A 212164-nucleotide genomic window follows, 5' to 3' on the forward strand; every position below is an offset into this window, starting at 1 on the left:
GTGAGTGTAAAAAAAAAAAAAAAAAACAGAAAAAAAAGTCATCAGTGTCATCTGTCATCCCTCCCCACTGTCCTCTGTCGCTAGTGCCATCCCTCCCCACTGCCATCTGTCCCCAGTGCCATCCGTCCCCAGTGCCATCCCTCTCCACTGCCATCCGTCCCCAGTGCCATCCCTCCCCACTGCCATCCCTCCCCAGTGCCATCCATCCCCAGTGCCAGCCCTCCCCACTGCCATCCGTCCCCAGTGCCATCCGTCCCCAGTGCCAGCCCTCCCCACTGCCATCCGTCCCCAGTGCCATCCATCCCCAGTGCCAGCCCTCCCCACTGCCATCCGTCCCCAGTACCATCCGTCCCCAGTGCCATCCCTCCCCACTGCCATTCGTCCCCAGTGCCATCTGTCCCCAGTGCCAGCCATCCCCAGTGCCATCCGTCCCCAGTGCCAGCCATCCCCAGTGCCATCCGTCCCCAGTGCCATCTGTCCCCAGTGCCATCCGTCCCCAGTGCCATCCGTCCCCAGTGCCAGCCCTCCCCACTGCCATCCGTCCCCAGTGCCATCCGTCCCCAGTGCCAGCCCTCCCCACTGCCATCCATCCCCAGTGCCATCCCTCCCCAGTGCCAGCCCTCCCCACTGCCATCCGTCCCCGGTACCATCCCTCCCCAGTGCCATCCCTCCCCACTGCCATCCCTCCCCAGTGCAATCTGTCCCCAGTGCCATCCATCATCAGTGCCACATATTAGTGCCATCTGTCATCAGTGCCACGTATCAGTGGCATCTGTCATCAGTGCCACGTATTAGTGCCATCTGTCATCAGTGTCACGTGTCATCAGTGCCATGTATTAGTGCCATCTGTCAGTGCCACGTATTAGTGCCAAATGTCATCAGTGCCACGTATTAGTGGCATCTGTCATCAGTGTCACATATTAGTGCCATCTGTCATCAATGCCACGTCAGTGTCATCAGTGCCACGTATCAGTGCCATCTGTCATCAGTGCCACTTCAGTGTCATCAGTGCCACGTATCAGTGCCATCTGTCATCGGTGTCACGTGTCATTGTCCTGGTGCTCCAGGGCTTTCAAAAGTGTAATAGGTAGTCAACAAGTTAGATGTGTAATTTATGCTCCTAGAACACCTGATGGTGCTCCCTGCATGTTGGGCCTCTGTATGTGGCCAGGCTGTGAAAAAGTCTCACACATGTGGTATCCCCATACTCAGGAGGAGTACCAGAATGTATTTTGGGGCGTTATTTGTGGTATATACATGCCATGTGAGAGAAATAACCTATTACAATGATAATTTTGTGGGGGGAAAAAAAAAATCTTCATTTTGCAAAGAATTGTGGGAAAAAATGACAACATCAAAAAACTCACAATGCATCTTACTAAATACCTTGGAATGTCTACTTTCAAAAAAGGGGTCATTTGGGGGGTATTTGTACTTTCCTGGCTTGTTCGGGTCGCAAGAAATGAGATAGGCCGCCAGTGCATCAGGTGTGATCAATTTTTTATGATTTGCACCATAGTTTGTAGACTCTCTAACTTTCACACGGACCAAATAATATCCACTAATTTGGGTTATTTTTACCAAAGATATGTAGCAGTATAAATTGTGGCCAAAATGTATGAAGAAAAATTAATAATTTGCAAAATTTTATCACAGAAACTAAGAAAAATGTGTTTTTTTTTCAAAATTTTGGGTCTTTTTTTATTTATAGCGCAAAAAATAAAAAACCCAGAGGTGATCAAATACCACCAAAAGAAAGCTCTATTTGTATGAAAAAAAGGCCAAAAAATTCATTTGGGTACAGTATTACACGACTGAGTAATTGTCATTTAAAGTGTGAGAGCACCGAAAGCTGAAAATTGGTCTGGGCAGGAGGGGGGTTTAAGTGCCCAGTAGGCAAGTGGTTAAGATGTTTGTACAACTTGATCGGAGTCCACCTGTGGTAAATTCAGTTGATTGGACATGATTTGGAAAGGCACACATCTGTCTATATAAGGTCTCACAGTTAACAGTGCATGTCAGAGCACAAACCAAGTCATGAAGTCCAAGGAATTGTCTGTAGACCTCTGAGACAGGATTGTATGGAGACACAGAGCTGGGCAAAGGTAAAGAAAAATGTCTGCAGCATTGAAGGTCCCAATGAGCACAGTGGCCTCCATTACCTGTAAATGGAAGAATGTTGGAACCACCAGGACTCTTCCTGGAGCAGGCCAACCGGCCAAACTGAGCGATTGGGGGAGAAGGGCCCTAGTCAGGGAGGTGACCAAGAACCGATGGTCACTCTGACAGAGCTCCAGCGTTTCTCTGTGGAGAGAGGAGAACTTTCCAGAAGAACAACCATCTCTGCAGCACTCCACCAATCAGTCCTGTATGGTAGAGTGGCCAGACGGAAGCCACTTCTCAGTAAAAGGTACATGACAACCCGCCTGGAGTTTGTCAAAAGGCACCTGTAGGACTCTCAGAACACAGAACATGTGAAACAAATTTTCTGGTCTGATGAAACAAAGATTGAATTCTTTGGCCTGAATGGCAAGCGTTTTATCTGGAGGAAACCAGGCACCGCTCATCATCTGGCCAATACCATCCCTACAGTGAAGCATGGTGGTGGCAGCATCAGGCTGTTTTTCAGCGGCAGGAACTGGGAGACTAGTCAGGATTGATGGAAAGATGAATGCAGCAATGGTTAGAGGCATCTTTGATGAAAACCTGCTCCAGAGCCATCTAGACCTCAGACTGGGGCGAAGGTTCATCTTCCAACAGGACAACGTCCCTAAGTACACAGCCAAGAAAACAAAGGAGTGGCTATGGGACAGCTCTGTGAATGTCCTTGAGTGGCCCAGCCAGAGCCCAGACTTGAACCCGACTGAACATCTCTGGAGAGATCTGAAAATGGCTGTGCACCGACGCTCCCCATCCAACCTGATGAAGCTTGAGAGGTCCTGCAAAGAGGATTGAGAGAAACTGCCCAAAAATAGGTGTGAAAGCTTGTAGCATAATACTCAAAAAGACTTGAGGCAGTAATTGGTGCCAAAGGTGCTTCAAGAAAGTATTGAGCAAAGGCTGTGAATGACATATGTTCATGGGATTTTTTTTGTTTTTTATTTTTAATAAATTTGCAAAGATTTCAAACAAACTTCTTTTATGTTGTCATTATGGGGCATTGTTTGTAGAATTTTGAAAAAAATAATGAATTTAATCAATTTTGGAATAAGATTGTAGCATAACAAAATGTGGAAAAAAGGAATACTTTCCAGATGCACTGAAAGTCCAGGAATGTATCTCCACCAGGGGCGGACTGACCATTCGGTCACTCGATCGCCGACCGAGGGCCCGATGTCAGGAGGGGCCCCTTGAGTGGCTCAGTCAGCAGCGGAAAAAAGCCACTCGCCGCACCGCATGAAAATCCCGTCCTCCTGGATTATTACTGCTCCCAGCACCGTGGCCAGCCCGCTGCCTGAGCAGGGCTCGGCTTAGGCTGAGAGAGGCTCTGTCAGCAGGGAGGGGCGGGACAGGGAGCTCCACTGACACTTACTGTCAAAAGCCCCCCCCCTACAGTTGAAAGCTCCGCCTCTACTGACAAAAGCCCCGCCCCCTACCGCCGAAAGCTCCGCCCCGGACCTCTGAGAGCTGGAGGTGTGCCCGACTGGTCAGGTAGGTCCTTCTGCCTACCATATATACCCGGACTGTAGACCCCTTTTTTTGCTAAACTATCCCTGGAAATGTTGTTTACCCCCCTGTAAAGCTGTGCATTGCTGAAAGTTTAAATTTTAAAACTGGCTACCTGGTTATTTCCTGTAGTCGCATCCCCAGTCTCTGATTATTTCCTATAGTCGCATTCGCAGTCTGGTTATCTCCTGTAGTCGCATTCGCAGTCTCTGGTTATTTCCTGTAGTCGCATTCGCAGTCTCTGGTTATCTCCTGTAGTCACATTCGCAGTCTCTGGTTATTTCCTGTAGTCGCATTCGCAGTCTGGTCATCTCCTATAGTCCCATTCGCAGTCTCTGGTTATCTCCTGTAGTCGCATTCGCAGTCTAGTTATTTCCTGTAGTTGCATTCGCAGTCTGGTCATCTCCTATAGACACATTCGCAGTCTGGTCATCTCCTATAGTCACATTCGCAGTCTGGTCATCTCCTATAGACGCATTCACAGTCTGATCATCTCCTATAGTCGCATTCGCAGTCTGGTCATCTCCTATAGACGCATTCGCAGTCTGGTCATCTCCTATAGTCGCATTCGCAGTCTGGTTACTTCCTGTAGTCGCATTCGCAGTCTGGTCATCTCCTATAGTCGCATTCGCATTCTGGTCATCTCCTATAGTCGCATTTGCAGTCTGGTTATTTCCTGTAGTCGCATTCGCAGTCTCTGGTTAGTTCCTGTAGTCGCATTCGCAGTCTGGTTATCTCCTGTAGTCGCATTCGCAGTCTGGTTATTTCCTGTAGTCGCATTCGCAGTCTCTGGTTATCTCCTGTAGTCGCATTCGCAGTCTGGTTATTTCCTGTAGTTGCATTCGCAGTCTCTGGTTACTTCCTGTAGTCACATTCGCAGTCTGGTCATCTCCAATAGTCGCATTCGCAGTCCTGTAGTTGCATTCGCAGTCTCTAGTTATCTCCTGTAGTCACATTCGCAGTCTGGTTATTTCCTGTAGTCGCATCCCCAGTCTCTGGTCATCTCCTGTAGTCGCATTTGCAGTCTGGTCATTCGCAGTCTCTGGTTATTTCCTGTAGTTGCATTCACAGTCTGGTTATCTCCTATAGTCACATTCGCAGTCCTGTAGTCACATTCGCAATCTCTGGTTATCTCCTATAGCCGCATTCGCAGTTTTTGGTTATCTCCTGTAGTCATTTATGATATCTATGGCTATGCATATTTATTGAATCCATATTAAGCACTATATTTGATTGGCTGTTTGCTTCTGCTTAGGCCTGGCACACACGCACAATCACACATGATAATGACTTCATCATCATGTGCGTGATTGTGATTGTGCGTGTGTGCCAAGCAGAAGCAGACAATCAAATATAGTGCTCAATATGGATTCAATAAATAGTGGGAAGATTTTTCCTTCCATTGGGGATCAGTGAGAAGAATGTCCCTTACATTGGTGGTCAGTGAGAAGAATGTTCCTTACATTGGTGATCAGTGAGAAGAAGGTCCCCCACATTGGTGGTCAGTGAGAAGAATGTTCCTTACATTGGTGGTCAGTGAGAAGAATGTTCCTTACATTGGTGACCAGTGGGAAGAATGTTCCTTACATTGGTGGTCAGTGAGAAGAATGTTCCTTACATTGGTGGTCAGTGGGAAGAATGTTCTTTACATTGGTGGTCAGTGGGAAGAATGTTCCTTACATTGGTGATCAGTGAGAAGAATGTTCCTTACATTGGTGGTCAGTGAGAAGAATGTTCCTTACATTGGTGGTCAGTGGGAAGAATGTTCCTTACATTGGTGGTCAGTGAGAAGAATGTTCCTTACATTGGTGATCAGTAGGAAGAATGTTCCTTACATTGGTGGTCAGTGAGAAGGAGGAGGAGGACACACCCAAGGAGCTCTCTGAGAACCAGCCTTTTTTTCAAGCCTGGGCCTTGCCTGTTAGCTTGGCCCAGGAACAATGCCTGATCCTGGGGGAGGCCCAGGGAGGGATCCCCCTGATGACATGGGGCCTAGTGAGGAGGAGGTGGAGGATCTGACTGTGGGTCCAGGCCCTGGTATGGATGCGAGTATCTTCAGACAGAAGATTGTTGATCGCTTTAGGGAAATTGGAAGGGCTGAAGAGAAACTTCAAGTTTTGAAAACTAACCATAAGAACTTCAAAGCCAAATACTTCCAGGCCTGGAGTAGAAATCGCACAGCCATGAAGCCTGAGTTACAGGAATATGAGGAAAAAGTAAAGCAGCAAACTTTATTGTTGGAAAAATTAAAAGCCAGAAGTGGAGCTTTTAAAGAAAAATTTGAGAATGAGAAGAGATTTGCCAGCCAGTCGTCAGTAAGTCGCATGGATCAGCAGCCTCAGGTTATGGATGACCCGGGTCCATCTGCCTCTGCACCTCTCCCCCCATGTAAGGCCTTGGAATCGCCAGCGGCAACCAGCCAGGGGGTTGAGAGTGAGCATGGCACCCTGACCTTCATCCGGCGGATGGAGTCACCCCTGAGAGCAGACAAGTTTGCCATTTCTGGTGATCCATCAGAAATCCCTGAGGATGAGAGGAAAGATAAACCAGGGAATGAAGATGGACCTGCACCAAACACCCTGAACATGGATGTTTCTACTCCTGCATTTGCTGAGACCAGTAGTTCCTCTATCAAGTTTGCTGCATGTGTTTCACACAGTAAGGCTGACACCAGCAAAGAGATTGCCTCACCTGAGCCTCTCTGTGTTCCAGCAGAGCTGATTGATGGTGATGGGGGAGGGGATCAGCACATTGCACCATGTGCAGTGGAAGCCATGGAGGTGTCAGACCAGCCTGCTGAAAGTCCTGTCCTGATGGAAGAGAACAGGCCAGCTGAAGATTCCACCAGCACAGCAGTGGGAACTGACACTGTTGGGAAGACTACAGGAACTGTGAATATACCAGCAAGTATTAAGAATGACAGTAATGATAAAACTATGAATGTGGTGGGTGGTGGTGAAGGGGTTAATACTGCTGGGAAAAATAAAAATGACATTGCTCTCCCTGCTCAGCAGAGGAAAGACTCAGCGATTGTGCAGACCAAATCTGTACAATCGATATCTGCCAGAAATGTGACAGACGGTTCAAAGCACACAAATGCTTCTTCTGCTGGGAGAAATGTGGGCAGTTATGCGTCCGTTCTGGGGAGTCGCACCAAAGAGGGTGGAGGGAATTTTAGTGGTCACAATTTGGGGGGGCTTGGTGGTGGGATGGTTGGTGGGTACAGGAGGAGGAATGTGGTTCAATTGAAGTGGGAGGGGGAGGGGACCCCACCAGTAAGGGGGAGGGTGGCTGAGTTGGTTCTGGAAATGGGGTTTAAAGCATCAGATATCTTTGCTTTGATTTGCCCAGTGGGGAGTTATGAATTTGATTTGTCCTTTGTAAAACCTGAGGGTCTGGATTTATTTTGGGAGCGATATAGGAGGTGCAAGGGCCTTCCGCAGTGGAGTGGTTTGGTGCCAAAGGTGATTTCCAGGCAGCCTCTGATAAAGTCGGTGACGATCCTGGTGCGTAACGAATCCATACCAGAGGCTGATTTGATAGTATGGCTACGCCGATATGGTGAGGTCCTCGCTCCACTGCGGAAGGTCCTTGATGAGCATGGGATATGGACAGGGGCCTGGACAGTCTCACTAAAATTGGGGGTGCTTGGAAATGTAGTTCAACACCTTCCCTGTTCAGCTTTTCTGGGGAGAGATAGGCTGACTATTTTTTACCAGGGTCAGCCTAAAGTCTGTAATAAATGTGGAGACAAAGGCCATTTTGCATCTACCTGTACCCGTAAGAAATGCTCACTGTGCCAGGATCTGGACCATTTGGCTAAGGATTGTACTGAAATTCGGTGCAATTTGTGCCAAAAGCTGGGTCATCCTTATAGTCAGTGCCCGGAGGCATTACATAACTTGCCAGGATTGGAGGCTGAGTTGCAGAGACTTGATAAGGAGGATGAGGCCGCTAAAACTGTTATTGCCCCTCCTGTTTCTGTTATATCTGTTCCAGATTCTGTTTCCCCTAGTAATGTGGTCCCTGAGTCTGTCCCTCCTGTGTCTGTTACATCTGTTGTTTCGGATTCTGTTTCACCTAGTAATGTGGTCCCTGAGTCTGTCCCCCATGTGGTGGTCCCTAATCCTACTGTACGTAGATCCTCCAGACTGGCAGAAGCTGCTGGGGGGGCAGGTTTGGCGGATCTTCCCACTCGGCCTCCAGTCCCTGTCCCTCAGCGGCACAAACGTGGTCAGGGGAATGTGGGGGTGCAGGATGGGGGTGGGGCTGATAGAAGGGTGTCCATATCCTATGTCTCACCCTCTGTTGAGGGGGATTCGGATGATGAGGGGTGGGAGAAGTTTAGGAGGAAGAAAAAGAAGAAGAAGAGGAAGACAAGTAAAGTGGTCATTTCTTCCTCAGGGTCGGACCCAGGAGGGGTTTCTCTTGGTAATACCTTTTCAGTTTTGTCAGGTGATGATATGTCTGATATATCTTTCTCTTTATCATCCATGGATGAGGGGGAGTCACGTAGTCTGAAGAGAGCTGTTTCTGGTGATGAGAGTGTGGCAAAGGTTAAGAAACGACTACCCCAATCATCCTGATGGCAGTTCCCACTCCGATAAAGGTGGCGACCATTAATGTCGCCAGCATTAAATCTGCAAGAGCTCGTGATATTGCCTTATTTTTGCTCAGCGAGTTTGATGCCGAGATTTTATTTTTGCAAGAGACCTGGCTCAATACTTTGGCCGATGTCCATCTAGCAAAAAGGGAGTGGAGATGCGGTCCCTCATTTTGGTCTCTTGCGGCTGAGCCCTGCAGCGGAGTTGCGGTCCTTTTTAAAACCGATATGGTAACATGCCGGCGGGTAATTGAGGTAGAAATGGGGAGATGCATGGTCTTGGACGTCTCTGTTAGGGGGCAGGACCTGCGCCTGATCAATATCTATGGACCGCAGTCAAAATGGGGCAGGAAATGCCTCCTCACAGAGATCAAGCCCTTCCTTTTTACGTCCCAGCAGGTTGTCTTTGGAGGTGATTTTAACACCATAATTAGGCCTGAAGACAGGAGAGGCTCCATAGACAGGCTGGGTTACGATAGCGTTTTTCTTAGAGATATGGTAAGACAAGCAGGCCTGGTAGATGTGCATATTAAGCACTGCCCTGGCAGCACGGGATTCACATTTCAGAGAGGGAATAGTCAGAGTAGGATAGATAGGTTTTTTTTAAAGGAGAACTCTGCTTTCTCGGCTCCTGAGTTGAGGGCGGTGGAGTTCTCTGACCACTGTATGCTGTCTGTGACTCTGAATGCCTCAGACACTCCACCCAGGGGAAGGGGTACCTGGAAACTGAATTCGGCTCTCCTGGAAGATGTAGAGGTAAGACAATCCTTTGAGGATTTTTTTCAGGCACAGGTTTCTATTCTGGACTTTTGCAGCAGTAAGTCAGAGTGGTGGGAGCTTGTGAAACAAAGGACAATTGGACTTTTCAAGGCCATAAGTAAGAAGAAGCAGCTTGGTATGTACATTGCCTACCAGCATTTGCGGAGGAAGCTTGATCGTCTTGTCTCGTATAGAGGAGATCCAGGGGAGATCTCTGAGGTGAAGTTTCTTCTTAGGAAGTGTCAATACGACCGGCATGCCTCCTTGGTTCTGGAGAGGGATTATGGAAAATATCACTCGCCTGATCCTTACCAGAACTGTAAGCAAGGCATAGCAGTTAAGACGGTCATAGGCCTGAGGGATAGTACGGGTTCCCTGGTGAAGTCCAGATCAGGGATCCTGGAGATCTTCAGGTCATATTATGCAGACCTTCTGGGAAGAAAGGACCTTTGTCGGGACAGGATGGAAAGCTTTCTGGATTCTACTCCAGGATTGGGAAATGGTACATTGCCTTTGATGGATTTGACAGAACCAATTTCAGTGGATGAGGTAGTTCATGCTATAGAGAAGCTGGCTACCAAAAAATCGCCTGGGCCAGATGGGTTGACAGCTGAATTCTACAAGTGTTTTAAGTCCATTCTGGCTCCCTTTTTAGCAGAGGTTTATAACAGCTGTCTAGAAGAGGGTTCGCTCCCTCCCTCCATGAGGCAATCCGCTGTGATTCTTCTGTCAAAAGGTAAAGACCCCTCAATGATTGAGAACTGGCGCCCCATCAGTCTTCTTAATGTTGATAGAAAGATCCTGGCGAAGATTCTTTTTTGGCGCTTGTCGTCAGTAGCAGGCGATTTGTTGTCCAGTCATCAGCACTGCTCGGTCCAAGGTAGAAGTACCTTTTCAGCGGTTTTAGCTGTCCGGGAGGCTTTGGAACGATGCAGGGCTGCTGGATGGAGAAAGTACTTGCTGGCATTGGATCAGGCGAAGGCTTTTGATAGAGTCAATCACGAGTACCTGTATTTGCTACTTGGTAGATACGGCCTGCAGGGGAGGTTTATAGATTGGCTGAAGACATTATATAGAGGGGCTGAGAGCTTCCCACTGGTTAATGGTTGGGTTGGACGGCCTTTTGAGGTTAGCTCTGGTGTGCGCCAGGGATGTCCTCTGAGCCCCCTGTTATATGTATTCGCAATCGACCCCTTCATAAGAAGGCTAGAGAGTGGATCTTTGTGCGGGGTGCCTTTGGGCATTGCTGGTGTGCCGCCTCTGAAGGTCGTGGCCTATGCCGATGATGTGTCTGTTATTGTCTCTGGGACAGAGGAGGCGCAGGAGGTGGTCTCTATGATAGAGCAGTACACGGAGGCTTCTGGTTCTAAAGTCAACCATGAAAAGAGTGAAGTTTTCTGGATGGGTGAGGAGGGTGAAAGCTTCGAACTTCCGGATGCCTTCCCAGAGCCCCAGCAGGAAATTAAAGTGTTGGGCATCAAATTTGGTCCTGGTGACTATGATCATCGAAATTGGGAAAGCAGGTTGGTGTGTGCCAATGCCAAAGTAGCAAGCTGGAAGAAATGGAAGCTTTCCTTGAGAGAGAGGGTTGACTTGATCAAAACGTACCTGGTCCCAATCTTTTTGTATGTCAGCTTCGTCTGTATCTTGCCAGCATCTCTCTATGCAAGGGTGTACAGCTGTTTTTTCCAACTGTTATGGGGAAGTAGGCTGAACCTGATCAAACGCAATGTAACTTACCTGTCTAGGCGGGAGGGTGGCCTAGGAATGGTCAACCCAATAGTTTTCTTTTCTCTGCTCTTTTTAAAGTACAATCTTGGTAACATGCTAGCAGAAAACCCGCCGGGATGGGTGGGCATTTTTCAGTCTTGTTTTAGGCCTTTTCTGCGATGCTGGGAAGATGGCGGGCCAGTGAAAAGTCTGAGAGTCCGACATGGCAAGCTCCCGGCTTATGTTGCCCCGTGTCTGAAAATACTTCGGCAGTGGCAGGTGACAGTGGAGGATATCAAGTCCCTCCCCAGGAAGCTTCTGGAGAAGAGGATTTTGAGCTCTGCTTTCAGTGTGTCACTGGCCTTAAGGGATTGCCCAGGCTCTGTAATGAGGGAGGGGTTGCGTTTAATCAATTTAGAAAGAATCCCCTTGAAATTTAGGGATCAAGCCTGGCTCGCTTTCCATGGAAGGCTCTATGTCAGAGGGAACTTGAAGCATCGCCCTGTGGATGATCGGGATTGTCCTAGAGCGGAGTGTGTTGGTAAAGTGGAGTCTATGGACCACTTTTTGCTGCAGTGTCCCTTTAACATAGAGGTGTATAAAAGGGTGGGGAGGGCTCTAGGCATCCCCTTTTTCTATCGCATGAGTTATGCGGAGTGGGTGTACGGGGCATTCCCGACTTGCTGGGATTTTGATTTGGATACACTGTTTTTAGTTAGTATAGTTGTCCGTTACTTTACATGGAATGCACGGTGCCAGATTACCCTGCGGAAAAAAGTCCTCTCTGTTGAGGTGGTGGTGCATGATATTCTGGGTGAGGTTGGGAAAATTCGGGGTCTTGAGAGGGGCAGGGAGCCTCGGGCGGTCTGGAAAAAGGCGTGGAGGAATATCAGACCTGCCTTTGGTGAACTGCCCATCTCTGGGTGAGGTGCTCCTTTTCTTTTTCTGTTTCTTTCACTCCCTTAGCTTTTGTTGGTTAGTATCTTCTTTTTGAAGAAGGGCTGCATGCATAATGGGTGCGGGTTTGTTTCTTGACCTCACAGTTTGGATGTCTGGTGTATTGGTGTGAGTTGTAGTGAGATTATCCCCAATAATGACATGTTCATGATGAGTTTTGTTTTTGCTGTAAAGTCATTTTTTGTTTGAGAGCAGATTTGCTATATTTATTTTCATTTATGTAAATATGTATATATTTATGTATATTATGTATAGTGATTTTATGCTTATTGATTGCAAGACTTTTAATAAAGAAAAATTGGGAAGAATGTTCCTTACATTGGTGGTCAGTGAGAAGAATGTTCCTTACATTGGTGATCAGTGCAAAGAATGTTCCTTACATTGGTGGTCAGTGAGAAGAATGTTCCTTACATTGGTGGTCAGTGTAAAGAATGTTCCTTACATTGGTGATCAGTGGGAAGAATGTTCCTTACATTGGTGGTCAGTGGGAAGAATGTTCCTTACATTGGTGTCCAGTGAGAAGAATGTTCCTTACATTGGTGGTCAGTGGGAAGAATGTTCCTTACATTGGTGGTCAGTGAGAAGAATGTTCCTTACATTGGTGGTCAGTGAGAAGAATGTTCCTTACATTGGTGATCAGTGCAAAGAATGTTCCTTACATTGGTGGTCAGTGGGAAGAATGTTCCTTACATTGGTGGTCAGTGAGAAGAATGTTCCTTACATTGGTGGTCAGTGGGAAGAATGTTCCTTACATTGGTGATCAGTGGGAAGAATGTTCCTTACGTTGGTGATCAGTGGGAAGAATATTCCTTACATTGGTGATCAGTGGGAAGAATGTTCCTTACATTGGTGATCAGTGGGAAGAATGTTCCTTACATTGGTGATCAGTGGGAAGAATGTTCCTTACATTGGTGATCAGTGGGAAGAATGTTCCTTACGTTGGTGATCAGTGGGAAGAATATTCCTTACGTTGGTGATCAGTGGGAAGAATATTCCTTACGTTGGTGATCAGTGGGAAGAATATTCCTTACATTGGTGATCAGTGGGAAGAATGTTCCTTACATTGGTGGTCAGTGAAAATTATATAAAGTAAGTAAAAATTATTAAAAAAAAATGTAAAGCACCCCCATGATCCCCGCACATGCTCTATATGAAAAGCTTTATGTAGGATGAGCACATGTATGTAAACGTGTCTATAGACGCAAATGCTGGACACGAGAGCGCACCTGCAAGGCAACCCCCCCCCCGGGAGAGCGCTTCTCCTAGGCAGTTAACTGATGTGGGGAGGAGCCGCGAGAGCCACCACCAGAAGACCAGGTTCGGTGCCACTCTGTGCAAAACGAGCTGCACAGTGGAGGTAAGTATGATATGTTTGTTATTTAAAAAAAAAAACGAGCCTTTACAATCACTTTAATTTTGGAAATGTACCCTTGTTGCACTTTTTTAATGTAATTCTGTGACGAACGCATGTAGTGTGGGCAGTGCAAAATGTAGGTGGGGATTTGTGTGGGTGTGGCTCAGGGACGATCCTGGCCAGGGTGCACGGGGTGTACCGCACCCCAGCGCTGTCATTTCTTTTCAGAAGAGGGGCGCCGAGCTAGAATCGCCGGCCGCTTGGCGGGCGTCTAGCTGTGGAGCAGAGTGACGTCACTCAGGGACGCCGCGGCCGCCTCAGCATTCAGAGCGCGCTGCGGCCGCCCCGGCATTCCTTGCACGCTCCTCCGCGGCTAGTAAAGAAGCTCGGAGGTCCGCCCACCTCAGCCATCTTCAGACAGCGTGAGCGTGGCTAAGAAGAGGGAGCGGAGCCAGAGCGGCTGCAGCGGACTTGTGCTGGCTGGTCTGAAGAAGAGAGAAGAGGAACAGGAAGAAATCCTCCCGGAGAGAGCAGATCTGCGGCTGCCTGCCTCCCTGTCCCTGCACTGTCTGCACCAGGCGTCCAGTCCAGGCCGGTCAAGGAAGTTGGAAGTAAGTAGTCTGTGCTGCCCATCAAACACAGCTACTGTTGTGCCCACAGCCCATCAAAGCTGCCACTCTGCCCATTAAAGCTGCAACTGGGATAATGTCGCCAAAACACTTTGTGAGGCTGCAGAAGGCAGTTGTTCAAGGTGGCTTTCCTGCTTTCTTTGGAGCTTTTAGGATTAGTGAGTTGGTCAGCCCCTCCAAGAAGGTGCAAGGGGGGGATTTGGTGTCAAGATGTGAGATGCAGGGAGGAAGGGGTATCGTTGCTACTGTGCAGATCGAAGACCAAGGGGTAAAGGCAAGACGGTACAAGTCTTCTCTTTGCCGGGTTCGCCACTTTGTCCAGTAAAGGCAGTGCAGGGTTTTTTTTTAGAAAGGAGGCCGGCAGTTGCAGGGTCCTTTTTAATGCATGCTGACGGTTTTCCCCTATCAAAGTTTCAGTTTGTTACAATTTTTAGGAAATGTTTGAAGGGGTTGGGTTTAGAAGACAAGCAATTTTTGTCTCATTCTTTTAGGATAGGGGTGGCAACGGGAGCAGCCAGGTGTGGGATGGATGAGGAAGCGGTGAAGTGCATTGGGCGTTGGGGGTCCAGGAGGTTTAAGTTGTACATTCGCCCCCAGCTGGTAGTAGGGTGAGGACAGCAAGGGTTAGGGGATATTGTGAGTGGTGTGGTATAAGTTGGGTGTTGAGATCATGGTGGTGCGTGTTTTTCTTCTATTCCAGGTATAGAGCCATGTTTGATATGGCTTTTGGGCCACTCCTATGTGTGCTGGGGGGGCAAGAAGGGCAGATGTGAGGCCGAACGGGCGACAATTGGGCTTCTCCAGACAGGAAGCCTGTGTCCGCTGGCTGGGATTTCCAGGAATGTTGTGGAACAGGATGGTCTCAGAGGTACACCGTTCTGTACGTCTGGACAGGCCTCCCGTTGTTTTAATTTTACACGTGGGTGGCAATGACCTGGGGGTGAGATCCATGTTGGATGTCACGCGCGACATGAAGTTTGATATGTTGCGACTCCGCATGGCATTTCCCGACAGGATTATAGTGTGGTCAAAAATGGTGGCTCAGAATCGTGGAGGATGGCTAGATCTGTGGAAGTGGTGAATAGGGCTAGACTGAAGATTAACAGGGATGTTAGCAGGTTTGTGGTGAGGAATGGTGGTTTGGGAATAAGGCATTTGGAACTGGAAGTGGAGACATGGAGGTATTTAAGGGGAGATGGAGTAAACCTGAACGATGTAGGGGTTGATATGTGGGTCTTGGGGCTCCAAGATGGCCCTCAGAGAGCATTGTGGGTGTGGAGGGCCACCCAAGGGTAAGGTGTTTCACTTGGTTGCTGTGGCTGGTGTTGGTCTTTGCGGGTGAAGGAAGATATTTCAGAAGGATGAGTTCAGGACCTGTTGGTGGTATGGGTTCTGATGGTGGTATCCCAGTTAACAGAGGTTATCTGGAAATTGGTTATGGGGGCACTGCGGTAAGTGGGTGTCTCTGAGCCAGCCTGTCGGCTTGAGGCCTAATAACTCACTTGAGAGGAACTGCAGTGTCGTATTTGGATACACATGGTTTATGGTGGACCTGCAAAGACCAACACTAGGAGGGACTGATGTTTTTTTCATAACAGATGTTTGTTCATGTTGATGTTAATTGATATATATTTATATATATTTGTTTAATAAATTAAGGCTGCTACGGCCTATTTTACTTCAGAAGTTTGTTTGGCTCTTATTAAAGAGGAGAGGTTCCCATTTAAAAAAAAAAAAAAAAAAAATTAAAAGTCAGCAGCTACAAATACTGCAGCTGCTGACTTTTAATCGGACACTTACCTGTCCCTGGGTCCAGCGATGCGGGGGATCGAAGCCCCGCTCGTCCCCCCCACCGCTCGGTGGCGCCGGCATTTTAACTGTGGGCACCCGGCTGTGGCTTCACAGCTGGGCACCCACTGCGCCGCGCGCCGTAATTGGACGCTCTGTCATCTGGTACCTGTAATGGGTCCCAGATGATTGACAAGAGGGAGGGAGCAGAGCTGAGCCTTTCCTGTGCTGAGGGGGAAGTGATGTCACCAGCCCAGGCACTTAAAGAGGTAGACTACGAGGGACCCCCTAGCAACAGGCATTTTGAGGTGAGTAAAAAACAAAAATTTCCAAATGTTTTTTTTTATTTCTTTTTAGGAACATTCATGCTTTTTTTTTTTTTTTTTTTTGGGTGGAACACCACTTTAATAAAGTTGGGTAAAGGTTGGAGTATAAGGGTTGGTAGCAGGTATAAGGCACACCTGTTATACAATAGTCATGTAATTAATTTCAAGTTTTGTATGCAGGATACTTTTCATTGGTAACTTGCAAAGGTGCCAAAAAGAATTTAGATAACAGTCTTCTGTCTTGGCTTTTTTTGGCCAGTGGACAATCTAATGTCTGTGGAGCAGACCCTGCCAGTCCTGGATGATCATTTTAAGAGGATAAAGCACTACTTTGCTGTGCATGGCATTTTGTCTCTTGTGGTGCCCTAGCATCCAATTCAAATAAATTGTCTGCTTCAAAACAATGCATCTTAACACACATGGGTTAAGGCATCACAGCAGACCGACCACCTTGGTGTGCATGGGCACTCCTGACAAATTACCTTGGAGCCGTGGCGGCCGGTGGTATATTTTTTTTGGAGCGGGGGCGCCACACAGTACACAGCCACCCCTCCCCCCCGGTTGGGTCACCCACACCCCCAACACTTACCCTGGCAGAGCTTCCTTTCCAGCAATGGGCAGCCGGTCTCCCCTGCGTCTCCTCTTCGGCATCACAGCGGTGTCCTTGCCGTGCTTCTCCTCCTCGGCATCTCCTTCCTCCTCCTCCCTCGGCCAATAGGGTAGCTTCTCCATTCGGACAATTGGGAAACGGGTCTCAGGACCTGCCTCCTGATTGGCTGGAAGGCAAAATCAGTGTGACAATAGTGAATATGTATTCGCTATTGTCGAACAACTGTGTGGACTTCGGGCACAGTGCTCTCCCTGACCCTGTTATCTTAATAGCATCATGGGCCCCTGGGCAAAGTAATGCACTGTGGCCCCTACAAGCCTTCCCCAATTTACGCACCTACTCAAGAATCAAAGTATAAATAGTTGATAAACACCAATAGATAGACACCAATACAGTGATTAGTGCTAAAAACATGCACTGTCACTGTACTAATGATACCCGGGGGTTAACTGTGTGTCTAGGGAGTGCTTGCTAACTGTGTGCTTAGCCTGTGCTTTGTTACTGTGTGGGAAGTGCTTTTACTAGGGGAAGACATTGATACATGTTCCTGTTTTGCGGGAACACAGGATCAATACCTTCCCTACTGACAGAACGGCAGTTTGTCTTGTTTACATAGGCATACTGCTGTTTTGCTAGTGTCCCAAGTGATCGCAGGTGCCGGTGGACATCAAGTCCGCCGGACCTCCTGATTGGCTCCCGCTATATCCAATCATAGTGGGAGTGGATTGAGAGCGGCGTGTGTGCTGCACTTTCAGACCTGGAAGTGCAGGATCGTGTACTAGGTACGTGATGCTGCACAGGAGAGCCGCTCCGTCACCATATATATATATATATATATATATATATATATATATATATATATATATATATATATATATATATATATATATATATATATACAGTATACGGTTGGCAAGTGGCAAAGACAGCACAGCATGTTGTAATGCAGCAGCTTGAGTGAATTGCTGACAAGGCAGTAGCTGGGGGTGTACCCATGCTGGAGCCACTGTTAACCTTATAAATGTATATTTATGATTTATTAACCATAAGATATGAGGTTGGTTAAATAGGAGTTCTATTGACCAGAAGCGAAAGCTTTAATATAATAACATTTATTAGAGTAGCGTTAAAAGTCTACTTAATACACAGACAATATCTATAGTCTTAAACAAGGGAGAAAATATTAGGTTAAAGTACAAGAATACAAAGTATATTCAACACAATACAAATAGTAAACAAACAAACATATGACAAGCAGGTATACCTTTATACCTTTATACCTATATTAACCACTTCAATACCAGGTACTTAGACACCTTCCCGCCCAGGCCAATTTTCAGCTTTCAAACAAACCCAAACAAATTTTTTATCATTTTGTTCCCACAAATAGAGCTTTCTTTTGGTGGTATTTGATCACCTCTGCGGTTTTTATTTTTTGCGCAACAAATAAAAAAACAAGTTTTTCTTTGTTTCTGTTAAAATTTTTTGTAAATAAGTACGTTTTCTTCTTCAATGACGGACACTGATATGGCTGCACTGACAGGCACTGATACGGCGGCACTGATGGGCACCGATGAGGTGGCACCAATGAGGTGGCACTGATGAGGTGGCACTGACAAGCACTGATGATGGGCACTGATAGGTGGCACTGATGGGCACTGATAGGTGGCACTGATGGGCACTGATAGGTGGCACTGGTATGCGGCACTGATGGGCACTCATAGGTGGCACTGATGGGCACTCATAGGCGGCACTGATGGGCACTTGTAGGTGGCATTGATTGGTACTTATGGGTGGCACTGATGGGTACTTATGGGTGGCACTGATGGGCACTGATAGGTGGGCACTGATGGGCACTGATTGGCACTGACAGGTGGCACAGATGGGCACTGACAGGTGGCACTGATGATACTGATTGGTGGCACTGAATAAACTGGTAGCATTGCTGGGCAGAACTGAAACATAATGGTGCCAATCAGTGCCCATTTGTGGGCACTGATTGGCACAGATTGGGCACATGTGGATGGCCATGGGGTACATACCTGGCCATCCACATGTTGCCCCTTCCCTGGTGGTCCTAGTGGCGATCCCTGGTGGTCCAGTATGGTGATCTGAGGGGGGGCTGCGCTGATAAACAATCAGTGCAGACTCCCCCTGTCAGGAGTGCCGCCGATCGGCTCTCCTCTACTCGCGTCTGTCAGACGCGAGTGAGGAAAAGCCGATCAACGGCTCTTCCTATTGACATCATGATCAGCCGTGATTGGACACGGCTGATCACGTGGTAAAGAGCCTCCGCCGAGGGCTCTGTACCAAGATCGGTGGAGTGGTGTGTCAGACTGACACACCGCTCCACCGATCGCCGCGATCCGCGCCCCCGCGGGCGCGCAGCGGCATGTTATCCTGCTGGACGTCAATAGAGTCAGTCAAGCGAAGCTTTACGCTTAGCTCATGAGCGGCTAACGCTAAACCGTACCTTAGAGGACATACAAGAATGGAGACAGGCTAAAAGTACATTTGACCTTTGGGCAGAACAACATGAAGCGGCTAAAACGTCCTACTCCAAGCTACATTTTCACAGATTCGGCAACAAGGCGGGCAGGCTCCTGGCCAAACTATGTTCAGGACCTAGACATCCTACTTGCATCTCTACCCTTAGAGATGCGGCGGGCTCTCTGGTTACCTCGCCTGCCGAGATTAGTAACTTACTTGCCCCGAGACAATCTGGCTTTGTCTCGGGGCGATCAGCTACCCTAAACATTCGCAAGGTGTTAATGGCTTTAGAATATGCTAAAACCCACCCTGACCAAGACGTTGCCATTATGTCCCTCGACGCGGAAAAAGCCTTTGACAATATCAGTTTTTCCTGGCTTTTTAGGGTGATGGAACAATTTGGATTTTCGGGTCAAATTATGTGATTTCTGCTGCAAATGTATGCATCCCCAACCGCGTGTCTTGTCACCCCCGACTTTGTTTCTGACACGATCCCCTAACAAAGGGAACGAGACAGGGGTGCCCATTGTCCCCGCTGTTGTTCAACTTAGCGATCGAACCCCTATCTAGAATACTAAACTCGGATATTGGGATTAGTGGCATCACTCTAGGCGACCACACTCTCCGCTCGGCACTGTTTGCAGATGACATACTCCTATTTTCCACCGACCCCGTATCAGACTTTGACAGACTCAAACACCTTTTTACAGACTTCCGACTCTGCTCGGGATTCCGAATTAATTTCGACAAAAGTGAGGTCCTACCATTACATCCCCACCTCTCCACTAAATTTAGACATCTATCACCGCTAGCCATGGCCAATCAACATATTACATACTTGGGCATCAAGATAGGACATGAACCATCTTCTTTATATTCACTTAACTACCCCCCACTAATAACCAAAATTGTAAAGGAGTTGGAGGCTTGGGGGACCCTTCCTCTCTCGCTGTTTGGGAGATGTCACCTTTTCAAAATGGTGTCTTTTGCACGCCTGCTTTACCCAATGCAGACCATACCTCTCCTATTGAGACACTCTGATATTCAAAAACTCCAGAAAGCCCTAACTGCTTTCATATGGTCCTGCAAAAAACCATGCATAGCGCTGCAGAAATTATGTCTCCCGAAGAGCGAGGGCGGGGCGGGACTGCCCAATGTGCGTTTTTACAACCTGGCATGTTTACTTAGATAGGGCCTAGATTGGTTAACTGGAGGATCTAAATATTCCAACTACGCCCTGGAAGAGGCTATGGCGTACCCCTATGACCTTTCAGCCATCCTCCATTCCAATCCCAATGCTTTACCCCCCCACCTCAAAACAAGTGTACTTATCAAGGATACGGTCATTGCCTGGAGAGAAGTAAGAAAGCTACTCAAACTGCCATCCAGCATCTCCAGCCACCTGAAAATCCAAGGCAACCCTATGTTCCTTCCATCTATTATCCATAAAGCTTTTGGCCAATGGAAACTTAAAGGCCTTACCAATGTCACGTCCATTTATCATAACAAGCCTGGCGAATTCAAACCCTTTCAAACCCTGATGCGGGAATTCTCACTACCAACTCACGTTTTTTTCCATCACCAACTCATCGATTATCTCAAGTCTTGTTCTGGTCCTAAGTCTGACCCACTTGAAACATCCTGTATTGACACTCTTCTTAAAAGCAATAACTATTCTATCTCCAATATATATTCCTGTCTCATACAACATTAAGCACGGAAATATTGTCTCAAACCTTTTCAAAAATGGTCTCACATACTGGGAGACGAGAATCTGCCGGAAAAGATCCTTGAGGGCTACAGACTTATCCGCAATCTTACCACATCCGAAACATGGAAGAAGACGCAATTCAAAATTATTCACAGGGCTTATTTTCCATTTTGCTTCAACAAGGCGGACACAACTCAAGCGCAATGTCCCTGGTGTACCCTACCTCGCCCCACCTTGCTCCACCGTCTCTGGGACTGCACTAAGATCGCTACTTACTGGAATGATGTGATAGCCTACATCAACGAAGTCCACAAAACTCAGTTGGCTAAGGACTGTCTTTTCTGCCTGTTCAGTATACCTCCATCACCCCCCTCGTCAACGATGGTCTCACAAAATATTCCACAATGGGCTCATCTGTGCCTTCTAGTTGCTCGCAGAACTATTATGTCTCATTGGATCTCAGCTACACCACCTACTTTATCAGAGTTTAAAAAAGCCCTGGCCTCACTCTTCTATCTGGAGAGACTAGATACCATCACCCTTAATTTTCGATCTATCTCACGCTTTTTTAAGAGATGGAGAAGATACATGGAAGCTACATTCGCTCAACAAGCAATGATAGATATAATGCACCCATTCCGGTACACAAATTGGTACCTAACGAGAGATCTCACCAATTCCCTTGGCAACCTCAAAATACCTCCCACCACGGACCCCTCTACCTTCAAGCCGCCGTAGGTTGCCCACAAGCCCATATTGCTCCTTAACATCCACCATTCCCGTTTATTATTTTTCAGTAAGATCAGTCAGGTTAGTTATTATACCCTGACCAATGTATCTCATCTCTAGCCAGGTATATCCAGACGCTGCCTCCACTCCTGAAGGTACTAAGGTGTTAAGTTTCTTTATCTCGAGCAATGTTTTGCTCAATAATGTTGACAAGATGGTAAATGTGAATTTATTTTTTTTTGACCCCCCTTCCCTCTACCTTGCCCGCCTTCCTTTATCTCGATATAAGAATTTCTTGCTGTCTGAAGATCTTGATTGTAATTGATTAATAACCGTCTTATACTCTGTTGTATACTATTGTATGCTGTAAAACCCAATAAACATTTTTCAAAAAAAAAAAAGTAGAACTTTGAAAACAGGTAGTCGGATAACTCCGCCTGAACATGATGTCAGAGGAAAGATTAAGAACGTGGTGGTTTTCTACAGTTGAGCCTTCTCGGTCAGTTTTCATGATGGAGCAGGGCGCCTATTACGATTTTCACGGATTGTTTGCTCCTCCCGGTCAAGCCATTGTGCAGCTGCAGAGGGACTATCAAAGAATTGTAGTGATCCCAGTACCTCGATTCTCAGACGGGCTGGGTAGAGCATTGCATATTTGAGGTCAAGATCTCTGAGGCGACGTTTAACATCCGTGAATTTAGCTTGTTGCTTCTGGAGATCAGCAGAGAAATCCGGAAAGAGTGATATTTTAGCATTATCAACTTTCAATGCAGCTGGTTTCAACCTAGCATTGCGTAAAATCACATCCCGGTCCTTGTAATTTAGGAGTTTAAATAGAAAGGGCCTTGGAGGTGCACCTGGTTGTGGAGGTCTTGCCGGGACCCTATGTGCACATTCCACAGAAAACATCGGGGAGAACACTTCTCTATCAAAGGCAGTGATCAGCCACTGTTCTATGAACTCCACAGGGTTCCTCCCTTCCATACGTTCAGGCATACCTATGGCTCTCACATTGTTTCTTCTCATTCTATTCTCTAAATCTTCTAAACGTGATGTATGTTGAGAGAGCAAATGGTTATTGTATGTGAGATCTCTTTGCATGGGCGCCATGTCGTCTTCTATGGAGCTCACCCGTCCCTCTAAGGCCGGGGTTTTTTCCCTCAGTTTCTGTGTATCTTGACGTAGGAAAGTGATTTCTGTTTGTAGCACTGGTAGATTTGCGATCTACCATATGTTAGGTAAATTTAGTAACTTGTTTGTTAAATAGGTTAGGTTTGCCCCTGTTCCAGCTTGGCTGATGTTGTGTGTGCTTCCGTGCTGACCGGTGGGTGTCGCTGTTGTCACTGGTCAGTGTTGGAAATGCAACGTGTCGAAGCATATGGATGCTCTTCTGTCCTGGAGACAACTTGGTAGAGGTGGTCCTCCGAGATGCATTCTGGGCGAGGGTATTTATGGGACAGATGCCATATTGTGGGGTTCGTTTTTACAGCCACCTGCTGGCCCTCCTGGATGACAGGTATGCGTTAGAGAAGCAATCTTGTGGTCCTCCGTTCCGGAGGCCCACATCGCTGCGGCACAGGGGTGGGCCCAGAAGCTTGTCTGGGGCCTACCACTGCAGCCGAGGAATGGTCCTGAGCTGTCTATCCAAAGGGAGGAAGCTGGACAATCGAGGAGATCCCAGGGGAGAACCCGTCATGGAAGGATCATGCAGCGTGCTGGTCTGGAGAGGGGCCTGGTGACTCGGTTGGAGGACGTATCCTAAAGGTAACTATACAGCATAGTGTTGCCTGGTTGGCTTAAAGGTTCAAGCACTGTGACTGACGTTCATTGCAGAAAAACCAATACATCCTGTGGCAGAGGATCGTACCGGTTTACCCCAAACAAGTCTGTGGCAGAGACTTTTATTCGTGCTACGTACTGGCTGCTAGGCAAGTGAGAGAGGCCTATCCAGGCGAGCAAAGAGTGTGTCCCACGAGGGGAGCGCATTCTATTATAATATCCAAATTCTACCAGGACATTTGTCAAGAACCTTACAAGAAGTTTCTTCTGCAGTTTCCCTTCTGCCTCTTTCCTGCTATTTCCTTAGTAAATTGTTCAATAAAGCATTGAAAACGTACTCAAGTGTTGGTGCATGTATCGTCCAGAGGTAAACTCAACGGAACCCCTAGACCTGGTGCCGGTAAAACAGAGGGAAGGAGAGTGAAGGTAACAAGCCCGCTTAAACCAGCAGCTCCACCGAGAGTTAGTGCTACATGTGGGGGCGTTGTTGATTTGTTGACCGTCAATTCTCGCAACCCAGAGAAGTGTTTTACCGGGAGTTTATGGACTTTGAAAAAATTCTTTAGGAAGAGAAAAGGTTAAACTGCAGGACTTTATTTCTGAATGCGTAGACGGTGGGCGCCAGTGAAGGCCCGGGAGCTACGTGACCAGAAGAACAGGTGAGAGGAGCCTACCCTGCTTGTTGCCACGTGGGACTCGTGTGTGTGTTTGGCGCCAGAGGAGAGGAAAGGCCTCGTGATTGTGCTGAGAAGATCAGAGTGTGGCCATGTCTTTTCCGGCGATGCAGGCAATCATGGGACCGAGAATGTTCCCTACAAGCACCGTGATGAATACTGTGCTATCTGGAGCTCGGCTTATGGATATTGGAGTTCTTTTGAGGCCGCAGGGGAGGTTTGTCCTGTATACCTCAGGAGATGTTGAGGGACTGGGCATGATCTGCCACCGATGTGAAGGATTGGCCGTGCGTTTGGCCGATACCCGCAATGTGAAGAGTACTTGTTTGTGGTGGAGCAACCTACCACGTCGCCCCGTGCTTATCGAATGGATTGGGCAACAGGTATCGCTACAGTAGAAGCTGCTACCACTATGGAGAGAGACACTGCTGCTGTTGTCTCGTCAGGGGACGTTACTTTGATTTCTGCATCCACTACACCTACTCCTGTTGTACCGACTCAAAGGAAGGTGGGATATGTGAAGGCTTCACGCGGCCGTGGTCGAGGCCTACCCCAGAGGTTACCTGAACCGGAGCTACCAGAGTCCACGTCAGGAACAGGTAAGCCACTGATGGGGAATGTATCTGGGACTGTGAGCAAATATCTGCCAGTGGAAGAGTTGGGAGACTCGGAATTGGAATCCATGTCGGATCTTTCCGGGGATGACGACCTAGTTAAGACGATGTCACAAGAGCTGTTATGGTCACAAAGTGAAGATGTTGCCTCTGCTATGACTCTCCCTGAATGGACAGCCCTGAGTTCTGGGAAGACGTCACCCTGTGTGGAGCCACACAGTACTGTTACTGGGACTTTGCCAGTTGCTAGTTCACTACAGACACCGGCTGGGTCTATGGTGAGCAGATCATTGGATTCCTGTGTACCGCCTGGTATGGGGAGAGACAGATCTTTGCCCAAACTTGCACGTTTGCAGAGAATGTTAAACAAGCGTGTAGCTGCCGAGTATGGTTAGGAGTTCCCCTATGTGCCCCAGGACATAATGCAGGTGATTGAGACTAATCGGGAACTTTGGTACAGTGAAGCGTTTGGGACTATTTGTCTGTGCCTATGCCTTTCCGAAAGACTGGATGTTCTGTTAAGATGGATGAACGTTTTAGTGGATGTTTCATGCACTGGAACTTTGGTCAGCACATCTATGTTGACAAAGTGGTCATCTGCAGGCCCGGAAAAGATGACTGAAATAAATGGCTTAATATTGTATAAAAAGCCTTCAATAATGATGATTTCTCGTGAGACGAATTTTGGAATTATATCAACTTGAGTCAGCTTAAATCAAAAACCGTGTGTTTTATTGTACACACATAAACTTGGAAAATGCTTACAAAAATAGTACATTCATATTCAGAATTAGTGTTGTTTCATATATGCAAAAAATGTCCAAATATAGTTCATTTGTTTCAAAGATCTGAAAAAAGTTCTTAAAGTCATTAGACCATGTGCTTCCCTTTGTATAAGCTCTTCAAAGATGGCCGATTAACTTCTTGTGTCCTGGAAGGAATTCTGTGTGCATAGGAGAGCTGTGTCTTGAAGAGGAAGATGTAAGCAAAGAGGCAGAAGACTGAAACCCTTGTGATTATATGAACTCAGTCTTTCAAATTCGTGCCCAAACACAAATCCCTCCCATACACTCCCCTTTCTCCTCCTTCCTAAGAGTGGGGGTTAACAGAGAGCAACATCTGGCCTACTTTACCAAACCTTTTAAACATGAAACCAGATATGTGTGAGATAGACGTTCAGACTATACATCAGACCATTTAAAACATAAACGCATATATCAAACAAAGTATTGGTTACATAGGAAGATTTTCAACCCATACATATATTATTTACAAAATCCATCAAATTCTGACAGGGTCTTGACCTGCAGTCTTAGTCAATGAGTCACCATCTGGATATCAATAGCTCAAAGTCCTATCATTCACACAAATATGGAAAATGCATATTCTTTTTAATAAAGCCAATTAAAATTTAGATATTAAGAATATAACATTCCCATCTGAAATATGAATAACAATCATATTTTTCAAGGTTTAAATCCATACATAGCATACATGTCCCATTCATACTGACTTTGATCCAATAACTCCAAATGTATTTCCATCACCAACCGAGTCTGCAATACCAAAACCCATCTTTCTCTTAAGCTTATTTTGCAATAAATCATCTCCTTTCTTGATTTCATTTCTAATTCGATAATATAATTTTTTCATTCTAAACATCAAACATAACTGGAATATAATGAATAACATAATAATAATAAAAAGAATAACTATAGGATGTGATAAAATATTTCCTGCTGCTGAGGTTATTGAAGTTTTTCCCCAAATTGATACACTATTACTGAATTTTTTCCACCAATTACTTCCTGAAAATTCTGACCATTGATGAGATATCTCTTGCAAATTACCTTGTTCATGTTTAAACAATATTTCTGCATTCTGAAATTCCTTAGCCAAAGCTATCAATAAACCTTTATCCTTACGAATTACATTTGCCCATTCTTCCCAAGGAAATTCATCTATCTGAGATATATTATATTGTGTGGGAAGAGCACTTATATTTTTCATAAGCATATTTGTTAAATTTGTTCTAAACCCATTAATACTTATTGCTACAATGTCTCCTTCTATACAATACAAGCCTTGATTTAGGTTTTCTGTATTTGTACAAGAAGAGAAAAAAGTTTTAACCCTTTCTGTATCTGACATGATCTGGAAGCAAACCTTCTTTTTATCTACACGAGTAATTAATTCAGAAATTGTTTCAACTTTTTCTATTCTTGCTGAACATAATGTATGATTATGATAACAAGAATGAAAAATACTTTTATCTTGATTAGGTAAACAGATAACTTTAGACTGAAATTGTAAACATGATGACAGATCTAATTGTTCTAATTCAGAATTTTCATTGTTAAATGCAAAATCTGTATACTGTAATTTATAATACAATAATTGTGTATTGCTGATGGGTAATCCCAAGACAGTGATTGGAACCAAAATGTGTTCTTGTCCTGCTATTGGAATCATAGAAGAACTATAACAAACATCCTGTTTACATCCTATCCATTTATTTACCCATAAATCTGTATGATTTATAGCATATACATATTCTCTGGGAAAATTCTGTAAAATGCCAAGAGGGGTTATTCCACTCTGAAATGCTTGTGCAATTATTTTAAAATTAGTGGAATATTCAGTCTGGATCTCTAAACATGCTCTGGCAATATGATAATGTTGTTCACTTAACATTAAATCAAGAGTAATATTTTGAAGATGTAAAATAGATGGGCCCATTATATTAGCTGTTTTAATAACCATATTTTCTAAAATTTCATTTAAATTTCTCTGTATTTTAATCCCATTACTACCCACTAAACCAGCTGTCTCAAGATCAGACTTTAAAGTATTAATGTCCATACTATTAGTAATACTCCCAATTGTGCCAATCCCTCCTAAAATACCTTCAACAATACCACGCTTATTTCTGTTATGATTTCTATTATTAATTCCAAACCATCTTTCAATACCCAATTCCATATTAACCAAATGTTCTTGGCATTGTGGAAACCTTGTAGAAATTTTCCATTCTGAAACATTAAAGTTCCACAATATAATGACAAACTTTCCCTCTCTCAAAAGAGTTCTGGATTGGAAATGGTTAATCTGAAATGGATTTGCTGAGACACTTTCCTTACCAACACATGGAGTTTTCCTAGGAGACCTTACAACAACACTTGCCTTCACACATTTCATTGGATAATTTACTATTGATATGCAACATTCATATATACCAGTATCATTCAAAGATACTCTCATTTGTTGATAAACAAATATATTATTGATCCAATTCACACTACCATAAATTCTTTTATGAATTATCATAGTAGAACTGTGAAGAAAACTTCCCAAAAATTCATCGTTCCTTTTCCAAGTTACCAATGAATCTTGAGGTACATTTTTTATTTTTGTTTTACATATCAAATGCAAACTATCATTATCTTCAAAAATGTTCAAAGATTGTTACCTTTTACAAATACTGACCAAAAACTCCTTCCCAATATAATACATTCAAAAGTTCCGGGTTCTGTTGTTTAACCTATAAGATCCCAGCATTTTAACAAAATTTGTTTTGGATTCTATTTTAACGTTTACCTCAACATTATTTCTATGAATGAAATATAATTCCATACAGCAATCATATCCCTGTCCTACAAATACATATCCATAAAATTCTTCAGCTGTATTGTTATCAACGTATCTAGAATTATATTCTGTCATTTGTATTTAAGATCAATATCTTTATCACTCTTGTCCTCTGTATTAATATCAATGTCTTTATCACTTTTATCATCTATATTGATATCAGTGTCTAGATCTCTTTTGTCTCTGAATAATGTAATGACTTTGTTGTGTAATTCTTCAATCCTGTTAACCTCTGCATAGCTGGAACAGTTTGTGATATATTTTACCACAGATAAAATTGTCACGAGAGAAAAGATGAATCCTGTGATGATGATGAATTTTCTCTCTTTAACACTTTCTTTTGTTGAACTGACATCTTCTTTTTTGGAATCCATGATTCCTCCAGGTTGATGAAATATAATTCATTCCTAGGAAAAATAAAAGCAGCATCATTTATCTCAGAATATTACATTTGTTATACCCACATTTTTATTTATACATGCTTTTTCACTATATTGAGAAATCTTTGAACTAATACCATTGTCCCTTGAACATAAAAGATGTCAAATGGACCTTCCCAATTACTTTGCCATGGTCCACTTCTCCTGAACCTTTAATTCTGCCTGTGACATGTATCTCACCATCTCTGGGTGTGACCTTACACATGGCAACTCTTTGATCACCATATTTCTTTCTGTATAAACTTGTGCTAACAGCATCTAATTTTTGATTTAAATAAATCTTTCCATTCTTAATTATCAATCTTGATAAACCGTTTATCTTGAATAAAAGATAATTTTGGTTTTATTCATAAAATAACAAAATGTTACAAGAATCAGATATGTGTGTGTGGATGTAACAGCAATTCTCATGCTGTGTATGTGTCTTGTGTATACTGGAGTGAATGTCTGTTGCAACATCTGCTGGAGTGCATGTCTGCCAAAAAACTCTGTTACAGGCATTCTACTCCTAAAAAAACAAACCCCCTCCTTTTCTTATTCAGAAAGGTTCTTTTTTGTCTTGTAGTCCCACAGATGCAGACTCTCAATGAGTATTCCCCCCCCTTTTTAAAAAAGTGGATGTCACATCACTCTCAAATTCCTAAGGGTGGGGCTATGAGCTCTGTGAGTAACCATTTAACTTATACAATACAAGTTTCTTTAAACTTCTAAAACAAATACTAAATATCAGTATATATACAAATTGTCTCTTAATAATCTCCTAAACAAGGAATATTGTGAAATAAGAAATTATGATCTTTTAACTCAAACTTAAAAATGTGTGGAAGGACCATTTTTCATACAAGTAACTGCATGTAACACAATTCTGTTCAAATTGTCCTGTATCATCTATAACCAAAACAAAAGGAGCACAAAATACGAAAAAGAAATATCTTTTTCTGAATGACATTCAATACCTTTAAATAACATCCTAATATCCCTTCTCAAATCACAAGCATTGCAATATAATACACTTCAGAGGGACACTAACAATCCTTGCTATGTACTGCCAACAATAGTTCATTGTGAAACAAGTGACAAAGTAAATTCTTCCTGTCATTAATTCAAATGAAGAATACTTTGTAACTGAAAAAAACTGTACCTGCAAACTGTGAATGATATGATACATGAAACCTCTGTCCTATTCCCAAGATTTTACACATTACCTGCATGATTTTACCTATAAAATGAGATCCTCTGTCACTACTGAGGTTTGCTAGTATACCCCAAACTAGAAAAACACAATTAATCAACATCCTAGCAATAATTAAAATATCTTTGTACACTGATTAGACAAGATTTAATTACTCTGTCTACTGTCTTTTCCAATTTATCCCAATAAAATTTCTCTTTAAGAATTTCAAGCAATTTTTGCTTACCAATGTGATCTAAACTGTCATAATTAAATTTAGTGAATTCCACCTGTAGGTGTTGTGGTACATTAAAATATAGAAAATCCATCTAAGTCATGATATTAGATCCAGTTATCATTAACCAAAATTTAGATCTTATATCACCCGATGAGGACTCAAAAGATTGATTCAACTTTTAATCCTCTGAAAATGAAGGAAAATCTTATATTTGTTTTTTCCACAACATAATTTTGACCATATTCAGGTTAAAATCACTAATTCTCCAAACAAATCTGCATCCTTTGCTAACTGAGTACAAAGCTGTTAATTACCCCCTTATCAGATGAACTAAACCTCTCAATGTTCCATCTGAACAAAAAATAAAAAATTTAAATCATAATAATCATAACTGGGAAAAATTAATAAAAAATTAATAATCCAAAGGATTATCCTTGAAAATACTAAAAATATATCAAATAAAAACCAAATCTCTGAACCTCAAATCATAACCTTATTATCCATAGCAAAGAATCAATAACCAGAAAATCCTTACCATCCATGCGATACCTTTCCTGTCTTAATGGACTATTTGCAGTTTGCAATCTTTGCATTTGGGTCTTAAAAGGGAAATTAGTTTGATTATTATGGCCTCTATACCTCAAATTACTACACCAGCGCACAGAATACACTTCATAGCGTCTTGGCATCATTTTCAGATAATACAACCTCTTTTGTATATCGTTATTATTAGCCATCACACAAAACCTAGCTATGTGACCCTCTCTTTTGCAAACTAAACATTTAAGAGTTGTTTTTTTTTGCATATACCTTTCTTTGAGTATATGGCAATGAAAATTTACATTTCTGCTGAATATTACTATTATTCAAATCAACAGACTTCACGCTTTCATTGTCTGAGGAAATATTAACCTCCTCAAATGACTCCACTGAGTCAACTCCAGACTCGGCATCATTATCCCTCGCCTCTGACTTTGTCACGTGTTCATAAGCTAAACACTGAGCATGTGCAGAAGACTGAGCTTGCAATAATTGCGTTTTAAGCAAATTTATAACATTCTCTTGTTCAATTTCTTTCTGAGTTAAAAAAGTAATACAACTTTCTTTTTCTTTAAACGATTCCAATAATGCATTCATTTTATGTTCTAATGCATCTTTTTCAATCATTAATTGTTCAATATGTAAATTCTCCTGTCTTTGTGCAATTTCTGTTACACTTTGCCTTTGTTTTCCTGGCATATCAAAAACCATTGCATTGATAACTGTAACTAATTTCATCACATTACTTAATTTCTTCTTAGATTTAGCTAATGAAAATCTAGTTTTATCAATTTCATTATTTGCCTGTAGGCATTGCTGAAACATAGATTTCCATAACTTAGCATCTGAAAAATGACTGGCTAAACCTTCAAATTCTAAATTACTTTCTTCAGCTATAACATTTATAAATTCCATATTTTGGTACTCACCGAATATAAAACTTTTCTGTTTTCCGCTGGACTCTAATTAAACCGTCTGTCAAGACTTCTGATCCAAAATACTCTGGTCTTCACACAATCATCAAAAACATCAAGCGATTCTAGGTTCTTTCAATAATTGCGAAATTTTTTTCCTGTTCATCACATTTCCCCTCTGATCAACGGAAGAAGAACGTGGCACAAAAACTTCTGACGACTGAAACTGGCTGGCGTCCGCCAATGAAATAAATGGCTTAATATTGTATAAAAAGCCTTCAATAATGATGAATTCTCGTGAGACGAATTTTGGAATTATATCTACTTGAGTCACCTTAAATCAAAAACTGTGTGTTTTATTGTACACACATAAACTTGGAAAATGCTTACAAAAATAGTACATTCATATTCAGAATTAGTGTTGTTTCATATATGCAAAAAATGTCCAAATATAGTTCATTTGTTTCAAAGATCTGAAAAAAGTTCTTAAAGTCATTAGACCATGTGCTTCCCTTTGTATAAGCTCTTCAAAGATGGCCGATTAACTTCTTGTGTCCTGGAAGGAATTCTGTGTGCATAGGAGAGCTGTGTCTTGAAGAGGAAGATGTAAGCAAAGAGGCAGAAGACTGAAACCCTTGTGATTATATGAACTCAGTCTTTCAAATTTGCGCCCAAACACAAATCCCTCCCATACACTCCCCTTTCTCCTCCTTCCTAAGAGTGGGGGTTAACAGAGAGCAACATCTGGCCTACTTTACCAAACCTTTTAAACATGAAACCAGATATGTGTGAGATAGACGGTCAGACTATACATCAGACCATTTAAAACATAAACGCATATATCAAACAAAGTATCGGTTACATAGGAAGATTTTCAACCCATACATATATTATTTACAAAATCCATCAAATTCTGACAGGGTCTTGACCTGCAGTCTTAGTCAATGAGTCGCCATCTGGATATCACTAGCTCAAAGTCCTATCATTCACACAAATATGGAAAATGCATATTCTTTTTAATAAAGCCAATTAAAATTTAGATATTAAGAATATAACATTGACATTGTCTATTTCATTACCACCGTGGATAAAACGGGAAAACCACTGACATTGCCAGATCCCTGGTTTTATTGGGGATTCTGGACAAAAGAACTTTGCAAGTAGTTAGCTAGTTAGTGTCAGTGTAAAGAGATCTGCGTGGTCAAGATTTACATATTCTGCTCAGTGTTTTAAATCCAAGGACTTCTTTTTGATAGCTGGATTTTTTTCTTTATTTGAAGAGATTGTTAAGTTGAACCTTGAAATAAAGGACATCAACGCCAATAGAGCTGCATTCGTCTTATGCATGTTTACTTCAGAATATGCACCGTACAGTGGATCGCATTTCTTCAGGACAAAATGCGATGCAGTTTACAAGGCAGTACAGGTTTTATAGAGAATGGTTATACAGTAATCTTATGGCGGGCACAAGCCCAAAGTTACACGTCACAAGTACGCATTTCACAAAATATTTCAACACAGGTTCTGGCTAACTTTCTGGGTTATCGTGACCTGAATATTTTTAATTAAGGAATTATTTTGACAGAAAGGGAAGAATAATTATTTGGGAAAGGTCAATTTGACTTTTAGACAGGGACTTTCTATGTCAACATCCCATATTACATCCTTTCCGAGAATTGTGTCATATCATTGGCAGAACATTTGATGTCAACTGGTCAGCCACATGTGTTGCAATACCAAAAGAATTTAGAAACATTTTACAGAAAAACAAGTATAATAAGAATGATCAGAAATACAACTTTATGTTGAAGAGGAACTCTGGATACATAAAAAGATATGGTTCATATCTTCACAGCCCCTCCTGTGTTTAGAATTCTTTCGGTATCCCTTTTAACCCTTTCATGACTAAGCCTATTTTTGAAATTTGGTGTTTACAAGTTAAAATCCGTATTTTTTGCTAGAAAATTACTTAGAACCCCCAAACATTATATATATTTTTTAGCAGAGAATCTAGAGAATAAAATGGCGATTGTTGCAATATTTTTTATCACACGGTATTTGTGCAGCGGTGTTTTAAATGCAAATTTTTGGAAAAGTGACACTTTCATGAATTTTAAAAAATCCAAACAGTAAAGTTACCCCAATTTTTTTGTATAATGTGAAAGATGATGTTACGCCGAGTAAATAGATACCAAACATGTCACCCTTTATAATTGCACGCACTCGTGGAATGGCGACAAACTACGGTACCTATGAATTTCCATAGGCGACGCTTTAAAAATTTTTTACGGTTACCAGGTTTGAGTTACAGAGGAGGTCTAGGGCTAGAATTATTGCTCTCGCTCTGACGATCGCGGCGATACCTCACATGTGTGGTTTGAACACCGTTTACATATGCGGGCGCGACTTCCGTATGTGTTTTCTTCGCTGCGCGAGCTCGCGGGGACAGGGGCACTTTAAAAAAAAAAAAATTTTTAATTTATTTTATTTATTTTTGTACTTTATAAATTGTGTTTAAAAAAATTTTTTTTTTTTTTTACTTTTATTGCTGTCACAAGCAATGTAAACATCCCTTGTGACAGTAATAGGTGGTGACAGGTACACTTTATGGAGGGATGGGGGGTCTAAAAGACCCCCCATCCCTCCTTTACACTTCAAAGTATTCAGATCGCGAAAACGGCGATTCTGAATACTGTGTACTTTTTTAAATTCGGCGCCATTGGCAGCCGAGTAAACGGGAAGTGACGTCATGACGTCGCTTCCGCGTTTACAACGAGAAGGCTGGAACGAAGCCGCTCGCAGCTTCGTTCCAGCCCGCCCCCACCCGCCGAAGGCAGCTGAATGGATCGGGAGGCCCGGTGACAGCGGCGGGAGGCGGCTTTTAGTCGAATCGGTTGTTATACACGGGTAGCCAATCGCCCGCTGTAAACAACGGTACCGGGATGATGCTTGCAGCTGCGGGCATCATCCCGGTATAACCCCGGAAAGCCGAGTACGCATATCTGCGTACGGTCGGCGGGAATGGGTTAAGCTTCTTCTGTGTCTTTAGGTTGATCTCCAGGTATACGGACCACCATCTCATGAGCAGTTCTGACTCGGGACCTTAAGGGCTCAGAAGAACCAATATTAGTACCAGCACGTGTTATTATCTTCAAACAACATTTGCATAACATAGGTGCGCATTTAACTATCAGGATTATGAGGACTATAATTCCTACAATATATAAAATACCATGCAAAATTCCAGAAAACCATTCTGCAATACCAGAAAACCAGTTGAGAGGACTGAGCCAGGAAAGCCAGCTTTCCCAGCTTCCTTCAACCCAAGCAGTATGTTCTTTGCAAAATTTAACCTTCATTTTTTTTTTTACCTTTTCTACATGCGAAATGATGTCATCTTCAGTCTTAGTATCATTTCCAATGTAGTTACAACAAATAGTTCCCACTATGGTGCATATTCCTCCTTGACTGGCCGTCTTTTTTGATCATCTTTAATTCTATAGCAAGGGCTATAAAGTTTCTATCATACAAGGCAGTAATGTTATCCATCAGGTCTGCCAAATCAATGATGAAACTGAAAGCCTTTTTAATACAACAGCTATTTACACAAGGAATAGAAAACAATGGTTTAATCTCTCTGTCATGTGATTTAACATTTATGAAGTTATCATCTGACTTGGGATAAAATGTAGGCCTATCAGGAGAATCGTCATTTTTCACATTAATTTCAGAGTCTTCTTCTTCTTCTTGTCCTCCTGGGGTTTCATCTTCTCCTGAAGCTGATTGATCAGTAAGGTCCCTTTTAACAAGATGCACAGAGTCTTTTTTAACAAGTGTACAGGTATTTTGTGGAGCTGTGTTTCTTGAAAGTCATCATCCTCCATATACCAAGTAGCAGGTATGACTCTACCACAGTAGCAAACCCCATTAGAATTTAAAGGAACCCAAGAATATGCTTTCTTTCCACATATGAAGTAATAACCTGGTGGGGCAGCACAAGCTTTATTGAAATTATATCCTTGTAGGCACATCAAAAGCTTCATATTATTCTGCCGGGAATGTTGACGATGTGTGTAATCATGTAATTCCTGATATCTGTCAGTACTCCACACAACATCCTTACCATCAAACCAGTACTTGATATCGGCATTATCCATGCAGTTGGAGTTCGGGTAGTACTCTGGTAACCCTGGGAAAGCAATTCAGGTGTATAGGTTTGTGTAAAGTTAATGCAGAGAGCTGGCTTTCTCAATGGAGCATTTGTGAACAGTAGAAGTGAAATAGCTCTGTCAATCATTGTTCTACTGACTTCACCAAAATGTGCACTGTCCTCTATTTCAGCTAAAGTGCTAGGTATTTCTAACAAAGAGGAGAAAGTCTTATGAGAAATAGGTGCATGTGTGCATATCCAGCAATTAGTGATATTCAGTTTCTTGGCAGCTTGCAGGTGCATAGCTACAAAAGAGTTATGGAAAGGCTCTGCTAGTTTGGCATGATATTCATGTGCGGCTTCCCTCCGTGCTCTTAGGTCAGCATCTGAAACCGGTTCACGTTGTGACATTTCTTCCATTACAGTAGTATTAAAAAGAAAAGTGTCTTGTACCTTACCCCTTTCTTTCTTGTATGTCCATTCATATGCCATGACTGTAATCCATACCACCACTCCACCGCAGAGGATAGAGCTTCACATTCATCTTAGGCCCTAGGAGATTCATTCTGCAGTTTTTTTGCTCGCGCACAAGTCAGTGGAGGAGACCTGGAAGGTAAAGGTACAGAACAATTCTTGCCAGTGGCAGACCGGCTTATATTCTCTTTTGGAACCACAGACTTCTTACAGTGTGAACCATGCACCCAATACTTATAGTCTTTCAGCTTCACTGCAGTAGGAGACACAAGAATGACCTGAAATGGTCCTTTCCACTTAGGGGACAAAGTAGTCCGGGGTGTGTGATTCTTGATATACACCCAATCTCCTGACTTTAGTCCATGAGTTCCTTCACTCGTGTCCACAGGTTGTTCTGCTTTGGCTCTGGAAAAAGTATCAGAAAACACATTTGCCAATTTGCGAACATATTCTATCATGGAATCTTGACCATTTATTAAAGTCATTGTCTCTGGCTGCACAAGAGATGAATGTAGTCTCCTGGGCGGTCGCCCAAACAATATGTCAAAAGGTGACAGTCCATGTTTCTCTTTAGGGGTAGTCCTAATGGTCACCAAGGCTATAGGTAACGCTTCTACCCATGTGCTTTGTCCATTAGCAGTTATTTTGGCCAAATATCTCTTCAAGGTTTGATTGCTGCGTTCCACCAGGCCACTAGCCTGAGGTCTGTAAGGAGTATGCAATTGCTGTTTCATACCCAAAATACTCACTACTTCTGCCATGAGTTTATTATCAAAATGTGTACCTCTATCTGAGGAAATTATTGACCCTATACCAAACCTTGGGATCAATTCCCTCGTCAGACATTTTACCACAGTTCTGGCATCATTTCTCGACGTGGGCCACGCCTCTGGCCAGGCCGAAAAATTGATCAATGCAAACCAAAAGATACTTAAATCGACCACAAGGGGGCATATCTGAGAAGTCAATTTGCACAATTTGAAATGGCTCCTCAGTATGTGGAATATGCTTCATGGGAGTGGGCACTGACTTTCCAATGTTATGCATTTGACATATAGAACATTCAGTAACCTGTTTAGCAGCATATGCAGAAAAACCTGGAGCCCACCAATCTCTGGCTACCATCCGACTCATTCCTCCTGTTGAGACATGGCAAGGCCCATGGCTCAAAACAAACAAAGAAGGAAACAATGCCGGAGGAGCAACCAGTCTGTGCTTTAGTTTCCATATACCATCTGCTCCACAAACAGCTCCCTTTGTGGCCCAAAAGAATGTATGAGGTGAGCTTGCCTGCAGGGCTAATAAAATATCCAGATCCACTTGAAGATCTGTGAGCAGGAATGTTGGAAGCGCTGTAGTTGGCTCATAAGAATGTATAGCATCTTTAGCATACCTATCAGTCAAAGCATTTCCAAGTGATATACTATCATCTGCCCTGGTATGTGCTTTACATTTAATTACTGCAACTTTAAGAGGCAGCTGGACTACTGCCAATAGTCTAACAATTCTTTAAGCTGTATAGGAGTTCCTGCTGCTGTCAAATAACCCCTTTCTTGCTAGAGTTGTGCAAAACTATGCACTATGCCTACAGCATAAGCTGAGCCACTATAGATATCTACAATAGCCCCTTCTGCTTGGGGTTAATAAAGTGCTGACATAAGGAGCAATTCTAAAGTCTCCCTTTACTTCAAGTATGTTTTACTATTCCTTCAGTAGTTAAACCTATAGTTACTCCTATATTTATTACTATAGCTCTGTCTAGTAGACTGTCAGGGGAGTATGACAATAAAACAAAAGAACATTTATGACACTGACCTCCCATTCTTACTTATAGAGGTTCAGTGACTTTGGCAGTAATTACATCATTACTTACCCCGACCAAAATTACCTGCTGATTCGAAGTGGCAACATTGGCATCACATATATTTAACAAACTCTTTGAATCGCCTTTATCTATTAAACACAGGATAGATAAACCATTAACTGACACATCAGTCATTGGTTCTGTATTTTGTCCCAAATTCAAGACAGCAAGTTCAGGGAAGGAATGAAATTTTCATCAATCAAATCACCACACTCCACTATCTGCTGAACCTGAGCCCCCACTCTTGGGGCATTTCTAACATACATGTTAGTTCTGCTAGACTTAGCTCATCTTTCCCTTCTACTTTGAACAGCTAAGACCTATAATTGTAGAATATTGAGGTAAAAACTGTCTACAATATCCCACTAATCCAAGGAATGCTCTCAACTGTTTTAGAGTTGTGGGCATTCGTTGCTTTGCAATTACCTTTTTCCTTTTTGGCTGTCAAATGTTTGATACCTTGGGAGACACCGTGGCCCAGGTATTGTACTTTTAATTTAACCCACTGCACTTTCGCAGCATCTACTTTTTGTCCTATACTGGCCAGGAAATTCATTAAAGAGATAGAATCCTCAGTACAAGCCTGTTCATCAGAGGATGCTAGTAAGAGATCATCCGCATATTGCACTAATACTGATCCCATGGGTGGCTGCCACTCATCTAATTTATACTTGAGTGCCTGAGAAAAGCAACTGTGGGAATCATGATACCCCATTGGCAATCTGGTCCAGGTAAGTTGCTTTTTCTCAAACGTGAAGGCTAGCAACCATTGATCATCTGGATGAACAGGAACGCTAAAGAAGGCTGAGGCAAGATTAATTACAGTAAAGTGAATTGCTGAAGGAGGTATTGTTGCCAGTATAGTAGAGGGGTTGGGTACCACAGGTACTGATGGTATAATTACCTTGTTGATTGCACGCAAATCACGCACCAGTCTCCACCGACGGTTATCCTCTCCTGTTTTTATAGGTTTGGGAACTGGATAGATAGGAGTATTAGCAGAACTTCTACAAGGAATAAGAACACCCTCCTGTAGTAACTCCTCTACTACTGGCTTAATACCTTCAACTGATTCAGGAGATAAGGCGTACTGAGGTAGTCTAGGTACTGGCAATGTAGGGTCTCTATTTAACCATACAGGAGCAACTTTCATAAGGCCAGTAACAGGAGTGTTTGCTCCTGTTACCCATATGGAAGGGTCAATTTTTTGTTTGGCCTGTTCTGAAATTCCTCCCTCCATATCAGCTACTAATAAAGGCATGAAAAACAGATCAGTTGCTTCCTTTTTTAACCTATGCGGTATGTCAATGACAGTTTTACCCCCATAAAGCAATGGTTACCCCCATTTTAGAAAGTAAATCTCGTCCTAATAAATTACAGGGGGAATGTGGAGACAATAGAAATGAGTGTTCTGTTGAATGCTCTCCCAATGTCACCGGTACAGATTGTGTAACCCTTGCTGAGATTATATTATTACTTACTCCAACCAAAGAAAGTCTTTCACTGGAAAGTGGTAAGTTGGGGTCAAAGACATTTAAAAGGGACCGTGAAGCCCCTGTGTCTATGAGACCACACAAATCAATACCGTTTACATTTATTTCAACCATTGGCTCATAAACAGAATCAACTTCAATTACAGCTAAAGCTTGATAAAATGGGTCATCTATATTGTCACCACATCCCACCTTATCCTAGCGCCCCCTACAGTCCCTGGCTATATGCCCACTCAATCCACACTTGTAGCAAGTGGGGGAGGCACGAGGCTGCAGGGTGGGGGGGTCTTACTCTATTTGGGATGATTTGTTGGTATCGGGACTGAATTCTAGGGTTTATGCGTTGTCCCTCATTTTGTCTCCAATTACCACGCTTTTGCCGTGGTACCCTATAATTAGAGATATATACCACTCCCGAAGGTGGGTAAGGGGGGGGCGCTACCAGTACATCCTGAGGTGTTACCTGCACTGTAGATACTGTTACCCCCTTGGGCTCTGGGACTTTTTCTTTAACCTCTGGTAGTTGTATATTCATTATTTTTGTTTTCTCCTTCTTTTCTACCTTGTCTTTCCTTTTTTTTTTTTTTGTAACACTTCGTAAGCTATTTGAGCAATCTCAACTAACTCAGGGGCGGGTTTCTTTCTCCATCCCAGTGTACGAAGCTCTATTTCTTCCCTAATCTCAGGCAACATTCCACCCACCAATACATTCACATACTTTGGTCGCTTCATATCACTTTCATCATCTGGAATCCAATCAGTATGCTTCTGAATAGCATCCTTGAATCTATTCCAGTAATCTAACACATCCTCATCTTTCTTCTGCACAACATCCATCAATGCTCGCATATCTTGCAAATACATTCTATACATCCACATACTTTTCTAACACTGTACAATCAATCAAGATCCACATATCCATATATGTAGCTTGTTGCGTTTTCTCTATCCACATCACATAACTTTTTATACCATTTCTTTGAACTTTTCTCTAAGTTGGGCAGATCAACAATAATTGCCCTAATTTCATTGGGTTTCCAGGGGACATAAACTTTTCCTATTCTTGCGGTATAATTACCCTGGCCATCTTCTACATGTAGAGCAGCTTTCTCTGAGCACATTTTATAGGGGGGTGGTTTTATATCCTTCCTGGATACTTCTTCCCAGGCTGCTAAACATTCAATCCCCCCACAATCAGACATTTTAAAAAGCAGATTAAACAATACATCAATTGTAGGTGTATTAAGGGACCCCTCTGGCGGCCACCATTTAGATGGGTCCTTCTTATACTCCTTTTTTGTTAGTTTACACCATTTCACATGATTTTTCAGGGCATCCGGGTCTCCACTCACCATCATTCTGATGATAGGAGCATTTGGTTGTAATTTAGCAATACTTAGCCCTGTTGCTTTTGCTATTTTCAATAACTTTTTTGCCCTATCTTTTGTTAACCCAAATGTATTCATGACAGGCAAAACATTTTTTTCAAGCAAATTTCCCATATTTATCACAATTTCTCATTAATCTCTTCAGAAATGACAATAATTTGGAACTGAGAGCTCCACCGTTTATCTTTATGGCTGTGTACCAGCAGCCTAGTACATAAGTTGAGATATCTCGCTTGTTCTACTCTCAGAAGGACGTCTCCTTCTGAGTGGCAATAGGCTAGTCTCTATCTAGCATACCAGGATGATCAAACAAAATGTATGAACTCCAGGTACAATTAAAGTAGAAACAATTATTATTCCACTGGATAATGCAACCAGAGGTCACAAACCAACCAATATTGCATCCATAAGTGAATCCAAATCACACTGACCTGAAGCCCCTCGGGGTTAATAAATAGAAGGGCAATATTCACACTCAAACAAAATAGGGGGGATATAATGATGAAGATCCAGGATAAAAATGTAACAGAAAAAATTAAGTATCAATTATAAGTATAGCAAAAGCCAAAACACATAACCCAAGTGTCAAATATTTCCTGAAAAATGTGTCAAAACAAAAAAATCTTAATATGCTCCTGGAAAGTTCTAAAAACAAATCAATCATTAATGTAGCAAAATACTAATCAAAAAACCAATCCACCCCAGTGCAACAAATGAAACTACGTGTACCAAGTGAAACACAGCCAAAAGTGCGAGAAAAGATTAAAGCTGGAAAATATCCTGACATCCCATTTTTTAAAACTGTGAATGACAAACTAAAATGAAATAGTAATATACAATGCATGAAACACATAAATAACAAAAAGTCCCATAAGCTAATCAAATCCCCATCGTGATAATTAATTAAAGCATGTGTCAAAATAAGTTTCCTCACAGTGTAACCAATAATGTACAGCAATAAATAATCACAGAAATAGTCCCAAAAAAACTCCCATACACAGTTAGATCCCCATCGTGATGATTAAGTAGAGAATAGATTCCTTTAGGTGCAAGAAATAGAGTGAAGATGATGGTTCCCCCAGCCTCTTACCTCACGGCTGAACGATAACAGCCAAATCAGCCGGCCAGGATAACACAGGCAACTCCCGATCTCCCTGATGACGGATCCCCCTAAGGACTCCCTGCTTCTGCTCCCAGATGGCTCAGGCAGATAGCGCTCTTCACTGCTGAACGATAACAGCCAAATCAGCCGGCCAGGATAACAAAGGCAACTCCCGATCTCCCTGATAACGGATCCCCCTAAGGACTCCATGCTTCTGCTCCCCGATGGCTCAGGCAGATAGCGCTCCCAGAAAAAACAGAGGAAAGGACCCCATAGTGTAATAAAGTTTCACAATTCTTTTTTAAAAGCCTCTAATAACTTACATAGCAAAAAAATATGTAGGACTACAGCTAGTCACCGCTCACCGATCCCGGCCGTGATCGGAGAGCCAAGTGCAGCCAGACGATCCGCCTCTCTCCTCCCTAGGGTGCGTGTTATACTCCGGCGCGTGTTATACGCCGATAAATACGGTAAGTCTTATAATATCTTTCCACTGTCTTTTCCTCTCTCTTTGTCTATCCAAGTTATAGGAAACTCAAATACCTACTCCCAGGCTTGGGAGTTATTGTTACTGTTTTTGGACAGACGTTGGGGACAATGTCTACTGTAGTGGGGGGAGTATGTAGCGCTGGTAGATTTGCGATCTACCATATGTTAGGTAAATTTTGTAACTTGTTCGTTAAACAGGTTAGGTTTGCCTCTGTTCCAGCTTGGCTGACGTTGTGTGTGTTTCCGTGCTGACCAGTTGGTGTCGCTGTTTTCACTGGTCAGTGTTGGAAATGCAACGTGTTGAAGCGTATGGATGGTCTTCTGTCCTGGAGACAACTCGGTGGAGGTGGTCCTCCGAGATGCATTCTGGGCGAGGGTATTTATGGGACAGACGCCATATTGTGGGGTTCGTTTTTACAGCCACCTGCTGGCCCTCCTGGCCGGTAGGTATGCGTTAGAGAAGCAATCTCGTGGTCCTCCGTTCCGGAGGCCCACGCCACTGCAGCACAGGGGTGGGCCCAGAAGCTTGTCTGGGGCCTACCACTGCAGCCGAGGAATGGTCCTGAGCTGTCTATCCAAAGGGAGGTAGCTGGACAACCGAGGAGATCCCAGGGGAGGACCCGTCATGGAAGGATCACGCAGCGTGCTGGTCTGGAGAGGGGCCTGGTGACTCGGTTGGAGGACGTATCCTGAAAGTAACTATACAGCATAGTGTTGCTGGGTTGGCTTAAAAGTTCAAGCACTGTGACTGACGTTCATGGCCTTGTAATTGGTCCAGCCAGATCTCCAAATTATGAGCCACTATTGTTGTAGCCATTGCAGGTTTTAGATTTGTCATGGCTACTTCCCATGACCTTTTCAGCAGTACCTCCATCCTCTTGTCCATGGGTTCCCTAAGGACACCCATGTCCTCAAAGGTGAGGTTTGTTGTTTTGGCGCACTGGGAAAAGGCTGCGTCCACTTTGGGCACTTTGTGTCAGGAGAGTTAGTAGACCAGACTATGTGGAATGCACAGAGATAACCAAAAACGCATGAAAAGTGAATAGTAATGATATTTATTAAAGATAGGTGATAAAGAAGAAATACAAACAGTGCACAACCAACCCAACAAACCCACCAACAACAACAGTATATACAGCAAGGGGCAGTACCAAAATCACAGATGTCAGCCAGGCCAGGGTCATACACAGCAGATCAGCAGAAAGACAAAGGATGTTCCAGAAACGTTCAAGGTTTGCCAGCATCGACTTCATTTCCTTCTGAACACCAGAAATCAATTCCTTGCAAGCCCCCGTTGCCTCCTTGTAAACCAATTTATCAATACAAGGGACTTGTTCCACCTTTCCTTAAATTTGTTCGTACATGACGGACACCTTCTCCCCCCCCCCAACCTCTCCGGTTCTCTGGGCTGAACCAAGAGAAGGAGAAAAGAGAAGGGGGGCAAAGACAAGCTGCCGTCAGACAAAAACCTTAGCCAATCAGTGGGTGTCCTTCACCAACACCTATGTGCATCCCCACCAGCCGCTGACGGGATTCCATGACTCACTTTAGCCTGGATCCCGTCTCAAAGAGGGGGTCCAGCCCCATAGGTCCAAGGCACCCGTGTCCACCTACCTGAGCTGGGTTGGCCCCACTGCCACCTGGTTCAGCTGCATCCATGCTGTCTGTTCCTTGCTGGAGCATCACGCTGTGGATCCGAATCGCTGGCTTCCCATCCTGTGGCTGGCATTTTTAAAAGAACCGCCATGGCTCCGGCGTCCACGCTCGCTGCGTGACCCAGAATCGGAAGTGGTGCGCCGGAAGTCCCCGCCCTCCTCCTGCGTTTCACAGGCCAGAACTTGATGCCCACGCCAGGATACCATAGTATCCGGCCAGCCATGCGGGGAATGTCAGCCCTCCCCGGGCTATCGTGGAGGAGGACGCCGGTACCAGCTCCTTTGCAGCCTGACCGGGGGATCCAGATGCCTGCCACCTTTCCCAGGTATTTGCAGACCTCCTTCCCCTTCTCCCATAGGTAGCTCCCAGGCTCAGGGGAAGGCGAGCTCCATCCAGCCTCCTCCTCCGGTGGAGGAAAAGCAAAGACTGAGGAAGAGGAACGGAAGCCGCCCCTTTAAAGATCTGAATATGTGTTTGCTGCCTCCGGAGGTGGAGCCTATCTCTCTAGTGCTGTCCTGGACAGACGACTAGAGAAATAGATCTACTTTAAAGTGGCCCTGTCATGACATGAATTTGTCCGAAACAGGAATACCTGTAATATAAGAGAGGGGATACCTACCTTATCTGCTGCTCACACAACCAGAAAGTCACAGTGTTCATTCAATAGAAATAGTTTTCTGTCCACAGAAAACTGACACTTCCAGGAGTGTCGGCCTCCTGTGTCCCCCCACTGCTTTCTCCTGCTGACCTTCCCTAATTACACGAGGCAGGAGTCATGCGGAGGTCAGCAGGAGGACCCATGGGAGTAACAGGGGGCCCAGGAGAGCGACAATTCTGGAAGTGTCAGTTCTCCTGTAGACTTCAGAGTAGGATTCTACAGAACAGAACAGTGTTCTGGTGGTGTGAGCAGCAGGAAAGGTAGGTATCCCTGTTCTTATTTTGCAGACATGCCTATTTCGGACATAATGAGTCAGTAATGAGTAAGCACGACAGTGTGAAACGCGTCTACTGAGAACCTTTGGACTGACTGTATGTGTTTTATGTTTCTTTTTTTATGGATCTTCAATAAAGCTACTGTTTTTAACTCCTGGATGTGTAGTAGATGTGGCTACACTGCATTACAACATAACAAGGTCACTAGAAGAATTTACTGTCTTTCTTTGCTTAATGTAAAGTATACAAGTTGTGAAATATTTATTTTAGCATTTAGCTAGAAATCAGGAAAATTCCTTCTCTTGACCTTTTGTGTTTTGTTCCTAATATATATATCCAGAGTCTGATCAGTAACATCATTGTGTGGGACAGGGAGGTGAAAGGACAGACTGTTGGAGGGGCACTTTTCAGGATGTTACCTTTGTTTCTACTCATCCACATTGCATGTAAGTAATAGAGGGACTGATTTTTCAATGTCAGTAATCAAAACTGTCTTCCCTAAATGATCTATGACCACAGAAGCTTAAAAAAAAAAATCTGAAAATTTGGAGCATGTGCCAGGCAGAATCTTCTACTTGTGGTCTATTAGACAAAGCTCCTACTTGACTGTTAACAGTGACTCCTGTTTATACACTGATCATGTATAACATTATGACCACGGACAGTTAGAGTGAATAACACTGGGGTTGATTTACGAAAACTGGAGAGTGCAAAATCTAGTACAGCTCTACATAGAGGCCAATCGGTTTCCAGGTTTGTTTGTTTTGATTAAAAAAAAAAAAAAGAAGCTTATTTGAACAAGCTGAATTTAGAAGCTGATTGAACACCATGCACAGCTGCACCAAGTTTTGCACTCTCCAGTTTTGGTAAATCAGCCCTATTGATTATCTCCTTAGAATGGCACCTGAAAGTGAATGGGATGTATAAGACAGAAAGTGAATACGCTGTCCCTGAAGTTGAAAGCAGAAAAAAATGGTCAAGCATAAGGATTTGAGTGACTTTGTGAAGGCCAAATCGTAATGGCTAGATGACAGGGTCAGAGCTTGTTCCCGGTGCAGTGGTTGGGACAGGACATTAACTTTCAATCTCGATGATAATGGTAAACAGGACAAATGGAGAAGATGCACAGACAGCAACAAAAACCTGACAGAGGATCGAATCCCTCTCCACTCTGTCCAAAACTAAAAAAAAAAAAAAAAAAAAAAGTTTTGCCTTAAGTTCCAAAAATCCCTATTATTGAGACAGCACACAACACTTTTGGCTTATGTTTTCATAGTTGTTCATCCAATTATATTCTAAAAAAAAAAAAAAAAAGAAGAATCGGGCTTTGCCATATCATTTTGCACCTATTCCTGTGAACAAATTGTAATACGGTCTCTCATTTCATTTGTCCTCAGCAATCTCATAACTTGCCAATTGTCTAAGTCAAATACTTTAATTGTATACTCAACACACCAGGGCCTTTTAAGATGCCAGTTAAGGAACACTTATTTATATAAAGCTTCTTTACCACTAGCCGCCACTGGTTGGTGGATTTCTGTAGTTCTGTTGATGAAATTATTGGGCTAAGCCAACACTCTGGGGTTGATTTACTCAAGGCAAAAAGACTGTGCACTTTGCAAAGTGCAGTTGCACTCTAGAGCTTAGTAAATGAGCAGAAGCTCTGTTGACTTCCATCATCCAATCATGTGCAAACAAAAATGCAGTTTTTTTTATTTTCCTTGCACGTGATTGGGTATTCTCTGCAAAGCAAAGCTTTACCTCATTTACTAAACCTTGGAGAAACTGCACTTTGCAAAGTGCACTGTCTTTTTGCCTTTAGTAAATCAACCCCATTGTGTGTTCTTCTATAGAACATCTGACCAAATGTGCCATCCTATAGATGTGCATACTGGATGATCAAGCATTCTTTTCAGCACCTCTTGGTTTCTGGTTAACCGTTAACTTTCAGATTGCACTGCATTGCATCAGACACCAATGTTGCAAAGTTCTGCTTTATCTCTGGCTCTGGTGAAGTGAGAGATAGACCATGACCAGACTTGGCTGCAGGTCATAAGATGGAGTGTTGTGTCTCAGGGATGTCAACTTTTAATTGCATTGTTAACACAACATTTATTGTTGTCTATATATTACAACGTAGGTTTGTTTTGTCACAAAGATTTTGGTGTGAAAGTATTAGGCTAGGTTTATGGCTGTAGTAGGTCAAAAAGAGCCCCAAATGAAAAATCCCCAAGTCTTTTTTGTTTAACTGGTTACAACAAGCAGGGCAAAAGACATCCAATGCATTTCAGGGGCACACAATCCCCTTCATCAGGGCTGGAGGGCTGAATGTCCTCTTTTGGGGGAGCTGCCTCTTTTGGGATACAGGCCATTTGGGCTCAAGTAATGACAATAAAATCTGTGCCCAGCAATGCACCCCTCTACCAGTACCTCTTAGTTTTATGGCTGTTTTATGGATAGGGGTAGAGTTGAAGGGTCAGTCAACCCATAGATATAATGGTCCCAGGATTTAGAATTGAACAATTGCTTATCTAGGAAGTAATTTTGTAAAACCATCTTTCTATGATGAACGTTATGTTTTTTTTTTTAACACATGGTATGTACCAATTCCCCCATACCACACAAACTCCAGCAGTGAAAGGAGGCTTGGCCATACTATTAATTTGTTAAGGCAAAGAGAAATGCGCAAAGAACAATGGAAAACCAAGAGGAATCACCTGTCATTGATCTGACAACAATAAACTGAAATGTGATTGTGTGTTATAGAACTTGGTTAAAAGATCACATAAATATAGCTTGAATAAATTTATAGTAAAACCTTGGATTGCGAGCATGATTCGTTCCAGAAACATGCTTGTAATCCAAAGCACTTGTATATCAAAGCAAATTTCCCCATAAGAAATAATGGAAACTCAAATGATTTGTTCCACAACCATTTATTCATAGGTCCTTCAGTTTATAGTCCATATAAAAAAGATTATAGCAATGTGATAGGTTGTGTAACCATAAAATGTCCATCCACAAATAGAAGCCTCCACAAGGGGTTTAGAAGCAAAATCGAGCAGGAGCTACAGGGTATAAAAGAGAAGAGAGGCGCCTCTAAGTGTAGCAATATGTTGCTAAATGTTGTACCTTCAATAAATGTAACCATATTGCTATATTTAGAGACGCCTCTCTTCTCTTTTATACTTAGTTGTGACATGACGCTACTTGTATATCAAAGTATCGCTTGTATTTCAAGTCAAAGTTTATAAAAAAATGTTGCTTGTCTTGCAAAATGCTCTCAAACCAGGTTACTCTCAAACCAAGGTTTTACTGTATTACATTAATTAATTATCTTATACCTTACTATTGTAACACCCTCCTAGTGTAGAGTAGGCTACTAGGTAAATTTAGTTTAGCTCCTCTGGGGGCGGGGTTGATTGTTTAGGTCTGCTCAATGTATCACAGGCTACTGCTCTAATTACTTCCCCCTGTATTCTAGAGCAGCCTTTTTCTACCAGGGTGCCTTTGGGTTGCTTCAGGGGTGCCTTGGCAAAATACCTATTGTCAAAAAATTGTATGCAAGCCAGCGGAGGGATCAAGACTGCCTTTAAGTTACACAAAGCCACAGATTTTCCTGGTGCACCATTACAACCTTCTAGCTGCTGTCGTCCTAACAACCTATGATGTCAATGGTTGATAAGGGGGGTGTTGGGCCCCTGCACAACATCTTTGTTTGCCCCTCTCCATCAGCACTGGGGTTACACTAGCTGAGTGAAAGAGAAAAACTAAGGGAGAAGAGAAACATTGGAATACCAGTGTGCAAAGGTGTGTTTGCTTTGGAAGAATAAATCACCTCTAACATTGGGTGTCCTACGTGTGTGGATGTGGCTGCATTATGTAAAACTATTAGTTTAGCTGTTTACATTGGGGTGCCATCAGATTGTGAATAATTTTAAAGGGTGCCTTGACTAAAAAAAGGTTGAAAAACATGGTTCTAGAGGACTCTAGAATTATAGTGGGAGGAAGAACAGAGTAAGCAGCTTGAATATTTATGGGTCTCCAGCCAATCCCTGGGGAGGTGTGCCCAGTAGGTGGTGAAAATAAAATAGACTGGGGCCTGAGGCAAAGCAGCAGAGTCCCTGAGTCCAGTCCTGCTGGAGGAGACCCTGTGAAGGTGCCACTAAGAAGACATCAAGGTTCCAGCTGAGGCTTCAGGTGGGGGGCCTATTCGAAAAAGCATACTTCTGGAGTTCGTTTGGGTCTGAAAAAGCTCACTGGAGATAGTACCAGAAGGAAGTTGGAAGAGAAGTGTCCCGCTGTCCTATGGTGGTGTGAGGGTGTCTCCCGCACTGGAGAGGGCCTGGTGGATATCGGAAGGAGGCAACCGATGATCCTGTGGCTATGTGAGTAATTGACCCTGGTCCTGGAAGATAGCGACTGTGTGCAGCTCTATCCTGGTCCATTTGGGAAAAGCCCTACTCTTCTGCCAGCAATAGATTCTGTGGGACATTTTTTGTAGCTCAGCAAGCTAGAGAAGAGTCCTCAAAGCATCCAGTTCTGCAGTATCCCATGCCCCTTCACCCCCATCCAAGTTCTATGTTCCTATAAATCCTAAAAAAGACACCCCTAGACTATTTCTTTGAGCTAGCAAAAGAAAGGAGAAAATGTTGTGTGTGCCCTAAATGGGGGAATAGGGCCAAATTCACCAATGGCTCATTGAGGGGGTCGCTACACTATTAAACAAGACTAAGTCTTCATATACCGAATGGTGTTAGATCTGTCACATTGGATGCCATGAGCAGGTTCTATATGACATAGAGGCTTGGCTGCTCAGCTCGGGGGAAAGCAAGGTATAAGCACGCTGGACGGAGCTTCTAACAGATAACAGGAAGTATTTTACCGCTCTCACTGGGTTTTTTAAGGCACTAGAAATAATCCTGGCTAGGCAGATGGTTTTTAATTTAAACCATTGCTTATATTGTATTGATTTATATTTTCAGTCACATTTTCAGTCACTGTTACATTGACACACTGTTTCTTGTTCCAGTGTCCATTGCTGCCCCTATTGATGAGTGTAACCTTGACAAAGTGGGCATTGTCGGTGGCACCTACAAAATAAGTGAAGATGGTGAAAAAGTGAAGTATAGCTGTCCGAAAGGAAAGTATCCATTCCCATCTGCTACACGTAAGTGAGAGAGGAATGGGAAATGGACAAATGAAAAGCAGAAAGCTATATGTAAAGGTAACTACTTTTTTTTTTTACTATGGCCTATTATCCTTCTATGCTGTGTCATTACCTAACTCTTCTTAGGCGGTGTCACCCATTGCCCCCTCCTATGTGGTATCAGTGACTGTCTATTCTTGAGCTTTGTCACCTATTGACCCCTCTTGTGCTTTGTCATTACCTGACTCCTCCTGGGTGTTGTCTCTGTTCCCTTCTGTGCTGTATCAGTACCTGCCTCCTCCGGTGCCATTCTCTATCCCAACCCCTGTGCCGTATCTATGTCTTCCCCTTCCTATGTGCCACTGTCTCCTTCTGTGCTGTGCCACTACGTACCCTATGCCATTTTAATTGCCTGACTCCCTGTCTGCTGTTGCTTGCTACTTTTATTTGCCTGCCTCCACCTGTTTTATAAGAAATATGCAACAAAGGGGGGGAGAGGGGCATAAGACCAATGGTAAACTCCAAATTAGGAGGTCTGTTTACTGATAAAAAGTCAAGCAACAAGCCAATTTTTTTCTTAGGGTTATAGAGGAACCTTTTCATCAGGGCTGGTTCAGGGGATAAAAATGCTTGAACTATAGAGAATGATGATGTTGGTAAGATCTCTAAATTTCCATGGATAGGAGTACACAGATTTTAGAACATTCTAAACTAAAGGCAGCTTTCAAGAGACTCTATTATTTGCCAAAACACCCCATCTGTGAAGGAAAGGAAGACTTTATCTCGTCCCACCACCTTTTCTTACGATCTTTACTCTTTTTATGCATAAAAAGAAAAAATGGGCGGGACTTTGAATGAGGCACAAAAGACGTGTCTCCATCCCTAAATTGGTTACTAAGAGGAAAAGTTCGGGACTTTGAATGAAGCATATGACAGAGCATAAAATGAATAGGCGTTTTTATTGTCAAAAGGTATATCTAGCACATAACATGTACATGCAGGATTCATATATGTACAAAAATTGTCAGGAAATATATCTAGCACATAATATATACTTGCAAAATTCATATATGTACAAAACATGAATATATATATATATATATATATATATATATATATATATATATATATATATACACACACACACACACACACACATAATGTGTTGGTGTCAAAGCACATACCAGCGGCCGGTATATAGGGCTCCATATGATGAGTAAAAAATAATAATAATTAAAACTGTAGGAATATAAAAAGAACAGGGTAAATTGAAGTCATGACTGCATCCTAAATAGGTCCGATGCGTTTCATGGTAAAAAACACTCTCCAGGGGCGAATGCGTCAGCATGTCTAAAAAAGACCAATAAAACTAATAGGAAACCTCAGAGATAATGTAAATATGTATAATAACAAAGAAAGGAATTGTGCAATCCTGTAAAACTTACGTAGTGCTAATAAGCAGAACATACGGTATGGTCCAAACAGGTACCCGTGGGGTTTACTCTTTTTATGAGCAACAGCCACCTGAAGAATGTTAACATCTGGTACCTCCAGGAGCATTGGATGCCTGTATCCCTGACTGCACACTGTAGTTCCATCTGTCAACCCCTACATCACTAATGTGTGTAGTGACCAGAGCCTGGGAACCAGGTATTCCTGGAGGTGTGTTGGATGTAAAGAGGCCACAGCTCTGTGAAGATCTGAGAAACGGACATAAACACAGCTATGTATAACAGGTCTTCTTTTGCAGGTGTTGGTTTTTTTCATTTTTTAAAGAAGGAAGCAGAGTGGCTTTAAAAGATGGTGGGGTTGCTTTAGCATATAGGCAGGTGCAGTCTATATTCTCCACTGCAGGTGGCGCTCATCCACAGTGGCAATGCAGATGGATAAGGAAGTTAAAAGAAGCTGTGTTCCTCTATGATTTCCTTGCTCGGGCAGTGATCCGGTTGAATGCACATACATGTGACCCTGGCGGTTTAAGTTCACTTTTACAGAAAATCAGTAAGGTGAACTTACATTGGACCCCCTCCCCATCGCGCCTGGTCACTGCTGACCTGGAGTCAGGCAATCCCCCGTTCTGCCACATTGTATAGACACTTTACCGGTCCGGGGTTTTGAAATCCCTGCGGCTTTCTCTCCTCTTCTCCAGTGCTGACAGGACGGCTACGCGGGTTCTGATTGGTCGGTGTCGCCCATGTGACGGCGCCGACCAACTAGAATACCTTCTTTACGTACATTTACGAGGTACGTTTAGGAGATTAGGCTGAGGGTATTTCTAATCCCGGGATCGGTAAAGTGGTTATCCGATGTGACAGGAACGGGTGATCACCGGACTCCAGGCCAGTGGGACCGGGGGGAGGGGGAATGGGTCCAGTGCAAGTGCACCATACAGATTTTTCTGTAAAGGTGAAACTACCCTTTAAGATTCTGACCCCTGGGTTACTTTATGTGAGTGGACAGGTTAGGGACAAATTAGGGACAGGGACAAGGACAGTTGTAGCGCAAGGTTCCGGTGGGGTGAGCAGGGACTACGTTTACCTCTTCAGGAAACTTCCCATTTGGGTTAGGCCGCACTTCACTCCTCATGGCAGATGCTGTCTGCATCCCTGAGTCCTCTGTCTGCTGTCAATTTGCAGTCAAAACAAGCAGTTATTTTGGCACACCAATATCAAGATTTCCTTTAAATGAGAATTATCTACAATCCAAGTATTCCCATTCAGAAAGTTTCCAGATTGTATCAGAGTTCTCTTTAGTTTGAGCATTCCTATCACCTGAAAGCTTGAAACCCAGATGAAGGGGGTCCTTCTAATCCCCAAAATGCTTTGGCTTGACCCTTTGTTAAAAAACGGATTTTCTTACCATTGTCCTATATTTTGTATATAAGGCCTGAAATGTTGCCCAGTGGCTTTTTGGTTTGACAGATACCTCACCAAAATCCTGGCAGTTCGAAATGTGGAAGGCCATACAGAAGGAGACATAGCATTTAGGATATGGAACCAAGAATCTTCCTCCTATTCTGTTTCACTGCTTGCCTTCTTCTCTGCTGTCACTACCAGTCTTTGTGCAGTTTCCTTACACTATCACTTTCCACCTGTGCCTTTGAATACAGTTCACATGTTCTTCTATATTACTGATCTTTTATAGCTGTTGAATGTCCCAAGCCAGTCATGTTCGAAGGTGGAGAGTTTGGACCGCGAAAAGCAAAGTATTTTGTGGGTGATGAACTGTTTTTCGAGTGCTGGGGTGGATTCACAATGTCTGGACCTGAAAACCGCATCTGTCAGGAGAATGGAAAATGGAGTGGAGAAACAACAATATGTGATGACCAAGGTGAGAATTTCAGATTAGGGACGGTTCTCTTTATTGGAAAATGAGGGAGCGTTCATTGAGAAGGTTAAAAAATGTACAGCTATATCAAATATGAAAATTATGTAAAGTTATGAAAAGTATGTAGAATTATGTAGCATAGACAGAAGAATAATATTTTGAAATAGCCCTACATCTCAGCTTGTAAAACTGATAATCAGCATGTGCTCTCCGGTTGGAGCAACATTCTCTTTCTAAGCCTGCTGTAGCTCAAAGTTGCAAAGGAGTTTGCATGTAAAAGGGTCTTCGTAGTTGGCCGATTCTGGTGCCAAGCACAAGTCCCCATCCCTTCTCCAGTCCTGCTAGAGCACAATCCCCCCTGCTGAGACTGACCCCTCTGCCATCTTGTACCCTACTCCTCACCATAGACCTTTGTATGCAAAAGAAGAAATAGCCACACGATAGTTAGCTGCATTGCATTTTTTCAGGGAATGGAAAGATAGTCACATCACAGGAACATACATTCCAGTCACTTGACATACACAGTCAATCACATATTATGGACAGTCCACATTAATTACAAGTGAAAGCACATGCCGCACCTCACGGCCATCTCTCTACAGTCTCTCTTCTGCCCTGGGTCAGAAGTACTCACAGGACTGTGTTCTCTGTAGACACTTTCTAGCTGCGTACACCTCTCCCAGGATTCCTCCAGTAAAGCAGCCCCATACAGGTGTAGGCAGGTGCAGTCTACTTTCTCTACTGTAGGTGGTGCTCAACCACAGCAGCATTGCAGAGAGAGAAAATGTCAAGAGAAACCTGGTTCTTCTATGTTTTCCTGAGTCTCTGGGGGAGCTTGGATGCTGCTGCCCCATGGGACTCTGGCGGCCCTCTTGCATCAACCAGTGTCTACTGAAAAAATTAGGGAAAAAAACTGCGCTAGGAAATATTTACATGTGAAAAAGTAGTGCAAGGAGCAGCAATTCCAACAATAAACATCAATTGTGAAAGTGAAACATGGAAACAAAGGAATCGCGCTAGATAAATGTGAAATGTTGCATACATGAAATAATGCAAAATACATACAATATATATAAAAAGAAAATGAATAACGTGACAACTGCATAAAATCCAAAAATTGTGTCACTTCAACTAAAGATAAAATGAAAAGTGACTACGGATCACCCATAAATAATAAAAAGTCCAAGTGATTAATAATAATTTATCCCTGAGAACCAGAGAAGATCCACCACCAGGAATAGAAGGGGTCACTTCTTACTGGATGGCCACGATCCCCCACTACAGTGGATCATAGCTAGCAGGTACACTTTAAAACTGGCTGTGGAAACTCCTGTCAACATCCGCTAGGGGTCATCACACCGTCAATAACAACAGCAAGCTCGTGGCAGAGATGCACAATCATTAGGAGTGGTGGCTGCATCTGTTTTCTTTTGTTTGGCTTTTCCCCCTCTGTTTTCATCTGGTGAAAACTATCACTTTTCATTTTATCTTTAGTTGAAGTGACACAATTTTTGGATTTTATGCAGTTGTCACGTTATTCATTTTCTTTTTATATATATTGTATGTATTTTGCAATATTTCATGTATGCAACATTGCACATTTATCTAGCGCGATTCCTTTGTTTCAGTGTCTACTGAAGACCCTGACTCCCTGGTTTGGTACGCATTTTGCGTGTGGGTAGTTTAGAGACAGGTTATTCATCTGACAGGGACAGTATAATGCCGTGTACACTCGAGCGGACTTTACGGCAGACTTGGTCCGGAGGACTGGAGCCCGTCGGATAATTCGATCGTGTGTGGACTCCAGCTGACTTTTTTTTCCCAAAAGTTCGACGGACCTAGAAATGAAACATGTTTCAAATCTTTCCGACGGCCTCGAGTCCGGTTGAAAAGTCCGCTCGTCTGTATGCTAGTCCGTCGGACAAAAACCAACGCTAGGGCAGCTATTGGCTACTGGCTATCAACTTCCTTGTTTTAGTCCGGTCGTACGTCATCACGTACGAATTTGTCAGACTTTGGTTGATCGTGTGTAGGCAAGTCCGTTCATTTGGAAAGTCCGTGGGAAAGTCCGTCAAAGGCCGCCAGACCTAGTCTGTCAAAGTTCGTGTACGCGGCTTTAGAGGTAGGAAGAGGTTCCAGATGAGTAAGGAAAGAGCAGGGACACGCTAACCTTCCTGGATGCTTTCCTGTTTGAGAACAGACCGGCCAGGCCACATTCTATTCCCCAAGACAGGTGCTGTTGGAGCATCTAAGACCTGCTGCACACTGGGGTTGGATTACTAAAACTGGAGAGTGAAAAATCTGGTGCAGCTGTGTGTTATAGCCAATCAGCTTTTAACTTTAGCTTCTTCAATTAAGCTCTGACGAAAAAAAAACAACTGGAAGCTGATTGGTTTCTATGCACAGCTACTTTAGATTTTGCACTTTCCAGTTTTAGTAAATCTACCCCACTATTCTCTGAAACATTCTGTGGATGCACCCGGTTGGGTGGTCTTCCTGCCGGGTAATTGTGTTTGTTTGGACTTAAATTATAATGCAGTTTTGTTATCATCTGGACCATGAGTGTTTATAGCCACCACACCATGCTGCACCTCCCCAGACAAGGATGGATTTCAAGCATGGCCTACAAGGCCTTTTGTAATCTGCCCTAGCCCCCACCTCCTTAAAGCGGAGACAAGCTGCGTGTTTTGAGTGGTCCCTGCTGTCTTCTGGGACCCGTGTGTCTCCCAGAAGACAGCAGAGGGGGGCTGCGGAGGAGGGTCCGGACATGGCGTAGATTGCCGCGGATTCTGCTGGAAGTGGAAGCAAATACCTGTATTAGACAGGTATCTGCTCCCTCCTCCCCCCTGAAAGGTGCCAAATGTGACACCAGAGGGGGGAGGAATCCGAAAAGCGGAAGTTCAATTTTTCGGTGTAACTCCGCTTTAAGGAACAGAATGTTTCCAGCCAGCTACTCCTGCACACAGGTCCACTCCACCCACCCTCCTGCCCTGTCCAGGGCCCACGTTTGTAGGTTACATTCCTACATATGTGGGGTGTATGGCTCCCATGCCCCAAGAGACTCTGTGTCCCTCCCCTTCTAGCTTATATACCCCTGACGTCACTTGTGGGAGGGCTTTACCTAAGAGGGCCTAGCACCCAATGTCCCTTCCTTCTGTGCCAGACACTATTCCGATACGGAACCACCTAGTGGCAAAGCAGTTAACTGCACCTGCCTACATGCAGAGTACAAAATCATGGGATAAGGGGCCGCATTTCCATCTAGAAATGGATTCTGAATCTGGAACGGCACAAAGGGTCAGTTGACACCAGATAGGTTGGCACATTTTCTTTCAACGTATGCCAGCACAAGGACTGTAAAAAATAAGGTACGTGAATGGGAGCAGTTCACACTGGTGCATTGAACACTGGTGTAGCGATGGCCCCTCTGGGTTGATATGTGTTACAGCTTCACCCTGCTGCCAGACATCTATTAGACACACTTCTCAGTCAATGAATAGTCTCTTGCTTGTTTTTGTTGTTTTTATTAGGGGATTGAACTTGGTTGGGGAAAGGGGACATGGGATGCCCATAGGATAAATTGTACTTTGTAGAATAATAGTAACTGCGTCACACTTCTCAGCAGAACAAGATGGCTGACCCTAAACTTTACAGCCTTTTACCTCAGAACACTTCTTCCAGGCAGCACACTTTCTCCAGCACACTACTTCAATGTCCAACTTTAGTACTCCTGTCACACCATCAGCACATGACTAGGCCTCACTCTGAATAAGTCCCAGTGCCTTTACTTGATAGCCCTTTGTAGGCCGGGGGCCTGCAGTACCCCTTTGTGGCAGCAACCAATTTACTTGAGAAGAATAAATGTAGATGGACTACTGATCCCTGCAAGTCCGACTTGCAAATCCTGCCAGCCCTCCTGGCTGCAGCGACTTGACACAAAACTCCCAGTCTCGCCCTCTGGCTCTACATCCAGCTCCCCTGGCATGCAGAGCTTTCCACTGTGTTTTCCACTCACCGACACCTGTCCTGGATCCTTCCTGAATGACTTTACTCCGGACGTGCGGACCAACTGTTTCCTCCAGCTCCTGTTTCAGGACACCTCTCCATGACCGTGTAAGGAGAGGCTCCCTCCCAGCTCCCGAGCTCCCTACCTGAGGTAACCCCCCCAGAAAGGGGGGTTCCCTCAGACATGACAGTCTAACACTCCATCATCCAGTTCACCCAGCCGACAACTCCTCCCCCAGCAGGCTGACCATGGGTATATGTAGGATTCCTGCCCTCTGCCAATCATAGTTGGGGATTGGTCAGAGCTCCTCACATTCACCCCATGTCACTCCAGCTCTCTTGCCCTGCCCCTTTTCCAGAACCTTCTCCCTGGAAACAGAGGAGGCACCCAAGAGCTGAAGTACATGTCAGTCACCCACTGCTACACTAAACCACTCCCCTGTCCCCAGATCAAAACAAACAGGCCTAGCTCACAGCATAGGCCTGCCTAAATTTATTTGCGCTGGCAGCTTACACCAAAACCTATACTAGCACATACCTAAGGTAGAGGGTGCTACACTGGTTTGAAATAGAAAAGGGAAAACAAGCCCTACTCTTTTCAATGCAACACATGGTAACGTGTGTCAGTGCAGCGCAACGCACACCAAAGAGCAGGAAACATAGCAGCCTAGCACAAGTTTGACTCTTCTGCTGTGTCCTAGACTCTTTCCATGCTTCAGGAAGTGAGGAGAAAAGTGCATGTGAAAATGCAACATGCCAACGTACATCAATGCACATGTCTTTACCTGTACTCAACGCACACTTTGAGCTGTGAATGGACCCAGAATTAAACACTTCTAACCCCTGATTTTACTGTCTTAACTTTCAATATTGTTTCAGTTGGTACATACATTTTACATACTTTTGTTAACATATATGTTTTTTCGCATTACAGCTAGTAAATTAATATATATGTAGCGCTGACAACTTTTGTTTCTAACCATATGTGTGTTATACAGTACATAAGTTGTTATAGTGCCATCTTGTGGACAATTGAAAAGGTACAATACTTTTACGTTTCATGATTAAGTGAAGTGACATGGAAGTGATTGATTGTTTACTTCGGAAATTCAGCTGTGACCCACCCACAATGCTCCTGGACAAGAGGAGAAGTGAACTGCATTGTGGGAGGATATAAAAGGGCTAGCAGCGGCCATTTTAGGTCTCTTGTTCCTGGGACGCGTGGCCTGTCAGCAGTACTCTGTGGGTGTGTGTGTCCCACAGGGTTGCGGCCTACTTTGTGAAGGAGCGGAGCAGCTGCAAGGATCCTGCCATCGCACTACAGCGTGCTGGAGCAGCAGAAGTGATCGTACCGAAGACCCGTGGAGGAGGTAACCGAGGACTCCTGGTCCTTAGTGAACGGAACAGTGTGACGGCGTGGTGGTGCCTCCATATGGACTGAGAACTGCTGAAACTGAGACATCTGTCTGCCTGGATCCCGTGTGATGAGAGAGTTAACACCCGGAAGTTTGTTTAATACTACACACACACTTAGAACTGTTACAGAGTGTTGCTGGGACTGATAGTCCCACGGAACAAGTTAACTTGGAAAACAGTACATCTGCATAGACTTCAGTGTTCAAGAGCGGATGCCAGATGTTTGTCTTCTTCATATAAGAACACTTAGTCAGTCTGCCGGATTATAACTGCCTTAGTGTATTACCTTACACTGCGCAACACCCAAGAGGAACCCCTTGTGGATTACAATTATAAATTCTTAGCTAGCTAAGACTGAAGACGCCAAGACTATCTCTTTCATTGCAGGGCCCTGCATTTAGTTACAGAGAATAGTGACTTTACGGTTTAGAGCAGGGGGAGCTCCCTGGTACAATATATATATGTAATTAAGTATATTTGTGTATATTACCAATTGTAATAACCATTTCCTATACTGTTGCACTACGTTGGTGTGATAGTATAGTCATTGTAATAACTCTTTATATAAATATATTATTTACTCAAAGAAAGAAGTTATTTTTGGTTATTATTGAAGTTTGTGTGCAGTGTTGTTGTTTCTCCTGCAGGTGGAGCTACCAGCACCCAGGTAGAGGTAAATATAACTATAAGTGTAAATTGTGGGTTAAAGTTGATACTCATATTATTACAACACTGCACTACAGTTGTGTTAAGGCGATTGAACAATTTAAGAAGGGTGAAGAGCAAAGAGGACAGGCACGCTTTAAACCAGTAGCTCCATCGAGAGTTATTGCTACATGTGGGGGCTTGTCCGGGATATCTGTCGCTCTAAAGCCAAGCACCCTCTTAAGAACCCTAGAACAGATCCCCCCACTGTGGCACAGTGGTGTGAGGCGGAAGGCACCCACTCAGATGTGAGCGTGGCCATGGAACTCTGGGGAGATATCTGGGAGAAGGAACACATCAATCAAGTGGTAAAAACACTATCCCCAGGACAAAGAGCCAAGGTGGTCGCAGTAAGGCCCGATCATGAGACATTCCGCACCTATGCATTATTGGAGTGGAGGAAGGGAGTTCCGGAAAAATTTCAAGGGTGCCAGTGTTGAACTCGCTGACAAGCCAAAATTTTATCTGACCCACCCAAGGGAAGAAGGAGAGAATCTTGCCACCTTCTCGCAAATGAGTTCAGCAGAAATCAAGGTTCCATCACAGTCAGCACCGGCTGCAATTGAGCCAGAACTCATCACAGCCCTGGGAAATTTGGTGTCCCAATGTCAAAAAGGGAACCCAACCTATTCAGGGGCTGGATACCGAAAACTGGGCATTTTCTCGGGCCAACGGCCTGTACCCAAAGGAGAAGACACCTTTGAAGAATGGTTGGAACAGACCACGCAGGTGCTGGATAAGTGGGACATCCCTGAAACACAAAAGAAACAGCGGATTGCTGAGAGTCTCAAAGGGCCTGCTTCCAAGGCCATTCGAAATTTAAAGCTCAGCAAACAGAACTGTGTAGCCCAAGACTACTTAGATATCCTGCAAGATGTGTTTGGACATACTGAAAAGGTTTCTGACCTAATTTACCAATTAGAACACACCTATCAGGAAACTGGAGAGAAGTTGTCAGAGTATATGAGACGGCAGGACAAGGTCATTCACCAGATATTCCTGAAGAAGGGACTAGATCCTTGTAAGGTGGATGAAGTTCGAGCCAAACAAGTCTTAAGAGGTGCCCAGCCTTTAATGTCACGGAACGTCCCACACTCCGCTTAAGTGCTTCCATCAGTATACCACTTCCTCCCAGTCTGGACTCAGATATCAGATATTCCAACTGCTCCCAAGCACAAAACAAGGCGGGTCTTGCTTAGATGCTAACATGGACTATAATTTATTAGAACCAGAATACAAGACTATACAACGTTAGAGGAGGTTCCCTCCTCCTGCTCATATTACTCTAACAATACACCTGTAACAAATAAACATGAGCTAATTAACTAATCACTTATACAGCCTAGGTGACTGAGACATGACCTTTTGCCCAGACTTGTGGTCACCGAGCTTCACACAGTAACAGAGTTAATTATCATAAGTACAACCACAGAACATTTTCTCACAATAGCAGGAGCTCCAATAGGAGTCAAGCCATCTCCTATATTGTATAGAGGACAATGTGATCAGCTCTCTCAATTAACTAACATGTTGAGTTCAGAATCAATCAAACCAAGAATAGTCTCTACATACATCCTGGGAGATATTGTGGACCAATATTACTGTCCCATTTTAAGTGGTCTAAGATATATTTTCTCACTCACACTGTGCCAGGATATCACAGGGTGACTTAGACATAAGAGGTGTATGGGGAGCTGAAACAAGGGCATCCCCTACTGTCCAAGGGATTCTGAGTTCCACGGGCCCTCCCGTCACAGACCCCATCACCCTCCAGTTAAGAACTCGCCAAGATGGAGGCATATTGAAGTACCCCGATCTAATTTGGATTGTACGGGAGGAAGAAGCTATTCTAGAAAGGAAGAAGGAGAACATTCAAGAACCAAAGCACACTGTTGGAGTCCGAACAGTTAGTGTGATGGAGGATGATCCCCAGATTGAGCTTCTTAAGACTCAGGTGGCTCAGTTAATAGAAATGATGGCTTTGCTGACCACGAGACCCCCAAATCCGCTCAATGGAGAAACAAAAAAATTGAAGAGAGTATCAGACTCCACCTTCAGAAGCTGATTTGGATGTTTCAACTGGACATTTCGGGACCGTGTGCCCAAGTCCAAGGGCAGCAGTACAACATCGAAAGCCGGCGGAAAACTTCAAAGGGCCCCAGTAAAGGAGTCAACTGGGCGCCCTGTAACTGTCGTCAACTCCAACGAAACCCAAGTTCACAAAGTTTTGAGAGTCAGGGGAGGAATGAAGTTGAGTGAGCGTCCATGGAAACGAGGAGTCAAGATGCGCTCTAGTAGGCAGAAGAAGCCGAACACTCAGGGCGAATTTCCCCGCAACTTAGTGGGACCCTCTCCGATCATCCCAATCCAGGTAGAAGGAATCTACGCCAAGGCACTGTTGGATACCGGAGCTCAAGTGACCTTATTTTACAAAGATTTTTACATGAAGCATCTCAAGCATCTGCCCCTGCAAAAGTTGGAAGAATTGGAGATATGGGGTCTAGGTACCCAGAACTTTCCTTATCAGGGATATATCCCTATCAAACTCTCCTTTGACCCAAGTGTGGCTGGAAAGGCGGAGACTTTCGACACCCTGGCGGTTGTGTGTCCCCGACCCCCTGGGGCCCACAGAAGTTCCCTCATCATCGGAACAAATACTGATCTGGTCAGAAGACTCCTGACACCACTTGTACAGAAGGAAAGTGCCCCGGCCATGAAGGTACATCCCATGCTAACCCAAGTGTACGAGGACATAGTACACGAGCAGAAGGCCCCACCAGAAGGGGTGGGAAAGGTTTGGCGTTTAGACCGAGGTGAAGAACTACTACAACTGGGTGAAGTGGTGTGCATGAGGGCCTCTGTCAAGTTGAGTTGGAGACAACCTGGTCCTTTCATTGTCTTGGAGACGGACGCTCAGGAAGAGAATGTAGGTCTGGAGATACTTCCAAAAGTGTTATCTACTAAGGCACTTAAGAGAAGCAGGGGGAGAGTCTCAGTCAGTGTTCGGAACACGACAGCCTTGCCTGTGAAGATACCAGCAAGAATGCTGCTTAGGCAGGCGAATCAAGCAACCCCGGTTTCGCCAAGAGATGTAAAAAGGGGACCCGAAGAGGAGATTCCCATAGAGGGCCAAAGCCCAGCTCATGAGATGGAAGGAAGTTTTCTCAAAGAGTGAGTTTGATGTGGGGTATGCCAAAAGTGCAGAGCACAAGATCCGGCTGGAAGAAGACAAACCTTTCCGGGAAAGGGTCAGGAGGATCCCATTGGGAGATCTTGAAGACCTCCGAGAACAGGTGGCTGAGCTGAAAAGGACTGGGATTATGAAGGAGTCCAGGAGTCCATACGCCTCTCCGATAGTGGTAGTGAGGAAGAAAAATGGGTCAAATATGGCTGTGTATCGACTACAGGACTCTGAACCGACGGACCATTCCTGATCAATACACTACCCCTCGTATAGAAGATGCCCTACAGAGCTTGTCAGGGGCGAAGTGGTTCAGTGTATTAGATTTGAAGAGTGGTTATTATCGGATCCCCATGAGTCCTGAGGATAAGGAGAAGACTACTTTCATCACCCCAGTGGGGTTTTATGAATTCAACTGGATGCCACGAGGTCTGTCTGGGGCTCCAGCAACTTTCCAGCGGCTCATGGAGAAGACAGTAGGCGACATGAACTTGATTGAGGTCTTAGTATACTTAGACGATATCATTGTATTTGGCCGAACTGTTGAAGAGCATGAAGAGCGACTGGAAAAGGTTCTAAAGAGGCTACATGAAAAGGGTTTGAAACTTTCAATGGAGAAATGTCAGTTCTATCAATCGTCAGTGAACTATCTGGGGCACATTGTGTCTGAAGAAGGGATAGCAACTGATCCTGAGAAATTGGAAGCTGTTACCTCTTGGCCAAGGCCCACGAATGTGACTGAGCTCAGGTCATTCTTAGGATTCTGCTCCTACTACCGGAGGTTTGTGGAGGGGTTCGCAAAGATAGCCCACCCACTTACAGAACTACTGAAGAGTCAGGAAGAGGTTGATGTGGATTTGGAGAAACCAGGGAGACAAAAGGAAGGGCCTGGAAGAAAAAGGAATCTATCCTGGATCAGTGGACTCAGGAATGTGAAGAGACATTCAGTCAATTGAAGAAGAGTCTTACAACTGCTCCAGTGTTAGCCTATGCGGATCCTACCAAGCCCTATGAACTGCATGTGGATGCCAGCCGAGATGGGCTGGGCAGAGTGCTCTATCAGGATCATAATGGACATTTAAGGCCTGTTGCTTATGTGAGCCGGAGCCTGTCTCCTGCTGAGAAGAACTACCCAACTCATAAACTTGAGTTTCTGGCCTTGAAGTGGGTTGTGGTAGACAAACTGAGAGATTATCTGTATGGTGCCGAATTTTTAGTTAAAACAGATAACAACCCCCTCACATACTCACTCACCACTGCAAAATTGGATGCCACAGGCCATAGGTGGTTGGCTGCTCTCTCGACATTCTCCTTCAGCCTGAAATACAGACCGGGAGTGGGCAAAAGAGATGCAGATGCGCTGTCAAGAAGACCCCACAGTCCCCTGAGCTCCCAAGAGGATTGGACTCAACTTGCCCCTGAAGGGGTAAGAGCCCTTTGTGAAGGAGCAGTTAAGCAGGAGAAAGGTAGAGCCAGAGCTGAAGAGATTGGAGTGACTACAGCAGGAGTACCCAGGTATTACTGTAATGTCTCCCAGATTGCTGCAGAGGGTTTACCTAAGTTATCAAGGAAATATCTTAGGAAAGATCAACAAGAAGATCCACTCTGCAGCTTGGTATTGGAAGCTCTAGAAGGTAAACACCCTGATTTATTTTGAGAAGTGCCCGAAAAGAAACTCTGTTGTTACACAAAGAGTGGGATCGGTTGCAGTTGTTGCAAGGGGTGGTCTACCGAAGGGGCCCCTCTGAAGATCCGGAGGAGAAGTGGCGACTGTTTCTGTCAGAGAAGCACAGAGAGATAGTGTTAATTGCTCTACATGATTGTCATGGACATTTGGGGTCAGAGAGAACTCTTCAATTGATAAGAGATAGATTCTACTGGCCTTACATGAGGAAAGAAGTGGAGAGTTACTGTCACTCCTGCCATAGGTGTATCCAGAGGAAGACTCTGCCGCAACGGGCAGCCCCAATGGAACATTTATCAAAGCCAAGGTCCCTTGGATCTAGTTTGCATAGATTTCCTGTGTCTAGAATCTGACTTGAGTGGGCAAGGAAATATCCTGGTAGTCACAGACCACTTTACCAGATATGCTCAAGCTTTCTCCACAAAAGATCAGAAGGCAGTCACAGTGGCAAAGACATTAGTGGAGAAGTTCTTCGTCCATTATGGCTTACCACAGAGGATCCACTCAGATCAAGGAAGGGACTTTGAGAGTACACTCATCAGGAGGTTGCTGGATCTATTGGGAATTCAAAAGTCCAGAACTACACCCTATCATCCGCAAGGAGATCCTCAGCCGGAGAGGTTTAATAGAACTCTTCTTAATATGTTGGGGACACTAACCTCTGAGCAAAAGCCCAATTGGGTAAGCATATTGCCGCTTTAGTACATGCATATAACAGCACCAAGAGTGACGTCACAGGATATTCACCTTATCGGCTGATGTTTGGGTGTGAGGCTAGGTTACCAGTGGACCTGGCTTTTGGAACTTCTCTGGATCACACCTCAGAGGCTTCTCATCGAGGATATACAAATAGGCTGAGGAAAAGTCTGAAGGTTGCTTATGAGAAGGCTTGGACTATGTCAGACAGCAGAGGGAGTAGAAATAAAAGAAACTTTGACCTCAAAGTGAGGGTTCAAGATCTTCAACCCGGTGACCGAGTCCTATTAAGGAATTTGGGTATTCCTGGCAAACACAAGTTGGCGAATCAATGGAGATCACAGCCATACGTTGTATGTAAACAGCTCCCAGGAATTCCAGTATTTGAAATTAGGCCAGAAGGAAGTGCTGGACCAACTAAGACTTGGCATCGGAATCACCTTTTGCCCCTTACTGATGCAGTCAGGATAATCCCCGAGGAGGAGTTATCATCTACATCAGAAGTTGCACAACGGCCTGTAACTAGGTCCCAGTCTGGGGCTTTGACAACTGAAGACAGCAAGGAGAGAGAGATGGACATTAGCTGGTTGTGGTCATCTAATATACCCGAAACTGAAGCAAGTTTTTCATCACCAACAGCCGAGGAGAGTAGTGAGGCTCTCAAGCCAGAAGCTCCAGAGTTTGTGCCATTGTCCGGAAAAGCTGAAAAGTGTTTATCTCCCACTGAGGTAGAAGAGAATAGTGTCCATCCAGAAATAGAGGACACACCAAAAGAACAAAGGGGAAAGAGGAACATTCACCCACCTAAGAGACTAACCTATGATACTTTGGGCGAGTGTTCGGAAACCACAAAGGTCACCAGCAAAAGAAATGTTGATGAGCCTAGTTCCTACTCAGTTAACCTAGACAATGAGAGCCCTGTTTCACCCCTTGATACATCTGTATCTTATACTAAAGTGACAGTTGTGGGTACACAGAATAGCTTTCCAACACCTGAAAATTGGTGGAAGGCTCCTCTGTTGGTCCTGTGCACTCGTTTAGAGGCTAAGATGTGTAGCAGGAACAAGGTCTTACATATCTTTGGGGACCAAAGATTTAAAGCAGGGGGAGTATGTAGCACTGACAACTTTTGTTTCTAGCCATATGTGTGTTATACAGTACATAAGTTGTTATAGTGCCATCTTGTGGAGAATTGAAAAGGTACAATACTTTTACGTTTCCTGATTAAGTGAAGTGACATGGAAGTGATTGATTATTTACTTCGGAAATTTAGCTGTGACCCACCCACAATGCTCCTGGACAAGAGGATAATTGAACTGCATTGTGGATATAAAAGGGCTAGCAGCGGCCATTTTAGGTCTCTTGTTCCTGGGACACGTAGTCTGTCAGCAGAACTCTGTGGGTGTGTATGTCCCACAGGGTTGCGGCCTACTTTGTGAAGGAGCGGAGCAGCTGCAAGGATCCTGCCATCGCATTACAGTGTGCTGGAGCAGCAGAAGTGATCGTTCCGGAGACCCGTGGAGGAGGTAAATGAGGACTCCTGGTCGTTAGTGAACGGAACAGTGTGACGGCGTGGTGGTGCCTCCATACGGACTGAGAACTGCTGAAACTGAGACATCCGTCTGTCTGGATCCCGTGTGATGAGAGGGTTAACACCCGGAAGTTTGTTTAATACTACACACACTTGGAACTGTTACAGAGTGTTGCTGGGACTGATAGTCCCACGGAACAAGTTAAGTTGAAAAACAATACATCTACATAGACTTCAGTGTTCAAGAGCGGATGCCAGATGTTTGTCTTCTTCATATAAGAACACTTAATCAGTCTGCGGGATTATAACTGCCTTAGTGTATTACCTTAAACTGCGCAACACCCAAGAGGAACCCCTTGTGGATTACAATTATAAATTCTTAGCTAGCGAAGACTGAAGATGCCAAGACTATCTCTTTCATTGCAGGGCCCTGCATTTAGTTACAGAGAATAGTGACTTTACGGTTTAGAGCAGGGGGAGCTCCCTGGTACAAATATATATATAATTAAGTATATTTGTGTATATTACCAATTGTCATAACCATTTCCTATACTGTTGCACCACGTTGGTGTGATAGTATAGTCATTGTATTAACGCTTTATATAAATATATTATTTACTCAAAGAAAGAAGTTATTTTTGGTTATTATTGAAGTTTGTGTGCAGTGTTGTTGTTTCTCCTGCAGGTGGAGCTACCAGCACCCAGGTAGAGGTAAATATAACTATAAGTGTATATTGTGGGTTAAAGTTGATACTCATATTATTACAACACTGCACTACAGTTGTGTTAAGGGGATTGAACAATTTAAGAAGGATGAAGAGCAAAGAGGACAGGCCCGCTTTAAACCAGCAGCTCCACCGGGAGTTATTGCTACATATAGAACAGTAGAGGTGAATGAGCTTTAAGGAGGCCTGGTTATTCTGTAGGGTATGAGATGGGTACCGTCTTGTATGTATTTCAGCATCTAAGATCTGTAAACACATTCTTTTAAACAAAAAAAGGTAAACTATGTTAAAAAAGAATCCTAAAGTAAATACAGTAAAACCTTGGATTGCGAGCATAATTAGTTATGGAAAAATGCTTTTAATCCAAAGCAAAAATGCTTTTAATTCAAAGCAAATTTCCCCATAAGAAATAATGGAAATTCAGATGATTTGTTCCACAACCATTTATTCATAAGTCCTTCAGTTTATAGCCCATATAAAAAGAGTATAGCAATGTGATAGGTTGTGTAACCATAAAATTTCCATCCACAAATGGCAGCCTCCACAAGGGGATTAGAAGCAATATAAAAGAGAAGAGAGGCATCTCTAAGTGTAGCAATATGGTTATTTAATGAAGGTTACAATATTTAACAACTCACATGGTTGATGTTTAAAAGAGGCATATCTAAGTATGCAGACATTCGTGGTAAAGCCGTCCACATAGACCATCCACCGCACTTTGTGACCGGGAAGACTACCCTGCAGTAGAGCAATCTGAAAGCGAGGCTTGAAGTGCTCATGGAGCGCAGTGTGGAAGGGATGACGTCGATGGTGGTACGGAGGATGGTCTATGTGGACAGCTTTACCCCGGGTGCCTGCATACTTAAATGTGTCTGTTTTAATCATCAACCATGTAAATTGCTAAATATTATACTTTTATTAAATGTATAATGTATGACCCGGCTGTCATGGTGCACGTTGGCACCAATGACAAAGTCTGAGGCAGATGGAGTGTCCTAAAGAACGATTTTAGGGACTTAGGAGCTAAATTGAGGAAAAGGACCTCCAAGGTAGTATTCTCAGGAATACTACTGGTACGTCGAGCCACACCAGAAAGTCAGAGGGAGAGTAGGGAAGTAAACAAGTGGCTGAAGAGCTGGTGTAGTAAATAGGGGTTTGGGTTCCTGGAGGACTGGGCCGACTTCTCAGTCGGTAACCGGTACTATAGAAGGGACGGACTTCACCTAAATGAGGAGGGTGCAAATCTGCTGGGAATGAAGATGGCCAAAAAGTTAGAGGGGTTTTTAAACTAGGCGATGGGGGGGAGGGTCCAGAGGCAGAGATAGCCAGCGCGGAAGATATTCCAGAGGGTAGTATTGGGGGCATTAGTGGTAGGTTAACCAAAACACAAAAACACAAGGTGAGCATAGTAGCAAGTCTTAGTTGCAATCTCGAAACACCCAATATGAGGACAATATGCGACCGGTCTAAACTATGTGGCATGTTCACCAATGCCAGGATGGCCAAGATGGGTGAACTAGAGATACTGTTGTACGAGGAGGATTTGGATTTTGTGGGAATTTCAGAGACCTGGTTCAACAGCTCTCATGATTGGCTGGCAAACATTCAAGGGTATACCCTATACCACAAGGATAGAGAGGGTAAAAAAGGGGGAGGGGTATGCCTATATATCAAGAATAATATACAAGTGAATGTGAGAGATGACATCACTGAGGGAGCTAGAGAGGAGGTGGAATCCTTATGGGTAGAGCTCCAAAGCGATGAAGCTAAGGGGAAAATAATACTGGGAGTATGCTATAGGCCCCCTAACCTGAGGGAGGAAGTGGAGACAGATCTCCTATCACAATTTGGATTAGCAGCAAGGATGGGAAGTGTTATCATAATGGGGGATTTTAATTATCCAGACATAGACTTGGCGGAGGGAACCGTGCATTCATTTAAGGCTCGCCAGTTCCTTAATGTCTTGCAGGACAATTTTATGGGTCAGATGGTAGACGCACCAACTAGAAATAAAGCATTACTGGATCTACTGATTACCAACAAAACAGACCTGATCACGGATGAGAAAATACGGGGCAATTTAGGTAACAGCGATCACAGATCAATTAGTTTCAGTATAACTCACACAAATAGGAAACATAAAGGGAATACAAAGACACTGAATTTCAAAAGAGCCAACTTACATAAACTACAAACCTTGCTAAAAGGCATAAATTGGGATAAAATATTAGGAACAAAGAATACGGAGTAGAAATGGGTTTGCTTTAAGAGCATATTAAATAAGGGCATTAGCCAATGTATCCCATTGGGTAATAAATTTAAAAGAGTGAACAAAAGTCCTGGATGGCTTAACTCCAATGTAAAAATGCATATAAAAGCAAAGGAGAAGGCCTTCAAAAAATATAAGGTTGAGGGTGTCACGGAACGTCCCACACTCCGCTTGAGTGCTTCCGTCAGTATACCGCTTCCTAAGTTCTGGAACACAAGTCCAATGGATCTGGCTATAGGAACCCCCAAGAACTAGACAACACCAGTCTTGGAGTACATCAGGACTAACTCTTTATTTGAGATCTCACACACATTTATACAGCAGGCTGACTCAAAGCTAACCTAATTAACATGAGCTAATTTACTAAAAAATTTACCCAGACCAGATGACTCAGAAACATGACCTATAGGGGACAGACTTGTGGGCACCGAGCTTCACACAGTAGTATAAACACAATAGCAGGAGCTAATTACAATTAACAATACAAACAACAATCTCCTCCCCTCCTCAGCCTAGTCATCAACAGTTTGTCTCCTAGCCAGTCCTGGAGGCTAATGTGATCAGCCCACTCAATTAACAGGTTGAGTTCAGAATCAAACAAACCAATAATAGTCTCTACAAACATCCTGGGAGATATTGTGGACAAATATTACTGTCCCATTTTAAGTAGTCCAAGATATATTTTCTCACTCACCCTGTGCCAGGATAGCACAGGGTGACTTAGACATAAGAGGTATATGGGGAGCTGAAACAAGGACATCCCCTACTTTCCAAGGGATTCTGAGTTCCACAGGCCCTCCCGTCACATCTCTCCCCTTTCGGCAGAAGACTAACACAGGAGGAGACCCCAGACGGGTTGACTCCGAAGTTAGTAAGTAGTTCCAGTCCTCTAATGCCTGTACCCACACAGTACCCCAAATAAATTGTTCCAAACAAAGCATTACTCACCCAGCCAACCTCTGCCTCTCTCAGAGAACATATCTGCCGCTGGTTAGAGGCCTGGACTGGCCCTTCTCCCTGGAGTCCTTTCTGCCGCTGGAGAGAAGACAGGGTGACTGGGCTCACTCTGTCATGCTGTTGGGGATCTGGGTCAACTGCCCAGCATCCCTGGGGTATACAGGTGGAGACTGAAGTCCCATCCACCTTCACAGGAAATCCATCCTCTGTTAGTTGAGGGCAGAGTCCAGCAGTCCTCGGCCCTGTTCCCATCCCTTCTGCTGGAAACCCCACACCATCTGCTCCGGCTAACTGTTGGGGAGGGAGGCCGACTGCCCCACCTCCCTGGAACTCTGTAGTTGTTGCCGGTGCTGGGCAGAGGTTGGTAACACTCTGCCCTGTTGCCAGCACTTCTGCTGGGGACTCCGCATCCTCCGCTCTGGCTAACCGTTGGGGCAGGAGGCTGGCTTCCTCCACTCCCAAACTGTGTAGCTCCCATTGGGGAGGTGAGCCGGCTGCTTCCTTTTCCATTCCCTCATCTGGTTGCTTGGATGACATGTCTATGGTACTGTCTCCCAGGTGCACTGATCTTTGCTGGGGAGGGAAGGCCACTTCCTCTACCCTGGCCAACTGTTGGGGAGGGACAACACACACCTCCTCTCCCTTCTCCCCCTGTATCTGCTGCTGGGAAGTGATTGCCACCTTCTCACCCTGGGCCTCCAAAACTGCCACAGAAGTGGGGCAGAGGTCTTGGACCCTCTGTCCGGTTGCCAGCACTTCTGCTGGGGGTTTACTAGGTGGTTCCTCCTCTACAGAAACGTCTATTAAATCCCCTATCTCTATAACTAGTGTCTGGGGATAGAGGTTCACCATCTCCTGTCCATGGAACCCAGAAGATGTTATCAGTGCTGGACAGAGGTTAGCAGAGCTCTGCCCTGTGGTCAGCACTTCAGGTTTGGGGACGGCAATCTTCAGATTTTCCACTGCCGATTCTCTGGCATGCTGCTGAACATGTTCTAGCAGTTTCCTGTATGCCCTTTCCAGATACTGTTCCTTCCTTAGCAAATGGTCCAGATCAGGTTTGAGCTCTGAGACCCCTGCAAAACCGAGCATAGCCTCTCTATATTCTCGCAGGTCCTCAAGTTCAGGCTCCCCTTCATCGCCAAACATAAAATGATCTGTAAGGCTCTCCCACAGCAATCCAGGGCATCCAAAGTCATATCCCTCCGGAGAGCATTCTGTTGTTTCCCCTAAATATCCCTCCTCTGCGTGCCATTGCAGAGCCCGATAATGATTGTCCAGCTCTATCGCCTGCTGGACCAGCCTGTCCAACTCAGTCACCCATTGCTCCTGGGGCCGCTCTCACAGGATTGCCATCCGCAATGCCCGTTGGTCACTGGACCGTTGCTCTTGGGTTGGAAAGCACTTGCCCTGTTTTATACCAGCGAGCTGGAGGGCTCCAATCCAGAGCTCCACCCGAATTTGCTGCCTAAGCTCCAGGTATTCATTCTCAGACACAGTCCTGGTGTATGTTGAAAGGATGATCCGCAGCAGCCCCGGGAACTCTGATGCCAGGTCCATATCTCCGCTGGGGTGACTGAAGTCTGCTATCCTGATCTTGGATCCAGGTGGAAGATTAGATTTCCCAGACTGCCGGAAGCTTCCCGCTGCTTGCCACCAATGTCACGGAACGTCCCACACTCCGCTTGAGTGCTTCCGTCAGTATAGCGCTTCCTAGGTTCTGGAACACGAGTCCAATGGATCTGGCTATAGGAACCCCCAAGAACTAGACAACACCAGTCTTGGAGTACATCAGGACTAACTCTTTATTTGAGATCTCACACAAATTTATACAGCAGGCTGACTCAGGACAAAGACTTGTGGGCACCGAGCTTCACACAGTAGTATAAACACAATAGCAGGAGCTAATTACAATTAACAATACAAACAACAACCCCCCCCCTCCTCAGCCTAGTCATCAACAGTTCATCTCCTAGCCAGTCCTGGAGGCTAATGTGATCAGCTCACTCAATTAATATCCTGGGAGATATTGTGGACAAATATTACTGTCCCATTTTAAGTAGTCCAAGATATATTTTCTCACTCACCCTGTGCCAGGATAGCACAGGGTGACTTAGACATAAGAGGTATATGGGGAGCTGAAACAAGGACATCCCCTACTTTCCAAGGGATTCTGAGTTCCACGGGCCCTCCCGTCACAGAGGGATCATCCTCAGCATTCAGACTTTATAAAGAATGCAACAAGAAATGTAAGGGTGCAATTAGGACAGCTAAGCTAGAACATGAAAGACACATAGCGGAGGAGAGCAAAAAAAATCCCAAGAAATTCTTTAAGTATGTAAACAGTAAAAAAGGAGGACAGAACTCAGTCAAGTGATTGCCAGACCGTTGTTCCTAATTTTTACAGATAGTCTACTGACTGGAATGGTACGAGCTGATTGGAGAAAAGCCAATGTAGCACCAATATTTAAAAAGGGCCCAAAATACATCCCTGGAAATTACAGACCAGTTAGCCTAACGTCAATAGTATGTAAACTCTTGGAGGGGATGATAAGGGACTATATACAATATTTTAGTAATAAGAACGGTATCATTAGCAGTAATCAGCATGGATTCATGAAGAATCATTCTTGCCAAACCAATCTATTAACCTTCTATGAGGAGGTGAGTTCCCATCTAGATAAAGGAAGGCCCGTAGACGTGGTGTATCTGGATTTTGCAAAAGCATTTGACACAGTTCCCCATAAATGTTTACTGTACAAAATAAGGTCCGTTGGCATGGACCATAGGGTGAGTACATGGATTGAAAACTGGCTACAAGGACGAGTTCAGAGGGTGGTGATAAATGGGGAGTACTCAGAATGGTCAGGGGTGGGTAGTGGGGTTCCCCAGGGTTCTGTGCTGGGACCAATCCTATTTAATTGGTTTATAAACGACCTGGAGGATGGGATAAACAGTTCAATCTCTGTATTTGCAAACAATACTAAGCTAAGTGGAAACCTTGCAAAAAATCTGAACAAATTAATGGGGTGGGCAACTACATGGCAAATGAGGTTCAATGTAGAAAAATGTAAAATAATGCATTTGGGTGGCAAAAATATGAATGCAATCTATACACTGGGGGGAGAACCTCTGGGGGAATCTAGGATGGAAAAGGACCTGGGGGTCCTAGTAGATGATAGGCTCAATGCAATGCCAAGCTGCTGCTAACAAAGCAAACAGAATATTGGCATGCATTAAAAAGGGGATCAACTCCAGAGATAAAACGATAATTCTCCCACTCTACAAGACTCTGATCCGGCCGCACCTGGAGTATGCTGTCCAGTTCTGGGCAGCAGTCCTCAGGAAGGATGTACTGGAAATGGAGCGAGTACAAAGAAGGGCAACAAAGCTAATAAAGGGTCTGCAGGATCTTAGATATGAGGAAAGGTTGCGAGCACTGAACTTATTCTCTCTAGAGAAGAGACGCTTGAGAGGGGATATGATTTCAATATACAAATATCTTACTGGTGACCCCACAATAGGGATAAAACTTTTTCGCAGAAGAGAGTTTAACAAGACTCGTGGCCACTCATTAAAATTAGAAGAAAAGAGGATTAACCTTAAACTATGTAGAGGGTTCTTTACTGTAAGAGCGGCAAGGATGTGGAATTCCCTTCCACAGGCGGTGGTCTCAGCGGGGAGCATCGATAGCTTCAAGAAACTATTAGATAAGCACCTGAATGACCGCAACATACAGGGATATATAATGTAATACTGACACATAATCACACACATAGGTTATACTTGATGGACTTGTGTCTTTTTTCCTTGTCAAAAGAAGTTTATTGAGTATACAATATTATAAAGATACATAAAGTAAGTTTACAAGGATCTATAGTAAGCTCATTGTTTTACAGTAGGGTTTATATAGGTAAATATCATGAAATTTCAAATATTAAACATTGGGTTCACGTAAACCTAAATTAAAGATATATATCATTTCCTTAGTTACTTTTGTAGGTATTTAAATGATTTATACCTACTATACATATTGTTTACAGGTAGAGTGTATATAGGTCAAATAAATTCTGATAATGAGCTTTAATCGTAAGGTGGAGAAAAGGAAAGAGAAAGAAGAAAAAGGGTAGAAAGGTAGAGGTATGGTCCACAAGGTTGTCCCGCTCGTCAGTTTATTATTCTTTTTAGTTCTCTTTGAAGCCTTAGAATGGGTGTCTCTGTAAGTCATTTAATCTGTTACCATGGCAACAGGACAGAGTCATTGAAGTTTGACAGGAACTGTTGTTTTATCCAAGGATGCCAAAGTTTTTCAAATTTTGGAATTTGATTTTGATCGATGGCTACCATCTTAGCATGGGACATTGTATTATTCATTCTGTGAATTGTTTCTGCTAGTACCAATGTAGGAGATTTCCATGCCTTGGCCACTGTTTGTTTTGCAGCCGTTATTAGTTGGATCATAAGTTTGAATTGAGAGAGTGTTAACCATTCCGGTTTTAGATTAAGTAAAGTTATATATGGATCTGGTTGTATTATTTTTTTCCTTGTCAAAAGAAGTTTATTGAGTATACAATGTTATAAAGATACATAAAGTAAGTTTACAAGGATCTATAAAGTAAGCTCATTGTTTTACAGTAGGGTTTATATAGGTAAATATCATGAAATTTCAAATATTAAACATTGGGTTCACGTAAACCTAAATTAAAGATATATATCATTTCCTTAGTTACTTTTGTAGGTATTTAAATGATTTATACCTACTATACATATTGTTTACAAGTAGAGTGTATATAGGTCAAATAAATTCTGATAATGAGCTTTAATCGTAAGGTGGAGAAAAGGAAAGAGAAAGAAGAAAAAGGGTTGAAAGGTAGAGGTATGGTCCACAAGGTCGTCCCGCTCGTCAGTTTATTATTCTTTTTAGTTTTCTTTGAAGCCTTAGAATGGGTGTCTCTGTAAGTCATTTAATCTGTTACCATGGCAACAGGACAGAGTCATTGAAGTTTGACAGGAACTGTTGTTTTATCCAAGGATGCCAAAGTTTTTCAAATTTTGGAATTTGATTTTGATCGATGGCTACCATCTTAGCATGGGACATTGTATTATTCATTCTGTGAATTGTTTCTGCTAGTACCAATGTAGGAGATTTCCATGCCTTGGCCACTGTTTGTTTTGCAGCCGTTATTAGTTGGATCATAAGTTTGAATTGAGAGAGTGTTAACCATTCCGGTTTTAGATTAAGTAAAGTTAAATATGGATCTGGTTGTATTATTTTTTTAAATATTTTAGATGCAATCACAAAGACTTCCTTCCAGAAGGTTTGGATTACTGGGCATGTCCACCATATGTGTAAATATGTGCCTATTTCTGGGCATCCTCGAAAACAAAGAGTTGAGGTATTAGGTGAATATTTTGCCACTCTAGCGGGTACAAGGTACCAGCGAGTTAGGACTTTATAATTTGTCTCCAGTGCTAAGATGTTGGGTGAAGATGACTTAGATGTGAGCCATATGTTAGACCAGTCCGTGTCTTCTAAAGTTCGTCCCAGGTCCTCCTCCCACCTCTGAACGTAAGAGGGTCTATTAAGATTTGCTACTCCATATAATTGATTATAAAGTGATGAAATTGTACCTTTAGCAAATGGATCTTTTGTACAGATTGATTCAAAAATGGATAATTGGGATAATGGTGTATCCCCCTTTACGAATGGTGTATAAAAATTTTTGATTTGGAGATATCTAAATATCTCAGAGTTTGGTAGATCATATTTTTCTCTAAGCGATGGGAATGAAAGGAATGATTTAGATGCTATGAAGTCATTTAGTGTCTGAATGCCTGATGTTGTCCAAGCTTTAAAAGAATTTGGGTAGATCCATGCCGGATAAAAGGCCGGATTTCTGATAAAAGAAAGGAGAGGATTGTGTGGAGATTGTAACTGATATTTGGTTTTTAGTTTATCCCAGAGAGATAAGAAGTGTTTAGTTATGGGATTATGAATTTTAAAGCGGTCTTTAGGATCAAGCCATAATAAATTTGATATTAATAGAGGGTAATTTTCTGAAGCCTCTATAAATACCCATAATGGGATTTCCTGTTTTGCATGGTATTTGGACAGACTGGCCAAATGTGCTGCTCTGTAGTAGTTAGTAAAATTAGGGTATCCCAGGCCTCCTTTATTTTTGGGAAGATGTAGTGTGTGTATAGGTATACGTGGTTTAGAAGAGCCCCATATAAACGAAGTTGCTCTTTTTTGTACTATTCTCAAAAAATAGGAAGGAATTGGAATAGGGAGGACTCTGAATAGATAAAGCAATTTGGGTAGAATAGTCATTTTGATTGCATTAATCTTCCCTATCCAGGATAAAGGAAGTTGCGACCATTGTTTTATTAGATTTGTGATCTGTCTTAATACAGGAGGATAATTGGTTGAGAATAAGTCAGAATGAGATGCTGTTAAATGAATTCCAAGATATGGGATTGATTTTTCTGCCCATGTGAATGGGAGTGCAGCCCTAGCCGGGATCAATTCCATGTTTGTGAGTGAAATATTAAGCACTAGGCATTTCTTAGGATTAATCATAAGGCCGGATAGGGCTGCAAATCCATCAAGAGCTGGTATTAAGTTAGGACCAGAGACCTGTGGTGATGATAGAAAAAGTAATATATCGTCTGCAAATATACATAATTTGTGTGTAATACCTCCTACTTCAATGCCAGTTATAGTTTGGTTTGTTCTGATGTATTGGGCCATGGGTTCGAGTATAAGGGCAAATAATAAGGGAGATAATGGGCAACCCTGTCGGGTACCTCTTTCGATATTAAAGGCTTCAGATTTGTATCCAGCATATTTTATATAGGCTTTGGGTTTATTATATAATGCTTTGATCCATGTTAAAAAGTGGGGTCCAAAACCCCATTTTTGTAATGAATATTGCATATATTGCCAGGATACTGTGTCAAATGCCCTCTTAATATCGAGAGATAGAAAACATAAAGGGATTTTCCGTTTTTTTAGCAATATGTGCCAATAACACTGCCCTGCGTATATTATCGCCTGCCTGTCTATTTGGCATGAAGCCTACTTGATCTCTATGTATTAATTTTCCTATAATGCTATTGAGGCGTTTTGCTATTATTTTTGCTAATAATTTAATATCGAGGTTTAACAGAGAGATAGGCCGATAATTCACACAGGAAGTATCATCAGAAAGGGGTTTTGGGATCATACAAACAATTGCCATTAATGTTTCTTGCCGAAAAGAATGTCCATCTAGAAGTTTGTTAAAAGTTTCAGTGAGAATGGGAGAGAGTATTTCTGAGAATGTTTTATAGTATAAAGCCGAGTAGCCGTCTGGGCCTGGTCTTTTGTTAAGTTTTAGGTCTTTTATGGCGTTAGCAACTTCATCTATAGTTATAGGCTCATCCAAACTGCTTTTTTGATTCTGAGATAACTCAGGTAAGGTTATTTTTGAGAAGAAGGATTCAGCTTCTGTAGGATTAAATTCATTGTTTGTCTTGTATAAAGTTGCGAGATGTGAGTGAAATTTATGGACTATTTTAACTGGATTACAAGTGTAAACATTTTTTGATAATTTCAAACGTATTGGTTTGAAAGATTTGTTAGTTGAATTTAATGCCCGAGCCAAATATGTACCTGGTTTGTTTGTATTCATGTAGAAATTGTGTTTGGAGCGTTTGAGGGATTTATCAACTGACTCAGTGAGAAATAGATCGTATTCCAATCTAGATTTTTCCAGATGAGATTTTGTACTCTGAGATGGATTATCTTGAAATGATATGTATGCTGCATTAAAATTGAGTTCTAGTTTTTTTGCTAGATTTTTGCGTTCCCGTTTAAATAGTGCCATTTGTCTTTGTATTGTACCACGCAAGACAGGCTTATGAGCTTCCCACAGTGTTATTGGGGAGATGTCTGTTGTATTATTAATTGATATGTATTCCTTTAAAGCTTGTTCAATGGCCATCTGATGTAGTGGGTGTTTGAGCATTATGTCCGGTAAGTACCACGTTGGGTCATGCGCTTTTGGTATGGCTGAGGCTATAGTAGTGTATACTGCATTATGGTCAGACCACGGAATCGGAATTATATCTGATGCAATAATTTCTGGTATCATTCCTATTGTTAGAAAAATATGATCTATTTTGGTGAAGGTTTGATGAGGGTGTGAGAAATAAGTGAATTTCTTTTTCATTGGGTTACTTTCTCTCCATGAATCTACCAGATTGTATTTGGAAAGAAGTTGAGAAAAAGGTAATCTAGAGGTTATTTTGGATGGTGTAAAAGGTGATTTATCTAGAAATGGGAGGAGGACCTGGTTCGAATCCCCACACATTATCACTGTTCCTATTTTGTGTGTATTAATCACTTGTAATATATGTGAGAGGAATGGTGTAGGTTGTTTGTTAGGAGCGTAGTAGGAAATCACCGTGATTGCTGTATCCATTATATAACCCATGAGTATCAGGTATCTACCTTCTGGGTCTTTAATTTCTGATAATAAGGTGAATGGTGTGGATCGGTGAAATGCAATTAGAGTTCCCCTTTGCTTGGTACAGGCAGAAGCCGTGTAAATTTGTTGATAAAAAGGAGAAATATATTTTGGAGTAGAATTTTTGGTGAAGTGTGTTTCTTGGAGGCATACTATGTGAGCCTTCTTGTTATGGAAAGTACGGAAGGCTTTGGTCCTTTTTTGAGGGACATTTATTCCCTGAACATTCAGGGAAAGTATATTCAGTGGTGCCATGGCAATAGATCAAATAGTTTTGACTTACTTTTTGTTATGCAGAGCTGACTGCGCAGATCAACCTGTGTGGACTGAAGAGATGAATAGATAGAAAAGAAACCAGTGAATTCTGGAGTAAAGAGTAAACAAAAAACATATGAGATTAGATGATACATTGTATAAATTATTTTTTGCAAGTAATCACAATTTACCCGTGAAAGAGAATAAATATCTCTCTCAGGGGAATAAGTGCCTTTCGTCACACTCCCACATAATATGGTTGGGAGAATGAGGAGGGCTAATGGGGGTACATGGATCTTCCGCTTACAGGAGAGAAGTCCTATGTCAAAAGACATCAAAATGATGTTTCATTAATTGGAGTGCAGAATATAGTTTTTGTTGAAATTATTTATTCCAGGGTGGTTGTATATGGTTAGTCTTGCCCTAGGCTAAATAATTCCGTTAGAAAGGTACTGTTAATAACTTTGGTATTGATGAAGATAGTTTAAATTATTTTGGGATTTTAACCCTTTTAGAGTAAACAATTACATATTTTATTCATATGCAACTGTTTAGATATGTTAACTCATAAAATTGAGGTTGTATTGCTTCAGATTAGAATAAACAAAAACATAATTCTAGGAACTAGTTAGGTAATAATATATTTGTTTTAAGAAAAGAAAGAAAAAGCTTCCATTACTTCTGGATTATTGAACATATTTGTCCTAAAAAGTAATAAATCTATTGTTATTACCTGATAATATATAACTGAACAAGAATTTCCTTATTTCACTTATATATTCTAAGGCTATATGAATCAGAAGTAATAAGAAATATAACTGGAATGTAACATGATCCCACACAGTGTGTGACTATCAGAATGCAGTTACATTCAGTTATAAATATAGGTTTTTTATAGAGAACCATCTCTTAGTATAATAAATGTAGAGATATCAGGAATTAGGATGTCAGTCCATTGAATCTTCTTGGTCCATGGATGATGTGGCATAACGGCCTCTTTTGTGAGAATGATGATTCCCATTTTGTTCTGAAATTTTCTGGGTGCTGCCTGAAGGTGAAGATGACACCATTCTTCTGAGTGTGGGAGTGTTGCTGCTTGTGGGTTCTGTCAGATTTAATTTTAAAAGGGTTTGTTGTAGTTCATCTGCTGATCTGCTTCTGTAAATTGTACCTTGGTAGTTAAATCTGACTGAAAAGGGGAAGCCCCATTGATACATAATGTTGTGGCGTTGCAGTTCCATTAGTTGGGGTTTCATGGATCGTCTTTTAGTAATAGTAAGTTGGGATAGGTCAGCAAAAATGTGATAATTGTGTCCTTGAAAATTAAGTTCCTTTTTTTCTCTTGCAGCAATTAGTATTTGTTCTTTCGTTCTGTAATAATGAAATTTTGTGATTATATCACGTGGGGGTCCATCTTTCTTTTTGGCTGTGAGGGCTCTGTGTACTCTGTCCAGTTCTAAACGTTCAATAGGGATATCTGGCTTTAGTTCTTGTAATAGAGCAGTAATAGTAGATTGCAGGTCTGTCACAGTTTCAGGTATTCCCCTTATGCGCAAGTTTGAACGTCTGGCTCTATTTTCGTAATCTTCAAGCTTAGTTTGAAGTATTAAATTCTCTTTTTTTAATTGTTCCAATTCTGTTATATTTTCTTGGGTTGTAATTTCAATTTCATCCATTTTTATTTCTAAGGCTGCGGTGCGGTTTCCCAGCTCTCTTATTTCTTTGGTTAGGCTTTTTGTTATTTGGTCTGAGGTTTGTTTTAAAGCCTTATGAAGCATCTTTTCAAATTGTAATAATATTACTGGGGATACTGAGGAGGCTTGTGGAGAAGTTTGTGAGAGGATTTGTTCTGTATCTGACTCAAATGGAGAGTCTTGCTGTGACATTTTCTGTCTGTGAGAGCGCCCTGATGCTGTATCTTGTGAGGTGACTGGAGCTGCTTCAGCTGCAGTGAGTGCCTGTGAGCTCTTTGTGAGGTGATTTTTATTTCTGCCACGGTTTCCTCCCAGTACCATATTTCCTGCCCAAACTTTCACAGTTTGTTCCCTGGGGCAAAAAGGTTCAAATGGATACCTTTTGAGCCTGCAGGCTCCGCTTTGTCCTTCTCTTTTCTCCTCAGCGGTGTGGAGCTCTAACAATGCATGTCTGCTCTGCTAGGCTCCGCCTCCTGCCCCCCCGTATTATTTTTTTAAATATTTTAGATGCAATCACGAAGACTTCCTTCCAGAAGGTTTGGATTACTGGGCACGTCCACCATATGTGTAAATGTGTGCCTATTTCTGGGCATCCTCGAAAACAAAGAGCTGAGGTATTAGGTGAATATTTTGCCACTCTAGCGGGTACAAGGTACCAGCGAGTTAGGACTTTATAATTTGTCTCCAGTGCTAAGATGTTGGGTGAAGATGACTTAGATGTGAGCCATATGTTAGACCAGTCCGTGTCTTCTAAAGTTCATCCCAGGTCCTCATCCCACCTCTGAACGTAAGAGGGTCTATTAAGATTTGCTACTCCATATAATTGATTATAAAGTGATGAAATTGTACCTTTAGCAAATGGATCTTTTGTACAGATTGATTCAAAAATGGATAATTGGGATAATGGTGTATCCCTCTTTAGGAATGGTGTATAGAAATTTTTGATTTGGAGATATCTAAATATCTCAGAGTTTGGTAGATCATATTTTTCTCTAAGTGATGGGAATGAAAGGAATGATTTAGATGCTATGAAGTCATTTAGTGTCTGAATGCCTGATGTTGTTCAAGCTTTAAAAGAATTTGGGTAGATCCATGCCGGATAAAAGGCCGGATTTCTGATAAAAGAAAGGAGAGGATTGTGTGGAGATTGTAACTGATATTTGGTTTTTAGTTTATCCCAGAGAGATAAGAAGTGTTTAGTTATGGGATTATGAATTTTAAAGCGGTCTTTAGGATCAAACCATAATAAGTTTGATATTAATAGAGGGTCATTTTCTGAAGCCTCTATAAATACCCATAATGGGATTTCCTGTTTTGCATGGTATTTGGACAGACTGGCCAAATGTGCTGCTCTGTAGTAGTTAGTAAAATTAGGGTATCCCAGGCCTCCTTTATTTTTGGGAAGATGTAGTGTGTGTATAGGTATACGTGGTTTAGAAGAGCCCCATATAAACAAAGTTGCTCTTTTTTGTACTATTCTCAAAAAATAGGAAGGAATTGGAATAGGGAGGACTCTGAATAGATAAAGCAATTTGGGTAGAATAGTCATTTTGATTGCATTAATCTTCCCTATCCAGGATAAAGGAAGTTGCGACCATTGTTTTATTAGATTTGTGATCTGTCTTAATACAGGAGGATAATTGGTTGAGAATAAGTCAGAATGAGATGCTGTTAAATGAATTCCAAGATATGGGATTGATATTTCTGCCCATGTGAATGGGAGTGCAGCCCTAGCCAGGATCAATTCCATGTTTGTGAGTGAAATATTAAGCACTAGGCATTTCTTACGATTAATCACAAGGCCGGATAGGGCTGCAAATCCATCAAGAGCTGGTATTAAGTTAGGACCAGAGACCTGTGGTGATGATAGAAAAAGTAATATATCGTCTGCAAATATACATAATTTGTGTGTAATACCTCCTACTTCAATGCCAGTTATAGTTTGGTTTGTTCTGATGTATTGGGCCATGGGTTCGAGTATAAGGGCAAATAATAAGGGAGATAATGGGCAACCCTGTCGGGTACCTCTTTCGATATTAAAGGCATCAGATTTGTATCCAGCATATTTTATATAGGCTTTGGGTTTATTATATAATGCTTTGATCCATGTTAAAAAGTGGGGTCCAAAACCCCATTTTTGTAATGAATATTGCATATATTGCCAGGATACTGTGTCAAATGCCCTCTTAATATCGAGAGATAGAAAACATAAAGGGATTTTCCGTTTTTTAGCAATATGTGCCTTCTTCCGCAGACATCCTCAGAAAAGAGCTCTTTTGGGCACCCGGAGGTTGCCCTTAAGGGGGGGGCAATGTCATGGACATACTACTTCCAGACCTGCAACAGGGCCCAGGCGCATCCCCACCAACAGGTTCCCAGTAACGAACAGGCGTGCGCCAATGCGCATGTGCCGATCGCAGAGATCGCACGCACAGTGATTCGGCTTTGGCGCCCAGTGGCCTTTAAGAGGGGCTTCCACAATTCAGCACTTGCTGTTTGATCTGCAGCTTCACCTGTGACCTGTTCCTGTAATCAGCATCCGATCACCTGACCTGGCTCTCTGACCACGTTGCTGTCTCCAATCCTGAACCTTGGCTTTCCCTGACTCTGATTCTGTTTACCTGCCTGTCTGATCTCCTGTTACCAGAAACCAGCCCGAACTTGACTATTCCTTGCCTGCCGAATCTGTTGAACTGATCCACTGTGTATGACCTGGCTTGTCTGACCTTGCTTCTGCCTGCTGTGTGCACCCTGCTGACCTGCATCCAGCTTACCTGCATCCTGCTGACCTGCATCCAGCTCACCTGCAGCCTGCTGACCTGCATCCAGCTTACCTGCATCCTGCTGACCTGCATCCAGCTCACCTGCAGCCTGCTGACCTGCATCCAGCTTACCTGCAGCCTGCTGACCTGCATCCAGCTCACCTGCATCCTGCTGACCTGCATCCAGCTCACCTGCAGCCTGCTGACCTGCATCCAGCTCACCTGCAGCCTGCTGACCTGCATCCAGCTTACCTGCAGCCTGCTGACCTGCATCCAGCTTACCTGCATCCTGCTGACCTGCATCCAGCTCACCTGCACCCTGCTGACCTGCATCCGGCTTACCTGCTGACTTGTATCCAGCTTACCTGCACCCGGCACTCCAGTCAGTTCCAGTGTCTCCCAGTGGACATCATCTCCAGTTCCAGAGAATCCACCAGGCACTCATACCCCACTGTGCTCCTACGGTCACTGTCCTCAACTCCAGTGATCTGGGAACCAGGGCTGTACGAGAGGTCTCCCTCTGCACATCAGGCTCACATACGAGGTACGTGTCAATATGTGAGAGGAATGGTGTAGGTTGTTTGTTAGAAGCGTAGTAGGAAATCACCGTGATTGCTGTATCCATTATATAACCCATGAGTATCAGGTATCTACCTTCTGGGTCTTTAATTTCTGATGATAAGGTGAATGGTGTGGATCGGTGAAATGCAATTAGAGTTCCCCTTTGCTTGGTACAGGCAGAAGCCGTGTAAATTTGTTGATAAAAAGGAGAAATATATTTTGGAGTAGAATCTTTGGTGAAGTGTGTTTCTTGGAGGCATACTATGTGAGCCTTCTTGTTATGGAAAGTACGGAAGGCTTTGGTCCTTTTTTGAGGGACATTTATTCCCTGAACATTCAGGGAAAGTATATTCAGTGGTGCCATGGCAACAGATCAAATAGTTTTGACTTACTTTTTGTTATGCAGAGCTGACTGCGCAGATCAACCTGTGTGGACTGAAGAGATGAAAAGATAGAAAAGAAACCAGTGAATTCTGGAGTAAAGAGTAAACAAAAAACATATGAGATTAGATGATACATTGTATAAATTATTTTTTGCAAGTAATCACAATTTACCCGTGAAAGAGAATAAATATCTCTCTCAGGGGAATAAGTGCCTTCGTCACACTCCCACATAATATGGTTGGGAGAATGAGGAGGGCTAATGGGGGTACACGGATCTTCCGCTTACAGGAGAGAAGTGCTATGTCAAAAGACATCAAAATGATGTTTCATTAATTGGAGTGCAGAATATAGTTTTTGTTGGATTTATTTATTCCAGGGTGGTTGTATATGGTTAGTCTTGCACTAGGCTAAATAATTCAGTTAGAAAGGTACTGTTAATAACTTTGGTATTGATGAAGATAGTTTGAATTATTTTGGGATTTTAACCCTTTTATTTTATTCATATGTAACTGTTTAGATATGTTAACTCATAAAATTGAGGTTGTATTGCTTCAGATTAGAATAAACAAAAACATAATTCTAGGAACTAGTTAGGTAATGATATATTTGTTTTAAGAAAAAAAAAGAAAAAGCTTCCATTACTTCTGGATTATTGAACATATTTGTCCTAAAAAGTAATAAATCTATTGTTATTACCTGATAATATATAACTGAACAAGAATTTCCTTATTTCACTTATATATTCTAAGGCTATATGAATCAGAAGCAATAAGAAATATAACTGGAATGTAACATGATCCCGCACAGTGTGTGACTATCAGAATGCAGTTACATTCAGTTATAAATACAGGTTTTTTATAGAGAACCATCTCTTAGTATAATAAATGAAGAGATATCAGGAATTAGGATGTCAGTCCATTGAATCTTCTTGGTCCATGGATGATGTGACATAACGGCCTCTTTTGTGAGAATGATGATTCCCATTTTGTTCTGGAATTTTCTGGGTGCTGCCTGAAGGTGAAGATGATGCCATTCTTCTGCGTGTGGGAGAGTTGCTGCTTGTGGGTTCTGTCAGATTTAATTTTAAAAGGGTTTGTTGTAGTTCATCTGCTGATCTGCTTCTGTAAATTGTACCTTGGTGGTTAAATCTGACTGAAAAGGGGAAGCCCCATTGATACATAATGTTGTGGCGTTGCAGTTCCATTAGTTGGGGTTTCATGGATCGTCTTTTAGTAATAGTAAGTTGGGATAGGTCAGCAAAAATGTGATAATTGTGTCCTTGAAAATTAAGTTCCTTTTTTTTTCTTGCAGCAATTAGTATTTGTTCTTTCGTTCTGTAATAATGAAATTTTGTGATTATATCATGTGGGGGTCCATCTTTCTTTTTGGCTGTGAGGGCTCTGTGTACTCTGTCCAGTTCTAAACGTTCAATAGGGATATCTGGCTTTAGTTCTTGTAATAGAGCAGTAATAGTAGATTGCAGGTCTGTCACAGTTTCAGGTATTCCCCTTATGCTCAAGTTTGAACGTCTGGCTCTATTTTCGTAATCTTCGAGCTTAGTTTGAAGTATTAAATTCTCTTCTTGTAATTGTTCCAATTCTGTTATATTTTCTTGGGTTGTAATTTCAATTTCATCCATTTTTATTTCTAAGGCTGCGGTGCGGTTTCCCAGCTCTCTTATTTCTTTGGTTAGGCTTTTTGTTATTTGGTCTAAGGTTTGTTTTAAAGCCTTATGAAGCATCTTTTCAAATTGTAATAATATTACTGGGGATTCTGAGGAGGCTTGTGGAGAAGTTTGTGAGAGGATTTGTTCTGTATCTGACTCAAATGGAGAGTCTTGCTGTGACATTTTCTGTCTGTGAGAGCGCCCTGATGCTGTATCTTGTGAGGTGACTGGAGCTGCTTCAGCTGCAGTGAGTGCCTGTGAGCTCTTTGTGAGGTGATTTTTATTTCTGCCACGGTTTCCTCCCAGTACCATATTTCCTGCCCAAACTTTCACAGTTTGTTCCCAGGGGCAAAAAGGTTCAAATGGATACCTTTTGAGCCTGCAGGCTCCGCTTTGTCCTTCTCTTCTCTCCTCAGCGGTGTGGAGCTCTAACAATGCATGTCTGCTCCGCTAGGCTCCGCCCATCTCCCCCGACTTGTGTCTTTTTTCAACCTCACCTACTATGTAACTATGTAACCATATTGCTACACTTAGAGGCGCCTCTCTTCTCTTTTATACTCAGTTGTGACATGACGCTACTTGTATATCAAGACATCACTCGTTTATCAAGTCAAACTTAATAAACAAATTGAGCTTGTCTGGCAAAATACTTGCAGACCAAGGTACTCTCAATCCAAGGTTTTACTGTATATGCAAATGCATAATTCCATTTATAGTGAATCCTGCCAAAAATCCAGACCATTTTAAGAATTCTCTGATACACTGAAATCCTAAGCACTGCTATGGGCCCTGCCTAGCTCATCTATGTGGGCTATAGAAACGCCCTCATGTTAGAGAAAGGTGTTCTGTAGTCTGAACAAACCTCCTATTCTAGGGTGACAACACTGCTTCTTCATAAATACATTACAGCGAATGTGTTTTGTTACCTTAGTAGAAGAACTATACTACCGTCAGGATAAAGATAAAGAAACAATTCTTTAAAAAAACAAAACAAATGCAGACACCCCATCTAAAGACTAGTAAGTTGCAGGGACAAGCAGTCAGGGAAGGTAGGTGAGGCAGAGCCATGAACGTAAAAAGACAAAAAATGATCGTGCTTTGAGGGTCATAGCTCGGCGACCTGGGGTCACAGAGACCCCAAATTTGTAGGGTGGTAGTCCTACCCCACCACTGGTCCAAATTTGGGGCTCCTAGCACCTATAGTTCCAGAGATACTTGTGCAGCCTGTCAGAAGTTAGATACAGAGCCGCCAGTTTAAATACAAGCTGGCACACGCTGTTTGCAGCACACTAAGAGGATGAGCTCACAGTGCCTCTTACTTCTTGTCAGAGGCACTGAGCTCAATGGACAGCTTGGAGCCTTGGACCAATGGTAAAGTACCATTGACCCCAGCTCACTGTCCTCTCACTGCAGTGCCATAGAAGGAGGCATGTTTCTTCAAGCTCATTCACCTCTACTTCCATACCAGCCCTCTTAACTAGAAGAAAAAAACATGGGTTTATGGGTGTTTAGATTTACCCATAATCTCATGTTTTTCTCACACAGTTAAGAGGGAGAACCTGCAGCTGCTGAAAAGGTATTGTTTTAATCAAGCTAAACCATATACAGTATTATTATGCTAAATTTATTATTTATCTATTTACTGTGAAATTACTGGTTTGAAGTTATAACTTCAAACTTCAGTAATTTGCCTGTTAAGCCACCTGCTTGAGTACAGTTTTTGAAAATATAGTAAATTACCTTAAAAAAATATAATAATTATTTGTATATTACTTACTGGTAATTAATCACTTGCCACCTAGGCCATTTCTGACAATTCTCTCCTACAAGTAAAAATCATATTTTTTTTGCTAGAAAATTACTCAGAACCCCCAAACATTATACATATATATATATATATATATATATATATATATATATATATATATATATATATATATATATATATATATTTATTGTTTTAGCAGACACCCTAGGGAAAAAATGGTGGTCATTGCAACTTTTTATGTTACACTGTATTTGCGCAGCAATTTTTCAAACACGTTTTTTATTGGAAAGAAACTGTTTCATCAATAAAAACAAAAAAACACTAAAGTAAGCCTGATTTTTTTGTATAATGTGAAAGATGATGTTATGCCAAGTAGATAGATACCTAATATGTCACGCTTTAAAATTGCGCACACTTGTGGAATGGCGCCAAACTTCAGTACTTAAAAATCTCCATAGGCGACGCTGTAAAAATTTTACAGGTTACATAGTTACAGAGGAGGTCTAGTGCTAGAATTATGCTCTAATGATCGCAGCGTATGTAACCTGTGTGATACTAGCCGGTGCCTCACCAGCCATTGACCTCACTGCATGTCCCTGGTAAGTTGCAATGTATAAAATGTTTGTTATTGGGCTTAGGTACACTGGATACACTCTAACATTTACTACTATGAATGGGTTGTCAAACTGTTCTGCTATGCTCACGTTAACATTATTCTATATAATTTCCAGTACCTCTATTTTCTCTTCAGAGGGCCATTGCCCCAGCCCAGGGATCCCCATTGGTGCCAGTAAAGTTGGTACTTCCTATGGAATTGAAGACAAAGTGAGCTATGATTGTCAGAATGGACTGAGGATGTTTGGATCGAAGACGAGGGAATGTAAAAAGAACAAGAGGTGGTCAGGATCGGAACCATCCTGCAGAAGTAAGATTACTAAAATAATACTATTGAATGATATAACACCTATGTAAATGGTCATTTCTATAAAATAGTTCTCAGGGGCTCCAGCAGTGAGATCTCCTTACTAGAGGTCCTGGCTTTCTCTTCCCCACCATGATGAAATCTAGATAATATGATTAAGTGTTCTGTATTTCTGGGACGTTTTTATTGCTCTCTGTTTCCCCATTGTGGAGACTCAACTCACTGCCTGTGTGGTCATCGACACGTAAAATCAGGGGAGAACTTCCTGCTGTGGGCACAGAAAGCAGTTAAAAGCTGAAAGTAAGCCTTTGTCAACCAGGGCGGACTGCACCCAGTGCACCCCAGCCGTGGCGCGCACCCAGCCCTGCTGGCGACTGCTTTTGCCGAGGGGGGCTGTCACTGCACCCTTCTCACCCATATATTAATAGGAGCCAGACTATCCATTGGCAGACTCTGGAAAAAAAAATCCTGACTTTGTATTCTGTAAAACAAATCTTTAATACCCATGCTCAATTTGAGTTCTTATGTGCTAGAGCCCATTTTAAAGAATGCGTTTTCTAAAACAACTGGTCCTGTTGGCATACAACAAATGCACAGTATTGACCTAATGATCAGATCTTTCATGCATTATGACGACCATATGTTTTTTCCAATTGTTCTTAATAGTAAATTTGACCTTACTATACCCACAAGCATAATATTCTATTCAACTCTAGTTATTAACATCTCCTAACTGGATCAATCACATAGTTTGCAGTGTCCCAGTCCCAACTCACCTCTCTAGCCTTGCTCTTTCATTTAGTTTCGGGCCCTGGGTGTAGGATCAAAAAGCCAGTTTTTGCTTGTTATCCTTGTGATCAAGCCACAATGTGGTGAAATGCGTTAAGAAGGAGATTTTTTTTTTTCGAGTGGAGACACTATGGCTGTTTATCTGTTATGGATGATCCAATAAAGTATTTCAGAAGAGCATAGACTGGAGTGCAGTTCCTATTAATTTATTCCCATCTAGCTCAATCACATATAATGATACACAACCCTGATCTCAGATGTACCTATTTTGTGATAAGTAGTACCCCTCATTACCAATAAGGTCCTTCTAATAAGGTCCCACTCCAATCCCTACCTCACCTAACCTACCCTTCCTCCCTTCCCTTCTCTACCATACCCCTTATGTTCTCCAAACACAACATCTCACATCAATCAAGTAAATGAAACTATGGAGATCCTAGGACCATAATGTAAATAATGAATCTGTCATATTCTCATGTAAAGCTCATTTTCTATCTTGTACCATAACACAATTTGTAACTGTAGTGCCTTATATGTATAGATTATTTTCAAAGAGTTTGAAAAGTGTATGGTTAAAAAAAATGGAGACAATTCCTCATCTAAAAAAAAATAACTGGAATTCTACCTTTTGCAAATAAATATTTAGGGCTATCTCGTATATATTGAAAAAAATTGGATATCACATAACATATCTCATATACTACTCTATAAACCACTTTGTCCACAGATTCTTACACATATGATTCCCTGGAAGAAGTGGCAGAGGTATTTGGATCCTCCTTGGCTGAAACCATTGAATCATCAGACCCAGACAGAGTTGAAGGTTGGAAAATACATAGTATATAGTCAGTCTTATGCCCTGTACACATGGTCGGATTTTCCGACGGAAAATGTGTGATAGGACCTTGTTATCAGAAATTCCGACCGTGTGTAGGCTCCATCACACATTTCCATAGGAATTTCTGACATACAAAGTTTAAGAGCTTGCTATAAAATTTTCCGACAACAAAATCCGTTGTCGGAAATTCCGATCGTGTGTACACAAATCCAACGCACAAAGTGCCACGCATGCTCAGAATAAATTAAGAGACGAAAGCTATTGGCTACTGCCCCGTTTATAGTCCCGACGTACGTGTTTTACGTCACCGTGTTCAGAATGATCGGATTTTCCGACAACTTTGTGTGACCGTGTGTCCGATCAATGTCCAATCGTGTGTACGGGGCATTACAGTATAAAACAACCTTTCTCAAACTTTTTTGTCCCAGAGGAACCCTTGAGAAAATTTTCAGATCTCAGGGAACCCCTGGTAGGATTAATCCATTGGTTGTCATTGGGAAAATGCCCCTACATTAGATGTGGTACATGAATTCCGCCCTTATGGGGGTAACCAGAAGAACTCCCTCGCAGTCATTTTACTGGTGCTGCCAAGTGGCGTTCGACCTAGAACTATGCAGGCACCATCAGATGGAGGTCAGTTAGCCACAGATCATGGAACCCCTAGCCAACCCTTGCGGAACCCTAGTTGAGAATGGCTGGTACAGAAGAACATTTTAAACATTTTTTTTAGCGCTTGTGATAACAGAATAGTAAAGGCCCTTTTTATGTTATGGCAAGACTGTGGCCCTGTGCACAAAGCCATTGCCATGAAGACATGGTTTTCCGCGTTTGGTGTGCTGGAACTTGCGTGGCCTGCACAGAGCCCTGACCTCAACTCCCCTAAACACCTTTGGTATGATTTTTTTTTTCCAAAGATAATTTTTATTGTTCATACAAGTTGAAATACACGTTGAAGAACACAGTCTCGATACATAAGAAAGGTGTTGCGAGCTTAGATCAACATGTTAGTATGTAGTATTAGGTACAGTTAACAGTTTGTAAATATGATTAAACAGCAATGCATATTTGTATAAAGTAAGTTTAAGAAAAAGAAGAAATCCTAGATATATAACCAATAACCAAAGATTCAACCGGGGCATTGAGCCCTTTATTTAGCTAAATGGATGAATCAATGTAAGGATTCCACGTTTTGTATGTGTATTGTCTGTAGCGAGATACCTTGGCATGTTCTACAGAGTTTATTAAACTATCTGTGTTATTCTAATCCTGTGGGCTGGATCCGCCTTAATGATGGGTTTGGGGAACTTAGGCCTATAGAAAATATGGTGACCGTAGCTTGAGAGTGTGAGCTCAGTGCCAGGGATGTGAAGATGGGTGATAATTAATTGGGTTTGTTGCGTGGTTGTGGAAGGGTGACAACTGTCAATTGCCAATATTTATATGATGTCTCAAAAGACGTCTGGTTTGCGGTCTATGGACCACTAGCAAACCATATGAGAGGTTTAACTGGCTGGTAGAAAGTCTGAGGTAGAAGGAGACTCGAATAATGTGATTTTGTGAATTTGTGATTAAGAGTGGCTTAGGGAATGGTTTGGAGTGAGTGGAGGTATTATGGTTTCAGGGGTGGTATATCGACCTTCTTTATTATATGATGATGTTTAAGTCGACTGGGCGGAATGTGAGGGAGTATAAAGCGAAGGTTGTGAATGATGGATTTTGCCTCCTTCTCTTTTGGAGGGGCCTTTTGGGCCATAGCCTATCCATGTGAGAGTAGATGTGCATATTCGTCTGTTGTCTGATAGTGTTGCCAGCAGGACCAGATTTTCCTGAAATTTGTGGGTGTGTCTCTGGATTGATGTATCAATTCCTCAATTTCTGCTATTTTTCCTATACGTTTGAGCCAAGCAGCGGTGGTAGGGGGTTTGGGGTATTTCCAAAGGGGTGGGATGCACATCTTTGCAGCATTCAATAAATGTAGCGCCAGGGAACGTTGGTAGTGTCGTTTTGGGATAGAAGAATGGTGTAACAGCATTTGTGCCGGGGTAAATTCTATCTGGTAGGTGGTGATGTTGGAGGTGATGCGATGAACTTCTTTCCAGAAAGGTTGTATAGATGGGCATGACCACCAGATGTGCAAAAGAGAACCTTCTTCATCAGAGCATCTCCAACAATTAGAAGGTATGGCGGGGGAAATTTTGTGTAGTCTTGTCGGGGTTTTGTACCACTTAGAGAATATTTTAAAGCTATTTTCTTGTGCGGAGACATTAATTGATCCCTTATGAATATATGTTAGATATTTTCCCACTCTGCTTCCGACAAGTCAATTGACAACTCTCTTTCCCAACTGCGGGTTGCTATATTTGACTTAGGATTGTGTTCAGAAAATAGGAGAGAGTATATTTCTGAGATCATGTGTCTTTGTGGTTCTGTTTTGGTACACATTTGTTCAAAAGGTGTGAGTTGTCTGGCGTATTCTGAGCGTTTGTTGGGGTGGTTGAGAAAGTGTCTGATTTGGAAGTATGTCCACATCGGGAATGGTCGGTCATTCGTTTGTGTAGGTAAATTGGAGAGAGATAGAAAGGTGTTTCTGGAGAAGAAGTGTTCTGCGCGTATTTCATTGTAAGGCCAAGAATCTTTAAGGAATGTATCGGACATACCAATTGGGAATTCCGGGTTGTTACGGATTGGCGTCAGCGGGCCTTGTGTGGAGGAGATGTGGAGGTTTCGGCATGCCTTCTGGAAGGTTTGGAGAGTGCAACCTATTAAGGGGTGTTGTGTGCAGGCCGGAGGGATATTGTTTGGGGTGATCCAGGGTAGCTGTCGAACTGGGATTTGGGAGAATTTGTGTTCAATTGTAACCCAGGCTTTCATATGGGAGTGTACACACCAGTCTACTATTCTTGTCAGTTGAAAAGCCTTGTGATATTTAACAATGTCTGGTAGACCAATGCCTCCCTTTAGTTTGGGTAGAGTCAGACGTTCAAAGCTGAGCCTGGGGCGGTCTTTGCCCCATAAGAAGTCACTACAGGCTTTGCGGTACGAATTATAAAAGACTTTCGGTAGTTTTATGGGAATGGTTTGAAAGATGTATAGTATTCTTGGGAGAATGTTCATTTTAGGAACGGCTGCCCTACCAAACCAAGAGAAGATTCCCGTCGACCATGCCTTTAGGTCCTTTTGAATTTTTTGGAGAATAGGAAGGTAGTTTTTAGAATATAGGTCGGATAGTTGGGATGGTAGATTGATTCCTAGATACGTTATGGCGTTTTGATTCCATCTAAACGGGAAATTGGTTTGGCACAATGTAAGAGTCTCTTTACTTAGAGATATGTTTAGCGCTTCTGATTTAGCGAAATTGATTTGTAGGTTTGAGAGGGTGTTGAACGTGGCAAAGTCTTTAAGTAGGTTAGGTAGAGTGATGTGCGGATCTGTCAGAAATAGGAGATTGTCATCTGCGAAGGCAGAGAGCTTGTATGTAGTATTTGAAATTGACATTCCTTTGATGTCCGGATTAGACCTTAAGCGTTGGAGTAGTGAATACGAATATTAAGGGGGACAGCGGACAACCCTGTTGAGTCCCATTGTATATGGAGAAGGCGTCCGACAGGTGACCATTGACCCGGACTCTCGAGGTAGGGGAAGAGTACAGAGCCATAATGAATTGAAGCATACGGTTTTGAATCCCTATCATTTTGAGCACTTCAATCATGTAGTCCCAGGCCACCCTGTCGAATGCCTTCTCCGCATCCAGGGATAGAAAGAACCCCTGTTGCTGGGAGGAGGCTAGCCATTTATGAATGTTAATGGCTTTGATCGTGTTGTCTCTTGCCTCTCTACCTGGTATAAAGCCTACTTGATCTAAAGAGACGAGATTGGGAAAAAGTGGCAAGAGACGATTGGCCAGGATTTTGGCGTAAATTTTGAGGTCTACATTTAATAAGGAGATCAGGCGGTAATTAGTCACTAAGGACGTGTCTTTGTTCGGTTTAGGGATTACCGTGATGTGTGCTGTTAGTAGATCTCGCGCGGGGGGGGGATTTTCAGAGGATAAGGAGTTAAATGCAGACAAGAAGTGTGGCTTAAGCGTGTTGATGAAAGTCTTGTAATAACCCGCTGTTAGTCCGTCTGGGCCCGGGCTTTTACCAGTTTTCAGTTGTTTAAGAACCAGATCTATTTCTGTGGGTGAGATAGGTTGTTCCAGGTCATTAGCCGATTCATCCGATAGGGGCTCTGGACTGTATTTACTGAGGAAATCTCTAATCATTTGTAGTCTACCGGTGTTATCAGTCTGAGGGTCATCGGGTGTAAATTGTACAAATGGGTATAGTAGCGAATAAACTGGTCTGCTATTTGGTCGTTTGATACTATTTTTTGTCCCTTAGCGTCGGTAAGTGAGTGGATAGTCATGGAGGCCTTCTTTGCTCGTAGAGCCCTTGCTAGGAGTTTGCTGAACTTGTTGCCGTACTCGTAGAAAGTTTTTTGGGAGAATATGTAGTTTCTTTTTATTTGTTTATTGAGTGTCTCTAATAAATCATTTCTAGCTTGGATCAGATCTGGAAGGGTCCCTACTGCATGGGAGTTTTTGTGGGTTTGTTCTAACTCTTGAATACGGGTTGTCAGTTTTGCAATATAAGCATTTCTTTCTTTTCTGCGTTTGGCTGAAATTGCTATTAGTTCACCTCGTATGGTACTTTTGTGTGCTTCCCATCTCAGCATAGGTGAACTATCTGGGAATTGGTTTTCTTGGAAGTATAGTACCAGTCGTTCGTTTATGCTGGAAGCTATGGCTGTGTCCGTGAGAAGAGAGGGGTCTAGGTGCCAGATTGGGACTCTGGGAGGATTGTCTGTGAGCTCTAAAGTCATAGAAATGGGGTCTATGTGAGAGAAAGAGATAATCCATTCTCGAGTGTCTGTTATGTGGGGTTGAATAGAAGGTGTAATCTTTCACGTTTGGGTAGAGCGTGCGCCAAGAGTCATGCAATGATAATTCCTGTAACTTCGTTTTAATTGCCCTTAGTGCTCTATATGGCATGGTAGAGGTGCCCAATGAAGTATCGTGTAAGGAATGAAGGGGGACATTGAAATCCGCTCCGAGAACAAGAAGGCCTTCTTGGAAGGTGGAGAGTTTTTGCAATGTGGTTCTAAAGAACGATACTTGGCCAGTATTGGGGGCATAAATATTGGCAAGGGTGACCCGTTTGCCAGATAGAATGCCTTTCACGAAGAGGAACCTTGCTTCTTCGTCGATACAGGTTTCGTTAATTTGAAATTGGCAATGTTTGGCAATGAGGATAGATACCCCTTTGGTTTTTGCGGTGTGATTAGTTGCATGGAGAGCTATTGGGAAACGCTGGTTGGAGAGTTTTGGGATGGAGTTCGTTTTGAAGTGTGTCTCTTGGAGGAATACAATGTCTGCTTTGTTTCTGTGTAGGGAGAGTAGGACTTGGGAGCGTTTTTCTGGGAGATTAAGTCCACGTGTATTGAGGGAAATAATTTTAGTCTTAGATTTGTGTGGTTTGTTTGTTGGTCGTGACATTTTATGAAGGTGGTACCAGTGCCGATGTAGCAGGGAAAGATAAAGGAACAGGTATATATACTTCGTGTGGATGAGGATATGAACTTTGAGGGAAGACGATTGGGGTTAGGAGGAAGACGGATGGGCAAAGACTTCGTAGAATGTGTTAGCGATGTGAGGAGAAAAAAAAAAAGGGGGGGGATACAAAGGGAGATGGTTTTGGAAGAGATATTGTAGGTGTTTCGCTTGGGGGAATCCGTATCAATGAAAGATGGGAGAGCTGTTGTCTGTAGGTGGTCGTTTTCGGAGATTAGCAAGATCCTGCTTGCTAATCCAAGGATACTGTGTGTCTGTATCCAGGTATATCCGAAGTAGGTCAGTGGTGGGTGGTGAATGAATACGTGATTTTCAGGAGGATCAATGAACGTAGATAGCCACTGAATGGGGTGAAACTCGAGGCGACGGAGAGTGTAGAGGTCTAAGGGGTAATTACTACCTCAGGGCTAGATACTGGGCCTGTGGAATGGGGTAGGCCTCGTGAAGACGCCATGTTGATGGTCTGGGTACGGAACATTTCTGGGATGTTCTGGCTTACCCATCCAGTTAGATCACGGGGAGACCTGGAGCGGGAGGTAGAGGAGCTTCGGGATGAGGTTCCCATAGCGTGTGGGGGTGTTGGTGAGTTTTAACCTCTGTTATAGTTAGATGAATCTCTCTGTCAGCGGGAGCTATCAAGTTAAGCTGCCATTCTCCATCAAGGTCAGGCCACGCCCCTTTTGGTATAATTTAAAACACCATTTGTGATACAGGTCTTCCCATCCAACATGATTTTGGAATGGCTCATACTCATATGGTTCTGATGGTCAGATGTCCATACACTTTTTTGCCATACAGTGTAGCTTTTCAGGGGATGCAGGGCCTTGTTTGAAGCCCATTTGATTGGTTTCACAGAGATAGAGATTGATTGAGGGTCTTAAGTTTATGAGGCTCTAGACTAGGGTTTCCAGTGTACAACTCTTTAATTGCATGAGTACGGGGGGGGGGGGGTTATAGAGTAACACACTTCCTGGCTGTTCTCAAATGAATTTCCAGGACTTGTTGCAATATTGTGTGAGGCAGTATGAATTGCCACACAGTCACCCATAGCTGCCCATAAACTAATAGAATTTAATTTAAAATTATTTGCTTTTAAAACAATCATTTGATTTTTTAAGCTTAAGTTTGGTCCAATCAACGTTAGTTTTCAACCGCAGTGAGAAGGATAGCAACCTGTTCTCGAATTACCAAATTTCTAACAATGACTGTGGTTTTCGATTGGGAAAAGTCGATTGGTTCCAAAATCAAATGTTAAATTTGGAAGTACTTTCGAACAACATTTTGTCAAGTCATCGAATGTGCTGAGAATTTTCATATGAATGTTCAAACACAAATCTACTAGTGTATGGCCAGCTTTAGTCTGGCTAGGAACAGCTTGATAATAAGCAAATAATGCTGTAACTGGTTAGGAAAATCTGGTGGAGGTCCTATATTTACTGTAATTCCACCTTTCAAAATATATGGTCTTTACTCTAAGGGCACACTGGTAGCTGGGGAGTGTTAAATACAGGCAGCCGAGCCATGGTTTTACCACCCCTCCCTCCCGGCCACCCACCAGTATTCTAAAATTACAGCCTGACAGGGCCATGGCAGTTTTAACTCAGGCTGCAGAGTTTGACAGTCTGCACCACCCATCAAATTTGCCCATTGAGACCAATGGGGCTGCACTACAACTGCAATCCAATGCTTGGATTGCAGTTGCAGCGTGATCCTGCAATGTAAAATTTCCATTCGGCAATTTAAAAAAAAAAGTACAAAAAATGAATGCCTGCCACCAGGGATCACTTTTCAGAGGTAAGTAAACATTACTGCCTGCCTGAAACAGACCTAAATGTGTATATTTCCAGTGATTTAATTTTTGTCTGTATTCTTTACAGATAAAAGCGATCGTAAACTGCAAGTAAAAACAGGTGGCCTCATGAATATCTTCATTATCATTGATGCGTCAAAAAGTGTTGGAGTGAAGAATTTCAAAACTGCAAAGGACATTGCGGAAACATTCATAGAGAAGGTACAGAGCCTTATGTTTAGCCTGCAGGAAATGTGACATCGAGAGGGTAAACAGAGAATAAATATCCCATCACAATGAATAATTGACTAGTTAGGCCCCTTTCTATGGCTTTTAGATCAGGTCCGCCTGTCAGTTTTTCAGGTGGACCTGATCGGACCCTCCATTCAACCCTATAGAGCGGCGGATGTCAGTGGTGACATGTGCGCTGACACCCACTGCTATCCAATCCGATCCTGTCTGCTAAATCCAGATGGATGGAGGTCCTATTTTCCATCCGATTGGCGGATCGGTGGTCCATTTTCCTCCTACCCCCCCATAGAGGAGAGCGGGACTCTTACAGATCTGTCTCTGCACAGTGAGCGGAGACGGACCGCTCATCCGCCAGCTCAGCGGTGATCAGTGGATTGATCCCCCACTGAGCAAGTGGAGTCCGTCAAACGGACAAGCCCGTGTGAAAGGAGCCTTACTAAGACTGCTTGTTTTTGCAATTATACTGTTTTTAGCATCAACTTTGTGTGCACAAAAATGTAGGCCTTGTTCACATGGCAAGATTACATCCGTGCCCCATGTAGGACCATGTGCTACTGGCATGGGGATGCACAGATGTTCTATGCATCCCTGTGCCAGCAGTCTCATAGCTGTCTATTGGGACACAGTGGCTGCACCAATATAGCCATGCTCCCAATGTGATATCTGTGCGGGTGCAAGACCCTGAATGCACCCAGGGTTATTTCAGGGACACACACCCTCACCCACATGGATGTCAAATTAAACACCATTGCATTCCCGTGTGGATAAACATGGACCTGTACAGGGCATGGATGTAATTGCCCCATGTGAAGGAGAATTATTACAACTGTTTTTTTCAGAAAGTGCTTTGGAGGCAGTGTAGCTCATTTGTTAGAAGTGGGAACTGTATTGCCCGTGTAATACTTCCCAAGTTTGGAGCTTGTGAAAGAGGAACACCTTGGGACACAGAAGACATACAGCCTGTGCATTACGCCACAATGAAAATGAGAATGAATAGATTGCACTGAACAATGTGAATGTCTTAACCACCTCAATACAGTGCATTTTCACCCCCTTCCTGCCCAAGCCATTTTTCAACTTTTAGCGCTGTTGCACTTTGAATGACAATTGCGCGGTCATACAACACTATACCCAGATGAAATTGTTAGAATTTTTCCCCACAAATAGAGCTTTCTTTTGGTGGCATTTGATCACCTCTGCGTTTTTTCTTTTTTGCGCTATAAACAAAAGAAGAGCGACAAGTTTGAAAAGAAAACACAATATTTTTTACTTTTTGCGATAATAAATATCCAATTTTTTTTTCTTTAAAACAAATTTTTTCCTCAGTTTAGGCCGATATGTATTCTTCTACATATTTTTGGTAAAAAAAAATCGCAATAAGCATATATTGATTGGTTTGTGCAAAAGTTATAGCGTCTACAAAATAGGGGATAGATTTATAACATTTTTATTTATTTATTTATTTTTTACTAGTAATGGCGGCGATCTGCGATTTTTATCGTGACTGCGATATTGCGGCGGACACATCGGACACCTTTGACACATTTTTGGGACCACATAAAAATGCACTGATTATTGTATAAATGTGACTGGCAGGGAAGGGGTTAACACTAGGTGGTGATCAAGGGGTTAACTGTGTTGCTAGGGAGTGTTTCTAACTGTAGGGGGAGGGGACTCACTAGGGGAGGAGACCGATCGGTGTTCCTCTGTACTGGGAACATACCATCGGTCTCCTCTTCTCTGACAGGACCGTGGATCTGTGTATTTACACACACAGATCCACGGTCTTGCTGTGTTACCGGCAATCGCGGGTGCCCGGCGGACATCGCGGCCGCCGGGCACATGCACCGGGTGCCCAGTGACACGACGGGCATGCGCGATCGCCGGCGGGGGCGCGCGCGCCCCCTGGTGGGCCAGGAAAGTGAGTCTATCATATGACACCCACCCGCAACGAGAGCTGCACCTCCTGGCTGTCAATTGACAGCCGGTGGTCAGCAAGCAGTTAAAGGGGCATGTTTAAAGAATTGTAAGCCTACCGATAGTACATAGTTTGCGGTTCAGGTAGGCAAAAAATACCCGTTAATTACTGTGTTGTGGGTAAGAGTCTTACACACATAACCTAAAGGATCCAAAAAAAAACCATAAAACAAAAATAAAGACAGAGAACTAACACTTTAGGGTCTATTTGTAAAACATTTGTTGCGTGAATGTCTGGCACGAGATTGCACGGCACAGGGAGACTGGTCCTGCAGCCTCCTGAGATATGTGACGTGTCCCAGGAGTTGCGGGTGGCTGGGGGGGGGGCTGGACAATGTGAGATCATCATTACCTAGGTGTGGATTGAGGACATAGTAGCAGGTGCCAACAAAAAAAGAGAATGAGCAGTAGGTCACATTTTAAATGTATCAGTAAATACAGTCAGGTCCATAAATATTGGGACATCGAAGCAATTCTAATCTTTTTGGCTCTATACACCACCACCACCACAATGGATTTGAAATGAAACGAACAAGATGTGCTTTAACTGCAGACTTTCAGCTTTAATTTGAGGGTATTTACATCCAAATCAGGTGAACGGTGTAGGAATTACAACAGTTTGTATATGTGCCTCCCACTTTTTAAGGGACCAAAAGTAATGGGACAGATTAACAATCATCCATCAAACTTTCACTTTTTAATACTTAGTTGCAAATCCTTTGCAGTCAATTACAGCCTGAAGTCTGGAACATATAGACATCACCAGACGCTGGGTTTAATCCCTAGTGATGCTCTGCCAGGCCTCTACTGTAACTGTCTTCAGTTCCTGTTTGTTCTTGGGGCATTAGGGGGCATTCCCTTCAGTTTTTTCTTCAGCAAGTGAAATGCATGCTCAATCGGATTCAGGTCCGGTGAATGACTTGGCCATTGCATAACATTCCACTTCTTTCCCTTAAAAAACTCTTTGGTTGCTTTCGCAGTATGCTTCGGGTCATTGTCCATCTGCACTTTGTAGCGCCGTCCAATCAGTTCTGAAGCATTTTGCTGAATATGAGCAGATAATATTGCCCGAAACACTTCAGAATTCATCCTGCTGCTTTTGTCAGCAGTCACATCATCAATAAATACAAGAGAACCAGTTCCATTGGCAGCCATACATGCCCACGCCATGACACTACCACCACCATGCTTCACTGATGAGGCTTTGGATCATGAGCAGTTCCTTTCCTTCTCCATACTCTTCTCTTCCCATCACTCTGGTACAAGTTGATCTTGGTCTCATCTGTCCATAGGATGTTGTTCCAGAACTGTGAAGGCTTTTTTTAGATGTTGTTTGGCAAACTCTAATCTGGCTTTCCTGTTTTTGAGGCTCACCAATGTTTTACATCTTGTGGTGAACCCTCTGTATACCCTCTGTATTCACTCTGGTGAAGTCTTCTCTTGATTGTTGACTTTGACACACATACACCTACCTCCTGGAGAGTGTTCTTGATCTGGCCAACTGTTGTGAAGGGTGATTCTTCACCAGGGAAAGAATTCTTCGGTCATCCACCACAGTTGTTTTCCGTGGTCTTCCGGGTCTTTTGGTGCTGCTGAGCTCACTGGTGCTTTCTTTCTTTTTAAGGATGTTCCAAACAGTTGATTTGGCTACACCTAATGTTTTTGCTATCTCTCTGATGGGTTTGTTTTGTTTTTGCAGCCTAATGATGGCTTTCTTCGCTGATAATGACAGCTCTTTGGATCTCATATTGAGAGTTGACAGCAACAGATTCCAAATGCAAATAGCACACTTGAAATGAACTCTGGACCTTTTATCTGCTCCTTGTAAATGGGATAATGAGGGAATAACACACACCTGGCCATGGAACAGCTGAGCAGCCAATTGTCCCATTACTTTTGGTCCCTTAAAAAGTGGGAGGCACATATACAAACTGTTGTAATTCCTACACCGTTCACCTGATTTGAATGTAAATACCCTCAAATTAAAGCTGAAAGTCTGCAGTTAAAGCACATCTTGTTAGTTTCATTTCAAATCCATTGTGGTGGTGTATAGAGTCAAAAAGATTAGAGTTGTGTCGATGTCCCAATATTTATGGACCTGACTGTATATCAAACACAAATATAAAACAATTCTCAATACTACAAAAAATATATAGAAAAAATGGTAATCTATAAATTATTAGTGCAATAAGATGAAATATAAAATACAGTACAGTGGGGCAAAAAAGTATTTAGTCAGCCACCAATTGTGCAAGTTCTCCCACTTAAAAAGATGAAAGGCCTGTAATTGTCATCATAGGTATACCTCAACTATGAGAGACAAAATGTGGAAACAAATCCAGACAATCACATTGTCTGATTTGGAAAGAATTTATTTGCAAATTATGGTGGAAAATAAGTATTTGGTCAATATCAAAAGTTCATCTCAATACTTTGTTAGATCAAAAGCAAAAAAACAAAAAATGAACAAAAAACAAAAAATGTCCAGCGCTCTGGATATCACAAAGACAATTTAGCAGCAGTCCAAAATGAAAACTGAGAAGTTTAATAGAAATGAATTATAAGAGCAAATATTAAAAACAATTGTAAAACTTGTAAAAATAATCCCATAATAACACAGCACTACATTGCACTTGGAAAAGACAGATAGTCCAATCAGCAACAGGAAGCCAAAAACAGGAGATCCATCCAACTAACCTAGCCCCAGGCTGAAATCAAAATGAAGGGGGATGGAAGGAAGGTAGAAGCCCAGACGAACAGACACTGGAGACTCACACACTCCCCACTGGCTGTGAGATCCAGAGGAGATGGCTCACCGGCTCCAGAGTTTTGTACAATTAAATGGATCAAAATTTTGATCTCACAAAGAGAAAGGAAATTAGAACTAGCAAAACAGCAAGTAAAAGAGAAAGAGGCCATTGCCCAGGCAGTGGCATCACTAGGGTTGGTGTCACCCGGTGCCGAAAAAATTGGTGTCACCCCCTCCTCCACCAACTACCTCAGTACAGACCCCCCCCCCACTAACTACAGACCCCACTCCATCAATATAGCCCCCCTCCCTCAGTACAGACCCCCTTCCATTAATATAGACCCCCGCTCAGTGCAGACCCCCTTTCCTCAGTATAGACCCCCCACTAAGTACTGCCCCCCTCCCTTATTGCAGACCCCCCATCAGTTCAGACACCCTCCCTCAGTGCAGAGTCTGCAGACCCCCCTCCATCAGTATCAACTTCCCACCTCAGTGCAGACCCCCCCATCAGTACATACTCCCCCCTCAGTGCTGACCCCCATCAGTATGGAATCCCCCTCTCAGTGTAGACCCCTGCCCATTAGTATAGAATCCCCCCTCAGTGCAGAGCCCCCATTAGTATAGAATCCCCCCTCAGTGCAGAGCCCCCATTAGTATAGAATCCCCCCCTCAGTGCAGAGCCCCCCATTAGTATAGAATCCCCCCCTCAGTGCAGAGCCCCCCATTAGTATAGAATCCCCCCTCAGGGCAGAGCCCCCATTAGTATAGACACCCCCCTCAGGGCAGAGCCCCCATTAGTATAGACACCCCCCTCAGTGCAGAGCCCCCATTAGTATAGACACCCCCCCAGTGCAGAGCCCCCATTAGTATAGACACCCCCCCTCAGTGCAGAGCCCCCATTAGTATAGACACCCCCCTCAATGCAGAGCCCCCATTAGTATAGACACCCCCCTCAATGCAGAGCCCCCATTAGTATAGACACACCCTCAGTGCAGACCCCCATTAGTATAGACACCCCCTCAGTGCAGAGCCCCCCATTAGTATAGACACCCCCCTCAGTGCAGAGCCCCCATTAGTATAGACACCCCCCTCAGTGCAGAGCCCCCATTAGTATAGACACCCCCCTCAGTGCAGAGCCCCCATTAGTATAGACACCCCCCCTCAGTGCAGAGCCCCCCATTAGCATAGACACCCCCCCTCAGTGCAGAGCCCCCATTAGTATAGACACCCCCCCTCAGTGCAGAGCCCCCATTAGCATAGACACCCCCCTCAGTGCAGAGCCCCCATTAGCATAGACCCCCCCCTCAGTGCAGAGCCCCTTATTAGTATAGACATCCCCCCTCAGTGCAGAGCCCCCATTAGTATAGACATCACCCTCAGTGCAGAGCCCCCATTAGCATAGACACCCCCCCTCAGTGCAGAGCCCCCCATTAGTATAGAATCCCCCTTCAGTGCAGAGCCCCCATTAGTATAGACATCCCCCTCAGTGCAGAGCCCCCATTAGCATAGACACCCCCCCTCAGTGCAGAGCCCCCCCATTAGCATAGACACCCCCTCCTCAGTGCAGAGCCCCCATTAGCATAGACACCCCCCCTCAGTGCAGAGCCCCCATTAGCATAGACACCCCCCCTCAGTGCAGAGCCCCTATTAGCATAGACACCCCCTGCACACACACATACATAAAGTTTACAGACCTCAGAACAGCGCGGATGATATCGGAGTTTTCTGTGTGATCTTGCCCGCTCGTTGCTGTTTTTCAGGTCGCTCTTCACAGGCCTTGCTGTTCTTCAGTGCGTTCTGTTACTTCGTTCTGAGCAGCCGACCGTTTTCTAGCCATGTTTCGTATGCGTACTCCTCATAGAGTTCGTGCTGTGCGGGGGCTTGGTGTTGGGGTCCTGACCTTGACACAAGTCCAGTCCATGAACAGGGTGGGGAGGAGTTCATGGACCAAGAATTGGTTGCTTCAGCGTGACCAGTTCTGTCATATGCCTTTGCTCCGTGAGATCTGTGAGAATAATCCTGATGATTTCAGGAACTTTCTCAGGATGACGGACCCCGTGTTTCACCGTTTGTTGGCTTCGCTGACCCCCTATATTAGCAGGCAGGATACCTGCATGAGGCAAGCCATCACTCCGGAGCAGAGGTTGGTTGCTACCTTGTGGTATTTGGCCACAGGGAGAAGCCTGCAGGACTTGAAGTTCTCGACAGGCATCTCCCCCCAGGCTCTGGGTATCATTATCCTAGAGACCTGTTCTGCCATCATCCAGGTCCTGCAGAAGGAGTATATGAAGGTAAGATTTTTATCCTTTTATATCACATTTTATTGTATTGAATGTTTGATAATATATTGTATTTCTTCCCTCATTCCCTAATTACCATGATTGTAATATGCTGTGAATGTCCCCTTTGTTCTCATGCATGCTGGATTTTTATGTCATTATTATTTTATGTCCTTCATACATATTTGCCCTTCACTAACCTCCCCAGCATGGTGTCTCCTGCCCTATATTCACCTCATGTAGTCACTTAACAATGTATTTTATCAGCTCCATAGTAGTGCTTTACCCCAAACACCCCCTAAAATGTTTGGAAATGTTATTTTTGATTTAAATTCAGGCAGAGTGCCAGAGGCTTTTTTTTGTGATGTCCCCAAATTTTTTTTAACCCTCCCCCCCAACTGCTAAGTCAGCTGATCCCAATTCTCTATCCTCAATCATCTATCTGCTGACTTTGCCAAACCCATACACACTATACCCATCTCTTTACTGGTCAGATTTATGGATGAATTCCCCAAAGCATGTAGTGCAAGGGCCTGCCTGTATACTTTCCAATGGTACTGTTTAAAAATTTTTTGTATCCTATTATTATCTTGATAGGTAATAGCAGAATGTTCAAATGTCCTCAAATGTGTACAGTGTGTATTTATATCTTTGTATTATGACACTTCTTACCTGTCCAGTGGGCTGCCAATAGTGTAACTAAGGAGGGGCTGTTCCAAGTAATACCCTGTATTTAGGCATTCATCTCTCAATGAAGTGAAGAGGGTTACCTGTCCAAGAGTTCCCCCCCCCCTATAATGTTAGAAATGGCCCATGAGAGGGGGGAGGGGGAATATGATAGGTGTACCTTATACTTTGGCCTTGTTAAATTCCCCTTAGTAAATGCTATCTGGAGGTTGCCCCATAATGTTTGTGTCTAATCTGCTTGCCATGTTTCTGTGAAAAAATAGTAATGTTTATTTTTTTTTCCTCAACAGTGTCCTTCAACGCCACAGGAATGGCAGACTGTGGCCTCCCACTTTGCCCAGCGGTGGGACTTTCCTAACTGCGGAGGGGCAATTGATGGGAAACACGTCCACATCGTCCCACCACCCAACTCGGGGTCGTACTATTATAATTACAAGGGGTTTAATAGTATAGTGATGTTGGCGGTGGTGTCGGCTAATTACGAGTTCTTGTATGTGGACGTGGGGAAGAATGGCTGGATGTCCGATGGTGGAGTGATCGCCCAGACGGAGTTCTACAGGCGTCTCCAGAATGGCAGCTTGGACTTGCCACCTCCAGAGGACAATGTTGAAGGTCTCCCATTTGTGTTTGTTGCTGATGAAGCATTTGCGCTGGGGGACCATCTGATGCGGCCATTCCCGATGAGGACCCTCACCCCGGAACAGAGGGTTTTTAATTACCGGCTGGCCAGAGCCCGAAGAGTGGTGGAGAACACATTTGGAATCCTGGCCAGCCGGTTCCGATTATTTCTGACACCCATCCATATGGCGGAGTATAAACTGAACCATATAATACTTGCCTGCTGTGTTCTCCATAATTTTTTAAGAAAACATTCAGCCAACTATGCTGGCTCAGTTGGGCCTGAGGCCGGAATCCCTAATCCATCAACACTGACGGCGCTTGAAAGTGGCCGTCCTGGCTTGCCCTCCCTGAATGCCCGTGATGTCCGGTTACGCTACCTGGAGTTCTTTGCGGGTAGGGGGGGCTATCAATATGCCAGACAATCTGTGACACCTTTTTCAAATAAAAAACAACCAAAAGAAATTCTTTGTGGACATTTACTGCTTGTGTTTGTTTTAGCTGACCCTGACAGAAATGTGTTGAGTGCAGAAAATGTCGTGATTGGGTAACCTTATAAAAAACAGTGTTGGCTGGTACTTCCTAAATGCAAAAACACATTTCACTACAAGTGCACTTGCAACTGCACTGAACCTGCACTTGTAGTGCAAAGAGGATTTTCCCTTAGGAAATAACCCCCATTTTTGCATAAAACAGCAATTACATCACCCCAAAAGTGTTGTAGTGTTGAGACAATAATCCACACATTCTTGAGTAAGGCACTTTTTTATACCTGCACAATCACATGTGCATTTCCCAAAGGTTTTTAAAACAAACCAACATGTTTGTTGTATAACAATGTTTGCAGTAGCATTATGAAAAATCAAAATATCCATTTCAGATAAAACAGGCCTGTGTAAAACCAACAAGAAAGCCAAAAAACTTGAACTTACAAAGTTCACATATGGTAAAACCTGAAGGCTATATCAGACATGAGTATTTATGAACTGTGTTTGATATAGCGTTCAGATGGGGGGAAATCACCCCTGGAAAAGCCAAATTTGGAAGATGCACACCAATTTACGAATGTCAACATGTGCTATCTGCCATCAGGGGGGATCAAGGGACGTGTTTTGGGGGAGCAAGCCCTTCCTCAACGCTACTTTATAATTGAGGAAGGGGTTGCACCCCCAAAACGCGTCCATTGATCTCCCGTGATGGCAGATAGCACATGTTGGCACACTGTGTGCATCCTCCAAATTTGGCTTTTCTAAACATTTACAAAATTTTGGTATGATAAAACAGGTGATTTTGTGGGGTTTAAATTCGCTCCAAAACATCAATGATGTTATTATTTTTTTTAATAACATCACTGATTTGTTGCTGGATGTTTTGCAATTGGAGATTACACCCCATAATCTCCCCGATCAGTATCTGGGCACTTTCAGATGTAAAGCGTTCTGGATCACAATCACCTAAAAAGAGATAAAGAACAAAAAAAAAGGTCTCAAAAATCTGCCACCATCCATCTCTTTTACCTGAGCCTGTGATCGCAGACACTCACCTGTTGTGGTGCCAATCTCCACCACGTCTTCTTCTTCCTCCTGCTCTTCTTCTTGTGTTGGTATTTCCCCTTCTTCCAGAGGGGGGGGTCTCTGGTCTCCTGGGATGAGGGGTGTCCGAGTCTTTTCTCCCCTATGTAAAACAAAAATGGTATACTTAGCACACAGATATTTGATGGCAGAACTAGAAATAGGAAACATTGCTCGGAAGTGGGGTACAATTGTCTATTTTAGCAGAGTTCCAAGATGTATATTTTTGATTGCCCTTTGTCAAGCTGCAATACTTTACCTGTTTGGTACAAGCTTCACAGATGGAGACCCCCCTATAGTATACACTGGAGCACCTGTGTGGCCTCCCCTAATAAAAATGGTGTTCTTGTGTCCCACACTAGTGCTCCAGTGTCCAGATGTGAAAACAGCTGCTCAGTGTCCTCTCCTTACACACAATCTAGTTTGCATTTCATTCTAGTAACAAACCCATCTACACAAACAAATATTTGGCATCCAAGTAGGCCCCCAAAAATGTGTGAAAATGCATATGGCCTAAACAATGGTGTTCTAGAGGCCGAAAGAAAAATGTTTGATACGAACGAATAATGTGCCCATGAACATTAAAGTTGACCTTTTGAAACGTTATAACTAATAAAAGCATATGGAGCAGAACGAACGTAATAAAGACAGAAAGAATAGGAACACAGCACAACTACTTACTTTTTTGCAGCACTTTCCGGATCTTTCGGTACTGCTCTGGCTCTCTCAACTTGAGGTCCGACCACCGCTTCCTGAGCTGATCTTTAGACCTTCGTACCCCGAAATTCCGCTCTGGACTCCTGACCACTTTCGCCATGATCTTGGCCTTTCGGATGTTCGGGTTGGGGTAAGGCCCATATTTTCCGTCATAGTTGGACTTCCTCATGATGTCGACCATCTCCAACATCTCCCCAAACGACATATTTGTGGCCTTAAAACGTCTCCTTCTGGATCGGGACGTGCCTGGATCCGGGCTTTCCTCCTCCTCCTCCTCGTTGCTACAATTAGCCCGCACCTGCTGTATGTCCGCCATCATGCTCTTCCCCCACTGCGCCGAACGAAAAGGGGCGGGGAATACACTAGAAAGAACGTCAGGGGCAGGCGGAGTTACACGCATGCGCAGTGTATATAAAGCGTAACACGCGTGCGTATTACGTTTGATCTGTGAGCGGAGGAAGGAGCATTGTACGCGGCGATCGTAAGAACGAAGGTAAGAGACAAACTTGTGCCTATACTGCTTCTAGATTGAGGACGAAGAGGTGGAACCACTAGGAAGAGTAAACAAGAAAGAGAGGTCAGAACCCACACAGGGGACGGTACAATAAAAATATATAATTTGTCCTCATACACCCTCACGCCCTCTGAAGAGTCTTTACTCCAGAAGGGTCTGGGTTTCTCTCCTTCAATAGGCCCAAATAAGTTTGGTCTCTTTAAAGATCTACATTGATTCATACGCTCCCTAGCGCTAAAACGCCACTATGCCCCTAACCCACTGGCTATACATAAAAAAGGTAGGAAGGAGGCTAGTCCTACATTAGTTCCGATACCAGAGTGTACACCCCCACGGAACTTGTTCCCACTGCAGGTCTAGAACCACCAGTGAAACATACCCCCTTCTGACCAAAATCAAAAAAAAATTTTCCAATCATCTCGAATGGCCCCTACATAGAAACCTGCTACCAAGCGGTGTATAAAGATTTTCTGCGACTCTGTGATAGCTCCAAGATGCGGAGAGATCGGAACTTGAGTAAATGTGAAAACCTAGCCCTAATAGCCAATACCAACATCACTATCAGGCAGGCAGATAAGGGAGGTAGTTTGGTGGTACAAAATCGAACTGATTATATTAAAGAGGCTAGTCGACAGCAGATACTGACACGTATTTGAAATTACAATCTGACCCTCTACCAGATTTTCAGCTGGAATTAAGGTCATTGGTAGCGGAGGCTTGGCGTAATGGAGTACTCACTAACAAAGAGAGACAATTTTTATTACCACCTGAGTGTAGTACTCCATATTTTTACCATCTCCCAAAGGTCCAAAAATCATTGATTGATCCTCCTGGTAGACCTATTGTGGCCAGTACCAATAGCTTCATCAATGGTCTGTCCATATATATTGATTTCTGTCTACAGCCCCTTGTGTGTCAATTACCGTTGTACATTAAGGACTCCAACGAAGTCATAAAAGCCCTGCAAAATTACAAATGGGAAGAGGGTTATAGGTGGGCATCCCTTGATGTGTCTTCCCTTTATTCCTCTATACCCCACGAGATAGGCTTGAGAGCTGTACAACATTTTTTGATGAAAAGTGGAGACTTCAATTCTCTGCAATCACAATTTTTGGTTCAAGCAATGGAATTTTGTCTCAAGCATAATTATTTTACTTTCTGTAATCACTTCTATTTGCAACGCAGGGGAACTGCTATGGGAGCCAATTTCGCTCCGGTCTATGCCAACCTTACCATGGGCTACTGGGAAGAGCACAGTATCTGGGCCAACAACCCATTTGCTGAGTACATTGTCTATTTTGGGCGGTACATCGATGACATTGTGCTCATTTGGCGCGGGGGCCCAGATTTGTTCTCCTCTTTTGTGGCCCATTGTAATTCTAATCCTCTTGGGTTGTCATTTACTCACGTACTAGACCCCCACGAACTTGTATTCCTGGACCTGGTATTGGCTCACGATCAACATAGGATTTTTACAAAAAACCATGTGAAGCCAACTAGTGGCAACTCCTACCTTCACTTTAGAAGCTGCCATCATCCTTCATGGAAATGTAACATCCCAAGTGGCCAATTCAATAGATTGAGACGCAATTGCTCTAGAGTGGAGGATTATGTCGAACAGGGGGCCACGATGAAAAAGAAATTCCAAGAGAAGGGTTACCCATGTGATCTCATTAGTGAGGCTTTTTTGTCCCACATGAACCCCCTTCCTAAAGATAAGGCCCCTAAAGAAGAACTAGGAACCAGCCAGACAGTCAGATTTATTTCTACTTTTAACGACAGTTTCAAGTCTATATCCAGAATTATTAAAAAACACTATAATATTTTACTATTAGACCAATGTCTAGCTCCGGTTTTACCTGATGTTCCACATGTGACATTTCACAAAGCTCGTACTATTAAGAATCTAATAGCACCTAGTAAAGTAGTTAATAATAAATCATCCAAATCTCCCCTTGACATTAGGTCATATTTTGATGATAGAAAGGGGATTTTTTAGTGTAAGAAAAGGGGATGCCTCACATGCCAATTTATTGTCCATGGCACCAAGATCATTACGACTAATTTAGGTAAAAAATACGAGACCAGGCAATTTATTACTTGCTCTACAGACTTCGTAATTTATGTTTTGCGGTGTCCGTGTGGGCTTTTCTACGTTGGTCGGACCATTCGGGCCTTACGGGCCAGGATGGGAGACCACCGTAGACTTATTTCCAAGGGGAGCGATGAACATAGTGTCCCTCGACATTTTCTACGCTTCCATAACAAGGACATTAAACTTTTAGAAGTTTTCGTGATTGAAACTATTCCCAAAGGCAAATTAACCAGCAACGAGAGATTCTCTCTGCTTTGCAAACGTGAGGTCTTTTGGATATATATGTTCGACTCACTTGCCCCCAAGGGGTTAAATGAGGAATTGGAGACATGCAGTTTTGTGTAGAGTTTGGTTTCAAAGGAATTGTTTTATTTCATTTTACTGATGTAAATATCAATGTATTTTTATTGTGATAGTTATGTTGTCCATTGCGAGTCCATTGAGCAACAGGGGGTTTAGACTGGAGACACAATCCTCCCCCCCGTCCTCGCAATGGGTTAATTACTCCCGCCCTTATTTTAATTCTGACTTTTAATTCCCTCCCCTTTATTGCTCCTCCCCTTCTTTCCCTCCGCCTTTTTTCCCCCCTCCCCCTTCCCCCTTTAACATTTTTGTATTTAAACTTTGCAAGTTGCCTCTATCCTTGACTATGACAAAGCGCTAATGTGTGAAACGCGTCGTCAAGGCAACCTTATGACAGTGGTCCTACTCAGAACCATACCACGGCGAATATCCATCCATCCATCCATTCTCGGGAGCTTCACATTGCCCACAGCAGTGTCTTCCATCTACATTGCCGGCTCTATCATTTCCCTTCTGGCTGGTTGTTGATGCTTTACCGCTGGATTCCCTGAGTGACACTGTCCTTCATTGAGGCTTTTTTTACTTAGAGGGGACACAGACCGGTGAGTCAACAGCTCAGCGTCATCAGCTGACTCTCCGGCGGCTTCCCTGTGCATCATTTCACTCCTTGTTGGCTTTATTTGTGTTACCACTGGATTCCCTGAGTGACACTGTCCTTTATTGAGGCTTTTTTATCTAGAGGGGACACAGACCGGGGAGTCAGCAGCCCAGCATCACCAGCTTACTCTCCGGCGGCTTCCCTTTGTGAAGCTGCGCCCTCTCCTTCCAGCTGGGCTGATGAAGCAGTCCTCTGGAGCCGGTGAGCCATCTCCTCTGGATCCCACAGCCAGTGGGGAGTGTGTGAGTCTCCAGTGTCTGTTCGTCTGGGCTTCTACCTTCCTTCCATCCCCCTTCATTTTGATTTCAGCCTGGGGCTAGGTTAGTTGGATGGATCTCCGGTTGTTGTCTTCCTGTTGCCGATTGGACTATCTGTCTTTTCCAAGTGCAATGTAGTGCTGTGTTATTATGGGACTATTTTTACAAGTTTTACAATTGTTTTTAATATTTGCTCTTATAATTCATTTCTATTAAACTTCTCAGTTTTCATTTTGGACTGCTGCTAAATTGTCTTTGTGATATCCAGAGCGCTGGACATTTTTTGTTTTTTCGCTTTTGATCTGTATATATCAGTTACGGTTGGTCCAGCTGCACTGGTTTCCTGTCCCCCCCCCTTCCCTCCCCCGAGTTCAAGTCATGCTATTTTACACAGTACATGTTATGTACTATACGGTATGTTGATTGTAAATTGTATATGTTATATACCACATGTCTTTATTGAGCTCCCTGGGTGTACACTCATTGGTGCTGAGGCATTATTGTTGTTTTTTCAATACTTTGTTATATGTCCTTTGTTGGCAATGACAGAGGTCAAACGTTTTCTGTAAGTCTTCACAAGGTTGTCACACACTGTTGCTGGTATGTTGGCCCATTCCTCCATGCAGATCTCCTCTAGAGCTGTTCTGGGGCTGTCGCTGGGCAACACTGACTTTCAACTTCCTCCAAAGGTTTTCTATGGGGTTGAGATCTGGAGACTGGCTAGGCCACTCCAGGACCTTGAAATGCTTCTTATGAAGCCACTCCTTCGTTGCCCGGGTGGTGTGTTTGGGATCATTGTCATGCCGAAAGACCCAGCCACATTTCATCTTCAATGCCCTTGCTGACGGGAGGAGGTTTGCACTCAAAATCTCACGATACATGGTCCCATTCATTCTTTCATGTACATGGATCAGTTGTCCTGTACCCTTTGCAGAGAAACAGTCCCAAAGCATGGTGTTGTCACCCTCATGCTTCACAGTAGGTATGCTGTTCTTTGGTTGCAACTCAGCATTCTCTCTCCTCCAAACACGAGGAGTTGTGTTTCTACCAAACAGTTATACTTTGGTCTCATCTGACCATATGACATTCTCCCAATCCTCTTCTGGATCATCCAAATGCTCTCTAGCTAACCTCAGACGGGCCCAGATATGTATTGGCTTAAGCAGGGGGACACGTCTGGCACTGCAGAATCTCTGCAGGTCATTCACTAGGTCCCCCCGTGTGGTTCTGGGATTTTTGCTCACCGTTCTAGTGATCATTTTGACCCCACGGGGTGAGATCTTGCGTGGAGCCCCAGATCAAGGGAGATTATCAGTGGTCTTGTATATCTTCCATTTTCTAATTATTGCTCCCACAGTTGATTTCTTCACAACAAGCTGCTTGCCTATTGCAGATTCAGTCTTCCCAGCCTGGTGCAGGTCTACAATTTTGTTTCTGGTGTCCTTCGACAGCTCTTTGGTCTTCACCATAGTGGAGTTTGGAGTGTGACTGAGGTTGTAGACAGGTGTCTTTTATACTGATAACAAGTTCAAACAGGTGCCATTAATACAGGTAATGAGTGGAGGACAGAGGGGCCTCTTAAAGAAGAAGATACAGGTCTGTGAGAGCCAGAAATCTTGCTTGTTTGTAGGTGACCAAATACTTATTTTCCACCATAATTTGGAAATAAATTCGTTCAAAAATCAGACAATGTGATTGTCTGGATTTGTTTCCACATTTTGTCTCTCATAGTTGAGGTATACCTATGATGACAATTACAGGCCTCTTTCATCTTTTTAAGTGGGAGAACTTGCACAATTGGTGGCTGACTAAATACTTTTTTGCCCCACTGTATATAATGAAATAGATGGTGCAAACAAACTCAACAATATCCTTTGTCAACCATTGTGTTATATACTGTATGTTCATGTGCGCTCTGTCAGCTCAAATAGAGAGAAATGGGTGATTTAATCTACTCTCTGTAGTGGGGAGTCCATGCATGAGAGTTCAAATGCAGCAAGAGGTGTGTAGATGGTCACAGATGGGCTGACTCTGGATGGCTGCTGGCTCATAACAAGCTAGAAGGGGCTCTCTAGACAGTAAAAAACAAAGAAGAGAGAAGCGCCATCAAAGTGCAGCGTGATAAAACATTTTAATATAGGACAGACGATTTTAAACTCATAAGATTGTAGAGATTACAGCGCACGTGAAATGGTATAGGAAGTTCATCCATTTCTTGGGGAAGGCGGTCGGCTCGCAGGTGGAGAGACAGCTGATGTTCACTGCACTGGTGGCTCCCAACGCTTCCTGGTTCTCAGATTCGGCTTAGGGGCGGCTGGACACGTTACTTCCGGATGGTGAGAGAGTAGGGAGGAGTGCGCGTTCGGAGTATGTCCCTGTAGAGCTGCTGTACAGAGGGAAAGTCTAGGTCCTATTGAGGGCTGCACTGCATTTCCCAGGATAGGGCAGGAAGCAAATCGATGAACCTACACTATATTACCAAAAGTATTGGGATACCTGCCTTAAAACGCACATGAACTTTAATGGCGTCCCAGTCTTAGTTCGTAGGGTTCAATATTTAATTGGCCCACCCTTTGCAGCTATAAGAGCCTCATGTGCGTGTAAAGACAGGTGTCTCAATACTTTTGGTAATATTGTGTATGTTGGTGTCTCTAGGATGAAATCTTTTCAGCCAGAATGTGGAAAGAACATGCTGGCATAGTGGGCTCCCAGTACCAACCATTTAGGAAAAGGAGATTGTCTGTGAAAGCTGTCATTGGTATAGTATAGCTGGTAGTAGTTAGTCACATTCAACTGGATTTGTTCTATAATGTTGATGATGTCTCACTTCTTGTCCAAGCAGCTTCCTCAGTTGAGCGTCAGAAACATTCCCAAGCATTTTGTAGCCAACTTAATGGACACGAACCTTAATCCAATGACCACGGAATGTTGATTGTCCAAAATACCTGTAAGGGAAACAGTTAGATATTACACTTGCCTTTCCCTTGCGCCTAGGTGAGGATTACTTAACCACTTGACGACCGCCTCACGCCGATGTACGTCGGCAAGGTGGCACGGACAGGCAAAATCACGTACATGTACGTGATTTGCCTTCCGCGGGTGGGGGGTCTGATCGGACCCCCCCCCGGTGCCCGAGGCGGTCGTCTTTTGTCCCACGGCGATCGGAGGTGAGGGGGAGGCCATCCGTTCGTGGCCCCCCCCTCGCGATCGCCGCCGGCCAATCGAATCATTCCTTTGCTGCTGTATGCTAAACAGCAGCAAAGGATATGATGTCATCTCTCCTCCGCTCGGTAATTTCCGTTCCGGGCCGAGGAGAGAAGACAGGTATGTGAGTGCACAACACTACACACACAGTAGAACATGCCAGGCACACAAAACACCCCGATCGCCCCCCAATCCCCCCCCCAATCACCCCCCCCTGTCACAAACTGACACCAGCAGTTTTTTTTTTTTTTTTTTACTGCATTGGTGTCAGTTTGTGACAGTTACAGTGTTGGGACAGTTAGTATTAGCCCCCTGTAGGTCTAGGATACCCCCTAACCCCCCCTAATAAAGTTTTAACCCCTTGATCACCCCCTGTCACCAGTGTCGCTAAGCGATCATTTTTCTGATCGCTGTATTAGTGTCGCTGGTGACGCTAGTTAGGGACCTAAATATTTAGGTTCGCCGTCAGCGTTTTATAGCGACAGGGACCCCCATATACTACAGAATAAATGTTTTAACCCCTTGATGGCCCCCTAGTTAACCCTTTCACCACTGATCACCGTATAACTGTTACGGGTGACGCTGGTTAGTTTGTTTATGTTTTATAGTGCCAGGGCACCCGCCGTTTATTACCGAATAAAGGTTTAGCCCCCTGATCGCCCGGCGGTGATATGCGTCGCCCCAGGCAGCGTCAGATTAGCGCCAGTACCGCTAACACCCACGCACGCAGCATACGCCTCCCTTAGTGGTATAGTATCTGATCGGATCAATATCTGATCCGATCAGATCTATACTAGCGTCCCCAGCAGTTTAGGGTTCCCAAAAATGCAGTGTTAGCGGGATCAGCCCAGATACCTGCTAGCACCTGCGTTTTGCCCCTCCGCCCAGCCCACCCAAGTGCAGTATCGATCGATCACTGTCACTTACAAAACACTAAACGCATAACTGCAGCGTTCGCAGAGTCAGGCCTGAGCCCTGCGATCACTAACAGTTTTTTTGGTAGCATTTTGGTGAACTGGCAAGCCCCAGGCAGCGTCAGGTTAGCGCCAGTAGCGCTAACACCCACGCACGCACCGTACAGCTCCCTTAGTGGTATAGTATCTGAACGGATCAATATCTGGTCCGATCAGATCTATACTAGCGTCCCCAGCAGTTTAGGGTTCCCAAAAACGCAGTGTTAGCGGGATCAGCCCAGATACCTGCTAGCACCTGCGTTTTGCCCCTCCGCCCGGCCCAGCCCAGCCCACCCAAGTGCAGTATCGATCGATCACTGACACTTACAAAACACTAAATGCATAACTGCAGCGTTCGCAGAGTCAGGCCTGATCCCTGCGATCGCTAACAGTTTTTTTGGTAGTATTTTGGTGAACTGGCAAGCACCAGCCCCAAGCAGCGTCAGATTAGCGCCAGTACCGCTAACACCCACGCACGCAGCATACGCCTCCCTTAGTGGTATAGTATCTGAACGGATCAATATCTGATCCGATCAGATGTATACTGGGCGTCCCCAGCAGTTTAGAGTTCCCAAAAACGCAGTGTTAGCGGGATCAGCCCAGATACCTGCTAGCACCTGCATTTTGCCCCTCCGCCCGGCCCAGCCCACCCAAGTGCAGTATCGATCGATCACTGTCACTTACAAAACACTTAACGCATAACTGCAGCGTTCGCAGAGTCAGGCCTGATCCCTGCGATCGCTAACAGTTTTTTTGGTAGCTTTTTATTGAACTGGCAAGCGCCAGCGGCCTAGTACACCCCGGTCGTAGTCAAACCAGCACTGCAGTAACACTTGGTGACGTGGCGAGTCCCATAAGTGCAGTTCAAGCTGGTGAGGTGGCAAGCACAAGTAGTGTCCTGCTGCCACCAAGAAGACAAACACAGGCCCGTCGTGCCCATAGTGCCCTTCCTGCTGCATTCGCCAATCCTAATTGGGAACCCACCGCTTCTGCAGCGCCCGTACTTCCCCATTCACATCCCCAACCAAATGCAGTCGGCTGCATGAGAGGCATTTTCTTTATGTCCTCCCGAGTACCCCTACCCAACGAACCCCCCCAAAAAAGATGCAAGCGCGGATATAGGCGTGACACACGCTATTATTGTCCCTCCTGTCCTGACAATCCTGGTCTTTGCATTGGTGAATGTTTTGAACGCTACCATTCACTAGTTGAGTATTAGCGTAGGGTACAGCATTGCACAGACTAGGCGCACTTTCACAGGGTCTCCCAAGATGCCATCGCATTTTGAGAGACCCGAACCTGGAACCGGTTACCGTTATAAAAGTTAGTTACAAAAAAAGTGTAAAAAAAAAAAAAAAAAAATATATAAAATAAAAAAAAAAAGTTGTCGTTTCATTGTTCTCTCTCTCTCTATTCTCTCTCTCTATTGTTCTGCTATTTTTTACTGTATTCTATTCTGCAATGTTTTATTGTTATTATGTTTTATCATGTTTGCTTTTCAGGTATGCAATTTTTTATACTTTACCGTTTACTGTGCTTTATTGTTAACCATTTTTTTGTCTTCAGGTACCCATTCACGACTTTGAATGGTTATACCAGAATGATGCCTGCAGGTTTAGGTATCATCTTGGTATCATTCTTTTCAGCCAGCGGTCGGCTTTCATGTAAAAGCAATCCTAGTGGCTAATTAGCCTCTAGACTGCTTTTACAAGCCGTGGGAGGGAATGCCCCCCCCCACCGTCTTCCGTGTTTTTCTCTGGCTCTCCTGTCTCAACAGGGAACCTGAGAATGCAGCCGGTGATTCAGCCAGCTGACCATAGAGCTGATCAGAGACCAGAGTGGCTACATACATCTCTATGGCCTAAGAAACCGGAAGCTACGAGCATTTTATGACTTAGATTTCGCCGGATGTAAATAGCGCCATTGGGAAATTGGGGAAGCATTTTATCACACCGATCTTGGTGTCGTCAGATGCTTTGAGGGCAGAGGAGAGATCTAGGGTCTAATAGACCCCAATTTTTTCAAAAAAGATTACCTGTCACTACCTATTGCTATCATAGGGGATATTTACATTCCCCGAGATAACAATAAAAATGATTAAAAAAAAAAAAATGAAAGGAACAGTTTAAAAATAAGATAAAAAAGCAAAAAAATAATAAAGAAAAAAAAAAAAATAAAAAAGCACCCCTGTCGCCCCCTGCTCTCGCGCTAAGGCGAACGCAAGCGGCGGTCTGTCGTCAAACGTAAACAGCAATTGCATCATGCATGTGAGGTATCGCCGCGAAGGTCAGATCGAGGGCAGTAATTTTTGCAGTAGACCTCATCTGTAAATCTAAAGTGGTAACCTGTAAAGGCTTTTAAAGGCTTTTAAAAAATGTATTTATTTTGTTGCCACTGCACGTTTGTGCGCAATGCCTAAGATCATCTTTTTTATTTCATCAAACATTTGGGCAATATAGTGTGTTTTAGTGCATTAAAATTTAAAAAAGTGTGTTTTTTCCCCAAAAAATGCGTTTGAAAAATCGCTGTGCAAATACTGTGTGAAAAAAAAAAAATGAAACACCCACCATTTTAATCTGTAGGGCATTTGCTTTAAAAAAATATATAATGTTTGGGGGTTCAAAGTAATTTTTTTGCAAAACAAAAATAACTTTTTCATGTAAACAATGAGTGTCAGAAAGGGCTTTGTCTTCAAGTGGTTAGAAGAGTGAGTGACGTGTGACATAAGCTTCTAAATGTTGTGCATAAAATGCCAGGACAGTTCAAAACCCCCCCAAATGACCCCATTTTGGAAAGTAGACACCCCAAGCTATTTGCTGAGAGGCATGTCGAGTCCATGGAATATTTTATATTGCGACACAAGTTGCGGGAAAGAGACAAATTTTTTTTTTTTTGCACAAAGTTGTCACTAAATGATATATTGCTCAAACATGCCATGGGAATATGTGAAATTACACCCCAAAATACATTCTGCTGCTTCTCCTGAGTACGGGGATACCACATGTGTGAGACTTTTTGGGAGCCTAGCCGCGTACGGGAGCCCGAAAACCAAGCACCGCCTTCAGGCTTTCTAAGGGCGTGAATTTTTGATTTCACTCTTCACTGCCTATCACAGTTTCGGAGGCCATGGAATGCCCAGGTGGCACAAAACCCCCCCAAATGACCCCATTTTGGAAAGTAGACACCCAAAGCTATTTGCTGAGAGGTATAGTGAGTATTTTGCAGACCTCACTTTTTGTCACAAAGTTTTGAAAATTGAAAAAAGAAAAAAAAAATGTTTTTTCTTGTCTTTCTTCATTTTCAAAAACAAATGAGAGCTGCAAAATACTCACCATGCCTCTCAGCAAATAGCTTGGGGTGTCTACTTTCCAAAATGGGGTCATTTGGGGGGGTTTTGTGCCACCTGGGCATTCCATGGCCTCCGAAACTGTGATAGGCAGTGAAGAGTGAAATCAAAAATTTACACCCTTAGAAATCCTGAAGGCGGTGATTGGATTTCGGGGCCCCGTACGCGGCTAGGCTCCCAAAAAGTCCCACACATGTGGTATCCCCATACTCAGGAGAAGCAGCTAAATGTATTTTGGAGTGCAATTCCACATAGTCCATGGCCTATGTGAGCAATATATCATTTAGTGACAACTTTGTGCAAAAAAAAAAAAAAAAAAAGTGTCACTTTCCCGCAACGTGTGTCAAAATATAAAATATTCCATGGACTCAATATGCCTCTCAGAAAATAGCTTGGGGTGTCTACTTTCCAAAATGGGGTCATTTGGGGGGGTTTTGTGCCACCTGGGCATTCCATGGCCTCCGAAACTGTGATAGGCAGTGAAGAGTGAAATCAAAAATTTACACCCTTAGAAATCCTGAAGGCGGTGCTTGGTTTTCGGGGCCCCGTACGCGGCTAAGCTCCCAAAAAGTCCCACACATGTGGTATCCCCATACTCAGGAGAAGCAGCTGAATGTATTTTGGGGTGCAATTCCACATAGGCCCATGGCCTGTGTGAGCAATATATCATTTAGTGACAACTTTTTGTAAATATTTTTTTTTTTTTGTCATTATTCAATCACTTGGGACAAAAAAAATAAATATTCAATGGGTTCAACATGCCTCTCAGCAATTTCCTTGGGGTGTCTACTTTCCAAAATGGGGTCATTTGGGGGGGTTTTGTACTGCCCTGCCATTTTAGCACCTCAAGAAATGACATAGGCAGTCATAAACTAAAAGCTGTGTAAATTACAGAAAATGTACCCTAGTTTGTAGACGCTATAACTTTTGCGCAAACCAATAAATATACGCTTATTGACATTTTTTTTACCAAAAACATGTGGCCGAATACATTTTGGCCTAAATGTATGACTAAAATTTAGTTTATTGGATTTTTTTAATAACAAAAAGTAGAAAATATCATTTTTTTTTCAAAATTTTCGGTCTTTTTCCGTTTATAGCGCAAAAAATAAAAACTGCAGAGGTGATCAAATACCATCAAAAGAAAGCTCTATTTGTGGGAAGAAAATGACGCAAATTTCGTTTGGGTACAGCATTGCATGACCGCGCAATTAGCAGTTAAAGCGACGCAGTGCCAAATTGGAAAAAGACCTCTGGTCCTTAGGCAGCATAATGGTCCGGGGCTCAAGTGGTTAATGATCCTTCTAGCGGGATTCAGGGGGATGTTGAGTAGCCCAAATCTCACTGAGAAGAGGATCCTACACTGTGCTGCAGCATCTTCACACAAAATTTGGAATACTCAGCATTCTCCGGGATCTTGTTGGTAGGAAGATGAAATCATGCTCTGTACTACAGAAGCTGGGGTCATAGAAGTATATAATCTACATCTTTTCCTCCTACAGATGTATTAAGTCTATGTACCAAGGGGGAGAGGGGGAACATTTAAAAGCAGACCTTGGCTTGTAGATACAGTGTATTATTTTTTGTAAACACTCTTTATTTTAAGAATTTTACATACAGATACCAATACTGGAAGAATATATACAGAGTTCAACATAAGCAATTTCAAAGGCAATATAACAAAATAACAAAATAGACTAAATGGAAATAGAATGTATGATCAGGATCAAAGCCTGAATAGCAAGCTAAAGAGCGTATACATTAGATCTGTATTTTAACCAAAACACCAACATATTGCCACATTTTCAACATAGCAACATACAGTGAAGACCAAATCGTCAAAAGATAGAAAAAAAATAGAAGGATTGGAGGAGTGAAAAGTGAAAATCTCACCCCCCCAAATACATGATCGATGCATGTTCCTTTGAACAGGTAAAGAGAGTCCAATAGAATCACATATGGCTGAATCTTCCGCCTGGCCGAAAGCGAGGCTATAATGTTTTGCATTGAGCAAATTTTGGCAATTTTATTAAACCAAAAGAACGATGGGGAGATATCCTGTTTTCAGAGTAACGGCATGCAGGCCCAGGCATCATTCAACAGGTGGATCAACAAAGAATTTTTATAGTGTTTCCTAGAGAGGTCAGAGTGGTACAGTAGGTACCTGTCTAGGGCATGGAGATATTTTAAACCTTTCAGATTGTCATAGCCACACCAGTTGAACAGCTAAGGCTTATTACACTTTCCCTATCCCCCTTTGTGCTCTACTTTGTTGTTTTTAATAGAAATTATGCATAGGTGTGCACCCCAAATCTCAAATACACATGCCTTTGTCTGCAGCCTCAGCTGCACTGGACAGTGAATGAAAATGGTAAGTGCTCTGTGCTGAGCGGCTTCCTGTTCATTCAAAAAAACATAAGCATAGTAAACACTTACTAACACTTATTAAGTAAAACACTTTACTATGCTTCAGCAATGAAGGAACACAGTGAGTGAGTTCACTGTGTTCATTAAGAAAAGAAAATGACATATTGTCTAGCTCCTGCCCCTGCTCTCCTTCCTGAAGTATCCCCCCGCAGCAGCCGGGGGGGAGAGGAGAGGAGGGAAGCCAGGAGCACTGCAGGGGGCACAACACAGGGTAAGCCCAGGCAGTAGGTGAAATTGGCACCACACAGAGTGATTAGGGTGTGGTCAGGGACACCTGGCACTCTCCCTGCGCACGCCTATAGAATTACGATAACTATATAATCTGACAATCTTTGACTTGACACTATATCTTATATTCTTGCATACATATGTTTGTTTGAAGGTTTCCAGCTTTGACTTTACACCTCGGTATTCGGTCATCACCTATGCTTCACACATAAAAAGAATTGTGGCTCTCTCAGAGTCTGAGATCAATATAGAAGCTGAAAAAGTTATAGAAGCAATTCAAAAATGTAATTATTCAGGTAAAGTATTAGCTGGATTATTCAATTACCAATCCACAAAAGAATGATATTTTATACTGTATGTGGAGCCTGGTGACTGAGTGAGCTCTTTATTCTACTCTGGCATGTTACTAAAATTCTTCCTATGTTATTCTTGCTGAAACTGTATGTTTATCTTTGGTTGAAGAACCTCCAGTTGTCTCATGCTGGGGTTTGTACTTCCCTTACAGCTGGTAGAGATGCATAAATTGCCTCCTCTCATAGCTGGAAGACCAACATGTGCCCATGTGCTATATACACTATATCACTTTTCAGAAGATGTCAATGTTCACAGTTGTTTTTTTTCCATTTATACTCCCACAGAACATGATGATAAACAAGGAACTAATACACGGGGTGCCCTTCAGGAAGTCTATTTTCAACTGTCTCTGGATAATCAGAGAAACGACAAATTTCTTGAACATTCTAATATTATTATACTTTTGACTGATGGTAAGTATTAAGTGTCTGATCCAACACCTTAAAAAAATCTCATCAAGTTCATGCCCTGCTTTGGGCAACCTTAGTTAATTGATTACTACTGACAACCATAGTTAGTCCATGGTCTACTCCTGGCAACCTTAGTCCATGGTCTACTCATGCCAACCTTAGTCAGTCCATGGTCTATTCATGCCAACCTTAGTCAGTCCATGGTCTATTCATGCCAACCTTAGTCAGTCCATGGTCTATTCATGCCAACCTTAGTCAGTTCATGGTCTATTCATGACAACCTTAGTCAGTCCATGGTCTACTCCTGGTAACCTTAGTCAGACCATGGCCTATTCCTAAGAACCTTAGCCAGACCATGTTTTACTCTTGACAATCTCCTTTATTCTACAGCTTACCACTGATCACCTCCTCCCTTTGCCTATTCTCCATTAGTCAATATTTTACTCCTTATAACCATCTTTTATGTCTTATACCTGACATCCTCTGCCCTTCAATTAGCTACTCTTTTCAATAGGAGTTAGTCCATGTCCTAATAATTAAAAGCAGTGGCGTAGAGTGGGTTGTCAGCACCCGGGGCAAGGCAAGTAATTTGCGCCCCCTAACCTGCGGACTTTTAGCATGCCCCGAGTCCCTTCAAATACAATAGTACTGACCTACCTGATTCCTATACTGACCACTTCACTCACCTACTTGATTTCAACACTGACCAACCTGATTCCTTTACTGATCATTACACACTACACTGACCACTATACTATACTGTCCACTACACTGAGAACTACACTGACCACTACACTATACTGTCCACTACAATGTCCACCATACTACACTACACTGTCCACCATACTACACTACACTGTCCACCATACTACACTACACTGACCACCATACTACACTACACTGACCACCATACTACACTACACTGTCTACTACACTACACTGTCTACTACACTACACTGTCCACTATACTACACTGACCACTATACTACACTACACTGACCACCATACTAAACTACACTGACCATCATACTACACTACACTGACTACCATACTACACTGACCACTATACTACACTACACTGACCACTATACTACACTACACTGACCACCATACTACACTACATTGTCCACTATACTACACTTACCACCACACTATACTACACTGACCACCACACCACACTACACTACACTGACCACCATACTACACTACACTTACCACTATACTACACTACACTGACCACCATACTACACTACACTGACCACTATACTACACTACACTGACCACTATACTACACTACACTGTCCACCATACTACACTACACTGTCCACCATACTACACTACACTGTCCACTATACTACACTGACCACCATACTACACTACACTGACCACCACACTACACTACACTGACCACTATATTACACTACACTGTCCACCATACTACACTACACTGACCACCATACTACACTGACCATTATACTACACTACACTGACCATCATACTACACTACACTGACTACCATACTACACTGACCACTATACTACACTACACTGACCACCATACTACACTACACTGTCCACTATACTACACTGACCACCACGCTATACTACACTGACCACCACGCTACACTACACTGACCACTATACTACTCTACACTGACCACCATACTACACTACACTGACCACCATACTACACTACACTGACCACCATACTACACTACACTGACCACCATACTACACTACACTGACCACTATACTACACTACACTGTCCACTATACTACACTGACCACCACACTACACTACACTGACCACTATACTACACTATACTGTCCACCATACTACACTACACTGTCCACCATACTACACTACACTGTCCACTATACTACACTGACCACTATACTACACTACACTGTCCACCATACTACACTACACTGTCCACTATACTACACTGACCACTATGCTACACTACACTGACCACCATACTACACTACACTGTCTACTACACTACACTGTCCACCATACTACACTACACTGTCCACCATACTGCACTACACTGTCCACTATACTACACAGACCACTATACTACACTACATTGACCACCATACTACACTACACTGACCACTATACTACACTACACTGACCACCATACTACACTACACTGACCACCATACTACACTACACTGACCACATACTACACTACACTGACCACTATACTACACTACACTGACCACCATACTACACTACACTGACCACTATACTTCACTACACTGTCCACCATACTACACTACACTGTCCACCATACTACACTACACTGTCCACTATACTACACTGACCACCACACTACACTGACCACTATACTACACTACACTGACCACCATACTACACTACACTGACCACTATACTACACTACACTGACCACCATACTACACTGACCACTATACTACACTACACTGAGCACTATACTACACTACACTGACTACTATACTACACTGACCACCATACTACACTACACTGACCATTATACTACACTACACTATCCACTATACTACACTGACCACCATACTACACTACACTGACCACCATACTACACTACACTACACTACACTGACCACCATACTACACTACACTGACCACTATACTACACTACACTGACCACCATACTATACTACACTGTCCACCATACTACACTACACTGTCCACCATTCTACACTACACTGTCCACTATACTACACTGACCACCACACGACACTACACTGACCACTATACTACACTACACTGTCCACCATACTACACTACACTGACCACCATACTACACTACACTGACCACCATACTACACTACACTGTCCACTATACTACACTGCCCACCATACTACACTACACTGACCACCATACTACACTACACTGACTACCATACTACACTGACCACTATACTACACTACACTACACTGACCACTATACTACACTACACTGACCACCATACTACACTACACTGTCCACTATACTACACTGACCACCATGCTATACTACACTGACCACCACACTACACTACACTGACCACTATACTACACTACACTGACCACCATACTACACTACACTGACCACCATACTACACTACACTGACCACTATACTACACTACACTGACCACCATACTACACTACACTGACCACTATACTACGCTACACTGACCACCATACTACACTACACTGACCACTATACTACACTGACCACCACACTACACTACACTGACCACTATACTACACTACACTGTCCACCATACTACACTACACTGTCCATTATACTACACTGACCACTATACTACACTACACTGAGCACCATACTACACTACACTGACTACCATACTACACTGACCACTATACTACACTACACTGACCACTATACTACACTACACTGTCCACTATAATACACTACACTGTCCACCATACTACACTACACTGACCACCATACTACACTACACTGACCACCATACTACACTACACTGACCACCATACTACACTACACTGTCCACTATACTACACTACACTGACCACCATACTACACTGACCACTATACTACACTACACTATACTGACCACTATACTACACTATACTGACCACTATACTACACTATACTGACCACTATACTACACTATACTGACCACTATACTGTCCTGCCTACAGTCTCTCTCATCCATCCCCCCCGGGCCAGTAACATGACTCTCACGAGGGAGTCTCACTCACCTTCTTGTCCTGGCCTGCATCGGTCCGGAGAAGGAGGAGAAAACAGCGGTAGGCTCACATTGTTGCTTCTCTCCCCCACGCTCTGGCTGCTACCATGTTCAGTGTCCAGGGCACTGTGACTGGGCGTATAGGGGTCATGTGCGGAGGCGGGACTTCAGGAGCGATCGAGGACAGGCCAGCCCTATGCCTCACATGACCCCCATACGCCCAATCACAGGGCGCCGGACACTTAACATGGCGGCCGGAGTGCGGGGGACATAGGAACTTGAAATTAGGAGGAGGCAGCCAGTAGTGACACATACTGGCGCCCCCCTAAATGTTGCGCCCAGGGCCACGGCACCCCCTGCACCCCCCACGCTACTCCACTGATTAAAAGTCAGGCTTTGTCCTACTCTATATAATCACAGTTAGTCCATATCTTGCTCATGACAATACCAGTTTGGCCAGCAAACTTCATCCCCATAACAGTACTATCAGTGCCTTTCTGTCACTTCACTTAGGGCCAGTGACTCTGTTGCATCAAATTAAACTTACTGTCTAAGTGATCTGAGCTCTGCACTGAACAAAAGGCAAACTCCACTTAAATATGCTTTATTTTTTATTTTGCTGTTGTAGCTTGTCTGTTAATATCTTTTTCCATACCATTTTTCTTTTATTTTCAATAAATCAGTATTTTAAACTACTTTAAGGCATTGTACACTTTAAAATGTTTTTGTTGTTTTAACTAGGTTTTAGACCTCATTCACAAGGGCGTACTAAAGTGTATACTCATGTGAGGGCTTTGTTTACCTGCAAGGGGATGCAAAGGTGTTCCATGCATTCCCATGTGGGCAGTCCCATTCATGTCAACTGGGACATAGTCGGGGGCTTAGCTATAGGAGTCGCAGGAGTCGTGCTGCAGGGAGCCCGTGCGCCCCTCCTGTATCCAAGGCCGATCCTGGGTGGGTGCGCGGGGTGCACCACACCCAGGCGCCGCGGGGGGGCGCCGCGTTCTGCCGTTGTGGGGGGGGCAAGATCGGCATCTCCCCCTCCACCTCTGGCTGTCAGTTTACTATGCAGTGAGGGGAGGTGGGAGGGGGAAATCAGTGTCTCTATGGTGCCCGTGGGCCGCAGGATCTACCTGGGGCTAGTAGTTAACTTCCCAAGTGAATACAGTGGAGAGGGGAGGGACCTCTGACACAGGCATGTATCGCCTTCACTCTTCAGTGTACAAGTGAGCGCTTGTACATTCTTGCCAATACATACCCGGTTCAGAGGCCCCTCCCCTCTGCACTGAATACACCCGTGAAGTAAATTACTAGCCCCAGGGAGATACCGCAGGCACCATAGAGCTGCTGATCGCCTCCTCCCACCTCCCCCACTGCATAGTAAACTGACAGCCAGAGGTGCAGGGGGGAGATGCTGTGGGCACCACAGACTGTCATCAACATTCAAGTGAGTGGCCATGGGATGAAAGTGGGGGGGTACAGAGATGTGCTGGGGGTTGGAGGTGTAGTGGGTACAGAGCACAGATGTGTTAGGCACCTTTCACACTGGCGGACTGATTAGGTTGGCCTGTCCGTTATTCAGGCAGACCAGATCAGACCATCTATTGCTCTCTGTGGAGCAGTGGATGTCAGCAGACCTGTGTCCACTGACACCCACGACCATCCGATCTGCTAAAAACAGACCGATGGGAGATACATTCCTCATCTGTCTGGCGGATCGGATTGGATGACAGTTGGATGGAAACGGCCTGGTGGTCCATTTCTATCCAACAGCCTCATAGAGAGCAGCGGGCTGTGTCCATGTCTGCTCTGCATCAGCGGAGCAGACATATCTGTTTGCTCAGCAGTAATCAGAAGAGAAATCCCCCACTGAGCAAGCAGATTCCGCTGACAGGTCTGCCCCATGTGAAAGGGGCCTTAGCGGTGTGTGGGGTGCCAAGTTCACTTGCTGCGGTGTACAATGGTGTGCTGGAGGGATACAGAGGTGCAGATGTATGTGTGGGGGGGTGGGTACAGAGATGTGGGGTGCAGAAATGTGCAGCAGAGTGCATAGATGTGCGGGGGGTGTTGAGGTGTGCTGGGGAATGCAGAGGAGTATGTGTGTGTGTGTGTGGGGGGGGGTGCAGAGGTGTGCTGAGGGTTACAATGGTTTGCTGGGCTTATGGAGGCATACTGAGGGATAAAGAGGATTCTAGGAGGTGCAGAGGTGTGTGGGGGTGCAGAGGTGTGTGGGGGGATGCTGGGAGCTGCAGAGGTATTTGTAGGAGGTGCAGCAATGTGCAAAGGGGTACAAAAGTGTGCTGGGGGTGCGTTAGGGGTACAGAGATGTGGGGTGCAGAAATATGCAGCAGAGTGCATAGATGTGCGGGGGGTGTTGAGGTGTGCTGGGGAATGCAGAGGAGTATGTGTGTGTGGGGGGGGTGGGGTGCAGAGGTGTGCTGGGGGTTACAATGGTTTGCTGGGCTTATGGAGGCATACTGAGGGATAAAGAGGATTCTAGGAGGTGCAGAGGTGTGTGGGGGGATGCTGGGAGCTGCAGAGGTATTTGTAGGAGGTGCAGCAATGTGCAAAGGGGTACAAAAGTGTGCTGGGGGTGCGTTAGGGGTACAGGGGTTATTTTGGAGGTACAGAGATGTGCAGGGGGTATAGAGGTTTGATGAGGGGTATGGCATTAGATGGTTCTTGTAGAAGCATGCACATTTTATATGTCCCTCCCCTAATTAGGATACATTCTCCCCCTACAATGGCTGGCTGAACTTGTTTTTGAAAGGTAGGCAACCATGCAGGAAGGGGTCCTGCTGCAGAACACGTGAAAGGGTCCTGCTGTGGGACCGCAATAAAGGGCCCTGCAATGGGAGTAAAGGGCCTGGATCTGTGGCAAGGACCCCAGGACGGGGGCAGGGGGGGCCCTTAATGGTTTCTTGCATTGTGGCCCTGAGGGTTCTAGTTACGCCTCTGGATGCAGTTGTTGCTCCCAATTGAACAGCAATGTGGGGGGCGTGGCCCCAAACTCAGACAGTGTGCGTTCAGGGCCATACACTCATACCTGCACACCTGTCAAACTAGGAACAGTGGCTGTGTCCGTGCAGTCGCTGCGTCCCAGTTGACATTAATGTCACTGCCCACACGTTATGGGTATGCACAAACCGCTGAGACCTAAGTGTGAATATTTACTCTACTATAGGCTGTGTGTACAGGGCAACAATAGGTGATTTGAAACTACATAGTAAATGTACAGTCAGGTCCATAAATATTGGGACATTGACACAATTCTTTTTGGCTCTATAAACCACCACAGTGGATTTGAAATGAAACAAACAACATGTGCTTTAACTGCAGACTGTCGGCTTTAATTTGAGGGTATTTACATCCAAATCAGGTGAACGGTGTAGGAAACCCAGCGTCTGGTGATGTCTATGCGTTCAGACTTCAGGCTGTAATTGACTGCAAAGGATTTGCAACCAAGTATTAAAAAGTGAAAGTTTGATGGATGATTGTTAATCTGTCCCATTACTTTTGGTCCCTTAAAAAGTGGAGGGCACATATACAAACTGTTGTAATTCCTACACCGTTCACCTGATTTGGATGTAAATACCCTCAAATTAAAGCTGAAAGTCTGCAGTTAAAGCACATCTTCTTTGTTTCATTTCAAATCCATTGTGGTGGTGTAGAGAGCCAAAGAGATTAGAATTGTGTCGATATTTATGGACCTGACTGTACATCTTATGCTGGTGAAAAACACAAGGTGCAGGTTGGAAGGTTTACAATGCTTTTAAGCCAGCGCCCAACCTTCTTGGCACCAAGGACTGGTTTTGTGGCAGCCAATTTTTCCAGGGGGGTGGTTGCTGCTCACTGATAAGTTTTTCATAGGAGTCTCTGCAGTCAAACCTCTCTGCTATTGATCTGTATTTTCTCCACTTCTCTCCTAGGATTGCACCAGTGGCTGTGGGAAGTCTGATTGCTCTGTGACAGGTTTCCCTTCTACAGTGCTGCACCCTTAGGCTAGGTTCACACATGTCCGGTGCGATTTCCCCTCCGTTTTCACTGCAAATTTCCTAAGCAGCTGTTCGGCTGCCATTTTAGATGTGGCTCAGATGCAAATTTTTGGAGCCGGCGACCATCGGCATCTTTAACATTAGCTAGTTGTTAAAGGAGAAGTATAGCCAAAGCTCGTTTGGCTGCACTTCTCCTGTGGATCACAGGAGTGCAGCTTGTTTTGCACTCCTGTGATCCTTTTTCAGCAGACAGCGGGCTGAAGCAAGCTGACGGCTGATGTCACAGAGCCGTCCAGGCTCGGTCGAGATCATGACACTGGGGTCGGGATCCGCCCACATGCCTGGACCGGCACTCAGCTCAGTCTTTCAGTGAGCAGAGAGCAGTGACTAACAATCATCAACTCTGTGCTTGGGGAGCTGTAAGAACTGAGCAATCTGCAATATTAGATCACTTAGTTCTCAGTGTTAGAACAGGCGGGGGGCAGATGCAGCATCGGACCAAAACTGCATCCACCTAGGTAGGTATGATTCTGAAAAAAACAAACTCCATACTTCTCTTTTAAAGAGCAGGTGCGGGAAGCCAGCCACCGTGTCCTTAATGGACGACTCATCAGCTGTCAGCGTGGTTCTCTGCCAGCAATAAAAAAATCATGAAAATAAATGACGCGGGGGTCCCCCCAATCCATACCGGACCCTTTCAGGTTTGGTACCGATTTTGAAATGAATCCCCACGCCAAAATAAAAAAAAATAAAAAATGGTGTGGAGCCCCCATGCAGCCTGGCAGCCCAGGAAGAAGGGGGGGTGACAAGCAAGCGCACCCCCCTCCTGAACCATACCAGGCCACATGCCCTGAACATGGAGGTTTTTTTGGGACAGGGCACCTTGTCCTTATGTTGATGGGGACAAGGGCCTCTTTCCCACTACCCTGGGTGGTGGTTGTAGGGGTCTGCAGGCAGGGAGCTTATCGGAATCTGGAAGCCCTCTTTAACAAGGGGGCCTCCCAGATCCCACCCCCCCTATTTAAATGAGTATGGAGTACATTGTACCCCTACTCATTCACCAAACAAGTGTAAAAAAGAAATAAAACACAGACACATTTTTTGACAACTCCTTTATTAAAAATAATAAAACAATGTCTCCCGGTGTAGATCCATTGTCAATCACAACATCTGCCGCCACCACTACCGGACCTGAAAAAAAACAAACAAAAAAAAAAAAACCTCTGCCCACGCCAAAGGCTTGCTGTCTGCCTGCTCAGCCATGTGACAGTTCTTAAATAGCTTAGGGGCGGGGCCACCTGGCAACGCCACCTAGTGGCACCGCCCCCTGTGACATCAACGACTGGTGCATGCTGTGTCCGTGACGTCACAAGGGGGCGGCGTGGATTTTGGGGGGACCCCACGCCATTAAAAAAAAAAATTTGGTGTGGGGGTTCCCCTCAAAATACACACTAGACCTAAGGGTCTGGTATGGATTGGGGGATCCAATGCTGTTTTTTTTTAACTTTTGGTGTGGGTTTTCTCTTAAAATCAGTACCAGACTCGAAAGGGCCTGGTATGGATTCGGAGGGGGGGACCCCCACAATGTTTTCTTTTAACGGATCAAATTTGTGTTCAAAACTGATCCTATTCAGATGCATTCCTATAGAAGACAATGAGTCTGGAATTTGCATCTGAATCGCACTGCAGTATTTAAAAAACGCACAGGACTCTTTTTAAATTCGCAGACTATTCGCACTGCACCACACATATGTGAACCTGGCTCCATAGAAAGCCATTTTGTCATGCGAATTGGATGTGGTTCATAATGCATCCAATTCAGATATATGTGAACGGAGCCCTAGGAAGCGCCGCTATAATTGATATTGCTTCACCCAGTGGTTCATTTTCATCTGTTTACCTTGCCTATTTATTATTATCTGTGTTTAATCTGCTACTTATTAACATCATCTGGCTGGGTATTGCTGCAAGCAGATTGTATTCTATAATTAGTATTATTATTATTATACACGATTTATATAGCGCCAACAGTTTACACAGCATTTTACAATGTAGAGGGGGGACAGCACAATTACAGTACAGTTCAATACAAAAGGTACAGGAGGGCCCTGCTCGTAGAGCTTACATTCTAAAGAGAGGGGGTGGTGGTACAAAAGGTAATAGATGCGGAGAATGATTTGATGGGGGGGGGGGGGGCTCGGGGACAGTTGTTAGGTGGGTGTGGGATAGGCTTCTCTGAATAAGTGAGTTTTCAGGGATCTCCTAAAAGGTGGACAGGTTAGGGGCTGATCGGACATACCGGGGCAGAGAGTTCCAGAGGATGGGAGAGGCTCTGGAGAAGTCCTGAAGGCGAGCATGGGAAGAGGTAACAAGGGAGCTAGAGAGCAGGAGGTCCTGGGAGGAGCGCAGGAGACAAATTGGGTGAATTGACTTGAATTACTTTGAAATACTGAATACAACAGTGTTATTGAAATCCATGCGCATTGCCTTTACTTTGTGCTAAGTATTGTTGGTGACCAGGTTACTGAACATTGTCTGCTTAGTCCATGTATGAACCTAGAGTGTCAGAAGGGTCAAGATGCTTGCAAGGTCAGGGCAGTTCCAGAAGACAAGCACCACTCAGCGGCCCTTCCGGGGGTAACGCTACACTGACACGGTTTTATAAAAATGGCTTATGCCTTGACAACCCTTATAATCCGGTCAATGTTCCTTTCTCCTGCACAGATATCTATTTGTTCGGCCTGGGTGATGACATCAGCCAAGGCGACCTCAGTGATATTGCCTCTAAAAAGGATCGAGAGAAACACGTCTTCCAGATGGAAAATGTAGATGCACTGAAGAAGGCCTTTGATGAGATAAATCGGTGAGTAATTTTCTTAATCGTCTATACAAAAGGAAATGTCATCAGATCTTGATCTTACCTCATGTTGTTATCAAACAATAAAAAACTACCCGTATGTAGGGTACATGTTATGTTGTTAAAGGGCATATCTGGGTAAAAAAAATAAACATATTCCGTATTCTCAACAATACATGGACGTTTCCCCTTGTTTTTTCTCTTAAAAAATGATATAATCACAGAAAATCACAGTACCCGTTGATCCTGCCAAAAATTAATTGATCTAATTTCCTGGTGTGAGCTGACAACTCTGCCTCTGCAGCACTGAAATCTCAAGCAGTGTTGTCAGCGCTGTCCAGGTCTCCAATCTGGACTGCAGAACATCTCCTGCTTATGTTAAAGCGGGAGTAAACTCCCATGGTTGACATTTACCTATAGGTCAGCCTATAATGAGGCTTACCTGTAGGTACAGTAAATATCTCCTACACTTGCATCGTTTAGGAGATATTTACTTGTGAATGTGCCAGTGACATCACGGACACATGCTCTCTGAAGGAACGGACCCTATAGAATAAAATGGCAGTCATTGCAATATTTTATGTCACACTGTATTTGCGCAGCAGTGTTTCAAATGCAATTTCTTTGGAAAAAAAAAAAATACACTTTCATGAATTAAAAAATAACAAAACAGCAAAGTTAGTATAAATTTTTTATAATGTGAAAGATGATGTTACACTGAGTAAATAGATACCTAACATGTCGTGCTTAAAAATTGCACACGTTCGTTGAATAACAATAAACTACAGTACTTAAAAATCTCCATAGGCAAAGTTTACATTATTTTACAGGTTACCTGTTTAGAATTACAGAGGAGGTCTGGTGCTAGAAGTATCTTGTTGTAACAATCATGGGGATACCTCACATGTGTGGTTTGGACACCGTTTACATATGTGGGAGCGACTTATATATGCGTTTGCTTCTGCTCGAGAGCTCGGAGGGACGGGGCGCTTTAAATTTTTTTTTCTTTTTTCCTATTTGTTTTACTTTTTATTTTGTATTTTTACACTATCCCTTTAATTTTTTTTTTTTTATGACTTTTATTCTTATTACAAGGAATGTAAACATCCCTTTTAATAGAAATAAGCATGACAGGTCCTCTTTATTGCGAGATCTGGGGTCAAAAAGACCTCAGATCTCACTTTTACACTAATGCCCTGTACACACGATCGCACATTCCGACAACAAAATCCATCGGATTTTTTCTGATGGATGTGGGCTCAAACTTGTCTTGCATACACACGGTCACACAAAGTTGGTCGGAAATTCCGAAAGTCAAGAACGCGGTGACGTACAACACGTACGACGAGCCGAGAAAAATGAAGTTCAATAGCCAGTGCGGCTCTTGTGCTTGATTCCGAGCATGCGTGCCACTTTGTGTGTCAGAATTGTCTACACACAATCGGATTTTGTTGTCGGAAAATTTTAGAGCCAGCTCTCAAACTTTGTGTGTCGTAAATTCTGATGGAAAAAGTCCGATGGAGCCCACACACGGTCGGAATTTCCGACAACAAGCTCCGATCGCACATTTTCCGTCAGAAAGTCCGATTGTGTGTACAGGGCATTAAAAGGAAAACTAAATAAAAAAATGTCATTTTACATTTTCACTAATAAAAAAGTAATTGGCTTTTTAAGGCCGTTAGGCGGAAGTGATGTCAGACGTCGCTCTGGTCCTCCAAGGGCATAGAGTCGAGTGGGTGCCATTTTGCCCTCAATCGAATTCCTGCCCATCGCTCCAAGGGATTGTTTCCCCCTTTACCAATGGCTCCGTGGTGAATCTGTCGCCAGGACCACTTTTATGTGAAAGAGGATCGCCCAGCTTAAAAAAATTCCGAGGTTAGGGCAGCTAGCTGCTGCTATAACCACGGTATATAACTTCAAAATAATGACGTATGTATACAGTGGGCGGTCCAGAAGTGGTTAGTACTGATTGTCATCCACCAGCTCTTCACAACCCACTTTGCTCATTACTCGGGTTCAGTCCAAAAGTAAAAGAGGGGAGCTACTGCACTTATTTTGTGATGCCTCACACACATGTGGTTCCAGGTCCAGTCCTCAGGAAGCTTCCATTCAGGGCTGGTGCAAGGATTTTTGACACCTTAGGCGAAACTTAATTTTGCCGCACCCCCTTGGCTCCACCCCTGACTCCACCCCCTTTGTCCTGCCCATGTATACCTCACCTTTATAATGAAGCGCCCATCAAATGCAGCCCACCAGCGCCCATCAAATGCAGCCTACCAGTGCCCATCAAATGCAGCCTCACCAGCGCCCATCAAATGCAGCCTCACCAGCGCCCATCAAATGCAGCCTACCATCGCCCATTAATGCAGCCTCACCAGCGCGCATCAATGCAGCCTACCAGCACCCATCAATGCAGCCTTGCCAGCGCCCATCAAAAGCAGCCTCACCAGCACCCATCAAATGCAGCCTCACCAGCGCCCATCAAATGCAGCCTCACCAGCGCCCATCAAATGCAGCCTACCATCGCCCATCAATGCAGCCTCACCAGCGCCCATCAATGTAGCCTACTAGTAGCCATCAATAAATGTTTGCTTGCTTCCATTCATTCAGAAGTCGGGACACAGAAACAGTCCTCCGCCGCCACTTGGCCTCTGACACTATGTGTGAACGGAGCAGCGGCTGCCTGCTGATGCTGAGACTTAGTTGCTTGTTGCAGAGAGAAGAAAGTAGGAACACCAGTGGCCGGGTGCCCCTAGGCAGCAGTGCACCCTAGGCGGCTTCCTAGTTTGCCTAGTGGTAGTACCGGCCCTGCTTCCATTCCGCAGTGGGCCCTAATATAGGGACCTAGCCACTCAGTGGGGTGTGCCAAGTACCAAGCTACCCCTACCTACAGAACCTCCGTCACCAGCCTCCACTGATCCCTCTCCCAAACTGGCTGCATTTCCTTGTCACTCCTCAATTCATAACCTCAAGGGTTAACTAATATTGAACGATTCATTCCCCTGTTCTCCAATACGCTGTAAAGCACACTCTGTTCCAAAGTAATTTAGACCAGATAACTTCTCTTAAAGTGGTTGTTAACCCACGAAAAAAAAAAAAAAAAAAAAAACTTGCAAGACAAAAAGGCATAATGAGCTAGTATGCATAGCATACTAGCTCATTATGAAATACTCACCTTAGATCGAAGCCCCCGCAGCGGTCCCGACACAGCGCTGCGACCGGCGACATGTCTCCCGGAGTTATTTCCGGTGCATCGCAGGCTCTGGCGCTACACTCACCTACAGGTAAGCCTTATGGCCCGTACACACGATACAAAAATCGGACACTTTTGACCGCTTTTGACACGATTGTACGATAATCGGATCGTTAGTACAGAGCTTTGAGAGCCGATCACGACAGTTCATACGATATATTTGATCGGACAAGCACAAAAATTTTCCTCATACGATACCAAATCGTGCGATTTTTGTTTAGTCAGTACAGTTGTCGTCCGAAAATACAATACAAATACCTTACAACACATGACATCACTTCCGATTTTTTTTTTTGTCGTAGGAGAATTTTCGTGACTTTAGTAACCTATTCAATTTCTACTTGCAACTAGTAAGCGAAAAAAGTTGGACGATCTGTCGTCCGATTTTTGGATCGTGTGTACGGGGCATTATCTGTAGTTAAAAATGTGAAAGCGGGCTATACAACCGCTTTAAAGCGGTGTTCCACCCAAAAACGGAACTTCCGCTTTAAGGAAGGTGACCCCCTGACATTTGGCATGTCATTTTTTTTGGGGGGGGGAGCGGAAACTCTCTTTTTACAGGGTTTCAGCTCCCACTTCCTTCTGGCGCATCGCGGTGCCGGAAGGGAAATCACCTCTCCCCCCTCCCTCTTGGCAATCATCTGGGACACGTCACAGGTCCCAGATGATTGCCCGGCCAGTCACAGCGCGCAGCATGGTTCGCACATGCGCAGTGCCTGCCCGGCTGTGAAGCCACAGCCGGTTGCCCACAGTGACAATGCCGGCGCCGCAGAGAGGAGGGGGAGACGAGCGGGGCTTCGTTCCCCTGCATCGCTGGCCCCCGGGACAGGTAAGTGTCCGATTATTTTCTGTTCCAATTTTTTTTTTTCAATTGGAACTCCGCTTTAAGTAATTTGGCATAGCAGTCAAACAGAGGCAACAGTCTTTCTCTAAACGAATTGTAGTGCTACCCCCGTAAGGGCCGCTAGATTTTTGGGTCTCCCCCCCCCACACACACACAGCCAGGCAACAGGATTTTTCACACTTTCTTAAGGGCTTAATAATCAGATATTGCCATAATCAGATATCGGGATATTGTCATTGATTTATAATGACAATATCCCGGCAATATTAAATAAGTAACTTTTCATCAAAAACACTTTTCCCCTTTAAATGGGATCAATAACTGCATAATATTAATGGGATATTGTCATACATTAAGAGAACACATTGCTTTTAATTTGGAACACATTCACAGTTTTTCCTATATAAATGTATGCAAGGGGGTGTCACCATTATTGATAATTTGCATTCATATGTTTAACCACTTCAGCTTCGGATGGTTTACCCCCCTTTATGACCAGGCCATTTTTTTGCGGTACAGCACTACGTTACTTTACCTGACAGTTGCGATGCTGTACATAAATAAAATGTATGTCCTTTTTTTCCCACAAATAGAGCTTTCATTTGGTGGTATTTGTTTACCTCTGTGGTTTTTATTTTTTGTGCTATAAACAAAAAAAGACCGACAATTTTGAAAAAAAAAGTATTGTTTACTTTCAGCTATAAAACACACTCAATAAAAAGTTGTAGAAAATCTCATTTATTCATCAGTTTAGGCCAATATGTATTCTACTACATATGTTTTGTAAAAAAAAAAATCACAATAAGCGTATATTGATTGGTTTGCACAAAAGTTATAGCATCTACAAATTATGGGATGTTTTCTTAATTTTTTCTTATTTTTACTAGTAATCAGCGACTTATAGCGGGACTGAGATATTGCGGTGGACAAATCGGACACCTAACTGACACTTTTTGGGGACCAGTGACACAAATACAGTGATCAGTGCTAAAAAATTTGCGCTGTCACTGTACTAATAGGGTGACCACATTTCCAAACTGCCATTCAGGGACACCCCCGCACACCCGCCCAAAAAAGATGGTTTTTGATACTTTTTTTGCCAATTTTTGGGAGATAAAAGCAAACAGTGGTAACCAGTTTAGACAGGTAGTATGGACAGCAGAACAGAGGGGTACACGGAGGAAGAACGGAGGGGGACAGCAGAACGGAGGGGGACATGGAGGAAGAACGGAGGGGGACAGCAGAACAGAGGGGGACACGGAGGAAGAACGGAGGGGGACAGCAGAACGGAGGGGGACGTGGAGGAAGAACGGAGGGGGACAGCAGCAGAACGGAGGGGGACACAGAGGAAGAATGGAGGGGGACAACAGAACAGAGGGGGACACGGACGAAAACTGGAGGGGGACAGCAGAACAGAGGGGGACAGCAGAACGGAGGGGGACACGGACGAAAACTGGAGGGGGACAGCAGCAGAACGGAGGGGGAGCATGCTCACTGTAACAAAGTGTGAGTGTAACACAGTACACTAACCTGTCCTGGAAGTTTGTCAGTGTCTGGCACTGCAGGCGGCAAACTTGCGGACCTCATGGGCAGGAGCCTGGAGGAGGACTCGGAAGAGGCTCAGGCTGCTCAGGAATGAAGTTGAACTGTTACTTCTCCGTGCACTGCTGGCAAATGGCAATGTGCTGCAGAGCAGCGGAGAGTGGCTGCGGGCAACGGGAGTAGTCGGTGGTGGCCCGGCCGGGACTGGCACTGACTGGGCACAGGCTGGATGATCCTTACCAGCAGTAAGTTACTGTGGCTCTGTCTGGTCACTGGCGTGGTGTCACTCTGTGCTGGCTGCTCTCTCTCTCGGAGGCGCGCACGCTGCTCTCAGCCGTAGGTTGCGGGTGCACTGCCCACACTGACTGCCCACGTGTCAGCCCTCAGCCGACATCACTGGTTGCTAGACGCAGGGCGGCCCTAGCCTAGCAACCAGCCTATGATGTGTCATGTGTGAGACTGTGTAGTGTGTAGTGTTTATAAGGGTGGCGGCGGAGTCGGTGGACTGGTCTGACTCTGGCGGTGTGGTTTTTTTTTAATTCCGGGACACTGTATTTTCCCTGAATGAAGGTGCCCGGGACACGGGACAAAAATCAGAAATCAGGGACAATCCCGGGCAATCCGGGACATGTGGTCACCCTAGTACTAAAGCCACTGACAGGAAAGGGGTTAACATCAGGGGCGATCAAAGGGTTAAATGTGTCCCTAGGGAGAACTTGCTAATTGTGTGTGTTTGTGTGTGTGGGGGGGGTGCTTTAAAGTGTTTGTCAGATCCTGGTCCCTTAAAGCAGATTACACATCACAGTGCTTGTGCTGTGTAATCTGCCCCCCTCTAAACTGTAAAAAAAAAAAAAAAACTAAATCTGCCACTTCCTGTATGCCCTCTCTATTCTGACCACAAAAATCAGGGCTGCTCAGCCCTGATCACTGTGGTCAAAGTGCGTCCCTCCGTCATACGCTGCCCCGCTCTCCTCTCTCCCCCTCACCCCCTCCTTCCTGCCTGTCAGCTGTGTCTGTGTCTCCGCCCCCCTCTCGCTGCTACTACTATTAAAAATAAAAGCCTACAATGGTCACTGCCAGACCCTCCCCAGCTGACGTCAGAGGGAGATCACGGCTCCTCCCGCAGAAGACATCCATCGGAGCTGTAAAGCGGCTGCGAGTCATGTGACCAGCCTAAAGACAGCTGAAATTCGGTATTTGGAACGCTCATTTTTTAAAACAAAGTACATAGTGTGCTATGCCAACCTCTAATAGAGGGGCTGGCATAGCCTTATACAAATGGGTTAACAAACCCTTTAACTGTGGGAAGACAGAGATCCGTGTTTCTACTTTGCAGAAACACAGGATCTATGTCTTCCCAACTAACAGAACAGGTGATCTGCCTGTCTAACAATCGCGGGTCCCGGTGGACACGATGTCCAATCACAGCAGGAGCGGGTCGCCGGCAGCACGCCTGTGCACCCCAGACCCGGAAGTGTCAGATCAGGTACTAGGTACGTGATCTGGCACAGAGCGGCCGCCCTGCCTTAGTATACAGTATGTGTGTGGGGCAGTCGCTAAGCATTTAAAGTTTACTAAGGTAGCGCTGCATTTTATTTTTTTATTTTTTGCTTTGAGGTGTGAGAACACATGTCAATGCTGGCTGCCACCCATTCAATTGATTAATTTTCATTAGATTAAGGCTGGCCATACATTATAAATTTTCTTGTACAATTTTCCTTTAGATTTACCAAAACCATATAATATGAGGTCAAACCTAAACACTTTCAATTTGTATGCAATCAGGCAGGCCCTTTTACAACATAGTTGAAGGTAAATCTAAAGGAAATTGAATAAGAAAGTTGTATAATGTATGGCCAGCTTAAGATTGGTTGCACAGTAGTTTTTTTTTCAAATTTTTTTTGTTAAAAATCACTGCCAGAAAGGTAGATAATAGTATCATTGAGAGCAGTTTAGTGCTGATATTTTTTTCTTTTTGTACCACTGTCAGGACACAATGCTCCTAATATGATGATTCTGCATTTCTCCCCTTATACTTTCAGATGAAACAAGTGCATTTGAGATGTGTGGACTCTCCAGAGATCATTCAGAAAAAGATAATGAAAAATATCCATGGATTGCCAAACTTACAATCACTGCAAGTAGGGAACACTCATTTCTTGCCCAGACTAGCAATGTGGGGTAAGCATGTAAAACAATTTTGCATACATACATGTGTAAGGTCATTGAAGAATTCTACATGTCTAAACGTGAATACTTTAGGCACTTACCTTATGCAGGATTTTTTGGGTGGTTCTGCCAGAGAGAACCTGATTTTTATGCAGAAAATAAGCATATGTTGGTGAGAATGAAATCTAATACCACGTACACACGACTGGACTTTTCGACAGCAAAGGTCTGACAGAACGAATCCGTCGGACAATTCAGTCGTGTGTGGGCTTCATCAGACCTTCTCTGTCGAAAAATCTGATGGACTTTAGAAATAGAACATGTTTCAAATTTTTCCGACGGACTCGAGTCTTATCGAAAAATCCATTCGTCTGTATGCTAGTCCGACAGACAAAAAACGACACAAGGGCAGCTATTGGCTACTAGCTATGAACTTCCTTATTCTAGTCCGGTCGTACTTCATCACGCTAGAAAGGATCGGACTTTGGTGTGATCCTGTGTAGGCAAGTCCGATTCGTCGGAACTCCATCGAAAAGTCCTGCGGAGTTCAGTCTGACGAAAAGTCGTGTGTACGCGGCATAAGGCTTCACGCACACGGGCAGAAAACATGCTGATTTTAGGCTGGGTTCACATTGTTTGCAGAGCGGCCAGCAGGGGGTCCGGTGCGTCTCTGTACTCCATTATAGGGGCGAATCAGGTCCAAATTTTTGCCTTTATTTTTTGCCTTTTTGCATTTTATTTTTTGCCTTTAAACACAAAAAGAGGGGTAGAGCCATGACTAAAGGGACTCAGGTTCCTTTCTAAAGCTGAACTCCAGGTAGGACCTTTATTCAGGGGCTGACCGGCAACTTTGTGGTGCAGCAACTCGGCCCCCCTCCCGCTCTCCCTCTTCCCTGCCTCCTACTGACCCCATCCCAAGCTGAATTCCCGCTCCAGGTACTCTCACCTTATCTGGCGGGTTGGGCTGAATATTGCCTGCTGCACCAACTCAGGGTTCCTGAACCGACTGGCAGGGGTGCGGCTGAGGGCTGCAGGGGGGGGAGATGAAGCGGCTCGGTTGGAGTTGGCCAAGGGAAGAGAACCTCTGGTGGGACAATGAGCAGGCCTTTGCTCTGACATGGTGTGCATCATCCATGCCAGGGTGTGCGGCTTGTACTCTGTACTTATCAGTAGGACACTGGTGGGGACTTTTTACACCTCTTCACCAGGAAGCCTTTAGGCATGTCTGCAGGGCCAGTGGAAGGGTTTTGTCTATTCAGGCGAAGGTGCGTTTTGCTGCCCCGCACCCACAATCCAATCCCCCCCACCACGATATGGCATAAACTTTATTTGCGCTCCAGTGTGTGAGGGGGCAGGGTTATGCATTCCCTGCTTCCCCTCACTGGCAACAGGCAGATGCCAGGTGAGACAAACGAAAACTTCCATGCTGTGTGCGGTAGGAGAGAGGGCACAGCATTATGCCGGGTACACACGGGAAGTTCTTTTTTCGTTCAACCCAGCGGGCTGAATGAAAAAAACTTTACAGATCGCCATACTAACACATCTAATGTTAGTACGGAAATCTCCCCACTGAGCTATTGTGTTCTGACAGGGGACCCCCCCACCAGGACACACATTGGCTGTGAGCACTGATTGGATGCTGGTTTTCCCAGCATGCTCCTGAGACTGGCTTCTGGGGAGCTGTACACATGGGCCAAAAGTTGGACGGTTCCTGCTGAACTGACCATTTTCAGCCAATGTTTGGCCCATGTGTACCTGGCTTTAGGAAATGGAAGACAGGTATTTTAAAAATTCGAATTCCCAGCAAGTGGCTGGGGGATTTGAATTTTAGGACCCCAAAAAATACACAAAACATTTCCATGTGCTCAGATCCACAGGGATAAAACCAGAATAAATTAAATCTCTATAACATATATAAGCCCAAAGGTTACCAATAAGCCAAAGCAGTGTAGTGCTGGTAGATTTTTCAATCTACTGCTTATAGGTAAATTTAGTGGGTTACCTGTTCATACATAGTCAGATAATAAAATAAATTTAGCCTCTGTTCCAGTTTGGCTGAGTTGCATGTAGTTTCACACTGTGCCTGTGGGTGTCGTTGTCGCCATGGGTCGGTGTTGGAAAGGCAACACGTTAAAGTGTATAAGTGCTCCTCTGTCCCGGAGATAACTTTCTTACCATGAGATCCATTGCGGGCAAACGTCATTACATTTGCAAACTGCATTTGGGGTGTTGTTAATGATGCACTGACCCTTACAGCAGATTACAAGGGCAGTGCAACTGGAATGCTGTACGGGAAGCCGCACGGGAATGTGGCTTTCCCGAACCACATTCTAGTGTGAATGATGATAGAACTAGGAAGCAGTCCTATGCAGCCCGGGACAGTGGAGCAGGGAAATGTCTCAGGGCCATTCACATTGGAACGTGGTACAGGAAACCTAGTGTTTCCCGCACTGCCCTTCTGATATGCAGCGGGTGTCAACGCAAAGCTCAGGACACCCCAAATGCAGGTCGCAATTGCAGTGCGTTTGCCTGCATCAGATCCCATGGTACAGAAGGACCATGCAATCCAGTTGCAGTGCATTTCTAAAAGTAGTGCATGCACTACTTTCGGTGTGGTGCGGTGTGATTTCATCCCATTTGAAACAAATGGGCTGAAATTGCACTGCACTGCATCCAGATCACATGTGAATCGCACAGGAACATATAGCGCATTTCTGTGTGATTCATAGTGTGAATGGGCCCTTAATTTGTAAAAACAAATATACAAAGAACCCAGTGCAAAAAGAGCCTCCAGTTGTAGCATAAAACAAAGAATTTTTCACAAATAGACAAGCGATCAGCCATTACCATTTCCCACCCAGCCTATAGCAGATTGACGGAAGGGTTGGCTTTTTGTCACTCCAGGTGGACATCCTATATGACGTCCTTCCCTTCTTGGCGCACAGCATGGTGATTGGTGGTCAGTCAGAGCACCTCTGATCAGGGTAAAGAGTCAATGACATTGGTTCTTTACCATGTGATCAGTTGCGTCCAATAACAGCTGATTACATGTAAACAAATGGCAGTTATCAGCATTTCCTTTCCTCAGTGTTGTCACTGTCTGAAAAAAGGAAAGCCGATCAGCTTTCCTGTGACAGGGAACATTTACACTAATAATCAGTGCCCATCAGTGCAGCATATCAGTGCCACCTTTATCAGTGCAGCCTCACCAGTACCCATTAGTGTAGCTTATCAGTGTCCATCAGTGCAGCCTCATCAGTGTCCATCAGTGCAGCCTCATCAGTGCTGTCCCATCAGTGCAGCCTCATCAGTGCAGCCTATCAGTGCCCATCAATGAGGAAAAAAATTACTTACTTGAAAAATTGTATATGCAGAAATGAAGATGAGAGAAGATGAAAACACTGCACGGGATCAAAGGGAGGAATCGGGAGAAGAGCCAGCCGGATCACACATAGACACCACTTGGAGCTGAATCATCGGCTGCTGCCAAAGTCCCGTCTCATGGACCAGCTCCTATGATAGACCTCACACTAGCTCAATTTCCTAGCATTCTACCAGTGTGCTGTCTATCATAGGAGCCGGTCCAGGAGGGGGGCTTTGTTTGACAGCAGCTGGCGTTTCAGCTCCAAGCAGTGTCAGTGGGAGATCCTTTCTACGTGATCTGGCCGGCTCTCCTCCCAATTCCTCCCTGTGATCCTTGTGCAGTGTTTTGTTTTCATTTTCTGGTAGAAGCAGTGCAGCCTTTTCACAGGGCATCAGAACGGCCCAGGGGGCAATTGCCTCCCTGCCCCCCAACACAGTCTGCCCCTGCCTTTATTGTATAGTTACATTGGTCCAGCTTGTCACAATGTAAGTATGTATATGAATGTCATACATTTTTTCAATGAATACAAGGCATTTTCTGATCAGACAAGGTGGAGATAGTGACTTCTCCTCCCATGCTCTTCGCCCCTTCCTTCTCAAAGGGAGCAGACTGTCTGGAGACTGCACTGTCCACTATTAACTCTTTCCTGTGCGGACCAAAAGTTCAGGGAAGCAGCACTGAGAAAGAAGGAGCCAACAGCATTGAAAGCTGTAAATTGCAAGTGCTGGGGTAAAATTTTTAAGAAATCGTTTACTGGGGAATGTTTATTTTATTGTTCTCAGTGTGTTAAACTAAAAAGACCTGCAAGTTTAATACTACTTTGAATTGCATCGGATAAAGCTCCCATGCCAAAAACAGTTGTGCCTATTTGTTTGACACTGAAAATTCAAATGTAGAGCAATAAAAAAGCATAGTTGGACAAACCCTGATAATTTGAAAACAAAAAACAAGAGACACAGAGCAATAAGCAGGTATTTTAGGAGGTTGCTCACTCTGACCCTTTATCCTTCCAGAGGCCGGGAGGAATGTAGAAATGTAAAGGATCCATCGTTACCAAAAACTTCATTCTGACTGCTGCTCACTGCTTCCACCTAAATGATGAAGTACACTCTGTCAATGTGGAATTAGGTAAGTGATGCTGTAGAAGCTGCCATTGTAGTAACTTTATGTACAAAATAAATAAAGGAGAACTTCAGTGAACAACCTTTTTGGAAGCTCCATTTGATAGAAAGAAATAATCTTCAATGACATGTGGGCCCTTTAAAAAAATGAAGATTGTCCACACATTTATAGTCTGAATGTACTAGCTCCTATAAATTGACCAAAAAAATAAATTGAGGTCATGGCTCTGCGTAGACCACTCCAGGTCCTCCACACCAAACTCACCAAACCATGTTTTTATGGACCTAGATTTTTGCACAATGACACAGTCATGCTGGAATAGAAAAGGGCATTCTTCAGTACAGAAGAAGTATTAAATGCCTGGTCATCAGTAGTCACTAGAGGCAACAGCTGCATTTATACTTCTATCTACCTAAACTGAACATTGACTGACTGCTCAAATGCATATTTGGTAAATCTGCATTTGTCACCCCTGTTTCAACTCCATCTGTAGCCATGCTCACATTATTTCAATTTTTATTTAGCTATTAAGTCTTACCTAAATTATGGGTACCCTTATCTTTGCAATTTTGGCCTTTTGGTCCGCTTGCAGTTTGATTGTGGTGTGAAAGTTTTGCTCTGCTAGCTGTGTGCCTAATATTACCTCCTGATTGATTTAATTGCCAGATTCAACCCACACCCAACACAGTATAAAAACAAGGCCTTCTTTACAGGGGGGAACACATACAGGGGGCTGCACATGCAGGGGGTTCTTCCAAAGAAGTGGGGTTCTTTAAATAAGTGGCACTTCCACTCTTGCACTTCAGCCATTTGCACACAGCAAACCACAGCAGACTGCAGGTGACCTCATTTCCAAATTAACTCATCTTCCTCTCTGAAACATGCACCCTTTACCTCTCCTCCTTTTCACAATTGCAGCCTCTCTCCTCAAACTCTCTTTTCTTCACCCCTCTTCTCCACCCCACAATCTGTACATATCACCCTCACTTCTCCCCTCCCCCTATTACTGCATTTATCACCTCTTTCTAACTCTAAGCCCACTTACTAACAAACACCCCAGGATACTGAAGCATGCCCCCTCATACAAATCGTATTTTCATATTACCTCCATTACTCTTCTGCTTCTCCTAACCGCTGGAGATATTTCCCCAAACCCTGGGCCTCCCTTATTTAACTGTACCCAACACACCCATCACCCTACATGCCAGCCGCCCCCTCTCCTGTGCCCTCTGGAACGCCCGCTCTGTCTGCAACAAACTCACCGCTGTTCATGACCTCTTTGTCACTAATTCCTTTAATCTACTTGCTGTCACCGAAACCTGGCCCCACGAATATGACACCCATTCTCCTGCTTCCCTCTCCCAGGGTGGCCTTCACTGGACTCACTCCCCTAGGCCTAATGGACGCAAGGGAGGTGGAGTGGGATTCCTCCTATCCCCCCAGAGCACCTTCCAGGTTATTCACTCTCCTCCCTCTCTTTCCCTCTTCCATTTACAATAAATCCCTGTCCTCCACCCTGGACAAGCTCGCTCCCCTCACTACACGCAGAATCAGGCCTAAACCCCTACAACCCTGGCAAACAGATGACACTAAAACTCTCAAAAAATGTAGTCGCGCTCTTCAGCGTCTGTGGCACAAGACTAAGGCTCTCAAAGACTTCAACCAATACAAATCTGCCCTCCAAAAATACTATTCTTTCCTCCACACTGCCAAGCAGACCTATTTTACAACTCTTATTAACACATTCTCATCCAGTCCCCGTAAACTCTTCTCTACCTTCAACTCTCTACTTCGTCCTCCACCGCCTCCATCCACTGACTCACTCACTGCCCAGGAGATTGCTAATCACTTCAAAAACAAGATTGATACAATCCGTGATGAAATCTCCACTCTACAGGTATCTTCCCCAGTTAAGACCCCATGTCAACAGGTGCAACTGACACTCCCCTTATTCAAATCTGCTACTACAGATGAAGTTGCTAAACTCCTTTCTAGCGTCCACCTAACCACCTGTCCCCTGGACCCTATTCCCTCTCATATACTACGGTTGCCCTCTGACTCTATCCTACACTCTCTAACCCACATCTTCAATCTCTCCCTCACCTCTGGCATTTTCCCCAGTGCTCTAAAACATGCACTGGTCACCCCCATACTTAAAAAGCCATTATTGGACCCTACCAATCTTCACAACCTAAGCACTATCTCCTTTCTCCCCTTTTCCTCTAAACTCCTTGAACGCCTGGTTTACAACCAACTGAGTGACCACCTCATTAAGAATAACCTTCCTGATCCCCTTCAATCTGGATTTCGCCCTCAACACTCCACAGAAACTGCTCTTTTAAAACTCACAAATGACCTACTAACTGCAAAAATCAACGGACACTAGTCTGTACTCCTACTTCTGGACCTTTTAGCTGCCTTTGACACGGTTGACCACCCCCTCCTCCTCAAAAAACTTTACTCCCTCGGTCTCCATGACTGTGCTCTTCAGTGGCTCTCATCCTACCTATCCCAACACACCTTCAGTGTCACTTACAATTCTACTTCCTCCACTCTTCCCTTCTCTGTTGGGGTCCCCCAAGGTTCTGTTCTTGGGCCTCTTTTATTTTCAATCTACACCTCTTCCCTGGGTCAGCTGATAGCCTCTCACGACTTTCAATATCATTTCTACGCTGATGGCACACAAATCTATCTCTCCACCCCTCAACTCACTCCATCAGTCTCCTCACACATCACTAACTTACTAACAGACATATCTGTATGGATGTCACACCACTTCCTCAAACTTAACTTGTCCAAAACCGAGCTTATAATATTTCCTCCCCCACATGCCTCTTCCCCTGACTTCTCTGTCAAGAGCAATGGTTCAACCATCCACCTATCCCCACATGTCAGGGTGCTAGGTGTTATCCTGGACTCTGAACTCTCCTTTCAGCCCCACATCCAATCACTTTCCAAAGCTTGCCGCCTCAACCTCTGCAACATCTCTAAACTACGTCCCTTTCTAACCAATGAAACCACAAAGCTCCTGATTCACTACCTGGTAATCTCTCGCCTTGACTACTGCAACTCCCTCCTCATTGTCTTACCTTTAAATAGACTATCCCCCCTTCAGTCCATCATGAATGCTGCTGCCAGACTCATCCACCTTACAAACTGCTCAGTGTCTGCTACCCCTCTCTGCCAATCCCTCCATTGGCTGCCACTCTGCCCCCAACTACATCACTAGCCTAGTCTCAAAATACCAACCTAATCACCCTCTTCGTTCCTCCCAAGACCTTCTGCTCTCTAGCTCCCTCATCACCTCCTCCCATATCCGCCTACAGGACTTCTCCCGAGCCTCGCCCATCCTCTGGAATTCGCTACTCCAATCTGTCAGACTGTCTCCACATTTATCCTCTTTTTAGGAGGTCCCTGAAAACCTTCCTCTTCAAAGATGCCTATCCTGCCTCCATCTAACAACTGCACTATTTTCTCCATTAGCTCATCGCCCACAGCTATTACCCTTTTGTATAACTTGACCCTCCCTCCTAGATTGTAAGCTCTAACGAGCAGGGCTCTCTGATTTCCCCTGTATTGAATTGTATTGTCTGCCCTAATGCTGTAAAGCGCTGCGTAAACTGTCAGCGCTATATAAATCCTGTATAATAATAATAAATGCCCCATCATCAGTATTCAGTGTAAGTAATACAGTTGTGCTCATAAGTTTACATACCCTGGCAGAATTTATGATTTCTTGGCCATTTTTCAGAGAATATGAATGATAACACAAAAACATTTCATTCATGGTTAGTGTTTGGCTGAAGCCATTTATTATCAATTAACAGTGTTTCCTCTTTTTAAATCATAATCACAACAGAAACTACCCAAATGACCCTGATCAAAAGTTTACATACCCTGGTGATTTTGGCCTGATAACATGCACAAAAGTTGACACAAAGGGTTTTGAATGGCTATTAAAGTAACCATCCTCACCTGTGATATGTTTGCTTGTAATTTGTGTGTGTGTATAAAAGGTCAATGAGTTTCTGGACTTCTGAAATGAGTTTCTGGAGTTTCTGGACTTGCATCTTTCATCCTGTGCTGCACTGACATTTCTGGATTCTGAGTCATGGGGAAAGCAAAAGAATTGTCAAAGAATCTGCAGGAAAAGGTAGTTGAACTGTATAAAACAGGAAAGGGATATCAAAAGATATCCAAGGAATTGAGAATGCCAATCAGCAGTGTTCAAACTCTAATCAAGAAGTGGAAAATGAGGGGTTCTGTTGAAACCAAACCACGGTCAGGTAGACCAACTAATACTTCAGCCACAACTGCCAGGAAAATTGTTCGGGATGCAAAGAAAAACCCACAAATAACTTCAGGTGAAATACAGGACTCTCTGTGAAAACATGTGGTGTGGCTGTTTCAAGATGCACAATAAGGAGGCACTTGAAGAAAGATGGGCTGCATGGTCGAGTCGCCAGAAGAAAGTCATTACTGTGCAAATGCACAAAGTATCCCACTTACAATACGCCAAACAGCACAGAGACAAGCCTCAAACCTTCTGGCACAAAGTCATTTGGAGTGATGAGACCAAAATTGAGCTTTTTGGCTACAACCGTAAACGCTACATTTGGAGAGGAGTTAACAAGGCCTATGATGAAAGGTACAGAGGTGGATCACTGATATTTTGGGGATGTGAGAGCTACAAAGGCACAGGCAATTTGGTCAAAATTGTTGGCAAGATGAATGCACTATGTTATAAAAAAATACTGGAGGAACATTTGCTTTCAAAAGCCAGGAAGCTGCGTATGGCACGTACTTGGACATTCCAACATTACAATGATCCAAAACACAAGGCCAAGCTGACCTGTCATTGGCTACAGCAGAATATAGTGAAGGTTCTGGAGTGGCTATCTCAGTCTGCTGACCTCAATATTATTGAGCCATTCTTGGGGTGATCTCAAACGTGCAGTTCATGCAAGACAGCCCAAGAATTTACAGGAACGGGGGGCTTTTTGCCAAGAGGAATGGGCAGCCTTACCATCTGAGAAGATAAAGAGCCTCATCCACAAATACAACAAAAGACTTCAAGCTGTCATTGATGTTAAATGGGGCAATACACGGTATTGAAAACTGGGGTATGTAAACTTTTGTTAAGGGTCATTTGGGTAGCTTCTGTTGCCATTATGATTTAAGAAGAGTAAACACAGTTGATTGATAATAAATGGCTTCAGCCAAGCACTAACCATGAGTGAAAGAAATTTTTTTTGTGTTATCATTTAGTGGCCAAGAAATCATAAATTCTGCCAGGGTATGTAAACTTATGAGCACAGCTGTAAAGCACCTGGCATTAGTGGTCAGTGGAAGTAATAAATGCCTCAGTGTCAGTCGTCAGTAGAAGTAATAAATGTTCTTGTGTCAGTGGTAAGTTGGAGTACTAAATGCCTCGGTGTCAGTGGTCAGTAGGAGTAATAAATGCCCCAGCAAGGTTAATAAATGCTCCAGAATCAGTAGTCAGTGTGAGAAATGGTGCACCCTCATTGGTGGTCAGTGGGAGGAAGCCCCATCATTGGTGGACAATGGTCAGAATATAATGGCCCATCATTGGTGGTCAGTCAGAGGAATGTTGCCTCATCATTGGAGGTTGGCCAGAGGAATGAAGCCCTTTTATTGGTGGTCAGTGGGAGAAATGTTTCCCCATCATTGCTGGACAGTGGTAGGAATGTAGTCCCATCATTTGTGGTCAGTTGAGGAATGTAGCTCAATCATTAGTAGTCAGTGAGAAGAATATAGACCTATCATAGGCCATACTTTTCTGCTTAGAGTTCTGGAAGAAACCATTTATTTCTGCACTTTTGAATGTTACCGTGTTTATGATGTACTTGTCTTTAAACAAACCAGTCAGAACAGTAATGTAGGAACTGCCATTGCTGACTTATTGTTGAGGTTACAAGCTCCAAGGCTACAACACTCAGTAAAATTCAAGCAAAGAGAGCAACCATCTGTATGTTAGGTGTTTCAGCTTCACTGACTGCATGCATGTTCAATAAGCAGTGAATATAGGCAAAACATATTGGCCCTCAGAACCATTACATTCACAAACAAGTCAACAGTGGTAGCTCCTACATTTCTATACTGAGGGTGTTAATTCCGCTTAAAATAGTCATATTCTTATTGGATGTTTCAGGTCCATCTGACAGAGCAAAAGTTACACGGAAAGTCCAAAACATCCACCGCCATCCAAAATATGACCCCAACGGCAAAAAAGATAAAAATGTTCTAAAATCCTTTGAATATGATTTGGCTCTTGTCGAATTGAGCCAAAAGATTGAGTTTTCTCCAACAGTCAGGTATCATTTTTTGTTTGTAGAGAATTCCCTCTAGTGTGCAACATGCAAGTCTTTAAATCTGATACAATAACAACAATATGGGATAGCAAGTGTGAAAATGCTTGTCATACTAAAATGTATATTAAAAATTCTTAATACCCTGTACCTTGGAGAATATTTACATCAATGTGTTGTTAACAATACACTTTCTGCCACCATAAAAAAACAAAGACTTTTAAATACAAACAAGACTAACTAAAATACACTCTCTGATAGCGCAATAATGCACTTAAATATCTTATAGGTGCTCCTAACAAATCAATATAAAGTGCCAATGTCTGTGATATTAAAATGTTCATAAATTATTCTATATATTCATGAGTGATATCTTCATAAATTTCAACAGTCAATATTCTTCCCTCAAATACACCATAATCGTTGGGTAAATCTTCCAATCCTCCACCACTGTGTGAAAACTGCTCACCACTCCCCATAAGACAACACACTCACCAGAGGTTATTGCCTCTCATTTTACTGATCCGCAACTAAAACATTCAAACCATCCCCTTTATGGTCACTGTTCCTTTAAATGAATCCCATCAATTTGTCGTATTCTTCCATATATTTCTAGGACTCAGAAGAAAAAGTGGCCCACATAGCATAATCCCATTTAAAATATTTTTTTAAAAAAAGCTAAATGCACTTAAAAAAAATTTCTTTAAAATACCCATCAAAAACTATCACCGCCAGAAGTGCCCAGAATATGATAACTGGTGAAGAATGTGTCTCCCCACATTACATCTGGTCTGACTTCACATCCAGGTGCTGTAAAGTCCTGCCAACGTGTTTCGTCACTTATGACTTAGTCTGAGGCTGGGTTCACACTACTGCAAATTGGATGTGGGTTTCCCCACATCCAATTTGCATGACAGGAGAGTGTGCCCAACTCTCAATGGAGCCGGTTAACACATCTCCTTGGCAGCCGCGGAGCGGATTGCACAAGGGTCCTGTGCATCTTTGGCTCAGTTTCAGGTCCGAATTCAGGGAAAAATTTGGGCCTGATTTGTCCCTGAAACGGAGAACAGGGACCCCTGCTGTGAGCCGCATCTGCACTAAGTGTTAACCCAGCCTAAGGGTAATTTTTAGTTACTCTTGTTTGTATTTACACTAAAATTTATGATTGAGAGTCATATTGAAAGTTATTTTAACTACTTGGTGACTGCAATACGTATATATACATTGCAGTTTGCAAGTAGTGTACCAGGGTTATAGCTAAAGCTATCACTCATAACCCTGGTATTTTTTTTTCAGCCAGCGATCGGCTTTCCAGCTAATTAGCCACTGGATCACTTTCAGAAGTGGGCACAACCCGCCTCCCGCCACTCGCCGGTGTATCTCAGGCTTACTGTTTTTACCGGCGCACCCGAGAAACAATAAGAAGGTGTGGCCAGCTGGTCACAAAGGCGAACAGATGGTCTCTGATCATCTTTATGGCCTCGAAGAACTGGAGTGACGTCATGACACAAGTATACACTTTTTTTTTAAAGCAAAAGATCAAACTTTTTTTTTTTATCTTTTGCTTTTAAAGGTAAAGGAGAGATTTGGGTTAATTTTGATCCCAGATCTCTCCATAAAGAAGGCCTGTCATCCTTATTTCTATTACAAGGTTTATATTCCTTGTAATAGGAATAAAAGTGATTTAAAAAAAAATGAAAGGGACAGTGTCAAAAATTTAAAAGCACCCCCATCACTTTGTGCTCACGCACAGAAGTGAACGCATATGTAGGTTGTGCACACATATGTAAATGAAGTTCGCACAATGTGAGATATCACCGTGAACGTTAAAGCGAGAGCAATAATTCAAGTGCTAGACCCCCTTGTAATCCTAAACATGTAACCTGTAAAATGTAAAACATTTTAAAGCTTCGTCCATGGAGATTTTTAAGTATTGTAGCTTGTTGTAATTCCATGAGTATTTTAAAGCGTAACATCATCTTTCACATTTTACAAAAATATTTGGGTATATATTATGTTTTTTATTTTAATTAATTAAAGTGAATTTTTTCCCAAAACAATTGCGTTTGAAAAACGGCAAATACTGTGTGACATAAAAAATTGCAAAGATCTCCATTTTATTTTTCCTAGGGTCTCTGCAAAAAATTTTGGGGGCTATAAGTATTTTTTTTTTAACTGAAAAAAAGTTTTATTGAACAATAAGACAGTACAGGTTTAGAAGGAGTCATACATAGGAATATTGGTAAATACAGATTCAGAATTTCCCAATAATATACTTTCGTTTCTTTATATGGGTGATTGGCTATTAATATAACATACTATCGAGTAACCAAGGAACTTATGAGATTTACATATGCTAATACGAGTGAGGTAGCCACAGAATCATTCACTTGAAAACCGAAACAAAGAGGGGTCGGAATGTCCCCTGGTTATAAGTATTTTACTAGCAAAAAATAATGATTTAAACTTTTAAACAAAAAGTGCCAGAAAAAGCTTGGTCTTCAAGTGGAAAACGTTTATAGTAACTAAAAATTTGAACTCCCTGAAAGTGCAAAATAAACATTTGTTGTAATACCGAAGGGGCGGTATATGCTCTTGAATGTAGTTGCGGCCTCCAGTATGTTGGCCGCACCAAAAGACCTCTAATGCCCCGTACACACGGTCGGATTTTCCGATGGAAAATGTCCGATCGGAGCGTGTTGTCGGAAATTCCGACTGTGTGTGGGCTCCATCGGACATTTTCCATCGGATTTTCCGACACACAAAGTTGGAGAGCAGGAGATAAAATTTTCCGACAACAAAATCCGTTGTCGGAAATTCCGATCGTGTGTACACAAATCCGACGGACAAAGTGCCACGCATGCTCAGAATAAATAAAGAGATGAAAGCTATTGGCCACTGCCCCGTTTATAGTCCCGACGTACGTGTTTTACGTCACCGCGTTTAGAACAATCGGATTTTCCGACAACTTTGTGTGACCGTGTGTATGCAAGACAAGTTTGAGCCAACATCCGTCGGAAAAAATCCTAGGATTTTGTTGTCGGAATGTCCGAACAAAGTCCGACCGTGTGTACGGGGCATAAGAGTGCGCATTAAAGAGCATGTTAAAAATATTCTTAACGGTTATGAAAAACATAGTGTATCTAAACACTTCCTGACTTGTCATAACAAGGACCCCACCCATCTGAAGTTTTGGGGTATCACACCGTATATTAAACATTGGCGGGGGGGACACAAAGTGAGGACTTTGAGTCAACTTGAATCCAAATGGATTTTTACCTTGGACACTTTCTCGCCCCATGGCCTTAATATCGAATTCGATCTTAATTGTTTCCTTAGTGATTTTTAAACCTTCTTTTATATTTTATATTTAATTTTTAATTTTTACCCGCCAGTTTGGCTATGTATGGATTTGACGCTAGCGCTTTTTAAATAAATATTAGTTCCTCTCTCACGTTATACCCTGAGTAACCTTATTTTCTCACTAGATTTTAGGATGCAATAAATAGTATGATCTTAGTGTAATCTGTTTAATCTTTTTGTTGTATAGATATTTTACTAGTTGCCAATTATGTTTTTTATGACGTTTATATCTGTGCTTAATTTATATAGTTATATTACCTATGGCTTATGTGTATTGCTTACCTATGGCAGCATGACCGCTTTTCCCTTCTGCTGTTTTTATTTGATTTCGTTTTTATTATATCAGGATGTATGCTTATATCTGGTCAAGTTCCATTAGAAAATAGACCATGCCGATCGGAGTACTTCCCTCTGATCTGTTCGCATTTTTTTGGAGCACATTCCAAGTATATTTCGTTTTTTTCCCCTTTTTTTCCCCTGGATATCAATAGGTATTTTTTCTTCCCCTGCCGTCACTCCCCATATGCTTTATTCGCCCACTTAGGCTGTCCGACACGGGGATTGTTGGGTTGAGCAATAGTGAACCTGCCCTTCCCTGCTGACAGTGCGAGAGATGTGGCAGGGTTCGCCTGGTGTAATTGGCCGCTGCGATCAGCTGATACCAATGACTGACGTGCGCAGTTACCATCTTTAATATGGCCGCGCCGTGTGATCCCTAGGAAAATGGCCACCGTAATTACAACCATAGGACTTCGCGAAAATGGCCGCTCATTGGCGCCCATTATAACTGTATTTAAAGACATGTTTTTAGCCTGGACGCATCCCCTGATGAAGTCACGTGCGGTGTGACATCACGCGTAGGGACGGGACAGGCTGTACATGCTGCGAGAGGTTTACGAGCTCGCCGCTCATTGGAGATAGGACTGTTTTTATAATGTTCATGTGAGTACCCTTGTCTTACCTAATAAAAGCTGCTGGTTTAAACTATATTACACTATTGGGACTCCCCTTGTTTTTATCCTCCTTACCATCGAGGGAACCTTCCCTTGTGACTAGGACCGTGAGGATAGCTTTCTACATCCATAGGAGGATCCCCCCAAAAGATTTTTGGTCAATGCGTTTGCCCTATTACCCTAAGGTAAGGGGCCACTTCTTACACGTGTGTTTAGACACGAAGATGTGCACTCTGTGATCTACTTTGAGCACTGCACTGCTACTGTTGCATGCTAAGACGCTGATACCACGTTTTAAAAAGAAGGACTTTTTTATGCTGCTACAATCGTTGCATGTTAGGACGTTACAGTCACGCTATACTTAATAGTTTTTATGTTATAGCACTTGTTCAATTTTGGACACTATATTATGGTTTGTGATTGCACTGCTGCCAATGATGTCACCTTATGTGTTGCATGTTTGCTATACATTATGAGTCACTTTAGATTGCAATATGCACTTTATTATCAACTGACACTTTGTATATATTATTGATTATTTGCCTATGGACACGATATATATTTACTGATTGATTATTAGTGACACCCTTTTATTTTATTGTTATTTGCTCATGCACATGATGAGATATAGTTATCTATTATTATTAAAACAGATGATTATTATTTCACCACTCAGAGCTTATTACCACAGATGATTATTATTTCACCACTCAGAGCTGCTGTCTTATGAGTGTAGATTATTTCACAGCTGATGTTATCACCTTTTAGTGTTATTATATTTTTAATTGCACAGTTTGATTTTATGCTACACTAATTTAAGTTATTCTAGCTATTTTACCCAGGATTAGCGTGGCACCATCATTATTTATTTATCCATAGGGTTTGGTTTGTACCTGATTCGGTGTAGGCAGCTTTTCCTAACTGAGTCCAGTTTAGTTTATGCCTGATAGCGCGGGAATAATTATATTTATTTAAAATAAAAAGCAAGGAAAAATATTTTCTTACAATGCGCTGTAAAAAATGTATGGAAATATGCATATTTTGCCAAAGAATGTAAGCAATGAAAGCATTTAAAAATGATTTTCTTTTTACAGGCCTATTTGTCTTCCATGTACAAGTGGAGCATCCTGGGCATTAAAACAACAAGGCAAGGCTGTGTCTTGCAAGGATCATGGTAAGTGTGCAAATATTCCAGGAAAGGTAACAAAGTGTGAAGTAAAAAATACGTAGCACAACCCCCGAAAGTGCCACTGATTGAGATAGGTCTTCTGATGCTGGCCTTAACCTTCTAAAAACCCCCAACCTCTTGGACATACCCGAGCACTAGGTCTCACATAGGAATCACAGACAGCAAACCTAGTACTCAGTGTAGTAAAGTCTTTTACCTCTTTTGGTCTAATGAGAACCTCCAAGGCCAAAGATAGCTTACATCCTTCAATATGTGGTGGGTTGTGAGGCATAGTGGGTGCAAAGATGGTGAAAGTCATTGGGCGCCAGATACTTTTTGGATGTAAAAGAGGTTTTATTTCTTTTAACAGTCCTTTTATATTTTGAAGGGAAAGTGGGTTAGGGCCAGGACACCCTTACATAGTTGCAAACTCAATTGGCAGACTCAGAGACTTTAATAGGAGGACAGCCGTGCAGGGAAAGGCCCCAGCAAGAAGCCACATCTGCACCTGCAGGAATGCTGTCTCCTATGGTAACAGTCCTTTAACAGTTTCTAACTCAAATGTAACAGTTCTTTCAGCTACACTGCAACTGCTCCTTGTAGTTCTTCAATACTGAGCTCCTGGTCTCTTACTATACCCTCTGATTCACTGACTCTGAGTCCCTTGAGCTCCTCCAAGGTTTGCGGTGGTATCTCCCTCAAGCGTCACCCCCCCGCTTCTCTTTTGGGTACACACAAGGCTGCTCTGCAAGCATCTCCTCTGCTGGTTGGGTCCCTGACTTGATCACTGCCTGAAGTTTCCTGATTCTCCACCATGCCCTTTCGGTGAGAATATGGTTACGGTACTTGCTTCAGTTACTCACTGTGGTCCCTGGTAAAGGCGATTGGTCCCTTCATGGCGACAGCTTCCATTCTACATCCGACCACTGACAGGTTCTCTGGCCGGCAGAACCGTCACTTCTGGTTGGACTGCAATCCGCAATCCCAACCCTTCGCTGCTGTCTCGCTTCTGGATAGGCCCTCACACAGCCTAGCAGCCAGATGCCCCTGGGATAGGCCTAATCTCTGGCCTAGCAGCCCGGGGCATAGGACACACATCCACCCAGACAGCTGGCCAGGTGGCACAGAACATAGATCACCTGACTCCACCAAATATATAGGCTCTCCCAGCAGGCCAAGGGATTCAAGAGAACCCCTGCCCATTGGCTGAGATACCCCATATACTCATAACCTGACCTTGAGTTGTCCTTCTCATATCTAGTACCACCAAGTACCCAGCCACCTAGCGGTAGAAGAGAAAAGTGCAACAAGACCAAACTTAGGGAGAAATCAATAAATCCCTATCAATCGACCAAGATGACTACTCCCGGCAAGTAAATTTGTGAGGAGCTCCCTAACTAAACTCCAGGGTGCTACATAAGCAATACTGCTATTTGGAAATAACAGACAGTAGAACAATCAATAAAAGCAAGCTTTGTATATTGATGCCTATTAATGGTTAAACAATAAAAAAGGAGAGTGATAAGAAAAAAAAACATTAAATGACAGAGATGGTAGTACATTTAACATACAGAACAGTTAACAATACCACGTAGCTTAAAATTCTACCAGCCACACAGGTTAACTTAAACAGTAACACTGTCGCCCTGAGTGTACAATGAGCAGTAATAAAAATTCAGGTATGTCTAAACCTCCAGAGCTACACTGCTCAATGGCACAAGGGTGGCTATACTAGGTCTAAGGCTGCCTGAAGGTCTCCGTCCAGGTCCAAGAGACCCAAAGTAGGTAACAGGAGGTGGTATGTGAGTAGATGAAGTAATACAGGGGAAGTCCTTAAGTTGTTTCTTCTGCTGGCTAACGTCATGGCCCTTCGGAGTGTTGGTGCACTTTAAGAGTTTGCAACAAGCCTGTGTTCTATCGATTTGTGCCCCCTGTCGAAAAGTGCCCGCGCATGTACAGAACGGAAGGGCACTGCAGCTGATTTGCCGATCAGCTGGAGTGACGTCACCATAGCGCATGCGCACATCCTAGGAGGGTTTTTTCGATGGGCAATACCATTTCACGGGCACAATTGAAAGCTATGAAAAGAGCAGAGGGACATAGTAGATGTCAGATTGTGCCTCGCTGTAAACCCACGGCGCAACAACAAGGCACAATATGACAAATACGATGTCCCTCCACTGTTTGCATAGCATTAAATTGTGCCCAACAAATAGTATCTCCCATTGAAAAAAGGCTCCTATGATATGCGCATGCAATATGGGATGTCACTCCAGCGTTCGGCAACTCAGCTGGAGCGCCCTTCTGTTCTGCGCATGTGCATGTGCATTTTGACACCGGGCACATTTCGACAGAACACCTGCATCCAGTTAGGGTCTGCTAGAGAACGGGTTGTTAGCTCAGTTGTAAGATAGGCAAGACAAACAATGATTGAAAATAGTTAAGTCAAGTGTAAGGGAAATTCAGGGAAACAGTATTATGTTGAACAAGGGTTCAGTATGAAGGCCTACTGCCTGCTGTGCGCACCTGGGCTAAGTGTATTTGTGGAAGGTGCAGCGATTAGCCGGTCACTGCATAATGCTGTTCCTGCCAAACAGTGTTGATAGCGGGTTGACAACCCTCTCACCAGTCCTGCGAACAGCACTGTGGATGGTGATAAGCTGCCTCTTTATCTCTCTTTTAAGAGCTGTTCTGTAGCAGCAAAACAGATGTTGAGGTGGAATGTGACAGACCTAGCTGGGAGAGAGACTTTTGGAGGGGACTGTATGCTAGCCTCTTGCCGATCGGTCGTGGGCCCTGCCATTAGGGGAACGGTGCTCTTTGTGAGCTGTATGCCTGGGGACCCTTGAGGTGGTTTTACTGTGGATTCGGGTCCTGATCCCCCAGGACACACAGACTCTGGGACCCTGGATTTGCCATATTGGAATAGTGACTGATTCATACCGTTGGGACTCCTACTGTTAAATGCTAATGTCATCAATTCCAGCTACCTGTCTGTTGTCTGCTAAAATGTGTATTGTAAATAAGTCTCTAGTATGGGATCTAAGAGTCATTAGATCCCCATTGTTGTTTGTGTTTAACTCTGCTATTGTGATAATGTTGATTGGATTTTCTGAACTACAAGACGGCCAGTCTGGCCTAAAGGTCATGTCTGAGTCATCTAGGCTGTCTAAAGGGATTCGTTAATTAGCCCATGTTAATTAGGTTAATTAGGTTACAGGTGTATTGTTAGAGTAATATGAGCTGGAGGTATGCACCTCCACTTTTAGTGTATAAAAGAGCCTGTATTTTCCAATAAAAGAGATTCCTGGTTGAACTTACATACAGCCTGCCTGGTGTTTGTTCTGAGCTATCACAACTGGGTTAGAATGGCACATAGCTGTAGTTCTAATCCCGGAGCATTGGATGACCGAGCAATCAGATGTTGCGATCTGATTCTATAGCAGCAGAGGAGTGTCGGGAGAGTGGAACCGAGCGAGCAAGGGGCTCATTACATTGGTTGGCAGCCGTGGGATTTGCTCTCCAGTTACTGGGACACTCCAAACCAGCCTGCAGGAGAGCCACGCTGAAAGACTTACTTGAGGGGCCGTGGAGGGAATGGTGGGATTGTGCTTCCTTGCCGTGAACACATCCAAACCATCACCTGGATCCAAGGTCCAGATAGCAGGAGAGGAGAGATACCAGCCACCATGGATGAGGAATTCAGAAGGAGGTTGCGAGAAGCAGATACAGCACAGAGGACCAGTATCAGAGCAGGTCCTGCTAGGATGGTTTGATTCTATCCGCTGCGAACTCTGGAAGGAAGCGCTAGCCCGTGAGCAGCGAAACCAGGGAAAAGTTCTCCCCTCCATCCATGTAAGGTACTGGTCGCAGTATGAAGTGCGAATGCTGTTTTTGGGGAAACAGCCGAACCAGGTGTGGACAGCCGAGTTAAGCAGGCTGATCCGGGCAGAAATGCGGTTGGACGAGAGCTACAGAGCACTCCAGTGGTATGTAGCCCAAGTGTGCCCGTGGACAGCGGATGACAGCCCCACGGAAGGCTTTGACTACGATGGCCTGGGATTGTTATACTGGAGGCTGTCCAGGGACCCTGACTTTGGGAGTGATCGGGAGTGGCGTTTGGAGGAAATAATGGAGCACAGAGAGCGAAGACTGAATGTCTCGGAAGTGCACTCTGCACAGGAAGATTTGGAGTTTCTGCCCGTTCAGGAATGGGAGCTTGAGATTGCCTACAGACAGCTGTTAGACTCTGCTCAGCAGCATGGTGGGGCTCCCTTTGCCTGGGACTATCAGAAAATACCAGTTGACAACTCTGAAATCCTGGCTGAAGAGTTGACAATGTGGCAGAGTAACAGTGTGCTTTGCCAACCTGCCCCCGCAGCTATGCAGGCGGAGGTCTTATGGCGGATGCAGCAAGTGCTGACTGACCTGAATGAACCTGTTTCTGCATTGGATGATCTTGGATGGAGGAATGTGCCTGTCCAGCAGAATGCCAGAGAATCGCCAGTGGAAAATCTGAAGATTGCCGTTCCCAAACCTGACGTGCTGACAACAGGGCAGAGCTCTGCTAACCTCTGCCCAGCACTGATAGCATCTTCTGGGTTCCACGGAGAGGAGATGGTGAACCTCTATCCCCAGACACCAGTTGCAGAGACAGGGGATTTGATAGACTTTTCTGCTGAGGAAGAACAACCTGGTGAGCCTCCAGCAGAAGAGGAGCTGTTATTAGGGCCAAACTTCACTGTGTTCTGCCCAGCACCAACAGAAGTATCTGTGAAGTTACAAGGAACTTCCCCAGCTGAAGCCCTGGCAACTGGACAGAGGGTCCAAGACCTCTGCCCTACACCTGCGGCAGTTTCGGAGGCTCAGGGTGAGAAGGTGGCAATCACTTCCCAGCAGCAGATACAAGGGGAGAAAGGAGAGGAGGTGTGTATTGTCCCTCCCCAACAGTTAGCCGGAGCAGATGGTGTGGGGTTTCCAGCAGAAGGGCTGGCAACAGGGCCGAGTACTGCTGGACTCTGCCCTCAACTAACAGAGGATGGATTTCCTGTGAAGGTGGATGGGACTTCAGTCTCCACCTGTATACCCCAGGGATGCTGGGCAGTGGGCCCAGATCCCCAACAGCATGACGGAGTGAGCCCAGACACCCTGTCTTCTCTCCAGCGGCAGAAAGGACTCCAGGGAGAAGGGCCAGTCCAGGCCTCTCCCCAGCGGCAGATATGTTCTCTAAGAGAGGCAGAGGTTGGCTGGGTGAGTAATGCTTTGTTTGGAACAATTTGTTTGGGGTACTGCGTGGGTACAGGCATTAGAGGACTGGAACTACTGACTAACTTTGGAGTCAACCCGTCTGGGGTCTCTTCCTGTGTTAGTCTCCTGCCGAAAGGGGAGAAATGTGACAGACCTAGCCAGGAGAGAGACTTTTGGAGGGGACTGTATGCTAACCTCTTGCCGATCGATCATGGGCCCTGGCATTTGGGGGAACGGTGCTCTTTGTGAGCTGTATGCCTGGGGACCCTTGAGGTGGTATTACTGTTGATTCGGGTCCTGGTCCCCCAGAACACACAGACTCTGGGGACCCTGGATTTGCCATATTGGAATAGTGACTGATTCATACCGTTGGGACTCCTACTGTTAAATGCTAATGTCATCAATTCCAGCTACCTGTCAGTTGTCTGCTAAAATGTGTATTGTAAATAAGTCTCTAGTATGGGATCTAAGAGTCATTAGATCCCCATTGTTGTTTGTGTTTAATTAACTCTGCTATTGTGATAATGTTGATTGGATTTTCTGAACTACAAGACGGCCAGTCTGGCCTAAAGGTCATGTCTGAGTCATCTAGGCTATCTAAAGGGATTAGTTAATTAGCCCATGTTAATTAGGTTAATTAGGTTACAGGTGTATTGTTAGAGTAATATGAGCCGGAGGTATGCACCTCCACTTTTAGTGTATAAAAGAGCCTGTATTTTCCAATAAAAGAGATTCCTGGTTGAACTTACATACAGCCTGCCTGGTGTTTGTTCTGAGCTATCACAACTGGGTTAGAACGGCACATAGCTGTAGTTCTAATCCCGGAGCATTGGCTGACCGAGCAATCAGATGTTGCGATCTGCAATCTGATTCTATAGCAGCAGAGGAGTGTCGGGAGAGTGGAATCGAGCGAGCAAGGGGCTTGTTACATGGTGGTACTCTGCTCTTCAGTAGAGATGGCACAGCATACAGGCTCTCCCCTTAGCTGGAATCCCTGAACAGCTGCATGCACTGCCCAAGAGGTCCACACTCTCCCTTGTCCCAGCGCCAACGGCCCTGAACTTTCCCAGGCAGTCTGGTATCAATTCCTCCTCCCCTCCCCCAGAGTCCTATGGCTCTTTGGGAAATGTAGTTTTCCTCCAGCTCTGCACAGCACAGCCACCCATCTTCAGGACTACATATCACAGAATGCCGTTTGTAGCAGTGTCTTTCCTTTGGCTGCCCTTTGAGTTTAGCAACAACCAGATAGGAGAGGGGAGGAGTGAAAGTGTAGGGAGAGAGCGGGCAAGCGTGACTGAGACCCTCAGCTCTCTAATGCTGAATGGCTCCAAACATTTAGTGGAAACAAACCTGCCAGCAACTCACTACAAAAACATTGAAGAATCAGTGCAGTTTGGGGTTGATATGAGTGGGTTAATTTTTTGCAAATATTTTGCCTTCACTGGATCTCCACTCCTCCATGCAAATAAAATGTAATTAAGCAATGTATGGACAGTATGGCCACTTTGGCAAAATCCACAGGTAGCTTATTTCTTCAATAGGACACAGACATTGAATCCAACATAATTTTACTTGAAATACAGTAAGTGCACTTCTGAAGTGTAAGAAGATGATGACTTTCTATATCCGGTCCCTTTGACAACTAACTGTCTGAGGCAACATAGAGGAAGCAGGGAGGGTCTATTTAGGACTGAACTACCCTAAGCTGTAGTAGCACTATACTACCATAGAATGTCAGTATACACCAGAACATTATCTATAGATATCACTATAACCTAACATCAGTCCAAGTCAATAAATGTTGGCTTGTCCTCTGAACCTGAAAGACATATGAAAGAAAGACAAACATGCTAAATGTATTGATAAGTCTGTAAAAAAAAAAAAAAAAAAAGCATGAATACTTGTTTAATGTTTTGAAGAACACGTGAACAGTCCCGATGAAGATGATGATCTTCAGAAGAGGTAGACCTCAACAGTTCCACTCTTCTGGCTTCCTGTAACACAACAACCCAAGTCAGATAGGCTATAGTATGTCAAACCTCAACTGACTCCAGTTGTAATTAAAAGGATAAAAAGAACAGGCCCACAAAGACCAGTTGAGTAAAAACTGGTAACAAGATAAAAGATTTATTCTCTGATCAGTCTAGCCTAATCTAATTTATAATCCAAAGGTTAAACAGAACAGTTTAAAGTAGACCAGTTGAATAATCACTGGTAACATACTGTATGTACATGTGCTCTCAAGAGGAAGATGAAGTCTCTGATGAGTCTTTGATGTCCTGAACATGAAATCCTGGAACAGTGCTTGAAAACATTAGGTCACTTCTCCATAGGTGGCAAAGCTGGCAAGGTGGATGTAGGATAGTCCCTCTGGGTGGTTGAATGGATTCTTGACAAGTCCATGTTTAGGAAGCTCTGCTTCCACCTACTTTCTTGCATGACGGCTGGTATTAATGACTGATGGATTTCTTAGGCCTTTTAATTTTAGCAACTTTCCTGATGTGATGTTTGAGCTGTCCGAAGCTCTGAAGGACTTTTTGACGGACTTTTGACGGAGTTCTGACGCAATGGACTTGCCTACACACGATCACACCAAAGTCCAACTGATTCGAACGTGATGATGTACGACCGGACTAGAATAAGGAAGTTCATAGCCAGTAGCCAATAGCTGCCCTTGCGTCGTTGTTTGTCCGTCAGACTAACATACCAACAAACTGATTTTTCGACTGGACTCGAGTCCCTTGGAAAGATTTGAAACATGTTCTATTTCTAAAGTCCGTCTGATTTTTCGACAGCAAAGGTCCGATGAAGCCCACATACGATCGACTTGTCCGGCGGATTCGCTCCGTCGGACCTTTGCTGTCCAAAAGTCCGGTCGTGTGTACACGGCATAATACAGACTTGATCACTCATGGAAAGTCTTGTTGTCAGAGTGAGCATTTCTTTTGAGTTCCTGAAGCATGAGATTTGAGAGTTAAAGGGGATTGTCTCTAATTTCCTTAACAATAGTTTTACAACTGCGTCTAATGCTTTTACTTTGCTTATTACTAGAACAAGGAGTGCCCATAATGACCTAAATTAATCCTTTAAGCAAAAGGACCATTTCGAGGATCACTTATAGGCTATTCTTCTACCTTGTGGACCCAGTAAAAGCATGATTTGGCATCTTTTTGAAGTGGTGGGATGTAACTAGTCCAATCAATGAAGGATAGATAATGTATGTCTTTTGGTGTAGGGGTCTTCTCCCTGTCATATTGACTCTGTATTGGACTACACAGGAAGATTAATTCCTTTAGTTCCTTTCATGTCTAAACAATTCTTTCTGTGATATTTACTATTCCAGGATATGCATGCAGAGTGTAGGACAGTGCTGGTGGCTCTATTTTTTGGGGGAGAGGGGCAGCAAACAAAACACCCACCACCCCCCCCACACACTGTTCGGTCAGTCAGTCAATCCCCCTGTCGCTCGGTCGGTCAATTCCCCCACCCCCCGTTGCTCGCTTGTCCACCCACCAGCCCAGCACTTACCCCATCTATGTTGCGGGCAGCTTCAGCTTCCCCTGCGTCTCGTCCTCTGCGGCTTCCTTCTCGGCGGCAAATACGGTCGCTTTTCCTCTCAGCCAATTGGGTCTTAAGACCCACTTCCTGATTGGCCGGGAGGAGAATCGGGAAGACTATAGCGAATATTAATTCACTATTGTCACACAACTGGGTGGGCTCAGAGCGCAGTGCTCTTCGCCCACAGCCAACCCTTTTTTGAAGCCAATTTGAGCCTCAGGCTCTAATCATGTGCTTCCAAAAGAAAACAACCAAAAAAACCCCATTGAAATCAATGCATCTGGTGGCATGCATTAGGAAGGTGGTGCCCCTCATGGACGGGCCGCCACTGTCCATATGCCTGATGAAAGTATTTCCTCAAGGACAACCAAATATATCTACCAAACTGTGTGCCATCTTAGAACAGAGGGTGATACAAAATACAAAGATAAACAAGTTGAAGTGCTGAACTACCACTAGATATCTGTATACTGTACTTTAGAACATTATCAATGTAATGCAGTTGAATGCAACAGCAGAAAAAAATACATCATAGGTGTGTAGCAATAACTCTCGATGGAGCTGCTGGTTTAAAGCGGGCTTGTTACCTTCACTCTCCTTCCCTTTGTTTCACCGGCACCGGGTCTAGGGTTCCGTTGAATTTACCTCTGGAGGACACACGTACCAACACTTGAGTACATTTTCAATGCTTTATTAAACCATCAACGAAGGAAGTAGCAGGAAAGAGGCAGAAGGAGAACTGCAGAGGAAAACTCAAATACCTTTTTAGTAAGATTCTTGACAAATGTCCCTGGGGTTGAATATTTCAGTAGAATGCACTCCCTTGGTGGAACACACTCCTTGCACGCCTGGATAGGCCTCTCTCACTAGCCTAGCAGCCAGTACATAGCACGAACAAAAGTCTCTGCCACAGACTTATTTGGGATAAACCCGTACGATCCTCTGCCACAGGATGTATTGGCTTTCTTGTGGTGAATGTCAGTCACAGTGCTTGAACCTTTAAGCCAACCCGGCAACACTATGCTGTATAATTACTTTAGGATACGCCCTCCAACCGAGTCACCAGGCCCCTCTCCAGACCAGCACGTTGCATTAACCTCCCATGATGGGTCCTCCCCTGGGATCTTCTCGGTTGTCCAGCTTCCTCCCTTTGGATAGACAGCTCAGGACCATTCCTCGGCCGCTGTGGTAGGCCCCAGACAAGCTTCTGGGCCCACCCCTGCGCCGCAGCCACGTGGGCCTCCGGAACGGAGGACCACGAGATAGCTCTCTAACGCATACCTGTCAGCCAGGAGGGCCAGCAGGTGGCTATAAAACGAACCCCACAATATGGGAATCAGATGGTAGATCGCAAATCTACCAGCTCTACAGATGGAACATAACATATCTTTTCTTCTAGGACAAACAAAACTTTCTTTTGGTGATATTGTCTTGTAAAACTTATTTTGCTTGTTATGCATTCCATAGACAACGCATAACAACTAAAAAACTTGCACTTTTTTTCTACATTGAATAGTATACATTAAAAAACGAATTGTGTTCATGTAGATAAAAAGTATGTTTTTCTCTATAATCCTTATAATTTGCCCTGTTTAAAATGACTCTAAAATTATTAGATGGTTATGGTTAGAAAAATAGAAATTAGGCAAAATAAGGGGAGAAGAGGCATAAGGAGTTAATTATTGTTGAGCAGACTAAAGTAAAGCTAACCATACATTATACAATTTTCTTATTTCATTTCCTTTAGATTTGCCTTCAACTATGTTGTACAAGGGCCTGTCTGACTGCATACAAGTTGAAAGTGTTTAGGTTTGACCTCATATCATGTGGTTTTGGTAAATATAAAGGAAATTACACAAGAGCATTATATAATGTATGGCCAGCCCAAGGGTTAATAAGGGGTTAAATAGTAACGTCAGTATTTGTCAGGTTGCTTTAACCCCTTGCCGACTATACATAGTACATATATGGCAGCAAGGCGGCGCTCCTGTGCAGAAACACGTATCTAGTACGTGATCCACGCGCCGGGCTAGGGAGCGTTCCAGTGCCGCTCCTGCTGTACAGTGATTGGCTGCAGCACGATCCAATCAGCAGGTGCCGGCACCCAAAGATCAGCTCCGGACATTACCGAAGAGAGCCCTGTGTAGGTAAACAAACACAGGGCTCTCTACTGACAGCAGCAATGTCCTGTTTTTTTCTTACTTCAAGGTACATTGCTTAGTAAAAACAGCACACACAGTAAAACCATGTTGGCCACACATTTAACCCCTTGATTGCCCTAGATGTTGAGCCCTTCACTGCCAGTGTCATTAGTACAGTGATAGTGTATATTTTAAGCACTAATCACTGTATTGGTGTCACTGGTTCCCAAAAAAGTGACAAAAGTGTCAATTAGATGTCCAATTTATCCACCGCAATGTCGCAGTCCCGGTATAAGTTGCTGATCGCCGCCATTACTAGTAAAAAAAAAAAAAATGAATAAAATTCCCATAAATCTATCCCAGAGTTTTTGGATGCTATAACTTTTGCGCAAACCAATCAATAGATGCTCATTGGGATTTTTTTACAAAAAATGTAGTAGAATACATTTTTGCCTGAATTGATGAAGAAATTCAATTTTTTTACATATTTCATTGCATGTGTTTTATAGCAGAAAGTAAAAAAAATATTAATTTTTTTCACAATTCTTGGTCTTTTTATTTTTATAGCACAAAAAATAAAAACCGCAGAGGTGATCAAATGCCACCAAAAGAAAGCTCTATTTGTGGAGAAAAAAGGACGCTATATCCATTTTATTTGGAAATAGCGTCAAACAACCGAGCAATTGTCAGTTAAAGTAACGTAGTGCCAAAAAATGGTCTGGTCATGAAGAGGGTAAAATCTTTCGGAGGTCAAGTGATTACCATCTGGACCTCTGGAAGATTTACCCCCCTTCATGACCAGACCATTTTTTTGCAATACAGCACTGTCCCTTTTCCCCCCACAAATAGAGCTTTCTTTTGGTGGTATTTGATCACCACTGCATTTTGTATTTGTTGTACTATAATCAAAAAAAGACACACAATTAAAAAACAAAACAAAAAAAAAAAAACAAAACTATTTTTTTACTTTCTGCTATAAAATATATCCAATAAAAAAAAAATTAAAAAAATATAAAATCTTCATGAATTTAGGCCAATATATATTCTGCTACAAAAAATTCCCAATAAATGTATATTGATTGGTTTTAACAAAGTTTATAGCATCTACAAACCATGGGATATACTGTATACAGTAATTTATTTTTTTTTTTTTTGCTAGTAATGGTGGCGATCAGCGCCTTATGATGGGACTGCGATATTGCGGTGGACATTCTGTTCACACTGCCTCGTGCGAACCACTGCAGGTGTCATTAACAAAGGTAATGACACCCCCAGTTTAGTTCACAGATCGCAGTGTGAACTGTGAACTCGCACAGCAATCGGATCGCAAAGGAGAACATCCATGCGATCCGATTCTAGTGCGGGGAAAAACAAGTCCCTGCATTATTTTCTGTGTGAATCCAATACGAGTTCAGCCATACAACTGTATGGCTGAACTCGCATTGCTCAGACATCGCATGTGATCGGCAGCTGCGGTGCGGTGCGAATGATATGCGATCTCTGAGATCCTGCTAGTGTGAACCCAGGCTAAAGGAGTATTGCAGGTAGCTGTAAGTAAAGCTTGAAGATAAGTACAGCGGTTAAGGATCTACAGTTGGATACTGTAAGTTAAGCTGGAAGATCTACAGTAGGATACTGAGAGAGAAGTTGTTGCTATAGGAGACAGCAGTTGCTACAAGATACAGATTGCTGCATTCAGCTTAAAGGCCCTTTATCTGTATTGCTGTCTGCCTAGTTCTACTTTTGGTCTGCAGAGTTTTGCCTAAATGCTATTGCATTTGCCTAAGGGTGTCCTGTGCCCTCTGACCCTTTTTCCCACTGTTCCTGTTAAGAGAAATAACATCTTTTTGTTCATTTTTTACAAAAAGTGACTGGCGCCCAATCTTTCCACCTTGCACCGGTGTGCCTAGTAACCTGCACCCTGAGGAGGAATGTCAGTTCTCCTTGGCTCTGGGGGTCACCATCAGGCCCTTGGAAGTCAGGCAGACGGCTACTTGTAAATTGTATTTATGAATTATATTTGTACCTCAAAGTTTTGGCTTTAGATGCACTAAAGTGTTATCCTGTTAAAAAACATACAAACAGTTGTATGGACAAATTCTGTCTTTTTTTTCCTCCCACAGAAAACTTTCTACTGTCTGGAGATCTGGTGAAAGCGTTATTTATTACAGAGGAAAGTAGAAATACTTTGGAGCAGATGAATGTCCAGATAAAGCAAGGAAACTGGGTAAGGAGGACTGCAATCTGTAATCCTGCTGTCCAGATCAGTGTTTTTGACAGGCTCGTGTAGCACTAACTCACGGAGGAGCTGCTGATTTAAAGCGGGCTGTTACTGTCCCCTTTTTACCTGTAATTTCACCAACACCAAACTTAGAGTCCACGTTGAGCTTATTATCGGACAATATAGGCACCAGTCACTTGGGTACTTTTCCAATGCTTTAATGGGAGATAACTGGAAGAAGTAGCAGGAAAGAGGTAGAAGAAGAGTTGCAGGGAAGTTCAAATACCTTTTCTTGGTGTAGCAATAAGGAATTGAAATCTTAGGGGTGAATGTATCCTCAACACAGGATTGAATCTTTGCCCGCCCAGATAGGTCTCTCTCACTAACCTAGCAGCCTGAACGTAGCACGAACAAAGTCTCTGCCACAGACTTGAGTAGAACAAAACTGCACGATCCTCTGGCACAGGATGTAGTAGTTTTCGATGAACAGCAAACACAGTACCTGAACCTTTAAGCCGACCCGGCGGTACTTGTGTGGTAGATTAGTTTAAGATGCGTCCTCCAATCGAGTCACCAGGCCCTTCTTAAGACCAGCCTTGCATGGTCCCTTCCAAGATGGGTCCTCCCCTCGATCTTCCTGATTGTCCGGCTTCTTCCCGCAGGACAGACAGCACAGGACCATCCCAGCCATGGCCATAGCAGGCCCCAGACAGGCTTCTGGGCCCACCCACGTGGCTGCAGCAACGGAACCCTCCAGCCTGCAAGGTTTAGACTCCCAGCCCAGAGGGCCGCAAAGTCAAGACTCTACTCCCCCTAAAACATGGCGTCTGTCCCATAAATACCCTCTCCCAGAATGCAACCTGGAGGACCACCTCCGCCGAGTTGTCTACGGGACAGAAGAGCACTCATATACTTTAGCTTGTTGCTTTCCAGCACCGATCCATGGCGACAACGACACCCACAGGCAGAATGCGGAACTGCACGCAACACAGCCAAGCTGGAACAGAGGCTAATCTAACAATAAATTGAATCTGAACTATGTACAGTACAGGTGACCCATTAAATTTACCTAGAAGCGGTAGATTAGAAAATCTACCAGCGCTACACTCGCATTTTAGGCTTTTGCCAGTGTTCTCTTCTCTACCCTTCTCCTTCACACAATGCAATGACCTATCACCTATCACCATACTTGAGCATTATTGTCTGAGCGCATGCAAACACTAACTTTCAGGACTAACAAAGTTTGGGCCGGTGTCAATGACTATGGACTTATGTCATTGGTATCAGTTTTATATCCGTTTAAGACGCATCTGAGATCAACCAGGATTCAGTAACAGGTGCATTTGACCTCCTTCTGATCTGTTTCAGGCGGGTTTTGCGTTTTCATATACTTGTATGGGAATGCAAAATCTGTTTGAGGCTAGGTTCACACTTGAGCCATGTTTTGCACGAGCACAGCAGCCCAGTCAATTAAATGGGCTGTTGTGCCTCCAGAAAATGCAGGGAAAAGGTCCAGCACGGAACCTGCAAGTGCAGGGAAGCCACAAAGCGTATTTCAGCGCATGGGGATGCCATCAGGATTAATGTTACCCCCCTGCATTTCCTGAGTGGTAATGCGTTTTTCTGTGTGGGTGGTTGCGGAAACAGGTGTGGACCTACAGCAGCAACCACCCGCACAAGTGTGAAACTGGCCTAATTGAACAAAAAGCCCATTGACACAGGCCCTTAGGTACCTTCCATCTAGTAATCTTAGCTGAGTACATTTTTCCTAGTTATAGATGTATTTAAAATTTTTCTTAACCTCTTCACGCCTGCGCTATAGCCGAAAGATGGCTACAGCACGGGCTTAAATGGCTGCGAGGGCATCCATGTTTGTCCTCCCGTGCTCGAGCTGCCTGCGCTCCCCTCTGCAAGGAGCAGGTGGCGCACTCTTTGATCACCGAGTCCATTAGACTCGGCTGATTACAGATCGGAGTACAGGGTCAATCCCTGCCCTTTACCAAGTGATCAGCTGTCAGCCAATGACAACTGATCACGTGATGTAAACAGAAGCCGGTAATCTGCTTTTTTTTCCTCACGCTGAAAGTTGATTACCGGCATGTGTAAACAGGACATCAGTCTGACACCCACTGCTACTAAGCAGTGTCTACCAGTGCCCACCAGTGCCACCTACCAGTGCCCATCAGTGACTGCTAAGCAGTGCCCACCAGTGCCACCTATCAGTGCCCACCAGTGCTCCCTATCAGTGCCCATCAGTGCTGCCTATCAGTGTCAACTACCAGTGCCTATCAGCGCCACCTCTCGGTGCCCTTCAGTGCCGCCTATCAGTGCAGACTCATCAGTGCCGCCTTATCAGTGCCTATCCGTGCAGCCCCATCAGTGCACATGAATGAAGCTGAAAAATTACACAATTAAAACATTTGCAAAATGTATTAACAAACTATGAAAACAGTTTGGGTACATAGGGTGAAGGATGAAGGGAGATGTCAGACATCTCAGATCTTAGCTTGTCCAATCAATCCAAAATTTGCAAGAATGTCTAGCTTTTTCTTAGGGCTAGTAGGAAGGGAACAATAGGAGACCATAGAGTAGTATCGCTAAAACCTTGCCACTTATTATATATATATTATACTCACAAAAATCACTTGTGGATATAAATATGTCACAAGCCGCTGACCACACAACGTGCATTTTGTCTACAAATGGGCATCTTCAGGGGACAAGCAAGCCTTCTTGCTTGTCTCCTGAAGACGTCCATTTGTAGACGAAACACGCATTGGGGGTCAGCGGCCTGTGCCATATTTACACCTGCCAGTGACAATGGCAAGGAGTTAGATTCTTTATGTACCCTGTGATTTTTGTTAAATAAAGTATATATAATAAATGGCAAGGCTTTAGCGATACTACTCTATGGTCTTCTATTGTTCTCTTAGTACTATCCCTGAGGACAAACTAGGCATTATTGCGAATTTTGGATTGATTGGACACGTTTGAAAAGTGTCGGTGGACCCTGGGAATGATCTTGCATATGTGTTCAAGTGCTTTTGATCTCTTTTTCTTAGAGATCCTGGTAATCTGGCAAGGAGGTGGCACTTCTGGTTAATTAGTGATCTGGGAGCACTGCATGTGTAGGTCATAGCCCACAGCATTCATATTATAAGCATTTCGGCACTTTTTGGACCGTAATTGGACACTGGGAGTGGACTTTTTATGTTTGTTTATTATTTACCTTTCATTTTTATTTTATGTAATATTGTTTATGAATTTTTGGTCACACTGTGTAGTTTATTCATTTTCAAGGTGGTTTCTTGTCAAACTGAATGGTTTCACATATATAAATAGGTGGTGAGATATCATATTTTGTAATTGTATAGTAATAAAGGAGTATATGCACATTTTTTTATCTAAAATAAAATTCTACTAATCTATGGCCAGCTCTACTATAGCCAGTGGATGAAAGCACAGCACACAGCAAGGTCCAGAGCGCTATGGGAAGTTTGTGAAATGCAGCAGATTTTCCAGATGGTGTAGCTATTCAAAAGCGCAAATATCCAATTCTTTTTACCAAACTCATGTATCTCCCCAATATCGGGTCATTTGATCCGTTGGCAAAAGAGATGAAAAGAGATATAATCTGAGATTTTCCCTTTAAACTCTTCTTGTAGTATCAACAGTTTTGGACGAAATGTACATCCCAACTCCATCCGAAAGGGTTTTGGCAGTTTGGGATGGGGAAAGGATAGATACTCTAAGGGTTTTAGTTTTCACTTCTGCAGCATTGGGGCAAGAAATGAGTGAAAAGTGGCCGCTGAGAAAGGAGGAAACATAGAGCAATACAAAAAATGGTTCGTACCATTCCATTCAAAGTATCAGACAGTCTGGAGTATGGAAGCCCAAAACTCATGCCAGACTTCCCAACACTTCTTAAAGTATAACTGAAGGCAAAGCTTTTTTTTTTAGTTTTAGATAGAATGGGGAGGGATTAGAACACCTGTCAAATTTTTATTGCTGTCCCTGTTAGATTGATCCTCTCTGTTTGTCCTGGTGACTGCTATCCCCAAAATTCACAATGAAAGAAAATCCCAAATTTTGGGTTCTCAACCAGAATAGGAATAGAGGGTAAATCTTGCAATGGAGACACTAGTTCTGGTGACCCTGTGACCACTCCCTCTCACTCCCTGTTGTGGCTATGCGGCAGGAAGTGAAGGAAAATCTTCCACTTAGATGACAAAGAAAAAAAAACTGTCATCAGATAAAACCCTCCCTTTACTCTGTCCAAAATGGAAAAAAAATGCTTTCTGGCCTAGTTTAATTGCTGTCCAGGGAGGACTGGGCTGGGGGATATTTGTTCCCTGGGTCGGTACCAATAAGATAAGTTGGGCTGGTGGCCCTGAGTGGAGATATTTCTCTAGTCCGACTTTGATCAGAGAGGGACCTACAGTCAATGACGCATACCAGGCATTATGTAGCTACCTGCTACCTGTGCAGCGCACTGACTTCCTTTGTGGCTCTGAGATGTCATGTGACTGAATGCTGTCCCCACTAGCAGGGAGTGTCCATCTTCGCCCCCCTTCCTTCCAGGGCAGCAAACTCTGGCTGTGACTGGCTGGAGTTGTGTGACGTCACTCCCGTGCATGCGCGCAGGACCCGCCAGTCACGGCATGACCCCTATTAGAAACGGCACAATATGCCCTTTCTAAAGTGCACATGCGCCAATGATATCAGCGCATGCGCTGTAGTCATGTGCATTCGGGCCTTGCGTAAATATCTCCTAAACCATGGAGGTTTAGGAGATATTTCAAGCACACAGGGTGTACAACCACTTTAACATGTAATGACAACACAAACATGATGCACATTTGCAGCATTTCTGAAATGCATGGCGAAGCGCACATTTTCTGTGCAGCTTGCCATGCATTTGGAAACGCACAGATGTGAATGAAACCTCGTGGTTCTTGTGTAAACACATTAATTTCACTTTCAGGGCCACATTCACACCTAGAATAGTGGGAGCGAAAGATGTTTTTGGCTTGTTTTTCTGATTTCAATGGGCTGTGCTACACCTGGCAAAGTAGCTTGTGGGACATTTTTGCACATTTTTTTTTTACTGCATTTGTCACCTGTTATTTTATGTGGCAAAATGTGTGTTTGCTTCTGTGTTTGGTGTGCTGTTAGCAATTATCGACACTGAAAGCGCAACTAGGTAATTTTAGGTGTATAAATGTGGCCATACACTATACAATCTGATCGTACAGTCTCTCCTTTAGATTTACCAAAACTATATGATAGGAGGACACACCATCAATCCAATCACTCTGTATCCAATCAGGCAGGCAGGCACCAAATCAGGGGTGTCCTGTTCGCTGCATGTGACCCCAGGGAGTTTAGCATGCACCCTTTGGGGTGCTGTGAAAACGTACTTGATGGGTGAAGGTGTGCTAATGAGATCAGCTGGTAATCTCCTTCCTGTGTCTTAGCAGCTAGTCTCTCCTGTCTGTTTACCAGGAAGTTTCTGAAGTGATCTGCAAAATATAGCCATGGATGAGGTAGGCCTTGTTTTTTAAATCAATATTTTTATGCAACAGAGGTACATTATAGGTATATTGGTACACAGGGGAGCTGGATTTTAGAAAAAAAAAAACAAAAAAAGGTGAACTTAGCCTTTAAATGAGGATTTAGTATAGATGTCAATAGGGCTCCCCCACACAGAAAAAAATACAACAGTTTGGGCTCCCGCTTCAGATCTGCATTCCAATGCTTAACCCAATACAAAAATACAAGAAAAATAAAAGCACGGGGTTCCTTGCAAAAATCCATATCAGCATGCAGCCTGGCAGCCGAGAAAAGGAGGAAGACAAACGTGTGGCCCCTTCTCCTGTATCATACCAGGCTACATACCCTCAACAAGGGACCCCCCTGACAAAACACCATGTCTTCATGTTGATGCAGACAAATGCCTCTTTCCCACATACCTGGCATAGCGGTTGTGGTGGTCTGTGGACTGGGGGCTTATTGTAATCTTGAATCCCCTTTAAAAATAAGGGGCCCCATATATTGTCTCCCCCCCGTGTGGGGCAGTTATTATTAAAATAATTGATTTTTGATCCTTTCAGGCTAATCGCTACCCGGCCCTTTAAGAGTGCTAAAAACTGGGAGGCAGAGGTGCGGATTCGGGTTATGTGACCACTGTAATTGGCTGTCACAGCAGTCACATGATCGGAAAACTTCTGATTGCAAGTATGCATCGGGAGCTTACCGATGCCCACCAGCTACCATACTCTCAGCATGGTAAGTTGTTTACACAGGGCCGCATATAATGCGGCTGCTCAACGTTAAGGCCCACCCACTGACAGACCACACATATGCGTTCAGCCGGTGTGAAAAGGTTAAAGGAGGCTTCTAGACTCGGATAAATCCCCCTGTCTGCAGACCCTTAGGCTACTTTCACACTGAGGCGCTTTACAGGCAGTACAGCGCTAAAAATAGCACCTGCATGCCGCCTGTAAAGGGCCTCTCCTGTCTCTCCAGTGTGCAAGCCCAAGTGCTTTCACACTGGAGCGGTGCGCTTGCAGGACAGTAAAATAGTCCTGCAAGCCGCATCTTTGCAGCGTTTTAGGAGCGGTGTATACACACCGCTCCTAATGCACCCCTGCCCATTAAAAGCAATGGGGCAGCGCTGCCAAACCGCCGCTGCAGCGGCGCTTTGCAGGCAGTTTTAACCCTTCTTCGGCAGATAGCGGGGGTTAAAACTGCCCTGCTAGCGACCAAATAGCGCCGCTAAAACGACGGTAAAGTGATGCTAAAAATAGTGCCGCTTTATCGCCGACGCCTGCCCGCCCGCCCCATTGTAAAAGTAGTCTTAATTCCCTGTGCAACTGAGGTTTAAGTCTGCCAATTGACCATTTAGTTTGGCCGCTTGCTGAACTTCTGAACAGCCAAAATTCAGTCTGAACTGGCAGCTCTTTCCTAGTACTCACAAAGACAGACAGCCTCTCCTCTGTCTGATTTTTTTTCTCATTCTGTCCTAATCTACCAATTTCTTATTTACAGAGACAAGGTTGCCTCAAAGATGCAAAGAAAGTGGAAGACTTTAAAGATGTGGTAAATATCACAGACGTTGTAACTGACAATTTCCTGTGTACCGGAGGAGTAGACCCTGAAGTGGATCCCCAGACCTGCAAAGGTAATCTGTAACTTTGCTAAGCCAATTTTTTTCATTTTTTTCATGCTCGCATATCTACCCAAGAATCTGTCAAGACAGTACAAGGGAGCTGCCATTGCTGACTTGGTTTTAAAAGTGCAATGGTCAGAGCTTTTATCCTAATCCTTAGTCCTTACCCCTCTATGTGTTAAGTCATAGATCTAAAACAAGGATGTGTATATAAAGTGTCAGGATAACTCATATACACATGCCTGTTCCAGGGCATAGACCCACAAAGCAGTGAAGCATCCATTAGCATAACAGTCATGGACCTTGCACCTTTAAAAAAAAACAAGTAAAAAAGTGGAAGTTTCCTTATTTCAATCCTGACTGATTACCTTTACCTGCTAACTCCAACCAAAAATTTTATTTTTGGGAAGACATGGCTGGTTTTAACCACCCCTTTTCCTTGGAGACATCAGGAGGGAAAAAAAGGGATAGAAAGTTACAAATTCCCAGCAACCTTACTATACTGAAATGTCAGTTTTGGATGGACCTGAGGTTTAATAGTGTTAAGAGGGAAACTTTCATCATGCTAGGACATGGCCTATGCAGGTCTTTCCAGAAATCGGGAGCTTATGTGTCTTGCTCTTTCACAGTTCCTTATTCCTCAAAGTCATTTGACTTCTATTGGTTTAGCTTTTCTTTTCTGTCATACACAACTGGCCTTATTCGATAAAGTGTGCCAAGTACAGCAACCAGGGCCGTTTTTAAGGCAGGGCAAAAGGGGCAGCTGCCCTGGGCCCTGTCATTGTTGTGGGGCCCAAAGCAGCTACCTCATACTTGCCAACTATCCTGGTTTAGATTCCCTTGAGGTTTTAGTCCCGTGCTGTGTCCCAATATCTCAGTGTGAAGTGCTGCTACTAATGCTGCCCAGCTCTGCCCTATTGTTGTGTACAGATGACTCACCTGCAGACCCTGTGTTTACATGTAAATTACCGGCATTCATATGTAAATAGTGACAGCATTCATATGTAAATAGTGACAGCATTCATATGTAAATAGTGGCGGCCGGCAGCATTGATATGTATATCATGCCCCCCTGAGGTCATATCCACAGTAATTTCTAGCAACCAATCAACAAGCAGAAATCATTGGCTGTAGCCTCTAGCAACTAATCAGTAAGCCATAATGTGTGCTATAACCTCTAGCAACCAGACAGTGAGCATTAATTATACACTGTAACCTCTGGCAACCAATCGCAATAGCTGCCTGATCTGATTCAGTAAACTGATTTTGAGTCTAGCTGCTATTTATTGTATGTCTCAGAAAAGGTGGAGAGCAAAACTGCATGGGGGGGCTCCAAGAAAAGTTTTGCCCAGGGTCCAATCAATATTAAAGACGGCCCTGACAGCAACTCATTACAATCCGTCTTGTATCATAACGATTCACTCAGATTCATTGCTTTCAGCCCATCCAAAATGTATCAATACAAAAGCACATTGACTCTTGCATTCAATTTTTGATATGGCAGGCAATAGGCAATGTACCCATTTCAGGCGATATAGTAGTAATACACCCTGCTTACTTAGCAACAGTTCATCAGTTTATTAATACTTATTTTTATCTCTTGCAGGAGATGGTGGTGGTCCTCTTATTATACAACATAACAAGCGTTACATCCAGGTACAGTAAACCTTTTAATTATGATGGGTGGATTTCCAGTATAGTTTTGTAACATGTTTTGCTTTACCTTGCCTCACTTTCCAGCAATCATTATGCATTGCCTATATGTTTTGGTATTTTTATTTTTTATGCCTGCAAAAGAACTTTTCTTCCCTCTGGTTTTACCTTACTTGTTCACATTACAAAGTAGTACAAGCTTCATACTTTACCATTCTCCTTTTCTTTTCTCTTTCATTTCCCTTTTTCTTGCCCTTCCTTTTGCTTTGGAGGAGCACTGTCAGAGATGAGATCTTTCCTTTTCTTTCCCCTTTCCTTTTCCCTCTTTCCCTTCCTAATAGCTATCGCAACTCTAACCCTTGTTCTAGCCAGCAAGGGTTACTTAAAATAAAATATTTGTGTGCAGACAAGGAACGAATTGCTGCCTCTGTAGCAGCAGGAGCCATTTATAATCTCCTTCATAATCCCTGGTAATAACAAGCTATCAAAGAGATAACCCACTCACCAGTATATACAGGGGCTCATGGCCAAGCAGGTGGACAGTATTGGCCATTGGCACTTTGCAAACTACAATTTTTACTTACAATTTTGAAGCCAGTGCCTGGAAACTGAGAACTACTTTTAACCACTTGCCGACCGCCGCACGACTATATACGTCGACAGAGCGGCACGGGCAGGCAAAAGGACGTGTATGTACGTCCTTGCCTGCCCGCGGGTGGGGGATCCGATCGGACCCCCCCCCGGTGCCTGCGGCGGTCGGCAAATCTCCCCCGGCGATCGGAGGTGAGGGGGAGGCCATCCATTCGTGGCCCCCCCCTCGCGATCGCTCTCAGCCAATGGGATCATTTCCCTGCCTCTGTATTGTACACAGAGGCAGAGGAAATTATGTCATCTCTCCTCGGCTCGGTATTTTCCGTTCCAGGCCGAGGAGAGAAGACTGCAATGTAAGTGCACCAACACACTACACACAGTAGAACATGCCAGGCACACTAAACACCCCGATCCCCCCCCGATCGCCCCCCGATCCCCCCCCAATCACCCCCCCCCCGTCACAAACTGACACCAAGCAGGTTTTTTTTTTTTTTTTTTTTTTTTTCTGATTACTGTATTGGTGTCAGTTTGTGACAGTTACAGTGTCAGGGCAGTGAGTGTTAGGCCCCCTGTAGGTCTAGGGTACCCCCCTAACCCCCCCTAATAAAGTTTTAACCCCTTGATCACCCCCTGTCACCAGTGTCGCTAAGCGATCATTTTTCTGATCGCTGTATTAGTGTCGCTGGTGATGCTAGTTAGGGACGTAAATATTTAGGTTCGCCGTCAGAGTTTTATAGCGACAGGGACCCCCATATACTATCTAATAAATGTTTTAACCCCTTGATTGCCCCCTAGTTAACCCTTTCACCACTGATCACTGTATAACCGTTACGGGTGACGCTGGTTAGTTTGTTTATTTTTTATAGTGTCAGGGCACCCGCCGTTTATTACCGAATAAAGATTTAGCCCCCTGATCGCCCGGCGGTGATATGCGTCGCCCCAGGCAGCGTCAGATAAGCGCCAGTACCGCTAACACCCACGCACGCAGCATACGCCTCCCTTAGTGGTATAGTATCTGTACAGATCAATATCTGATCCGATCAGATCTATACTAGCGTCCCCAGCAGTTTAGGGTTCCCAAAAACACAGTGTTAGCGGGATCAGCCCAGATACCTGCTAGCACCTGCGTTTTGCCCCTCCGCCCAGCTCGGCCCAGCCCACCCAAGTGCAGTATCGATCGATCACTGTCACTTACAAAACACTAAACGCATAACTGCAGCGTTCGCAGAGTCAGGCCTGATCCCTGCGATCGCTAACAGTTTTTTTGGTAGCATTTTGGTGAAATGGCAAGCACCAGCCCCAGGCAGCGTCAGGTTAGTGCCAGTACCGCTAACACCCACGCACCGTACACCTCCCTTAGTGGTATAGTATCTGAACGCATCAATATCTGATCCGATCAGATCTATACTAGCGTTCCCAGCAGTTTAGGGTTCCCAAAAACGCAGTGTTAGCGGGATCAACCCAGATACCTGCTAGCAACTGCGTTTTACCCCTCCGCCCGGCCCAGCCCAGCCCACCCAAGTGCAGTATCGATCGATCACTGTCACTTACAAAACACTAAACGCATAACTGCAGCGTTCGCAGAGTCAGGCCTGATCCCTGCGATCGCTAACAGTTTTTTTTGTAGCGTTTTGGTGAACTGGCAAGCACCAGCCCCAGGCAGCGTCAGGTTAGTGCCAGTAGCGCTAACACCCACGCACGCACTGTACACCTCCCTTAGTGGTATAGTATCTGAACTGATCAATATCTGATCCGATCAGATCTATACTGGCGTCCCCAGCAGTTTAGGGTTCCCAAAAACGCAGTGTTAGCGGGATCAGCCCAGATACCTGCTAGCACCTGCGTTTTGCCCCTCCGCCCGGCCCAGCCCAGCCCACCCAAGTGCAGTATCGATCGATCACTGTCACTTACAAAACACTAAATGCATAACTGCAGCGTTCGCAGAGTCAGGCCTGATCCCTGCGATCGTTAACAGTTTTTTTGGTAGCGTTTTGGTGAACTGGCAAGCGCCAGCGGCCTAGTACACCCCGGTCGTAGTCATACCAGCACTGCAGTAACACTTAGTGACGTGGCGAGTCCCATAAGTGCAGTTCAAGCTGGTGAGGTGGCAAGCACAAATAGTGTCCCGCTGCCACCAAGAAGACAAACACAGGCCCGTCATGCCCATAGTGCCCTTCCTGCTGCATTCGCCAATCCTAATTGGGAACCCACCACTTCTGCAGCGCCCGTACTTCCCCCATTCACATCCCCAACCAAATGCAGTCGGCTGCATGAGAGGCATTTTTATGTCCTCCCGAGTACCCCTACCCAACGAACCCCCCCAAAAAAGATGTTGTGTCTGCAGCAAGCGCGGATATAGGCGTGACACCCGCTATTATTGTCCCCCCTGTCCTGACAATCCTGGTCTTTGCATTGGTGAATGTTTTGAACGCTACCATTCACTAGCTGAGTATTAGCGTAGGGTACAGCATTCCACAGACTAGGCACACTTTCACAGGGTCTCCCAAGATGCCATCGCATTTTGAGAGACCCGAACCTGGAACCGGTTACAGTTATAAAAGTTACAGTTACAAAAAAAGTGTAAAAAAAAAAAAAAAAAAAACAAACAAAAATATAAAATAAAAAATAATAGTTGTCGTTTTATTGTTCTCTCTCTATTCTCTCTTTCTCTATTCTCTCTATTGTTCTGCTCTTTTTTACTGTATTCTATTCTGCAATGTTTTATTGTTATTATGTTTTATCATGTTTGCTTTTCAGGTCTGCAATTTTTTATTCTTTACCGTTTACTGTGCTTTATTGTTAACCATATTTTTGTCTTCAGGTACAGCATTCACGACTTTGAGTGGTTATACCAGAATGATGCTTGCAGGTTTAGGTATCATCTTGGTATCATTCTTTTCAGCCAGCGGTCGGCTTTCATGTAGAAGCAATCCTAGCGGCTAATTAGCCTCTAGACTGCTTTTACAAGCAGTGGGAGAGAATGCCCCCCCCCCCCCCCACCGTCTTCCGTGTTTTTCTCTGGCTCTCCTGTCTCAACAGGGAACCTGAGAATGCAGCCGGTGATTCAGCCAGCTGACCATAGAGCTGATCAGAGACCAGAGTGGCTCCAAACATCTCTATGGCCTAAGAAACCGGAAGCTACGAGCATTTTATGACTTAGATTTCGCCGGATGTAAATAGCGCCATTGGGAAATTGGGAAAGCATTTTATCATACCTATCTTGGTGTGGTCAGATGCTTTGAGGGCAGAGGAGAAATCTAGGGTCTAATAGACCCCAATTTTTTCAAAAAAGAGTACCTGTCACTACCTATTGCTATCATAGGGGATATTTACATTCCCTGAGATAACAATAAAAATGATTAAAAAAAAAAAAAAATGAAAGGAACAGTTTTAAAATAAGATAAAAAAGCAAAAAAATAATAAAGAAAAAAAAAAAAAAAAAAAAAAAAGCACCCCTGTCCCCCCTGCTCTCGCGCTAAGGCGAACGCAAGCGTCGGTCTGGCGTCAAATGTAAACAGCAATTGCACCATGCATGTGAGGTATCACCGCGATGGTCAGATCGAGGGCAGTAATTTTAGCAGTAGACCTCCTCTGTAAATCTAAAGTGGTAACCTGTAAAGGCTTTTAAAGGCTTTTAAAAATGTATTTATTTTGTTGTCACTGCACGTTTGTGCGCAATTGTAAAGCATGTCATGTTTGGTATCCATGTACTCGGCCTAAGATCATCTTTTTTATTTCATCAAACATTTGGGCAATATAGTGTGTTTTAGTGCATTAAAATGTAAAAAAGTGTGTTTTTTCCCCAAAAAATGCGTTTGAAAAATCGCTGCGCAAATACTGTGTGAAAAAAAAAAATTAAACACCCACCATTTTAATCTGTAGGGCATTTGCTTTAAAAAAAATATATAATGTGTGGGGGTTCAAAGTAATTTTCTTGCAAAAAAAAATAATTTTTTCATGTAATCAAAAAGTGTCAGAAAGGGCTTTGTCTTCAAGTGGTTAGAAGAGTGGGTGATGTGTGACATAAGCTTCTAAATGTTGTGCATAAAATGCCAGGACAGTTCAAACCCCCCCAAATGACCCCATTTTGGAAAGTAGACACCCCAAGCTATTTGCTGAGAGGCATGTCGAGTCCATGGAATATTTTATATTGTGACACAAGTTGCGGGAAAGAGACAAATTATTTATTTTTTTTTTTTTTTTTGCACAAAGTTGTCACTAAATGATATATTGCTCAAACATGCCATGGGAATATGTGAAATTACACCCCAAAATACATTCTGTTGCTTCTCCTGAGTACGGGGATACCACATGTGTGAGACTTTTTGGGAGCCTAGCCACGTATGGGACCCCGAAAACCAAGCACCGCCTTCAGGCTTTCTAAAGGCGTAAATTTTTGATTTCACTCTTCACTGCCTATCACAGTCTCGGAGGCCATGGAATGCCCAGGTGGCACAAACCCCCCCCCAAATGACCCCATTTTGGAAAGTAGACACCCCAAGCTATTTGCTGAGAGGTATAGTGAGTATTTTGCAGACCTCACTTTTTGTCACAAAGTTTTGAAAATTAAAAAAAGAAAAAAAAAATTTTTTTTTTTGTCTTTCTTCATTTTCAAAAACAAATGAGAGCTGCAAAATACTCACCATGCCTCTCAGCAAATAGCTTGGGGTGTCTACTTTCCAAAATGGGGTCATTTGGGGGGGGGTTTGTGCCACCTGGGCATTCCATGGCCTCCGAAACTGTGATAGTTAGTGAAGAGTGAAATCAAAAATTTACACCCTTAGAAATCCTGAAGGCGGTGATTGGTTTTCGGGGTCCCGTACGCGGCTAGGCTCCTAAAAAGTCCCACACATGTGGTATCCCCGTACTCAAGAGAAGCAGCAGAATGTATTTTGGGGTGCAATTCCACATATGCCCATGACCTGTGTGAGCAATATATCATTTAGTGACAACTTTGTGCAAAAAAAAAATAAATAAATAAATAAATTGTCACTTTCCCGCAACTTGTGTCAAAATATAAAATATTCCATGGACTCAACATGCCTCTCAGCAAATAGCTTGGGGTGTCTACTTTCCAAAATGGGGTCATTTGGGGGGGGTTTGTGCCATCTGGGCATTTTATGGCCTTCAAAACTGTGATAGGTAGTGAAGAGTAAAATCAAAAATGTACGCCCTTAGAAATCCTGAAGGCAGTGATTGGTTTTCGAGGCCCCGTATGCGGCTAGGCTCCCAAAAAGTCCCACACATGTGGTATCCCCATACTCAGGAGAAGCAGCTAAATGTATTTTGGGGTGCAATTCCACATATGCCCATGGCCTGTGTGAGCAATATATCATTTAGTGACAACTTTTTGTAATTTTTTTTTTTTTTTTTCATTATTCAATCACTTGGGACAAAAAAAATGAATATTCAATGGGCTCAACATGCCTCTCAGCAATTTCCTTGGGGTGTCTACTTTCCAAAATGGGGTCATTTGTGGGGGTTTTGTACTGCCCTGTCATTTTAGCACCTCAAGAAATGACATAGGCAGTCATAAATTAAAGACTGTGTAAATTCCAGAAAATGTACCCTAGTTTGTAGGCGCTATAACTTTTGCGCAAACCAATAAATATACACTTATTGACATTTTTTTTACCAAAGACATGTGGCCAAATACATTTTGGCCTAAATGTATGACTAAAATTGAGTTTATTGGATTTTTTTTAGAACAAAAAGTAGAAAATATCATTTTTTTTCAAAATTTTCGGTCTTTTTCCGTGTATAGCGCAAAAAATAAAAACGGCAGAGGTGATCAAATACCATCAAAAGAAAGCTCTATTTGTGGGAAGAAAAGGACGCAAATTTCGTTTGGTTACAGCATTGCATGACCGCGCAATTAGCAGTTAAAGCGACGCAGTGCCAAATTGTAAAAAGTGCTCTGGTCAGGAAGGGGGTAAATCCTTCCGGGGCTGAAGTGGTTAAAACTTGACATATTCATCAAAACATTTCACAATGGGAGGAGTTGTATTTATCGGAATTGCACTAGTGCTTCAGTGCCTAGGAGGGTAGCACCAAGCAATCAATATTTGCATATATTTTTCTTATGTTGTTCACTCTCCTGGCCACCCTATGGCTAAATTCACCACAAAGAGTTGGGTATAGGGGTATGTGAGTCAAAAAACTTACTACACTGCAGTTCAGGAAACCCAAAATGATCACTATTTTTGGTTTGTTTGTACAATTGTGAAATACAAAGCAGACAGCATTTTGCCTCCATGACCATTCGAGCACTCATTTTTTAATAAAATAATCACATGATACAAGAGGGCAGAGCAGAAGGATGTCTAGTTCAAGGTATTTTGCAATAACTTTTTGAAATCTTTTCTGCTTCTACAGGTCGGAGTAATAAGTTGGGGAACAGTGAACAGCTGTGAAGGGTATAAAAGGGAACAAGTCCCTGCAGCTTCCCGGGACTTCCATGCTGGCGTTATCCCTGGGATAGCTTGGATAGAAGAAATTATAAAAGATGAACTTATATACCTGAAGTGAATGTTCCACACCTTGTGGACATAGAAGAATGAATAAGACTCAATGTTGATTGTGTGACAACTTACTGATATTTCTGCAAAGACTGATATTTCAGCTTTGGATATTGGTCACCATCTTTTTTTTTTCCAAGTAACAGTTTTTATTATTGTTCGTGTTGGCAATACAAATAAAGGGAACATTCACAAATATAAATGATCATATACACTTGTGTTATCGAGCATTTACTCAAATGAAGAAAGATACTGAAGTTATGCTAGATTCCAGAAGCAGTTTAACATCTAACTATTAACAGTTCCTTCGGTATGTATGTACCATTAATTCTGTTATGAAACTGTACATCAATATATGTAACTGTAAAACTCAGTGAAGCATGCAGTATCAAGAGATAGAGGGGGGTAAGAAGAAAGAAAAGAAGAGGGGTAAAGAAGGGGATAAGTCATCTAGGTAGGATTATTACCTGGTCATGGTGAGTCCTCCCGGAGATGCCATAGCTCCCAAACCCTGTTATGTGCCTCCAATCTGTCCTGTATTCTAGCCGTCATTTTCTCCATCAGCTCAACATCCTTGATTCTAGACGGCGTTTCCAGTGTAGGGCTATGAGGCAGCGTGCTGCTGTGAGTACGTGGCGTACTAATTTCTTATACGGTTTAGGGAGCTTTAGTGGAGATAAGCCTAATAGGAAAAACTTTGGAGACGCTTGAACTTGCATCTCCAAAAGGTGGGTAAGTAGATGCCGGACCATGTCCCAATATGGGGTGATTAATGGGCAACTCCAATAAATATGTAAGAAGGTTCCCCTTGCTCCCTGGCAACGCCAGCACCTATCTGAACTGGTAGGGTAAATTGCGTGGAGCACATCTGGGGTCATGTACCAGAATAGAAGAATTTTGTAAGAGTTTTCTTTATACAATGTACACATTGAACTCTTTGCTGTCTGAGTCCATATTGCCTGCCATTGTGTTATGGGGAGTTCTTCATTTAGAATTTTCTCCCATTTAATCATGTAGGAGTGTTTGCCTTGTTCTTCTAGGGAAAAAGAAGAATTTTACAGATTCCCGATATGAGACCTTTCTGTGCGTTACCTGTCAAAATTATGGTTTCAAATGGGGATGGGGGAGAGAATTGCAGGTTTGGGCCTATAGTGAGTGCATAATGTCGGATTTGTAGGTACCCATTGTAGTACCACCTGTCTCGGTAGATCATATTTAGTCTGTAGATCGGAGAATGATAGTAGTTTGGTGTTCTGGGGTTCACTATGTTCCCAAAATGAAACAGGTTCCTAGAGGACCATGGGTGTGACATCCGGTGTGTAAGGCTATCCGGCACTTTAGGATTGCAGACAAAGGAGGTCAGTAGCGATTTTTCTGAGGACAGTCCTTGAGATTGAGCCAATGTACGCCAAGTCCACCATAGCTGGGACATGGGGCTCAACAGACGATCGGGGGCTACTTCTGCATTCGCACTCCAAAGAAGATTGTTTGGGTGTATTGGAGCTAACCATCATTTTTAATTTCTGTCCATTTATTATACGATTTATGGGTGAACCATGAGGCCACCGCTCGCAATTGTGCAGCTTGGTAATACTTGATGATATTAGGGAAAGCAAGGCCCCCCTCACTGCGCGACGCCATCAAAACCGATCTCGGTATCCTATGCCTTTTGTAATTGCAGACAAAGTGGAGCAAATTCGACTGAAGCTTTTTCAGGTGTTTGTGTGGGATTGGTATAGGCAGTGTCTGAAAAAGATATAGGAGTTTCGGGAGGATGGACATCTTAATAGTAGCGATACGACCTAGGAGAGAAATATGGTGTTTTTTCCAGTTTTGTAATAGGGATCTAATTGAGCTGAAGGGGGGGGGGGAGTTTTCTTGGTATAAGGTATTGAATTTTGGGGTAATGTAGGTCCCCAGATACTTAAGGGCAGTTGTTTTCCAATTGTAGGGAAAGTTGGCTTTCAAAAGTGTGACCTCAGCCTCGGGGATATTAATGGGCAATGATTTTGTATCCCGAGAGAGCACGAAAGCGGTCTAATTCTGCGTGTAGAATCGGGAGGGTAATATGGGGCCGAGTTAGTGTAAGAATAATGTCGTCGGAAAAGAGGGAAATTTTAAACTCCCTGTCTCTGACCACTATCCCCCGTATATCCGGATTGTTCTGGATAGAGGCAGCCAACGGCTCGACACAAAGCGCAAATAGCAAGGGTGACAGTGGGCACCCTTGTCTGGTGCCATTTGTCACTGAGAAAGATGTGGAGAGTGCAAAGGGAGTCCTGACTTGAGAAGAGGGGTTGGAGTAAAGATGTTTGATCGCCCTCAAAAAGGGTCCCCGAAAGCCCATGTGACTCAACGTGGCGAACAGGAAAGGCCACCCCAAACGGTCAAAAGCTTTCTAGGCATCCAGGCCAAGTAACAGAGACGCAGAGTTTTCCCTGTTTGCCACGTCTACCAAATCTATCACCTTTCTGGTATTATCACCCGCTTGCCTTAATGGGACAAACCCAACCTGGTCTTTATGAACCAGAGATGGGAGAATCATGTTCAGACGATTGGAGAGAAGCTTAGTGAAAATTTTTAGGTCAGAATTCAGTAATGCGATGGGTCTATAATTGGCGCAAAGGGAAGGGTCTTTATCTGGCTTGGAAATTAAGGTGTTAAAGGATCGCTGCATTTCTAGGGGGATAGGAGTGTCTTGGAGAAAGGCGTTAAACAATTTATGCATATGGGGAAGTAAAAGAGGGAGAAATGTTTTATATTATTCATAGGGTAAACAGTCTGGACCTGGGGCCTTATGAGATGGTAGAGATTTAATAGTCAATTCTATTTCCTCATCAGTGATCTGCATGTTAAGTGACAACAGGTCAGATGGTTGGAGATGAGGAATACCGCTCTGTTCTAAATAATGTTTCATATTATGGGATAAGTCCTGGGAGGGGGGATTACTGGGTATGTCTGGGTTATTGTAAAGGTCTTTATAGAAGTCCTTGAAGGTACTGCTATGTCCGCGGGGTGGGATAATAATTGTCCCGATTTGTTTTTAATCTGATGCGGGGATTGCGTGTGGGATTGTTGGCTAGGAGGGAGTGTGCCTTATTTCCCTTGTCATAGAACATTTGTTTCAGCCTGGTCAAAGCCTTTTCTACAGGGCCAGGTCTCTAAGGGTGGTTCGGAGACTGGTTATTTTTTTGAGAATAGGTAGTGAAGGGTTGGTTTGAAGCTTGGACTCAAGTACTCGAAGTTATCGTTCCGCAGTAACTTTTGTGGCTAGTTCGTCTTTTTTTAGTGCTGAGGATAGCGCCGTACATTTACCCTGAAGAACTGCCTTATGGGCTTCCCAGAGCGTGGGGAGAGAGAATTCTGGGTCGGTGTTCTCTATAAAATAGTATTAATGGGTGGAATTTAATTCTACCTGGGCGGGTTGGTGTTGGAGAAGGAATGTATTAAGTCTCCAATTATAAGGTCTACGAATGGGAGTACCTAATTCCAATGTGATTAGGATGGGGGCATGGTCTGACCATGAGATTGGGAGTATTTGAGCTGTACGTGTTAGCTCGAGTGTATGGTTATTAACAAAAAAGTAATCTATACGAGAATGGGTACGGTGGGGGGCCGAATAAAATGTATACTGCCAATCTCCTGGATGGAGAGCCCTCCATGCATCGAAGAGCGCATATCGTCTAGAGATTTGTCTAAATAGTCTCGAGTCCCTAAGGACCCTAGGAGAGGACACCTGGGGACCCACCACCTGGCGATCCGCAGTAGCTGATTGAGTGAGATTGAAATCGCCCCCCACTACTAGGACCCTAGGATTCAAGCTAAAAATACGAGCATATACCTTGGATAAAAAGCTGTGTTGTTCAGTGTTTGGAGCATATAAAACACAGAGAGTAATTTCTTGTGTTTGCCATAGTCCCTGTAATATAATAAAGTGGCCATGAGGATCACAATGCACGGTCGCGTGAGTATGGCTACTCCGGCCTTTTTATGGGTACCCGATGAGATATAGATCTGGGGATAGTATCTGGAGGCGAATGCGAATGAGCCCCCTCTGTCAAAATGAGTCTCCTGGACCATAATAATATCCGCTCCTGACTGCTGGAATTCCCTTAGCGCCAGATGTCTCTTTCTCTTGGAGTTTAGTCCATGTACATTTAATGATAGGATCTTGGCCATATTTGGCCATATGGTTGTGGGGAGATGTGCTTACCTGTTGGCAACATGCTGTATTTTGGGATCATAGGTCCAGGGCAGGCTCTCTCCGGGAGGAGACCAGGATATATTGTGCATATAACTATGCAGACACGATGACGACTAGGGGAAGAAATGGAGAGAGAGGACTGGGAGAAAGAAGAAAGTGCAGTTAGTACAAGATAATAATAAAGAGCATACAATAGTATTAAACCTTGAAAGGCCAACAGACCCAGGTCAGGACGGAGTCCCATGTGGCCCTCCAGCTCCACCCCAGCCGGGATGGCCAGAGAGGGACACGCGGGGGTCCGTGACTGGTTAGAAAAAATAAGTAAACCATATATAGCCTCAGACTATGAATCTAAGAACTAAGGGGGGGTGATAGGTGATGGAGTCAATGCTAAATTTTGGCGTAGGGGCAACTTGGGGGACTCTAAGCTATAGTTATAATAGTCAAAAAGTGTTCTGGGCAGGTACATTTGCTGAACTTAAATGCTCAAGTCCTGTAGTGGGTTGAAGTTGCATCAAGTGTGATTCTTCATCGACTCTTGTATTTGGCCTGTTTGTGATGTGCATCAGGGTTCCGGGGCCGATTGGAGGTGGGCACTTTTTGCCAGACTGTAGGTGGAGTTGGCGATGTGGCAACTATATCCCAATCTGACAGCTGTGGGGCTTGTATTTCCAGGGTGTCGCAAAATGTGTGGAGATCTTCATGGTATCTCAAGATAGCTGATTTGCCTTGGTGTTTTGCGGTAAGGGTAAAAGTTAAACCCCAGCGATAGGGGATGGTTTCTGACTGTAATATGTGTAGCAGAGGTTGGAGGAGTCTTTTATTTTTTTGATCCAGGAAAGATCAGGATACAATTGTATCTGGACTTCAGCGAAAGTCACTTTGCGTGCCAGGCGTGCTTGCCTCATGATTTCTTCTTTGAGAGGGTAGGAACTGATTCTACAAATAATATCTCTCGGTTTGGATGTGGCTCCTTTGGGTCGTAGTGCTCTGTGAGCCCTGTCCATCTCTATGCATTTTGTCGGAGGCTCCCCCAGTAAATTATTAAAGACGTTTTGTAGAGTTGTTTGCAAGTCTTCGGAGCCTTCTGGTTCCGGGATGCCTCTCATGCGAATGTTGCTACGGCGCCCTCTATTGTCCAGGTCTTCTACGTGTCTTTGCATGTCTCTAAGTAATGCTCGATGGTCTGCCCCCTGGAGTTGTGTCCTGTGGATGGCCAGTTTGGTTTCCTGAATTTCCTCTTCAGCCATCTCCACTCTGTCTGCCAGGTGTTTAAGACCCGTTTGGAGTACTTGGATTTCTGTGCGACAGGTGGATTTCACATCCTCAATTAATTGTCTAAAGTCCTCTTTTGTGGGTATGGCTTGCATATACATGTGCCATTGAGGAGGCAAAGGTGGATTCCGTGTAGGGCCATATTGCTGGTGGTGTGAGGATGGGCCAGGTGGGGGGGTGCTTGGGCTTAAAGCGCCCGCTTCAATTTGTGCTCCTGTTGCTGGGGGATCCCATGGATCAGACCATATCACAGCTCGTGGTTGCTGGGAATGCCTCCCAGTGCATACCTCTGTTGGGAGGGAGACCGGAGTACCTGCCTTCTGTGCATAGGAGGCTATGGAGGCTGAGTGTTGCCTGGAGGCACTGGGGTCTCTCGAATGAGACAGTCTCTGCGCTTTGGGGGGAGGGAAGTGTTAGCAATGGCCCAGGATCCATCCTGTGTCCCCCAGGGCTCTTTTGTGCTCTGGCCTGGGGATATGCTGGGCCTGGCAGGGGTGGATAGTCCTGAGATAGATCTGAGGATGCTGGAGATGCAGGGTCTAGAAAAAAATAGGGGTCTGAGGCCGTGCTCAGCAATCTTGGGAATGCTGCTGAGCACTGAATATAGTGCTGAGTGGGGATGGACAGCATGGATGCCGGTGACCCACGTGGCTGTATAGTCTGGGAGTCTGTATGGTAGGGGGGACTCACCGCTCCAGTTTGCCGGCTGGACTCCTGGGAGATCATGACTTCCAGTGGAGGGCCTGAGGGGGTCTGATGTTGATCAGGAACAGGCTGTGGAGTCTGTGCTGGGCTCCGGTGTTCTGGCACGGAAGTGTCCGGCGCCATATTGTCCTCTCCGCCCTGAGACATGTCGGGCTGGATAAAAAAGGAACGGAGGTCGGTGGAAGCACCCGGATGGGGTTGTGATGTGCCCCTTTTCTTGGAGGATCGGGTGGTTCTTGATTTGCCCATAAATTTGAAGGTAGTCATCCCCAAATGTGCCTATCACGCTGCGGGATCAGAGAGCAGGGAGGCTTCCATCTAGCTCGGCTTCCGGTCACGCCCCCCCGGCCACCATCTTCTTAATGCTCTTGGAGACTCTGGCATTTACTCTGTATTTAAGCTTCCCTCATGAAGAGCTCTCAATCTCTTTGTTGCATCTTTGCATCACTCTACATTATCCAGAGCATCAGGAGGAACTAGAACCCAAAATAGCATTAGAGGGAGGAGAAAATAAAAAGCCAATGAGTAAAATTACTAGCATCCAGTCATAATTGATATAAATGTTTTGGATGGGCTTTCCCTAAAATATACCTATACATTCCTGAATACATCTTTCTGAGTGATGGTTAAGAAAGGTATAGCAAGCTCTGAAATACTTATCTTTCCCTAAAGTTCTTGTACTTTGGCAGCCAGCTGGTCACATGATCAATGCTGCGGCACTGGTCATGGTTACCCGGTTTCTGCTTAAGGTTGATCTATCTAAAAGTTCATCTAGAGCAAGGCAGGCAGTGGCTACCATGTGGCATGCACTGAATTGAGACTGGAGTGGTAAGTAATTCATCCCTTATATTACTACTTATTTATCCATCTGAACAAGACAATTAACATAGGTTTATATCTCACAATAGGTTCCGTTTAAGAGTTAAGGCTACCAAAAACATCATAGAGTTTTCGGTATAGAGCGATAGGGGTAGGCTGAGTGTAACAGCCTCACCAATGAGATCCAGAACACCAAGGTTCCTTCTCAGATCTTCTCTCCTTCACTGGTCCAGTCATCCCCACTTCTTTAAATAACATGTCAAACTAGCAGCAGACATGATGTGTGCAGATAATCACGCTGGAAAATTTACTGTTAAAAGGTACAGTTCACGTCTTTCCCAAATGCATTGTTTTCTATCTCAAGCTATGATGCAGATGGTATTTTTGGACCCCTGAAATGTGTTGGATACGATTTTAATTGTCCCTCTGACCCTTACTGGAATAAAGTCGTATCTGGACCTTTCAGCAGTGGTGTGGTGCTTCAATTCACATTTTTGCTACACTACACTACAAGCCAAGGAGAATGTAGAGATCCTATTGGGTGTAGAAGCTTCCGGCCAGGGAACCATATCACCTACATCAACATTGTTACATTAAAGCTGCTTGCACACTACTCCGTTGCAAAAACATGGTAAAAATGCATATGCTTTTTTTGCGTTTTTTTTTCCTCCTGTGAAAAAGGACACTTGACTCAAAATGCAGCAAAAATGCAACCGCGGCTGCATTCGTGATACGTTATTGCAGCGTTTTCCATTTCAATGGGGAGGTGCATTTTTGGTGCATTTTTTTTTACTGCACCAAACATGCATCAAAAATGCAGCATGCATTTGTGCAACTGACCCACAACTGACTGGTGTGAAGAGTTCCCAAGGATTTAATGGTCGTGCATTTTTTTTCTGCTTTTGGTAAGGCTGATTAGTGTGAAAGGGCCTTAAGATAGGATAGCAATGCCTACAAGATAATCTCATGGGTCCAATGCTATTTTACACTTAAATAACGTGTCTGCCATAACTATTTCAGTGAGTACCTGCATCCTCTCAGTACCAGAAATGTGGGAACTCTGTGGAAAGGTGAAGAAGGGGTAAGCTAGAGGTATCTAACAATCTACAAAGTATAGCCTGCATACAGCCTGCCCTCATCACACTCCATTCAAAATAGAACTACGTTTCTTTCTTAAAACTTGTCGACATTTTGTCAAAATGCAAACTAGCTTTTTATCATTACAGTCAAATATTTACTTTGCTTATTAGTGCAAAACACTGAAAAATGTCAGTGCAATAGCTTTTGTAAATATCTCCAGTCAATAAAAAAATATGAATTACGTTCTATATGGCCTTTAAGTTTACTCTTGTTAAATGCAGTCTTGATGTTCATTCTAACCTACCTGTAACATATACAATATATAGGTAAGTCTTATTACTCTAAAATAGAATCCAAAACAAGGGTTCTAGTCAATGGTTATAAATAGAATAGAATACTTTTATAGCAACCTGCGGGTCAGGCTTACTACCCTACCCAAAAATATTTTTAGAACACATCACCATAACAATATAAAAAGGCCACAATAATAAAATGATTTTTGGCAGCAGTAAGTGACACAATGATTATTAAACATTAACATACTACTAATACATAACTACTATTTGCGACAGGTACAATACTTTGCTATACTGGCAGAGTAAAAAGCTTTTGCTGTTTGGGAGACTATCATCAAACACATTATTAAATTGTATGTCTGGGTAAAATAAAAAAAATGCAGTACATTAGTCAAATTCATGCCCAATTTTTTTTTTCTTTTAAAAATTTTGCAAGCATACGAAAACAGACTTGATCTGCTAGAAATCCAGTGAGCTCCTAACTTCCTTTAATGAGCTGAAAACATGGTGTCTCTGCTCCCAATTCCAAAACAGTGTTGTCAGCCCTGCCGGAGTTCTCCTCTTCTGGACTACAGACTCTCCCCTATCCCAGCCTTCTTCTCAGGGCCGGTACAAGGCAGGGGCGAAAGGGGCGGAGCAATTTGCTGGAGGAGGGGGGGGCGCACTTGCAGGTGTCACTCTATACACACTAGCCAATGCCGCTGCCTGTACCCGAAAAACTGTCTGTAAGTGTGCCGAGTGCGCTCCTGTACCTGGCACAAGTCCTTCACCTCCCTTCCCTGTCAGCGTGCTGTGCTTCAATGTGCACTCCCCCCTACGGAGGAGCCTCGTTAGTCCCGGCTCGGCGGCATGACATCACTCATGGCTGGAGGTGGGTGGGAGGACTCAGGGGAGTGCAGAGAGCTGTGCTGGCGAATGCTGGCGGCGCTGTGACCTAGAGGAGCTGTGGAGCCTAGCTGGAAGGAAGCAGTGAGTGACAGTGTGCTACAGACAGTGCTTGTTGTGTATTAAAGTTAGAAAAATAGCAGATATTACTGATTGCATCTGCAGGCTGCGAGCAGTAGATTAATAAATAAGCTGTCTTGATTGGGAGAGGGGAGGAGGCTGAGGGGAGGTTGATCACCAATCCCATTTAATTTGTGTAATATGTAGCATGGACAGGGATCGGCAAGGTGTCCGCACACGGACACTGGTGTCCGTGAGCAGTCCTTGCAACGTCCGTGGCATCAGTTACTTTGTTTTGTTGAGGCTGCTTTTACACTGGGGCGGCAGGTCCGTTAGCAGTAAAGCACCGCTAGTTTTAGCAGTGCTTTATCATAGTTTTAGCGGTGATTTTCAGCCGCTAGCGGCCAAAGAGAGGGTTAGAGGCGCCCGTGTTGCGGTGCTTCAGAATCGCTTTTCAGGCAGTTCGGAAGTGCTGCCAATGCATTCCAATGGGCAGGGCGGTGTACACTGCCCCAAAGATGCTGCTTGCAGGACTTTTTTTTCCCCTCCTGCAAGCGCACCGCCCCAGTGTAAAAGCACTTGGGCTTTCAAACTGGGGAGGTATGAGAGGCAGTTTTCAGGTGCTATCTTTAGCGCTAAAACGCCTGAAAACTGCCTCAGTGTGAAAGTGGCCTTATAATAACTTGATTCTTCATGACGCGCTGCTCTCCTAATGTACGTGTGTACTGTCTGTGCAGCAATCACCCAGGCAGCGTGGGAGAACCCGCACTGCCTGAGTGAGGCAGCCCGAGGAGCCTCACTCAGCCGAGTGTGACTGTCTGACCGAGAGGAGTAGACACTGACAAAGTTTACATGCACAGTGCGGACTCCATTGTGTGTTCTTCTGACTAAATCTGAGGGAGCAGGGACAGGAGGGAGGAACTGGGAGCAAGTGCAGTGGCCACCCCAGCACGGGAGAAGAAGAACAAAGCCGAGGAGGAAGGAAGGTGCCACCTACCTAGGTGTTTAGCTTTAGCATGTGAGATAATATTAATGATTGCATCTGCAATCATATCAGTACAGGCCAGGGCTCTGCTAGTTGAATCAAAATGTGTGAGTAAACTCTGTTCCTATAAAATTAAACCTAATTGAATTGGTATTGTTTTAAGTATTTTCTTGTTTTGAAATGATACTGACTTTTTCTTTACACCCGGTGGGGGCGCAGTTTGCCATCTTCGCCCTGGGCACCGAATGACCTTGTTTCGGCACTGCTTCTTCTATCCCTGTCCACATGCATACATTGATTTATTTCCAGCAAAACAATGCTGCTGCCTTGCCTCTTGGGAAAGGGTTCTTGGAAGATGTGTTGCTGGGGGACAATAAAAACTGACCTAAGGCCCCCTGATATTTCTTTCTCCAAGAAGCTGCCCCTACAGGAATTTAACATAGCTGATGAAGATGTCACTGGGTAATATTACATTTTAATTCTGAGATATACCTTACTCATTTTAAAAATGCCCCCTCCTAACAACTATTCTGACTAAGGCCGGCCATAGACAGTTTGATTCAAACCATGTATGGGCGGGCTGAATGTACCAAGCCGATCGATCAACTTGGGTACAACCAGCCTGCTGGATTTTACATGGGATTATTGCTAGCGGCTGGTGTAGCCACTAGCAATAATTACTGTCTTATCCCCGTGTTTGCAGGAAAGAAATTTGCTCCGTGTATAGCAGGCCTAACCTGTGTAAGAAAGATGCTTAAACTTAACCTATTTTCAGGCCACTCTGGTCAAATGGTCTCCAATGTGTCAGTCAGCACCAACTACAGGGGAGAAGAGAGAGCGCTCAACAATGGCTGGCAATGCCTGTGATTGTGAAATCAACCATAGACTAACAATGGCCCATCCGTTGTCTGTGCTCCCCTGCAGCCACCACTGGTTGACACAGGGGAGCTGGATCCTGTGATTGGAGCGGAGCTAGATGCCACCCATCAGTACCACCTCATCAGTGCCGCCTATCAGTGCCCACGAGTGCAGCCTCATCAGCGCACATCAATGAAGGAGAATAATTACCTGTTTTCAAAATTTTATAACAAACTATGAAACTTTTTTTTTTCTTTTTTTTTTCTTTCATTTTCGGTATTTTTTCGTTTTTTTTTTTAGCAAAAAATAAAAAACCCAGCAGTGATTAAATACCACCAAAAGAAAGCTCTATTTGTGTGAAAAACAAATTATAAAAATTTCATTTGGGTACAGTGTTGCATGACCACGCAATTGTCATTCAAAATGCGACAGCGCTGAAAGCTGAAAATTGGCCTGGACAGGAAGGGGGTTTAAGTGCCCAGTAGGCAAGTGATTAAGACTGTTTTTCAATAAAGAAAGGTAAAAGTATACTGTATTTTAATGCTGGGACACCATCTGGGGGAGTTGGAAGTAAATTCTAGTTGGTAGTGCCTACACAAATCCTTTACTTGTGTTCTGGGTTATGAAGTTCAGTTTTGTTGGGAAGAGTAAAATGATCCATAAACCCAACTCAGGAATTTACTTACTGATGTTGGAACATCTCTTCTAATCCCAAATGGGTCAATAACAATCTGCTGAAACATAAATAATGGGTCAATAACAATCTGACAAAACATAAATAATGGGTCAATAACAATCTGACGAAACATAAATAATGGGTCAATAACAATCTGACGAAACATAAATAATGGGTCAATAACAATCTGACGAAACATAAATAATGGGTCATTAACTATCTGATGAAATATAAATAATGGGTCAATAACAATCTGACGATACATAAATAATGAGTCAATAACAATCTGACGAAACATAAATAATGGGTCAATAACAATCTGACGAAACATAAATAATGAGTCAATAACAATCTGATGAAACATAAATAATGGGTCAATAACAATCTGATGAAACATAAATAATGGGTCATTAACAATTTGACAAATCATAAAACGACAAAAGAGATTTTTTACATGACGGCTTTACTTTTTTGTTGCGGCACTAAATTATTAAGAGGCATGGAAGAGCAATGGGGAAGGATTAAAGCTGAGCTCCAGGTATGATCTTAATTGCATATTTACATTGGTCTAGCTGGGACCAATGTACATATGCTAATTTCATAATTTAGGTAGTGGTGTTTCAGCTGATAATCATTGTAGTGCTACTACAGCAGTCACTGCAATCTTCTGGTTCCTGTGCTAAGAGACTACCCCTCTGCACACTGACCACAGGGGGTCGCTTGCAGCAGTTTATCGGATTACTTTAACTAGCAAAAAATAAAATGATATGGCTTGTAATGTATGTCAACATACGGCTGTCAGTTCTGGCCCTAAAGCACAACTCCAGCTAAACTTTATTTTAGTTTTGCACACAGCAGGGAAGTGTTAACATTTTACTGAGATTTGGGTGACCATCTTAGACACGGGAAAGCTATATAAAGCCATTACTGGGCCAGTCTGTGAACCCACAGTGTGGAAGTACTGTAGGTAGGGAGAGGAAAATGTCTTGTCAGGGTCAGTTAAGCTTAGTACAGGAAAGGGCTACTGCTGTATAGAGATAGTTTAATGACCTTCTGGATCCCAGAATGTTTCTTGTCGAGTGAAAATCCCCCCAGCTCCACTGTTCAGGTACAGGTCATTAGAGCCCTTGCACACTGGGGCAGTTTGCAGGCGCTATTGCGCTAATAATAGCGCCTGCAAACCGCCCCGAAAGTGCCGCTACTTTCATTCCAGTGTGCAAGCCGCGATGCGCTGGCAGGATGGTAAAAAAAGTCCTGCTAGCAGCATCTTCGGAGCGATGAAGGAGCGGTGTGTATACCGCTCCTTTACCGCTCCTGCCCATTGAAATCAATGGGACGGCGCGGCTATACCGCCGGCAAAGCGCCTCTGCAGAGGCGCTTTGCGGTGGTATTTAACCCTTTCTCGGCCGCTAGCGGGGGGTAAAACCGCCCCGCTAGCGGCCGCATACCGACGGTAAAACGCCGCTAATAATAGCGGCGTTTTACCGCCGACGCCGCCCCCCGCCCCAGTGTGCAAGGGCTCTTATGGTGAAGTATATGAAAAGCTAGTATACAGTTGTGCTCCAAAGTTTGCATCCCCTGGCAGAAATCGTGAAATGTTGGCATTAATATTGAAAATATGACTGATCATGCCAAAAAACTGTCTTTTATTTAACCACTCGTCCTCCGAAAGATTTTCATGACAAGGCCATTTATTGGGATACGACACAGCATTGCTTTAACTGACAATTGCGCGGTCGTGCGACGCTGTACCCAAATAATTATTTCCTTTGTTGCCCACAAATAGAGCTTTGATTCGGTGGTATTTGATCACCTCTGCTGTGTTTATTTTTTGTGCTATCAACAAAAAAAGACCAACAATTTTGAAAAAACAAAACAAAAAAAAAAAAACAATATTTTAAAAAATCAAAAATCTTCATAAATTTAGGCCAATATGTATTCTACTAGATGTTTTTGGTAAACTGCCGTTCTGCCTGTCTCCCAAACGATCATTGGGTCCTGGCGGAAAACACAGCGGGAGCAGGTCACTGGTGACGCGCGTGCACGCCCCAGACCCTGAAGTGCAGGATCACATTCAGGTACACGATCCTGCAGAGGGGAGCCACTTTGCCGCCGTATATGTACTGTATACGGTCAGCAAGCGGTTAAGGATAGTGATTATATTAAGCCATTTATTATCACATAGTTGTTTTGGCTCCTTTTTAAATCATAATGATAACAGAAATCACCCAAATGTTCCTGATCAAAAGTTTACATACCCTGGAATGTTTGGCCTTGGTACAGACACACAAGGTAACACACAACTTAATCTGGCAATTAAAGGTTAATTTCCCACATCTGTGGCTTTTTAAATTGTAATTAGTGTCCGTGTATAAATAGTCAAAGAGTTTATAAGTTGCCATGTGGATGCACGGAGCAGGCTAGATACTGATCCATGGAGAGCACAAAAGAACTGTCAAAAGACCTGCATAACAAAGTAATGGAACTGTATAAAGATGGAAAAGGCTATAGAAAAAAATATCCAAAGCCTTGAATATGCTAGTCAGTACTGTTCAATTACTTTTTAAGAAGTGTAAAATGTGGGGGTCTCTTGATATCAAGCCAAGGTCAGGTAGGTGTCCAGAACAATTCTTCTGGCAGTTGTGGCTGCAATCTTTCTTGGTCTACCTAAATCAAGGCTTTGAATATCATTTTATAACCTTTTCCATCTTTATAAAGTTCCATTACCTTGTTACGCAGGTGTTTTGACAGTTATTTTCTTCTCACCTTGGTCAGGTGTTTATTGTCATTGAAGAGGATGATGATAAAGTAGTTTTAAGCACCCCAAAACTGTATGGGCAAACACAGGTAGCCTTATTGTTTTAAAAATGACAATCAAACAGTGACAGTTTTGAGAAAAACACAAGGCAGGCTTACATCCTCATAGCCCACACTCACCACCTCCCAAAACATATACAGTGCATCCGTAAAGTATTCACAGTGCTTCACTTTTTGCACATTTTGTTATGTTACAGCCTTATTTCAAAATGAATTAAATTCATTATTGTCCTCAAAATTCTACAAACAATACCCCATAATGACAACATGAAGAGTTTTGTTTGAAATCTTTGCAAATTTATTAAAAATAAAAAAAAATCACATGTACATAATTATTCACAGCCTTTGCCATGACATTCAAAAATGAGCTCAGGTGCATCCTGTTTCCACTGATCATCCTTGAGATGTTTCTACACCTTGATTGGAGTCCACCTGTGGTAAATTCAGTTGATTAGACATGATTTGGAAAGGCACACATCTGTCTATATAAGGTCCCACAGTTAACAGTGCATGTCAGAGCACAAACCAAGCCATGAAGTCCAAGGAATTGTCTGTAGACCGCTGAGACAGAATTGCACCGAGGCACAGATCTGGGGAAGGGTACAGAAAAATGTCTGCAGCATTGAAGGTCCCAATGAGCACAGTGTAACTGTAACAGTAAATGTCCCAATGAGCACAGTGTAACTTACCTGTAAATGGAATAATTTTGGAACCACCAGGACTCTTCCTGGAGCAGGCCACCCAACCAAACTGAGCGATCAGGGGAGAAGGGCCCTAGTCAGGGAGATGACCAAGAACCCGGTGGTCACTCTGACAGAGCTCCAGCGTTTTTCTGTGGAGAGAGGAAAAACTTCCAGAAGAACAACTATCTCTGCAGCGCTTTACCAATCAGACCTGTATGGTAGAGTGGCCAGACGGAAGCCACTCCTCAGCTAAAGGCACATGACAGCCCACCTGGAGTTTGTCAGAAGGCACTTGAAGGACTCTCAGAACATGAGAAACAAATTTTCTGGTCTGATGAAACAAAGATTGAACTCTTTGGCCTGAATGGCAAGCATTATGTCTGGAGGAAACCAGGCACCGCTCATCATCTAGCCAAAACCATCCCTACAGTGAAGCATGGTGGTGGCAGCAACATGCTGTGGGGATGTTTTTCAGCGGCAGGAACTGGGAGACTAGTCAGGATTGATGGAAAGATGAATGCGGCAATGGTCAGACATCTTTGATGAAAACCTGCTCCAGAGCTATCTGCACCTCAGACTGGGGCGAAGGTTTATCTCCAAGGGGACAACGACCCTAAGCACACAGCCACGAAAACAAAGGAGTGGCTACGGGACTACTCTGTGAATGTCCTTGAGTGGCCAGGCCAGAGCCCAGACTTGAACCCGATTGAACATCTCTGGAGAGATCTGAAAATGCCTGTGCACAAACGCTCCCCATCCAACCTGATGGAGCTTGAGAGGTCCTGCAAAGAGGATTGAGAGAAACTGCCCAAAAATAGGTGTGTCAAGATTGTAGCATAATACTCAAAAAGACTTGAGGCTGTAATTGGTGCCAAAGGTTCTTCAACAAAGTATTGAGCAAAGGCTATGAATGACATATGTTCATGGGCTTTTTCTGTTATTTATTTTTAATACTGTACATTTGCAAAGATTTCAAACAAACTTCTTTTATGTTGTCATTATGGGGTATTGTTTGTAGAATTTTTAAGAAAATAACAAATTTAATCCATTTTGGAATAAGACTAACATAACAAAATGTGGACAAAAAGAATACATTCCTGGACTTACAGTGCATCCGGAAAGTATCTCCACAGCCATTAATGGGCATATCTTATGGGTTTAATAAACTGATGTTATCAACGTTAAGCCAGACTGCTACTGTACATTTACTGCGATGGGTCGGCTCATACAGGCACAATCACGTACCTGTATGTCGCCTCTTTCTTCCGGCACCAGGAGGCTGCTCTGTTATTAGCTGCAGCACAAGCCAATCAAGAGTATGGGTCCCGGCTAATGATTTATGGCCGGGACCCTCTGACTGGCTCAGCAAATGACAGAAGAGTGCTCTGTGTTGGTAAACAACACAAAGGCTCTCTTCAGACAGCAGTGACATGCATTTTTTTCTCTCCCTGCAAAGCAGGGAGTTAAAAACAAGCACATTGCTTGGTAAAACATAACACATTGTTAGGCACACATTTAACCACTTCTTTGCCTTAGATGTTAACTTTCCCAGACAAAGTCATTAGTACAGCCACAGTGTATATTTTTAGCACTGATCACTGTGTTAGTGTCACAGCGGATGTCAAAGGCAGTTAGTCTGTTATCTCCCAGCATCAGTTAGTGTCAGATTGTTCACTGCACTATCGTAGTCCCACAATAAGTCACTGATCGCCATCATTACTAGTATAAAATAAATAAATATTCCCGTATATATACCATAGTTTGTAGACGTTATAGCTTTCATGCAAACCATATATATATATATATATATATATATATATATATATATATATATATATATATATACTTTTTGGGATTTTCTTTACCAAAGACATGTAGCAGAATACATTTTGGCCAACATTTATTGGAAATAAAGAAATTAGATTCTAGTCCACCCTGGCCATATTACGTGACTTAGCGGGGGATGCATTCCCAGCCCACCTGATTTTCGACCGGACCCATAGGGCCCTGGGCCCCCGCTCCTCTGACATGGACAAACGGCGTGACGTGATCTGACGGGTGCACCATTATCCCCATAGGGAGATCATCCTGTGGAAAGCGTGGGACAGGGGAGAAATTGAAATTGACGGCGCTCCGCTTTAGATCCTACCTGATCTCTCTAGGGCGACTCTGCAGCAGTGGGCTCTGTTGAAACCGGTGCAGGAGAGGGCTCGACAGGCAGGGATTACTTACCACTGGGGTTTCCCCTCTCTGTGATCTTCAGGAAGGCTCAGCGGTTTTTCACCCTCTTCACACCTGCGGAACTCCCTGCATTGTTCTCATTTATGGAAACCTATCGAGGTCCCTGACTGGTTTCAGCTACTGCAATGTTTTCCTGCTCTTCCTGGCTCATCGGGGCTGAGGAGAACCTGGTTTCCCAGACCGCAGCGGAGTCGGCAACGTTCTCGCATCGCCTCATCCGAGGATACACGGGAGATCTAATAAATGCTGGAGGAAATGCTGGAGGAATGGTGAGCATCTGTATCCTCCGCTTCTTTCTTCTATTGCCCTTTATTGAACCATCTCCTAAGTTACCTCCTATACCCCATGTTGCTGCCACCCTGTGGGTTCTTTCCCAGATTCACACATGGCCGCCACAGTTGGCTATCTGCAGCCATGAACGGACACCCAGTACATGAGGATACTGTTCGCTCTTTTGGTTGGGCTACCGCCCCCTGGAACTGGTTCTGCTATGCGCTGCGGCCTAGCAGCACACAAGGACTAGATGTAGAAATGATCTTCTTTCCCTGCTGAACCCTGGGTGCCTGGTCGCAGTCTGCGGGATTGTCGCCCCTTCACTGATACACTCAAGGTCTTTGAGCCTTCATATTTTAGGGATGTGCCGCTAATCCACATCAGCCGTGCATATAAATGTCTGCTGTTCCACGTTTTACTGTGTAATGTTTCAGGACATCCTGAGCGGTGTCTACATTAGGAGTTCTAAACTGAAACTGCATTCGTAATGTGTCTGAGTCTGCTGCGGAGGCTATGTGCCATGGATGAGGAGGTCAGGCGGGGCTATTAGTCTAAGCTACTAAAGGTTTAAAGCCTTAATTTTTTATTTATGAGCTCTGATACCTTTCGGCATTCTATGCTGACAGGTACACTTGGACATTTTTTTGAGGCCGCCGGCTGGCTCCTCTTTGGCGCATCGCTTTCCATGGGGTTAATGTGATAATAGTGCCTGCAGCTTGGATTGTCAGATGTCAGATGCAGACTCTATACGTTTTTCTCTTAAGACTAGGATGAGGTAGTGGGAGCTTTTGACCCCTCCCCCCGCCCCTCATATGTAGCCAGGGGACGGGAACTATGCCCAGCTGGGGGGGGGGTTTACCTTTGGTGCATATCCTGCACACGGAAGCAAACAGCCACCTACAGCTCCCATGACAGGGACACGACCCTCTGATGTGTGAGGGCAGTGGTGTTTTCCCTCTCACAAAGGATCCTGAATAGTGGGGGTCTATGAGCACACTACAGTCCCGGATGTCTGAAAGGGGGCAATATTTGTTGATGCTGCCAGGTTTGTGAACCGGCTTATGTCACGTGGGGAGGCACGGGATACTATGTACGGTGACGGCTGCACTGCATTTTACTTACCTGTGTATAATTGTAGGTCTTATTTTTTGCATGTATAGTAATGTTGGAGATTAAATAGTTCTCTACATAGTTCTTTCCTTTAGTTTTTTTCTTTTAGGGTATCTTGGTTTGGTTTATGTTTTCAAGCAGGGGTAGATGGGAAGGGTTGGGAGTGCTCCTCTCGGTTTAATCTACCCACTTCCCCCAATAGGTTGAAGCACCACCCTCAGTAATAGTTGGGTTGTGCTTTTTTGCAAGACCTTCTTGCAATACTTAGCTAACGGGTTGGTAGTATTCTGTCCTTTTACTGCTCTACTCCTTTTTTCCCTTTTTTTATTTTCACTTCTCTCTTGTTCCTTTCTTCTCGCTATCCTCCCGTCTTCTTCCCCTTCACCCTTTACCCCCCCCCCCTTTTTGTCTTTGTAGACCTGGGAGCGATGGATTCTTTTAATATTTTTTCGCTCAATGCAAAGGGTCTGAACATGTACGAAAAACTTCGGCTTCTGAATGACCTTAAAAGATCACACGCTGTGTGGTGTTTATAAAGGAAACTCACTTCAGAACAGGCAACTCTCCACGCCTTAGCAATAGATTCTACCCGCTGTCCTACCATGCTTCTAATCTGTCTAGCTAAATCCAAAGGTGTCTCCATGCTCATTTCGGGCTGAATACCATGGACATGTCATGATTCTTTACTAGACGCAGAGGGCCGTTATATGTTTATAAAGGGATCTATTGGTGACTTTGGCCACAATATATGCTCCCAACGATTGTCAGGATATCTTTCTAAAATGGGTACTGGACATGCTCTTGGAATTTGCGGAGGGTCAGCCGATCGTAGGTATTGATTTCAACATACCCCTGTCCCCCTCTGTGGACACCTCTTCGGGTCTCTCCTCTGTCCGCCCTGGCATCCGTAAACGCATTACTCAAGACTTACACAAAGCCCAACTGATAGATGTTTAGAGACTGCATCATTCTGGAGAAAGGGACTACCGATAGACACCGATAGCCTCCTTGGAAAAGGAACTACTATCCCTCTGATGGCAAACAGTAGACTTACTTCATTACAGGGCTAAAGCGGCACTTCAATTCTGCTGGAAACTCTCTTATGAGTCAGGCAATAAGTGTGGGAAACTATTGGCAAAGTCAGTAAGAGATCATAGACTTACAACATACATACCCCAAATTATAGCTCCCTCGGTCCAATGAAAGGTCCTCCTCACCAAGATTGCGCAGGAAATTAGGGAATACTACTCGTCCCTTTACAATCTTCAAGTAGGGTCGCCAAATGAGGAGGCAGTGGAGGATTATATAGCTTCGTTCCGACTTCCTCAACTCACTGCAGAGGCTAGTGAGGAACTGGAAGCCTCCATCACCCTGGAGGAGCTGCAAGGAGCAATAGGTGGGATGAAACCTGGAAAAGCCTCGGGCCCTGACGGGTTCACATTACAATACTACCAAACCCTTCTGCCACTCCTCGGCCCCTATATGGTGAGGTTATTCAACACCCTTACTTTGGGAGTAAATTTCCCTAGTGATACTCTTAAGGCCCACATATCCATTATACCTAAAGAAGGTAAAGATCCATCCTCCTGCAGCAGCTATAGACCCATTTCCCTTCTAAATGTAGATCTTAAACTTTTTACGAAGATCTTGGCCACTCACTTGGCTCGACACTTACAGGAGATAGTTCACCTAGATCAGGTGGGTTTTATCCCCTCCAGAGAAGCTAGGGACAATACCACCAAAGTTCTCAACCTGGTGCATATCGCCTCTGTAACTAAGACACCCTGCGTCTTTCCCAGCACGGACGCAGAGAAAGCATTTGACAGGGTTAATTGGGTGTTTATGACCTCAGTACTTAAACATATTGGTCTGGGAGGCAACATACTTCAGTAGATATCTCAAATTTACTCCATGCCAATGGCTCAAGTTAAAGCTAATGGTATCCTCTCAGATCTCCTCCCCATCTCAAATGGTACTAGAAAGGAATGTCCTCTATCCCCACTTCTTTTTGCCCTATCGTTAGAACCCTTCCTCTGCACAGTACGCGAGAATCCAGATATCTCTGGAATAACCATAGGTAATTCCCAATTCAAGATTTCGGCCTACGCTGATGACCTCCCAAACCTTCTTAAAGAGTTTAATAAGTATGGCACACTCTCTAATCCAAAAATCAATTTTGATAAATCAGCAGCAATGGGTGTTAACGTGGCCCAGACTACCCTAAGCGCCTTACAAACACAGTTTAAATTCAAATAGTCAGATCACGCTCTCCAATATTTAGGGACCTTCATCCCCAGGGACCCGACCCACACCTTAAAAACTTAATTTCCCACCCCTTCTGACCAGGACCCGAATACTGCTGGAAGGCTGGAATAAAGGATTCCACTCTTGGTTCGGAAGGAGTAATCTTCTTATAATGTGTATACTACCGAAGTTTCTATTCTAGTTTCAGGCCTTACTGATAAAGATCCCATTCCACTACTTTGAAAAGTGCATTCACTCTTCGTTAAATTTATCTGGGCACACTCAAAACCTCTTCTCTCCAGACAATACCTCACCTTGCCAAAACACTATGGAGGCTTAGCTCTCCCAGACTTGCAAAATCTCTCACTACTAGAGAATCCCCTCTTTTCCTTGTATTGGGCAACCCGGCGTTCCCTCTAAGACTTGGACAATCCGAATATTAAACGCTTCTCTTGGCAGGCAGAGACCATGCTTCTCATGTTCTAGAAGGCAATCAATGGTCCTCAATCCAGTCATTGACCAGTGAAACAGGTCACTTTCAACTTCCATTTTGGAAAGCAGTGCGCATACACCATTTCCTACACTCTCTGGCTAATCCAGCCCAATTCAATCGTACTCTGACAACCTTTGAGGACTATTGTCTTGATGAGGGGATTTTACCACAAGTATTATCCAAAACTTACCCTCTGCTTAACACCCCGTCGGAACAACCACACTTGTCTTTCTTACAGAAGTGGGAGACGGACCTACAACTCTCCTTTACTGCAACTCAAAAACAAAACATAATTAGGTTTTCTTTAAAATCGTCGATCTGTACGAAAACACAAGAATCTAACCATAAGATTTTGACCAGATGGTACTATATACCACAGTTGCTACACAAATATTATCCAAATACCACGGACAGCTGCTGGAGATGCCAGGTGGGCAGGAGAATGCTTATCCATATATATATACACTGAAGACACAGGTTTACAGGCGCTATTTTTAGCGATGTAGCGCCTGTAAAGCGCCTCAGTGTGAAAGTAGCCTAAAGATTAAGAAAAAAGAAGGTGGAAAAAAGTATTGGACTGCATCAAAAATGCACCGAAAACATATCATAAACGCACTGGAACGCATCAAAAAAGCACATGCAGAAAAGCATCTGGTACGCATCTGGACTGCGTTTCTATGGAGTGAACTAGCCCTAAAGCTGGTAACTTGGAGGGGGGGGGGTTACTCTGTCTGTAAAGTGGTGCATCTGTAGCATGTATCCAAAATGCTGCTTCAAACATGTACGGCTTTAGAGAAAACTTACAAATCCACATTGCAGCTGCAAGACCCAAAACCAAAAATAACCCCCCAATACATACAAGGCCATTTGGGCCTGTAAAGGCTTAAAATGAGAACCCCCCATGTGAAAAATCCCACCCCAAACTAAAAAAATATTGTGCCCCTCCCACACACTAACAAACCCCTAGCCAAACACACAGCAAGCCAGCCCATGAAAGGGGGTGTATGCTTGGGGGCAGGAGGAGCTCAGGCACCCCAAAAGTCAACCACCTTGTTGCCATATTCAGGGGGACAAGGGCCTCTTCCACACAACCCTAGGCTGGGGTCGTGGGGGCTGCAGACAGGGGGCTTTACGGAATGTGGAAAATCCCTTTAAACTAGTGGGTACAAGGTGGTTTGTGGTTGGTATTGGGCTGAGCCCAACATGCCCCAAAGGCAGCCAGCTATGTTGAGTGCATGTGGCCCTGTATGGTTCAGGAGGGGGTTGGGCGATCACTCTTCTCGCCCCTTTCCTAGTTGGCCCTGTGGTATGCTCTGAAAAAAGATGTGGTTTGGATTGGTGAAGGCAGCTCACAGCCTTTTGAAAAAGGAGTGGAGTGTGGAGTTCCCCCTTAAAAGCAAAAGTTAGCCCATGGAAATCCAAGGGGTTTGAGGGGGGAGACAAGAGCATTGGAAAATGGAGTTCCCCTTTCAAAGCAAAAGTTAGCCCAAGGAAATCATATGCATTATAGGAGGAAGGTTAAATGCTCTTTTAGGAGGAGCTAGAGGAGCAAGAGTCTTTTTACATAATTTTAACAAGGTGCATGTCACATGTTGGCAACGTAACATGCTAACATGACCTGTGTGCAAATATCCTTAAAAAAATACATAAAGGTAAACCAGCGTAAAAAAAAAAAAAAAAAAAAAAAATTGTCAAGTTTAGAGTTGCACCCGTTCAACCCATGCAATTGCATTTGCATTGCTTGACATTTACTAAGATTTTGGCCACGCAGTGAACCAATGCATTTGAACAAGCGCAAAAGCTGCTTGCGCATGCGCAGTGCTTAAATTGATCTCACTCAGTTCTAACTGTACTTGTGGGCACAGCAGGGTTGCTTAGAAAAAGGTTACTTTCTCATTCTATTTTGGGCATATTTGTTACTTGGGCAGTTGTTACTAAACTTCCTCACATCACCCCATAATATTGGCACCTCCATCTTTTGTTAATATTGAATTGAAGATGCTGTGCGCCATGTCCATAGTGGCGCTCAGATTTCATTCTTCCATGCGCCGAGATCGCTTTAGTAAATGATGATTAGCGCTCTGTTACCGGCACAAACGTTTCGTAGATATGAAAATGTGCATTGTGCCTCGCCGTGTGCCTCAACTCATGGCGCAAACGTTTCGTAAATCAGCCCCATTGTATCTCTGATATCTTTTAGATCAAAGGAATGAACTTCTGTGTGTAAATGAGGTTAGTTCACCGTCACCCTTTAACCTCCCTGGTGGTATGATTATTTCAGATTTTTGCGTCTCAAAGTGGTACCATTTTTGCATAGAAATTTGGCGTTTTATATTGTAGGCCTGTAATTCTTAGCAATAACACACTTAAATCTGTCCAAACAAGAGTCTAGTAGACATCCAGGGTATGATGACGTTTGAAACACAAAATCATAAATTATAATATAATAAATAAATATAAATAATTATAAAAAAAAAATAATAATAATAAAAATAATAATAAAAAAATGAATTTCCCCATGATTTACTATCGCTCAATTCTGCAAGTGTTTTAATTTACTATCGCTCTTTTCTAGCTGGTCTAAAACCACTTTTGATGTAAAGGGACACTTTTTGGTCGCTATGGACAATCTCCAGTTTCCAGGCAGAAAGAACGGTATATATCATATAAAACTGCATGCAGGGCATTGGACAAAGCACTGGGGACAAAAGAGATGTGAATTTATTTCATACAGTACTGTAATGTGTAAGATTACAGTACTGTATGTATTATGATATTTCTATTTTTTTAATTTGCCGCCAGGCTCCGCCCCCGTACGTTGCGACACTCACAGGGAACGGAGCCCGGCACACAGGACATCGAGGCGGAGGACAGAGCCCGCGGACACAGTGGGGGGACATCGCAGGATCCTGGGGACAAGGCAAGTATACTGCACCAGGATCCTGCAATGCAATCCTGAGTGTGGCTCGGGGTTACCGCTAATGGT

The 212164-nt window shown here is 43.8% G+C and overlaps 1 pseudogene; it reads left to right on the forward strand.

Moving 5' to 3' along the window:
- Positions 1–45296: 45296 nt before the first annotated feature.
- On the forward strand, positions 45297–187620 carry LOC141108904 (complement factor B-like; annotated as a pseudogene).
- Positions 187621–212164: the final 24544 nt, after the last annotated feature.

Source organism: Aquarana catesbeiana, linkage group LG09 (assembly GCF_042186555.1).
Source record: "Aquarana catesbeiana isolate 2022-GZ linkage group LG09, ASM4218655v1, whole genome shotgun sequence".
Taxonomy (NCBI): Eukaryota; Metazoa; Chordata; class Amphibia; order Anura; family Ranidae; genus Aquarana; species Aquarana catesbeiana.